This window comes from Pogoniulus pusillus, chromosome 16, assembly GCF_015220805.1.
Source record: "Pogoniulus pusillus isolate bPogPus1 chromosome 16, bPogPus1.pri, whole genome shotgun sequence".
NCBI classification, from domain to species: Eukaryota; Metazoa; Chordata; class Aves; order Piciformes; family Lybiidae; genus Pogoniulus; species Pogoniulus pusillus.
Genome location: NC_087279.1, coordinates 13,178,270 through 13,457,410, shown reverse-complemented (window position 1 = coordinate 13,457,410; position 279,141 = coordinate 13,178,270). Strand labels below are relative to the sequence as shown.

Below are 279,141 nucleotides of genomic sequence, written 5' to 3'. Positions count from 1 at the left end.
GAAAAATGCATGGCACAGACCTTCTCCTGCACAACTGCCACCTGACATTACAGGGGCATGGCGAGCTTGACAAAGCTTGGCAGGTTTTCCCCAGCAGATCTCTAAGCTGTTTGCCAGAGTGAGCAAGTTCAGGCATGTTACAGAAGACCTTCAGACTCAGAGGACAAATAAGATGTGTGGATGAGTTTAAACGACTGGGGCAACACCAGCGTTTTGAAATCCCCAGGCTTTGCCTTGATGCTATGCCTGGGCTGTGGCCCAGGCAGTCAAGCTGCCAGTCTGGCATCAGTACTGGGCCCCGTGATGGTCTTGCTGATATGCCTAATTGTTACATACCGGCTTTGAAATCGACGCAGGAGGTGTCACATCTCCTCAGAAATCCACCCTCCAATCCATTCTGGAGCAGGGCGTAGAACGCCTGCTCAGTGAGACACCACGACTCGGGGTGTTGGCAGGACAGTGTATTTATGTCACAAGATGAGATCAGCCACACGGAGCAGGCTGCTCTGCCTGTTTGTCTGAATAAGTGTGGCCTATTAAATCAGAGCTGGATTTTCAAAGGCGCTCAGCTCCCACTTAGGCTCTGCAACCAACAGGCAGATATTCAAAAGGAGTTGGACATGTTGGGTCATACTGGCTGCTGAGCTGAAGTCTTTTGAATATCCAGCCAAAACCATCACTGTGCCTGTTGCTACAGGCAGAGCCCTTCTGAAATCCAGCCCCACCGTGGGCTCCGCGTCCTGGTAAATGCAGCTCATCTCTGCTCTCCCCCATCCTGCACTGCAGTAGGTGATGAAATTGCAATAACCACCACGTCCTTATACATGTGGAGGAGCAGCTCCCTGTCGACATGCAGCTCCAGCAGTTTTGCCCTTTGATCAGCTCAGCAGCGTGGGTCAGGAGAAACGAGCATGAAGGTTTCCTTGCCTTTTGTTCTGTGGAATTAGCAGAGTTAATCAGAGTGACAGCGACTTCTGCCTCAGCACAGAAGAAAGGTCAGTGGCTCAGGCTGAATGCACAACTCTTTGCTAGGCAGCTGGAAAACAACACCATGAAAACTGGTCACATACACGCTGCTGGCATGGAGGCTCTCACATCTGGTATCAGCAAAGAAGATGCCCTGCGGAGGGGGAAGGAGGCTGGAGGAAAAGGCCTTCACTCAGCTGGTTTGCCACTGCACCTTAATTGTCCCCTTCCTTATGCTGTACAGTGCAGGTATATCACACTCTGTGACACTGTCACTGTGCACTGCTTTTTTATTGTCTGTCCAGTATCAAATACATCTCTTGGCCCATGTGCCCCTTTGCTGGGTGTGCATCATGCTGGGCTTGGGGTCTCTGTGTCTCCTCAGGTTTCCCTGTGGTCTTTTAACTGTAGTTGAAATGGTTACAAGAGTGGCAGCTCTCGGCAGAAATGTCAAATTTGGCCTTTGTGTCTGTAATGTGCCCTCTTACCTTCCTCTGATCAGTTACAAGTGCTTGCTTTTGCTGTGGATATCCACTCGTGTCTAATTAGTGGATTCTTTCTGTCAAAGATAGTAGGACCCCAGGGTCCTAATGTGACCAGGTTACATTTGTCTGCAGTATTTATTGATGCTTCCATTTATCCCTGGTCCTGTTAAAAGCATCTGGGTATCTGCAGAGGTTGCTCTCATGATCTCTCTGTGTCTCTAATTAAAATAGCCTGGATGTCCATGACATTGGTGCCAGTCAAGCCTGTCACCAGGAGGTGATGCCCATCTCGGAACTGGCTGAAGAACGTATAGGAGTCATTATTGCTGAGAAAGGCCTCCACATCAAGGCCCTCCTGCAGTGCCTCACCCACCAGCTCTGGGCTGCAGAAGGCTCCTGCTGCTTCCGTTGGCCCATCTTGCCCATCTGTTCCCCCACTAAGAAAGATGATCTCACAGTGCCCTGGGGGGCTGCTGGTCTCCATGGCCCATGCCTTGTACAGCCTCAGTGCCACACGCAGGGCCAGTTCCTGGTTCCTACCTCCCTTGCCAGTTCCTTGAAGCTGAACCGTGGTTTCTCCGCCGGCCAGGATGCAGACTGGTCTTCTGGGCCCTAATCCTCTCAGGACCTGCAGGAACTCAGCAAGGTCCAAACCAGGGATCTCTAGCTCTGCTGCCAGCTGCAGGAGGTTTCTCCTGACCCCATCACTCAGGGGCCCTTCTCCGAGGCCAGTGAAACCAAGGTGGAGCAGCTGGATCAGCTGGCAGTACAGCATGGCAACATGGCCAACCTCCCCACGGACTGCTGTGCTCAGAATCAGAGTTGTGTAGCCCAGGCCCTCAGCTTGGCATTTGGCCTCATCTAAAGCCAGAGTGTTTGATCCGATGATGATGTTGCAGACGTGGGAGTAGTCTTCTGGAGCAGTGGCCTTGGTGGGAGACCTGGACAGGACTGTTTCCACTGACTTGGGCAGGCTGTGCAGCAGGTTGTATTTGGTCAGTATCTGAAGGCAGTCTTGGATGCTGTGGGAGCTGGCAGCAGTGGGCCCACTTGCTATGATGTCCAAGGGGTCACCGATCACATCAGAAAGGATGAGGCTTACCACCTACCAAGAGAAGTGCCTGCAGATTATTATGGGAGGCAGAGACAGGTGACCATTCAAGACCCCCAGTGTAAGCTCTGCTCCAAGTTAGACCTGCACCACCAGGGGCAGATCTTAGCTCATTTTTGTTTTAAGGTCAGGACCTTGCCCTTCTTGAACTCACAAAGCTAAAATGTCCTTTGATGCTGCACCATGACAGTGGCAGATGTAGCCACTGCACTTGTCAGTCTGGTTACCTGGTGTGGGTTCAGTGATGGTGCACATTGAGAACAGTCCCCAGGGGAGCCAAGGGTCAGAACCAGCTTCAAAAGCGCTGTGGTGGAGCACCAGCGCATTGGACGTGCCTGCTGGGGGAGGCCTGAGCTGTGCTGAGAGTAGTGTGATGGGACAGACATCATCTGCATAGTCTGAATTCCTCAGACTTTCACCTCTGACTCCCTGAGAGTTTGGATCCTCCATGAAATCTGAGCCACAGATTCCCAAAACAGTGTGGAGAGGTTGTTCAGCCAGTAAGATAAAGCCCTGCAAGCACACTTAGGTGGGTTGACTAAGCCCCTGTTTTGAGGGTGGATGGGTGGTCTTTGGACAAGCAGGAGCTTCCCCTCGGGTACCTGTGCAGGATATGCGATCCGGGCCAGCCCTCCACCCTTCAGCACAGACAGAGCCTTCCGGACGGTGTTCAGCTCCTGTATGGCAGCTCCTTGGGAAGCCAGCATCTTTGTGAGTTTCTCCTTCTCTTCAAGAACGATGGGAGGGATAGGAGCAGGCAGAAGGGCGGATCCACCCCCTAAGATGCAGAAGAGATGGCAAGGACAGCAGGAAAAGTAGGACAGGAGGGGGAAAAAAAAGCTGTTTGGTGCTTGAGCCTTTCCTCTTCCCTCACCAGCGCTCAGTAGGAAGGCAGGGGTGGTTGGGGAACTATGCTAACGTCTCTGGAGAACTCAGGCTTCCTCAGCAGTGAGTTTTAATCATTGCTGCCATGCCCAGTCTGCAGTCAGCTACACTTCACTTGGGCTGTGTAAACCTCACCAGATCAGGGAATTGCGTGCCTGTAGTGTTGTGGGGATGGCAGGGAAGGGCCAGCAGGTGCTATCCCCACTCCATCAGCTTACTAGTGTACTATGAGTGCTACTACACTGATTTGCAAGGGCTACCTGGATGGGTGAGCAGACAGCACAGGCTCCACGACTTACACAGCAGTCAGTACCAAGTGGATGGACACACTACCTGCTTTCCTGGCCCTATTTATCCAGGCCAGTGTGTAAAAACATCAGCTATGGCTGCAGCAAGAGAAAACTGCTGAACTGCACTCATCTAGGCCTGGGAGGAAAGGAAGGGAAGAGAGTAATACAAAAGAAAAAGCACACCCAGGGTGCAGGGTGATAGTCTCATGGCTGGGAATCCTGTCTGACAGAGGTGGGCGTTGGAAGTGTGGAAAAGGTGGCAAGAAAAAAGGTTATAAAGGAAAAGTGGAAAGGATGGAAAATACAGAGTAGGAAGGAACAAGATCTGAGCAGAGAGTGGTCATGCAGAGAATATCTGAAAGCTACTGTCAAAAGGCAAAGCCTGCTCCAAGATTTGAGACAAATCAGCATCAATAAAACATGATGAGCAAGAAAAACAAATGCAAATGTCTGTGTTTCAGTCAATAGCCAGGGATCTAGCTGAGAGGCAGGAGCAGTCAGGGACCGGCTGCTGTGTGGGAGTCCACATGCATAGGGAGCTGCAGCCGCAAGGAGATTCTGTACAGGCTCCCTGAAGGGCTGAGGAGTCTCTTAGAGATTCCCATAGCCAAAGGATAGGAGGAAACCCAGGGGAATCCCCAGCAATTGGAGCTAGATGCCAGCCACTTGGGTGTTTGGCTAACAGCACTACTTCCTCTGCACCAGATCAGGCTGCAGCAGCAGCAGTGGAGCCAGGGAAAAAACCACTAAGTAGAGAAGACCAAGCGGCTTCTACAGCGCTGTGCCAAGCACTTGCATGCTTTTTGCCCTGCAACACCTACTTGCCAGGCTGAGCTCAGGCCACTGCATCCCTCCTGATGCACGACATCCACCTTCCTTGCACAGCCCTGCCTCTGGGGCCAGCTTGACAGCCCAGCAGCCAGGGCCTGGGGGTGTTCACACCTGACCCTGCCAGGTGTGCAGTTCACTGTGTTGGAACATAAGGGCCTCATTTCCAGCAGCAAGGAAGCAGAAAAGTCCTGGGAGTCCTTAATATCATCTTACAGAATCACACCCCTGCAGAAATTGGGAGCATGCAAGACTACCATGTGCTTGCTTCTCTAAGTCTACATCCCCAAATGTCAGGAGGGGCTAGAAAGAAGCATGTCCTCGCCAAGGGATGAGAGCAGCTGTCAGGTTGTGCTCAGAGGTACCATCTCACAGTGTGGCACCCAGCCTACATAGCTCGGCCTCTCTGCAGTGCTGGAAGGCAGACCATTCACTACAGCACCACATAGCCCTGTGTCCTCTTCCTGCTGCCTCCCTGAATAAAGGCTTGCAGGAGAAGGGAGAGGAAAAATCACAGGGGTGCTGAAAGGGCTGGCAAGGCCCAGCACTCCCCTGCTGCACAGTCACATGTGGACAGGCAGCTGGAGGGGCCCTCAGTACAGCCTGCTCACATTACCTGAGATGAGCACCAGGAGCAAGTCATCTGCAGTCAGGCCCTCAGCCAGCTGCTGGATGGCTGCTGCTCCCTTCAGAGCCTCTTGGTCTGGGAGGTTGTTCTTGGCACCTTCGATCACCTGGATTTTGCTGTGTGGCTTCAGGAGCATCTCCCTGGTGAGGTAAGAGAGACAATTGTGCCACTGACACATGCACCTCCACAGCCACCCAGGCTGTCACTCAGCAGAGAAACAAGCCTGGCATGCTAAAGGCATACAGCGAGTGACCAGGGCAGGGAGGTGTTTCTCCCAGGGCTAGAGAAGCAGTGCAGCCAGTGCAAGAGATGGGCTGTGTCACTGGTGCCACTGGGATGTGATGGAGGTTAAACAACAGAGTAGTGGGGTGGAAAAGGTGGGCACTAGAGCAAGGATAGCTAGAACTGACTGAAGGGGTTCAAAGCAACATCGCACAGAGGTTAAATGTGGCAGCCTATCCCCCTTAAGACTGTCCAGCCACAGCCCCCTTACCGCATTCCCGCTTGCCGCAGGCTCTCCTGGATGCCCATCGGCACATTGATGATCCCTCGGATCAAGTGGTCTCCCAGGATCTCTTCTGCTGCCGCGGCCATCCCCAGCACAGCTTTGCCAAAACCCACCAGGTACACGTTCCTCTTCACTGGGAAGGCTTGTCCCTTCACCAGAAGCTGGGGCTCCCCATCTCCCTGGAGCTTCACAGCCCTCTTCAGCATGGGAGCTGGCCGGACGGTGCCCACCGCACAGCGGAAGAGGGCCACTGCGTGCTCGCGGAGGGACATGCTGAGCCTGCTCGGTGGGGTGGCCTTGCACACTGCCAGTGCCAGCCAGGCCTCGGCAGCTGGGGCAGCCTGCAAAGCAAAGTTGACGTTTTTCACTACCAGCAGAAACAGGCTTGCTACAGAAGGAGCAGGGAGGACAAAACATGAACCGTGGAGCTCTAGCTCCTGCTTCTTCTAAACTAAGGTGCCATACCAACAGCATTTTCACACCCCTCCCCAAGGCAGGAGGAGTGGAAGGACAGTGTTGCGTTCAAACTGTCAACTTGTGGTCCTGCAATCCCATTGCCTCCTGCGGGGAAGATGAGCCCTGCCAGTCAGCTCCTCCATCACTGCAGCTTTGCCACCGGCAAGCCGTCATCTCTATTTGATCAGTGTTTGACACCTTTCCAAAGCGTGGAAGCTGCTCTCTGTCCTGGAGGGAGCAGAGTGTCTGAGTGGAACAGCTTTTCACTACATTAACTCCCTCATGCTAGCCAAATACTGATCTCATTCTCTGGCTGTGCATTGCTCCATGTGTCCCTGCAACATCAGGCATGAACTTAGGAGAAACAACAGGCTTGCTGGCTGCCTGATCCCTTGCTGCTAGTGGCCAGAGAGAAACAGATAATGAGGTTTCCCCACCAAACAGCAAATTAACACAAGGCTTCATTTGCCTTTATTTTTTAGTCCTCTCATTATCCATTAAAACCACATCCAGAGCCCAAATAAGAGATCAGATCCAGACAAAGTTGCCAGCTGTGTCTGTGAAAGCCCATTTGAGCTAGTCTCTGCTGAGTATTAGCATTATATGCAACAGATCTGCTTGCAGACCGAAAGATCTCAACTGCTCAAGGGCAGACACTTGTCTTGACAAAGGAAAGGCAGCCCCTGCCAGCACACATGCATCTATTCCCTCCCAGCATTTCTCCTTCCTTCTGTTAACTGGCAGCAAGTTCACTGCTGGTTTCCCAAGATCAAAGATCTTTGTGATCTGCATCTCTCCCGCTCACGGCGATTATGGTGCAGGCAATGAAGGCAGGGTGCCAGGAAGCTGAAGCAGCCTGGGCAGCACACTTGATCATAGACTCCTTCAAATTACCTGAGAGAGTCATTCCTCTCTCCAGTGAACTGATGTGCTTCAGCACAGGGCTGGCTTCTCTTAGGAGAGCTGAGGAGTCCAGAGGTCTCTTTATCCTAACACTCCCATAGCATTGCAAGGTGTTAATCATTAAGCCACACAAGCTTTACAACAGCTCCTTTGGGGCTAAATTTGCCTTATTTTTCTGTGAGGACCCAAAGGCTCTGCAAAAACCAACACAAGCACCTTCTCAGGCAATGAAACTTGGGCACATTCTGAAATGTATTGAGCAAGGGACTTGAAAACTGTATGGAGAATCATTGGCTTGCCAGGGGAAAAAATATCTGAGAATCATTTAAGCTGGAAAAGACCCTTAAGATCATCAAATCTGATCATAAACGATTCAGTTCCTAGGAGAAGCATTTTAAGAGCAAGTCCAAGGCAGATTAAACTACCTATCTACAGTTCCTTTAGGTACTGGTCGGAAGGCCCAGCTTTTCAATCTCAAGGAGAGTTAAGAGTAAAGACAGGGCACCCTGACCACTTAGCTGCTAGACTTAAACTTTACAGCAGCTCGTGCTGCCAGCAGTTTAAGCCTTAGCCCTCTTACGAGGGCCAGAGTAACAGAGCTAACACCAGTGAAGTCATCTGTACACATCTTAGGAACTGAGATTAGAATCTCTGTTCCCAGCAGATCTCTGATTCACCTGGCAGCACAGTGCAATCAAAGGAAGGTGTGACAAAAACAGAGGTGCATCACGGCCCAGGTCACCTCGCCTCAGCTGTGAGACAGAGTTTGCAGAAGTAGTTGGAGAAAAAGGCTTAAATGGAGCCCAAAGCTTTTAACAGGCTCTGTCTCTGCCTTGATAGTTTTGTGCACGGCTGACCCTGATGACCAGGGGAATTGAGAACAACCAGACCTGCAACTGTGGCTTCTGTCACATGCGTCCTCCCAGCAGCACCACTCAGCTCCAACTCCAGACACGGCACAGCAGGCGTGAGTTGTTTAAAAGCAATCCTCTCCTACTGGAGCTGAAAACAGGAATGCCAGCTTAATTCATCTGGCACTTGTGTACATACTGCTAATGCTTGCTCTGGAAAGTATTGCACTACAATAGCAGGCATGTAATCTGTTTTCTGCACTCTGGACTCCGATTATATTTTAACCATCGAGGCCAGATCCAGAGTCTGCTGAAGTCAGAAGCAATGGAAAGACACTCGCTAAGGAGCCTAGGGCATGCCGCCTGCCACCGATTGCAGCACACAGGTGTAAACATGAAGTAAATCTGGTATAACCCCCCCCTGCAGGCACAGCTTATCTAACTTTACACCAGTACAACAGAGAGCTGAATTTGGCACAGATTCATTAGCTCTGGAGGTCTCCATGTGTTATTCTGCTCTTTGTCAGCTCCAATTAGACACACAGGCTTGCTGAAGGCTCCCCTTGGAATGGGGGTGCAGCTAATGATGCCACAAGTCCATTTTTATGTCATTTATTTATGCAGTCTCAGGCACCAGTACTAAATGTCATCAGGGAGCAGCTATACATCAGTGCTACACATATATCAACATAAAGCAAAACTCCTACTTGTTTCACTGGGACTTTAAGAACAAGACCGAGAGAATTAAACACTGCCCCACACCGAGGCAGCCCTGGGATGAAGAATAATCTCAATGGCAACTCTCAGACTACCTCCACAGATGGTGGGTCTAGAAGTGGTGTAATTGACAATTAGCTGCTGCTTACTGCTTGTGAGGAAATTACATTCTCACATCTCTGTCTTTTCCCACTGCTGGATGGGAGGAATCCAGGCTGGGTGAAGGGGTTGACGATGTGACTCTTACTGCTTCACCACTACACCACTAATCTTTGTTTCTCAGGGAAATCACATAGGTGTAAACAAGCCCTCTTCTATAGGGATATAAGGTAACATGATACAGGCAGAGGTAGGGCTCAGGTTTGACACCTTCTCTTTGTCTCTACTCAGGATAATTTGGAGCTGGGGGACAGACAGTCTCTCAGAACATTTTCTAGAAGTTTGCATCAAGCTTAGGAGGAAAGTGATGCTAAGAATTGCCTGTCCAAAGAGAGCAGGAGGACTGCAAGGGTTTTAGATTAATCCTCTTTAAATGAAAACTTCCTCAGCTGTCATTGCTGAAGGATGTTCACCATTTACATACTTGTTTCCGTGCATTACCATTATAAGCACTTTCTTCATAGGGCTCCTCCTAAGCCTGCAGAATTTTCTATTGTTAAGTCTCCACAAAAAGCAAAATCCCAGCTCCTCATTTTCACCATCTCTGGGAAAGAGGGAGGGAGAAGAGCTGGACTGTGATAAAATACAGGCAAAGTGCTCGTTTGCATCACCTTTCATTAACTTTTTAATTAAAGCTATTCTACAGGCTAAGAGCCAAGTCAGAGGGAGACAGAAAACAATCCAGCACCAGAGAAGAAATGTGGTAAGCTGCCAGGTAAATTGGATTGTGGCATGAGACCAAAAGCATGGACATAGCAGGGCATAGCCTGAGCCATAAACTTGGAGCCACGCTGGGGAGGAGAACAGTGAATAAGTGAGCTAGCTATGCCCATGCAGTGAGGAAAATGAGCCAGTGCCTCACTCCATGGCAGGTACTTGAAAGCCAGAAAAATATTCCCTTCTAGAGCCAGTCTGCCATTGCCAGGCAGAGCTGAGCTACTCCAGGTGCTGCGGTTAGAGGTTTGTTCAGAGATCTGCATCATGTGCTTGTGGTTTTCTTGAAGTTGGGGTAATTGGGCTTGTTGTAGGCCAACCCAGTCACAGATCCTGAGTGTTTCAGGTGCAGTGAGATTGGAGGATACTGTACATCAGTGCTCTGAGGTGGCTAAACAACTGAGATCTTCAGGGGTCCAAGTTAGTTTATTTTAATGTCACAGGGACACCTCTGGATGTCCCCCAGTGCAACAGTGAGTGGCAACTGGCCCACCATGTACAGGGGCAACTCCAAAATCCCTGAGGGGCTTGGAAAAGATTTGAGATGGCACAGGATCAAACCCCAATTGTTCTGAGGATAGTTTTAAGCTCCAGCTCTAAAAGACAGATTATATCTTTGTTACAGCAGTAAACTAACAAACACAGCAAGTTTTAGCAGTGCCTCCTGCTACTCGTTTTTCTTGCTACATGACTTTCTTCTGGCCCCTTGGAAGGCATATTACTGCTAGGCTCACCAAGGCTTCCCACCTTCATTGCTCTGCATCACCATGGGAGCTTACCTGTGAAGTAGGAGAGAGCAGATGTTACTGCCTTTGAGTCCCCTGTTCCCACTTACTGACACATCTTTTCTATCATTTGATATATCAACTTTAATTTGCCAGGCAAGCTCCACTCAAAGTCAAACTTGCTGCTCCAGATGGTCCCAAAAGCATTCTGAGAAAGTTTTCCAGGAGATGCACTGAACCCAGGAGGAAAACAAAGCAGGGAAGGTTTATTCCAAGTGACTGTTCTGGGAGGATTAGACAGGGGATTTCTCAAGACTAAATCTCTTTAAATGAAAATTTCAGAATTTGATTAATTTTTTAATCTGCACATGGATTTGCATAAAATTACTGCACTGCCTCGCTCAGAGCTCGTGAAGGAGAAAATGTCTGCAGCTAGGATGGACCAGCTCACCACTGGGCATCTCTAAAGGGTCCAAGCACACAAGTGGGTGCTCAGGGACAGGCAGGGTAATACAGCCTTTCGTGGTGCTCCCCCATCTGTAACTGACGGGGGGCAGACTGTTCAGTTTAATGCCATACAGATGCTCTTTTACCTCTTGCAAAAGGGGCAAAAGAACACCACTTCACACACAGGATTGGAAAGTTCAAAGGGAAAAGCTATTCACAACTACACACAGCAGTGCAAAAGCATATAAAATGCACAAAAATCCATAGTATATCCCTGCCACGCTTCACACAAACCTCCCTTTGATTCAGGCCAACACACACAGGCTTTCAAATGGCTTCCCCCTCCACCATGCCTCTCTACCCCATACCAAAACCAGCACAAAATTCAGCTCGACAACTCCAGGCCCAACTGGCAGCATTGCCAAGGCTGACCAGGCCTCCACTCCTCTGCAGGAGATAAGAGCCTGGGTGTCCTTCCCAGGAGGAGAGAAGAATCTGACTTTGCAGCCAGTTTTATAGAGATGCAGGAGTTAGAAGAAATACAGAAGATTACACTTTCCAGTGCACCTCCTGGACACTCCAGCACCTGGAGGTCTGCAACTTTGAGGTTTCTTAAAAGGCAGCACCCAGCCTCAAACTACCACAGACACAGGCCAGAGAGCTGCACAGAGGGTCTTCCAGGTGGGTAAAGGGGAACACAGGATGGGGGCTGAACACTTTCTCTTCAAGAATACACTGAGCTCTGTGAGAAAGCCAGGAGTCCTCTTTTCCAATACATGGGTTCCTTGGGAAAAGAAACAGGTTGCTCTCATGAGTGATTTACTCAACAAGAAAAGTATCAGAGAACTCCAGGCCAGAAGGGACCCCAAGGATCATCTGGTCCAACTTTTTTTGGGCAAGAGCAGAGCCAAAATGAGCTGGCCCAGCACCTTTTCAAGCTGAGTCTTAAAACTGTCCGGTGCAGAGGACTCCACTGCATCCCTTGGGAGATGATTCCAGTGTCTGAGTGTGCACACAGGGAAACATTTTCTTCTGGACTGCAATGGCAGTGTCCCCAGCAGTAATTTTCCTCATCACTCCTTGTCTTCTCCATGGGACTTCATGTGAAAACGGAGTCTCTGTCATCCTGGTAGCCACCCTTTACGTGTTGGTCCATGACAGTAAAGTCTCCCCTTGGCCTTCTCCAGGCTGAACAAGCCCAGCTCTCCCAGCCTCACCTTGCATGGCAGCATTTCCAGTCCCGTGGTCGGTCTTGTGGCACTTCTTTGGACACTTTCCAGCCTATCCATGTTCTTTCTTGTATAGCAGACAGGGCTCCAGGTATAGTATGACCAGCACTCAGTAGAGTAGGACAATTACTTCTCGATCTCTGCTGGTGATGCCCTTCTTGATGCAACACAGCATCCTGGTGGCTTTCTTTGCCACTTAAAGTTTTCTGTTGTAGTGAACAGACTTTTTCCTCTGTAGTCAGAATCCAGCTATCCAACTTCCATATTTTAGAAGATAAAAAATACATTGTATAAGATCAAAGCCCTTCAAGTAGAGACAAAATACAATAAATTACAGAACAAGGGAGAGAAGGGGCAAGAAAAGGAAATGAATGGAAGCAGAGAATGAAACACCAAGCTGCACTTGTCTTTCTAAAATGCTTAATTAAAAGTTGGACTCAAGTTTATCATGTTCTCATCTTCCTTGTCAGGCTGGCTTCCCTCCCAGGGGTAGTGTGCTGTGAAAACACCAATTACAAGCTATACTGGATTGCTCTATTGGCAACATGAAATTTTCAGTAGAAAAATGCTAACTTTAAGGTAGTTGAATGAACCATCAGAATTCCCCTACATGCATTTGGACTGACGTTAGCAGGCCCCTTGGAACAAGCCCTACCCTACAGAAAAGGAAAATCTCTTCCAGTGAGAATGGCACTTCATTTGCCAGCCTGGATTTAGGCAAGAGGCTTTACCCAGGCTACAGCCAAGAGAAGATCTTGTCTAGTTGTCTTCATTAAGCACCTAAAATTCCAAAGGAGTAACCACAACAAATATTAAGTCACAAACATCTGAATCTTATGGGGGGCAGAAGAGAGCTGAAAAACAGACTTACAGACTTGAGGTACGACCTGTGCAGTAGCTTTATACCTTTACCCACCCGAGGACAAATCAATATATTTTCTAACCAACCCACAGAGTATCTGAAAAACTTCAGCTTGCAGTCATAATGGTGTGAAATTAAGACTGCTTAGTCCACGTGAAAGTTTGCACAGTTTGAAACAGAAACACATGTGATTTGAGAGAAGAACTTGTAAAAACCTCTGGCCGTCAGGCAGCTTAGTCAAGTAAAACTCTGAACTACATCATAGTCATTTAGCACCCTGACCTGGCTTAGCAGAGTCAGGATTTCACCTGGTACTCACTAAAGCTAGCTTTAAATTAGTTACAAAACAAGACAGAGTTTTAGGCACTCTGATATAACAGAGGCACTCTGATATAAAGAGTCCCCTTTCCTTGTTAGGGACTCTCAGATATGCTCTCCATGCTAATTCAATGCTTCTCAAAACATTTCACAGATTCATTCCTGTCATTTTTACAAGTTTTACAAGTGAGCAGAAAGAAGTAGCTAAACATAGAGAAGCTCAGCCAACATCCATGACTGAGGTTCGAATGATTATCAACCCTATTCCTAGCTAGCCGGGGGGCCACCAGGCCCCCCGGCCTTTAGATCCCACTCCCATTCACCCAGTGCACATCATGGGCACTCACCAGCGACAACGGGAGGAGGATCCCTCTGCCCAGTTGGGCACAGCTTGGGGCTTCTGTCTTTCCTGGTGTGGATTATAAAGGAGTGGGGAGGGCGGGCAAAGTGGTCACAGGTGAGGTGGGAGGAGACTGCAACAGAACCCAGGTGCTCTGGGTTTGGGGAAAATAAAGAGGAAATGCTGTGTGGGGTGGGAGAGGGGCAGATAAAGGGGGAAAGGGAAGGTGGTGCTGAAAGGAGGGAGATGGAGATGAGAAGGGTGGAGAGAAGAAGAGAGTCCAATGGAGAGCCAGCCACAAGGATGATTAGGGGTCTGAGCATCTTTTCTATGAAGAGGCTGAGAAACCTGGGGCTGTTTACTCTAGAGAAGAGAAGGCTAAGAGGGGATCTGATCAATGTCTACAAACATTGGAGGGGTGGGTGTCAAGTGGAGAGGGGCAATCTCTTTTCCGTGGTGCACAGTAATAAGACAGAATCATTGAGACTAGAAAAGACCTCTGAGATCATCGAGTCCAGCCTATGACCTAACACCACAACATCAGCTCAACCATGCCACCAAGTGTCACATCCAATCATTTCTTAAAGACCTCCAGGGATGGTGACTCCACCACCTCCCTGGGCAGTCCATTCCAGTGCCTAATCACCTCCCCTGGCGCAGCTTCAGGCCATGACCCCTTGTCCTGTCACAAGTTGCCTGGGAGAAGAGCCTAACTCCCACCTGACTACACCTTCCATTTAGGTAGGTTTAGAAAGTGATAATGCCCCCTCTAAGTCTCCTCTTCTTCAGGCTGAACAACCCCAGCTTCCTCAGCCTTTCCTCATAAGACTTTCCCTCCAGTCCCTTCCCCAGTCTCGTTGGTCTCCTCTGGACCCTCTCCAGCACCTCAATATCCTTCTCGAAGTGAGAGCCTCAGAGTTGCACACAGTGCTGGAGGTGAGGCCTCACCAGTGGTGAATGCAGGGGAAGAATGACATCCCTAGTCCTGCTGGCCATGCTATTCCTGATACAGGCCAAGATGCCACTGGCCTTGAGTGCCACCATGCCACTGTGCCACCTGGGCACACTGCTGGCTCACGTCCAGCTGGCTGTCACCCAGCACTCCCAGGTCCCTCTTGGCCAGGCTGCTCTCCAGCCACTCAACCCCTAGTCTGTATCACTGCATGGGGTTATTGTGGCCAAAGTGTAAAACCCTGCACTTGGTCCTGTTGAATCTCATACCACTGGCCTCAGCCCATTGACCCAGCCTGTTCAGGTCCCTCTGAAGCACTTCCTCCCCTCCAGGAGATCAACTCTTCCTCCCAACTTGGCGTCATCCACAAATTTACTGGCGGCAGACCCGATCCTCTCATCCAGGTCATCCATAGAGATGTCGAATAGAACTGTTCCAGTACTGATCCCTGGGGGACACCAATTGGATGCGGCATCATTCACAACCACTCTCTGTGCAGCTCATCCAGCCAGTTTTTAACCCAGCGAAGGGTGCACCTCTCCAAGCCTTGGGCTGCCAGCTTTTCCAGGAGCCTCTCACCAGGGTGTCTTTGCCTTTGATGGGGAATGTAGCCCAAGGCCAAGCACAGGGAAGATAAGTGTTCTGTTCAGCATTTTTTATATATAGATCAATATCATTAGCAAAAAAATTAACTGGATTTGACATATGCATCTTACTAGTTTTTCTAGGTCACACTCCCTTCACTCCCTATATACCTTTTGGAAATGATTTTCCCAGGCACTGGGGATTGGAGGGAAGAAAAATTTTTCACTACAAAATCCTTCTGTAGCTCAATGCAGAACAGTACTACCCTGAAGCCAAGACCATGCCAAGTCTACTTCGTTTCATCCTGCGATTTCTCAAACTCCCTATTCTGAGTCAACTTGCAATCAAAGTTGAGAGTCACTTAAAATACAGGGAAGGATCACAGTATTCTGGAGAAGAGGAGAAGTTGCCAGCCTCAAGGAATGGAATAATAGAAAGGGGTCGGAATTCAGCATTGCAAAACACAAGGTCATGCTCTTTGGGATTAACAGTGAAAAATTATGAGCTCCTCAGCTGGAAATGAAATAAGAGGAGAAAGAGCCAGGAATATTAATCAGTCACAGGATGACAATTACAGCTGCCCTCTAGGCTGAGACAAGAGGCTATGGGGAAAGCAGCAGATGTAATCTGCCTTGACTTTAGGAAAGTTTTGGACATCATTCTCATGAGAAGTGTGGGCTCAGCAAACACACTGTTATCGACTTGTTGGAAAACAGCTTGACTACTCCAAGGTCAGAGGGTAGAAAACAGTAGTTCAGGGTCCAGCTGACAGCTAGTAATAGAGTGTGACTCCCTGTTGAGGTTCATGCCACCCTATGGCTTCATTAGCAACCTGAAGGGTAAAGTGCCAGATCTGGGGGAAATGCCCACACATCAAACAGTGGAGCCACCTTCAAGGGGAACTGTGATGAATTCAAGACCAGGGCCAACAGAAACCTCATGATGCTCAGCAAGGACAAGTGTGAAGTTTTCCTGTTGGAGCAGGATCCCCATGTATCATGGCATGCTGGGAACCATGTGGTGCAACCAACTAATAGGAGCAGCAACTACTTGGAAGTTGGTTACAGAGACAGCAGAGGTGAACCCTTCTTGGTAATGGTAGAAAGTATAAGGAGCAATGGCCACAACATGCACGTCAGGATGTTCACATTGGGCATTACTAAAGTGTTCTTTATAGAACAGGTGGCACAGCACTGGATTAGGCCACTCAGAGGAGCTGTGGTCTTCATGCCATGTGGTTTTGAGGATCTGGCCAGGCAAAGTCACGGCCAAGCATGAGGGTGGAGCAGGCAGCTCCAAGGGACCCTTCTCCCCACACTTCTGTGACTGCAGGGACAGGGCTTGCTGCTCCAGACCATCATCCTTAGTTTCAAGAGCCCATAAAAAAATGGCATGTTGTAGGATACAAGACCTCTACACAAGCCTCAGTCATTACTGTTATCCTCAGTCATTCTCTGTTATCCACAGAGAATGATCATTCCCAGCAGAGTCCAACAGAAATACAATCTCCTGTTTACAGAAGTATCTCTCTGAATTCATGCCCACCCATATGAGCAGGCACAGGCCTGTCTGTATTGTGCAGGTCATGGTGGTATCCAATATAACAAAGCATAGGTAGAATGACTGTGTTTGATCAATATCACTCAAGCAGCAATTAAACATTTTTTTTCATTAACTAGTTTTACAGGGCCATTATCCATAATTCCTACTTAATGTGACATTTTGCTAGGAGATCCAATTATCCTGCCAGATAAATTCCAGCTTGGTACAAACTGACAAGCCAAGTTCCAATGATTAGGAAGAAAGGCAGAAGAAAGAATAAAAAGGGAGTGACAAAATATCAAATCAACAACCCACGGTGTTATACAACTCTAAAACTTAGCTAAGTATTGTAGGTGTTTTGAAGTAAATTGTCTTATGATGGTATTAGTGAGTCACCTTCAGGGCCCACATGAGATAATCCAGGCTTTGATCATGCAATTTACTGTGTGCAAGAGGCTTCCCCTTCTGCGCTTCTCGAAAATCTCTCATCACACAAAAATCAATTGTAGGTTTTGAACTGACCTGCAGTAGGGTAGCAGACCCTGAGACCCTCGGGAGTAACGAAGGTGACTTTTGCTGAGTCTCTCTAGACTTTGATGTGAAAATCTTGTCTCCGTTTCAGAGTAAAACCCGGTGAATCATTGTGATGAGCCAAAGCCATCACAGCTTGAAAGGGTGAAGCGGGTTAGATGTTTAAACCTGTAACAGTGAACTCTAGTCAGAACAGTAGGAGCAAGTAATCTGAGAAAAGACTTTCGTTTCACTAAACTGTGCATGCATACACAACAATTAAGCAGGTTTGAATGACGTGCCAGCAGACCCTTGACAATAGCTCCCGGACTTGCTGTTGTTTGACCACAGGAGGGCAATACTATTCTAAAAGCAAAATCACACTCTGTTCTGCAGGCTATGAAAGGAAAATCAATTAACATTTATGAAGGCATCTATGGTTTATTATTCTTTCTTCTGAGTTTCTGGGGGACTGAAATGACAAAAGATCCGGTGTTCTTCTGAAATTAAAATAGCAAGGTGCTGGCAAGCTTCAGGGGTGGCAGGGGGTGGGCTTGACACTCACAGCTGCTCCAAGAATAACTCTTTAAGGTTGAGAGATGTACAAAAACACGAAGAGAGAGCATGATATCAATATTCATGATAAGAAGAAATACGACTTCCAAGGTGCCTGCATTGGAGCATCAGCCTCAAAAAGCCAAGGCATCTATCTCAAAGGTCAACTGTGTGCTGCTGCTCTTTACGTGATACCTATGGAGACAGGCTGAGTTGGGGTTATTCAGCCTGGAGTGGAGAAGACTCCAAGGCGACCTTATAGTGTCCTTCCAGTATTTTCAGGGGGGCTACAAGAAAGCTAGTGTGGGACTTCTTAGGATGCCAAGTAGTGATAGGGGGAATAGAGCAAAACTAGAAGTGGGTAGATTCAGATTGGATGTTAGGAATTCTTCTTCACCGTGAGGGTGGTGAAACACTGGAACAGGTCGCCCAAGGAGGTGGTGGAGGCCCCATCCCTAAAGGTTAAGGCCAGGCTGGATGGGGCTCTGTGCAACCTCCCATGGCAGGGAGCGGGTGGGGAGTTTGAGCTGGACGATCTTTGAGGTCCCTTCTGTAATAGGTGATTGTAAATTGTTTAATAAAGAAACATTTTTAATAGAATTGTAATAGGTGATCGTAATTGTTTAATAAGGAAACATTTTAATAGAATTGTAATAGGTAATTGTAATTATCCAATAAATAAATATTTTAATAGAATGTTAAGCATGCTTAGTTGCAAACGGCAGTGTATATACAGCTGTTGCAAATCAGGAGATATGCCTAACCTAGAGGTCATGCTATAGATGGAAATGTGCAAAGAATAAGCTAGCTAATTGCTAAGTATTTCAAAGACTAAACTTTAGGTACATCCTTAATTTTGAGATAAGAAAGAACATGCCATATGTGGGACTCGGGACATTAATCAGTCATATTCCAAGGACTAAGCTTTAGGTGCATCCTTAATTTTGAGATAAGAGAAAACATGCCACATGTGGGACTCGGACATTAATCAGTCATGTTCCAAGGACTAAGCTTTGAGAAGTGGGATTCGGGACATTAACCAGCCAAAGGAAGTCCATATATGGAGACGGGTTAACCAGAGGACACCTGAGGAGGACTGCTTACTTCATCTTCAACGACCACCAGAAGGGAAGGAAGACCCTAACCCAAAAGAAGGAACATGCGCAGAAAGGATGGGTTTATGTAATTTGCAGGGCGGAACAACGCAGACAACATAGTATAAATATAGGCTGATTAAGAGACTTGTCACGGCAGTTGGCGGAGCGGTGACTCCCCTGTCGTCCAGCGCTGTAACTTTGCTCATATTCTACTTGCCTAATTGAATAAATTTGTAACCTGGACACTTTGATTTTGAGTCATTCTCAATTTATAACACTTCCAACTCAGGCAATTCTATGCGTCTGTGCGGTGTAAAACCGGAGTGGTACAGCCGCGGCGTTTCTGCAGCAACGCTGGGATGCCGCTTTTTAGAGTAAGTGCCACTGGGAAGCAAAAAACTGTGCAATAACTGGACTGAAAAGAGGGGAAAGAACGAGGCATCGATCCCCGCGTATTTCAAAGGGCAAGGACCTAACCCTGGCTCCGCCGCGAGTACCAGACACGGGCGGGGCTGAGCTCTGGCCGTGAACGAGCAGCATGCCAGGCAGCGGGAGGGATCGCTCGGTCCTGTCACGGCCTGTCCCCTGCGGCACCCCTGGAGAAGCCGCGGCACAGTAGGGTAAACGCTGTATGAGGCACTCTACGCGCTGCGCACACCGCGCCCCGGGCCGCCCCGGGGCCACCGGACCGCGCACGTCCAGCGCCGGGAGCGCGCCCTCACCGCCCGCCCCTGCGGCCCGCCCCGGCGCAGGAAGTGGCGCCCTGCCCCGCGGCGCCAAGTCGGTGCCCGCTCTGCGGGACGCTATCGCGCCCTCCAGTCGGCTTTCCCTCCAACTCCGTGGGTCATGGGGGGGTGGGTGGGTCGTGGCAGCCTGTCCCCGTCATAACCTCCCGCCCCTGCTCTGGATCGCCTTCTCCTACCTGGGGCGCGGCGCCTGAGGGCGCGGGCCGGAGGCGGGGCCCTTCCCGCCACACTCAGCATGGCGGCGGGCGCGGGCCGTGCCCTCGCGCTCCCCCATCCCAGCAGGCCGTGCGGCCCCGGGCTGCCCCGAGGGCCTGCCCGCTCCCAGCGTGCCCCGCGCCCCGCCCTCTGCCGTTCCCGGAGCAGCAAGATGGCGGACACAATGCGGGGGAGCCGCCTCTCCGCGGCCTGAGCAGGCCAGGCCGAGCCGCAGGGCGCCGCCCGCCCCGGGCCGCCGCCCCTCCCTGCTCTCTGCCGCTCCCCGCCGTCCCGCGGGGCTCTGCCCGTCCGCTCCCGCCGCCGCCCGGAGCCCCGCCCGGCTCCTCTCAGCGCCGTTGCCGCCGCCCTCGGCGCGGCCCGGCCCGGCGGCGGCATGAAGCTGACGGACAACGTGCTGCGGAGCTTCCGCGTGGCCAAGGTCTTCCGCGAGAACTCGGACAAGATCAACTGTTTCGACTTCAGCCCCAATGGCGAGACCGTCATCTCCAGCAGCGACGACGACTCCATCGTTCTCTACGACTGCCAGGAGGGGAAGTAAGTGGCGAGAACCCGGCTTGGCCTGCTCCGCCGCCGCGCCGGGGAGAGTGGTGCCTGCCGTCGGGAGGGGTTGGGGCAGTTTAGGGGTAGGGTGGGGCTGAGAGGGTGGTAGTTTGGCTGCTGCCCGTTGCGGCTTTCGGGAAGAAGGGTTGCCTGGCTTCTCACCGGTACAGCTGCGCTGAGGCGGTCTGGCTGGGATGCTTCAACTTCTGATTTATTGTTTTTTAGTGTAAGCTTGTAAGCGAAGCCACCACCGTGTGTGACGCGGGGTGGAAGGGTTATGAACGACTAAAGCGAGATGCAGAGCAGCATGGTTTTGTCAGCAGTACGGGTGGTTTTGCTTGTTCTCTCTGGTAGGCGGGAGACAGCAATGGTCATTTCCCGAGTGGGAGAAAATTCACTACTACGGGAACTAAACAGTTGTTAAGCATAAAGGGTTAAGCCTGGTCGCTTTTCCAGGCCTCAGAATTGTCACAGATACGTAAATTGACTTTTCTGGTTTCTCTATGCTTAAGTCTCGCTAATTAAAGTAGAAGCAATTGATCAGTGTACAAATTGTGCCATTTTAAACAGAATAATTTGAGTGTAGCTTCTTGGATAAGTGCTTTAATCCAGAATGGGAAAATGGTGTAATGTCTCTTTACTATAACTTCTGAAAACTTGATGGTGATTTCCTTAAAACATAAGTCTGGGAACATCAGAAATAAAGGTATTCCTCTATGCTTTAAAACCTTTTCTCTAGTTACAGGTTTTGTGTAAAGCACAGTGAAAATGCGTGTGTGATTTACATATGTCTTCAAAAGTTGTCTTAATTTGTGTTTAGTCAATCGAAGTGTTTGTTGATTTCTGCTACCTGTGGGTAATGAGTTGAAGTGTGTGTGTTTCTCACCAGAGTTGTCCAGTTTATCATCTTTTTCATTGATCACTTGATTCTTGTCTTCTTATGGTTAAAGCCTTGTAAATTTACGTAGCATGTGAGATGTGGTGCTCTTATTCAAAGGATAAAAACACGCAGATAAGACCACAAGTAACACTTGCAATTGGTATCTTGGAATGTATGCAAAAGACATTTGTGTTCCTTGAGAGCTGGAACAAATTGAAACAAATTGTTTAATTATTCCATTAAAATCTCCCTAATCTGGTACAATTATGCGCTTGACTACTTGAATTTCTTTAAAAGTTTTAAATTTCAGGTGCTTCTTGGTGTAGAGATGTAACACTGAGGTGTGTTGGATGTTTGTATGGTTTTGGGATTTTTCTGTAAAGACAAGATTAGAGAGCATCACATACATCCAGAAGGGGAACGAGAAATGAGCATGTGTATTGTAGGAGTGAGAATGAAAAGGGCAGGATAATGCAGGAATAGGAAAGAAACGTCTTGGGAGTGCCAGGAGGTAGATGTCTGTGTTGCATACGTTTTCTTGTAAAGCAAGTGTTCCTGTGTGACCACATGTGTGTGTATATAGCCTCCTGCATTTTGCAGCAGACCAAGAGATTGTCCTTGCTGTGTTTGAAAGATTGCACCCTGCATATTCTCTTCATGTTAGAGAACATTTATCATATATTATTATTTTACATTTCTATTTGGTTGTCTTGCTTTACACATTAAAGTGGTCAGTGTTCCACATCTGGCAGAGTGTCCTCTTGTTTGTAATGATCTAATTTTCATCTATGCAAGAATAGGTAACTTTATACGTATAGAGTCTGACACAGATTGTATTCTGGATCCCAATTGTATATACTAGTAGAAGGGCTGAGTGATGTTAATGCAGATGGTATTGATTGCTTTTCCCCTTTCAAACTTGTAAAGAATAGTTTGATGGGTTGGGAGCCATTTGGACCTTTCATCCCTATCTCCATCCAGTCCTGATGTGTGCTTTGCATTCAGAGGGTTTGATTTAATTAAGTTAAATGTATAAGATCGATGGTCATCTACTGCAGGGCAGTAGAGAGTAGTTCATCAAGGTAACCCCAGTTTCAGGATGCCTTTCTCTAGCAGCTGTAAAATTAATTTGAAAGTTTTTTGGGTACTGCCAATTCACTTAATAGTGTAACAGTGATTTTTAGAGGTACTTGAATGTACAAGACAGCCCTTGTCTCTCATTTGGAAAGTTTTAGCTGTGAATGGCTTTGCCGCTAGAGATTTTTGTGGAGTTGAAATAACAAGTCTGGTAATGATCGTTGTTCTGCTGTGGTGGAATTTGTCAGTTTCAGGCTGTAGTGTTGTGTGTGTGTTTGGTTTTTTTTTTTCCTCAAACCACCATTTCAAAGTCCTAGAACTGTCATCCGCTTGCCTATTTCCTTACTAATGAATCGCTAAGACGAAAACATTCTGCTTGCTAGGTTTCACTATGAGATACCCTACTTCATCAGGTAGCCTGAATGTTAAACTTCTTACCCAAGTAAAAGTGTCAAAATTTGGAATCTCACTCCACCTTGCTTATTGAGCAGAATGAGCAGCTCTGTAGGTAGAATTAAAATACAGTTGTGTTTGACTATATTTTAGGTACCCCTTCACCATGTTGGCTTTGTTTTGCCATACCAAAAAGAGTCTTACAGCTATGAGAGTCGTTACCAGCGTGACCAAGCCCCATCTTGCTTACTTTCAGTTTCTAACAGTGTCAGGACAGAGTAAGCAGTTATGTGTAGCCAAGGACAGACAGGACAAGATTATCTCCTTGAAACACAGAATTCCTTATGTATATTCTAAGCTCGGGCAACAAGCTTGAAAAACATGTCCTTGTTCGTGAGCACCCAGTAATTGTGGACCTGAGGTTCCATATCAATGTCAAAATGTGTTAAGTAAATTGTTAATTTTTTAACCCATTCTGCATCACCTAATACCTCCACAATAGGCTGGCTCAAAAGTACAGGAGGCTTAACCTGTATCTTATTTGGGCTTAAGAATGGACTCGCAGAACTTTCAGACTAGAGCTGTATGTTAAGGCACGCAGCAGTTCTGCATGCTGGGAATGGGAGGCTTGTAACTATTGTGGTACAATGGTGCTCTAGTAAAAGTCTGATTTGTATTTTAGGCTGTAAATTGTGTACTAATTGTACAAAAGAAGAGATGATGGATCTAGGCTCCTGCTTAGCTGTTTGTTAGATCTTAGGTGTTCATTAGATCTCGATGAGCCTGATGATGGTTTTCCTTGCAATAGTAGTTGCCTGGGGTTAATTTCATCTTTATAGCAGATTTGACTGTGTTCTATTAAAACATTGTTCTTTGCCAGTATTGTGTTATTGGCAAGTGGGCTAGATAGTTGGCCTTGCATGAAGTGACATGCTTCTGCTTGTATCGGCTTACATGAAAACCTCACCTTTCAGAACAGCCAAGTACTTTTTGTCTGAATGCTGACCTTTATTGTTCCTGTATATGAATTGATTCTATACAGAGTTTCTAAGCTTTAAACTTTTCAGATGGGAAAGAGCCAGACTAGGCAGGAGAATCTTGGTGTGTTTTGAGGTTGGATTTTTTCGCCAGTTTGGTCAGCAGCATAGCTGAAGTAGCTACAGAGCAGTATGGAGAGGTATCTCGGGCATGATGCTACAGAGTTTTGGTGTCTAAATTTGCACTTGATGTGGTGTTTTCAGTTTATAGCCTGTTTGCATCTGAAAATTGGTTTAAAAAAAAACCGAGGGAAGTGACGAAGAATCTCCTGTGATCTGGTCTAAATGGTGCAGGTGGTGTATGGGCTTTAATTACACTGTCTAGATTGGCTTTCAGTTAATGGGGGCATGTCCTCAGCAGGTTGGTTTGAAGTCAAAGGCTCTGTGACTTCTGCTATTTGAGAATGAATGTCTAGTTTTGTTCTGATACGAAAAGTCTCCAACTCATGCTCTAGGTGTGTCAACTGAGACTAGTGAAAACAAGGAAAAAGTTGAGGATTTTTGAAATACCTTGTCTGAGGGTGTAGTCTGATAAACTTTTTTTTTTTTTTTTTGGGGCAGCAGTGTTGGTTTAAACCACTCCTGCTGTTTGCTTTCATTCCTGTGCTGTTGTCTTTGGCTTGTGTTTTTAAAATATTCTATGGGCCTGTGAATAACCAGGGTTATGAATTTCTGGATTAAAAATAACTTCTGGAAGAGATTGTATTATTTCTGGTGTGGATCTATACCCTTGTTGGTTGACTGCCCAGCTTTGAAACCTCTGTGCTACCTCAGTTGACAAGGAATGGGGGTATGTGTGGAGGCCATGCACTGCTTAAACAGGCACAGCTGCTGCAGAATGTGCCTGTTAACCAGCTGCTTATGAGTTTACTTTGCAGTTTAAGTTTCTAGTACAGCAGTACATCGTTTTCTTACCAAACCCCTAAAAATCCATTTCTGTATATTGCCTTCACTCTCACTGGAATGCCTTTAGTTCTGTTGCAGTTTCATGCTTTAAGATTGGATGTGAGTGTAATTCTCCAGTAGTTTGACAGTCCCTCTGTTACCATTGCTTTTAAAGACTACTGGCATAGCTTCGTGATTGTGGTAATACCAAGAAGCCCTATTATGAATGAGTCTCCCTGCTCTAGGTTTTGAAGTAAGAGAACAAAAAGGCAAATTATTCTCAATCTAAAATAAGCAGCAGATTAATGAAAGATTTAGGTGGACAAGGGAATGATGAGGCAGTGCTGCTTGACATTAAGGACTCGTTTCGCTTGTTCTTCATGTTCATTTTAGAGTAGACATGGGAAAAAAGAATTTTTGGAGGAGAAAAGTGTATTTTTTAGGTGTTAGAGAGCTCCTCAGGCTTGTGGATGAGTTTGGAGAAAGCACCAAGGTGTGTGTTTGAAAATCAAACACAAAAGCTTTTCTTTATTTATATGAAACATCTGACTGCTTGAACAAATCTTATAAAATCTCAGTGAAAACTGGCCTTGTTAATGTGTGTTTCAGTTTGGGCTTCTTGTAGCAATGAGTGCCATTATTTCTGCTTCCTTCTGACAGGCCAAAGAGAACACTGTACAGTAAGAAGTATGGAGTGGACCTCATCAGATACACGCATGCTGCCAACACTGTTGTATACAGCTCCAACAAAATAGATGGTAAGTGATCCATTGGAGCTGAGTATGTGTAATGTCCTTACACCTAAAACAGTGTGCCTGGATAAATAGCTCTAAAAAAATAGGGGGGAAAACTGTACCAGCTTTTCAGTGAGAAACTGATAAAAGCTGTTAGAGATAGAGAGATTAATGTTCAACTGTAATGCACAGTGATACTCCCTTGAGAATGCTGATGTGAGCTTTTTTCATTGCTGCAATAAATAAGAGGTTAAATGTTGTCGGTGCCATAAAAGTTCTGCTGTTCTGTTCACTTTGCTGGTTGATACCAGTGCTGTCAGTAAGCCTGTGTATCTTAATTTCTTACGTGTGAAATGAGGCAGAAGGAGCATGTGGCCAAAAAGTGTGTTAGATGCTGTAACCCTGATACGTGCATAAGTCAGTTGCAAAGGGAGGGAATGTGTTTCCATTCTCGGTATGCTGCAGGAAGGGCAGAAAGTTCAGGTAACTCATGTCACCAGCCAAGCCTGGAGGAGGTCACACACCTCTTCTGAGATTAGCTTTGCTCCTGAATTTTTTTTTCAGTGTGATAGACAACACATTTTCATGTTGTTTCTCCACAGTGAGTGACTGTGATAGCTACATTCTGTAAACTGATGACATCAAAGGGCTCTAGACCTTTGTGCCAGGTTTTCTGTCAATGTATTTGAATGTAATTTAAAATTCAAGTTGAATTGGTGCAAATAGATACGTGAAGTCTTCCTAAGGTTGGAAACAGCTAGTGCTTGCTTCAGACTTGGTCTCAACTTTGTTTGTTGTGACCAGGGAGAGTTTTTTCAGTGGATCAGTCTCTTAGCACAGCACTTTCATAAATAGGTTAGAACATTGTATTTGTAAACTTGAAATAATTTCTAGAATAGTGGCTTTGTTTTGGTTTTCCTTTTGCAGAGATGGACCTTGACAGTAGAGATACTGGTGCTTTTTGGTGTGTGCTAGGTTATTTAAAGAATTTAAAACGTTATGGATGTGCATCAGGTGGCAGGTAAAGAGTCAGGATGTCAGATTCAACTAGAACAAGCCTAAAACTAAAGGAACAAGGAAGCTTCCAATAGTGTTTGGTTTAATGGTATAAAAGGGTTAGAAGTGTGATGGGAAGCTCTTGCCTTTTTAGTCTGATTCACAACCTACTTACATTATTTACTTAGTAATTTATGTCACATTTCAGACTTGGCTGTTATTTAGTTTACAACTAATTAATGCAATATTTTTTGTATCATTTTGACTTAGGAGTTTTTGTTTATAAGCACTGATAAACCTTTTTGGAACCAAAGCTTCAGAGTCTTTGTTGTGCAGGGCAGTGTTATGGTAAATACCTGATAAGAGCAAAGAAAAAGAGTGAAATTACTTGTTACTGTTACTGCTGGTTTTATCAGGCTTTTAGTTTGTGTGTTCTTTTGTAGTCTAGATACTCTCTAGTCCGTAATGCATGCAGCCTTGGGCAAGGGACATTGTAACCTGTTAAGCAGTTATTAGGAGGGAAAATGAGTCCAGGAATGTGTTATAGGAGTACTGGCACTTGGTCCCCAGAATTGTGTTGAGGAGTTTCTACCAGTCTACTTCCCACTGAATATGTCTTCAAGAGCTTTGAAGCTAACTCCTCTTGCCTGGTTCCAGGCTGAGGTAGTAGTTTGTACAGTTTGAGGGTCTATGATACCACCCGGTACAGGAGATAACTGTACAGGCCACTGCCTTGCCTGGGACAGAGCACTACCAACAAAATGGATCATAAAGGATCATCATTCCCACGTGCTTCCTCGTGAGCAAAGGAAAGTGAGGTCCTGCACGGATACTTCAGAAACCAGGTAACAACAGTTTTTGCAGAAAAACTGAGAGATGTGTCTTAAGAGCACACTTGAAGCATATCGATGCTAGCCATGATGGATTGTGATGCTGGTGTTTGGAATTTATAATTTGGATATTCATTTCATGTCACTTGGGGACTGTGTGTGTTGTGTGACCAGCACCATGTTTCCAGCTTGGTCAGTCAGCTTTAGCTTTCTTGTCAAATACTGGAATGTGATCTGGAACTCTGATCTCAGCTTGATGTGAAACCTCAAGTGAAAATGGTAGCTTGAGCATTTTTTCACAGCAACTAAATCTTGTTGAATGAGCCTTTCAGAAAGCTCTGAACACAGTTGCTCTTTTGAATGTGAAGATACTCTGTCTGCATGTTGCATCCTCTTGGCTCTTGGTCTTCTGAGGCAAAAGTAAAAATGTCCTTTTCCCTCAGTATCTTTGTCACAGCAGTGTGGAGTCTCTTGACACACTGTGGTGCAGGTACTTAATGTCAGTTTCTCCCATCCAGAAATAAATTTTAATGCCCTCTGACTAGTGAGAGAAGGAATGTTGCCATTTTCAGATATCAGAGGTTCAGTTGGTGCTTCCATGCCTTAATATCTGTTTCCTCTTAAAAGATTTTATTTTACTCTTTGGGAGGAAGTTTCAATAGAATCTTTCAGAATCCTGAGCTACTCTATACTCAGAATAAAATTGCCACTTCAGAGATGTTGTGGTGCCGCTTTGATTTATTCCATATAGTTATTAAGATTTCTTTTGGTGGGCCTAAATTTTAGATAAATCCTCTGTCCTCTTAAAGCTTAGCTGCTCAAAGTGCAGAGGAGATGTGAAGCTGTTGATTAAACAGATTTAAGAGGAAAAAAAAAAAAAAAAAGATATTTTCTACATTTTAATGCTTGTCCTGGCTTCGAAATTCATGTTTTTATCTTCTCTGGCTAAATGGCAGAATTTGCACATTTCCTATGGAAACAAAGTTGGTTTATGTCTGTTTCTTAGTTCTGTTTCGAAGACTGACTTAAAATTAAATGACCAGGCTTACTCACTTTGGCAGGATTGCTGTTGCTGGAGGGAGCAAGCTTACCGTGTGAGCACTTTTAGATAGTGTTTGGTTAGTGGTGCAATAAAGCTTCTGGTTTGTTTCTTTTCAGACACAATCCGATACCTCTCCTTGCATGACAACAAATACATTCGGTATTTCCCGGGGCATACGAAAAGGTAAGAGGTGTCTTGGAGGCAGTACAGGAGAAAGTAAAATAGTGATTGTAAGGACCTTGAGTTACATGAGATTTGCTCTGGATTTCACTTTGCAGAACTGTGAATTATGAGCTTGTACACAGCTGGTTGGGGGTAGGTGGTGTTCACTCATTATTGTGTGTTTCTGATGCGTGTGGTTGTCTGCGTTGCAGAGTGGTTGCGCTTTCAATGTCTCCAGTGGATGATACTTTTATTTCTGGGTCCCTCGATAAAACTATTCGACTTTGGGATCTCCGCTCTCCAAATTGCCAGGTAGGATATCAAATTCATGTGCACAGTGTGTTGCTTTTCCAACTAAAGGGATGAAAAATAGATATAAGCTTGTTATAAAATAACTGCTGCCAGAAACGTGTGCTGCTGATGTATTGTTGACACCTTCCTGGAATGCTGAAAGAGCCTCAGTCACAAGTCTCTGAAATATGTATGTCATATTGTGTAACACCACTCACTTTCACCTGTGTTTCTGCTGGAGTGGCTCTGGAGAGGGTAAGAAGTAACACCCACAGCTGATGAAACAAGAGAAGAGCTGGGTGTCATCAGCTTGTTCATCTGGCTGCTACCTCAGGCAGAGAATACCTGCTCTTAGCCAGCATCTCTCCTGGGTTGGGAATGTGTCTTAGAGTGGCTATAGTGTGTTTTAAATTGATGTCATTAAACTTGATGAACAAAGTGATCTAAAGTAACACGGCAACCATATAGTCTACCTGTTCCATGTATCACCAGACTTGTTTGGAAACAGATTTATCTTTCCAGCAAATACTCTATTTATTTTCACTTCTTTTGCTGGAATACTTTAATTTTTATGTTGGAACAAAGCTTATGTGGCTGAGAAAAGTACCAGAGCTAGCAGTAGGGGCAGGAATGAAACACTGTAAGTAGAACTTCCACCTTTTACTGATGAGCTGTTTTGTCCCTATATCTGGACAGTGTTGTGCTTTCACGTGTTCCCATATCACTGGCACTGTTTTGCTTAGGAGACATGGCTATTTACTTTTCCCAGATGATGTAACTGTTAATGCAAAGGAAGAATAGGTTACATTGCTCACAAAATGGTTTTATTTGTCTCAAACCCCAGCTTTTTCTGAGCAGAAGTTTAAGTTTTGCCTTACTGCAGGAGTGTGCCTTCAGTGCTTGTTTCCCTTGACATGAATCTTCGTCTCAAAGTTGATGAGACAGGGTTGTAAAATAAGTGTCAAATCTGAGCTATACACTAATGCCTGAAGTTGTAACAGTGGTAAAGCTAGGACTTGTAACTGGAAGCTGCATCCAGCAAAGTTCGGTAAACAGACTGGGGAAGCGTTTCTTGTGATTTTCAGCTTGCCCATGAGATGGCAGCCTGGATATATTATCTGGAAACCAAAGATACTCCACTTGTGAGGGCCCAGAATATTGGCTAGCTCACTGCTTAAGCCTTCAGAGATGACAGGGAAACTGTCCTAAATTGGGAAGAGGAGAGAAGTAGTAAAGTTTAGATTTCTCTGGATAAGAATGGTATTTCAGAAGTGATTTGGCTAACACACATGATCCTGACTGGCAAGTCTGTGTCTTACTGGCTTCTACCAAATTTTAAGTCTTGTCTACTATGTGAGTTAACAAAAAGTTAATATTAAAAATAAGCACTGATAGTAACCTGTCAGTCGTAATATGTAAGGTCTGTTGGTTTGCAAGTGTGAATTTTCATTAGATGGGCATGGAGAGTTCAGCTGTGGTATGCTCTATAGTAGTTTCTACTTGTTTTCAAAATACTTCCCCCCCCCCCCCCCCCCCGCTTTGCACACTTAAAATGTTGCATCAGTGTCTTCTGGTGCTGTCTGGTCTGATTATTTATACAGCCTTACAGCCTCATCATAATTCTTTCTGTGAGCACTTCTTGAGTGCATGACAATTTGAGGTCTTAATTTGTTTTAGTGTAAACTTTGTCACTGCAGCAAACTGTAAGCTTTGTATGATGGCCTGAAGTAGTCAGAGTTGCTGTTGAGAGGCTGAGTTCTGAAACTTTATCAAATGACAGTATTTGCAATTGAAGTGCAGCTACAGGCTGCTGTTCTGCTCGCAGTGGGTTCCGAGGGTGGTGGTTGAAATGTATGCATCAGTTTCACCATGTAATTGGGACCACTGCTGTTTTCTAGGGTTTAATGCATCTCCAGGGGAAGCCTGTGTGTTCTTTTGACCCAGAAGGGTTGATTTTTGCTGCAGGAGTCAATTCTGAAATGGTGAAGCTTTATGATCTCCGTTCTTTTGACAAGGTGAGCTATCCCTAGCTTCACTTCTTATGCTTTTATAGCTTGTAAATAGTCTTAATCTCAGTATTCGGAGGCTGGATTTTTTTCCTCCAGCTTGCTGGGTGTGGCATGCCACCTTGGCACATGGAGAGTTTTCAGTATGTTAATATTAAAAGTTTACTTCTGCTAACTCTGTAACCTCTTTCAAACTCCTTTTTAGGCTTTTCGGTTTTGTTGGGTTTTGATGTTTTGGATGTTTGTTTGTTTTTTTCCTTTGCTGCTTATTCTGTGAAAACACTTGCAAAGATGGAGCCAGGATTATTACAAAGAATGGAAGTTCTGAAGGAAACTGTAATTGGGTGGGCAGCTGAACTGGCAAAGCACTGAACATAGACAGTTCCATGGTTTTCAAAGTAGCAATAGTAATGTCTCAGACTCTTTCTTTAACTCTGGTTAGCAGCCTTGTTTGAAAACTTAATTCTGCCTTAAATTAATTTCTGCTGTTGACTGTGGTAGAGTCTGGGACTGAGTTTTGAAACACCCTGCTGTGACTCTGTTTTTGCTGTGGAAACTGTGGATTCCTGCTTCTCTGGAACTTATACATGCAGTGACTCCCTTTTGCTGTGGCAGTTTCCTTTTGTTTTGTTTTTTTTTTTTAAAGCTGAAGATGTTATTTTGAGAAATCTAAAACTTTTTTTCTGACCTAAGGTTAAAAGCAGACTGTTGTTAGCAGCAGCACATACAGGTCCTACACAATATTTCTGTTTTTTTTTCTCTTGGAAGGGACCATTTGCTACATTTAAGATGCAGTATGATCGAACGTGTGAGTGGACAGGCCTGAAGTTTAGTAATGATGGCAAACTCATCCTCATATCAACTAATGGAGGATTCATTCGACTGATTGATGCCTTTAAAGGAGCCATCCTGCATACATTTGGGGTGAGCACTTGGCCTGTGTTACCTACTGGAAACTTGGTGTTAGTTTTGGGAGCAGGTGCCCTTTGGCTGTGAGATTACTGTGGACACACTCTGGTACATATTCTCCTGTTTTGTGCCACAGGGTTATAACAATAGTAAGGCTGTCACGCTGGAGGCATCATTCACACCAGACTCTCAGTTCATCATGATAGGTAAGATAATTCTTCTTGGAAAGAATTTCACTGCTCTGAAATTAGGTGTGTTATGAAGGACTGAAATTGTGTCGTTTGGGAATTAGCATGTATTTAGTTCATACACAGCAGCTGTAAGCTGCCTTTTTACTGACAGTTCTCTAGTTTGTTAGTTTACTCAGCATTTTCTCAACTGAAGTGTAAACAAGCCCACAAGAAGACTGACTTTTTCCTTTATATATGAATGCTATTCAGAAAAAAAGGAGCTGGCAAGCTGTTGTAATGTGTGGAAACCTGTCATATAATTTCCATCACTGATCCTGACGCCGTGGCTAGGATGCACTCGCCTGCTTCTTCAGTGTTCTGGAAATGTTTATTGTGACCTGTCCTTCACTGCCTGATGAGCAAGACACCTGTCTCTGCTTGGGGATTGGTCTTACAGACCTCACGGGGACATTGTTCTACTGGTGATGTGCTGGGGCAGCTGCATTCTGTTCATTTAGCACTTGTAAACCCCTGCATCTCTGGAAATGGTTCTGCTTCACTCTTGATAGAAACAGTAGGCATTAGACTGATTTCTCTGACCCAGACCCCTTTCTCACCCCCTGCGGGAGGGACTCTTGAATGAAGCTGGTGGCAAAAGGCAGCTGCAACTCTTGTAAAGCTGGTGCTGTGGGTTGGGCCCCCCACAGGAAGCACTCCATTCACTCTGCCCAGCAGGACCTGTGAACACAAATTGGAGGCATCAGTATAGTGCTGCCCTCTCCTAGCACTTCTTGTCCTTATTTATGTGTCTGGTACACCAGATAATGCTTAACTTTGTGGGTATGAGTATCCGGATCCTCATTTTTCCTGGGTGAGTCTTGGCAGAAGAACTTTTTTTTTCTCCTGGCTGAGAACTTCCTGACTGAGGAGAAAGAGGGGTGGAGTTCTTTGTTTATACTGTCTCTGTAGAGTGCTTTATTGCACATACCTTCCTGTTGTGCCCTTCCAAATGTGAACTGTAGTGGAAGAAGCTTCAGATTCTGTTCAGATTTGCATGCAATTAAGCTGTTAACTTAGGCTGCTGAATTTTTCCTCCAGGAAAGGCTATACATATAAATACAGAAGCAAATTCTTTGTATTTTTATTAGGAATACTATTTAAAATGAGACCAAAACATAACTAAATCATAAAAATGTTAGGTGCCCATCCTCAGTTTGCAAAGTACCATTTCAAAATGAAAAACCTGTAGCAGTGTGGAGAGTAAACCTCTCCAGTGCATATGCTTCTCTGGGGCACAGCGCATTGAAGTCTGGTTACCTCCAGTGGTAAAGCCTTTGAGTTGATTCTGTGCCTTCCAAGTGAAATATTTGTCTCCTTTTGTGTCTGAACTGAGAACTCGTGTGAACAATGACTCTTACGGCCAGCTTTCAGCCTCTCACACATTGGTGCAAGTTGGCAAGGGTCTTTCCTCAGTTGGATGGTGTCAGCTCTCCTCTTCTACTGGGTGACCCTAGTTTTTAACCTTTTTGCCACAAAGGTGTTGCACTCTGCTGCATGGTTGAGTCTCTGTAGTGCAGAGATATGAACCTGCTGCCTGAACCCTGGTGTGTAAACTCTAGTGATGTTTTGGAAGTGCCCTAGTAGTACTCTTGAGAATGTTAAAGGTTAAGATGAGGCATACTTGTTCCTACAGTTCTGACAGAAAAAAGGTTATGTTCTTCATTTCCTCTGCTGGACTCTCCATTGTATTTTACGTATTTTGCTTTTCACTCCTGCCTGCAGGTTCAGAGGATGGGAAGATTCATGTTTGGAATGGGGAAAGTGGGATGAAGGTGGCTGTGCTGGATGGGAAACACACAGGTCCTATAACCTGTCTGCAGTTCAATCCAAAATTCATGACTTTCGCTAGCGCATGTTCCAATATGGTAAGGAAAGTGTTTTAAATTCCTCCTGCCTCACTGAGGTGCTGACACTTCTAGAAACGAATCTGAGAAGGCTCAGTGCTGCTTATAGGTATTTCCTTGGGCTTGGTGAGAGTCAAGCCACTGTCTTATGTCTGGACTGTGCCTTACCTGGCAGACAGATGTGTGGAACAGGACACCTGGCAATCTATGGTTTGACCGAAACTCACAGATGAAAGCATAGCCGTGAGCGAGTGCATGACAGAAGCATGGGTCCTTTAGGTCCCTGTACACATCTGGTATGGCCAGTTTATGTAGGACTGGCTTGTTCTGGAGAGGGTGCAGCATGAGCCACACCAGTGTAAGCAAGGACTGTAACCTTAAACTGCTGGGGGGGAGTTGCTGCCTCTTCAGTAGTCTCTGCCTGTGTGCTTAGGGTGGCAGTGACCAGCTGAGTGTGTGTTCTGCTCTGTAAAAGACATTCTTTCTTTCCTTCCTCTTCTGTAGGCCTTCTGGTTGCCAACTATCGATGACTAATTCCTACACTGCAGCTGCTGTTGGGCGATTTCCACACTAACAGCAGCACATCCCCGCAAGCATAGTACTGGAATTGCCTAGGTCTCCTAGACTGTGTTCCTGTTCCTGCACACGCCTCCATGTCTTACCTTTATCTGCCGCATTCCTTTGCGAGGACTCCTTGGCTCAGCCTCCTGGCATGTTCCAGATTGGCATGCTACCTGTTCTTTTACAGCCTGTGCCCAGCGGGCTTCAGCTGAAGTTGGAACTGACACAGTATTTCTAAGAGCAGCAAAGTCTGTTTTAATTACAAAATGTTTGTGGCGTTATTTAAAGCTGTAATTGTGTTTTCCTTCTGTAAGTGCATAAGGCTATTGATGCTCCAAGGTGGAATGTGCAGTTCCTTCCCATAAGTGCATATTTTTCACATTTGGGATCTTTCCCATTTCACTGCAGTCTACAGATGCAAAGTTACTTTTGTGCCAAATGTGAACGCTGACAGTTTTCAACTTAAAAGAGCAGGTGCTGGATTCTCTCTCAGTGGAACATGCACCTAAAGATGAGTGACTATGAATATAGATGATACATCTGTGTTTTGGCAATTTAGTGTGCAACAGACCATACAGGTTTTGTCCACTGCCGGAGCCGTTTGCTGTGCCAGCATCCCAGGGGGCACAGAGAATACTGCTGAGGTCCAGTCAGTGTCCCAAGCAATAATGGAGGCTGTCAGCAGGAAGATGAAGAAACCAAGCTGAGACTGCAAAGTACAGTCTGGTGCTGTATCTTCATGATGTGTCATCTTGGCTGATCTTATTTGTAAATATTGAGGGGGTGGGAGGGCAGTTGGAATGGGCAATATTTTTTTACTTTTAGATATTAAAGAATATGATATGGGCCAGTATCATGGGGTGTCTATGCTGCTTACCTTCACAGATGCAGTTCTCCCCTCCTGGTTTGTAAATAAGTTCTACTATGTTCTCCCCACACTGGCCTTAGATTTATATCCCTCTGTTGATAAAGCTGATATGCACTTAGTTCATCATGCATTTTGTTACAGGTCCTGTGGGTTTTCAGTGGCAGCCCCAAAAGAGCAGTGCTTCCTTTGTTAGATGGGGTCTTCAGAACTGAATTTCAAATCTTACATGGGGCTATGGTGACTTCCATTTTCTGGGGCCCTGTCCCAAGGGGCAGGAGGGATGTGCTCTCCTGGTCCAGAGAGGCTTGTGGGTCAGTAGCACAAAGGCTGGCAAGCTGGTCTTCAAGCCTGGGTCTGCTTTCTTTTTCCTGAAACGCTGCATCGATCAAATGCGTTCACCAGCAGACTGGTGTAAATGTGTGCTGTCCATTGTATTCTTGCCTTTCCAAACAGCTGGTTTTTTGTGCAGGACTACAGCTTGGAAAGTTGGTTCTTTCCCTTGCCTAGTCATCTGTGCTTTCCCTCTCTGGAGGGTGAAATGCTGGTAAGGTGGCAGGCACAGTCATGGACATGTTCTCTACCTCTCTGCCTTAGGTCACTTGTCTAGGTGCACCTCTGTTGCAGCAAAGGTCATCTCAGCTGTGGGGGCCTGTCTCATTTGGAACGTGTCTCCCTGGCTGGAGGAGGGAATGGAACACTGGACAAATGCTTTTTATCCTGCCAAGTAGGCCTGCTGTTGGAGACACAGGCAAGAGACCCATGCTATTACACCAGCATCCCTCTTCCCATGCTGTCCCACTGTTACCCTCAGACGGCCAGCGCAAAGGGAGATGGTCAGATGGCCATCCCACTCCTTAGAGCTGACTTACTTTCCACAGCTGCCCCTTCAACTCAGTGTTGTTGCATTCCAGGCTGCTTGGTGCTATTTTACCATTGTTGGTGTTTCTGTAGGCAGCTGTATTTTGCAGTGGTTTGTAACATGCAGGTGTTTGGGGGGGGGGACTGTAGTACATTGTAACAGGTGAACTTGAAAGTTCAGTAGTAAATCATGTTTCAGGGGTTTATCAAGTCTGTTGCCTCAGGAGGAATGGCCTCCAGCTGTTTTGTTACTTTTCACAGGGAAGCACTTGGAAGTCTTCTTCTGAAACTGCTTGCAGATGTGGTTTGAGTACTTGCCCGAAGAGCATTCTCTCTTCCCCTTGTGGTGGTGTCAAACTGTGTTGCAGCATGAAAGGAGGACCAAAGGGCTGGTCCAGAAGGACACACATTGGAATATAGGTGTATGTACAATATAGTACTAATGCTCAGCTCAAAATTAAAGCCAGATGCCTTCCCAGGGCTGACTGACACCCACACAAGAGTCAAATCTTTCTTGGCTGTAGCACTGAGTGCTTGCAATCTGCCTTTAGAAGAGGGAAATGTGCCAAGTGTTGTCAAGGAACTTGAGTGTCACTTGTCTCTAGGTTAGACAGAAAAGGTGACTAAAGCTTTTAGCTTCCAGCTTGTGCTTTTCAAAAAAGCATCAGGACTGCCATTCCTGTCCTTTGTGGCAGTCAGCTAATGAGAGATGGACCTCATTAGAAACAGTACTGCCAGGTCTAATGGAGAGTCCAGCCTTGCATAAAGCCAGGCAGGAAGCTTGCTCCTCATGCTGCTCTTCAGGTTGAGATAAAGACCATGGGGAAGGAGACTCAAAGCCCACCTCTAAATAAGCAGTGATGGTGGCTGAGCACATCTGCTTGGGCTATAGGAGATTCTGGGTATAATTCTCTGGGTTAGTCTTTGGGAGATGATTTTTGTATTGAAGCTCGCAGGTCCTTGGTTAATGTCCTAGCCCCTGCTTCAAGTGGCACAGGAACAATCAAACAAATTTGAGAGCAGCAGTGTCTCTTTTCCAATGCCTTTGGGCTACAATTGCACTTTAAGAGCCTTCCAGGGATTTTGGGTCGAGCAAGGATCCTAGCGAGCTTTGTGGAAGCTGGTCTCTTTGGTTGTGAGCCGCTATGAGGAAATTTGACTCCTAGGTGGGGTCTGTCAGATGGATGTAAATGCATGGAGTCAACTTTGTCTCAAAATACTGAATTTGTGGAGAATTCAATGTTTTGGCTGCTACCAATAAACATTTTGTAGAGAGATCATGGAGTGCTGTAAATTTTGCGTGTCCAGTGTGATACAACTTGCTGGTTTTTTAGAGGGGAAATGAGAAAATCATCTTTTATTTAAAGGCCCTAGTTTTGGAAAGCCAGTTTCTGTAGTGAAACCTGTCATGCTCTGAAGCCATCCCTACATAATTGCCCATTTTAAGAGGATTTTCTTGCTTAGGATAGGGAAGCAGTCCTGACACAACTGCTGCTTGAGGTACAGTGCCTGAGGTAGAGGGGTGTTTACAGAAGCCTGTGATCTGGATGACCTTTTCTCAGCAGGAAGGTGGGGAAATAGTTTTTTGGTGTAACGGGAGACTTGAGTCACTGCTGTAAAGTATATATAGCATTACAGCTGCTGTAGGGGGGTCAGCAGCCAGCATCAGTTTTATGTGGTTAAGACCCCATGCCATTTGTTTTCAGGTGAAACTCAAGGGGAAAACGGAGATGGATGTTTTCTGTTGCTTAAGCCATGAGCAGATAGCTGAGGATGCTGCCTCATTCCTAGGCTCAGGCCTTCCACTGCAGGAAAATCATCTTTTGACACCTAGCCCTTAGGGTAGTACTGCTTAGGGGAATAGTTCTACCAATAAACTGGATTATGGCAACAACAAATCCAAAGCAAAACCTCCTCTGCCATCTCCTAAAGATGTTTTTCTCCATCTCAGATCTGTGTAAAAACCTCTGTTGGGGATACAACTTGCCCAAAATATATTTAAAAGTATTTTTATTTGGACTTTAATCATTGTGGAGTGGACCTTAAAACACATGCTGAGATTTGTCTGCTTCCCTAGGGAACCTTGCAGCTTGTGTAGTGAATAGCAAAACCCAGAGTTTATTCCAGACAGAAAGATGGGAACCTTGTCCAAACCAGAATTTGCCTGGCTAATGTAAGCTGGTTGAGAAGCAGATCCTTAAAAAGAGTTTGAGGCACAACTCTGGCAATAAGTGCCTGAGATTAGCACTGCAGACAAATTTAAACGAACTGGTTTTACTGTACTTGGAGCTTTTCTGCTAAATCAGCTGAGGCACTTAAAACACTTCAGTTTCCTCATCAGTGCCACTGCTACAAAGCCAGCTTTGCTGTCAGAAATGGCCTAAATGAGCAGGAAAAGTGTTAGCAGGTGGTGTGGGCTCAGATTGGTTAGAAATCTGTCTGCTGCATCACATACTAACACACTTAAAAACACTTAAATACCAGTAAGGCACCTATCTTTACACAGGAGGCTCCCATGCACCATGTGTAGCTCCACCTGCTAACCTCTGATTTGAGGTGGTGTTGCCTACCAATGGAAAGCTTCCTCGAGCTCTGGGCTGCTGCTTGGGTGCTTGTGTTCCGTGGACTTGGCCATGCCCAGCACTGTCTCAGCAGCCTCCAGGCTTTCAGCACTTCTCGTGTTACAGCAAACAGACCTGAGGGAAACTAGCTTATGCATCCAGTTTTGCACGACTTGGTTCAAGTCTCGATAAAAGTGAGCTCTTGGGACTACTCGGATCTCAAGTGATCCACCTTCTTCAGCATTAAAAAGGGAGAGGGCTTGCTGGAAACATGGATTTGAGTCTCGCTGTACCGCAAGGTGTTACAAATAGTACCCTTCAGTTTGCACGGCCCCTTTGCAATTCCTCCTTGGTCCAACACGAAGGAAAGAGGATGAGAACAATTTGTTTGCTGCCCACTGTTCCTGTCTTAAGGAGCTAATGTCCTTGTTGATTTTCTGCATAGGTGGTGGCTGTGCATTTGGGGTTCCAGTGCAGGTGCTTTTGCTGGAAGACAGTGTGTGTGCACAGCAGAAATCCTTGGTCTCAGGCTGATGCTGCATAGCACTACAGCAGAGGGATGCAGAGATCCTGTGTGTCATGCTAACATTCACTCCTTGTCTCTCTTGTGTAGTGGGATGACAAATACAGAGATGTCATCATAGGATGCCTCGTGGCTGTCATCTAGCATCCACTGGTGGCCTCTCTTCTTTCCCCTTGCTCTGCATACCAAGCACTTGGCCAGTTCTAAGAATCTGTGAGTGGAAAAAATGCAAGGTTTGGGTTAGGATGGCATCATTCCCATAGGATTATTGTCAAAATAGAGCTTTTTTAAAGACAGCAACTTCATTATTGTTTCTTTAGGATGGAGAAAGATGAGAAGGCAGTTTCCAGTCACAGAAAAGAGTGCTTGGTCATGACTCAGTTGACTAAGAAGCAGAGTGAGCTCAGCCTGCTTTCAGTCTGACCAGGTTCTTTGAAAATGGGAGCAATGACAAAGCTGATGTTACCTGTGAGGATCTGTCCTGTTTTCTGCAAGAAAGCTCCTGACTGTAAGGGCCACATCTCTGTTGCACAGAACATCCCAAAGGCCATCAGTTGCCATGATAAGAACATCATCTTCCTTAACGTCATGCAGAGCAAAGTCAAATACATTCACCTGGAAGGCACAGGAGCAAAGCAGTGACAATTCCTGCCATGTATGAGAGAGGTCAAGGAGATGACATCCCCTGAGAGATGACAAAGTGGGATCAGGACACTTTGAATCTTTGATGCCCCCTTGCTGTTATACTTCTAGGTTCCTCTGTCTTGGGGATTCTCTGGGCAGCATGCACAGAGATAGCAATCAAAAAGGGACATGGCTAAGATGTGATAGGTCTGTTAAAGGTGGGTGCTACAGAGAAGGAGCAGCTTTATTCCATCCTGCAGTTCCCACGTGCTGCAACTGACCTTGGGGATGCAGGAGAGGAAAGGTTTGACTTCAATGTTGGTGTCGATGACTTTGAGCTGATGATCCCCCAGACCTCGAGAGACAGCCAAAGTCCCCAGCAAGCGAGCCTGGCCCCAAACAAAGCACAGCAGTGTTGAAACATGTGAAGGCTTGTCCTGACTTACCTATGTGTTGCCTTTAGAACCCTTCTCCAAGCATCACTTGTAATTTGGAGACTTCAATTGGAGACCTCAGAGGTTGAGGCATGAAAAATAACAGCCTGATAGCGGGGAGACAGCCTGCTCATGGACTGTCTGGTGGCCCCTGGGGTTACCCATACATTGGATAAATGCTCAGACTTCAAGAAGCTCCTGGTGGCACCTACTCTTGATTTGGGGTGGTGAGAAAGAAAACTGGCTTGAGTTGGTGGGGCAAGTGGGAACCAGGTGTTTTCTTCTGGCACTGATTCCTTACAAAAGGGGGGGCATGGGGCTTGTAGTGCTGGAGGGGGTGACAGAGTTTTCTGCTCAACCCCAGCAGGGAGATGCTGGATGGGTGCACTCATTGCTTCTCCATGCCACCTCTTTGCTTTTACAAACTCCTTTTCTCAGCCTCCCCTCAATGAAGGTTTGTGGGAAAGGCAGTAGTTAGAGCTGAAGGAGACAATACAAGTGGATGAAACAAATTATTATCTGAAATAGAAGATGAAAAAAGGGCAGGCTGGTCTGGTGCTGCTGTCTGCCTGAGGGACTCTGGAGGAGGGCACAGCCTTGCTGCTGTGCAGAGTTCTGGCTTACACCAAGCAGGCAGCACAGGCCTAGTGAGGAGAGCTACTCTACTGGGGCTGTGCACCTGCATTGTGCTGGAGAGCCCCAGTCTGCCATAGTGCCCTGGAGCATGACAGTGAGTGACAGGGATGCTAAGGACCCCCAGCAGACTTGCTTCTGCCTTCCCAATGTGTAAAGCATTAAGCTACCTGCTTCCCATGACCGTGGACAAGAGGGTACTTGAGGTCAGCTTTCTCCACTGTCTTGTATCCCCTAGAACAGAGAATTCACCATTCATTTGGGTTTTGTCTGACCTGATGGTGCTACTCAGCCACAGGATTATGCATGTGATTCAAGCCCTGTGGTGCCCCATGCACAAGCAGCTGACTGAGGAAGAGGCGATGTGACTTGCTGAAGCAGACATAATGAAGATGACCACTTGCTGAATATGCAGGTGGTTTTCCCCTCTCCTCTTCTTGCCCATCTTGTAAATGCACCAGGATGGGGCTCAGTGCACCAGACCCATCTCACAGGATCCTAAAGACCATCTCGGCTGTGCCCTAACTTGCCCTGCCAAGGCCGGATTCCTTCAGTCACAGGGAAGGCTGCTCACAGCATCCTTCACTTAATCTAGCACAGCTTTGCACCATCAAGCCCCCTGCTTTCAGCAATGGGGCACGCCCATCACTATAAGCAGAAAGGACTCACCAGCCCTCCATGAAGTAATCACGGTACAGGACTTTCTGGCCCACATCATCTCCCTTCAGCCTCCGTGGAAACTCGAAGCGTGTGAACTCACTGTCCAGGAGCTTGGGAAACAAAAAAGCCTGAAGGAGGAAACAAAGATGTGTGTACACAGAGGTTCTGCTTCAGCAAAGCAAGGCACCACAACTGCTTCTGCCTCAGGACTGGTACTCCCAGCAGAGCGGAGAAGAAAACTGGAAAACACATTCCAAGGAGGATGTGAGCATCTCCCCACAGCAAGGCTGTTAGTTGAATCTTGCCCCAAGTCTTGGCTGGTGGCAGATGACATCCTGGCCACAGGGTGGCTTTTGAGGAAAACTCGCAGCAAGCCCTCTCTGACCCAGTCTGATGTGCAGGAGTCACTCACCAGGTGCTGGATTCGCTGCCTCTCTGTCTCAGGTGTGAACTCACTGCTCATGGGCACAACGCTGTCCTTCAGAACAAGAATTGCTCTACGAAGGGGAAAAGGCAAAAGACTGAGCTGTGTTTGTCACTGCAGCCTTCCAGCTGGCCCCAGCTGTAAGTAACCAGCAGCAGAGAGCTGCTATTAAAAATGCCAGAGTATTTTAAACAACTCCACTGCAGCTGCTCCGTTGCAGCCGAGAATTGAGTTTGCCTGGTTTGACAATGCTCACTGCTGGAGGAAGGGTGGACCAAGACCAAGCTCCTTGAAATTACCTTCTACTTTTAAACACCCACTGGGCAGAGCTTACTGCTGCAGGACTGCCCTGTAGCTGGGCAGGGTTTGTAGTTGCTTGATATCCCAAAGCCATTCCAGAAGGCATGACAGTAGCCACCCTTCCAACAAGTTCTGTGGCAGGCAGGAAGGCAATGAAATGTCTGGGCTGCACATTTATCTTCCATAGGATTAATCAAGAAGCTGGAACCCTTGCTTATCTCCCAGAAACACCCATGCTGCCCCTTTATGATGGCTCACCTGCTGTCTCCAGCATTGGCCACATACAGCTTCCCCTGGAAATAAAGGGCAGCCAGAGCAGTGCAGCCTCCTGACTGGTTTGTAGCTTCCATCTCCTGGCCAATGACTTCATCCTGTTATTTAAACACGTTTAGAGAGTGATGAGAGACAAGCTGCTGCTTTCTGCAGCTACCTCACACCTCTGGGCAGAAATCCAGAACCAAAAATGATTGTGCATAGGCCACAGGAAACCAGCAAGGTGACAGATAATGTGGCTTTGGTACGGCCAACTAAGGACTGCTTTAGAAGCATGATGGGGAGATCTCCAGCTTGTACATGCTGTACTGGTGTGACAATAGCCACTACCTAGCCCTAAAGAATGCATCCCCTGGATGCAGTTTAGCAGAAATGCTGCAGCTTTGCTCTGGGTCAGCACTGCCACTGTGCAATAACAGATCTGAAGCAGATCCCAGGGAGCTGGCGTAGTGCGCTCTCAGTGCTGAATGTTCCTGCCTGCCCAGTGAGCTGCTGAACTGCAGACATTGCACACCACAGGTAGCGGGGAGGGACAGAGGAACTGCCTGGGGCAGCAGGTCCAGTGCCTGGCGTGAGGTACTCACACATTCCTGGAAGGCATTCTCCAGGGCTCCCACCACCAGGTCTCCTGCGTGGATGTGCTTCTCCTCCACAAACTGGGGGTCGCTGTCGCAAACGCAGCGTCCGCTGAGATTCATGGGGGGACGACCCTCCGTGATGCCCCCCACAACCTCCTCCAGCTTCTGCTTGATGCAGTAGTGTAAATAGTTGGAGGCAATGATGGCAGCTTCTGGGCCGCCGTGGCCATCGAACAGTGCCCAGTAGTACCCAGTCAGAAACTGCAGACAGCAAAGAAGAGTGGGACAGGTCACACAGATGGCAGGCTCAGCAGACAGGACATCACTGTCTTGCCTGCTTTTACCACCTCAGCTACCCTTCCCTGCCACGAGCTGATCTGTGCAGCTCAAAGCCACACGATACCTGGGGGCTGCTCTGCCAGCGCCACCATCTGAGCGGCTGCATTAGCAACCACCCTCACTAACTCTTCCTCTGTGGTTTAGGGGAAATGGAGCCATGCTGCAAGATCCAAGGCAAAGCTGCTCCCAATAGAGAGCATCGAGCATCCCATGTGCCCAGCTGGTAACAACACGCTCCAGCTCCTGAAAGTAAGGGCACCAAGTAAATGGATTGGACAACCTTAAATGCTGCAAGCCATGGGCCATGGAAGTAGAAATGGCACATATGGGGAGTTGGGTGTTTGCTGGCCAGAGGGTTTGTAGATCCCCTAAATGTGTCCAAGTAAAGGTTTTCAGTGCCTGGGCATGTAGGACTGATGGGGCAGCCTCATGTTTCCTGCACCTGGGCCACGGGTGCAGACCAGGGTTGGCAGCAGAGTATGTAGCCTTATGGCTTATACCTGTGTGGAGCACAGGATCAGCCACTCATCATCTTCCTCCAGGCCTGGCTCTCTCCTCCGGACAGAGATCTGACAGCAGGCTGCTTGGTCCTCATTGAACTCTGACTTCTCAGCATTGATAACTCTAGGGGTGCAAAGGCTCCAGGTAAGGTATGTGGACAGGCTGCACCTTGCCAGCTCCCAGCCAGCCCTGCTGGGTGCTCCGCAGTCACAGCCAAGGACTCTACATTGCCCCTTCCCTCCAGCCCCACCTTTCCTGCTCCCTTTTTGAGCTCAATGGTCTCTTCACTGGGAACATAAATAACAAGTCCTTTCTGTGCAGTGTGGAAAAGCTTATCCAGGGACACAGAAGAATGAATGGGTTTTGAGCACCCTGGCCTCAGGCAGCCCTTGTCAGCAGCCCACAGCTGTGCTGCTACTTTGGTGACACAGTGAACTGCAAACCCACCATGGCTGCTTATCCTAGCCTGGTTAATGCCTGTCCCTGGATGGGATGCTCTCCTTGCACACTGCACTATCCCATGACCTTGGGGTGTGCTGTGGTCTGGTCACGGATGTGGGGGCAGCTCCTGTCTGGAGCTCTTCTATCTGTTCCATCCCTTCTGCCCTTAACAAATGGCAAACCCAAAGATTTTTTTTAAATAGGATTCTCCCTCTCCCTTTGTTTTAAAGGTGCTCTGCAAGGAGCAAGGGGATAGTTGCCCAGTGCTGCTAGCCTGATGAAACCACCTTCTGCCCCAACTATCCCCTCTGCAAGGGACCGACGCAGAGATCCGGGGGAAGAGCCCAGTCTGATCAGGGCCCGGAGCAGGGGACAGGTGACAGCCCCGTGCGAACCACACTGCATTAGGAGGACGAGACACTTCAGCTAACCTGATTCTGCTCTCCGGGCTGTCCCTGACTTGACACAAGCAGTAGTGACTTGCTCTGTGGCTGGCAGGGTGCAGGGCCGGGGGGTCCCGGCGCCGCTGCTGCGCCTGGAGGAAGCTGCTCCTCTCTTTGCAGGTAGGTGCGGCTGTGGGGGAGGCGTTTCTACCTGCGAGCCCTCCTCCAGGACAGGGCTGAAGCTCTGTGCTTGGGCTCAAGGAGCAGGGAAGAAGTGGGGTGTGACCACCCCCGGGCACCTCCCCAGGAGTCCCCTAAACCACCCGCCCCAAGCAACACCCACACCCCTCGAGCCCCCTGGCCCCTCGCAATGCTCAGGCATCCCCCTAGACTTGGACTACCTCCCGCCCAGACCCCTATAAGATCCCTGGGAGCTCCTGCAACCGCGCAGCCCCGAGGGGTCTTCCGCAGCCCCCTTCCCGGGGAGGCCTCCGCTGCTGGCCCGCACTCACTCGGCGTAGCCCGCGCCCCAGGGCAGGGGCCGCTCGGGCCCGGCGCTCCGCACGGTCCGGCCGCCCTTCGGGCTCTCCTCCCCACCGTCACGCAGAAACTTCGGCCGACGGTAGCTAAGGGCTGCGGGCGGCGGTCCCGGGCCGGGCCCCTGTGCACCACCGGGCCGCTCAGCACGGCCGCTCCGCCGCCAACGCCGCAGCCACTCGGCGGACATGGCGAGAGCGGCCTCGGGCGCCGCTGCTGGCCGCCGCCAGGGGGCGCCGTCGAGCGACCGCGGCGCCGCGGTGGCTGCTCCTCCCCGGGGCGGTGCGGGCGGCGGCTCCGCACTCCGGAAGCGGGCGGTGCCGGCTGCCCAGCCGTTTCCTGCCCGGGACGCGGCGGAGCCGGAGCGGAACGGGACGGAGCGGAGGATAGCGGAGCCATGACTCACCAGACCGGCATCCACGGTAAGCGGTGCCCGCCGAGCCGCTGGTGTCTCCCCTCCTCTCCCCGCAGGGTGTCCCATGGCTTCTGCTGCGGGGCCGGGCCGGGCAGGGATCGGACCCCCACCACCGCCAACCCCACCCGGTCTGGGTCCTCTGTACCCGCCTCGGGAGGCACTCGCAGGGTCGCTCCCTGAGCATCCTGGCCTCGCCGCGCAGGCTGCCGGGCGGTATCGCGGTAGCAGTGATGGGGGCGATAAGATGAAGCTTCCCGAAGGAGCCGCAGGTTTCCCTGCAAGTAGATGGGGGCGGGCGGGGGGAGGGAGAAAACGACGGCGGCGACGACGACGACACTGAGCCAGGCTCAGAGCATTTGGGTGCTTGTAGGAGGTGTAGGAGGGATCTGGCTCGGGGGATGCTCCAGTGAGGGGCTTTCCGGCATCCTTTGTCTGGGCTGGTGCTAATGGACCGCCGCGATACCGCTCAGAGCGACTTCTGCTGCGGCAGCACAGTAATCCTCGCACATCTGCTTCGTTGCAGCCGCTCATCACCCTGGTCACATCTCCCCGCTTAGGGGGGATACTCGGCTGCTTCCCAAGGGGATTGCAGACACTCGGGATAAATTCCTGCTTTGACTATGGCCCTTATTTCTGTGGGCAAGCTCTCTAGTTTCCCTGATTGCTCCACACAGAACACGACCAGCACCCTAAAACGGTGGCTTTTGCATTTATAGGTGGTTTTGTTGCATGTCTGTGTTCCCTCGTGGTGTTCCCTCCTGTTCCCCACCTGCCAACTCAATTAACACTATTAATCAGGAGGTGCTGCATAATTTATGTAACCGAATCAATATGTGAGTAGGGAGCAGGGATGTGAGAGCAGCTGCCCCTGAAGCCCTGCTTCCTGCTCTAGCACTGCTGCATGCCCTGGTAGAGGAGCTGGGACATGGCTCTCACAAATCCCTTCTTCACAGCCAGCACATTTCCACAAGGGTGTTGAATTTGCAGCTGTTGTTCCTTCTTGACACAAGCATCCATGTTCCTTGGGAGCATGGCCAAGAGCATCCTTCCCCTTCAGGTGTTCCTGGAGGAGCTCTAGTTATGAAGCAGTCAGCCACGGTGCTTAGATGTTTCTCCCACTTTGCCTGGTAGCTGAGGAGGTTTGGATTCAGATTTGCTGCCTCTGGTTTAAGCTGAGGCCCTGAAGTTTAGGCTCTAGTTGAATGTTCCCTTTACTTAAAAAAAATTCAAGTCAGTGGGATGATTCCCAGCACCCACCTGAGCTCTTCCTGTGCTAACCCTGCTCTGCAGAGCTCTCCCATGGAGCTTGGTGCAGGCAGCTGCCTGTTGCACTGCCTGTGCCCCAGGAGGCAGCAGCCTGTTGCTGGCCATGGCACCCATCCTGCACCACTGATGCCATCCTCCTTGGCACCCCATGGCTGTGGGGGCATGCACTGGCATGATGAAGCCAAAAAGCTGCTCTGTGGATGGCAGGGTCACCTTCACTGACCTTGTTGCCCACCACTTGTCATACCCCACTGGGCCCAGTGCTGAGAGTCACTGCCTGCTGTCATTGCCTGTAGGAGGTAATGTGTCCTGACAGCAGAGCACTGCTAGAAAGAGGAAGAGACTCAGACTTCCCCCAAGGAGCTGCAGCCAGTGCGGGGTGGAGACAGACCCAGTCACTCTGCCCAGGCAGCAATCCCAAAGCTGAGAGTAGCAGAAAGATCTCCCTGTGGTTATGAAGATAACTTGCATTGGGTGGTCCTGCAGGATCTTAGACATCTTTGAGTGGCTAAGCTGTCTGGGTTCTCTCCTCCATCCTCTGCTGCAGTCTGTCTGCCCTCTTCAGCAAAGCAGCTGTTTCCCCTCTTAATGCAGATTGCCTCTCCAACAGCTGCAATGCTCAACTGAGGTGCTCTGGGCTTTAAGGGAACCACACTTTGGGGTGAGGGTAATGTCTGAGTCCTCCCTACCCAGGTACAGTGATCAGATTAAGTCCTTTGCTCAGCAGAGAGCAGATTTGGTATCAGATGAGGAGCAGCACTACTACTACTTCTGTCCCCTCTGCTGGACCATGAGATCCTTGTGCTGAGGAGGAGGAGTTTCCCTCATTTTCCTGGTTTCCTGGGCCTCGTTACCGTTGCAAGCATGCATCACTTCATGATTTTCCATTCCCAGGTCTCCCCCCATTTGCAGGCAGTCATCTGCTCCCAGGGCCTTTACCATCAGCCCTGCTGGCTGCCTTAGGGGTGGTTGCAAGCAAGCTGGTAAGAGATTCTGGTGACACCATGTGAGAAGAGGGTGACACGGTGACAGGGGGGCCCCTGGAGCAGCACCCCAGTTGTGATGATACTGAGTCACCTGGCCTTTGGCAAGAAGCAGGTGGTCCTCTGGGATGGGATGGGATGGAAGAGCTGCAGGTTTGGGGTGCTTAATTGGGGTGAGGCTTCCACGCAGAGGCAAGAGGCTAATTATTATTTTTTAGTAGGTATATGTGGCAGTTCCCTTGAAGTTCCTGGCAAGAAAGCAGAGCTGCCATGGAGACTGCCAGGCTGGAGAGGTGGTTGGAAGCTATCAAGGGTTGCTGTGGGCTTCTTGGGGCTGGAAAGCTGCTTTTAAACTTGTCAGTTTTTGCAGTCTTTGTTCTGCCACGAGTGGCATTAGATGGGGACAGGCATTCACTGCCCGAGTTTAGAAGCCACGTATGAATGTTCTGCCTTAAGAACATGATGCTGAGTCAGGGCTTTGATGCTAGTGGGAGCTCACTCCGTTGCCTCTGGGTGCTCTTTTGTGACCTCTGGGTAGAAAGGAAAAAAATTAAAGGAGATTTCTTTTTTAATCTACAAAGTAAAGAAATCAAATGCATGTTGTTTCTTCGACCAGAAAATGGTGTTTGGGGCCAGTAGCAAGATGTAAGGATGGGAAAGGACTTTTGTTCCTGTCTGTGGCTGAGCCTCTGCTTTGCCCCAGGACTGAATCTTTCACCAGAAGTGTCTGGTAGGTAACAGCCATTTGCTTCAGGAGAAAGCACAGTGATGATGCAGACAGGCAGGAATGACTTTAGATGGGGGAAGAGGAGCAGAAAGAGAGACCTAGGAGCTGCTGGGTGCGCAAAGGTCTGCTGCGAAAGCAGCTGGCTTCCTGATACTTGAGCAAGAAGGAAGCTGGAGGTGAAAGAAGATTTCTCAGCCCCTGCTCTTCTGCCCTGCTGGGAGGCAGTGCTGGCCCCTTAGGTGCCTGACCACCTGCATTCAGGGGCAGCTTTGTGGCTGGGATACCAGGGGTAATGCCCTAGCCAGGAATGCATCTTGGCATCAGCAGAGGAGGAGGAGAAGGGATGGCTGGTCCATGGCCTCTGGTGTCCTTGGGAGACAGAGGGCACTGGGCTGCTACAAGAGTGGTTTTGAGGTGCTGGTCTCCACTTATGAGCTCTTTTCTGGGACCAGTACCCAACTTGGAGATTGACACCCAGGTGGGGTGGTGGCCCATGTCCCAGCAGGGGGTATGTCAGCATGACCAGAGCAGCAGTGTGGGTACAAGACCAAACAGACATCCCAAGATGTCAAATCCCTTGAAGTTCAGCACCTAAAACACCAAGGTAGAGGAAATCTCTTGTAAAACTTGCATCAAAAGGCTGCCAGCATCTGTGCCTGATCTCCGTCCCCATCGGCACCCAAATCAGTGCTCCTGGCAGTGACCTTTCTGGGCAGGGAAGAGGAGCAGTGACCAACAACTTCTGCAGCAAAGCAGGACAGTGTGTGCTGGCACCAGCTCTTGGCTCTGGCATGCTGTCACTGTGGGTGCAACTGGTGCTGCCCACAGGGTGGGCACTGGCTACCCCGGAGTGAGGGAAGGGCTGGGTGACTCTGCTCCAATCTGCCGAGGTGGAGGAAAGATGAGTCCTGGACATGCACATGGAAAACCAGGTGTGGAGAGGCAAATGGCTGGCATCAGGCAGGCAGTTGAAAGCCTCTGGGCAGCATTTGCAGTGCAGACCAGGAGTTGCATGAAATCCTGCAGGATATGGCCCAGAAAATTGGGAGAAAAGCTTTGCTTTACTTATGTCCTCTCTTGCTCAGATTTTTTTTTTCCTCCTTTCTATTTTCTTCTGACATCTGTAGCTTTTTCCCAGAAAAAAGATTCCCTGCAAGGACATTTTTTTTTCCATGGTGAGAAATAAAATCCTCTTAGCTCTTAAACTGGCCAGCCTTGTCTGTCAGCAGCAAAGCTCTCTGCAGCAAGCAAGTTGAGCAGGCACTGCCTGACAGAGCTACATTGGAATAGCCTGGAAAGGAGGAATTTTAGTAGCAGCAGCAGTGGCAGCAGCAGTTGTGCACTTTCTTGGATGGATGCCCTGGCAGGAGCTACCTGTACAGGGCAGCTGTGGGTGGTGCAAATGTAACTGTGTTCTATCTATCAGCATCTTGACTACTGTCTGGCCAAGCATCCCTGGAACGTGGACAAGTTTCGCCTGGCTTTGTGGTTAGATTTTTGGCTGAGTTTCCCTGCTGCATTCTGGACACACTTCGCCCCGGATAGTGAAAGGGAAGCAGCCACCTGGAGTCACATCGACTTGAAGATTATGTCCAGGGAATGAAAGATTGATGGGCAGAGGTTCAAGTTTCCTGTCGGGAGAGCAAGGTGACTCCATGTATTGAGAGAGGCATCCGTTTCAGGGAGCATGCATTATTGATCTGGGAGCTGGGCACTGCCATCGGGGGGTGGGGGGACTGGGAAAGGTCGCAAAAGCAAAAACCTGTTGCTCCCCCAACAGGTGAGCAAGAGCATGGAGGAGGGAAAAGTCCAGGGGAAGCAATGTGATGTCTTCTCCTCCACCCTGGTGGTGCTTCCCTGAGGGTTGCGCGGGTGGCTCGGTTGCCACCCTGGCATCCCCAGGGAGAGACTGTCCCGTTGCTGTGGCTACGACTGTCATCACTGCGTGATGCCTCTGTGTCCCTCCATCTTCTTTTCGTCTGGCTCTGCTCAGATAAGCTAACTGGGGCTGTAAGCATCAGGAAAAGGGCTGCAAGAGGGAGCAGCTTTTGCGGTGCAGTAGTACCCATAAGCGCCATCTCCCTGCTCTGTCCCGCAGTGCTTTCAGGCAAGTGTCATGCTTCAAGCCTAGCACTGAGATCTCCAAGGGGGTGATCCAAATAATGGCATCCCGGGCCAGGGCAGTGCCTGCTATGGATGCAACAGCATGTCCCTTCAAAGGCTGCAAAGATCTGGCCACCCTGCTGGTCCCTGAGGCATGGAGTCTTCAGGCTTTGGTCTGCACCTGCTCAGTGCTGATAAGGCAGGCACCACTGCGCCTTCCCACCACCAGCTCCTCTTCTCCTCTGGCATCTTGCCTGCATGATCAGGGCCACCTGAAGGCCACTGCTGGCCAAAGCATCGCCTCCCTGCCATGCTGAGAGCTGCCCAGTCTGGGTGCCCTGGTGCCAATGTTTGGCTCTGCTCAGCCCTCCATCCCAAATTGGCGGCAGGTGATGCTGGACGAGGAGGTTTTGTGGTGTGAGGGGACCTGGGACATGCTGTTAGCAGACTGCTAATTGGAGGTGGCTGATGAATGGGCGACAACTTGTCTGCAGCCTACAAATGGGCGAGTGGGGAGGTGAGTGAGGGAGGTGCTGCACGACTTAGTGGCTGGAGGTGATTTTTGGGCTGTCACAAGAGAGTGGCTGAGGAGGCGTCAAGTGCTTATGCCCACCGTGTCTGCCAGGAGGGCTGGTGGCAGGGCTGCCTTGTAGGAAGACCAGAAGGCTTCTCAAGATGTCACTGAGCTCATCCTGCCTCAAAGCAGCAGCAGCCTGTGAGAGGTCTTGCAGGTTTTTTGGGGGGACAGGGATGGAGCCATGGTGTCCTTCTCAGGGCTTGGTCACCCTCAAGAAAAGATTTCCCAGATGCTGAGGTCAGCCCTGATGTTTCTGGCTGGAAAACCAGTACAAGTTGTTCACCGTTTTTCTTCTCTGGGATGCCCAGCCCCAGTTCCTCTGGTTACTTCTGCACCTTCTGGTTTAGGTGCTGTCTGTCCTGCTCCTTGCTTCTCGCACAGTGCTGAGCCTGCAGCTTTGTCAGCAGCAGATAACGTGGTCCTGCTCTTCTTTGTGCCTTCACGGATGACTTTGCCTGCAATAACATGAAGTGATTAACCTGAACTTGGCTTGCAACCCACCTCTCTTCTCTGGAGCTGCTGAGCCGAGCCCTGCCCTGCCCTGCCATAGCTGGTCCATCTCCTACTTGCAGTACTTTGCTTCCTACTGAGTTTCATCCTATTTATTTTTTCCCCAGCTCATTTCTCCAGTCTCCTGAGAGAACAGTGAATTCTTCTCCAGCACGTGCTTGCACCTCCTCTAGCTTCCCAACTTAGAGCTGCAGGAAGTATTATTGTGGTTGCCAGAAGTGTTCATGGGAACGTGGACTAAACCTGGACCTACCACAGGTCCCCAGGAGACCTTGCTTGATCTGGACTCTTGATACCTCCCAGAGAGTTACCCATGCTGTTTTGTGCTTGTGCACACCATCATGTTTCCTAAGCTGGCTTCTGACGCTTGGAGATGCTCAGAAGGCTGAGTTGAGACCTGTGAAGTCTGTGGCTCTGCTGAAGGAAGCTAGACCGATCTCATGCAACTTGATCTTGGTAGATCCCTGCTGGCTGTAGCCCAGCTTGGATTTGTTTCTGGATTATTTGTTCCAGGATTGTCCAGGAACCCATGTTGAGAGGGTGAGTTCCAGTCCTCTGCCTCATCGCTCCTGCCTTTCCCTGAGTTTTGTGCTTTCCCCACCCGTGGGCTTTTCAGTGCTTGATTTGAGTCCTGGAGACTTCTTGGCAGGGAGATGCCCAAGGGCAGAGGTACTGCTCTCCTCCATCTCCAGGATCTCCTCCCTGCCTTTCTTCCAGAGCCAGCTGTGGACATTCATATTGCTATTTCAGGCACACAAGGCATCTCATCAAGTCTGTTGTGCCAATTAAGTTGTAATTATGCTGTAATGAAGCAGCTGCTGAGCTCATGCTGAATCCTTCCCTAGCTTATTCCTCTCTTGGCTCTGCGTCACGAGAGACTGAAGTGGACATCAAAGACAACCTGGTGATTTTTTTGTTTTATTTTAGTGAAAATTATGTTGGGTTTTTGTTGTGCCTTTTTTCTGTTTGTTTTGGCAGAATTAAAACTTGGAAACCTGCTCTGAGTTCTTCGTAAGCTCTGCCTCTGTCTCCTCTGGAAAGCATCTCCCTCCCTGGCAGGCCTTGCGGTGTTTCCCAGGGCACACTCAGCTCCTCCAGCAGCATCTCTGCTTTTCCCCATCCCCTTATGCCCCTCTGTGGCCACACAGGTCCCAGAGCTGGACTGTCACTTGTCAGTCACTCCACTCCAAATCATTCCAGCTGTTCATCCAAGACTTCTGGGCACTCTAGTGTTGCCAGGTGTGCCGAAGGCTTGTGCTTTGCAGACTCCCAATTTTCCAGACCCCTGTGTGTCCTTGGGCTCTGAGGCGGATGGGGTGAGGCCAGAGGGTTTTGTAAGCTGGTTAGTGCTGCAGAGCTTCTCTTTCTCCCCTGCATCTGATGCTACAGAACATCTGAGACCGTTGTTATTCTCTCCTACTTTGGCAGTGTGATAAGAGTTGGTGAAGCTTAGTGCTCATCAGGAGCTGTTGTCTCCTGCACGAAGGCTCCTGGGCATACCAATGTCCCTTTTTCTCCTCTTCCGCCTCGTGTTTGCAGCAACCACAGATGCCACCGGAAGGAAATAGCTTCTCTCAGCCAGCAAAGGTCTAAAAATATCAGAGCATCCTTAGGTGGGCATGATGGAAGCAGGCTGAGCTCTCAGCCAGCACGTGGAGAAGATGAACATCTGCACTTGGGAGCTAAAAGCCCCAGCTGTCTTGATGCTGATGGAGGGATAAGGAAGGTTTGCTCGTGGTGGGGTGACCCCAGCAAGCCTTCTGTGTGTCCCCCTAAAGTGCTGTGACAGACTGATGTGCCTTTGCTGGGTGTCTGTCCCCACGGGCTCCTGCTGGGGTGGCACCTCTGGGTTTGCACCTCAGTGCTCCTGTTTGCAGGGTCCCGCTCTGGGAGGTCTTCTTACTTGTGCCTCTTCTCTCCATGGCAGGGAAAGCCATTCAGACGTCTGATTAGGGCAGGCTTTGACTTAGTGGGGCGGATGCATCCCAGGTGCATTGCTTGAGGGGAACAAGGAGGGGTTCTCTGAGGGGGTCCCCAGGACATTCCTGCCCACCTCTGCCTGCATCACCGTCAGCATTTTCCATGACCGCTCCTTGCATGGGGCTGGGGGAGCTGTGGGCAGTGCCCCAGTCCAGGGCCTGCCTTCACAGGACAGAGGGCACTGACGTGTGATGGAGCTGGTGGCCCCGTGTCCCTGGGACAAGTGATGGGTAACATTAAGGCTCCTCTTGCAGCTGTGCTGGGGGGCTGTGCCAAAGGGTGGTGCCCACAAGTGGGGGAACTGAAGTAGGTCCAGCACCGCACCTCTGCGGCTGGGGGAGCGGTGCCTTTCTTTGGCAGGTGTCCTCACCGCGGTGCTGTCGGGCAGCAGGGACCGAAGCAGGGCTCCTTCCTGCTGTGGGCAGCGCTGGCACCGCGGTCAGGCACCGGGCGGTGACGCGGCTGCGCGCTGGGATCAAGGGGCTGCTGCCAACAACTCCAAGCATGAATCCTCGTGTGCCCAGGACCTGAACCTCGGCCAGGCTGGTCTCTTTAGTGTCTCTGTCAAGTGCAGAGCTGCCTGTGCCTTTGGACTCAGCACCCCCTGGACTGTGCAGGAGGAGCTCAGGCATGTAACCGAAGGGGCTTATAGACTCAGCTGGGCTGGGAGATGCTCCTTGTCAGGGAGCTCAGCCTGCCTGAGCTGCTTCTCCTGGGTGTTGCCTTCTCATGTAGTGTGGTTTGGGTGGGACAGGGAGCTCTGCATTGACAAAGCTTTCAAGGTGGGCACATTGCACTTCCAGTGCTGGCTGTGGACTGCTCCCTTCAGCACCTGCTGCCAGCTGTTGCCTCCTGGTAGGATGCCAAAGACTGGTTGCTGGTGCCTGGTGCTTGAAGAAGGGGGTGTGGAAAGAAAAGTGGGTCCCCAAAATGCTTCCCAAAAGCCTTGCTCTGCCAAAGCTCTGCCAGCTCTGATTCAAAACTCTGGGGGCGTTGCCTTTCCCTTCTCCAGTGGCTCAGCTTCAAACTAGTGCCTCCAGCTTGGAGTCATGCTGGCCTGCACCTCGGGAGCAGCATCCCCACCGGGTGTCACAAGCCCAGGATGTCAGAGCCTATTGGGACATCTCCCAGCCACCCCCTGTACGCACAGCCTGCCGCTCTGTAAAGCGAATAAACTTGTCACTTGAGCTCTCCCCGCCTGCCCCAGCCAAGCCATCATCTAAATTTGGGTGATTATGTTCAGCCAGGCCAAGGATCAAGTTCTCTGGATCACATGTGCTCCCAGCTGCTGGCTCACTCTGACGCCTCGGGGAGGCCAGCACTTCGCTCCCAGCTGTGTGCCTTTGGAGTTGTTGTTTTTAACATTTGGGGGGGCACCAGAGATTGTTGTTTGGTTTGCTTTTCGTTTTCTGTCCTGCCGGGTTGCTCCCCTCCCTGGCAGAGCACTGGGCAGCCCAGCACCCGCTTTGCCTGCTCAGTCTGACCGGGATGTTTCTGGTTCTTGCAGCCACCACAGAGTTAAGGGACTTCTTTGCCAAAGCCCGCAACGGTTCCGTCCGGCTCATCAAGGTCGTCATTGAGGATGGTAAGTCCTGGGTTTAAGTGCTCTGATTTACCTCTCCTCCTTCCCGCTTTGTTGCTGTGGTCTCAGCTCAGGTTTTTTTGGACACCCCAGGGAACATGCTGCTGGGGCTCCCTGGCATCTGCCAACCCAGACCTGCCGTACAAGCCCAAAATCTGGGTGTGCTGATGAGCCCTGGTGCAGCTCCGGGGACAAGCAGAACATTGCCAGTGGGCTGAAGCGTCCAAGATTGGTGCTGGGATCTAGGGTGGGGTTTGCTGCTGTGTCAAATGATGCTGTGGGGAACCCTATGAGAAGCTGGTGTGGCTGCCATGGGATCTTGGCTGGGGGATAATAGGTAGCATCTTCCTCCTTGGACAGACAAGGAGGTGCTCAGAACAGTTGGGTGCTTTGGCATGGGGCTCAGCACAGGACCTTGATTGTACCCCACGTGGGATGCTATTCTCTGAAAGCCAGCCCAGCCTCTGCTCCTGTGCATGGGGCTGCCCCCAGCCCAGCTTGCAGGCTGGCATCAACCTGGTCACTTTTTTTCCCCATGGAAAGGGACTTTTAGGTGGCCTCAAAATCTATCAAACAAATGAGTGGAGCAAAGCACTGATTGAAGATCCGAGCAGGAGCCTCTGGTGTAGGTTTTCCATCACTTCAGCCTTCTACAATTGCATATGAATGACTTGTTTCTCGTGGCAGCGAGGATGTTAGCGCTCTGCCAAGATGCTGTCACCAACTCCCTTGGGTGGGCCACCAGGACCAGACTGCAGATGCCAAGGTGGATGTGTTCCTAAAGAGCCTGTGCTGGCCTTCAGAGGTGCTGCAAAGCCTCACTTAGAAGAGCAGCACAACGTGAAACGCATGGGACACATCAGCAGGGCCAAGTCAGGGTTCAGTGGTGTTGGCTTTGTCCTCAAGGAGGTTCCTCTGCTGGGAAGTGACATCTCTGTGGTTTTTTTGGAGCCCCTTTGACAAGGATGTTGCTTTCTTGGCTTCCCTTTCTTTTAAAAAGTGGGAGTAGGGATATGTCATGGATGCTCCTAAGCCTGGACTTAGGGACCTAGAACTTGTGCCACTGGCTTTGGATTGTGGCTGGTGATGCTGGCAAGGGAGACTTTTTTCCCATCAATGGAAGCTGCACCATCTCCACTCAGGCCAAAAACAACTTGATTTTTTTTGCACTTTTCATTCTCCAAGCAGCTAGTTTTGCTGAAGGGATATATTTATCTTTCTGATGTGTCAGCAGCAGCAGCTTCGTAGAGCAGCCTTTCTTGATAGTGCTTTGTGCTTCCCATTCTGGCTGCCCTACCCTGCTGGCTCCTTCCCCTGGCCTGGCCCATCCATGGGCAGCTCTGGAGGAACTTGGGTGCCTGCAGAAGTCTCTGAGATGTGGTGGAGCCTAAAGCAGGTCGAAGGAGGAGAGCCAGGAACATCTCTTCACCAAAGAGCTTGGTCTGCTGGGGACAGCACCAGGTGGTCTCAGCAGCCTGGCTCAGGGATGTCCTGTCTGCCCCTCTGTGCTACCTGGGACAAGTTGTTTGGTCTCACTGGCCCACTGCTCTTTTCTGTAACACAGAAGACATCAGCCTCCTGCTACCCACCAGAGAAGGACCCTCAGGCAGTAATGAGCAGCCAGGCAGGTGTCACAGCTGGTCAGATGGACTTGAACATGCTGATCCTGGACAGTATCTCTCCTGAGCTGGCTAGGAGGACGTGCCAGCTGCTCTGCTTGCAAGAGGATGTGGAGGAGAAGCCTCCAGTCCCATCTGATGGCTCACAGAGCACCTCCTGCCCTATGGGGCAATTGTCTTGGGGCTGTTCTGAACAGGCAATGGCTGGTGGAATTAAAGGCAGATGGTGCAAAGAACCTTTTGGCATTATGTCCAGGCATGGATGGAGAAGGTATGAGATGGGCAGCAGGTTGCACACTGAGGTTTAGCAGTACTTTCCTGGCACAAGATCTAGTTGTGGTCCAAATGGCTTTAGGTGGTGTCGTGGCCTTGTTTCTGGGCAAGATTGGCATTGTGGTGCATTTCTCTGTGCATAGGTGGTGATGTGCACTGAGCTTTGCAGCCTACATCTCCTGCACTGTCCTGCTGCCAGAGCTGCAGCCTCCACTGCCTTCTATGGGCATCTAGGAGCAAGGCAGCCTGCTGCAGCTCAGTGCTGAGGGCACCTCCATGGCCAGAAATGCTCCCAGCCACCGTTCCTCCAGCAGAAATGGAGCCTGAAACAGCGAGCGCTGATGGTGATGTTTTACTAAAGGATGACTGCTATGAGTTTCTCTGTCCTAATGCTTCCCAAGGTGGAGAATTTGGCCCCACATGGATTGAGCTGGGTTGAGCTGCAAAGAGCCTGACAGGAGGCAGGGGAGTTAGTGGCTCCTCCAGCCCAGCGGAAAGCTGGAGGCTGCTGGCTCATGGCAGCACGGCTGGGATCCAGCTTGGACACAGCCCAGGAACAGCCTGGAGTGATTTGACACCGATTGCCTGCTGTGTGAGCGTGGGGAATTTTGGCAGATGGAGGCACCCGTGAGCTGCCAGTGGGTTTGTCCAGGCAAAGTCCTTGTGGGCTCTTCAGGATCCCAGGTCTTCACCATCCACAAATCCATTTGCAGGGCTTTATGTGTAGCTTAGGGGTACCTTGAGGTTTTTACACTTCTCGTTCTGAAGGCAGGTAGATGTGCTGAAAGTGAAGTGTCTTCAGCACTCCTTTCTCTGCTGACCTTGTTAGAGTGCTGGCAGCACATGCCCCTTGTGCACAAACAGCTACAAGTTCATCGTGCTGTGGCAGATGCTGTATCAGGGCAGCTCTGGGCAGGGCAGGGCTGTTGCTGGGGGAATGTCCTGTTTGGGAGGAAGAAGAGGTGAGAGCAATTGACCCAAACCCTTTACTCTTCAACCGTTTTCCTTAACAGCTTTCCTGCTATGATATTCATTGCTGCTGAGCTGCATGGGAGGAAGAGGGTCAGAAGAGCAGCCAAAGCCAAGGGGCTTCCTGGCTGCCAACGGGCAGGGGCCCAGGCAGGGCATGTGCCAGCAAGTGTCCCCTTGAGTGCCATCTGTGCAAGCCTCAGCTCCTTTTGCTTTGGCGCCTCCGGATTTTCCTGCAGCTTGTTCTGAGTGCCAGCATCTCCCCCCAGACCATTCCACATCTAAAGTGGAACAAAAATACAAGTTGTTTTCCAGCAACCTACACTGATCATCTCCAGTGCTGATGCTTTTCCATCCAGCCATCCCCCCAAAGCCCAGCTTCACTGTGGGATTCCCATGCATGCAATGCCTGCAGTAGCATTTAAATTTCAGCTGACTGCTGCCCAGCTTGTAGGGCTCCAGCCCCTCTTGAGTAGCAGCTGGAAAATAAAGACCCTCCAGATACCTGAAATGCAACCATGAGCATGAAATACATTGATCAATTCCAGAGGCTGGGGCTCTCCTGGCAGACCTGTCAGGCTGGGGGTCTCTAGGACATCTCTGGTCTCTTCAGCCACAGGTCTTGAGTATCAGCTCTGAATTTAACTTCTTTGAGGTTATGGGGGATGCAACAAGAGCAGTTTGGGTTCACTGTCCCAGTTTTTGCTGTGGGACCTGTATTTTTCTCAAGACCCTAAATCTATATGATTCCTCATGTCCCTGGTGAGGTCTTCTACTGTCTCTAGAACTTGTCCAGGTGGGATGGGGGAGGTCTGCTCCACTGTGAACAAAGAGGTATGGTTGGAGACTGCATAGATGGAGGGGGCAGAATGGAGGGAGGCTATGGATGGTCAGCAGAGAGGAGGACATGGGAGGCAAGGAGGTGGTTGGACAGATGCTGGCAGAAATTCAGTCCATCCATAGTAGCCACAGTCCTGATGGCATTCACCAGTGCGGGTATACACTGCTGGAGACAGTTCAAGACCTTGATTTGCTTTTCTGCAGGGTGACATCATTGTTGATGCTTGAGCCACGCAGCAAACCCTTAGCAGTGCTGCCTCATGGTCCTGCAAAGTGAGCTAAGCCTTTCCTTCAGCCAACACCACCTTTTCTGTCTTCTTCTTCCAGAACAGCTCGTGCTGGGAGCCCACAAAGAGCTGTCCCGACGCTGGGATGCTGACTACGATGCCTTTGTGCTGCCCTTGCTGGATGAGCAGCAGCCCTGCTATGTGCTGTACCGCCTGGACAGCCAGAACGCCCAGGGCTACGAGTGGCTCTTCATCTCCTGGTCCCCAGACAGCTCCCCGGTGAGCTCCAGCCCAGGCTGCGACACCCCGGCGTGGGGTCGCAGACCTGCTCTGAGAGGTGCAGGGTGCAGGAGATGCTGGCCAAAATGACACTGTGCTGGGGCTGAGGAGGAGCATTCGCACCCTCTATCTCCATGTCTGTGTTAGGAAGTGGATTTGGGGATGGGGAGAGTTTTAAGATGCAGTAAGATATGCTGGACCCTTTCTATGTCCTATCTGCAGCACTGCATGAGGAGGTGGAGGGTCTGGGATGTAGACACAGGACCATGTGTGGACTGAGGGACTGGATGTAGGGAGAAGACCGTGGGGCTGGGAAGTGGTGGAGCCACCACCCCTGGAGGTGTTTAAAAGACATCTAAGTGAGGTGCTGAGGGATGTGGTATAACAGTTACCTACATTGAGATATTAGGTTATGCTTGGACTTGATTGTAAAGTCTTTTCCAACCATACAATTCCATTCCACCATGGCTCTGGCCCAAAGCATCCCTGGGAAGAGCTGTTGCTGGCACCAACCCTCCTGGCCATGCCTCCAGCCTGGCCCTGCTCTGCTTGAGTGCTGACGCAGAGTGGCTGCTGATGCACCTCCAAGCTCAATTCCAAACCCAGCCTTGAAGATGGCCAGGCAAGCTGTCTGCCTTAGGCTGCCATTGGCACCTGCTGGGCTGGCCTGTGGGGCTGGAGACAGCATCAGAGAGTGCATGGAAAAGGGCTGGCTGGGAGGGAGCCTGGGCTAGAGGGTGTCAGTGGTACTGCCGGGACAGCACCATCTGCCTGAGGCCATCTCTGTGAGGGGCTTTCCGCAGGGCTCAGATTTGCTGCTGTCAGTATGTGCCTGTTGCAGTATGTGTGTGCATATCAGCACGACTTGTGACAGTGGTCTTGATTGGCTAGGGCTGGGTGACAGGTTGGACTGGATTGATGTTGGAGGTCTCTTCCAACCTGGTTGATGCTATGATATACACAAGTAGAATAAAATGATCTGGGTAGAACTGTGTGGGTGTGTCTACATGTACATGTAGAGTGGACATCACAACAAACATCTTCACTGGGACAAGCCCCCCAGGGAGGTGGTTGAATCCCCATCCCCGGAGATATGGGACATGGTCTAGCAGCAGACTTGGTAGAATTTGGTAATGGTTGGACCTGATGACCTTGAAGGTCTTTTCTAATGGAAACAGTCCTGTGACTGCATGTGAATGTATACATGTGATCCATTCTGATATTTTATATGTACACACTTACTTGTGTGTATCTCAAAACCCTGTGGAGCTGCTGCTCTCCAGTCCAATCACTGTGCAGGATGCTCTCTCTAACCACACTTACCACCTCCCTCCCTGCACAGGTCCGGCTGAAGATGCTGTATGCTGCAACCAGAGCAACAGTGAAAAAGGAGTTTGGTGGGGGACACATAAAGGATGAGATGTTCGGAACAGTGAAGGTACAGTGGCACTTCCTGAGCAGCCTTTTGGGTTTAAACATGAGTGGCCTACTCTGTGCTCAGCAGGACAGGAGATGCTGGTATTTGGAATCTTGTCCCCACACTGCTTTAGTCTCCTGGGTAGCTGCTGCCACTTTGTCCTGCCTGCATTGCTGCAGTCATTCTGTGGTGGTGTGATGGTTTGGGGGTTACCCCGCCCCCCCACACTTTTGAATTTGCCCCAGCTAACTCAGAAGGCCCCTGGGAATATAGATGAAGCAATTTATTTACAGCTAGCAGAATTTACAAGCAGCTATTTACAATATATGCAGTTATTTACAATTATATACAGAAATATACAAAGGATAAACAATACAGAAGCACAACTCCCCTCCCAGAAACCTGAGTCCCCAGGAGGGGCTCTCAAACCACCCCAACACCTCCCCCCGGCCCTCTCAACCTTACCCCAGTTCTCAGGAAGAAAAGAGGTGCAGCCAAGAGGTTAGGGAGCAAGGTTAGTAGGAGCAGGGTTAATGAGATGTGATCAGGTCCAAGGCAAAAGCAAGAGTGAGAAACAAAATGGAGAAAAAGTCTTTCTTCTTCCCAGAGTTCTCAGCGAGACTGTGAGAGAAGTTGACATCAATTGTTTTCCATTTCACTGCCCGTTATCTAGTTCTTCTACCAAAACATTCCAGCTTGCTTCAAACTATCACAGGTGGAGACTAGAAGAGAAGGGAGGAAGGCTCTGAAGACATCCAGAAGTTTACTCAGCAGGATCAGAAGCACCAGGTGGTGGCAGTGTCTCTCCAGAGATGCTGCTGCTGTGTTGCACAGCAGTGCTTCACTGGAGATCTTTCCTTCCTTTTCAGCAACAGAGCCATGCAGCCAGAGCCTCCTAGGCTAGCCTACCTCTGTGGCTTCTGTGCTGATGGGACCCAGGCAGCATCCCTCGTGGCTGCCCTCCTGCTCCAGTGCCCATGTTTGCTGCTCCTGGGCCATGGTCCTGACATTCCCCCTCACACATATACTTACAAGCTCTGTTAATCACCTGGAGGAGCTGCATCGCTGCAGCCATGGGTGTCCAGGGAGGTCTGAATGGGCATGGGTGGTCCTGGGCATGGTTTAAAATGAAACATGGCATCTGAAAGCACTGCTTGGCTTGATCCTTCTGGAAAGGAAAGAGACCAAGACCCACTGGGTAGCTCAAATGCAGCCTCAAGGCTGGGGCTGCATCCAGACCTGCAGCAATAACCACTCTGATAAGCACCCCTTGATGCTTGCCCCTGTCCCTCTGCAGGAGGATGTGTCTCTGAGTGGTTACCAAAAGCATGTGTCCTCCTGCTCTGCCCCAGCCCCGCTGACTGCAGCTGAACAGGAACTCCAGCAGATCCGCATCACTGAGGTGGGTGTCCACCCTGGGGAGGAGGAGCTGGGAATGTGGGATGCAGGGATGTGTTTGATGCTGGAGGTGTGAGACCGAGCATCCAGCTGGAAGGGATTGCTCATTTCTACTGTATGGTCTTGTGTCTCTGCAGTTTAACCTGTTCCTAGCCTTGCTGCAGTGGACCAAGCTTCCTCATGGTCAAATTGGTGGCACACAGAGGAACTTACAGACTTTTCCCCCTCGCTGGGGCATGAGCTCAGAGCTCCATTCATCTTGCTGTAATTGCCATCAGAAGGTGGTTTGAGGCTGAGAGCAGGCAGCAGTCTCTAACCTCTGGGTATAGGGCAGAAGCCAGAGCTGAGGCTGAATTTGTGGGGCAGACAGGAAGGATCCAGGCTTAGCTTTGGGTGCAGCAGCCTCCTTTCCCATGCTCTTCCTCTGTGGCTATAAATACAAAAGATGCTGTCCAAATAAATGCAATTTTTAGCCTAAATTTGGGGGCTTATATGCTGGGGAAAAAAATTGTAAGTGGCTTGGGTTAAGATTGGTGGCAGACAAGGCTGCAGTGCCATTGCCTCTGTGACAGGATGTCGTGGCACTTGTGCCAATCACTGTGGTGCTACAAAACACCAAGGTAGGGGAGGGGACTGGCTCACTGGGTGGGAAGACAACCTGGGAGCAGGATTTTGTTGGCGTGGGAGGATTTCACTCGAATGTCATAGAAAACCTTCCTCTGTAGAGGAGCATCCCTCGCTCTTCTGCCTGTGCTGGGGCCCTGGAGTTCATGGGTGGGTCAGGACATGCCCGGGAAATGTGAAGCCAATCTGATGCCATTAATTAGCGGCCAAGACGAGGCAGGAGATTTCCACCTTCCAAAGCAGATCCTGGGGCAGCAGAGTTGAGGGGCATTTGGGAGATGCCACCAAGGGATGATCTCCACTGCATGGGTTTTGGTGTGATTTTCCCAGCTCCTAGTATGGAGAGGCTGAGCAGGATTTGTGCTGGAGGATCCAAGGTGATGTCCACACTCGGAGAAGAGAGAGGTGGATGGTGATGGTGGTTGTGTGGCTTGTTTGGCACCTTTGGGTGCCTGTGCCATTGCCTTGGCTGGCCAAGTACTGCAGGATTAAGTGGTTTTGAAGGCGCTTGTGGGGGTTAAGTGCTCAGGTAAGTGGTGCCATGGTGCTGGTTGTCCAGTTGGTCTGCCATGCTCTGCTCCCCACCCTGCCTTTGCAAGATGTGACTCCTGGGTGCAGGTGCTGCTGCTCTTTGGTGACTGTTACATGTGTGCTACCCTGCATCTGCTGGGGCCAGGGGCAACAGGCACTGGCGCGTAGGAGGAGAGGAAAATGGATTTACTTTTGCCTGTGGATTTAAAGGCAGGAAGCAGTCAGGTGCTGGGTGTCTCTGCAGTGGCGCAGGGGCTGTGCCTGCACAGCTTCAGGCGTGAGCAGGAGGTGGTGGGAGCTGTGACTCGGGTGCTCAGTGCCACATTCAGGATTGGGCGGGGGAAACTTGTTAAACGCAGCCTTGAGCGAGTTTCTGGAGCCATGCAAAGCAGAGGGCTTTGATCCAGCTACATGGGAGCAGCTCTGAACCTGTAGCACCCTGCTCAGTGCAGCCATGCCTGCAGCCTGACACGTCACCCACAGGCTTACAGGCTCCTTGCACGTGTGTGTGCTTTGTGCACGGGCTGTGGGCTCCTTGCACACCTGTGCACGCTGCAGTTTCCATCCTGAGTGTGGGGCTGGAAGTGACCTGGGAAACAGCTGCTGGGCAGGCCTTGTCCTCAGCACTTCTGTGTACCTGCCCGTCCCTCTGCTGGCAGTCCAGGACTCTGCACGGTTCGTCCAGCCCACGAGGCGTTTGAAGTGACATTGTTTCTGTAAAAGCCATCAGCTTGTGAGTGCTTTGTGCTGCCCCTTCCCGGGAGCTGCTGCTGGTGCTGCAGCTCTCCTCTAATGCCATCTATGCTTGACACCCTGAGATGCCAATCTGGTTTGCAGTCTTCACTCTGAAGGGCCTGGCAGGAGCTGCTTGGGATCCTCTTTGACCACCAACCGGTTTGGAGAAGGGGTGGCAGGGGAAGGGCAGCAGCAAAACAGGAGAGGAGGCAATGGTTGCATGGCAGCAGCTCCAGGGCTGGCACAGCAGCCTTTTACACCAAGACAGGAGGGACTCAGGTTTGCAGGTTCCCCAGGCAGGTGCCTAGCCTTTGGTAAGGCAGGTTTTAGGCTGCATGTGCCAAATTTCCCCTGTGGATTGAGGATCACATGAGCAGAGGCAATGCTGTGAGCCACTCTCCTACTTGATAGCTGAGTGGGAGCTCACAAAGATTTGTCACTTGCTTTACATTTCTGTGTTTTAGTAGCTGGAGAATGTCGCCAGCCTCACTGAGCTGGAAGTTGTCAGCAGACCGTGGGCTAAGAAGTGGCTTTGCATTTGGCACTGAGCTACTTGAACACCCACGAGTGGGAGGTCTTTCTGCAAGTATTGCAGGCTCAGAAATGTGGAGGGGAGCCAGTGACACACTGCTGGGGCTGTGGAGAGGAGGAAGGCAGCTTCGGAGCTGGGGGATGAGGCAGAAGAGCTAGGAAAAAACAAAGGATGGCTTGCCATTGCAGCATGTAAAGGGGCATCATTTGTAGCTGCCCAGCCCACAGCACTGGAGAGTGAAGCAGAGGCTCCCCAGAGCCTGGGAGTGTTTCACTGAACCAGTTTTTGATGGTTTTGAAAAGGGAAGAAGTAGAACTAACAGAGAGGTGCATGGAGGAGGTCATGTTGCTGGGACAACTTTCCACCCTTTGTAGTTTTTGGACTTCGGTGTGCTTCATGTTGCAGCTTCAGGTCTGTCCAGTCCCACTATGACCCTTCCAAACCTCCTTGCATTTACAGAGGGGAAGGATGAGAGAGTCTGGAGCTGTTGGCAGCGGCAATGTCCTTGTGCCACACCTTTCTGAAGGGTAGGACCAGGCCAGCTTGTGCGCATTGTCTGAATCCTTTGCTTGTTCTTGGGTCCCTACTGGTGCCATGGCATCATGGGGACGATGGAACAGCAGAGCTTGGAGGCTAGCTGGATCTCTTGTCCAGCTGGCACCAGATGACACTTGAGCAATTATTTCCTGAGAGCTGTGCATTCACACCTTGGTCATCCTCTAGGATTCTTGGCATGGATACAGGCTTGGGCAGCTTTTTCCCCTCACACCTCTCGTATGAGTTGTTTGGTGACGGATAGCCCACACTCTATTGCTGCAGCTGCTGGAACTCATCTGACCCTGGCTTGGAGCCATCGCTACCCCAAACCCTGGGTTGGGGCCACCCCAAGTGGGGAGCAGGCAGGAGATAGGGAGCAAGGTACGGGCTGTGTGCAGGGACATCAGCAGAGACACTGCCAGAGCTCAGGGCAGGGGCTCTCCCTCCTGCTCATCCCCAGCACTGATGTCTCCCTTGTCATTTTTTGCTGCTCTCCCTGCCTGCTCCGCCAGGACCTGCCTTCCCTGGCCTCCAGCAGAGAGATGGTATGCCTCCATCCTCCTGGCATGTCCGTGTGATCCCCACCCCTTCTCGTTTCACACGAGACGCCCTCTGTCCCCGCACGGGGTGCCGTTGACGGTGTGTCTCCTCTCCCCATGCTGGCAGGACTCCTGTTCCCAGGACTCGAGCACCGAGATGGTAGGCTGCCCTGGCCGCTTGATGCCCGGTTTCTCCTTCTCCTGGCGGTGTTCTTCTGCATGCTCTGCACCGGGCACCGGGTCCATTGTCTGCCTGGGGCGTGGGTACCGTGTGGCACTGATGCAGGGAAGGGGAGAGCTTTGTAATGAGATCCTCTTCAGTGCTACGCTGGGCTGGTTTTGAGATACGAACTAAACCTCCTGTGTTTCTCTCGGCATGCCTTGAGTTTTTCCTTCCTTTTCTCTACTGGGGGAGGGAAAAAGAGCAAAAAATAAAGACTTTTTTTTTTTTAAAGTCAGGCTGTCTTTATCCAAAATCCCCCAAACTGATCCTGGAAATATTCCAGATCAGGTTGGATGGGGTCCTGAGCAACCTGAACTGTTTGAAGATGTCCCTACTCACAGCAGGGAGGTTGCACTAGATGACCTTTAAAGGTCCCTTCCAACCCAAACCATTCCATGGTTCTGTGATCCTAGAGGAGAGGGACTGGCAGTGGCTGCAGAGCGCCCGGGTTAGTGCTGCTGGAGTGCTTACCTGGGCTGTGTGTCTTGAGGCGGGATGGGCTCCTCCGCCGCCGGAGTGACGCCGTCTCCCTGTATTCTGTGGCAGATGGTGGGGGGCTGTTGCTGCTGCCCATCGCTGGTAGAGGCCCCGGGCCCCGAGGAGGTAATGCCGCCTGCCGCGTCCTGCCCCTTCCCTCCCCGCTGTCGGCCCCGGCACCGCCCGGCCGGCTCGGGCACCTGCTTGTGGCAGAACGCAGGCACCTGCCCTGCCGTGTCTCTGCGAGCTCTTTCTCCTCCCTCTCTGAAGTGAGGTTTGGTCTCCGGGACTAGGGGGTTTGCTTAGGGTACATGCAGCAGCCTCTGCCTTGCGGGGGTTGCAGGATGTTCCAGGATCTTTCCAAGCTGTGGAATGCAGGTGCCCAGCTCTGCTGCTGGAGGGGATGTCTGTCTGTCTGCTGCAGAGAAACCCCCCGAGGAGAGGCTTGCCCTCCCTCAGGACACGCAGCTGAGCATGGTGATTTCAGGGCCCTGCCCATCAGTTGCAAGCTGTGGTCAAAGCCCACTGGAGACTGTTACACACCAGCACATGTCACAGCATCCCTGCCAGGGAATCGCTGGGAACTGTCAGTTTTGAACTGTGTTTTGCTGGGAGTGAAACAGAGGGGCCCAGGGATGCATGGCTGGGGCCAAGTGTCCTGGTGTGGTGGTATGGTCACAAGCATCTCTGTCACCAGCCTGGCAGATTTTCAGTGGTCTCATGCCATAGTTCCCATGAGCCAGGTGTCAGGCAGCTCCTTGGATGAGAAGATGTTTTGCTGTGGATGGTTTTCCTTTGTGTCCCTTCCCCACCCTTTTCCAGTCTCTGTCCTGATGCTCAGAGTGGTCTCCATCCCCAGGTGAAGACAGAGATCAGCGTGGAGAGCAAGCACCAGACTCTGCAGGGCCTGGCCTTCCCTCTGCAGCTGGATGCTCAGCAAGCCATCCAGGCACTCAAGCAGAAGAAAATCAACTACATCCAGTTGGTAAGTCCCTCCCATGGCTCCTCTGCCCGTCCTGCCTCTTGTTGCCATCTCTCATTCCCATCCCTTCTGTCCATCAGAAGCTGGATCTGGAGCGGGAGACCATTGACCTGGTGCACACAAGCCCCACGGAGATCGCTGACCTGCCCAAGAGGATCCCCCAGGACTCAGCTCGTTACCATTTCTTCCTGTACAAGCACTCACACGAGGGAGACTACCTGGAGTCTGTCGGTGAGTGCCCTAGCACTGGAGGCAGCTGGTTAGAGCCTTTGCTGGTCCCTGCTCTCCCTGGACCATTGGTTGTGTGAGAGGCAAGGAAAGGGGTAGAGATGATGCAGCAAGAGACTTTGAGTCAGTTCCTTTTTGCTGCCCACCCATGGTGGGTGCTGGCAAGTCCTCTGGTGCCAGAAGAAGCTGCTGTGCACGGTGCAGGGTGCTCTGGGTGCTGCCATGGAGGATTTGTGCAGCTGTAGTGTCACAGATGTACCAGAGCCAGGGGAGATGTGGGGACAAGTGGTGGGTGGGATGGCTCACCTCCTGTCCCTGAGTGAACTGGGACTCTTTGGGCTGCAAAAGCTCTGGCCGGGGTGGGATGTGGTTGCCCAGTGCTCTTTGGCTGTGAGCCCAGGCAGCACCACGAGCCCTGCTCTCTTCTTGCAGTCTTTATCTACTCCATGCCTGGGTACAAATGCAGCATCAAGGAGCGCATGCTCTACTCCAGCTGCAAGAGCCGGTTGCTGGACACTGTGGAGCAGGAATTCTGCCTGGAGATAGCCAAGAAGGTAAGTGCAAGCTCACCTGGAGGTGACACAGCAGAGACCTGTGCTGGGCATCTGTGCTGCGGCCTTGGTTCAGCCCTGCTGATGGGCTCAGGGAGCTGGGTGCCCCAGGGAGCTGCTAACCTCCGCTTGCTGCTCCTGGGCACAGATTGAGATTGATGATGGAGCCGAGCTGACAGCAGAGTTCCTCTACGAGGAGGTGCACCCCAAGCAGCATGCCTTCAAGCAGGCCTTCGCCAAGCCCAAGGGCCCCGTGGGAAAGCGGGGACAGAAGAGGCTGATCAAGGGGCCGGGCGAGAACGGCGAGGACAGTTAGATCCCAGCACCGGGCGGCGAACGGACAGCAGCCCCGCGGCGCTTCCCGGCTTCCTCTCCGCTGGTCAGGGGATCTTTCCCTCCGGCTCAGCCTTCTTCTTTTCCCTTTCTTTTTTCCTGTTTCATTCCTTTTTTAAAGATCAGGATGGCTTCTTGCACCTGGGGGCAGAGCGATGGGGAGGGTTCAGGGGGTGTTGGTGTCTCTTTTCTCTGCGTCCCGGTTGAAGCCCCAGGGCTGCCGGCAGAGGACAGGAGCAGCAGGGCCGTGCCCCCCAGCCTTGCTCCTGTCCCCCCTGGGGCAAAGCCGCTGCTGTCAATGCCCCGGGGTGACTGAAGGACACGCGTGCCTGCAAGCTGCTCTATGCAAAGGGAAGGGGAGGGTGTCAAGGATTCCTGCTGGAAAAGAGAAAATGCTTCTTTCCCTGCTCCCCTGGGCCCCAGGTTTTGCTTCTCTGTCCCACTCGTGGTGTGCAAGGACCCTCTGCCCCAGAGCTGGAGTGATCCTGCACCCCCTGAGGGTGCGGGCAGGACCCCTCACTGTGGGGTGAGCTTTACTGGCACAAGTGTGTCTGTGGGACAGGCCAGTGGGAGGTAGATCTCCCCTGAGTACTGAGCTCAGTCTCGCCCTGGGAAGAGGTCATTCTACCTTTGGGCGATGTTTGCATCCCTTTTTGACCTCAGCCCCATCCCTATTTGGGATGGGAGCTGGGGGCACCTCAAGCCCTGGTGTCTTCCCTCCACGTGCCCCAACCCCCACCATCACCCTGGGTTTGCTGCTGGCTCTGGACTAAGGGAAGCCCCACGTCTTAAAAATGACATGGGCTATCCCAAATCCTCATGTGGGGAAGTGTGACAGCCCTGCTTGCCCCCCCGGGGCCATCCCTAACCACCGAGAGCCATCATCGGCTCGTTGCTGTGAGTTAGGCCTCAAGGGCGGGGGGTTAGGGGGAGAGCACCTTGCTGCTGGGTACTAGAGAGGGCTTGAAAGCCACTCGCCTGCCCAGGAAGATGGAAACAGGGTGGAGGAAACCTGCCCTCTGCTTTCCTGCTGCCGTGCTGAACGTGCCGCTGTTGCCTTGACCTCGGCGGAGTGGGCGGTGTGGGGAGTGAAGCTGGGGGGAGCAGAGCACACTGTACTGAACGCTGTATTTTCTAAAGAATAAAGTATTTTTAAAACAGTCTGATGCTCTTTGGGAGTCCCCTGGCTTCCCCAGCTTTGGACATTGAGCAGCTGCGAGCCACGGAGCCGCAACGTGCATTGCTCGGACATTGCAAGCAGGGAGCCAGCAATCGCTGCAGCCTCCCTGCTGTGGTCACAGGGGTTCGGGACAGCCCTTCACTGCCTGGCACAGCTTCAATGCTGGGCCCCTCCAGCACTGTCTAGAGCCTCCCTACTCAGCCCTGCTGCTTTTTGTTTTGAGGGCTGGGGAATGTTTTGCAAGGCTGCTCTGCCCCTGCCTGGGAATGCTTCTCTCTTGGCCGTGATGAATCCCTGCCTGGTGAAGGGGAGGGAAAGGGGGAGGGAGGATGCTGAACTGTTAGGAAGGCTGTGGACTCTGCACACCTTCCTCATACCACTTGCCCAGGGCAAGGCCGAGATTCCCATGCTCCTGGGAGGGAAACCAAACCCCACATCTCCCTCCATGTGAGCCACCACCCTGCCAGAGCTCTTCAGCATCCCCAAAAAAGACCAACAGCCAACATCTAACTGCAGCTGGGCTGTGGGGGTCTGAGTTTTCCAGCAGTGAGTCCTGTTGGAAAAGTAGGGAAGCATATCCCAGCTGTAACACAGTCACTGAGAGCTGCCAACAGAGTCTCAGCTGCCATTTGGACAGAGCCTTTTCTCTGATCTATTGTGGTGGGTTGAGTAGGTTTCCCAGTGGACCAGCCTCTTGCACCAGGACCACCTGGGCATCAAACAAGTTCATGCAATGAGCCTGGTGGGGTGTGCACCATGAAGGGCCCAAGATGAGATGGGTGATTGGGAAGGTGGCTGGAAAATGGGGAAAAAAAATGTTTAGATTAAAAAAAAATCAAAGGAACAAAACTCCAACCCCAAATGAATTTCCCTTTGGCAGAGAGGATGCTGGTACACAGGGAGCAGCCTCTGTGCCTGAGAGCTGCCTCTGCATTTAAATGCTTAGCAGTCCTGGGCTGATGCTATCAGCACTGTTTGATGAGCTCCTTCATCTTCTTCTTCAGATCCTGCTCACCTTCTGTGTTTGGTAAATTTAAAACCTGCCCAACAGTTACAGGGAGTGAGGAGTGTCCCCCACTTCTCACCTTGCCAGCACAGCCACCCCCAGATGAAAGCCTCTGCTGTGCTAAAGGATAACTGCACAGGGGAGATGACCAGGAGCAGCCCAAAGGCTGCAAATCCCCAGACAGGCTCTCATCCCACCCTGCCTAATCCTACCCCACTCCATCCTCCAGCTCATTCTCTATCTTCTATCCCATCCTGTCCTCCTCTGTCCCAGACTATCCCCATCTTGCCCCCCTATCCCATTCATTGCTGCCTGCTCCCCATCCCATCCTATCTTACCTCAACCCAGCCTATCCCTCCTGTCCCACCCAATCCTGCTCTGCATCCTCATCTGGTGTAGGTGTCCATGGACGGGTGCAGGCAGGCAGCACAGTGCTGAGGGCAGTCTGACTCTGCATAGCCCTCAGCCTAAGCTCCACAGTGCTGGTCACCCATCCCATGCCTTCCTTGTCCCAGCTGTAGATCTGGGGGCCCAGGGGGATGCTATATGAGGTGGGAGGCTGTTAGCTCTGCTGTGGAAGTTTGAGGATGAAGGTAGCCAAGAAGCATAGCTGCAAAGTGGAGTCCCTGGTGACTAACAGTTGGCAAGAACAAAGGGGTTGACATGAGGGAATCTCTGCTGCTTTGGAGCAGGATGTGTCAGGGAAAAGGATTCTTCCTACTGGAGCTGCTGTTCCTGCGTTGCAGTCGCCCAGGGAGCAGGAGCCACCCTATCCCCAGGAGAGAAGAGCGAGCAAAAACAAGCCCCTGCTGGGCAGGCAGCTGCAGGTGAGTGTGGCTGAGCATCCCTACAGCTGGCCCAAGCACTCAGGTATTTTAGGACTCATAGATGAGGGTTCATGAGCTCCAAGGCAGATGAGCAACAGGGAAAAGGCTGGGAGCAAGATGCTTTCCCTACAGGATTCCCAGGCAAAAAAGTGCAAATTGCAAAATCCCAGAAGAGATCATCCCTCCAGCTTCTACCTTCCTGAGAGCTGAAGTGGAGGATCTGCAAAGGGGTTACACCTGTTTGTAAGCTGATTATGTGAATTGTAGGAGTGCCAGAAACCACAGGTGCCCATGGGAAAGGGATATGAGCCCTCACCCTCTCAAGAGCTCCACACCCTGCCTCAAACCCTCTCTGGTATTGGCAGCCTGCAGGGAGGAAAGTGAAGGAGGTCAGGAGTGAAAGGTTTTTTACCCAAGCAGGTGAGTTTATCTGGCATTGTGCAAGTCTGGGGGGGGTGTGGGTGGGGAGGAAGGAGCCTCAGGATAATGGTTTGAGATAGCTGGAAGGTGGCTGGGACATAGAACGTTCAAAGTAATTGGGACACCAGCCATGCTGGTGCTGGGCTAGCAGCTCTGGGCCTGGACCTTCCTTTGCATTAGGCTGTGAGGTCTTCTGCTTAGCACTACCTGCAGCCTGGCTGATGTCTGTCCAAACTCCAGCAGTTTGTGGTGAGTCTCCATAAGCATCCCCCAAGCCAACTGCAGGCAGAGGGCAGGAGACCCATTTGCAATCCCCTTTGTAAAGAGCCCCCTGCTGCTCTTCCCTGGGGAGTAGCAAGCACAGGTATTGTGCACTCTCCTCCCCCTGCGTGCCTCACCCCATGCCTGCCAAGAAGTGGATTTCCTGCCAAGGTGGACAAACCAGGCAGTGGAGGGAGGGCTCCTGTGCTGGAGCTGGTGGGACCAGCCTGCAGAAGGGTGGCTGCAGCATCCCTTTGCAAGCCCTCACCAAGGGTGGAGATTCAGAGCAATGGCTCTTGCTGGGGTGCATGTGTGCGTGCCTTTGGGAAGGGTGGCTCCTCCTCAGCCCCTAAGGCCTGGCACCTCCCTGGGAGCAGCAGCCGCAGATCAGGCTCTGCTAGGGATCAGGGGACAACCCATATTGTGGGGCTCACTTGCTGCCTTCTGCTCCCTGTGAAGAAGGGCAGGGCCTAAGAACTCTGACCTCTTGGATGTTTCCCTGCATTAACATCTTGTTTCTGCCTGGATCACCACATTTTGTCTGTCCTATTGCTGTCTGTCCCTCCAGGCAGGGGCATGAGCAGTCATTCCTGATGGTTTAATTCTTAGCTGGTGTTGTAAATTATCTAAAAGCAAGTCTCAGTTCAAGGCATAAGCCCAGACTGATGTGGGGCTAGGTGGCCCACGTGAAAGAAGGAAAAGCAGAAGACTCAGACCTGTGATGTTGTTTGATATTCAGGATGAGACTTGCTGTGTGTATCCACCTGGAGCCCACAAGAGGTGATGGCTCACCCAGAGCCAAAGCTCAGCCTGGGTTTTTCAGGAGTACAGCATGGGTTTGCTTTTGGGAGCAGGAAAGGAAAAGTCTTTCAGGGTCTGGACACACCCTGAGAGAAGTGCCTCAGGCAGGAGCCCCTTCCCTGACCTGCAGTCGTTGGGGAGCTCATGGGGCTTTTAAAGCTGTGGCATGGGGAACGGATGTGGGCCATGTGGTAGGAAACAGGATAGATTTAATGGCTGAAGGTAGCAGCAGGAAAAGCAGGAGGTAGGAATGGGTTTCAGGGCATTTATTCACCTGCAGGACTCTTGTTTCAGCAAGGGGCAACTGGGGCATGATAAGGCCAGAGAAAGCCTCTTGCATCATGGGGCAGCAACAGCCCAGTGGCTTGGACAGCATCCTCCCTCTCTGCAGCAAAGTGCTGCCAGTGGGAGAAGCTGACTCCAGCCTGATGGGCTATTTTTAGTCCAGTTCCCTAAAGAAACAAATGTCATGAGCTCACCATGCTGCTTTCCTCCTCGTGGACTGAACTCGTGGGTTATTTCCAAACATCTACATCACATGGCAAGGGGCTTGGTGGAAAACTGAGCCCCTCAAAAGTTTCCTGAACATGAGCAGCTTGCTCATTAGCAGTCTATGCCCCATGGGACTTTGCTGCAGACAGGGGTGGAGAGGGGATTGAGGGGATGGAAGGCATCACAGCCTGTCTAGCCTAGCATGTGGCGCCGGCCATGGCAGGAAGGGCATTCTCTTGATCTGTCTTTCCCCTCTTTGCACTCGGGATGCTGTCACTGTCCCTATACTGCCTGAGTTTCTCCATTGTGCAAATAGGCTGAGAGGTGGAGGAGGGTTTGAGTTTAGGGCTGTGTGGTGTTCAGCTGGAAGAATTATTTTTTCCCAGCCAAATGCTGGCAGTGGCCTTACAGCTATGTTCTCACTTGCTTACTCTGCCACTGCCACAGACCATTCGTCTCAGGCTTTAAACATCTTTTACTGATTACTTCCTCTATTATTTTTCCAGAAACCAAACTAAAGTTTACGTAACCATCCCCAGTTATGCAATCCACCATTCAAGCTTTGTTTGCTGGGAAACAATACATGTCTGGTTTTTCATTCTTTGCTCTTTGCACTGGGGGGTGTGTGTTAAAAAAGTTATCCTTCCTATGTGTCATTGGATTTGTCTTCTTTTGCAGTTAAGTGATGGATTTCTGCTGGCCTCTGACTCCACGCTGGTTCTGCATTCACACCCTTGTTTGCCAGTACCAGAACTGAAGGTAACTTGTCACATCTGATGTTGATGGGTGTGGATGTACCAATTGCCCTGTGCCAAGCTTTGTTGTGCTTCTGTAATTTTCAAAGGATGCTAGCCTTGAATCTTGGGATTTAGCTCTCTTCTGGGACCAAATACGAATAACTTCTGAAATTTCTGAGAGCTGGACCCTTTCCATCCTATTTCTTCTCTGCTTTCAGAATGTAAAGTAGTTGCTATAAAAACTAGAAGTTTGGCTTATGAACAGGTATGTAACATGAACTGGGTCAATCCTGAATCCCTTCAGTGAAGAAACTAACAGCCCAGTAACCTTGCACTGTCAGATTATAGCTGTGCCTCACACAGCAGCACAGCACAGGTTGCCATCCCATGCACATGTATCACTCACAACAGCACTTGGCAATGGCACATTAGGGACACTTCTAGGAGAGGCTGATGCAGGATCTGTGGATTTCACTTGATGATGTCTCAAAGCTAATACAGTACTAGTCTAAAGCATAGAGACCAGCTGTGTTTCAGAGGTGCATATGTATCCAGTCCTAGGCCATGAACTGCTCATGGTGAGGCAGACAGGGTACAATGATGTGTTCTTCCTGGAGCAGTGCTCAGCCTGCCTCAGTAGGATCAGGATAATGTCACAGCATGTGAAAGCAAATCTGCTTTAATCAGCTGTGCAGAAGACGATGATCTGGTGGCTGGGTTTGAGCATGCCAGCTCATGAATGGCCTTGCTTAGCAACAGTGCAACACTGCCAGCTTAATCCTATAGCTTCCTCTCTCCCACACACCTGCACAGGGCTGAGGCAAAGAGCTTTTTAAAAGTAGCTTGACTGCCTGGGATGTCAAACATTTTAGTAAGAATTCCTCTGAGAAGGGCAGTGTGCTTCAGTACATGCAAAACTGACTCCCAGTGGGTGGAGCTGATGGGTTTGTTTAACTTGAGCTTCTGTCTCTGCAACCTTCCTAAACAATTTCAGCATGCCTGTGAGCAGGACAGCACCAGGCAGTGCCAGATTGGCTTGCTGCATATAGAAAATAAGAGTACTTGGACAAAGTAGCTGTTTAGTGCCTTGTGGAAGCTTGTCTGGAGCCATTATAGGCTGTATATGAAGCACGTAGTTTAGTGCTTTGCTCTTGCTTTTATACCAGTGTTGGCCTCCAAGTAAATGCATACCCCTACAAAATTAATTCCTCCTGTTCAAAGCAGGCCCTGGCTCTTCTTAAAGACAATGGCAACTAGGCAACAGGTCCAGGTTTTCAGAGTAGTAAAAGCAGCACTGATACTCTTACAATGACTGATGTCTGAGATCTACTAGCATTTTACTAAGAAACAACTTTCAGACTGAAGCCAAGAGCTGATCATGCAGGCTTGGAGCAAGACAGCCAGCCAGAGGCAACTTGCATTTTACTCACTGTAGTGGTAAATATGCCCTCCTCCCCCAGCCACTCCACCACCCTGCCACATCACTCAGTAAACCCCACTGGCATTTCTTTCCTCTTAATAGTGAGCACCACACTAAATACCACAGCAGGAATAGCTGTGGACAAAAGGACCAAGGAAGAATGTGGCAGCAGGGGGAGATAGAATGTAGAAGAACAGATTCTAATTGCCTGCCTCCAAAAATATGGGTGCAAGCTTATTACACAGCAGTTCTTGAGCAGCATATGCTTTCAATGTGCATGTGATACTAGATACTGCACGTTTTCAACAGCTCTCAGGTAAAAAGCTCACAAGAATAAATACCAAGTTTCCACCCTTTTAGCACACCAGCTTTTGGGACCTAGTAAGGAGACAGTACTTCAGCTGAAGGGCAGTAAGGTGCAGACTGTTTATTCCAACCACTGACTCTTCAAGTTTCACTTCTAGAAGATAAACAGAGAAACAAACTCAAGTGGGCATACTGGCTCTAGAAATTTATTTTCAGAGCTTAATGCTTAAACTGTGATTAAAATACTTAAGCAGTGTAAAAATACTACTGACTGGGTACTGGAATTAGACAAGATACAGCTAACACCATTACTTTCATGCACTGACAGATACTAGTTTGCTCATGCCACTGAAGTAGGATCTTTCCCGTTCACTCATCACTTCAAAATGTAGAGGTCTTCTACAGAAGTTACATTCAGCTGACGAATGTGGTTTTAGCTCCAGACCAACATCCTTCCATGTAGCCAGCAGTTTTTCTGTTATGAACAGAAAAAGTCACTAAGATCAAAACTTAAGACAAGAGGTTGCTTGAGAGAAGCAGCAGCAGCGTCCACATCCCTCATTTGCTAGGAGAGCAGGTAGAACACGAAATCACTGTGACATGATTTTCCTTGAGCAAGGTGACTGGGCTGCAGCTAAGTTTCAGCTATCCTTATACTACCTCTGACAGGATCAAATAAGTTACTTTCCCTGGGGAGATCAGTGCCTAAGGTTAACAGCTCAGTCAAGAAGGGCAGAATTCTTTGGATCCCATGTAACAAATTAAGATTAGTTTGGGCAGTGCACGAGCAGGGTGGTGACAGAACAGCACTGCCAGTGCACGGTCAGTTCTTGGCCTTCTCAGGTCATGCTCAAAGCATGCTCAGTGCAGAACTACGTGCTATGTATGCTGAAGTGGGAAGACACTGTTCAGCTAGTGACAGTACTCCCTAGTCTCAATTTCAGTACAAAGACTGCAGAGTCAACCCAGTATTTTCATTGCACTGATGCAGGAATCCACTCACCAAGAAAATAACTCATCATCTGCGGGGTGTGGTGAGGCGTAGGGGCAATACGTAGCAGTTCTTCTCCACGGGGAACTGTGGGGTAGTTGATTGCTTGGACATAGATGCTGTGTTGGCTCATCAGTTTGTCACAGATCTCAGTATTTTTAGCAGCATCTGCAACCTAAAGTTCAAAATTAATTTACAAAAAACACAACACAACCATGCACAGTGGCAAAATCATCAGCCCCACCTGGCTAGCCACAAGAACCACAGGTCTAGAGAGTCTTCCTTGTGCTACTCCAATGGGCACATACACAGAAGAGAGCTAAGTTTGTGCTGTAGACCCCACTCTGGGCATAGGCTCTATACCAAAGTTCTTCCTAGATTGTTACCAGCTTTCTTCCTTCCTGCATACTGTTAGACTGTGGGTTTCATACCCCGTTGCTCTGCCTCACCACGTTTACAGCAAGCTGAGGTCAGCTAAAGCCAGGCTCCTAGCACATCATTGCCAATTACTAGGGCAGTTAACATTCACCAAAGTTCAAACCTAACACCTGTAAGTGTAATGTCATGGTTGTGAAAACAGGCACCATTGTCCTGTGTCAATAGCACCCCAAGTACTCACCCTTATTGGAATGATGTGACTAGGGCAGTGCACTACAGGAAGCCCTGCATCCATCAGCATCTGTCTCATGAGTTTCACATTACGTTGGTGCTGGCGCCTCAGAACTTGTCCCTCTGCACTCTTCAGGGTTCTGACAGATTCCAGGGCACCAGCCAGGAGCATAGGTGGCAGGGATGTGGTGAAAATGAAGCCAGCAGCATAGGAACGGACAGTGTCTATCAGAGAGCTTGTACTGGAGATGTATCCTCCTACACAACCAAATGCTTTGCCTGGGGAAACAAAAAGGCAACCAAGCTTATTCCTTCCACTCATGAGAATGGCACCAAAGTATTAAAACCTTTCACTTGAAGGAATGAGTTGTGACTACATACTTATGTATTCATGGCAGACAACTCTAGCACCCCTCACTAATCTTGTATTTACTCAGCACGTGACAGCTTTGTAAGCCAATCCTGGTAATGTGGATCTAGTTATTACACAGCAAGGAGAGCTCAAGACTCTCACAAATATACAGGTTCTGACTGAGGAAGATCTTATAAGCCAAATCACCAAGCACACACTTCAGTAGTGACCCTAAGTGATCAACACTAAGTCTCTCAGCAGATTTAAAATAATCTGGTTCCAGAGATGCTAGAAATAGCTTATGCTCCTAAGAGCAAACAAGAGTCCCCCTTTCCAAATGTTCAGGTACCAGAACACAGCTGCAGAGAGAAGTAAGCTGCCTAGCAAATGTTCGTCTCCAATAGGGTGAAACTCAAGGTTGTAAGTTTCAAAGTCACAAAATTCCTAGCAAGTTTTATTTACATTTTGGAAGGTGTTTAAACCACTCTCCAATTTGCAGCAGTAAACTTACTCCTAAACCCGCATTCTACTCAGACAATAGTAGTTGCCTCAGTGCTTGCCAAATCTCTTTACATAACTCCCCATCTCAGGTTTCTAGATTAGGAGCACTCTGCTGCACATAAAAGAACTAAGTACTACTAAATATAGAGTTCTACCCTACTAACACTCTCACCTGAATTTATTCTAGAGTTGTATAATATGCCACTGGAGGGCTTCTTGCTAGCTTGTTTAAAGGTAAATCCCAATGTTAACTTAACAGATTTGAGGCAGTACAAGGAGCTTAATGCAAGCTTTTCAAACTGCAGGGCACAGTCAAATCCCCTGGGCTTTCTGAAAAACCCTTGCCCCCAGCAGCCTTTTAGCAAGTTCATTTGAATAGACTGATTGAGTTAACCCACTTAATTTTATCTAGTCAGCAGCTTTGCTGCCTTAGCTTCTGTAGAAGTGCCAGACCATGCATACCAAGCGTTCCAGAGATGATGTCCATCTTGTGCATGACTCCATCCCGGTCTCCTATACCACCACCTCGAGCTCCGTACAGCCCTACAGCATGTACTTCATCCACAAAAGTGATTGCCCCATGCTCGTGGGCCACATCACACAGCTCTTCCAGAGGACAGACTGCACCTAGGAACCAAAGCAAGAGACCAGCAGTTTAGGATTCCCTGTTCTTTGATTGGGTAAAACACCAGAAGCACCCCCAAGCACCAGGCACTCCAGAAAACTGTTGTCATGTAAATCCTGTAGCTCTGTGCACTTCTAGACCTAAACTAGAGGTGATTTAAGCACTAGCCACTCTGAAAGGAGAGAGCAGAGTTTGATGTCAACTTACCATCCATTGAGTGGACAGTTTCAAATGCAACAATTTTAGGGGTAGATGGATCAGATTTCTTCAGGAGTTCTCGAAGGTGGTTGACATCATTATGCCGAAATATGTGCTTTGGCACCCTGCTGTTACGGATCCCCTGGATCATGGAGGCATGGTTTCCAGAATCAGAGTAGATCTCACAGCCTGAGGAAATAGCCCAGTTACAATACAAGCATAGAAAGTGTCAACTGATTCCAAGCACTCCTGGATGTATGGAAGTGTTCAGGTGCCAACGGTACCATGTTCTAGAAAGTAATGCTCTTGATTTAAAGTGCAAGTTAAAACCCACGGAGCAAGAATAATACTTATGTAACACAAATGTGAGCTTAAGGAAACAAAGACAGGTTTTTCCAAGTCCTTAATGTTTTTATTTAACTCTCCTAACTTAAGTTAGAGAGAAGTTCATATCCACATGTTGGGGAATGCTAAATTCCTGCTGCCTTTCAAGTGGCACTTAAATGCCAGAGCGTTAGACTATGTGCCTTCTGCCCAATTCCTTCTATAATTCCTGAATCTCCATAGGCTGCTACTACAATTTGCTCAAGTTAAGCATAACTTGGATAGAGGATAAATCCCTCCTCCACAGCCATACTTTGCTGATTGATTAGGACAAACCCTTGCCTTGGGTAGCCATTTGTAAAATGTACTGCCAACTGCCTAGGGCAAGGCTGTGTTTCAGTGTTAAATAGCAGGTTTAGTTTGAGATCTCACCTGGCAGCATCTTAGCTAGAGTGAAGAGAGTGGAGTCGTTGGCTACAAAGCATGATGAGAACAACAGTGCTGCATCTTTTCCATGGAGATCAGCTAGCTCTTTTTCCAAGTCAACATGAAATTTACTTGTCCCTGAAATATTTCTTGTGCCTCCTGCTCCAGCACCATGTTGTTTCAGTGTATCCCTAGAGAGGGCCAAAAGAGAGGCATTAGCACTGCTATGTGACATGACTGAAGCATTGCTGCTGACAACATTATAGTCCATAATCAGTATTGTGCTAAAAAGGGACTGGCTGCAAAAAGCAGCTGTTAGGTTTAAGATATTTGAGCAAACTCAGCTTACTGGACCCCAAGTTGCAAAGAAATCAGTTACCAAGTGCAGCTGCAATATACCATCCAGTTTATCTGGTAACATTTGACAGCTTCTAAGGAAAACTCAAGGAGCAGGGCCAGTGACTGACAGAGGTTGTGCAGCCCTGGAACTACGTACTTCACTATTTACCCTAGCTGAAGAGTATAAGCTTAATTATCTACCAAGAAGAATATCAGAAGCATCTTATGGGGCAAAACACAGAAATCAGTTCTTCAGAAGCCTTCTCAGAAAAGCTTCTGCAGGGCACTACAGCCTGCGATTGCCTCATACTACAGTGCTACTCACATAACTGCTCCACAGACACGAGGGTGACGGCTCATCCCCAGGTAATCATTGCTGCACCAGACAGACACCTCTTTCTTGGTGATCAGAGAATCAGTGTAGTCATCTGCCATGGGGAAGATCTGTGCCTTCCGGTTCACTGTTTTGAACACTCTGTAGGTGTGATCCTTCTTCTTTTCATCAATCTTCTTCTCAAAGAACTGATCATACTGGAAGGTGGATACAGCTGAAATGAGACAGAGACTTAAGCACAAAGGAAATAACCACAAGAGAACAGGCCCGTGGGGGGCTCAGTCAGGCAAGCTTACATTTTGGCAAGTTATCCTGAAGCAGATGAGAGACACTTTCTGGTCTCTGCTTCAGCACAATATCCTTAAACTTCTTAAGCAAGTCACTCCTCTCTTCTCCCTCCAACTCAGTGGCCCTCACCGTGGAAGTAGTTGGTATTTTGGCAAATTCTGTACCTGCAGACATTGTAATGAGTTCCAGAGAATTCAATCAGTTCAAAATGAAGTAAGCTGAGTTCAGCAAAGCAAACGTTTCAAGTAACTTTAACTCTTTGTTCTTTAGTAAGCAAGTGCTGGAATCCACAGGTTCCTGACAGGATCAACTACTTGTCTAGGGTTTTGCATTGTATAAGACAAAAGGAAAGTCTTACTAATTAATTACATGTATATTGGTTACAACATGTGTCCTTATGACACATTTGGTTCACCATGACTCAGAGAACCTTCCATGGAAGGACAGCCCTTCCATATCAGGACTGTAAGCTGGACAACACTCTTTAGTTCTATAAACAAAGAAACATTCCTACTTCTTTTCCAGCTAGTGTGCTAGTACTTGCCTAGCACCACAACCTAGTTTCCTCCACCTCTAGATATATCATTTTTATCCATAGGCACCTCAGTAAAGCTTTCTTCAGTTCTAAGCATCTACTTTGGGTGTGAGCAGAACAGCTCAAGTCACACATTTAGAGCTAGTACAGGGTATTCCCACACCAAAATGGCCCAGGGGAAACACTCCACAATACTACAGGTATGCCACCGGCACCTACATTCTGCAACAGCTTTTTGCTGAAGGCTCCCATAATCCTACTCAATCATTTAAGTGGTGACTGTTGTATTTGTCACACTACAGGGCCAAGTCAGGCAGCAGAAGTTCTGGGGAGGTACCAACCCTTCAGCCCACACAATACATACCTTTCCTGTCTGCTTGCATTTCCTGCACATCCTCCTGGAGCTCTAGGCTAGCTTTGCAGAAGACATTACTGTTCTTGTGATTCATCTGAGCTGCCAGGAATGGGCATTTGGAAGCAGAGCCATGGCTACTTCCAGCAGGTGGATGGCCAGTAGGTAGCTGGGTTCCATCTGTATTCTGTTTGGACACCTCTTTGGCATTTTTTGCCTCTAAGGTGAGGGGAGAGAAAGGAAAACACTTCAGCTTCATTGTTTTCATTATGTGGTCTTAAGCTCTTCTATCCATTACTCTCAAAATTTGTTTGGCATAAGCCATTCAGAACTCCTTAACTTGAGCAATTACATGATACATCACTCACACAAGCAGAAAATCCCAGTAACAACCAAGAGATGTTTGAGGGAAAGACCCAGCATCTTGCTTTTGCTCCCAAAGGGGAGATTTTCTCTTCTGGAGTTGGGCTACTCTCAGCCACAGTCCTTCCTCTGCTGCCAGTCTCTTTTCAGGGGTGCCCAGTAATAGGGCAAGGTAAAACAGGTACGAGCTAGAACACAGGAGGCTGCACCTCAACTCGAGGAGACGCTTCTCTGCAGCAAGGGTGAGTGCACTGGAACAGGCTGCCCAGAGAGGTCGTGACGTCTCCCTGTCTGGAGACTTTTAAATCCCCTCTGGGTGCGTTCCTGTGTGATCTACTCTTGGTGATCCTGCTCTAGAGGGGCAGTTGGACTCGATGACCTTTGGAGGTCTCTCCCAACCCCGAACGTTCTGCTCTTCCCCGACGGACCAGGGTGAGACCCCAGGGAATGTTAGCGGGTGGGGTGGAGAGCTGCTCAAGTGGAAGAGGCCCCAGCTCTGAGACTCAGGATCACCGATCCCCAAGCAGAGCTGGCTGCGGGACAACCGAACATGCGATTTCCTACTTGTGCTCACGTTTAATTACCTGAGACAATTAAACGGACTAAGCAACCCTTCTCTTGGAGCTGCCTATTCCAGAAGCTTCCTTCTGTATCTGAGATCTGTATGTAAAGGTGACTAGGTTTGTCCTTTGGACACCGTGACCCAGCCCGGCGCCCCGCCACCCATCCCAAGCGTGGTCCGTGGCTCCCCTCTGACCGTACTCACCCGGCCGGGTCGTGGGGGTCTCTTCCTCCGCCTGCTGCCCGCGGGCTGCGGACGTGGCCAGGGCGCGGGCGGCGGCTGGGGGCGATGCCTCCATCATGCGGGGGCAGTGCTGGGCGTAGAGGAGCAGGGAGGGCCCGGCCTTCTGCAGGAAAGCCTGCGAGACACGGGCCAGGAACGGGCAGCGCCGCACCACCGCCTCCATCTCCGTTCGCCGCCTGAACGACACTCGACAAGGAAGTCACCGGCAAAGGCGGAAACGAGATCCCGAGAGCGGGCACACACCCGGCCCCGGCCCGCTCCGCCGCTGCCTATATAGCCCAGCCAGACACGGCGCAGGCGCGTTGCGGCTGCTCCTCGCCACGCTGCGCAGGCGCGGAACGGGTGGCGTGGAGCTGGAGCTGCCTGGCTGCGGTTGCTTGAGGGGGTTCAAGGAGCGGAGCGGTTCTTGGGGGTTCTGTGAGCTACCAGCAGAGCCCGAGGACCGTGAAAGGGCTCACACGATGCTAGGCTGCTCTCGTGGGGCGGAGGGGCCCCGGGTGGCTCCCGGGGAGCTGTGAGAAGCCGGAGCGAGCTTGGCCGGCTCCCGGGGTGTTGTGAGGGCACGGAGGAGACTGCCGGGCCCCTCTGAGGGGACAGAGAGGAGCGTCCAGCCCGGGCTCTGTGAGCAGAAGCCCCGCAGTAGGGGCATGAGCCCCAGGGGAAGAAGCGGCAGATAGTGGCGCTGCTCAGAGTTTCCTCTCGGTTCTAGCCTACCCCACGCACGTTTTCCAGAAGTATCGGAGTCCGTACCCGCAGGACAGTGGATGCGGGGACCTTGGTGTGGCTGCTCGTTGACAAAGAGGAGCCGAGCTGTAAGTCAGCGGTGCGGGGGACCCGGCGCTCCTCACACGCACCTCCTGTGTCTCCCTCAGCACTGCTGGGGCGCAGCACGTTCTGCCCAGGGGCTCAGAAAGCACCGGGTGGGCTCACTGGTGGCGGTGGGACCCTGAACCCCTCTCGTTCGACACTGAGTCGAACAGTTTCTCTGTCGGCGATGGGTCAGGCTTCCACTGCTGCGTTTTTGACGCGTGGCGCCGTTGCCCCAGGGTTTGACGCTAAGGCTCTGGTAAGAACGACAGCAGCAAGTGAAAAGCCTGCATACCCTGGCTTGCACCGGGTAGTAAAGCTTGTTTGTTTAGAAGAATATTTGCGTAGATGGATATAATAATCATAAATACATTTACATAAGCATATACAATTATATATAGAACATAAAAGGAGCTCTCCTTATATATCTGAGCTCCAGTAGGTACCCATTACTGGAAGCATGCACTGGCTGCTGAAGGGTGGGAAGAATGGAGAAGAATGACGATACCACATTCTTCTCCTCATCTTACGAAACAGACATTTCACAGAAGGCAGGATTTGGGCAGGAAAGTGCCTCCCTCGGCCCAGTATCCCTCATCCTGACTCAGGCACTTGGAGGCAGGAGTGATTTTTGTAACAGGTGCAGAGTTTTAAGGAGAGCGCTTTTAAAGCTCCCTCCTACTTGACTTGCCTGTTGTCACTTGTAATTGCTGGAAGGTGCTCCTAGTAGAATGATTAGGGAAAGAGGAAAGCTGCTTAGGACTGTGGTTGCTGAATTGGAAGTTTGCATACAAAAGGCACTTAGAAAGTATTTGTCAGTATTTGCCTGTTGTAAGTTAATCTTTAGATAACCTTTCTGTTGGGGAGCAGGGTGAAGACCAGCAGGACCCTTCTCTCTTCACTGCTGACTCCAATGATTGCTGCAGTGTGCAGACTTTGTGATCTGAATGAGTAGATCAAGAGGAAGGCAGCCTTAAACCACAGTCAAATGGCAGACTTGCTGCCAACTCCCAGTACCGTACTAAGCTCCAAGGTAGGAAATGGGACAGACTTTTGCCCTTATCTACTCATTGAAGTGCCCTGCAACAAAGTAGCTAGGACTTGACAAAGCAGAGCATGGGATTTAGGGTTTAGTGCAGCTGTAAACACATTTCACTTCCTGCTTACTGGGAACTAAAGACAACATTGTATAGTAAGTCTTGGTGCTTAGACCTTGAACGGTTCAATTCATGATTCCAGCAATGTGGTGTAGAAGTTACCGTTAAGAAAGAGTCTTTCATTAGTGGGCATTGTTAAACTAGAGTTTTGTTTGTTAAATAAGTGATTAAGTGTATGGTATCTGACCTGAGCCTGTGTAGCAGTTATGATAACAACAGTCTTGGTCATTTAGTAATGTGAGAACAGTACTTCGAATTATTACTTCAATTTGCTCATGAAAAGTGCTCTTCACAACTGGCTTTCAGTTACAGTTACAAACCTCAGATATTTGCATTTTGCAGAACACAATAGTTAATTACCACTTGAAGTTTAATGATAGCTGATCTTTAAATTTCAGATTACTGCTAACCCCATTCCCCTTACCCTGAAGCTTTGTATCACATCAGTTTAAAAAATGGCAAACCATCACCCATTGTGCCATGTAAATACCTAACCTGTGTCCTTAGAGCAGAATGTTATGTGTCTAAACCTAAGGGCTTACTCCTGTGCTTCTTGGATTCAGTTCAGATTTAACAACAGAAATGAAGTCCCATATTCTTGGTTTACAGCATGTTACTATTTTTGATCCTTCTCCTACTTCTCCTGTATTAATTCACCATGGCCTTTAACTCAAGGTGACAGGGGGAATATGTGTTTTGTTGTAAGAGGCACCAGAGCAAAGTAGGGTGCAAATGTACCGGCAGAGTACTGCAACACTGCCTGGACACCTGCCAAAAAAATCTGATAATCTTTCTTTATCTTGATAACACCAATATCTTGCCATGTTGCAAGGTTGAGAGATGAATTACGTTAGCCTGCTTTGCTGATGAACTTCAGAAACTCATGGTTCTGTATTCAGGAGTGCATGTGGAGTCAAGCCTGAAGAGCATCTGCTTTTTGCACAAACATCTTTCAAGGCTGAAACCTTGGCTGCGATAGGGAGGTCTCCAAGTGGAGCAGAACTTTCGTCTTTCCTCTCAGGCTTCCCTGCAATCTGTGCTCTTAATCAGACCCCTCAATAACACTTCTTCAGTTTTGGTGAATTTGCCTAACCTTGTAGATGACAAGAATTGCGCAGAGCTAAATAGCAATAGAATGACATTAACTTGACTCTCATCTTGGAGAGCTGCTGAAGGCTGTGAGCTCTGGGATCAACAGAGCAAGGAAAAGTCAGGGTAAAGGCTGTCTTGTCAAGTGCTCTGCCAGTTTCCTCACTTTGGAAATTCTGCTAGACAGAGCTTATATGTTGAAGGTGAAGCAAATACTAATAGAGTAGCCATTAATTAAAATTTCTTAGGGCTTCAGTGGATTAATTAAATGGTATTTAAAGATGCTAATTGTAGCAGCATAGTACCATCTTCCTAGAGGGCTCAGGAGAAACTAGCATGAAGTGCCATGCAAATGCTCTTTGCCATACTCCAGAAGGAGAACTTCAGACTGTGAGAAAGGGCAGCTCACAAGGAACTGGGAGGCCATCCGGAAGGAGAAAGCAGCCCTCTGTAGCCTGTCTAAAGAAGCATGGCATGGAGGTGTGATGGGCAGGGGAGAAGGAATGTCTTCCTGTGAGTATGTAAAGGGCAGAATAGCATGTAATTAAGAAGGAAAATGGTTTAAGCTGAGGGGATAGATCTGGCGTGAGAAAAATATTTGCTCAGCTGGCCATGCCCAACTTTGTGTTGGAAGGTGGATAGCTCCTAGCTGGAACTGCATTTTGACATTGGCACTTGAGATGCTGTGCACCAGAGGAAGCCTGATCTGCCTGGCAAGGCCCCATGTGGTGCAGTGGCAGGGGACACCACTACCCTGAGAGCCTCTCCTGATTTCAGTTTTCCTAAAGCTGCTTCCGTTCTGATGATTTGTTTATATCTTTGCTAAATAAGTTGCAAGAGGGAAAATAAGGTTAAATTCCAGCAATTTAAGAGGTGGATGAGAAGCCACAGAATGTGCCTCTCATGCAGGAATCCCCTGCCACAGGGTGAAGTTGAGTTCTGCAGGTGTCTGAAAAGAGCCCCTGCTGATGGTATCTTTCCACGTTACCAGTTCACTGTGTAGCCTCAGGTATAAGTTACCTTCAGTGTTTCTCTCCTATCCCTCTTTTTTTCAAGCATGGTTTGCCCAACATTCCTGGAAACAGAACTTGATTCATAGATTTGTAGCTTTCATCTGGCCTCACATCTGTCAGCTCTTAGCTCCTTTCATGGAATTCTAATGAATTTTATGCTTTTAAGTGAACATTGAGATACTTCAGTAGAAAAGTTAGAGTCAGAAGTCTCTCTGCACTCAGCCTGCACATTAGCAGCATTTAATCCCTTTTGCCCACTTCTGAAGTCAGAGCTGTGCATGTTCCTAATTTTTTCCCACCCAGTCAATGTCATGAGAGGGGAAGCCAGAAAAAACAATTCTCTCTCCCCATGCGCAGGCCACTGTCTGTATCGAGATCTGAATTTTCCAAGGGAGGGGATGTGATCCTGACATCTGGATTTAATCCAGGCTCAAATTCCAGGCTTAGATCTGAGAACTTCCACCTCTAGGCCTGAGAGCAGCAGTTCTTAGAACTCAGTTTACCTTTTAAGGCAAAACTCAGAATGTGTGATAGTAGCTGCATAGTGAAACATTCTCCCCGTGCTGAATTTCTTCAGCATATTTTCCTCATGTGGATCCAGTGTCATCCTTATATGTCAGAACAGGAAATCTCATTTCTTTATAGGACCCTCTCAATCAATAGAGAGTTTGACCAAGGTGAAAGAGCTGCTGAATGCTGAGGGATGTGTGCCCTGTTGCAGAGTGATAGGCAGCACCTTTCTTTCACAGACACAGGTCAGGCAGGCTTCTTACCCTACCTCATACAAACAAGCACCAAGTTGGTTTCTTCCCCGGTGTAATGGAGCCCTAAAATCCCTGAACTGCCAGGGCATCTTCACAAGAGTATTGGGTCAGGACACTTCTACCTCTCTGCCAGGCCACAGGTGCTGCGCACTGATGCAGAGGAATTTGTTCTCTTGGCAAAATCCCATTATAGGGGTGTTAGGTTCAGTGGAGACAGCAGAAGATGTTGCTGCCTTTATACAAGGTACCTTGCCCTTCTGCTGAAGGGCACCACTCCCACACTGGGGCTGCTGTGCTCTACAACCCATCTGATGAACACAACCATCAGTGGTTTACCCTAACTCCAGATTATCTCCTTGACTTCCACTTGCTTCAGATGTGGAAAATCACACAATGAGCTTTCTTTGTCATCTTGCAGCCTCAAGTTTGTCTTGTTTTGTGCAGCACATGGCAGGAAATGATCCATGAATCCTTCCAGGTACTGTGACCTTTGCCACACTTGCAGTGATTTGCTTTCACATCTTTGTTCCTCTCTCACACAGTTTTCCTCCTGCTCTTAGAAAAGAACCAGTAGGCTCCAACCAGTGTATTTTCAGTTAGGATTGTTGCTGGGCTTCAGCCTGTCATTTTTCTTGCATATCTAAGCCCTCATTTCTCTTCATGGCAGAGACAGTTTAAGAGCTTGAACTCTCGGTGTAGTTGGCAGAGAGCAGAAATACCTTAGAAAAAGTGAATCTGAGTGCTTCCTGTATGAGAGTTTGGGGAAAGAACTTGTCTCTGAAGTCAGAGCTCTCTATCTCTCTGAAATTGGCCATTTCCAGACAGGAATTAAGTAGGTAGCCTGCTCCTTTCTACACAGACAGAGGAAAGAAGTGAGTGTTCTTCATTGGGATTTTAAACACTCCAGGACCAGAGAGACACTCAAGTCATGTTTATATAGCAAAGTATCTTTGCTACACTAGACAGCTCTGGTGACCTCATATCTACGTTGGTTGTGGGCACTGGCAGGAAGGTGCAAGTCAGAGCAGAAGCAGGAGTGTAAAAGTCCTTGAAAACAAGAACTTGACCTACAGCAGTAAAAAATGCTGTGCTGGAACTGATGGGCTGCCTCTTAGTGTCAATGCTGGGACTCCTCTGTCAAGCAGGATGTTGCTAGAAATCAGGCATACCTTCTTCTCTCCCTTTCACCCTGTAAATATGTACTGGTTTTGGCTGGGATAGAGTTAATTTTCGTCATAGCAGCTTGCACGGGGTTGCGTTTTGGATTTGTGATGAAAGCAGAGTTGATGACACAGGAATGTTTTAGTCATTGCTGAACAGTACCAAGGCCTTTTCTGTTTCTCACAGTGCCCTGGCAGCAAGAAGGCTGTGGGTGCATGACAAGTTGGGACAGGATGATCCCAGCTGACCAAAGGAGTATCCCACACCATATCACATAAAGCTCAGCAATAAATGTGGGGGGTTTGTGTGTGTAGATGTGTGGCTAGACATAGGTCAATGGGTATCCCATGGGCCTGCCAAGACTGTAGCATATTCAGGTACCCTCACAACTCAGTCACCCCAGACTCACTTTGACACAGGAAATTAAATCACTTGTGTGAACTGACATCACTTTGCTTGTCAAAATGGACATCCCCTGGCTAGACAGCTTTGTAATCAGTACTGTTGCCTGCAGGTGTACATGCTGCCAGTCTCTTCCCAGTTGTAGTAATACAAATAAGATTACTTTTTCAGCCTGGACATAGAGCTAAAGGGATCCTGTGCAGTGCCACTAGACTCTGATGTCTTTTAGGGAGGATAAAAATGATGGGATTTCAAAAGCCTGTCACCTTAACATGTCAGTTGCAGATGCAGTACACCCACAAGCAAGACTGCTTGTGGTTTGTTTCAGCAAGGGTTTATCCTTCGCTTACGCACCCAGTATTTTAATTTCTTCTGCTGAGATCGACACCTTAGTGAAGAGAAGGAGAAGCATTTCAGAATTAAATACCTGCTGATGACATCAGAAGGTGGGAGAAAATCCCCTTCCTGACTAGACCCAAGCTGGGAATTCCTGTGTGGGTGTTATCTCATGAACATGTACCCAGTGAGGCAAGAGGACTCTTCTGTTCTCTGGGTGGCTTGTCTTCTTATCCAGCTATTTCATAGCATTAGATATTGCTGGTCTTGAGACAGTTTTAAAGCAATCAAGAAGCAGAGGGAAGTGTAAGGCAGTTTTCATCTCTTTTTCCATCTTTATAGTTAAAGAATTATTTGTTCTAGTTAATATTAGTTGCTGTGGTTGTGCAGTCAATAAGTTAGCTCCTTAAAAGAAACAATCCAAAGGGTTGAGAGGGAAATGACCAAGCAGCAGAACAGAAAGATGCCTCACATTTAAGTAGAGATGATCCAGACATGGAAATTGCATGGAAATGTGTGGTAATAGGATATGAAACACCATAGGGCCAAACCCTCTCCCAGGGGAGTGGGAGGAGAGCCTGTGTAGCACCACAGCCTGTGTGGCAGAGCAGAAAACTGGAAGGATGAGCTATGGCCTTCTTGGTGTTCAGCCCCCTCCTCTGCAAACCTTTCCTTCTCCCAGTGTAAGTGTTGTTGTGTTGTGCCTATGGGGCTTGCTGTGCTATTTTGCAATAGCTCTTGTTGCTTAACCTTTGAGGTGCAAGACTTATTATATATAGATTATAGATAAAGTTAGAGGGTAGTGATAAGGTATTAAAATGATAAATGTCAGCAGTAGGGGAAGAAAGAGCCTCTGCTGAAATGTCAAGGGAGGAAATAAGTACATTTTATCACTAAATCTGAGCTTGGGAGCTGCAGACCAGGAAAACTGTGACATGTTGAGGTTATTGTGAGTATAAGAGGCTTCCATTCCTTGTTTGTCTTTGTTCTGAACTCCACAAAAAGCTGGCAAGTGCTCTGTTTGCTCTGTCTTGCAAACAGCCCAAGTCATGCAAAGCTCTGGGCTCTACTTTCAAAGCTTCTGGACCACTCTGCCTGCCAAGCAGCGCAGGCGGTACCAGGAGGAGTATGAGTGAGGACCAGCCAGGACAGCTGAGATGGGAGGTTGTCTAGGGTACAGTGACCCAGCTGGCAGCTTTTTATTCATGTAGTTTATTTGACCTGATGGTTTTGCAGCTGCTTTGGCCACCATTCCAGCTAAGACCTACTGGCTAGAGATTGCTGTCCTGATCAGACCTAATCTTGTCAGGTGTTGGTTTGGTGTGGTGGTAATGGTTAGAGAATGTGTTGCTCTTGTATCTCCAGGAGACATGAAAAAGAACCTGGATTCTCTATCTTCTTTTCAGGAGTCTCCTCACTTAATCAGGCAATTTCTCTTGGAAATGCATATTGTCCAACCTCTGGGGGAAGAAAATGAAAGTTTGTTCTAGGAAATGTCCTAGAAAGAGAAGTGCAAACATTGCATAACAAAAAAGTTGAAAGGGCTCTGGTGAGAAATTAAGACTGAAATGGTAAAAATACAAAGCCAAGGTTGTCATTCCCTCTACTTTGTGCTCAGTTTCTCCTGTTAAATTGATGGTAGGAGCAAACCAAGGGAGAGCAGAGGGTTCCTGCTGGCTTAGCATTAGTGACTGATTGACTTGTCTGGTTTTATATAGAGCTCTGCTAATGTCATGGATTAGATAACCTAGTCTCCAAAATTTCTCCAGCCACCCCACAAGCTCCCTGGAGAACTTCAGTGTTTGGTTTAAATACTTAAAGACCTCTAGTCTTGACAAATCTCTGCTTCAGTTTACCTTGGAAAAGTAATTCAGAGTTTATGTTCTCAAAAAGTTATTTCTTGCTTCCAGTCTGATATTTAATAATGTGTTAATTAAACAAAGTACAATACAATCTTAGGCCAAGAGAGCTCTCCCAAGACACCTTCCACTTAGCACTGATAAGTGATGATCCATGTCATACCATGAAAGAATGTGGTATGGAGGGTTGGGGGCTCTACCCAGACAGAAAACTGTAAGGAGAAAGTTCTTTACAATTAAAGTGATAAAATAGTGGAACAGGTTGCCCATGGATGTGGTTGAGGCCTCATACCTGGAGACATCCAAGATCAGATTTGATGTGACTCGGGACAGCTTGATCTAACTGGAGGTGTCCCTGCTCACTGCAGGATCTTTGAGGGTCCCTTCCAACCTGATACAATCTGTGAAGCTGTGAACCTGGGGCCAGCAGCCCCAGCAAACATTCAGCTTGACTCCCCTGCACAAGGCTGTTGGGATGCTGAGGTTTAAGTGGTGGCTGAGCTGTTTCCCCCAAAGCCCTGATGACAGTTTTGTATTTCTGTGGTTTGGCACTTTGAAGTCTGTAATAAGCTGTGTACAGCTGGCAGGTAGAATTTCAGGGTTTAACAAGTAGGTGTCTCACAAAGTTTTCCCTTGGCCCATTTACTACTTAAAGGTTAATTTTTCTGCCTCTGATGGAGAAGTCTGTGTCTGGGTGGGTGTGAGGCAGGGCTTTTTTCTTCCAAGCTGCATTTTGTGAGGCAATGATGTCTTGGAAGAAGCAGTTTTGGGGAGAGATATCATGCTAAGCAACACAGGCTTACCAGGCCAGGCTCTAAGAGATGAAGAATATGTTTGTTCTCTCCATCCTGCAGTAGGAATGAGACCCTGCAGTGGAAGGTAGGGTACCTGGGAGGGAAGCTGTCACCACTTCAGCCACAAAACTAGAGCAAACAGCTCTAATACATGGAGGTGTGCCTACCCTCTCAATCCTTGTGCTATCAAGTGCTGAAATCCAGATGGGTCTTCAGGACTGGAAGAGGGAGATGGGAGGCTGGTGCTGGGCACAGCAAACAGACGTGCTGCTCTTCTGTGGGTGAGTGAAGGGGAAAGCTCTGGGCTCCCTTGTGAGCCTTTGGAACCATGGGTTGCCACTTGTGCTGTCTGTACTACTCTCAGAAAGGTGGGTAACCTTTTCTGGGTTTGCTTCAGCTTGGTTCCCAAAGCTGTGTGTCACCTCCACAGCAAATGCTGTCAAGATACATGGAGGACAATGAGATTACAAGAGGAAATAAACCGGAGCTGCGCCCTACACTCGTGTTTTAATTGGAGAAAGTGGTTTCAGTCCATCGTTCCCAAAGCCCTTGCACTGTCTCTTGGGCTTGGTAGCCAGTGTCCTAGTTTTCATGGAGAGATCTTGCAGCAGTGCAGTCTCTCACCCAGATGTTCTTGGATAAGGGACAACAGTGCATGTGCGGTGATGGGGCGTGTGCCTGGGCTTTGGTTGCTCTGCTGTTCAGCATCTCCTTGGGCAGAAATAGTGTTTTGTGTTTACTGGGCAGCTCTCCTGCTTGGTGCTTGTTCTGATTTAATTGTATGGGGTCATGTCTGCTCCCTGGTGTGCTGTCAGTTGTGCGTGCAGCTGAACACAGTGCCTATGGGGGTGGTAGGGAGCACGAGTGACACCTTAATAAGGGTCCCTGGAGAGATGGCTTTAACTCTAGGCTGCCCCCACCTCCCAACAGTTGCCATTTTTGAGCTTATTAATCACACATCCCTCCTTAGAAACAACTATTTTTAATGCTCCTGCTCCGTGCTGAGTCCTCAGAAGCCCTTTCAGGCTTTGCTGGATTTGCTGATGGTGGCTGCTTTTAAATTGCTCAGGTAGCAGAAGTGGGGCATGAGGACCCAATCAGCATTTTCTCAGCTAGTCTCCCTGTCATCAGTGGATTTTGGTGGCTCAGAACGTTCGTAGGGATCGTGCGTAGATGCAGACCAGCTTGCAGTGGAGGCTAGGGCACACCACATGATCTAGGCTATTCTCCCAGGTGTCAGTCTCCATGCCTTTGCCCTCAGTCAGCCCTTGCCACCCTGCTGCCAGATGGGCTTTCTGCTATCACGTTCAGGGACAGGTCTGTCTGCCAAGTCAACCTGGTCCTGCTAGCACATGAACTCTCCTAACCTCAGCTGCAGTGTCAGGCCCTTTTCTCCACTGCCCTTGAACCCCCTTTGCATCACCAGTATCTCAGGGGTGGTTGTGAGCCCAGCACGTTAATTTAACCCTTTGAGGCAGCACATGCAGAGAAGCTGGTACCTTTTAGCTTCTCCCAAAGGAGTTAGAGGATGAAGTAGGGTAGCACACTGTGACAGAGGGGTGTGAGGGAGAACAGAACAGCTGTGGCTGAAGCACAGTGCAGGGAGCCAGGGCTCAGCTGTCCAGCAGTGTTTGGTATGGCTCTGCTGCTGGAGCCATGTATCTGCCTCTCCTGGGCTGTCCTCTGTCCCATTTCTCTCCTGTTTCATAGTTTAGTCAGTGGTCAATAAACAGGATTCAGGCTGCTGTCATGTCCTCAGAGGAGTTGGGGAGACCCTGGTACATCTGATGGTTAAAAGAATGGTAGAGAGCAGGCTGGGCAAAGCAGCTACTGCTGCCACATGGGATTTTGTCCCCAGACCTCTAGGAGCTAGGCTGGGCTCTGGCATTTCCCTTGGCCTGCTTCTGGGCTTACCGTGCTACCTTATCTGTCATCATCTCCATGGCAGATGGAGTCTCTTCAGGATTAATTAAGGATCATAACTGTGACCTAGTTACCAGACTTGCACTATTGTTAATGGAGCTCACTAAGGCTGTTTGAGAGAGCTTCTTATCCTTGTCTGCTCTGGTTATGTGCTCCATATATCCTTCTGAGACTGACTCTGAGCTCCAGGCAGGATCACCTTACATTCATTTCTCTAATAGATTCTTGCCTTACCCTTGGGTGGGTGCTTCCTGCTTGTGGTGCACCAGTTGTTCTGGGGACTAGATATGCTGGCCTACATCTTTCACAGTGCTATCTCCTGTTTGGCAATGGGGCTGAAGGTGGGAAGAGATCAAGTTGCAAAATTAGAGAAGATGGTGCTGGAGGCAACATCCTGAGACAGTCCAGTTGTGTGCTGCTGTGCTTTAAACCATGCTGATGCTGAAGGAATATCCTAGGGTATCTCTTCTCTCAGCTACTCAAATACTTCATTTCCAATTTGTACTCTATTGTAACAAGCCTTTAGGAATACTCCTTGTTAAAGAGCAGAAATTACTAGAGCCTGAGAAGTAAATTAAGTTCAGGCTTTTCTAACCCTGATTCTTGCCTGCCAAATTTTCAGTTAATGCACTGTTCCAGCCAGGAATGACTCAGTCTCGTGTCCCTGTGGTTTGCAGCCCTGCTACAAGCAGATTCTTCTTTTATCTGGGAAGAGGTTGCACCACAGGGATCATGATGGAGACTTAACCCCTTTACATCTGCCTGCTCTCTCCTTTTATCCCTTTGCTACTTGTTTGGTGTGAGCCTGCCTTGCCCTGGTGGAACCTCACACAGCCAGGCCATTGCATGGGCTCACAGCCATGTGCTCAGGGGCTGCACATGGCATACTTACTGTTCACGTGAGGAGAAGTTATGTTCCTGAAGCTCCCCTCTGTGTCTCCTGTGGAGCTGGCCCTTAACTAGCCTGATGTTCTGCTCAGGGTGTGAGCATGTCCTCATCCAGATCCCAGTAGCTCCTGCCAATTGCAGACAAGAAGAGCTTGAAAGAGGCTGTTGAGTGGGACCCCTGGGAAACAGCACTTTGCTTTGTCCTCAGAAGCAGGCACAGCAGGGTAACTGTTTGGTTTTCTCCTCTGCCTTGAAAAACATCTCTCATGTTCCAGTGACCTGCTTATTATGTAGGTCATCTTCAGCTGGAAGGAAAAAACAATTTCAAAAGTAGGAGAAATCAAACACGGCTCCCCCACTGACCAGTTCTTTCTGGAAAAGCAGGGAAAGTTGGCTTGGACAGATTCATTCTGATATGGGTCAAGAACTGGCTGGAGGGCCAGGCCCAGAGAGTGGTGGTGAATGGTGCCACATCCAGTTGGCAGCTGTCACTAGTGATGTTCTCCAGGGATCATTGCTGGGCCCAGTCCTGTTCAATAGCTTTATTGATGATCAGGAACAGGGGACTGAGTCCAGCATCAGTAAGTTTGCAGATGACATCAAGCTAGGAGCAGGTGTGGATCTGTTGGAAAGTAGGAGAGCCCTGCAGAGGGACCTGGACAGGCTGGATGGGTGGGCAGAGGCCAATGGGATGAGATTTAACAAGGCCAAGTGCAGGGTTCTACACTTTGGCCACAACAACCCCAAGCAGCACTATGGGCTGGGGACAGAGTGGCTGCAGAGCAGGCAGGAAGAAAGGGACCTGGGAGTGCTGGTAAATAGTAGCTGAAGATGAGCCAGCAGTGTGCCCAGGTGGCCAAGAGAGCCAATGGCATCCTGGCTTGTATCAGGAACAGTGTGGCCAGTAGGACAAGGGAGGTTATTCTGCCCCTGTACTCAGCACTGGTCAGGCCACATCTTGAGTACTGTGTCCAGTTCTGGGCCCCTCAATTCAAGAGAGATGTTGAGGTGCTGGAAGGTGTCCAGAGAAGGGTGACAAAGCTGGTGAGGGGCCTGGAACACAAACCCTATGAGGAGAGGCTGAGGGAGCTGGGGTTGTGCAGCCTGGAGAAGAGGAGGCTCAAGGCAGACCTCATTGATGTCTACAACTACCTGGAGGTTGTAGCCAGGTGGGGTTGGTCTCTTCTCCCAGACAACCTGCAACAGAACAAGGAGACACAGTCTCAAGTTGTGTTGGGGGAAGTATAGGCTGGATGTTAGGAGGAAGTTCTTCACAGAGAGAGTGATTGGCATTGGAATGGGCTGCCCAGGGAGGTGGTGGAGTCACCATCCCTGGAGGTGTTCAAGGAAAGATTGGATGAGGCACTTAGTGCCATGGTCTAGTTGATTGGACAGGGCTGGGTGATAGGTTGGACTGGATGATCATGGAGGTCTCTGCCAACCTGTTTGATTCTATGATTCTAAGTTGCCCTGGTAGGGGCTGGCAAGACAGTGTGGCCTGATCCTCTCCCACGCACCTCAGGCAGAGCCTCCAGAGAGGAAATTCTGCAGCTGAAGGGATCATGGAATCACAGCATTGCTTTGAAAGCATAGAGTGTGCCCTGTGATGGGGGAACAGTGCATTAAGGTAGACAACAAGGACTTAGCTTGCGTGGTCATGGGTTGCTTGCCCTTTAATGACTTTCTTTGGCTTGGTTTTGGTAATTAGGAAGTTTTTTCTGTTCTTACCTTTGGCCTTTTTGTGACCTGTGGCAGATGTGCTGGAGAAGCAGTCCTCACTGGAAGACAAAATTGTCCCACCAAAGGGGACACAGAACAGGCATGTGAGAAAGTAAGTCAAGGACCTGAGTCAAAATTCACCTCTGTGTCATGCCAGTGCCATTACCCTGGGGCTGTGCTTGTGCTTACTTGTAGCAGAGCTGACCCCTTGCAATGTCTGCTGAGGAAGGAGAAATCCCTTAGCATAAAGTCTTTGACCTAAGCAAAGGACAAACTGCTCTGTGAACAACAGGTTCTACCTGACTTACACTTGTCCCTGCTGCAGTAACTCAGCACCTCTCACCGCCCTCGCTTCTCTCAAGTCCTGTAAATATCAGCTGGGCTACAGGCACCCTATGCCCTGTCTTCTTCCTGCTTGGGGAATTCTCTGTGTGTGTGTGCTTGACAGTCAGCAGGCAAGTAGAGCTGCAGCCTTTCTTTAGCAGGACCACGAATGTGGCTCCCCTTTACCTGCTCTTTTCCTTTAGAATGCATATAAATGTGATGTTTTCAAGCAAACAGGCTGACAGGAGATGCTGAAATCACTCACAGGCTTCAGTAATAATCAAAATTATATTAGAAAATCAGATTTCAGGATATTAGTGAGGAGGTGTATGGGGACATGGGTTGGGCAGCAAGCAGAGGACTCTGCCCTGCTTTATCTTGCTGGTTCCCCTTTCCCGGGCGTCTGCCATGGCTACGATAGTGTTCACTGTAGCATGGTTGGCTGAGCAACCCCTCACTAGGTGCTTGTGCTGTTGCTATGCCTGGGTGAAGCCTCTCCAGTTGCAGAAGGTTGCTGGTACAGGCTCTTGTGCTTGAAGGTGTGACTGATCTTTTCCCAGAGTACATGTTCTCGCAGAGCTGTTTGATTTTTAGATGTGCTCCCTGATAGCCTTTGCTCATTCTGCTGTGCTGCCCACATAAAGCACATACATCTGTGACTGGAATGTCCTCCCTGCTTAGCATCTTAAGCTTGATGATTTCTGAAGATCTTTGTGTAGACAGTCCTGCTTGTCTCATCACAGCCAGCAGACTAAAGTCAATGTAGGAGGCAACAAAGCAATGACATTTTGAACAGAATGATGTTTGTTCACCTATAGCAAAAAGACATCTCTCATGCTTTGTGCACCCACATGGAGCAGAGCATTAAAAAAGCAGGCAAGCAGACATGTATTGAAGCTGGAGGCACTGCCATGTAACCTGCCAGTGTGCCACAGCCACAGGCAACTTGGAAGTCTTGCTTGTGCTAGGCACTTACCCCAATCCTACATCTGAAGGCTTTCTGAGTTAGACAGGGGACGGGTGCCCTGAGGCTGGAATTGTCATGTTGGCTTAGTGGGTCCCTGCACAATGAGGCCACTGTGTTCTGTAGACAGCAGAGTGCTGGAGCTGTCATGTACGTGTGTTGAGAGCATTGAGGATAGCCTGTTATCTGTGCTTGGAGGAAGGGTTTGATTAGGAACTGTCACACAAATGTGTGGTTATTGAACGAGTTAGTCAGTTTGTATCAGTTATCTCCATATACATGCCGAGTGCAACTGTCCTGGGCAAGCATGCAGCTGTTCTGAAGAAAGCAGATGAGCTTCCCTCATGGCAAGCTTTTCCTCATCAATCTTTTCCTGAATTGTTTCCTGCATGGAGCAATTCTCCAACACTATTAAACACAGCAGCAGGGGTGAGTCAAGCAGTTCTTGTCAAGGCTAGCCTATTTTTTATCTGTTGCTTTTATTATAAATTGGATACACTGTGTCACGCTGCTGTTCCCAGCACGAATGGTGGCAACAAAAAGCTAGCCAGGAATAGTATGCATTGTGTGGTAGCTGGGGAGAACCTCCTGTTCCCAGCATCTCTGGCCTTGTCTGGGGCTTGTTGCCATGAAATTGTGGAACTTAACTAAAGCATGATTGGGCTGTAAAAAATAATTTTAACCACTGACTGAGTTTACTTTTGTGTGTCTCATTGTCTTCAGAAGCTGATGAGGCCGTAAGTTCAGTAAAATGGAGTGACTGAAGTTCTTAAATGGGAACCAAGGCAACCTTGGCTTGTAATGGACAGCTCCCAAGGAGCAACAGGTGTTATGGGGCAGGCAGAAACTGGTTTTGAAGGGCAGGTTGAGACCTGTGCTGGCAGGCTGGGATTCTTGCACCTCTTTGAGAAGTGTCTGAGGTGAGGTGGCCCTTATACACTTGACTTCTTGAGACAGAGGCTTTGGCATCGTTGTCTAGCCTGGGGCTCTGCATGGTTTTCTGTTGTGAACACATCTCTCGTTTGCTCAACTTTGCTTAGGTCACATCAAGATAAGTCTTGGTATTGTTCACTGCAGTTTTGCACCACAGTGTAACGGTTACTGCAGCCTCAGATGTTGCCAAACGGTTGTGGGTAATGGAAGAGCTGCCCTGGAACACAGAGGGTCTTTAAACACCAGCCTGGGTTTTGGAGAATTATTAGGAATTCTAGCCAGTAGTAGTCCCACCAGTTACTTGTCTTACAAGCTTCAATTGCCCTATGAATCAAACAACTTTTAATCTTGAAGTAGATGGTGTTGAAAGGAGTAAAACACCTTGGCTGTTCATGCTGCAGTGAGATTGCTGCCACCTAGGGTTGCTATTCCCTGCATGCCCCCCCATCCTGCCAGGACTCAGGTCCTGGCTTTCACCTCTGGGGTGATGCAGTGGCCCCAGCCCAGAGCTGGACTGCTCAGAGTTTGGGGTGAGGAGCACAGCTTGGGCCTTGCCAGGTAAGAGAGGAAGGATGAGGACTCTGCACCACTGGATGCAAGTCAAGGGAGGTGAGGAGTGGAGTGAGGGCTATGGATGCTTCAGCTGATGTTCTTAGCATGGCTCTGCTCGTCTTTCTGCAGCCTGTGAGCAGATCGTGGCAGGCCCTGTCCCTGCACTGCTCCTTGCTCGCACAGTATTTTCAGATGTTGTCCTTAACTACAACCAGACAAAACCTTAAGGGTCACAGCCTCCAATAAACCACTGATGTCTCTGGTAGCTTAGCCCAATGTGGTCACTGCAGCTTGGAGTGGGACCATGCGGGGAAGTGACCTTGCAGTTGTCTTGTGCTGGGTGAGATTGTGCTGCGGGGATGAGAAAATAGACCAGTGTCCCAGCATGAATCATCCATCCATCCATTTCTGTACAGCTACTGCTGCTTCACTGGTACCAGGCAGTCCTGCAGGATGATGGTCCTTAAGGATAAAGGACTGACTCTCCTCTTGTGACAGGAAGGTTTATGCAACTGCCCACTGTTTGTGAGAGAAGAATGACTCCAGATTTAGAGGAAAGAGCTTCCCTGCTGTCTGGACATTCAGAGATGAAGATCTGGTACCTAGATAATGACTGTTGAAGCTGTTTGCTTTGAAGGTTTGGGCTACACCTCTGGGATTGAGGAGACAAGGCTGCAAACAGTAATACTTTTTCAGATTTGGTACTGTGATTCTCTTGTGCGTTAAAGGGTTTTTGCTAGGACTTGCTATTGGCTTCCTTTTGTAGCTGTTTTAAGCTGAACTCCACGGTGGTATGTGGGTGTGCTGTGGTTGTGCTGACAGCCTGCCAGTGGCTTTGAATGTGGTGGCCATGCTTCACCTCAACAAAAGGTTCAAAGTGCAGTAAAGGTCTTAAAGCTCCTAATATGTCAAACCACATGTTCCATGGGTAGAGATCTTACAATACTCTGACCAAGAAAGAGGCTGTAGCAGACTCACACTGTAGTAGCCATGAGGAAAAAAACCAAATCCAAACATTCAGAAAGTAATTATCCAAATACTGAATCCATGAGGGACTAGGTTTCCCTAAATTAGGTCTTCTGCTGCTGCTGCTGGAGTGCCTTGCATAGCAGAGGGAACAGTTGCTTACAAATTAGAAGCCAAACAAGGGGGAAAAAAATCTGGATTGTCGGCAATTGTTTGTCAGCAGTGTAAGGCAGACAAAGGTTAACCATTAATTTTTATCTAGAATCTTCTGTACCTTTTCCCTTTGCCCAGGGCTAGTTCAGTGTAGCTGTCAGGAGAGCGTGCTGGGGAGGAGAGGTGCTTTTGGGTGAGGCTACAGCATGAATGCTTGCTTTTGTCGGATCTCTGCTAGGCTAGGGATGCTATTGCCAGTCACACCAACAGCCACTGAGCTACCAGAGTGAATGTGTGCTGCTGCAAGACTTGCCTCGGGCAAGGTGCTACTCAAGGCAAGCACAGGCGGGAGGAGTTGGCTTTGGCATGCAGGGTTGCTTCCTCTCTGGAGTTACCTGCTGCAGTCGGCCCTGCTGTCGACAATGCTATCTCTGGACAAATGAGAAAGTGATGACTTTGCCCGTGTCATAACCCCTGTCCTGGGTTTCTCCAAGGCTGTCAGCTATGAGTCACTTTATTTGTAAAATGCATGCAAATGATACCAATATAGAGCAACACAGAGGTGGTGTTTGGACATCAGGCTGTGTTTGCAGAGCAGAGGCAGCACAGTTGCACAATCTGTGTAAGTGGTCATCCAGTCCTAAGAAAAACAGTCAAGTATCTTAGTTTATCCAACTGATCCGTTACTATAGCCCAGTGATCTGAATCTGTGGCTGCTTTTACTATGGAAGGGGTTTGATTTTCCTGCTGCAAAGGTGATTTAGCACACATGGGCTTTGTATCATCTTCCATTTCCTTTGCATAAAAAACATTAGGTCAGAAGCTGCAAGAGTATCCCCTCTGCACAGCTGCATTTTATTTGGGAAGGGGAGGGGTTGTACAAAAGATGTGTGTAACTTAAAACTTTTTAGTGAGTTAAGTGATTTTTTTAAATGCTAAAGCCTCATCTCTTTGATCTAAGCCCAAGAGAACCACTGTGAGTGCTCATATCTCCAGCAGAGCAGCAACCACAGCTCTGCTCAGGAGCAGCTTGATGCTGTACCACCCTGAACAAGGAAGGACGTTTGCCTATCTAAGAGCTGATGCTGTGGTTGGCTCTAGGAGCCTTTAGCTTCTAATTAAGTCATCTGGAGGTGAGATGAGTGTACATCTTTATAGCAGCAAGGAATTGTTCCTGTAACTGTGCAAGAAGCCAAGAAGCATGTATAATGCAGCTGCAGTAAAACCATGCATTTCCTCTTTGAAATTGTAAGAACAAGGTGAACTGCTGCAGAGGTGTGAGAGAAAATCTGCTCTAGCACAATCCTCAGCCAAACTAAGAGACAACAGGTAAATGCAAGTAGTTGTTGGCCTAGCACACAAGAGTTGGAAGTCCTCGTTTATAATGAATATCAATAAGCTGTGATGGAAGATTCTCATACTTTCTTCTTTGGGTCATTTTTATCCATGACAGCCATGATTGCAACATCAGCATGACTAATTCCATGCATCCAGACATCTGTTTTATCCGAGGTTAGATTTTTTGTTAGCACAGTCTGTTGTAATGCTTTACAAACAAGACACAAAGCAGCCCTGCGTGGAGGTGGCTGCCCTTTTTGGAGATGGTGGCCTGTCTTCTGCCCAGTCTCACAAGAGACAGAAGGAAGAAGTTAAGGTATGCTGCTCAAGCCTGTAAATCCCATACCACCGAGCTTTGGTTTGCACAAACAAAATTGAGCCTTAAATGCTTCTGTTTTGGCTGACTATGACAAACGTGTCAGCCCAAACAACCCCAGCAAAGGGAAGATGCTGGTGTGCACCATGTTCCTGGGAATCCCCTGAGTCAGAAGATACAGCCCAGGACATAAAAGTGCTGGTGATCTTGTTCTGCGTTGATCTGTTTAACCCGCTTAGGAACTGGCTTGGCTTAGATCCTGAACTTGGCAACGAATTACAACAATTCTGTATCATTTGGCAATGAACTTTGTTCTGAAGAAATGGTATTGTGTTCAGCATCAGCTGCACTTTCCTGCCCTCTAAACTTGAGGACAGCATATCATACTCTTGTAAAACTTGCTGGTCTTTACAGCTCAGAGTTTGAAAGGCATAAGGTTTCAGAATGGCTACATATCTTGTAAACAGCCCTTCCTTATTCTGTGCTTCTGCTTCTACTTGCATAGGTGAAAACCTGCCACAAGTTTGAAAATTGGGCATTAAGCATGCAGCTCTGGAACAGATGTAAGAATGAATATAGCTGTGGTGGAGGCTGTGGAGCCTGCTCACACCAGCTGAAGATCTGGTCCTTCTATGCAGTGATTCAAGAAATCAGCAGCCCCTGAGGATCAGTTGAGTGATAGTCTCCCTGTTCTCCTCCAGGCTGCTTGGAGCATCTAAAGCCCAGCAGGTATTCTCCTGTTCAGCTGTGATAGCAGGATGACCAGGAGGATTTGTACATGTCTGTCTTCAGGCTGCTTCAGACTTTATCCACTACCTGAAAGGGGCATGTAGTGATAGGACAAGAGTTCATGCCTTTAAACTAAAAGAGGGTAAATGTAGAGTAGATCTAAGGAAGAGTTTCTTTACTGTGAGGGTGGTGAGGAAACTTCCAGAGAAGTTGTGGATGCCTCATCCCTGGAAGTTTTCAAGGCCAGGTTGGATGGGGCTTTTGAACAACTTGGCCTAGTGAAAAATGACTGGCCCATGGAAGAGAGCTTGGAATTAGATGATCTGCAAGGTCCCTTCCAAGACAGATCAATCTGTGATTCTTTGTTCTGTCTCCTCTTCCCAGATGCTTCCTTCTGTGCTTCCATAAAGCTGGATATGATGTCACTTTTGGTTTTCTCCTTGGAAGAGTAAACAAAACAGAAGGCCAAAAAGACTGCTACTTAAAACACATTCCTCTGCTGTGATGGGGAAGAAATGTCTACTTCACATACAGGCATCCACTGTTTGTATTGCTCATCCTTCTGGCAGGGGCTATGGGATTTCTCTGCGTCACTCGGTTCAAGCCTAACCTTTCTGATCTTTCTATTTTTGAAATGTCTCATATGCTGTCCCTCCCCCAGAGCCTGCGTTTCAGCTGCTTCCTGTATCTGCAGGAGTTGATAAAAGAGATCTCATACAACAGGTCAAGGTACAGTGATAGACAAGAATGTTCATAGTCTTGATAAGGCTTGGTTTATCTGTCAGGCACAGTGCAGACCTGGCATTGAGCTGAAAGGCAGAGGAATGCATCTGCTGTCCAAGAGAAAGCAAACCTGACCGAGAAATGTAGGGCTGGATGACTTGTGGGAAATAAATTCTGAGAAGGTCTGAGGTGCTGCAGGGTCAGTGGCTTCTCCAGCACTTAAGGATGACTCAAAGCAGCGCATTTCACACTCACTGCAGCTGTAGTACCTCTCTTTTCTGAGCGTGTCCATCTTGCTGTGACAAAACAGATCCTTTCCTCCTTTTTCTGCTTTTGCAGGAGAAAACTGAACAAGTTGCTTTTGGAAGGCAGAGATGGGAGATGTGGCTATGACCACTTCATCCTGGCTCTCCACCCCAAAGCGTTTGCCCTGCAGCCAGCAGCTGCACATTGCTTGCTGTTCCTTGACTTGTTTGAACACTTGGTGAGTTTTACCCCTTGGAGCAAGCCAAAATTCCTGGGAATTTTCTGCAGATTAAAGTGAAAGCCAAGAACTGAATATGACCACTTTTCAAGGGTCAGAATGTATTAGGAACTGGCTTGATAGTTGAATCTGTCTTTTGGGTAGAGGATTAACATCCATTTGCAAAAGTCTGAAACTAGATAGTGAAAACTCTCTCCCTGCGCCTTCCATTTTCCAGCACTTAATGCAGTATGAAAACTCTGTTGCTGGATTTTAGAAGGAATGCTTAGACAGAAACCACTCTGCAGAGGAAATACTGTACAGTGTTATTTGTGCTGCACCCTCATCCTGCTGCTGGTGAATCTTTCTCTGTCCACAAGCTCTTTGTTCACTGGCACAATAGCAGCAAGCCTGCTTTCAGTAGAACTTCCAAACATAGCCAATGCTTAGAACAGACTTGCTAACAAAGTGAGCTCGGGGGTTGCTCTGAGCATGTGGCTGTCTGCTGGGTCTCTGTCATCTTAGAAACAGCCTCCTCTCCTGTAGAGCTCACAAAATGTGCAGCCAGCTTGCCTCACACTGGGCTGTGAGAAGGAAAGAAGCAGGAGCTTAGATCCTGGGTGCACAGTTTTTTTGCATTGAACCTGCTGCCATTAGAAGGGTTCATGTCACACAAAAGATTGCTGCAATGTGTTTCAATAAGGGAAATCCTTTGCCATTGCTTGGCAGGAATATTCATAGCCTTCTTGAAAGTTGAGCTTGCTCCTAGGGAGCTTCTCCAGATGCAGGACAGATCTTAGTGCATGTGAGGAGTCATTCTTTCTAAAGCATTAACCCAGACCTGGGGAAATGATAGCTACTCAGCCAGGTGCTACAAATGTCTGGGTTTGCAACATGTTTTTTCACAGAGGATGTGTAGGGTGCTCCTTACCCCACCTTTCCAAGCCACTGGACTCCAAAGTGGGTGCACAAGCCCCAGGGGGAAGCGAGAATAGCCAGGGGAGTGTGGCAAGGAAATACCACACCTTCATTTTATTTTATATATATATATATATATATATATATATAAAAGAAGTAATTAAACTTCACTGTCATGTCATTTTTACCAATACAGATACTCCCCCAGAGGGATTGCAGCCCTCAGAGGCGCCCTTGCTAGCATAGACAAGGTAAATAAGAAGCAAGGATTCCATGTGCCACCCTCTGCCTTGCCAAAGGAATGGGAAGGGTTGAATGTACAGTGGTGAAAGCATGGGGACTGGAGACCACAAGGAGAGATGAGGTAGTGACTGGTGTTGAAGAGTCCTTCCCCAGGGACTTACTTTCTTTCTGTCATCTTTGTTTCTGTGTGCCTGCATCCATAGGGAAAAGGGCCCTGCCGTGGGCTTAGCATCCAGAGGTTCCCCACTTCTATAGTCAGTGGCTCAAAATCCAAGAGGATATCAGAAGCAGTGTTCCTCAGGGGTCCATGCTGGGAGTAGTACAAGCCAACATCTTGAGAGGCTGGATGAGTTGGGAATGTTCAGCCAGGAGGTCTGGAGAGTCCTTACTGTGGCCTTTCCATATACAAAGCAGGGTTGAGTGATGGAGGCTTTTTACCAGGTCCTGTAGCGGTAAGATACGGAGGCTTTTTACCAGGTCCTGTAGCGGTAAGATACGGGGCACTGGGTTTAAAGCACAAGCAGGCAGGTTTAGACTGGATATCTTCAGATTGGGGTGGCACAGAAACATCGCCCGGAGAAGCTGTAGGTGGCTCATCCCCGGAGGTGTTCCAAGGCCAGGCTGGACGGGGCTCTGAGCTACCCCGTCCAGTGGCATGGATCACGGCAGAAGGGCGCAGCCCCGGGCGGCCCCGGCGGAGCCATTTTGTGGCGCGGCCGTGCAGCGCTGCGCGGGTTTTTGGCGCCCCGCGGTGGCGGCTATGGGAATGGCTGCGGAGGGGCAGGGGAAGGGACGCTTCCCCGGGACTTTAATGCCGGAACCGGGGACAAAAGGAGGGGCTTCAGCAGCTCTCGGGGAACACAAAGTCCGTTCCTTAGAGCAGGGCTGCTCAGCCGCCTCAGCGCTGATCTGAAGCAGCTCCTCCGCACGCTGACTGCAAGTGCAGGTGGCTTTTTTCATTCAAAAAAGTGGGGAAAGCTGAAAAATGCAGACACAAGTGGAAAAGGTTTTCCATTGCTTGGAGCCAGGGGTATTGAGATGTGCAGGAGAGGGCTGCTGGCAGTGTGCATTACGAACGCGTTGGCAGCAAGCACAGTATTTGCTGCCGTGTCCGGCGGAGCGGGGCGGGATGTGCAGCCCTGCTCTGCGGGGTGGCTGCCGTCACCTGCGCGGCGGTGCTGTGCCGGGGCAGGCTCCAGTGCTCCAGGAGATGGTGGCCTTCGCAGTGCTGGTCTCGCAGAGATGCGGAGCTGAGGTCTGGCCACGGAGACGTGTGGGTGCCAGAGGGCGAGAGGTGGCTCTAGTTAAATATTTACGCTATAGATCTATATATTCCAAGTAAAAATACTTCTATCTGGAATTCTGTGGAGACTTAACAATAATTGGGGTCCATAAATATTGCTGCAGTTCAATTACGGTACAATAGTTACAAAATATAGAACATCTCTTTACAAATACAAATCATTGTATATTACAATTCATTTACAGTAATTTCTACTATAGAGTTTTTAACAAACTATCTTACCTAACTCTACTATAACCTGGTTGCAAGTGCATTTAGTAAGAATGCAATTATTCCAGTGTATTTTGCCCTTAACGTGATAGTCATAAAACAGACTACCTGAATGATATTTCCCTATGTAAACTGCTGTTACATATGACAGATTATTCTTTATATAACTTCTTTTTGCAGTGATCTCTAACAGGTAGAGCATGACAAACTGTACTTCAGAAGAGCGTAAAGAAAGGAATTCAGGAGGCAAGTTTGAAATCATTAGAATGGATATGCAACAGGTAACTGATATGCTCTTGAGTGCTGAGGTAATGACATCATTGGTTGTCATCACTCTTCTCATGCTGCTCTTTCTGCACAATTTTGTACCAGATTTATACAGAGGTTTTCACTGACACAATCCTGCTCTACCACAAAAGACAGCAGCACAAGATTGAAAGACAGGCAGGATACTACACCTCAGATTCTCACTCTGGCCCTCAAAAAAAATGATTGTCACAACCTGCCTGGTTTCAAACTAACCTCATTCCTACAGAGGAACTGAAGACTCTGCGGGAGAGGCCTCGACCGATGTGCTGCAGCTCTGACCACATTCGGCAACATGCAGGTAATTTATGAGTTATGGCTTCCTTGAGGTGCGACATCACAGGTACAAAACTTGATTGGTTATTCACTCCAGCTAGTGCCTACCATCTTTAAACTATGAGGCACTTTTTCTGTTATTAGAATCATTTTCCTTGCTAAATACTATAAACTTGTAATGCATATCATTTCATCAGCTAAGTCTTCTTCATAATGTCCTGCTTCTGGTTCTTCATCACTGTAGCCAGGACCAAAATCTTGAAGTTCATAATCTTGTCTGCTTAAAATGGGAAACATATCCCCACTGGTCCCATTGCTGATATTTCCATTGAGAAGATTACTTGCTGCACTTTCCATCTCATCAATAGTCATGTCACAGGCATCAGCAATCTCATGTTTTGTAGCTGAAACAAATTTAGGGTCCTTTGCATACCTTCCTAGGCCTTCAGATATAAGTACTTGGCAGATGGAAGGGAGAGAATGAGATATACAGTGGAGTTACAGAACAACAAACAGGTCAAAACAACTTTTCTCTTTTGTGGTAAACACTGCAGCCCAATGCTGAATCATTACAGCAACCCCACAGTGTGTAAGGAGCAGTCAGAGTCAAATGGCTCCAAAGCACAGTGTTACCAGTTGTGTGATAATGCAACTGATGATGCAATACATCTGACTTTTCTCCTTATAGATCTGGGTGTAGTCTTTGATAAACATCAATCATCAGGCTGATACACTAGAGACATAAATAGAGAGTTAATGTATCTTAGATGGTGAAATTGCACAATTGCCTGAAATAATGGTATTTTAGAGTATGTGGAAGAAAGATGCTGAAGTCCCATTTGCAACAAAATTAAAGTGTATTGGTGAGCTCATAGCAATGGAGAAGTGGTAGAGGGCAGCAAGAAGAGTAACTGATTCAGAAATGCTGTGCACTCTTTATCTTGAGGTATTTTTTAGTGTAAGAGACAATTCTTAACGCTCTAGTGCACCTGCAAATCAACCCTCAGAGCTGTTATTCACCCCTCTGCATTTAGTGCACTGATTCAGAGTTTGTGATCTTTCGTTCACATTACTGCAACAACAGTGATGCATTTCTGTAGAAACCACAGAGGACCTGCACCTTCATCATCTCATCCCTATCAGATGTTGGAAGGACAAAGTTAAATACTTCTTGGCTGAATAAGCATACAATGAACTGGCCTGAAACCATGGTAGGAAAAATGGGAGGTCCCTATGACTAAAGGATGGGATGACCTCAAGGGCTAAAATAACCACGAATAAGACATAATAATGAAGAGCAGTATCTAAAGACGTTGAAATTGTGGCAGCCTTTGCAGGTAATGCCTCATTGTAGCTTATTTACAAGAACTGTAGTTCCCTTTTTATTTGTACCCTGTCTAACCTAGCCTATTGCTGGGGGCTCGGTTTCTAAGTTAGCACCTAGCACATTTCTCTCGGCTGGCCTCGCACGCCGAGTAACGGAGCGGTTCCTTTGGCAGTAGGCTTCATACTACGCGGGCGTTCAGGGCAGACTGGCAGGGGCAGCAGGAAGGGAGGCTCCTGGCTGCACCGGGTTCCTCCCACACGTCCCCGGGCGGCAGTAGCGGCCGCCCCTTCCGGAGCGGCGCCGCGGCCCCTTTAGGGGCGGCCCCGTTGCTACGAGAGGCGCGGGAATTAAACGGCTGTGCGGAGCAGCGAAGTGGCCGTGCCGGGCAGCTGAACGGCCATGCGCGGGAGGCGTCATGGCTGCTGGGTGTCTGGTGAGGGGGCGGCGGGGCCGGGGCCTGCTGCGGCTTGAGGGCTCAGTGCCGCTGGGGGTGAACCGAGAGGGGAAGGCCGGAAGGAAGGTGCCGAGGCAGGGTCTGTCGCGTCCTGGGGGTTAGTGTCACGGAGGGAGGGAAAGGTCGGGAGGGCTGCTGGGGTCAGGTCGGGGCAGTCCGGGCATTTGGGGGGCATGCTGAGAGGAAGGCTCCTCCGGAGCCTGGCGGGGTGTTGGAAGGCCCTGGCACTGCAGCGGAGGTGGTGTCTGGGGCCCTGCGCCTGGGGTGGCGGTAGGCTGCTGGCCCGGTGCTGGGGTGCGGCGCAGGGCTGGGGAAGCGGGAGCGGCTGGTGCTTCGGGCGAGGGGGAACGGCAGAGCTGCTGCCGGGACGGGGGTGGCTGGGGCTGAGCAGGGAAGGAGCTCTGGGGCAGGGGTGGTGGCGAGAGGCACTTCTGGGTTTAGGAAAGGCTTAGTGCTGCGGGGGTTGGGCTTTGCGGCAGCAGCTTACTTGAGCTTAAGTTGTGGGGTGACATCATACAGCAGGCGCTGAGAGGGACTGGGGGAGCTTAATGCTGCTGAAGCTTGATGGGGGTGGCCCTGCATCTTGTGGGGATACGTTTACCTGGCAGAGGAGGAGGTGCTGGTACAGATGGTGGGGACTTCAGGATCTGGAGACTCAGGTGCTCTCAGGAGGTCAGCCCTGTTCTGAGGTTGGGTGCTTGTTGGAGCTGGTTGGGGCTGCGGTCAAGCTCTGGTGTTGTAGTTGCTATGGAAGTGGAGGCTGTGTGTTTAAGGGCAGGGCTGATCAGTCTCTCCTGAAGGCTGAACAATTCTCAAGCCTTGAAACCTCTCATAATGCTTCTCACAGTGGTTTTCTTGGTTTTTTTGGTGGTGTGTGGTTTGGTTTTTTTTTGCAACCTCAGGTTTAGTTGGTCATTTTCAGCAAGGTGTTGTGTAGGGACATGCTGTGTTCCTCAGGTGCAGTTCTGATTCTGTCTGTCAGTTTCAACAGATGTGTTAGTCTTGTAAGTTTGTTCCTTCTGTGCAAACAGTGGTCTCTTGGCTACACCTGGTTTGAGATGAGCAGCTGTCAGAGCTGAGCTTGACTGCCTGCTCAGATGGTCACTGAAGTAGCTGGTCCATTCCAAAGTCAGCCTTGGGGGCTCTACAGCAGCAATAGGTTGTAAAATTGCATGAATGATTCGTTTAAGTCACCTGAGGTCCAAGGGGGTTATCAGCATGGATAATTTATTGATAGACAGTGAAATGTGTGTTTTGTGTTGTGTGGTGTTCTTATCTCTGTCTGGCTGTTGTGGGATGAATGTGTGGCTTGGTTTGCTTGTGGTAGAAATAAAACGGTGTTCTTGTGTGAAGATAAAACTTAATCTGTAGCGTGTGAATGTTGTTATCTTCTAGGAAGATCCATCCCTGGAGAGACACTTCAGAGGCCACAAAGATGCTGTCACTAGTGTGGACTTCAGTCTCAATAAGAAACAATTGGGTAAATTGTCTCTCTCTTTTGATGGCCAGATGATAAAGAGCTTCTCTGCTTTAGTTAAATGGGAGGAGCAATGGAGGTATGGAGCTCCACAAGAGCAAAGGAGTTGTTTTTTGTGACGATGATAATTTTTGAGAGTTCCAGGATGAATATTTCTATGTGCTTTGGGGAAAATCTTGTCGAACTATAGAGATGGTAGATTGCGTGTGTCCTGTCCTGCTAGAGATTTAGGGGCTTCTTCTGTTGCCTATTATTTCTCACACCTGGCTTTGTCACACAGTCAACACAAGGTAAACGTTACCTTTTTCTCTCAGTTTTCTGTTTCTCCCCTTTAGACGTTGCCTGTGGTTATGCTAGGCTTGTATTGAAGTTGCTATTCAGTAACCTATTGTTGTTGCATTAAGGAAGAACCAGGAGGGGTTTTGGCTCTTGGTGAAGTCACTGTTCAGTGGTGTGATGGACATTGCTTTGGCTTGCACAGAGTATAAAGCAGAAATGATAGTTTGAGTAAATAGAAGTGCAGTAGTCTACCAGGGAATAATTCTGTTCTGGATCTTGCAACCTGCACAACACTCTGGAAGCTGCAAGGAAATGAAAATGAATCAAATTCATCTCTCCCTGCTGTTCTGTTTATTGTTAGCTACTATCTTTTCCACCTCCTGCATCTTCAGCTCCAGAGCTGGGGTTCACTCTGTTGTCCCTGCTTCTGTTTGTGTATCCTTAAAGATGTATCCAGTCAGTGCAGGTCTGTTCATCAAGAGTGCCCTGAAGGTAATTTGACATTGCTTCTCGGTGGTCTTTCTGAAGTTGTATGGGGGACTTGCTGCCTGCTTCTAGACTGAAATAGTTGACCTTGATTTTTTTAGTAGATGAGATCAGGTAGGAAAGAAAATAATTTCAAGGAAGTACTTGTCTTTTTTAGGTACTGTTGGATCCTATGTTATATATAATTGACTCTTATGAGCCCTCAAAGTTTCTGCTTCCCTATTCTGCCCTCAGTCCCTCAATAAAACAATCAAACTCGGAAGACTCAAATCTTTTTATTGTTAGAGTGATTGCCTACTCCAGTAAGAACAATTATTATTGCCACTAAATCACATGTAAGCAGTATCATATTGAGATGTCAGCAGTATTTTCCTTTAGCATCAGTCATGGGGAAGCTGTGGTATTGCAACTTAATATCCTTGCTCAACAGTGACTTAGTGACAATTAACATTCAGATCTCTTGATTATAGGTTGTGCACTCAATCAACTCTTACATAGTTGTCCATCTTTGAATTTTAGTATTCCTAAAGAGAAAGGTGTTTCCTGCCCGAAATACAAAGCTAAACAGAGCCAACAACCGAACACACAAATACTGAAAGGTTCTTGTTTCCCCTTAGGGGCCATGCCTAATGAATGATCTTGTTAGGAATGGGCATATGTTAATCCCATATCAATAGCAAAAGGAGAGGTGACATTTTGGTGTTGAAATGACTGAAATAGAAGGACATATGTTTTACAACAATGGAGAGGCGTTGGAGGGAGACATACCGGATTGCCTTTAAGTCACCAACTCAGGGCTTCTCTGCTTAGCCGGTAGCCTGTTTCTTAATATTTAACCTGCTGCAGCTGGTAACTGCCTTTGCTTCTTGTCTTAAAAAGGAACGAGAGAGCCTGCATTCACAGACCTTCTGTGTGTTTGAAAGATCTTTTGCAACTTGCTTGGCTTTTGTCTCTGCAGCTGTTGCATTACCTGACTCTTGGAAGTAAATTGTCAGTGCATGACAGGCTTTGTTTTGAGTTAGTGATTAAATGCACAGTATGGAATACATAGGTGAAGCTTCAAGGAGAACGTACTTGAGATTGCTGGAAGCTGTGATGGTGAACAGCGTGAAATGTAGTTTCAGTGAAATTAGAGAAGTGCTAAGGCAAATTTGGTTTTATGTGGTTTTGTTTTTTCATTTTTATTTCAGCAAGTGGCTCAATGGACTCGTGCCTGATGATCTGGAATATGAAGCCTCAGATGAGAGCTTATCGCTTTCTGGGCCATGAAGATGCGGTGCTGTCTGTTCAGTTTTCACCTTCTGGTCACCTGGTAGCTTCAGGCTCTAGAGACAAAACAGTCCGTTTGTGGATTCCCAGTATGTAAGTATCTATTCCCTTCTGTCTTTTAATTATGGGTTGGTTTTTCTCCTTGCTTCATGAAAGCAGTTCTCAATCTATGGGGCTGAGATCTGTTTGAGGGAAAGAAGAACCATTTTGTGTGACAACTCTAGAGAAAAGGGAGGTAGTTTGGTCTTGAAATTGCACTGGAAACAAAACTAAAGTCCTTTGCAAAGCTTATTAAAGTCAGTGTCGACTTCCTGTCCTAATATAGCAAGTTACTAATGTAGCACACCACTGGTGAGCTGTTGGAATTTTCTTCCCCTTTCCCCCCCAGATTCTTTCCTTCTAGCAAACTGATCTTGCCTTGCTTCTCTGGCAGTGTTAAGCAAGGTGCTGAAACACAAGATGAGACTTAGTGATGGAGTACCTGTTCTGTGAGTAATGTGGAAGTTACTGGCTTGTATGCTTACTGTAATCTACAAAATGCTTTAGTATCTTTAATTTCTTGGTCTAAACCAAGTAACTCTGTGTTCCACTGATGATAAATGATTGTATGTTACTAAGACAGGACAACTTTGCATTGTGTATTTTTTTGTGAGCTTATGTATGATTAACAAAAATTCCTTCTCAGTACTGTACCCTAATTACAAAATTTTGTATAGAGGATTTAGTTGCTTTAAGGTATTAACACTTGTCAAAGAAATGCTGAGTAAAGCAGAATAGCAAAACCTTATCTTTTGTCTTGTGTGGCTTGAGTTAAATGGTAGTTTGCTCAAAGCTGTCAAGCAGTTGGACATGCTGAGTTCAGTTGTTGCTTCTTGTATGATGCTGCATGGAGTATGGGCCCTTACAGGAACAGTTGCAAGGTCCTTGACTGTGAGGCCCTGTCTGAATAGAACACTTCCTTCCTCACCTACCTTCCAGCAAAGGACCTGGTAACCAGGACAGAATGCTGTCATCATCATCTTCTGGTTTCCATAAATGTTGTTTGACGTGGTTGTGCAAATTAACAATAGTATTGTTGCCCCTTCATAGGAAGCATGGGGGTTGTTTCCTGTGGATTTGACTCTCGTATTGAACTGGAACAACTTGTTTTAGCTGTGTGTTTTGTACAGCTCATCAAACATGAGTTTGGGGTTGATAAACGTTTTCTTTCTAGTGTAAGCACATGCAGTTCCTGTAGAAGTGGTGGCTACTAACGCTGCTCAGAATCCAGAGTTTGTGTTTTCAGGTACACAATATCTTTGCTGCCCTGTTGTGCAGTTTTAAAGTGCTCTTTTCTTCTCTGTAGCAAAGGAGAATCTACTGTGTTCAAGGCTCACACAGCAACTGTAAGAAGCGTTCATTTCTCCAGTGATGGCCAGTCCTTACTTACAGCTTCTGATGACAAAACAGTCAAAGTGTGGGCAGTTCACAGGCAGAAGTTTCTCTTCTCACTTAGTCAACACACAAACTGGGTTCGCTGTGCCAGGTAAGTGCAGCTTTCTGCCAGCTAGAGGTGAGCATGTATCCCATGAAGCACAGGGCTGAGTGTCATGGTCTTCACAGAATTGCAGTGTGTCAGGGGCTGGAAGGGCCCCCAAAAGATCATCCAGTCCAACCCTGCTGCCAGAGCAGGATCACCTAGACCAGATCATACAGGAACGTGCCTAGGCAGGTTTAGAATATCTCCGGAGAGGGAGATGCCACAACCCCCCTGGGCAGCCTGTTTCGGTGTTCTGTGTAACACGTTTCTATTCAAGATGATTCAAGTGTCTGAGGTGGCTGAAATATATTGCTAACCTGCAGAGGGATCTCTTAGGATAAGGATTGTGGCCCCACCTTGTGTTGCTTCAGTGATCTTTGTCAAGCAGAGTCTTTCCTGCTTAGTGGTTTATTTTGCTTTTACCTCGTATGGAGACTCCACGTCTCAAAGTTGGTAACAGAAGCAAAATGAGAGACATGCATTATTTCATCTTAGTTGCTTTTTGACTTGTCACATCTCTAGTTGAAAGCTATCACTTGTGCTTCTTCCAATATGTTGAAAGTTCTGCCATAATAAAAACAGTATTTCCTGATAATTCTCAGATGTGTTTTCCATTTGTTCATCTCTGTTGTTCTGAGGAGTGTTTACATATATTTGCATTTAGGATAGAACCTTCTGTAGGTGACAAGTCATTACAATTTTTGAATGTGGTGGTGTCAGTGGCTGGCTCTGCTATAGATGGCCACAGCAGAGCAGAAAGACTGTTTTTCCAGTATATGTGATGGTGATTTCTAGTTAGTGACTTAGATTGTAATCCTGTGAAGTGCATACCTCTGAAGAGAGAGAGTGAACTGTCTTGGGTATGGCATTTTTGAGATTGCTTAATACAGTTTTCAAAGGCACTCAAACGATGAAGCTTCTGCAGCTGTTACTTGGGGAGTAATTGCATTGCTCTATGTGCTTATGGCAAAGGTAGGAATTGTTTTGAATCAGAGTAGAGAAACAACTTGAAATGCATTGAAACTGAAACAAGCAGGACAGGAGACCGTAAGTCAGACTCAGGTCTTTGTTGAGGGTTATTTTGTGTGCTTATGGAATTATGCATAGTTTGGGGACTTGGAGCTTGCCTTTTTTCCCCTTCAGTATATGGATTTGTAGTCTCACTGATGCTAGTGTGGCTTTTTCAAGATTCGGGTGTTTACCAGCATACCTTGGTGGCTGCCCCAGTCCAAATGACCATGCACACCTTTTGTTTGGGGGTGTTTCTTAATTGCTGTAACTCTTATCTTAGATTTTCTCCTGATGGACAACTGATAGTGTCATCCAGTGATGACAAAACCATCAAGCTGTGGGATAAGACCAGCAGAGAGTGCATACACTCCTTCTGTGAGCATGGCGGGTGAGTAGCTGGCAGTGCAACAGAACTGGCCTTGTGAGTTCTGAAATGGGGATGCCAGGCAGATGTACACCTGGGTTTGTGACAGCAGGCAGGGGTCTTTGCCTTGTCAATCATTTCTATGTCTTAAAAAGCCTTTAGCAGCCAGCCAAGGAAGAGATGCAGAAATAGCTTCTAGAGCTGTTTTGACCTCTCTATGACTTCTCCAGCTTGTAACCTTGAAGGTTATATTTTGATAATTGTTCAGCATCTCAAGCCTTAATTTCTTTATGCTTTTTTTCCCTCGGAGATGCTTAACATTTTAACTACTACTAACTTCTGTTTTATTGTACTCTGAGTTGAAGTAGATGAAAAGAGAAAAAATGTACTTAGAGATTAGTACCTGCATGTTTTGTTTCATCCTCAGTTTCTTAAATAAGGTTACAAACTCCACTTTGCATTCTGTAAACCATCTGCTGAGCCACGCTAAAAGGTAGTTTGTCCGGAAACAAAAAACCAGTTCTTGGAGAACTGAGACTGGAATCTCCCTAGTTTCTTGCTGCCTTCAATTTTTAAGCACAAAGTTTCCTTCTTCCCCAGTAATGCACAGTGATATTAAGACAAATTCAAACTGCATTTTTTTTACTCTAGCTTGTCTAAACCTATTGAACTATCTCAGCTTTCTGAGCATTTGTAACAAGAGTGCTCAAAGGATAATTAATTGTATCCATTTTCTTCTGTGGATTGGGTGAGGACTTACAAGGTGCTCTTCACTGAAGGTTCTGAAGATTCTATTGTGCTCGTGTGTTCAAAATCAAAATTGATCGTGCACAGGTTCAGAAAGGATTTGATCTCAGTCTTGTTGCCCTCCAAGTGGCAATATGTAATTTCTGGCACAAATTCAGTACTATCTTACAATTAGTTAAGTATAATAAAATAAAACCTATCTGTTCAGTCCTGTGCACACTGCTCTGGAAATCTTAATAGAAAACATATATTATGCAAACATTAAAGGGACACTTGAAATTGTTGTTGTGACAATTGCATTCATCAGATTCCAGGAGGTTCATACTTACAGCTCCTACACCTGTAATGCAAGACACTGGAGATGATATCCTTAGATACAACCCTGCTGTCTACTTGAGGCTACAAAGGTTTTAAGAGAAATTTCAGGTTATCACTTCCTGTTAATGCACCATGATGTAGCTTCCTTTCTTGAAAAGCCCTCTGTGATCTTTAGCAAGGGTTGAATGTAACCAATTGGACTTGCCTGCAATTGACAGGTCTGTCAATCACGTGGATTTTCATCCCAGCAGTACGTGTATTGCTGCAGCTGGCACAGATAAGACAGTGAAGGTGTGGGACATCAGGATGAATAGACTACTTCAACATTATCAAGGCAAGTGAAGATCTTGGAAAAGCTAGACCTTTCCACATATTGATATGAATTGCTCTGAATTGCAAGGACTGTTTCTTTATCACCTGCTGCTTTTTCAGAAAGGTACCAGGTTAGGGCTGCTAGTGGAAGCTTTTTTTTTTCACCAGATATCATGCTTTGTTTTGTGTTAGCTCTGACCAGTTCTCATATGGGTGAGAAACACTTCTATTCTAATGTTTCTGCCCTATGCGTCCCCTCAAAGAGCAAAAAAGTCCCGATGCTGACACTGTCCCACGCTGCAGGTCTGTGTAGCTGTTTTGTGCCATGCCACTTGGCTCATGGTCACCATTCTTGAGCAGAAAGAATCTTGCAGGCTCCGACCCAAGTTCTTCTGGTTTCCCTTGATACAGCAAGCCAAAGGAAGCATAATGATGTTTAAGGAGCAGAGTTCTTTGTTTTGTCTTCCTTCACAGCAACCTGTGAAAGACTAGACCTCTTCTGGTACATAAGAGCAGTGAGAGTTACTTTCTTGAGGCAAATGCAGCTTGTCTGCAGAGAAGATTAAGATGATGAAAATCTTTTGGAGTTGTATATAAAGGTACATAAAAGTTTCTCCAAAAGAAGCTGCTGTGGAGTAGAAACAGTCTGCAAACTTCAGCTTTTCTAATACTGCTGTATGTAGAGGGCTGTTGATTTGCTCTTTGTATACAGTTGGAAGCACTACTGGGATCACCTGGTCTTACTATTAAGCACTGATGATGGTGCTGCTGTCCTTGGAACAGTTTTTCTCTTGTAGAGGAAAGAAGAATATATCCAACATTAACTTCCTGCATTATTTTATTCCTGGTTTTGTGGGGTTATCCTTTCAGTGTGTTCTAGGTCGTCAAGTTTTGCATTGAGCTGATTTTTTTCAACTGTAGACTGCCTGAGCTCTTTGAACTCTCATATAATGAGATTTTTTTTAAACTGTTTTTTTGTATGGACCAACAATCCCTCCCAGTTGTCTCATTGTTCACAAAATCTAATAAAATCAAGCCTTTTGCTGACTGTTGTTCCAATTCATTAGTATTGAGCTGGTGCTGTTACAGTGATGAATGCTGCAGTGTGATTCTTTATGTAATAAGTATTGCCAATTTGTGACTCATCTTGAAACTTGGAAAAGCCTTTCTGAAGTCTTGTTGCTAAAATAGGTAGTGTGTTTAAATACTTCAGCTGTGTCAGGTTGTCCTTTAACCTACTTTATCACTCTTAAACAGTGGCAAGATGTGTTTTTCCAGCCACCTCATAACTTGGCTTCAAACTCATGTCTTTTCTGCTTTCCACTTACTGCTATTAAATTGTCTGAATCTGATGTGTGTTATGTTTGGCTGCCAAGTTTATTTTTTGTCTTTGAGTTGCACATTTCCCCTCTATCCCACCCTTGCTGAAATGACATTTTAGTCTGTCACCATTGCTATTGAAGCAGTCTTTTCCTGTTATGACGGTTATATTTAACAGCTTTCTATAACTCTAACTCTATAAATCCCATAATTGAGTGTTAAAAGAAATAGCCAGAAAAGCCAAAGGAAGCTAAAATTGTAATGCTAGATGTATGCAGTTGCATCATCCCTCTCTGGCCACCAACTTGATGTATTTGTAACATGTTCTGGAGATGTTTGTCCCTTCTGAGGTTTGGATGCACAGGTTTTGACTAAATAGGGTTTAGTTTTGTGGCTCTCCTGTGTGAAGCTGCTGTCTCAGCCCCACTAGGTGGCACCTCTGCCTTCACTACCTGATTAGGCTGCCTGATTTCAAGGCGATCCATTTTAAAGATTGAGTTGCATTGAGGAGTTATATTGATAAGTGGCCCTGCCACAGACTCTTGCGTATTCAAGTTGGCTTGTTTTCCAAAGCTGATTGCTCTTTTTCACCAGTGTTGCTTTTGTTGCCAGGACTTGTTCCAGCCGTGACATTCACAAATGAAAGCTGAAAGTAGAGAGTAGACTGCAGAAATTTTGTATGGTGTGTGGAGTTTTTAGGAAAGTAAATTATATTCTGGGCACTTCTTGTGTACAGGAGAAGGAACAGATGCTTTATTCAGTCTTCAGTGTGATGCTAACTATTTTGTACAGCACATCATCCCCCTCCCACCCCTGACAATTTTACCCTTTGCAGAGCTGGGAGGTGCACCTCTGTTGCAGATCTATGGAAACAGCTCTAGCCTATTTATTGCTGCTTTAAAAGAGCATACTTCAGATGGGACTGAATGGTGATTTTCTGGTCACTAGGGACTTCAGCTGTGTCAAGCCCATCCTAATTTATCTTCTAGTTGGTAGCTGCAAAGTTGTTGCATGCACTGATTAAATGAAAGTAGGATTGTCAGACTTGGGACAGGGTTTGGCTGCAGAAGGGCTAGGTTTGTAGCAACAGTCACTGGCAGATGACACCTTGTGCTGCACTGAACTTGTTTCCATTGTGAAAGCAAATGAGGTTGCAGGACACATTGGCAAGTTTTTGAAGAGGTGTTGTGAATGGTCTTTTGGGAGGTATGAGCTGTTGTGACACAAGAGGAATGAAGTTCTCTGAGCTTACGACAGCCAAGAGCTCCTTGGGCACAGAAGCTGTGACTGCTTTACATGGGCACAGTCTGTTTTCTTTCCGTTATGAAAAGACTTTGGTGAGGCTGGAAATATTTTATTCAGTGTCTAGAACTTGGAGGATATATCATTAACCTCATCTGTTTCTGGTGAGATTCCTTTCAGGACTTACCTTAGTTGACAAAATACCTTTGCCTTTACTCCATTACTGTCTATATTCAGATAAGGAATGTTACAAATCACTTGGAATAACACTTTCAAAGGAGAAATGTCTTTAGCACTTTTCTGAGAGGAAAAACTTATACACACTTTCTCCTTCAGTATGTATAATACAGGGCTAGAGTGGGTAGAGGAAGATCTGGCTAAGTGATAGAGGCAAGGTTCAGCAATAAGAACTGATTGGAAGATACCCATGTTGAGTTGTAGTTTTACTCTGTGTTTTTCAGTAGTCCAGGTCAAAAGGACTTCTGTTCTCAGAACTTAAGTTGAGGTAACTAGTGTTCCTGACAGTATCCAAATCAGATGTATTCTGATTTGCAACTGTGAGAAGTTATTTCAGATTTCTGCTTCAGATCCACATCTGCAAAGAGTATTTGGTTCTACTGTCTTTAAAGTTGTAGTTTGAGATTTTCTAGCGCGCAGTTTGGATTTGCAATGCAGAGTAGACTCTCAAGGGGAATATAAACTTGGTTGGGGTGGAGTGGGGGAATGTATTGTTAGTAGGTTTGAGATAACAGAACTTTTGGAGGGCACATAGTATGAGAAGGACTAATTGCAGAGTTAAAACACTCTTTGAGCATAGTCTTAATGTTCTGTGATATCAGGTAGTCTGTGCGTATGTGAAGTACTGTGTGTTCTCATTGAACATACTCAGAAGAGTGGTGAAAGTCTGTTCAGAAGTGTTCAGATGTACTCAAAGAGAGCTTTGTAAAAGTTAGGAGGGGGAAAAAAAATCCCTACATTGTATGTTTAATATTACAGTGAACTTGAGTGTAGTTTGACTTTTTTCCTAAATCATTTTCTTTTCAAAATAACTCCTAGACTTCATGCAGGAAGGCTTAGTTTGGGTTTTTTTGGAGTTCACACTCTTCATAGTTCTCTATTCATACTTGTTTTAAAATCTTGGTGGGACAGATTGGCTGTCTGAAGAAGTAATGCTTATTCTGGACAATTTTCAGGCTGTTGGTTTGCTCTCCAACTTTTTCTTCTACTTCAACTAACACTAGGTATAATGGCAAAACAAATGAACCTGTGCAGTGGCAACTTTGAATTTCTCTTTCGTTGTAATTCTTGTCCTCTCCTTAATGTATTACCATACAGATTTTATTCCAGAATGATTTGGGAGCAAGAACAGCAGCTCCATGATATTAAAATGTCCATCTCTCTGACATCTATAGCTCACTTGACCCTCTAGTTATGTTTTGGGCCTGTACTGAAAGGTTTTGTAGCTTTAAATGTCCCAGAATAATTAGTGAAGCTTCATTTTTCCTTCTAATCCAGTGCCTGTCTTTACAGTAGAGTACTACCTTTCTTCAGTGCTTTGAAGGATTTTTTGGTGGATTTTTTTTCCCCTATGATTTCCCCTTTTCCCCCTAATTTTCCTCTTACTATTTATGACAGAAAATTGGCGTGTGCTTGTGCTTTATTCTTATGTAAACTGGTCTTAGTGATTATGATATACTTTTTTTTTTTTGTCCTTAGTGCACAGTGCTGTGGTCAACAGCCTTTCCTTTCACCCCTCTGGAAAGTATCTGGTTACTGCTTCCAGTGATTCAACTCTTAAAATTCTGGACTTGCTAGAAGGAAGACTTGTGTATACTCTTCACGGTCACCAGGTGAGGCAAAGTCTGTTACACAGTAACATACAAAGCCACGGCAAACTGGGCACATTTGTGCTTAAACCTTTCACCCTTCAGGGCCAAAAACCTTTTGTAAACTTCCTTGCATGAAAGTATGGTGATAGGACTGCTAATGGCCTTGGAGATCATTGCTGTTTCAAAAGGAAGGCCTATAGAGGTGCAAGGCAGGAATGGAGAAGGTGAAAAAGCAAGACGAAGGGAGCTTCTGTATTGAAGATGCAAGTCTAAGACCCGAAGGCACAGAGCTGTGCCGTGAGTTTATTCTGAGTCTGTTGTGCACTCTGTACCACGATTAGCACTGTCTCCTAGTGGTGCAAATAGCACATGGCTCCTGACAGTGAAGATAAATGCTGTTCACCTCACAGGAATCTTAAGGACGGTAGTGGTAGAATGGAGGACACACGTTCTGGGACATGATTTGGGAAGATGTTTCCATTCTGTTGACAGGCTGAATTAAATAACTGAAGGTGATAGATGCTGCTGATTGGTTACATTTAACTGATTGGCCTCTTAGTATTTTGCTGCTGTGTTTGTTGCTTGTAAGTTTAATTACATGAATGCTTGCAGCCTTCATTTTTAAATGTTACATGAAAATAAACAGACTAATGTCATTGTCTGTGCTGAGTGGGATTCAAAAGCTTAAAAAAGCAAACCTGCTTTGAAGGTTTCCTTTCCAAAGGGACAAAAAGAGGAAAAATCGTTAACCTGCTTGTCCCTGTTAAAGTGGAGGCTAAGTCTTTAAAGGGTGAAAAATAACTGGGGAAAATCACCACCTGAAGCTGTTAGGGGTGGTGGGAATGATCTGGGTAAAAATTGTAAGACACAAACCTAATAGTTCTGGCTTCTTGTGCTTGGTTCAGTGACTGCCCTGCCTCAATAAAAAGGTCAGGTTTGTTCTGTAACTTCTGCTGTGCATTAATAAACTCTCCTTTTTCATAATAATTTTGGAAAAATGGGACAGCTTCATGCTTAACCAGATCTTTTCATGAAAGATAGCTTTAAAACTGACCAAATGGTTCAAATACTGAAAACACTAGGACAAAGATAACAAATGCTGGTTATCCTGTCATGTAAATCTTGACTGTAGAAAACATTTTAACTTTGAAAATTGGGCCAAGAGGCTACTCCTGTTAGGAGCCACAAAAGGTTTAACTGTTGTCTTAATCTTGTTTTTATATTTGTTTCTTTGTGTTCTTTTGCCAAGTGAGTTCTTGGGAAGTAGCTTTCTGGAAAAAGGGAGGTATGGAGAGACACTGAGTCTTCACCTCTTTCATCCTTCCCTCAGGAAGGCATGTGCCTGGTGGTTGTTCATCAGGAGGCTGAACCTGCTTTCCTTTTTCTTCCACTCTGAGCTGTAGGCTGCACATCACTGAGTGGAGTGGCACAAAAAAAAGGTTTAGCTTTGAATGAGCTTCCAAAGCTGATTATGCTGATTTTTTCAGAATTGAACAGTATAAAGTTCCTTTAGTCTGATGCTGGACTCATTCAGGTCTTCCACAGAACCTTGGCTTGGGAATCACCTGTTCAGAAATTGTCAATATTGGTCAGTCCAGCTGTTTCAGTTGGACAACACCTGCCACTCTCTCACAGGTACTTAACAAAGCATTGGAAGTGCTTTGACATTGGCACAGATGAAGGGTAGCTACCATTATGAGATTACAACTCCATTTGGGGAAAAAAAATAGAAGTGTAAAAGTTGCTGGTAGTGCTTTCTGGTTGTCACTGAAGGTGCTGCACTGAGTTGGCTATAGAACCAGTCCTAGCACAGCCCTGGCTGCTGTTCCCTATGTTGACATGTGCTGGAGTGTTGTGGGTTGGTTCCTTTTAATGCCTGATGTCACAGATGCCTCACTTCTCCACTAAAAGTGTATAACAACCTGTCCATCATTTGTGGTAAGCAACCAGCAGGCCCTGCTTTCATCAGAAGCTGCTGGAATGGAGTCCTGCACCAGCTGTTTCTCTCTGTCCTGCTTTGCTCATTGCTAAACCCAGGCTGCTTAATACTGAGGGCTGCTTTTCCCCTCCATTCTCATCGTTGTTTCTGCCAGTATCTCCAAGTGGCTAAAAACGAAGCGGGTGTGGATTATTTTTGGTCATTAAGTGGATTTGCCTTTTTAGATGGGTACTATAGGTTAGCCACCAAATGAACAGCCTGTTCTGAAGACATTCCTGAGTTGACACTGTCTGGGTGAACGTGCTGGTTGACGCTTTGTTCCTCTTTTGATGGCTGACTGCTGTTACGTTGTTCTGGGTAGGCTGCATGCGAGTGGACACTTGAAGCGGGGGGAAAAATTCCCTTAAGGTCCTTTAGGCATACTTTGACGCAACTGCTGCAGTGCCAGGAATTTGTTAGCAGCTGATTAACTGTAGTTTACACAGGGAAGATTGCCAAGTTTACATAGCTGTCTTTAATTGTAATGTAGCTGGCCCCCTTGTAGCAGAAGGGTTGTTAGAGACAGGAGTACAGCTTGGAGCTGACATCTTGCAGCTGCAAAATATCATTCTGTATTGTGCTGCATATTTTAGTTCTGTAGTGCATCAAGCTGCGAGGTACTCTTGCCTAATTCCATACAGATGAGACACTGAGTTGGTATGTAGGTCCATCTCTGGCACTGAATCATTGTTGAGGATCAGAATGTTTTGGGGCCCATAAGCCACCTCCGGAGAGCTGCTGGAGGAGAGCAGGTATGTATACAGAGCTTGTCTGCCCTTTGGAGCTGTTTGATTAGAGCATTTCCAGACTGACTTCCTTTGTGGAATGGAAGCTCTCAGTAAATATTTATAAAACATCTGCATGGTTATGTTTATAAATAGGAAGATAGAAAATGCAAAGTTATGATTCTCCAGGCAGCCTTGACTTCAGCCGTGAAGTACCTGCATTCTACCTACCTGGGTGGCGTAAGTGCTCTTTGCTTTGCTGGCTGGCCAAGCAGCAAGATGATCTGAGCAGGTGCACAGCAAACAAGCAGGCTCTTCTTACCGTAAGTCTGCTGCTAGCTGTACCTAGATGCAGACCACTTTGAAGGATGCGAGAGCATTTCAGAACTGAACCAGCAAAGGGAGAAAATTGCTAACAAGCAATTGACTTTAGGTTAGCATTCCTAAGTATTAAAAGATGCTCTGTTCTTCCCTTCTATCTTCCTTTAAACTGGAACTTTCAGGAGTTAAAGCTACTGAGACTTCAGTTATAACATGCCAGATTATGTTTTCTGTAGGTTAGTTGCAGCTCTTTCTCCCTGGTCAAGGAAAACGTGGATAGGACAGTCCTACTCTGTGCAGTAACACAGGATTTTTTTTTTTTCCAAAGCTCAGGAGCCTGAGAACCTTTGACTTCTTGTCAGAGGTATTCTGCATGAAAACATCCCTTGTTGCCATTGCCATCCATCCCCTGTGCCATTCTCTTGGATTCCCACTTCCTTTCCCTTTCTCTTCTGTAAGTTATCACCCACATTGTGAAGCTTCTATGAATCTGCTCTTTTCACCCAAATACTCTTTCAAGAGTCCAGTGCAGAGCCACAAAGATGATTAAAGGTGTGGAACATCCCCCTTATGAGGAAAGGGTGAGAGCACCTTGTTCCAGCTTGTGGCACCTCCCTTACTGTCCTACCTGGCTTTTCTCTGCAATGCATTTCAGGATCTGAAAAGTAAAAAAATGTACTGGTATCCAGTTGACCTCACTTATCTCTCCAGCTACCTCCTTCTATGCTGCCCCTTTCATTGTGCAGAGTGTGCATCATTAAACTGTTCTCCTCTGGTTTATGGTTTATACCTGGATCCTCTCCAGCCTGGCTCTTGGTCTTTCTGTTACGCTGAAGTCAAAATGTTGGTCTGTAGCTGAAGCTTGCAAGTCTGGCCTCTCTTGACTTAAATTGACTGTTCGTGTTGGTTCTGCTGCTGTTGAAATTGTCTTCTGTCCTCCAGCTGTTCTATGGGAAGGAAATGGTGCTTGAGAGGGCTTTACTGATCATTATTTCTAGAACGTGCACATTCATCTGCTGCCTGCATGCAGGTAGGACTGCTCCAGGCTTATTTCCACTTCTGCAAACTAAACTCTTGGCCTTTCTCTCAAGTATTTATTTCAGGGGGCTCTATTTTTAGCTCCACCTTTCAAAGCTTTGTGTTCAGAGATGCTTTTCCTGATGTCTCCTTATCTCTTACTGATGCTGTTGGCATCCTGCCCATCATTCAGTGTGATAATTTGTGTCTTGGCTTTGAATCCGATCTCAGTAGGTGCTGAATGCCAGCAAGCCTTTTGGGGTTGTGCCTTCTGAGGCCACATGTAATGTTCAGCCTGTGAATTGCTAGGGCAATAAAGGCTGAATGATCCCTAGCCTCTCCTGTAGGAGGTGGTAAAACAAGAAGGTGTGATCTCTATCTCTCAGAGTTAGTCTGCACATCAAGTAGTTTGTGTGATGTGCTGTGTCTCTCTTTTTACCTACCAAGGAATGTAGAAATGGGATGTCACCTGGTGTTTCAGCAATCATGGCTTGGATTTTAGACCTTGCCTGAATCTTGTGTCTTGGGAATACTGCTGCAAAGGACTAGATTTGAGTCTCTTATCACTTGCTCTGTTTGTCTTCCTCTTCATTGTTTTCGGTTTCTTTTCCACAGCCAATGTGCTAACATCTGTCCATTGCAAGGGTCCCTGGAGCTTATCTCCACCCCAGTACTCTTTCACTAGAGGAAATGAGTTTAATATTGATTAATGGCAATATTCTTCCCACTCAACATTTCTAGTAGATGACTTCTTGCTCTCTTTTGTGCTTTCCCCTGAAACTTTCTGCAGCTCTATCCCAGTATTGCCAAAATTATAATCATAATTTCAAACTTTATTTGACATGTACAGAAGTTTGGTGGGCCTCACAATGCTGGCTACTGGGGGCTAAATAGAAATGTCCCTTACTATTGATTTAGTGTATCCTATTGTCTGGTCCCTTCTTTCTGTAACTTGCTGCTTAATCCAAGGCAAGAAGCTGCAGGAATTTGGGCACTAGTGCTTATGGGCAGCACCTAGCACAATGAGGATGCAGGACTGAAACTTCTGAATCTCTTGGGGAAATACTAACAGAAGGTCATTTATATCCTTCTACAAGAGGAATAAAATAGCCCTTTAGATGCTTACTTGGTTACTGCATCCTACATATTCTAGTTGCATGGAAAATAAACTTAATTTTTTTCCTTACAACTTGTACAGAAGAATGTGCAACTGCTGCTTTTGGACACATAGTGCAAACAGCTTAAAGGGCAGGGATGAGGGTGGGAGGGTAGGGGATAAATCTGAGGGAAGACCCAGATTCAGCTGTGTTCCTGTTGTGTGGGGCTGCATCAGAAATCTGTTGCATCTCTGCTGTGCTCAATTGGAACAAATGGGAGTTAGACTGCGTCTGGTTGCTGGCAAGTGTAGCTTTTTGGTTTGTGTGTTTATATTAAATTGAGAGAGTATTTGGCAAACTATTGTTTATATGTAGCTGTAGCAAGCCTGTTCTATCTGGGAAGAATGTTCTTAGTGTATGTAACAAAACTGCTTTTCACTTTATGTCCACAGATCTGTGGAGGATGTTGTGTCTGTAGACTTGTTTGTTCCCTTCCTTTAAATTTATAAAGGCACATTCAGTCTTTGATATCATTTTCTATTTTGGGAGGAATATGTTCTGTTGAACTCGTGCTTTTTCCCTTTAGAATGCCATGACTCTGGAGTCAGTTCATTGCCTGTTTTGATGTAAGTTGTGTTGTACTAAATTTTGTCTAAATACACTGAAATATTTAGACTGATAAAAGTAATTCTGTGAAGCATTGCTCTTCTCCAGTATTCCTCATGTGTGCTTGTTCCTGAACATTTTGTCTTAATAGTTTTTTCCACACTCCAAACTATGACTGGCCTCTTCCTAGAGGTAATTAGTGATAGAACAAGGGGGAATGGCCTCAAGCTGTGACTGGGTATGTTTAGAGTGGATATTAGGAAACATTTTTTTCACAGAAAGAGTGGTCAGGCATTGGACTGGGCTGCCCAAGGAAGTGATTGAGTCACCAACCCTGGATGTGCTTGAAGGTCGTTTGGATGTGGTGCTTGGGGATATGGTTTAGAGTGAACCTTGTAGAGTTATCAGCTGGAGTTGGTGATCCTGAGGGTCTTCTTCAGCCTGAATGCTTCTGTGTGTGACTGGTTTATTACTCCAGAGTTCAGGGGTCCTCAGCTGTGTTATCTTTGAGCAGTATTCACCACTGTATGGCATTCTGGCTATGTGCTTATTTCTGTCCTTCCTTACTGCCTAATTGTCTGTTTTTTAAAGAGACTCTCAATTTCTGACTGTTTGGAGAGCTGAACTGCTGGGAAAGGTGGGTGGGAGTAGAAGGCAGAAGCAGGCTTTGTCTCGGCTGATTGATGGCAGAGTCTTTGGTGTGAAATATCTGTACTGCTTACTGCTGTGTGAGTTGAACAAACTTAGGCACACCTGTATCTGTGCATGCATTTTGAAACTGCTGCTACTAGATTATTCCTGGCAAGTTCTCCTGAGTGAGATTTCGTTGTTAGAAGGCCTCAAAACCTTTGGAAATCATGGCAGATGAAACGATAATATGGAAATATCTTCACATGTTTTAGGGAAGGTAAAGCTCTTCCCACTGACAGGGACCAAACCAGGACTCCAGTGTTGCCAGTATAACCTGTGCCAGCGTGTTTCAAAGCACACAGGACTGTCAGACACAAGTTACAGTGAGAGTTGGATACTTATTCCAGTATTTGTGTATTTGTCTGCCTTCAGGATTTATAATGATGAGTTCACTTTCCCAAAGAAGAGAAAGAAGGGAAACCAGAAATAAACTGGTTTGGATGTGATATTTCCATGTGATGACTGTGGGAAGATGTAAAGTCTTAATAGAGTAGTCTAGCCTTCCACCTTGATACAGGGTGAGAAACTTTGTACTTCCTTCTAAGACAGATGATCTTACTTGAAAGAGAGTAACTCCACTTCTGTCAGGAGTTGTATGTGTGTATTGTGGAGTTTTCTGGTTGTGGCTTGGGTGTTTTGTTAGCCTATCAGTAGTTCAACTTGCTTTGCCCAGCAAACCTGGCCATAGGCAGCCTCTGGAAATGTTCATTCTCGCCTCTGCCTATTTCAGATTGGACCAAAAGCTCAGGCTTAGGGCAGTCTGCAAAGGAATGTGTTTAGTAGCTGACATAAAACTTCACCATCTATATTCTCAGCTGTTTATTCTGAGCAGAACAGTTTGTGTGTTGTGCCTGTGCTCAAACATAAGTAGCAATTCCCCAGCTCTGTTTAACTGCATCTCAGTGTGCCTGCCTCATTCTTCCCATGCCTGTCCTTTTGTATATTTTCTGAGAGGCTGGAAACGGTATGAAAAGAGATGCAAGTGGTGGAATACATGTTTTCACTCAAGCACTGCTTTAATAGTTGACACCATTTAAAATGTCTCAAAGCAGAAGCAGTGATTCTGTTTTTGTTTCTGATACTTTTCTGTGTTGTCCCTGTGTTGACCTTGAGTTGGTATTTAAAGAGTATGAGTATGCCTCAGGTAGCCTTGGCTTTTTCTTCTTCCTGTGCTGAAAACTTTGTGGCATTCTTGATTGCCAAGTCTCAGATAAAATGAGTAATTGGATTCAGCTCTGAATACTGAATCTTACGCCTTCAGTTAGTCTGCTTGGACAGATTCCTTGCCTTAAAAATACTTCTCACCTTGGCTAAATTGAGGCAAGTTGAGTGCTGTTGGTTTTTGCTTGATCAAGCACATTTTGAAGTTATGTCCTGGTGAAGTAAGCAAGAGATGTAAGCCTCAGGTCTTCTGCAGACAGAAGTTTGTGTGCAATATCCTAGAAATATACAGGAGAGTATGGGAATGACTGTAGAAAGAAACAAACAGCAACAACAAACAGACCAAAAACCCCTCCAAAGATAACTTGAACGAAAGTAACAAACCCAGAAAACAACCCTCAAAAAAAAACAAAACCAACCCTGACCAACCAAACTTCCTTCCTCCCCTTTTGCTGTGAGATAGAACTGATTGTTTTTTTTATCACTCCCTGCCCATAGCCCTACCTGTTGGTTATTTTTATCATCAGTCCTGTGTTTTGTGCTGTTTCTTAGTGACAGCTACATGTTTTCAAAGAAATGCTATCAGGAAGCATGTGCAGAGAAGATCCTATTTTCTGTGGTGACTCTGATGTGTGCAGTGCTCCATGAAATTTGCTGCCTTTTGGTGTCAGTGTCTTCAAGATTCTTGGTAATATTTGAAGTTCTAGCCCCTGGAGTTCTATGATTATATGAAAATATTAGCTTAGTGCAGTCTCCTTGTCATAGTTCTAGTATTCATAGTGTGAGGAGGACCTTAGAAAATGTGGGTCCTGAGGGCTTGGCAATTGAAACCTGAAAGCTGGATCCATCACTCATTAATTTTGCTTTTAATAAAAACTTATTTTTTTTAATGAGCCATGGTTTATGATTCCTGAATCCTTAGAATTGTCAATATCGGGGACATTTTAAACCTAACGGTCTTTCTCAACATGCCTTTTGCTGCTACTGCTTGCATCTGTGTGTTTAAAACTCCTTTGCATCAGGTGGCTCATGGAGGGCTGCACTTCGCTGCTTTTAGTAAATAAACAGGAGGTTTAGAAATGTCTAATTCTAAATGGAAGAGAGAACGAGAGGGAACAAGGCAAAACCTGAAGCTGTAAACCTTGGTTTGCTCTGCTCTCTTAATGTCACAGATATTGAAAAGAGGGTGCCTTAATCTGGGGGCAGAAATGTAGGAAATGTGCAGTTTACTGACATTTACTGTGTTAATTGTGACCTGCTTACCTGGCAGAGAAGAGCTTTTTGAATTTTGCCTTTAGATTGCTGATATCAAATGAGAAATGCCTTGTAAAGCTGTAATGAATGGAGGTTTAGGATGCTTTGATGCCTTTTGCTTTTATTTTGTTAACCCAACTCCTCAATCTCTTTGCAGGGGCCAGCTACCTGTGTAGCATTTTCGAGAGCTGGAGACTTATTTGCCTCTGGAAGTTCTGATGAGCAGGTATCTGACTAATTTGATAGGTTTGTGTCTTGTTACTGTTTTCTTGACATCTTACTGCTTTCAAAGAAGGAACAAACATGAAAAATAGTGAGAGATACTAAACATAGACTTTTCTTGCTGAGGAAGTACTTGAGATGGATTATATGGGAATGGGTATGTACAACAGAGAAACGTTACCCTGAGTATGGCCCTTGTATTCTTTTCTGAGGCATCTGCTGCTGGGGAGTTTAAAAGTGTGTGAATGGCAGCATTGAGATACCTTGAATGTCACAGGCTGTGCTGATGAATTATCCCCTTGTTCTGGCACTGGCTATTTCTGAGACAAGCATTAAGATAAGGGAAGCAGGCAGGTATGCTTCCCCTAAATACTCTTCCAAGCTCCACTAGTCTTCAGGGCTCTGTATTTTGTATTCTTTGGTGCTCTCCTCCTCCTGCAGGTCTTTCCTGTATCTCATCTAAGATGCTATTAGTTAAGCTATAGCCAGTAACTGACAACAGGTGGTTTCAGTGTGATTGGAGCTGAGTATAGTCAGCAAGTGTGTTTAGTGATAGGAGCCTGGTGCAAAGCAGTGCTACTGCTGCAATTGCACAGGTTTTTTGGTCAAAATTGGACTTTTCTCTGCTGACCTTTATCTACATTGGGATTGAGAGCCTGGATGTCTTCTGGTAAAGGAGTCTTGTGGGTGAAGCAGTTGGGGTGAGAGGGAAGATCTCTTCCCTTTACTTCTAATTCTGTGCTATAATTCAGATTATTGTTTCTTTAAAAGCTGTTGGGTTTTGCTTTCTACCATCAGTGGACCGAAGCAAAAATGTCCTCAGTATGCGGAGACTATGCTGAAGTCACTTGCTGGGTTCTCTGCATAATGTATGTTTTTCAGTTCAATACTGTCAAGGAGGAAACCATTCCTATAGCTGTAGCTTCTGACTACTTTCATGAGCTGCTGTGCTTTACGTCTGTTTTGTACATTTGCCAAGGTAGCTGCTGTAGCTTCTTAATTTCCCTCGAGACCGCTTTTTGCTTAGGACTTCAAGCAGACTGATTTGAAGAGGTGCATCCAATTTTTTTTTGTGTTATAAAATTAGTCTCTAAGGTTTGCTCTGAATGCTTATCTAAAATGAGTAATAAATAAACCTTTTAGCTGATACTTCTCTTAAAAAGCCTTGATGTAGCTGAAAGTTGCAGTTGTATCACGATTCATTGCTACTTATTTCAATAGAAAACATCAGTAGTTTTATTTTTGCATTTCTAGGCATAGCCTAGAAAGGTGTTTTGTAAAGGTACATTCATGGCACGGGCTGTTAAATGACTTTGTAGCTTGAGATTGTGTTTCTGTGCAGGTGTGCTGAGAAGGGTTACTGTTGGCTTTCCTGTGCCTAGCTCCCGTGAAGACACTACCTCTCTCCTCTCACATCTGTGTATGACAATGTAGGCAGTGCTTCCTTTTGTGTTTGGAAACTTGGAGCATAAAATGCATGTATGCATGATAAAGAGCATTAGTCTTACTTTGCCAGTTGTGTATGTACGAGAAGCTGTTTCAGTGGAATAGATCTTGCTGAATACTAGCTTTTGAATCCAAGAGAATGATGAGAAGTAATAATCAAGAGCATCTCTACAAGTCAAAAAATATTCTTCTGTGTGGTAATTTAGACATGTAGCTTGTTTAAGGAAACATTTCTTAATTACTGAACTGCAAACAGGCTTCTTGGGTGACCCTGCTTGGAAGTAGGAGGTGCCATTTGCACCCTGTGCTGCAAATATGCTTGTTTTAGCTTAGCGTGAGTCGCCCTGCTGATGATATGAACAGACTTCAGCTCAAAGTGGTAATCTGACTAAGTGTCCCTCTTTCTGTCATCAGTCTTCATGGAGCTGTTTTGCATACCTCTTAATTCCCAGACTAGACTAGATGTCAGTGCCCATCTTTGTTGCAGTAGCACCTTTGTAGCTGTGAAGAGACAATCTATGCAACAGAAGAGCGTCACTTTCTTTCTCTGACACAGTACAATGACCTCATTGGTTAACTATGCAACTATAAAAGCAAAATGTTTCAATTTCGTGCAAAGCAGGGATGAAGATGCATATGCAACGAATAAGCACTAATATTTCTGATACCCAAGATGAATTCTCTGGACACTTGAAAGACTTTCAAACTTCTGAAGTAATTGCTAAACCTTTTTAGACTTTCAGAGTCACTGCTGAGGACTTTAGTTCATGCTCTTGATATGTTGAAGTGGTTTATATGTTAGAGGCCTCTCTTCTGAAATAAATACTGCATTGCAGAGAGAAGATACCTGTAAGTGGGATTTAAATTTGATATTCAACTAAAAAACTAGCTCAAGATCTCTAATAGTAGTCTGAAAATGCTAGCTCTTTTTCCTGTGAACAAATCTCATGATAAACCAGTGACTAGTTGTTTAGGATGTGACTGATAAGTACTGTAATGCTAAGCATGGTATTTTAAAATACATGTGGTTTTAATGGTGTTTTCTGCATGTTACTTTGAAGTTCTCTAGGTTGCTCTAGTTTCATAATGTTCCTGACACAAAGGATGTGGGAAGAGGTCCTTTTACTCCTTGAGAACTGTTATGCTATGTCTATTCAGTCACATCTTTACAAATAACATCCTTAATTTAATCAATGGCACAGCTGTCTTAGGTAAACTTGGTGTGCATCTGCTGACTTCTCTGATGTGCTGACAAAATTGACCTTTAAGCAAACAGAGATGGAAAATGTTTACTAAAGATAACTTTATTCTGCAGGTGATGGTGTGGAAGACTAACTTTGATGCAGTAGATGTGCTGAAAACACAGAAGATTGGTGATAGTGTGGATGAGGCCTGTCACACTCTGGTAGGTCAGCCTTCAGAAATCATGGAGAGTTCTTATTCAGTACTTTCTGCAACTTGAAAGCATGTGACTTCCTATTTACTCCTTGGGAAATGCAACATTATATTTTGGTCTGAGTAGTACAAATGATGCTTCCACTAGATCTGCCAAATTGGCTCCCAAGCCAGAGATTTGTAGATTAAGCCTTTTCCCTACTAGTAGAGTTATTCATGGCTAAAAAGCAGAGGTGATGGTGGCTTCAGTCAAGATCAGGGGTACTAGCTGGCACAAGTAAAGAAGAGCAATTTGACCAAGTCTGTTGATGCATTTCTCTTTCATGCTGTTAAGAATGTTGTATTACCTTGAAAATATGATGCAGCTCTGTCCTGCTGTGAAGGGGTGGTCTTGCAATTCCTGTTTCATTTCAGACTGACTGGGGTTGCCAAAACCAATATAGTCTAAATATTTTGAGTGCTATCAGCTGTATCAAGGCTGCCTGTTACAAGAGCAATCATGTTATGTGCCAGAGTCTAAATCTGGTCTCTACTTAAGAGCTCACTATGCTTAAGGAGAACGGAAATGCAAAATATGATTAGTGTATGTTAGCTTGGTAGGAATACAGCACTTTAGTATTAAAGCAGTTCCCTTTCTAACTTCAGCAACTGTAAGAATAAACAATGTAGTCTGAGAGCTTGTTTAAATTACTACAGGTTAAGTTTAAATTTAGAATTGGTATGAAATTGGTCTTTGCTGTTAAACAGAAACAGTTATCTCTGACAAAAGCTTGGTTTGTTATTTTAAGTAGACCTGAGCATGGAAATCCTGGCTCTGTGCTAACTTGCCCATTCATTGCAGTTTACTCTTTTCTTTCAAGTGAATTTCATGATTTTTCTCTTTTAGAAATGTATTATGCCAGGCTCTTGAAGAGTACTATCACTGCTACAACTTACTGCAAGAGCTAAGTTTTGCTGTATATTCAATTCCTTCTTGTTTTGCCTTTTCATTATGAAGTGTAGTTGATCAGCTACTTTTCCCCACCAAAATCAAACTTGAAACTGCCTCCTGTGGCTCTTGATTTCATGTCAGTGTCACTTTTTTCCTTGAACAAAAGGCAAAGCTACTTCATCTTTCTCCAGTGCTGTTAGTGTGCCAGAGAGATGCTTCTAGCAGATTTTGCAGATGTTTTGGGGGGTGTAACTACATTTAAAACAGTTATGTAGGTTATAATGTGGATTTGCTACCCCTAAAACACATGAACACTATTCTTGATGCATCATATATCTGTTTGCACTCTATACTAAAGTTGGATAGAATATTTTTGCCATGAGAGCTTGTGCTCCCCTGTGTGGTGTATAATTGTCTCTTAAATATTGTGGGAACACAAATACTAATCAAAACAGTGTCTGTATAAAACCACTCTGTTCAGTATCTGGTTCTCATGGGGAGATTAAGACTAACATTAAAGTACTATGAAAGAATAACTGCACACAGACATCAAAACTAGCTTGTCATCAAAATGAATAGAAGGAAAAAATAATCCTAAATCACCTATGGGATAAAAGAGGCATGAAATATTGTCAAGGTGAGCTTGAAAACAAACTTACTCTAAAAGAATGTTCAGTTTCCTGGGTAGTGGGAGACTAGAGCCTGTAGAAGATGCTATTTTCTCAGGTAGTTGGTTAAAGTTCATTATGAGTCAGAGTATTGAGGTTGTTTGCAACTACAGGCTTGAACTTCAAAGTTGTTCTGCCCACCTGCTCGTGTTTTCTGTAAATATGTAGGGCCTGGGAAGTGCAGTTTTCTTTTGGAAGTGAAACTGCACTGTGCAAGGACTTAATGCAGATGATAAACTCACAATGAGTGGGAATTGCAATCATGACTATGGTGTAAAAGCATAGAAAGGAAATTGTGATTAAAGCACTAAAACTGTCAGACATATTTCTAAGTATCTGTTGTTGTCAGTGTGAGACTTAGTGTTAAATCACAATTCTAGTAGCTCTGAAATAAATGCTTACTCTTAAACCTAAACTGATGGTTATTGCTCTTAAGTGTTGCCTAATTGCCTTGAAGACTGAAGTTAAGGGCAAGCAAGCCCTTGTATGAAACTGGGAGGAAATGAAGTCTTACAGTTCTGTGTCATGATCTTATAAGGATTTGTGATTACTGTGATCTAAAATCTAAGGGGTGGGAATAAATTTGTGTTTTAATCTGTAATCATTAGTGCTGAGGACCTAAAGGAAATTCAGAAGGAAAATGATTGCTTTTGTGTGTGCTTGCATAAAGAGGAGCTCTTAGGCTTGTCCTGGGGTCGGTAACAAGCTAAAGATCTATCTATATGAAGAGTTGTGTAGGATCAGATCTCGGGCCATGTTCACAGCCCTGGTATGTTAGGAAAACATTCATCATACACTTTGTTCAGAGGGCAGATAGTGTTTTGTTTCTGGGGGTTGGTGGTATGTTTTTTTTTCCCCAAATACAAGGAAAGCTTCGTACATGTGGTTACAGCTGACGTGAGTAGGCAAGAACACTTGTTTCATTATGTGACAGATTTGCTGCTATTGTTGACTAATTCCAAGAAGACTATGTATGGTCAAGTGTTACGAGAAAATGCTGGACAGCTGATGTCACGTGGAGAGTTAGCAAATGCCTGGGTGTTTAGGTAGGCTTGTACACTGAAAATCCTGAATAAAAGCATCACAGGATAAGCTCTGGTGGTAACAGGTTTTTATGCCCTATTGTGGAAACTAGGCAGACAGGCTCCACTCACTTGCTCCCTGAGATAGGACAAGGAGCAAAGGGTGTTAGTTGCAGCAAAAGAGCCTCAACACAAGGGGGAACTTCTTTACTGTAAGGGCCACAGAGCACTGGAACAGGCTCCCCAGAGAGGTCGTGGAGTCTCCTTCTCTGAAGACTTTCAAGGCCTGTCTGGATGTGTTCCTCTGTGATCTGTGTTAGATAGCATTGTCCTGCTCTGGCAGGGGAGTTGGTTTCGATTATCTCCTTGGGTCCCTTCCAACCACTAACATCCTGTGATCCTGTGAAAAATTCCTTACTCAAATAATCCTTCTCTAGGCATGTTGTAATTGTGCAAAACACTACTTTGTGAGGGAGGAGACTGATGAGGAGATTTTAGTCTAAGCCTCTGCGAAGCACCTACTAAAGAAAGATGCTTTAATGCTTGTTTGTGTTGCAGTATGTTGGAAGCAAAGCTGTCTTGATCAAGAGGAGTGGGAGCTTAGCTGCCCAAAAGGCAGTGAAATTGCACAGTTTGAGCACTCAAAGGGTATCCTGGTGAGAGTGGCAGCAGGTACAGCAGAACATAAGCTTGCACGTTGTGGGGAAGGGTTTCTCTTGCTGCTTCAGTAGTGAATTCTGCCATCATGTAACTCAAATATATGCAGCTTAGGTTTTCAGGTCCAGGCAGAACCCTGAGATGTCTGCCCATGTGAGTGGATTTGCAAACAGACTCAGCAGCAGGTAATCCCTTGGTAGAGCAATCTGGGGGACCTGAGTAGAGGTGCAGAGTTGTCCCCTGTCAGTCTCTTGCCGAGAAGTCTTTCTGTTGCTTGGAAATTCAAGTGCACAAATATTTTAACTGTCTTTAGCTCCTTTGAAATTAAATGGTTCTCAACTCTGAAGCTACTGAATTTGAAAGCTGATCTGATAGCAGACTTCACAAAGTGAAGTTTGGGAAGAGCAGGGAAGAGCAGCACTTCAGCAAAATGAGTAGCCTGTGACACTTCAGATGCGTCTTTTGGTTAAGACAGGCACTTTAGGCCTCTTAGGCAAACCTGGGTTTGACATTTTCTCCAGGCATTGGACTATGCTTGTTTTGGAAATACTGCCACTGAAGAAACTGTTCCATTTAATATAATTGGTAACCAATTCAAAAAACCCATGATCTGATGATAAAGCTGACTGAGGCCTGTGACTGAACTTCCAAAGCTGACTCCACTTCCCTCCTTTGCTGGCTCTGTTTTGTTTGGTGACCTTGAGTGCCTCCTGTCTCAGCCATGGTCTCCATGCTGACCACAGCAGTTGATTCTGTCAGCCGCTTGTTCCTTGTGTAAATAAATTCCTTTTGGGTTATGCATATGCCAGATGTGCCTTTTCTCTTTCTGACCTTTTGACTTCCAAATTGGTAACTATCTCCAATTTTGGCATCCATTAATATTTTTGTACAGATTTTCCTTTTTTGTTTTACTTGCTGTGAAATCTTCTCCCAGGAACCAGTTCTGTTCTTCCACAGAGCTGCAACTCTTCACAACTGGATGTGAATATCTGTTGTCATTTGCACCTCCTCCACCCCTCTCTATTTATTTATTTTGAAGTGTTGTGAGGGAAGAGTGGAAGAGTCCTGTATTCAGTGGCAGGGGGTTCAGCCTTCAGCCTCCAGGAAAAATGTGGTCTGCAAAATGATTCTCTTTCCTGATCTACCTGTCACCTTGTTCTTCTGAGAATGCATTCCCATCCCAGGAAGGTTTTGCCTGGTACATGATTTGTCTTCCTCTTGGACTAGGTAGGTGGATTATTTATTTAAAAGAACAATGGGGTGATGTTTCCATTGCTCTCCTCCCTGCTTGATGGGGTGGGAAGGAGTCTTGCTGTGACTGATCACAAGATGCTCAGGAGCTCCTAACTGACATCCTTCATAAGCAGTGCAGTTGCAGGTGGTTACCCATAGCTACCCAACTTTCACTGTCCTTTCTTTGAAGGAAGCTTTCTCATGTGTTGTATTGTAACCTTGGAATACTTTCCAGAGAGACTGTGGCTCAACAAGAACAGAGTAAAAGCTTTCTTTCACTTCTGGCCTTTGACTCATGTGGACAAAGCTGGATATATGCTTTGGCTTCTGCCTGAAAAGGCTGTGCTTGTAAACTTATGACATTTTATTTCATCATTCATATCCTGCTTTTTACAAGAGCAGCTGGAAGCTCTTTCTGTGTAAGAAGCTCTCCCTTGGTGTCTTCACTTATCTTGCTGAATACCAGAGGTTTAGAGTGGGATTAACTCTGACCTCCAGAGGTGGCAGATACTTAGTTGACTAAGGGGTCTATTGTGGTAAGCAAGCCTGGCTAGTCGAGAATGCTTCTATGATCTTGTATGGTTCAGCATCTTCAGACTCTCAGAAAATAGTTCTCATTGTGATAGGATGGTCAGTAGGAACTCTGGCTAACGTGGGCTGGGAAGAGCACACTGCCCATTCATTAATAAACACATCTTTTGTGTGAGAGACAAAAACTTGGACTTGCATTGTGCGTTCACAGGCCCATCTGAACTTCACCCTGATACAAATAGCTTGGTTCCAGCCTAGAAGATCAGGCAGAAAAGGATCAGTGTTGCATCATCTGTTTTGTGGGTAGCTTCCAAAGGGGTAACCTCATGGTTTTAAGTTACTGAAAAGGCTGAGTGAACTCTAGAGTCTGGCTTTAATTCACTGGAGAGTGAGGTCTAGTGGCAATACCAGATTTCTTCATCTTGGGATCTTCTGCATCTTAATTTCACTGTGAAGCTGCATCAGAGTGAAATAAATGATTTTCTGTCACTTTATAGTGTCTATCTCACAAGCAACCAGTAGTAGAGCTCCTTTTTGGAATACATGCTAGGAAGCCTCTGTTAATGGCCAACCCTCTAATACTCCTTCAGGGTTTTTGTTTGGTTGTTTCACTTGTTTTTTGTTGCTGTGTGAAGCTGAATTTTTCACAAGCTAATGTGCTTTGTCCCTGCCTTGTTGCTCTTTTCTTGGATCTCTTTGCTTTGTTTTTCTCTTGATGTGGTCAATGTAAGGAAAGAAGGGTGCGTATGATAAATGAAAACTTGTACTATCTGGTTTTGTGCCTTAACATTTTGTGTGCATTGTTTCTGATCTTGATGGAGGACCTAAGAGAGAGGAAGAGGCTGCCCTCAGCTTGGCTTTCCAAGAAGCTCTGAATTACCGCAACAGCTTTGCCTGTTAGTGGATGGGAGTAGCTGTGTTGCTACAACTGTTTTTCCTTGTGTTCTGGTTTGACAAGACTTTTTAGCAGAAATAAGAGGATCAGCTTTTCATTTCTGTCATTTTACAGTGAATAGATTTGTTCTTTATGGCACTGGAACAATAAGGCAAGTCCTGACAAGTCATTATTGGTCAGAATAAAAATTACCTTTTAAGTTCAGCATCTGAAGCTAATTAATGTAAATTCACCCACTTAGATTGCTGCTGTATGTGGCTTGGTTTAATGCTTGAGTCATAATTCAAAGAGAAGAAAGGGAGGCAAGATTTATATTTTTTTTCCAAGCTGCTATTCTGTGTCAGCTTTGAGACAAAGATAATAAAAAAGTTTAAAAGCTTCAGCTAAGATGTCAGCCTTTTCTGCTACAGTTCAAACTTTAAGCAAGAGTAATGACAAATGGGGATGTTATGAGGTGTGTGGCTGCATGTGCTTACATACCTATATATAATAAGCATTATGTATCATGTGCCTGCCTAGGTCTGTTACTGTGTCTGTGTTACACAGCATCTATATACCTGTCTCACTAGGGGCAAATGATTCTGGTGAAGAAAACAAGCTGGAGCTGGTTTTCACACTTCAGGATGTCAGTGTGCAGTGTCTTATCTTGGAGACTGTCCATTTTGGTGTAAAGAACAAAACAAAATCCAAAAACCCAACCAGTAGCTGGATAACCCAAAGTTGAGGATAAACACTTTGTTTCACTGTTTAGCTACTTTTTTTTCTTGGGAGTTTTTCCCAAGAGCAACCTTACATGGGGCCAGGGAAGAGTTGCTTCAATTCTTGAGGAATTTTCTTACCAGTGGTTCTTGTATTTAGTGTTTTGTTCCTCTAATGGCTCATTTCCACACACCTTTCCTTAGACTTCTGCTGTTGTTACTCTCTAGTAGCAGTGTTAGGATAGCAAATTGAGCATCACCTGTATGACAGAGCTTAATTTCACAGAATCACAGAACTTTAGAGGTTGGAGATTGAGTCCAACCTCCCTGCCAAGACAGCATCACCTAGGGTAGTTTGCACAGGAATGCATCCAAGCTGGTTTTGGAATGAGACTCCAGCCTCTCTGGGTAGACTGTTCCAGTGCTCCATCAGCCTTGCTGTAAAGAAGTTTCTCCTCATGTTGAGGTGAAACCTTCTATGGTCCAGTTGGTCTCTGCTGCTCCTTGTCTCATTGCTGTTGACCACTGAAAAAAGATTGGCTCCATCCACTTGACACCCACTCCTTAGATATTTGTATACATTGATAAGATCTCCTAGTCTTCTCTTCTCCAGAAGACTTTGTCTCTTACTAAATTCTGGAAGATCTCTTCACGCCTCTCAAAAAAACACCAGCACTGATGTGAAGAGAAAATTGGTTAAGGGAGATAAAATGCATAAGCAAATAAGGAAAAGAGAAAACTGAAGTGTCAAAGGCTACCATTAGCTCTTACCTGTCTTGTGTAGATGCTTGGAGTTACATTGAAATCACGGTGCTAATGTATGTTGTGGTTTGAAAGTGACACAGAGTACAGGAGTAAGTGGATCAGCAGACATCCAAAGAGCAAGGTCTCTGAAACATGGGAAGAGAACATCTTATCTCTTCTGGCAGGCAGGAGCAGAGTGAGGACCTGCTCTTGGCTGGAGATAGCCAAAGTGTCACTTGCACGGGCAGGATGCTAGTATTTCTGCAAGCAAATACAAATTTCAGTCCAACTGCAGCCTCCTGTATGAGGCTGGGCTGGTTTTATCCACGTTTAAATAAGTAGGATGCCATTAGCTATTACCTCTGTTTCTTTCTTTTCTGCACCATGGTCAGCAGAGCTGGATGGTGTGATGCTGCTTCACTGAAAACACAAACCTTCCAGCCGCCTGCCTCTGCCAGTGGTTCAGTTAGACTTTGGCACAAGACCTTGGGATTTAAAGGGCTTTGAGTTGTACTTATTAAATCTTATTTTTTATTTGGGTTATCACAGACTTAATATTTATTGCTTATGGCAATACACAGGCATTGCTGTAGAGGTGTCAAGTTTTCATGTTTTCATGGCATATTTTCAGTAGTACCAATAGGGAGAAGGCTTCTGTGTGAATTGCTTCTGGCCTCTTCCATATCTAACCCAAAATACTTTTGGATGTGAAGTAAAAATAAAAGGGAAGTTATGCTCTTTTCATCTCACTTCTTTGTTTCTCCCTCTCTTTCCCTTCTCTAATTCCAACTTGAATCCCGAAATAAGAGGTAAGCAGGGATAAATTGTTTCACTAAGCAAATTTAAGTCTTATCCTATTTCTAGTTGCTACTCTCTGCTGGTCTTGGAGTACTGCGAGTCCTGAAGGATGTGAGTGCTCCAGAAACTTCAGTATTGTCTTAGGGGAGGAATGCTTTTCTACCCTAGAGAAATGTGCTTGTGCTTGAAGAGCTGTGCTCTGTGAATGATGTTCTGTGTGTAGTAGGGAGAAATGAAGTCACTTCTCAGTTTCAGCGAGTCCTCCAGTCTGGCACCATATGCTTCATCCTGGCCTTCCTGTGGAGCTTACCTTGAGGCCAATATGCTTCCACTGGATGTCACTGTTGCTCTCTGAAAACACACTTAAAGTATCAATTAACCTGTGATGAAGATGACTCTCTAAACCAGAAGGCTTTTGGTGGTGTTCCCCTCTCTCTTGGATTATTAGAATTGAGATCCAAATAAACAGTGTACACCATCTTTGGGAATTTTCTGCTCCTCTGTTTCTAGGGGAGTTTTCAGCTAAGATACTAAATTTTGTTGCTCTTCATGAATTTGAATGCATTGGATGTCTGTACTGAATTGAATACACTGGATATGTGTGTTGCTTAAAGGGAATACTGTCTTTCCAGAGACTTAAATTCAGTTAACTACATTCTCTTTAAAAAAAAAAAACCAACCAAATAAAAAGCAGCCAACCAATCCTGAAACAGATACACTGTGAAAACTGGCTTTTAGGGACTTAAAGGTAGAACTTAGGTTAGCTTCCCTGCACACTTCCACTGGAGAGAAATGAATTGAAGAAAAAAAAATTTCCTCAGGATTAAATTCTAAGAATCCTACTTACTAGTAGGTCTAAAATCCAGGGAGATGTTTGTCTTGCCAACATGCCTTCTGCATATGACTTACTTGGAAAGCAAAATGGCATTTGTTTGAGTTGTCTGTTGTTTTACTACGGATGTGTGTGTTGTGTAGTTAATACTTGCCCTGCAGCCCCTGGTTCAGCATGATGCTAGGTGGCCAGAATGCGGCTTAGCCAGAACAGCTTTTGTAGAAGGCTCAGTGAGAGACCTCTGGAATGACAGCTGATTAATTTTCCCCTTCCCCCAAGTAGTTGCACTGTGCTGTCTTTAAGTGGCTGCTATAAATAAATCACTTCTGTTTTCCCTTTGTCGCTGAGAGCTGTATTGTATTCCAAAACTGCTCATCTATTCTTCCTTTACTGCTCAGCTGCTTCTTGCCATGCTCCCAGCACTTCAACGTGCAGATGCTGTAAGCAGAGATTTGGTGGCAAATACATGGGTTGAGTTGTGCTGGATAAACTGCACACTTCAGCTCTCACTAAGTGAAACCTCTGCAGCAGAGTCATTAGTGCCTGTCTCCAGGATTCCACTGGGTTTACCTTGCAGGCAAGTCAGGTGGGGTCATGGGTGTCTGTAGCTGTGATGCTCATGAGTACCCAGGCTGCCACAAAGCCCATGCATATTTTCTGTATTTTTGCAAAGTTGTTTCAAATCCATTAGAATTTTGATCAGCAGTGGCTGGTTCACCACAAGATACAGAGTGCTGTTAGGTTAAAGGTGGCTGTAGCTTAGTCTGTGAGGGTTTCCTGGTCATTCTTGCAGACAGTAGTGGGGGGTGATTTAATCTTCTCTTCCAAAACTAGAAACTATTTCAGTCTGGGGCAATTCAGTTCTTCCTCACTTGGGTGCACATTTCCTTTCAGACATACTGGCGCTTAGGTAGTGGTAAGTGCAAGCTGTAGCCTGGTTGTTACAGGAAAGTTTCCAAGTATTTCCCTCTTTTGTTAAGATGTAAAGGGCAAAGCTTTCCCTGAAGGACCCCACAGTGTTTACCACTGTCAGCTTTCAAAGCTGCACAGAGGGTTCCGTAGCAGCAGCCTTACCACCTTCCTAACACAGCTTCAGATGGTGTCACTGTTGTGTTTGAACTAGACCGAAGTCCAGGTGGGTGCTTAGGGCCCACAGCCTATCTCTGAGCATTGCAGTCTCTATCCTGTTTTAATGAAGAAGGGTGAGTTTGAGCTCATCAAACTGTTTGTCAGCTTTCTAAAAGGAGTGTCAAACAGAATTCTGGCTATTTGTATGTAGGGTACTCATAAAAATGCCCAATCATCTGCCTTCTGCAGTCCTGCCTTTCCTTGACTGTAAAATGGAGACCTTGGCATGAAAACCTCAAAAGGATTGAAAAAAAGACCCCAAACAACATCCTGATTTTCTCCTTCATGCCATGATATGAAGACCATGGTATCATTGTTGCTCTCTGTTCACAAGGCTTGTGTTAGCTGGTAGCAGAGGAACCTGCTTTGGGTAGTGCCAATACAAAAATACCTACTTGGGCTCCTCAGCCTCTTCAGAGTTGGTGAGTGAAATGAATCTGTCGAATCAGGTCCAGCTGGATACAAATGCTGTGCTTCAGTGTGTGAAAAGGAAAGGGCTCAGTCTTTGAGATGCAGCATGCATCTCTGCCTTGGCTGAATTGGCTGTCAGCTGATCCTTTGCTGCTGTCCTGCTGCTGCTCTGTACAGCATGGGCTGCATTTACAGTTTGAAACATTTCTGTTTGTTCTAGCTGAGAGACTGCAGGCATTCTCAGTGAGCTCCACCTTGTGCTGAATGTGCCTGTGCTGAGCAAATCCAGGCTTGAGAAGCCTACCTGGATATGTCCCAAACTTCAGACTGCACCAGGGTGGGTAGGATAAGTAAGAAGCTAGAGCAAACTGGGTTCAGTTTCTCTGCTTGTTTGTGGGCAGGATTTCAAAGTGCTGTCTGTAGGTGTGGGTATTGGATACTTGGTTTTTGCACCTGCTGTGGCAGGGTAGACTGGCTAGAATGTGCTTGGGCCTTACAACTGAATATTCAAAGACCTTGGTCAGTTGAAAGCCTGCCTTTTGGAAGTCACAGTTGACATATTTTTCATTTGGTGGCTGAATGTGTCCCTAGTTCAGATGAATGAACCACCTTAGAATTTCATTGCTGAAGGAACCTGTAGGCAGTGAGTCTTCTTGGTGATAATGTCTGGTAAGGAACTTTTCAGGCATCTGTGGTGGTTGGAGTAAGGCAGTATGTTGTATTGTCATGCTTCTGTTTTTAAATGTAGATTCTGTTTTAAATGTAGTTCTGTTCTTGGGAGTGTTGCCACTGTTCAGAGTGCCTAAGGAGCTCAGGTGATCTTCGCAAAGGTGGCCTGCCTGGCTTTTCCTGGGGCTGGTACATAGCCTGTAAGCTGATCAGCAGAGTGTAGCATCTGTGACAGAAAGCTTCTGTTGCCACTGGTTTCAGCTTGATGTGATGAAGGACCACCTGACTCTGAAGGATCATCTTTGCAGTAGTGCCCTTACAAATATGGCAGACTGCAGCTTTGTGGATGGTAGCAAAAAGAGTATCAACTTGAGTTCAGCACAGCTTTTCCTGAGAAGCTGTCTGACATCTGCTATAAAGATAGATGGAGATACTATGTTGATACAGTCACTTTTCTGCTTCTGTGAGTCAGCTTGGTCTAATGGGTTTTGAAGTGGATAGCTTATCATCATTTAGGGTTTTTAAGTGCAGGTTGTAGGCAGTGTTAGCTTGCTCAAATTTCTGCTATGCTGTGGTTGACTGGCCTAAAGTCACTTCATCAAAATAGGGTAGTTAGCCTTAAAATAACAAGAAAACATGGCTTTTCATGCTCATTATCCATTGAAAAGGCAATGTTTGGGGATCTGTTTTTTTTTCTTTTGAATTTAAACAGCAAATAGCAGCTCTGCAAGGCTGTCTTTCTGTCATCTCTGCAGGCACATACTTCAGTTGGTAGACTCAGTGCATCAGTGATCAACATGTGGCTCTTGGGCTACCTGCAGCACAGGAACATCTGGAGTGTGACTTCCATGCTGAGGCTGTGCAGCGTGACCCAGAGTGTGGGCTGTGTTGGTATAGGGCCTGAAGATAATTTCTATTACCCAAGCAAGTGGGAGGAAGCAAATCAGCAGTCTGGTGTGGCTGGTACCACCTGATACACAGCCACATCCCAAACCTGCAGTGGGGTGTAGTGATCCCTGTGAAGCAGTTGTTATATCTGTCTTTTAAACCTTGCCCTTCATTTCCTACTGCTTATGCAAAAGTGGTCTTGTGATACTTGGCTGTTTGGGGATTGCTTGGTTGTCAGGATCTTGGAGAGCGAGTGGCCCTTACTAGCAGGTTTAATGGACAGTAGCAAGCTGTTCTCCTGTCAAAGCCTACTATTGCTGTGTCCTGTCCCACCCCCTGTAATCTCCACCTTCCCTGTGTAGTCACATTTTGGGGGGGTTGCAGTGTTGTTTGTTTGGCCCAACTGTAAGTCTGGACCTCAGTTTTGGCTTAAGTCAGTGATGTCCAGCAGGTTTGTTATATACACACAAATTGATATCTATGCACACACATGTGCATGTGTGTTTACATGTGTATGTGTGCATGTCATAGAATCAACCAGGTTGGAAGAGACCTCCGAGATCATCCAGTCCAACCTGTCCCCCAGCCCTAGCCAGTCAACTAGACCATGGCACTGAGTGCCTCATCCAGTCTTTTCTTGAACCCCTCCAGGGACGGTGCCTCCACCACCTCCCTGGGCAGCCCGTTCCAATGCCAATCACTCTCTCTGGGAAGAACTTCCTCCTGACATCCAGCCTATACTTTCCCCGGCACAACTTGAGACTGCATATATATCTTCATAATGAACTAAAGAGTTTGGGGGTTAAAGTTTTATGTGAGCTGGTCTAGAATCTCCTCGCAGCTTAGTTGCACATCTCGTACACCTGAAATCAAATAGAGATGAGCAGGCAAACTGATACTGCACTGGTGAGAAATGCATTCATCATGGTGGGGATAAGAGAAAAGAGAAGCAGTTCCTCATTCCTTGCTTAGGAAAAGCACATGGGGGAGAACTTTGAGACCATTTTTCAGACTGTGAGAATTTCTTGCTGCTTTGTTGATTTTAAAACTTCAGCCCTAGATGTGGGTAATAAGGGCATGGCATGGAGCCTGCATCAGGCTGTGGAGAACTAAGTTTTGACTGCTGAGATCTTGGCTTTAGATTTGAAATCTTGTCTGTTAGTGTAAATTGAGAAACTCAAATCTGCAATTGCTCAATCAATTGGCTGCCTTGTTTTGTTAATCTCTGAACTACTTTTACTGGTAACAATGCAGATAAATAATGCAAATAATCTTTGTTCTAGAAGGAAGATACCATTTTGAAAGAAAAGCAAAGGAGAATTAGTTCTCTAGTAGAGATCTACTTGTGCTTTATAAACTTAATTTATTCTGAATAAAATATTTAAGCTTGCATAACTAAAACTGTTTAAATTGAAACATCAAAGTAAACTTGTTCTTAACCTTACTGAGGAGGGAAAACCAGTTTGAGATATAAACAAAATAAGAATTGCTAAATCAAAACTGCCTTTCTTATTGCATATTACAGTGTCTTGCTTCTGCTGAACTTAGCACCAATACAGCATTCTTGCCTTCATACAACTACCAAACATAGAGTCAAAGAACAGCTTAGGTTGGGAGTGACCTCAGAGATCATCTACCATCTACTCGAACCTTCCCACCACAGGCAGGGACACCTCTCAATGAAATTAATCCACTCAAGGCCTCATCCAACTTGGCATTGAACACTGCCACAACCTCCCTGGGCAACCTATTCCAGAGTCCCACCACCCTTGTACTGAAGAACTTCTTCCTAACATCCAGTCTAAACCTACTGTCCCTCAGCTTTAAAAATGTGGAGAGAGGCTTTTACTTTAGTAATTGGACTCCTCAATTCTTAGAATTTGGGTGTCATTCTTCCATGTGGCTCCAATGAGTCTTTATTTACCTGCACAGTCCATGCCTCTGTGCTGCCTGAGCATGCCAAAGCTCTTTGCACAGAGAGAGCCTGAACCTTGCAGGATTGCTTCACGATTGGTATCTAAGATTTGCTTTTCCTGCTGGTTTAAAACTCAAACCTAAGCAAACAAACAACAAAACCAACCTCACCCAAACAAAGGAAAACCAAACAAAAACCCAAACCAGGACAAACAATAAAAATCCCTCCACCTGAGGAAGGCAGACAAGTCTGCAGCAGATTCTTGTCCAGCTGAAGCAAGAACAAACAATTCTTCTCCTTTGCCTCTTTTTAATAGCATGGACTGTCCCAGAATAAACTGTACTTTAGTGTTCACCTGCCATGAAACAGAAATCCTTGCCCTGTTGTTTGCATCACAGTAGCAGATGATGTCTTTTTCTTTCTCTAGCAATCAGAAACAGATTGTGGTGTTAATGAAACAACAACTCAGGATTCCAGTGGGAATGATGAGCAGCAAGAGAAGGAGAGCTCTCTGGCAAATACTTTGGAGCTTCTTAAGGAACAGCTGCTTATTCTGACCCAGGTATGCTTTGCTCTCTAATTTTACAGTGAAAAAGGTACCTCTGACTGGAAGAACTGGGAATGTTTTACAATGCTTTCATAGAATAAATGCAACTATTTCAAAATTTCTACTTTTTAGTAGCTTTTTTGATAAATCTGTCTTCAAAATCTTCCTTTTTCTGCTTGTCAGCTTACTTTTATCAGTTCCTTCACTGACTTTCATCTCAGGCCACACTCTTACCCCAGTTCCTTTATGTTGCAGTGTAGCAGAGCACTACTTGAGCCAGCTCTAGTACCTTGTGCTATTAGCCAAGGTTTATCTCAGGTGATGCTCAGAGGGGCTGGCAGTAGGACTCTGTTTTGGTGAATTATCTGTCTTTCTTCCCTCCCCCACTATGCTGCAATCTATAGGTAAACTCTGTTCAAATCCTGCTCCTTTCCCCCACCCAACATTCACCTACACAGTCCAATTTCTGCAGTGTTCTCCACCCGTCAACAAGTCTGGGCTCTTTTGTGCTTCATCTCTGAAACATGCTTCTCACCCACAGGTAGTGAACAGCTAATGCCTTGCTTAAGCATTAACATACAGTCCTTCCCAGTCACTAAGTAGTATTTGAACAGTGTCAGCCATTAATGGTGATCTTCACACTGTGTGTTTACTTCAGAATATTGGGGGTGCAGCTATTTTTGTTTAACTCAATAGCTGCTTATTGCTCCTCTGAAGAAATTCCATTTCTGATTGCTGTCTGGGGCTGAATTACAGCACTTCTGAGGTATGTGAGAAGCAGGGAGAAAGCATGGGACAGTAAACATTGGTGATCTCCTATAGATGAGGCCATGGCTGTAAGATGGGAAAATCTGTGGGAGATTTTTTTTCTGTGAGTTTTGAGTGTTTCTGAGAAGAACACAAGCAGGTCTTGAACACTTGGTATTGAACAGATTGATTACTAATCTATGTTACCTCTCTGCTCTTGAGAAGAAGGGTACCCTTGTCAAAAAGGGTAAGATAATGGGTTGGAGAGCCTGTCAAGTGATTGAAGTAAGACTGATACAGGGATGAAAAAGCGCTCCAGGACTACAGACAGTTAAAATAGTGTAGGGTGAAACTCAAAAGGTATTTAAGTTCATTTGACAGATGGGCAGGGAACACTTTCCTGCGATCTCTAAAACATGGAGCACTGGAGCAGAGGGGAAAAAGCTTTGTATGACACGAGACCCTCATGATTGTGAGTAAAATGCAGCCCAGTGGATGCACAAAATATTACTGTATTTGTCTCCCTGGTAAGTCTGGAATGCAGATGTTGCCTTTCCTTCCACTAGAGAGGTGATTCTGCCATTTTGCTTTGGTGAGACTTCACCTGGAGTACTGTGTACAGGTCCAGAGCCCTCAATACAGCAAGAACATAGATCTGATGGAGTAGGTCCAGAGGAGGGCTACGAAAAATGATCAGGGGCTTGGAACACCTCTGCTGTGAGGACAGGCTGATGGAGCTTGGGTCGTTCAGCCTGGAAAAGAGAAGCCCCCAGGGACACCTAATAGCAGCCTTCCAGTACCTGAAGAGAGCCTACAAGAAGGCTGGAGAGAGACTGTTTCCAAAGGCCTGTAGTGATAGGTCGAGGGGCAAGGGCTTCAAACTAGAGCAGAGTAGATTTAGATGAGGTGTTGTTAACAATTTTTTTGCCATGAGGGTAGTGCAACACTGGAACAGTTGCCTGGGTAGGTAGTTGAGGCTCTGTCTCTGGAGATATTCAAGGTGAGGCTTGACAGGGCTCTGGGTAACCTGATCTAATGGAGGATGTCCTTGCTGACTGCAGTGGGGGTTGGACTAGATGCCCTTTGGGAGGGCCCTTCCAACCCAAACTCTTCTATGATTCAATGGTTACATAAGTCAGATCCACACTTCTGGTGATGGATATGTGATGGCTCCTTTTCAGCTTCATAGGTGCAGTAAACTGTGTGTATGGAAACCAAACTGGATAGAAGTAATGAAACATCTTTTGGGAAGATATTGTGTAACCATAGAAGAGAGAAATTGAGCTCAGTGGGGGAGGAATAAATTAGTGGATTATAGGATAAAATTGAAAAAAGGCCTTAATTAGAGTAAAAAACCTAAACCGCTGGCCTGAGTAATTCTGCATTCAGCTACCTTTTACCTTTGTGTAACTTCTTTTGCCATGCTTTAAACTCTTAATTTCCCATTGGTTCTAATCTTTGTATGTTTCAAAGCATTTGTACAGGTAGATGTTCCAAACACTGTCAGAGTGCTTTCATAATTCTTGCAGGTTTTTATATGTAACACACCAAACACATGCAGGGAAATGAACCTGGAAGAAGTTCTCTCATTAAGGAAGAGGATCCTCAATGGGGAGGGATTCAGGCAGGAAGCAAGGCAGAGCCATGGGAGGTAACTTTGGAGAGCATCTGCTTGCATAGCTAAACTTTTTGGGTTTTTTTCCAGTGCTGATGTCCTGTAACAGGAGAGAATGCAGCTTTGGCAGAGCCACTGTTACCCCTCTTTCATGCAAATAGTGATGATTAGGAGCTACAGTGTGCTGATTTGCTAGCAGAGGTCATAGATTGGCTTAGCCTGGAAGGGAACTCAGAAGTCATCTACTTTAACCTCTCTGCCATGGGCAGGGATGCCTTTCAACTAGACTTGGATGCTCAAGCCCTCATCCAACCCGGCCTTGAGCACCTTCAGGGTAGGGGCATCCGCAACCTCCCTGGGCAACCCATTTCAGAGTTTCACCACCCTTTTACTGGGAGCTTCTTCCTAAGATCCAGTCTAAACCTACTTGCTCTCAGCTTAAAACCATTCATTCTTGTCCCATTGCTAGAAACCCTTATGAAAAGTTCCTCTTCAGCCTTCCTGTGGGATCCTTTGAGGTACTGGAAGCCAGCTCTAAGTTCACCCCACAGTCTTGTCTTCTCCAGGCTGAACAAGATCCAAAAGAAATGGAAACAGTGGGTGGTGGTGTTGGGTTGGTTGTCTTTCTGGGGCCTTTCTGCCAAAGCTCCACTGAGTGCAGCTCCTTGCATGTAGCAGATTCAAACCAATGTGTGTTTTGGACCTGCTGATGTCTTTTTGTGAAAAGAGCACACCACTGCTGCTTCAAAACCAGAGGATAAAAGCTTTTAGAAATAATCCATAGCAGGTGTCAGCACTTGAAGGGCTGAAGCTGCTCCTGGTTCTCTGCTATAAATCATTTGTTCATCATTCCTGAGTGTTGCTTGGTTAAATAGAACGCCAGAGGCATAAGTAGAGCCATACAGTTGAAGGGAAAGGACTGTCCCAGTGATACGGAGACACAGAAAACACACTTGGATGTCTTCCTGTGTGATCTGCTCTAGGGGATCCTGCTGTGACAGAGGGGTTGAACTAGATATTTTGAGATCCCTTACAGCCTCTAATGTTCTCTGATTTTCAGAACCCCTCTGATACAGTCCACAGGACTTTCAGGAATATGATTTGTTAGCTTTGTGGAAGCTTGGGTATATTTCTGATGTAGTACTCAGAGTTCTGTCACTCCTTGTTATTGTTTTAGTTTCCAACATTGTGTAAACATGATGTAATGTACCAGTGGGGAAAGCATAAAGTTGTGATAAACTGTTTTGGAAAATTATGCAGATACAAACCTCATTTATTCTCCTAATGCTTTTTTTCAGGATTTATCATGTAGTAGGGTGAAAGTGAGCAAGTACTAAAAATTTCTGCTGAAAAAGGTAATAGAAAGACATCAGCTGAAAGCTGTCATCCCCTGCCAGTGCCCAGCTTTGTTCTCAGCTGTGTGCTGGAAGCCACATTGTCTGCCACTCACTGATTATCAGTATCTACCCTCTGCTGACAATGATGAAGTGGAGTGTCATGTACTTGGAGGCAGCAGGATTGTTTATAATCCCTGAAGAGGTCTCTTCCTGACAGGCACCAATAGTGAGTAGCAGCACAGAGGCTGTGCCCTGCACAGCAGGATCCACTTGAGCAGACCTGCTCCTTCAGTTAAGCACTTCAGCTCTTCTTACAGAAAAATGGATCAGAATAAACTCGTGGCTGTTGTATGCTGGAGCTAGCAGTAACTGCTGCAGCAAATAGATATGGGGCTCTGAGATTCACAAAGCTTCATTTTTATTTGTTGACTTTGTGTTTTCATTCTTTAGGGGTTTGGCAGCTTCCTTTAATCTGGTCTTTGATTCAGTGAAATCTTCTCTTCTTCGCTGCCAGGACATCTTTCCTTTTACTTGTAAGGAAATGGTCTGCTGTGACCTGACAGGATCTTTGTGTTTTTTTCCAAACATGGTTTGTGTCTGGCCAGACTTCACATGCAAATAGAGTCTAAGTTAATCTTTGGTTGCAGAAGAGCAGCACATGCTAATAATTCTGCTGCCTTGAAGGATGGAGTGAAGTTGAATCTCTGACATAAGCTGGTTGTTTCCCATAGTTATGAATTCCATAAAGATACTCCGATGCACCTTTTCAGGAAGGCAGGCAATTCAAATCTGGCAAAGGAATGAGGAAGAGGAGAGTAATGAATGTAGACTGCTCTGCTCCTCCCTTTCCTGCAGCATACTATCTCGTCAGTGCCTCAGTGTTTAAAAGTCCTGTTCTTTATTGGTGTTTCAGAGATGTGAAAAGGAGGAATCAAAGGCTGGATCTTAGTGCCTGTAAGAGGAGATGGGCTGATTATTTCAGCTTAAAGGGAAAACAGGGTGATTTTATCTCTTGGAGAGTTTCCTGGAACAGGAAGGTGTGTTTTGACTGAAACACAGATGAGACAGCTGCTAATAGTTTCCTTGTTCAAATGCAGTTTCTACACTCGAAGCTCAACTGCATTTCTGAATGAAGTAACCCTCTTGGCTGCAGTGGAAAACTTGGCATTTGCAGTGATCAGAGAGCTTGTATACTCCTGCCCTCAATGTTCACTCTTCACCCACTAGTGGGCCGTGGGGACCAAGGCAAAAGCTGCTGCTTTTACGTGGGGAGGAAGATGTCTGCTCCAAAGGAAGAGTTCAGAATCAGGTTAGCATAAAAATTTATAAATAGCTGCCATCATCCACCTACAGAAAACAGCTTTATATACTTCCCCAAGCTAATCTGACATTGAAACTGGGAGAAAACAACACTTTGGAATGGAGAAGACTAATAAAACTGTAAAATAATCCAAGTCTGAACTGAAGGGCAGTCTAGCTCCTGTGAGATTAAAGAAGTATTTCACTCCAGAAAAGCTCATAGAGGGAGGGAGGGGGAGAATTTTTTACAATTAAATTCTTTATTGTTAAAAAAGTGACTTGCACCAAAGTTGCTTTTTAATTGAAATTGAAAATGGTTGTGTGTGGTGCTTAGAATGAAAACAAGTTACATCAGATTTGTTATTCCTGAGTTGTTTGAGATGTGGGCTCTAAAGCCTGTGTTGTTCAGGAACAAATGTGACCCCGCGCTAATGAGAGGTATTGAATGTAGATGAAACAACTGCTGTAGTAAAAGAAATGCCTTTATGACCTCAAGTAGTTACAAATCGAGAAGAAAGTTGGTGGCTTTTTGTAGTTTTAGGTGGTGGTGGTGTTTGGTGGTCTCTCTTTTTGTAAAGGGGGGGCTCCTAAGTGCTGCAACCTCTGGTTTGTGCAGATGTCTTAGTTTCCATGTTGCTTTCAAGGCCTGAACACCAACTGCCTGCAGGTGGACCCAACACCCAGGATGAAGTCCACAGGCAGTTTTTACTTTAAAATAAATGGTTTGAAATCCACAACACAAAATACTAATAAGAACAGTTCCCATCTGAAAAATCTGTGACATGCCAGATGAGCTTGGCTTTTAAATCTTGATTGAAGGGGTTTGACTCGATTCAGAAGAGATGTTGAGATACTGGAACGTGTTCAGAGAAGGGTGACGAAGCTGGTGAAAGGCCTGGAGCACAGCCCTGTGAGGAGAGGCTGAGGGAGCTGGGGGTGTTTAGCCTGGAGAAGAGGAGGCTCAGAGGTGATCTCATTGCTGTCTACAACTACCTGAAGGGAGGTGGTAGGCAGGTGGGGTTGGTCTCTTCTCCCAGCAACAGAACAAGGAGACACAGTCTCAAGCTGTGCTGGGGGAGGTATAGCCTGGATGTTAGGAGAAAGCTCTTCACAGAGAGAGTGATTTGCCATCATCACTGGAGGTGTTGAAGAAAAGACTGGATGAGGCACTTAGTGCCATGGTCTAGTTGATTGGACAGGGCTGGGTGGTAGGTTGGACTGGATGATCTTGGAGATCTCTTCCAACCTGCTTGTTTCTATGATTCTACGACTCATAAGAAGCAGCCTCTCTACCATCTTTTGGAGATGCAGTAGCTTTGATCCCTCACTCAAAACCAGTGAAGTTCCCTGGTTGTTGCCAGTCATCTGTATAATGTCAGACCTATTTTTTCTGAAACTCTCTTCCAAAATACACTTGTTACAAAATCTCGAAGCCTCAAATTGGAAATAGATTTTTTTTCTTCTAGGAGTGCCTAAATGAAACCACTTCTAGGGATCTTGCTGTGCTAGTGTGATACAGTCTAAAGACTGACTTCTCAGAAGTGCTGATCATTTCCCTGGAAGTTCACAGGACCTTCATTTCCCATTATCCTTCAATGGGAGGAATACTGAACGCCTCCCACCATTTGTTTTCACCAGCAGGCCGTTAAAGTTAATATAAATTACTACTCAGCTATTGGGTTAGTTTAGCTGAGTGATTTGCATCCTTTCAGAGAAATATCAGTTGGCAGGGGAAGGATTTGGGAAGTCTTTGTGGTTGGGGGAGACCTGTAGTCAATTTGTACTGTAATTTCTGTATTGTGTGGTTACTCTCATGGTACATACTTGGGCATTTTGTTGTAAGTCATCATAACTTGCTGTGCTTTCATGCTGGGTGGTGAATCTTGAAGTCTTCTGACTTTTTTTGCTGTGCTGGTCTAGTCCCAAGAGATCTAGGTGCTCTGTACCAGGGAAGTTGCCTGTACCTGTGGTGGAGTTTGCAGCCATTCTCTTTCAGAAACTTTCAAGATCCGTTCCAAGTGCCATGGCTAGTTTTGGCTGATCAGCTATCAAGAGTGAAGCAACAGCAAAGTGTAATGTGTTTTTAGGAAGAGGGCTGTGGGTGGAAAGACTCCACTACAGGTGGCTTGTGTGCCTTTGTGAGCCCATGCAGAAGAAACTGGCAAGCCTCTGGCTCATCTTCTTTGTTGCTAGGATTCTTTGATACAGAGGACAACATCCTTTTCTTTCCTCCAGCGTCCCTTTGCTCACTGTTGCTGGTCCTGACCATGCAGTTTGGGTGGGTGAAGTGGTTGATATGAGAATTTCTGGGTGCTCTGGTATGGTTTTCCTATCGTGAAAGGCACAACAAGCGCTGCAAGGAATAGCTTATCATTGCTGTGCTGTATCTATTGCATGAGCAGACTGAAGTAGCTCCTATAATTTAATGAAAGGATTGATTAACTGTGATTGAAGCACTGCAGAAAGTGGAGTTTACTGGGAGGTGGAAGAAAAGTTGGCAGCTGATAGTTACAGAATCAGTGGTCTGGATTGGAAGTGACCTTAAAAAAGACTACTTGGTTCCAATGCCCCTGCCATGAGCAGGAAGGGTTCCTGCTACATTGTGTTGCTCAGGGCATCATCCAGCCTGGTCTTGAACGCTTCCAGGCAATGAGGCATTCACAGATTCTCTGGGCAGCCCATTCTAATTCCTCACCACACTCACAGTAATAGTAATGAGGGGCTAGCTGAGCAATAACGGGTTTGAATTTTGTAACTGCCTACTTCCTTCTTGCTGTGCTTTGGGCTGCTGAGTATTAATAGTTCACTGCTCGTCAAGTATTGTGAGTAGCACATATCAGTTGGCTGAAGAGAGCTGGTGGGACTTTTTGCTGTTGTGCCCTGCACTAGAGAAGAGACATCGAGGTTATTCAGATCTAGAGCTCTTTGTAGGGATCCTGCTGATGTGATGCTAGATGAATGTGCAGAAGTGTACTAAGGGCACTTGCGATACTTCCTAACCCACATCTATTCAGCAGCACTGACTGATGCATTCCTGTCTAGCCACACTGCAGCTCAGTGTTTTGTAGTAATGAATATAAAGATTTGTGGAACTATAATACAAAGGTTTGTTACAAATAAACCCAGGAAAAATTATGAAGTTGAAGTAATGAAAGACTGAGGGGAAGACTGAAGCACTGTACGAGCTGCTAACTTCATTCTGAAATAGCACACTCTGTAAAGCAGCCTGGTGTGAAATATTCTCTACAGATAGGCTTTGTGAGAACTTCGAGTCTGCATTCAAAGCAGCTGAGATGGTGAGTAGCTACAGAACTTATGTAAAATGTCTCTAGGGTAGCAGATCTTGTTTTAGTTTGAGCAGATGAGGAGCTATCACTTCTTTAGAAATCATTTAAAACAAAACTAAGCAGAACTACAACAAACCAACCCACCTTAGTTGTGCATTTGATTTCAAATTAAGGCCTTAGCCACCAGGATAAGGCTTGGCCTGACATGCAAAAAGGCATGTGTTCATTTGCTACAGAAAGTGTTACTAACTCTGGCTTCATACCTTTCTGCTCTCCAGAATCCAAGGCTTACTTCCCAGCCTTGAAAATGTTTCTGAGTGTGCTGAGTATCTGTAGCTGTTTCAGATCCCATCTCAAAGCTGCTTAAGGTCTGGCTTGTGAAGGCAGGCTAGCTTGCTTTGAGTGTGGTTAGTAGTAGCACAGGGCTCTGCTTTGAGTTTCCTAGGTGCAGTGGTTGAGAGTGACAGCCGCCTGAAAGCAAGTCAGGACACACTTAGTACAATAGGAGGAATGGCTGCTGCTTGCCAGACAGGCTCATGCTTGAACTTGAGTGACTTTTGCTGCTCAGGCTCTTCCATGAGCTTTTTAATCTGCAGCTGCTGTTTGGCATTTTAAATTATTGTTGGTGGAAGGAGCTGTATGGTTTTTATTTTAACCTGTAATGCAAACTCCTCCTGCAGCAGTTTGTTTCACTCACTCATTGCATTCATTTAGGGAAAAGGCTGCCAGGCTTAATTTACCTGGATGCTTGGTGATTCCTCTGTCTGTGCAGGACTTCACACATGCCCTGGGCTGTAGATCATGGATATTGGTGGTGTCATTGTAGTGATGCACATGCAAGAGGTGGGACCTCTCCTTGTCGATGTTACTCACTTTCATTGGTGCATATAAAGGTGAGAAACTGTACTGCTTTCTTCCAAGGCTCTTCTAGTACAGGGAAGTAACAGGTCTCCTCAGTGCTGTGGAGAAAGGGATTTTGTTATGAAATAGGAACAGGAGTGCCAATGTAATGCTTTGCCTGCACATAGCCAAGAGCACACCTACTCTGCAGTCAGTGTGTGGGGCTGTCTCTCGTAAGCTCAGCCAAACTGTTGTTGTCTGAGTAACTGTTGTAGATTGCCACAACAATTGGTTTTGGGGTCCCACAGTTACTGGCTGCTGGAGTAGTGTTATGTCCCCCATACTGTTATGTGTGCTAACTCCATCAGAGCTGGTGTGAGTGATGTGTGCTGCTTGCAGGGCAGGAGTTGTGCTGTTTTGCTTGCAGAGTAGACATCCCTTAGCGGAGAGAGTCTGACTTTATTCCACTCTTCTGTGCTCATTTCCACTTTGCCCCAGCTCTGGGTTAGGCACAGCTTTAGTTAGTGAGCAGCCATCTGTCTTGCTGCATCTCTGCCCTGACAATGACTTGCACCGCTACTGAAGAGGGTTGCTGATGGCCTCTGCTTGCTTACTCTGAAGTCTGCTTTTCAAGTTTCCTTGGCAGTGGTAGAACTGGTTTCCGTTGTCATTCCCTTAGCACCTGGTTCCCATTATCTGTAGCCCTCAAATGAGACAGGACTGATTGCCTCTTCAGGGCCACTGCAAAAGCCTCAACCCTGAGGCTAGTGGTTCTTAAACCGTCTCTGCTCTCTAATCAGAGGGAAGCATTTAATGGGGCTAAGGAAAAGATACTGATGAAAGCATCTTGGAACAGCATCACAAATCACTACAATTTGGCTTGAGGGAGTTAAAACAACATGGAGGAGTGGCACAAGGGGGTTGTCAATGTGTGAGCAGGACTGCTGTGTGCTTCAGTTTGAGGTGTCCTGGGGAAGGTAGAGTTGAATATTTCTTAGAACTTAAATAGGAGACATCATTTTTTTGAGAAACAGCAACCACCAGATGTGAAAGCAAACTCCACAAACAAAACCCAAACCAACACAGTTTCTCATCAACATTTCCAAAGAGAACCCCAGGTGCTTTCTGGGCTGAGTCAGTGGAGGTGAATGAATTCATGTTGCAGATAGCTGTAACTTAAGTTTTCTTCTGTGTTAAAAATGCCACATTCTGTTCTCGTGTCCATAATAGTGCTCAATATATTAGTGCAGTGCTAGAAGTGCGCTTTAAAAATATTAATGGGTTGATCTTTCATCTACTTTAAGTCTAAGCTGCCAGTTTGAGCCAGGGCTTCAATAAATTCTGCAGCATTTGCTCCCAGGTGCATAATGGAGACACACACTCTGCTCCTGACGCAACAGCAAGCCCAGGTCTTGCCACAGAGCGATGACACAAGTGTGAACCTGCTGCAGTGAATCCTCACTGAATTTGGCTGATGGTGTGTTCCTCCTTGGCTTCATGGCTTGCTCCCTTCTGCAAAGGAATAGCACAGCTGTGCAGGAGTTGCATGGGTGCTGTTTAACCTGCCGACTGACGAGGCCCTACTGTATAAATAGCAGCATGGAAATGTTGTACAACTGTCAGCTGCTAATAAAGGAGCTTTTCTTTTATGTGTCAGTTATGATATAGCACTAATAGCAGCTGGCCAGTAGTTGTGCTTTCCCTTACCTTCCTATGATGTCAGATGCCCTGTGTGTTTTGGGCATCATATATTCAAGTCTAATAGACTGTAGTCATCAGTTCCTACTTTGGACTTCCTGGATTTCATTTCTGACTACTACTTTTCCACTTCTAGTTTCCAAAAAACACTCACTCTGAGCTCTCTGCTTATACTTACATTCAATTTCCATTCCAATAAATATTTTCCTTACAGCTTTATTTCTCAAATTCAACACTTTCTGAAACCTGCTTTGCTTGAGCTTAGTCTCAGAGTGCCGAGTGTAACAGCACTGAACTTGTATCGGTAGGACCACAGTGGCAGTAAATTATGGGATACAGGAAATTGAAGGAATCTGGGACTTTGCTTCTGCAGAGCAGTGTGACCAGGACATTAATGCAGTCGATTGTCTTTCTAAAGGAAAATTGATGCAGCGTTTCCCCCCTGCACCCTTTTTTACTGAGTCTTGAGTTACTAGTTCTCCCTTTTGAGATGGAAAAGCCAGGATCCCTACTGCTTTTCATTCTCTCTCTGGTTGCCTGCAGGATAAGATCTTTTGCTGTAAACCCCTGGCAGACATTCAGCCTGCTGTGTCCTGCCCTGAGTAGCATTACCCCTGACCTTGGTAAGACAGCCAATAGGCAAGAGTGGGGCTGGATATGAAAAAGATAAAATCTTTCCTCCTTTGAGTTGGGTATCAAGGCTTCCCCTGGCTCTGAGGCATCTGGGATGTTACCTGCTGGCTCCACAACTTCTCTTCTGGTTCTCTGTGTGCTACAGTTCCTGTGCCTTAGAGGAGTTAAAAGCTCAAATGAAGCTGGCACTGTAACCCACAGGAATATTGAAGCAAGGCAGGACTTTTTTTTTCAGTGAAGCTTTCTACAGTTGCAGCAATGCTGTATTAGGCAGCAGGAGTTGCCTCTTCTGCCTTGTCACAGGTCAGGGGCATGTGGGGTAGAAACAAACTTTGAACTGTTCCCGGAGGAGGAGTATGCATTCTGGTGAATGCTGTGGTGCACAGCCCTTTCTGACTTTGTTCATATGTGATCTTGCAAGATGGCTTTGCCATAGTGCTTGGTGTTGTTTTTACTACGTCTGTTTTCTCTTCCCCTCCCCTCGTTTATCTCATTCCCTAAATCATTTTACGGGAGACTTTTCCTAGTCTCAAGTGGCCACAGCCAAGCTATTTCCTCTCTTTGTGCTTTAGCTTCCCCAGCTGTAAAATGGGGGATAATGAGACCTGCTTGCTTTTGTCAGGCACTTAGAGATGTGCTTACGAAATGTGCTATTAAAAGGCTTTCTATGTATAACTTCTATACAAACAGCGGTTGTCCAAGTTTATTTGAATTACTTTAATAAAGTCCAGGGTTCTGAACATCCTTTGTTTAACAGAGGATGTTATTTATGCAGTAGAAACGCTCCAAATGTGAAGCTATTGATTGTTGCTGATAAGTTTATGGATATTAAAGCATTAAATCATCACTGCCTATTATCGGCTGTTCCGGTGTCTGTGGAAGCTGAGAGCAGTTGTGCATAGTTAGGTCCCTTGGTTACCTTGGAGTGATCAATAGAAGGTTTTCAGCAGGGGCTTTTATTGCCACGTGATTGAAATGTTCTTCCTGTACATGGTGACTTCAGCTGGAGGAGAAAGATACAACCATCCTTTCTGGGGTAACTGGATTACACAGAAATATTTCAGCTTCCAGCTGAGGTAGACATTGCCACTTGGAGTTTCAGCTCCCCTCCGTTGCCTCTTGCACTGCCTTACACTGAAAGGGTTTTTCTTCCCTGTCCTTGTGCTTGTCCAGCAAGTTTTGTGTGTTTCATTTGTAGCAGATCAACAGCACTTAGGAAAGGGGGGAAAGAGTTGAAAGCAGAGGCAAAGCTAGACCTGGACAAACTGTTCAGAACCTCTGTAGGGGTTAGTAAGAGTGTCTGGTGGCTCATAAACATAGAAGAACATGTGCATAAGAGGAAATGCAGAGCCCAATCTGAAAGCACTGAAGGCCAAAAGGGATGCACAGTGTTGTTGGTAGGAGAGCTTTGTGTCCTGCTTCTCTGAAGTCATGTTGGGCTCTGCCCTGCTGAAATGCTGATACTAGAATTACAGCCCTGAAATACCTCAAAATACTCTTATGAATTCAGTATTTTATTACCCACTGAGAGTACAGTTACATAGCCTGTCTTTGTGGGCACCTCAACAGCAGCTTTCATTTTGTTTTGCAGACAGTTTCCATCCTGGAGCAGAGGCTGACACTCACAGAAGACAAGCTGAAGGAATGTCTTGAGAATCAGCAGAGCAGAAAATCATTCAGAACAAAATGAGTTGACTTCCTGAGAGATGGGAGCTGAGGGCATGGGGAGGTTTGGAGTTGTTTTGTGTTCCTAACAGACTGTGTTTGACTTGCTTTAACAATTTTGAGTGCAATCTATTTTTTCAGTTGAGTGTTTTGGTATCTCTAAAAGAGCTTTGCTGTTTTACTAAAATAAAAGGAATATTTTATTCATAAGTATGGATGGAGATGGGGTCTCCTGTGTTTTCTGGTGATGCAGCAGCCAGTGTGTGGTCTCAGTTACATCTCTCCTGCCTTCGGTGCTGCTGGGTTAGATATTGAAAACGTTGTAAAACTTGGAGCTGCCAGATGTTTGGCACAGGCTGCATTAGACCTGTTGCTGAGATTTCTACTGGCTGTAGGTGACAAGCTAAGAGCTCCCATGGTATTTCAGGGAATTCATCTCTCTTCTCAGACCATCATGAACAAGTGAGGTTCCGACACAACCAGCACCTGGAAAAGTGTCTGTCTCACCAGAGTCCCAGGTGGTGCCTGGCAAATCTGACATGGAGCAGTTCAGACCCTGCATGGTGTTTGTGCAGAGGGGATTTATGTTCAGTGGTGGGGTTTAACCTGCTCCCTTGTGCAGTGTATGAAGAACAGTTGCTTGAGTCTGGAGGAGGGGCCCTGGCAGGTCCAATGGGGATGGATTCCAAGCAGGCTTTGCTTTGTCTACTCCTTAAATTAAAGGCAGAGGAAAGGCAATAAAGTAACCGAACACTTGCTCTGTTGTAGAACTTCCGTTTTCTAGTGCCAAGTTCTCTTTAATTTTCGGTCATTTTGCAGATGTTTTCACAGTGCAATAGCTCACAGCTCTCACCCAGCTCCCCTCATCACTCTCCCTGACTTTTGCAGGGCTTAGCAGGTGTTCAGTGTGTAGCTGCACAGGAATTTGGACTGCTGGGAGATCCTGTTCTCCAGCACATCTTCTGCAAGCACTCACTGGCGGTCTCCTTTCTTGCAATAAACTGTTACCCACGTTCCTGGAGAAATGAGCTGCTGGAACTTGAGCACTTCAAGGTTCATGAAACTCCTCACCGCTGTTTGTCCCTACCCTTGTTGTCCCCCTGTTGCCACTGCTTGCCAGCTTTGCACTGCTTCCAGGGCCCCTGTCTCCAGATGTGCTGTGGGCATGCTGGAAGTTTGCCTGAGGACTGAATGGCATCTGTATTTCACACGGAGCTTAGCAGTTCTCGGGGCCAGCCCCTGTGGTTTGGATTTTGAGTTGGGTTGTCTGAGTGTTTGTGGAGTTTTTTTGTCATTGTTTTAACACCTGTTTCTGTTGCAGGCTGTCTCTGCTAGTGCAGCATGTGGATATTATTACTACTTGTCCCATCTGGGTGAAGCTGTTCACTTTTCCCTGCCATCACCAGGAAGCTTCTGGACTTCTTTCTTCCTGGTACTTTCTACATCTCCAATAATGCCTTGGTGGCATTATCACAGCCTGTCACTTTCATTTGCAGGAGGCTGAGAGTTTTCTCATTTCCATGTGTATTGGGCTGACTATAACACTGAGTTTCTCCCTGCTCTGCCACAGCCTGTTTGTTTTCTGTTTCCAAGCTCCCAGCCTGGTAAATCATCATTTTCTCTTAGATTGCACTAATGGAATCAATTCAGTGATGTTCTTCAGGGCTCTTTCTGCAAGCTTTCAGTGGCTTTCCACTGAGGGACTGACATCATTTTCATTGAAATGAGCCTATGCTGTGAGGCAGGTGGGTGGGAGGAGGGAACTCAAAGGTAGTGTGGCCAATTTGCTGCTAGGCGAAGACTGCTCCTGCCTTGAGTACTGCTGAAACAATGGCAAAAATCGGCTGCAAGAGCTTAATTTATTGTCTTTATACTCAGTGTTGTGAATTGACCTTTGAGCTGGGGTGGGAAGAAGGAAAAAAAAGCTATTCCAACACTCATTAATTTTTTAAGCTTCAGTTTAAAAATAGCTTTTGCTTCCTTTTAATGTGTGGTTTCTAATGTCCTAGAGACCACAGAAGCAATTTGTATATAGTGTTTTGGGGAGAGTGGCAATACAAAAGACTTGGGCACATTCATTATAGGCACATTTTGCTCTCAGATGTTCTGAGTGGATCCATTTGTAGGCTTTGATTGCATTTCTGAAGCAGATGCGATGCTCAGGTGCTGAAGGGCAAGCTGGTGGGATGTAGGGAAAGTTGCTTTTCTGGACTCAACTTCTTAAAAGCACTCACTTGATCAATGCAACATTATGCTGTAGAGGTAACCTGGGGTGGATGGATGTGGGGAGTCAGGAGAGGGAGTTTTAACAGCCTCTGGATGATGTAGGTGGTAAGAGAACTTTTCCTGATGGTACTCTTCATCAGCAATCAGTTCCTTGTCCCATATCTTAGCAGCTTGCTGTCTCTCTGCATTTCCTCTCTTTACAGCCTCTTCCTGAAGTATGGTATCAGGGGTTTAAAATGCACCAGCACTTCTAAAAGGTGGCTGTTGCTTGAGAAGCAGGCAAGGTGTGGAAAAAAACAAGATTTACATTAAAATCCTTGTGCTCAAACGTTAAGTGATAACCTCAAAAAGAAATCAGGACTTCAAAGCCTATTATTTGTCTTGTCCCTAGGCTCCATGCCTGACTGTTACCACTAAACACCCTGGGTTTTGAGAACTGAGGGGCAGTAGCTTCTGGAGTTAAATCCCCTTTTAACTTATTTTTTTGACTTAGTTGCATCTGCAGTAACCGTTTGTGAAGCCGCTCACTTGGGGGAGCAGTGGAACAGCCAAGTAAGGAGAACGTTTTCTCTGCTTGGGTTCTGTGCTGCGTGGGGATATATCCTACCTTGGGAACAGTTTGTGGTGAGCTCTGCACGAGTTGGCTACAAAGAGTTAAGGATTTTGTTTTGGGTCTCCGAGGCATGCTGGAAGCCAAGTTCTTAAAAAAGTAGTTTAATTTGTTGCCGTTGCATTTGCCAGATGCATGACCTCACTAAACTTTCAGCAACAGTTCTTTGTGCTGAGATTGGCCCCTGGGGAGCTCGGTGCTGCTGCAAACGGCTTTTTGGCTGCTCTGAGTATGGAGCATGTTAAACACAACCATGATCTGTGAAAAAGTAAGAATCTTCGAGCACTGCCCACTTTCCTTCCTGTCTGGGAGCTGGAATTGGACAGATACCACAGCAGAGCTCGTAACTGAATCTGCAAAAACACCAGAGTGCTGTGGTATTGACTCCTCCGGCTGCCAGGTGGCAGAGGTGGCCAGGAGCAATCAGTGGATGGGAGTCTGCCAGCTACCTAGAAAATAAAACGCAGCCATCCTCTAAGTATTTGGGCTAAAACTAGCCAGCCTTGTGGCTCGGATCGCTACTTATGTAACCTCTTTGAAGGGCTGCTTTTGAGCAAGTGTTTGCTGAAACAGGAGTGAGTAGGAGGGGAGGGAAGTGCACCGTTTTGCAAAGGTTTGTCAGCGGTGATGTGAGAGCAGGGCTGCCTTGCTTCTCTTGCTCTTAGAAGTGGTTGGTCTCCAAGTGCTTCTTCAGTGACATGACCTGATGGGCTCTAGTTTTGGGAAGGAAATGTGATGGGAAAGAAGATTCTCTGTTGATTATTTGTGTGTATTTAACCTGGATGTAGCGTGGTGTAGGAAGCTTCTTGTGTGTTTGTCTCCAGGAAAGCTGTGATCTCTTCCTAGCATCTCCTCAGTCCCCTGTTCTCCTTCTTGGGGCAGATGGGTATGGATCACTTTCTCTATTAAGGTACAGCTTCTGTGGACAACGAGCTTGTTAGATTTGAATGCAGAGAAGAGAGCAGTGAGCTTGCTTCCAGGTGCAGGTCTCCAGCATCCTTTCCTGTTTCCTTGTAGCACAGCAGCCAGTGCTGCTGGGGAGTGTGTGCTGAGCACCTTTCTGCTACTCAGCATGAGCATTGGCTGTCACCTAGGGCAGGAGGCTGAAGTTAATTGACAAGCTTATGTTAGTGTGTTGGGAGAGGGTGCTGTGGGGCAGTTTGTGGTGGTGGGGGAGCATCCTGAACTACTTACTGAGGGTTCTCTGACAGAGACTAACTTAGTGCCTGCTTAGCTGTAGCTGAGATGGGCCAGGTGACTGTTGCCTGAGGCCATGAATTTGCCATCTACCAAAAAATCTTTCCCTAGTAACCATACTTAAACTTTTCTATGCTTGCTTCAGTCCCCCATCCCTTCCTCCCTGATAACGCAGTACATCTGGAAATGCACCACTCTGTTGTCACAAAACAGTTAGGCTGTATCAGTGCTGTGACCCAGTGCCAAAAACCTGTCACCTCTGTTCTCCTCTCTTTCTGCTCCCTGCAGGCATCTTCCATGCAGCCAGTAACTCACTGCTGCCTCCCACACACACCAGCCAAACTGAGGATGTGGCGATGATGCTCTGCATGGCACAAGGATTTTTCTGCAAGTATCCTTTGAGGAGTGCTACAGAAGCTATTCCTATTCACTCCATGAGCTTGTGCCTTCATGGAGTGTGTATTCTTTAAACTTTGACTGTGCTGGGCACTCCAAGGTCCTCCCAGGAGGAGAACCTCTTTGCAGCAGGATGTGGGCTGGGGGAAGTTGTTGCCTTTCCTCTTTTGTGAGTCCACTCTGCTACGTATAGATGCCATAACAGCAAGAAAGGCTCTGCTTGCTGCTATGCCTGATCCACGTGGTGTGGCAGGCACCTTGTACTAACCACTGTTAACCAAGTTGTGTTCCATCCTGTGAGAGCCTTGGGGCATTTTTTTTAACTCTTAATTTCCAGTTGCTCAGCTTCTCCAAAAGGCTGTGGCTGCTTTCAAGATGTTCCATTTGTCCTGGGCCAGTAGACTTTGCTTCCTATGTCAGTGTCTTCTGATGCGGGCCTGTCCACTTGGCATCTCCCCTGTCGTGGCACAGCTGGACAGTGGCTGACTAAAAGGAAACTGTGGTGGTTTGGCTGTTATCTGCCCCCCCACACTTTAAGAAGGTACCCAAACTAGACTCAGCCAGTTCTGGGAATATAAATGAAGCTATTTATTTACAGCTAGCACAATATACAAGCAGATATGTACAGTATATACAGAAATATACAAGTTAAAAGGAATACAGAAACACAACTCCCCTCCCAGAAACCTGAGTCCCCAGGAGGGGCTCTCAACCACCCCTGCACCTTCCCCCTGCCCCTCTCAACCTTACCCCAGTCCTAAGAAAGAATAGAGGTTCAGCCAAGAGGTTAAGAAGCAAGGTTAGTGGCAGTGAGGTTAGGGAGCTGCAGCTCCGTCCAAGCCCAGCCAGAAAGTGAAGACAAAACGGCGAAAGTGTTATCTAGTGTTTACCCTTCTTGTTCCCATGCATCTCAGTGAGACTCTGAGAGAAGTTGACATCACAATTGTTTTCCTTTTCACAGCTAATTACCTACTTTTTCTCACCAAAACATTCTACCCTACTTCAAACTAGCACAGAAACTCTGGGATGGGAGGCTGTGCTGGAACAAAAGCTCTTGAGGTGATGCCCCAGTAGCTGAGGCTAAAATCCTGCAGTTGAGAAGAGTGATCTGGGAGAGGTACAGCTGCTTTACCATGAAGCTGTTCTCTTCTTCAAGGGCTTGATCTTCAGTATGATAATGTGACAAAGTATTAGGGGTGCTTCCACAGCTCTAGGACTGAGAAAGGCAGACTTCAAGGTGCATTTTTGTGGAACAAGGCCTCTAGAGGTGACCTGTTTGGACATGGCCTTACCTGCGTGCTGTTGGTTAACAAATAGCTTTAGTGCTGCTTGATGGTTTTGCTTACAGATCGATGTGAGCCTGCTGGGCTGGAGTTTTTTTGGGAGTTCCTGTTTTTTCCCTAAGGGATGGATTTGGTCTGTGTAGTTGTGTGATGTGTTTTTCCTTTATTATTTATGAAATCAATAGATCTTAAAAAGGAAGGGGGAGAAGAGTGGTGTCAAAAATAGGCAACAGAACCTGGCTCAGCTGTGTGACTTGCTCTAGGTGATCCTGCTCTGTCAGAGGAGGTGGACTAGATGATGTTCAGAGGTCCCTTCCAACCCCTACCCATTCAGTGACTGTGTGACCAGGGGGAGCATGGGGTAAAATTGCCCCTTGCTGCTATTGGGTAAAAACTCAGGTAACCTGAGCCCCAGGCATCAAACCACTCTCTGCATGCGCAGGGTGGGGTGAGGAGCACAGATCAGGGCAGGGTGCAAGTTGCCATATCTGCTTGTGCAGCCAGGAGCAAACACCTGGGTGGAGCCCTGGCCCTTGCTGCTCCCCTCTGGGATTTCTCTGTGACAGCGTCTCTGGATGGAGCATAAGATCTGTGCCAGCAGCTCTGCTGGCACCTGCAGCCCCTAGCAATTCTTGCTTGGAGCTACCTCCATCACCTGCCTGGTGCTGCAAAAGGCAGCAGCTGACAGGCAATTTTGATGCTGTCTAACTCCGTGACAAGTTTGCTATTTCCAAGCTGTGGGTGAGGGCATAGCCATATTTTGCAGCATGCCTGGGCTGATTTTGCCACCTCTGACAATTTGGTGCCTCAGGTCTCTGCCTGCTTTCCCCTGCTGAGAGCTGCTCACAAAATCATGCTTTAGCACAGCAAGGCTGCTGACAGAGACCTAGAGCTTGGGATTAGTGCTGAGTTGTTTCCTGCTCCAGGAATCAGTCACTTGCTTTGCTTCAAGGAGTGTCTGAACAAGTCCAGCTCTCTGCTGCCTGTCCCCTTTCTCACCTCCAGCTAAAGGCCTGTTGTTTCCCTGTAGCTGGAGGCTTGCCCTGCACCTAGAAGCAGTGAGGGGGTCACATTTTTTGCTGTAATTACCCTGCTCTCCTGCCTGCTGCCTGTGCCACCACTTGGTGGGGGAGAAGCAAAGATGAAAGAGAGCAGAGATGATTACATTTAATATCAATGGAAATTGGCCCTGTGATTGAGAGTCATTTTCCTTCCTTCTCTCCCGCATATTGAAGTTGGGAGGCAGCTTTGAAACCTCATATGGCCATCTCACCAGGGCCATGCCAGGCTCTGTCATGCCACCAGAGAGAAAAGCCAGCAGTGTCCTGTATGTGCATCAGTGTCTCTGAGGTTTTCAGCCTGGCCCCTGCAGTCAGGAAAGCAGCTGCTGCTATTCTTCTCTTCCTATGAAAATAAAGCCCCCTTGCCTCCTTTTGTAAGTGCCTGCTACCCTGGCCCTGTGTGGATTGACTTGTCAACCTTTGTAGAGACAAACACCTTGCTTACAGTGGTGGAAAAGGAACAGCAGGAAGATAAAGGAAGGTTGACCTTTCCTTAAGCCACACTGGCAATGCCCAGATTCGCCTGGAGAGCTGCAGGATCAGCTGCCCCTCATCCTGCAGTAACCTGCAGTAAGATGTTTAAAAAGGAGGCTGGATAGGGCACTTAGTGCTATGGTTTAGTTAATTAGAAGGGCTAGGTGATAGGTTGGACTCAATGATCTCAGAGGTTTTTTTACAACCTGGTTAATTTTGTGATTCTGTGCACCTGTTCTGGCCCCCTTTTGGAGTCCCTGGCTTTGGGAGAGCTGTTGCACTCAGTGTCGGTGCTACTGCTCAGGTTGCACTGAGAGAAGGGTGCTGGAGGCAGAGAAGTGCCAAAATGCCAACTGGTAGATCCCAAGCAGACATTGGAAAAATAATTCAGCCCTTTGCCTTCCCTTCCCAGTTGCACAGAGCGAGCAGTGAAGTACCAGCTGGCTGCCCAGGAGCTTTCCCTCGCTAGAGGTAAGATTAGGTGCCTACCTGTGTGGGGATTGTGCAGAGCTGGGGTTGGTGCCAGGAGGCTCGGGAGGCCCCTTCTGAGGTTATCAGCTCTGATGAGGTGTCCAGATGTGAAATGTGTGCACAAGAGGACAGCAGTGAGACTGCCTTTGCCTCAACACAGCATCTTCAACCATCTACAGGGCTGTTGTGCTGGAGAGACTTCAATACCTCCCTCCCTCTGAGCCATGACACTGATTTTCCTTCTTCCTGAGCCTTTTCTTTCCTTGAATTTGCATCCTGGCTAGACATAAAGCTGCTTTGTAGGGTAACTTGTGCAGCTAGTGGCATTAGAGCAGGCCCTGTCCCATTTGAGTCACAGATGGGCTGGCGATGGAGCTGTGCAAGGTGTGGGAGATGGATGGTGTTTCCAGGAGGCTTTCTGTGAGGTCCTCTTTAATTTTGTGGTCTTTGCTCTCATGCTGTGCAGGCATGATGTTTGTCAGCTGGTACAGCCCTCTGGCAGGCCACTGTGTCTGAGTGGTGCCGTACACTTGGAAACCTCTCATCACCTTGGAGCGTGGCAGCCAGGTAAAGCCAGAAAAATGACGTCAGGAAGACTAAGGAAAACAATAGTTGTGAAACCTTATGTGTGGCCACAGCCCAGCAAACAGCTGGCAGCACAGCAGGATCAGAGGGGCCACCTCTGCTTTTTGTTTGCTCCTGCAGCCTTGTTAAGAAGCCTGGCCTGGCTGAGCTGTGTTACAAAAGCTGTGTGCAGTGTTTCTCATCACACCCTGGCAGCTGGGGACTTCTGCAGGCCCCACAGCAGAGGTCCTTGTCTGGAGGCTGAATCCTGGTTGATGGGTTCAGGCTGGCTGGTGTGCAGAGGAAGAGGAGCTGTTCTAAAAGCAATGGGAGCTGTGGCTTGCCAGGTCCTCCCACTAACACCAGGGACATCCTCGTCTCATCTGCAGCCATGAAGGGTAAATCTCTTTTCCTTTGCCTTCCTCTGCTAACATATCAGGACTGGTAATGCCTTCTACATGGACTTTGCTAGAGTTCTAGGAAGGGACTGTTCATGGGCTGGGAGTGGAGTGGTTTTGCAAAGCTTCTTTGCAAAAGGCTTTCAAGGGTCAGCCCTGTGAGCTGGACCTGACAAGCAGGGTTAGAATGAAAAAACATGCATCACTTTTGTGTGCTGGTATGTGGGTCTTGCTAGTGAGTCAGCCTTCCCCCAGGAGCCTTGGGAATGGTCCTTTTCTCCAGCAGAGAATCCTTCACAGAGCCCACCACATCCTTGCTGGTAAGTTTCTCAGCACTCCTGTCTGATGAAAACCACCACATCGATGGTGTCATGTAATTGCAGGGCTGTGCAAGCATCCTTGAGATCTTTGCTGGAGACTTGTGAGATAGGAGAGGTCATACTCAAACCACCCCTTGTAGACAGGGATCCTTACTCACTGAAAGGTGGAGTGACTTGCCTAAGGCTAACTTGTCTGTGTTTGATCAGGCTGCAGTCTCCAACTTAGACGTGGAGATGCAACCATCCACACCTGGCTGCAAGGGTCCTGCTGGCAGTGGCAGCACAGCATGGCTGCAGAAATGTCATTCAGAATGGGAGCTGCTGAAGGTGAGCCAGTCTCTTTGGAGGCTGCAGAACAGCATCCTAAATTCAGGTGCTCACAACTGCCTGGATCCCTCACTTAGCTTAGCTGTGCTCATGACCTTGTCGAAATGCATTCGGTTGTGTCACAGCCTGGGTGCCGAGCTGTGGGTGCGCCTTTACTGCTCATCTCTTGGGTGCTTTCTCAAGTGGCTTTCTTGGCTCCCACACCAAACCTCCTCCCTTGTTGACTGTCCACAAACTGGATTTTACACTTTGATTTTGTGAGTTGCTCTCCTTCTCTTTGTCTCTTAAAGGTTTTGATGCTGCCTCATGGGTTCACTGGAGACCTCTGAGAAAGGAGGGATCCATCTCCTTTTTCTGCAGACAGCTTCCCTTGATACAAAGCCTCTCTCTTCATCATGTTGTGGTGAGTGACCACGCATAGGTCTCTGATCCTAATCTTTTGTTTCAACCTGAGGATGCTTAGAATTTGCTGTTCATAATTCCTGACAACCACTCCTGTCCTCAAGTATCTGATGTGGAGTAGGTTTGTGCTACCACTTTGAGACCTGTTTCCTCAGTATTAGGCTTTAGGCACAAATCTCAAACTTAAATTCCCCTTTCTAGCCTCTTACCACTCTCCCATCACTGTGCTCAGGCAAAGCTAGCAGGACTCTGCCATGCTGAGCAGGAGCCTGGCAGCAGGGCAGGCAGTAAGGTCCTCTGTGCCCAGTGTGGTGTGGCTGGGTGACTTGGCTCGTCTGCTGGAGGAGCAGCAGTGTTTCCCATTGCCCAACAAGAACTGCCATGTGGTTGGTTCCTGATAAAGGTGCATTGGGAAGTCTCCTCTCAAACCTGATCCCCAGAGCTTGTGCTGATGAGATAAGCACGTGCAGGATGGGATCTGCCCTACTTGGTTGTGCTATGCCTGTGCTGCACAAAGGGCATTGCTCAGGTGCTGCTGTCACTTCCTTCTCTCTTCCATTTGGGACGGCAGCTGCACTTTCATCATGGCTTGGGACTTGAGGAGAGGCTGATGCAACAGGCAGAAGAGCCAGGAGGTGAGGCTCCTGCTGCTTAAGCTGGCTGCTGCAGAGCAGTAGGATTTCAGAGGTACTTCTAGTGGGGAGTTCATGAAAATTGGACATGCTCAATGCTTTCCTGAGCTTGTGAATCTGACCTGCCAGGGACAAGCTGTCAGCTCGCTTCACCCTGAGCCCTGTTGCTGTGTGGGGCTGTGCAGCTGGAGATTGGCGTTTCCACTCTCTAGCCGGGGAGACTGACTCGTCCCCAAAATCAAAGGCAGATGACATTGCTCAAACAGCACGAACTTGTATCTGCCCTTCTCGGGCAGTGCTCCTTTGGTTTCTGCCTGGAGCATGGTGCCTGGGAGTCTGCGGGGCATCCAGTGCAGAGCAGCAACTGAGGTCTTTGTGGTCAGGCCAACATGCAGATTGTGGGGGCAGATTAGGCTGCACGAGAGGCATGTCTTAAACGCCATCTCTTATCTGAATGTTCTCAGTTCTGTCTTCTGAAAGAAAAGCCTCCAGATTTGAGTAGAAATGGCTTTACCAGGTGGCTACTGTGTTGTGGATAGGTGAGCAATACCTGACTGTGAACAGAAGCTTGCAATAATCTCTTTTTTTTGGTATGTGTTCTTGTAGAAGCCTCTGGGCTGGCTGATTTCAACCATTTGGTTACCCTGGACACCACACTTGGGTTTCTCTACTGCCCTGGTTTTATAGCAAGGAGCCACGATGGCAGTGGGAATATGGTGAACAAAAGGAAAGGAGTGTGACCCTCCAGATTCACCCTGTTTTTTTCTGGAAGACATCCTCTGCAGCATTAGGGAGCACTCAGCTGGTCTAACTTGTTGGTGAAGGAGCCTGGTTTCACTGCAGCAAGCACCTCTGCTGCTGCTGCTGCCTTGGTCCAGGGCAGATATCTGCTTTGCTCAAACTCATCCAACTTTTCTGTACAATCTCATTTTGGGCAGGATGTTTCAGAGCTCTGCTATTGAATGTCATGACCCAGATATATGTAATCAGTTTCTATTATTGACCTGGGACACAGTAGTCAACAGAAGTGCTGATCAGCTCCCAAGCTGAAGCAGCTGGTGTCACTGGAAGCAGCACTGGGTGTGTCATGGTCACGTAGGCTCCATCAAGATCTGAGGTGCATTGAAAAGCCTCTGCCTGATAGGTGCTTGAGAAACGAGTAGAGCTGACAGCTCTTGGAGATGTGTCATTGCCACTGCAGGTGGCAATGCTCATGGAGATGAGGATAGAGCACAGAATCATAGAATCAGTCAGGGTTGGAAGGGACCACAAGGATCACCTAGTTCCAACCTCCCTGCCATGGGCAGGGACACCCTACCCTCGATCAGGCTGGCCAGAGTCTCATCCAGCCTGGCCTTAAACACCTCCCTGGGCAACCCATTCCAGGCTCTCACCACTCTCATGCTGAAGAACTTCCTCCTCATGTCCAGTCTGAATCTCCCCATCTGCAGCTTTGCTCCATTCCCCCTAGTCCTGTCACTGCCTGACATCCTAAAAAGTCCCTCCCCAGCTCTTTTGTAGGCCACCTTCAGATACTGGAAGGCCACAATAAGGTCTTGACTCTTGACTGGCCATGGTGTTATGCTATGAGAGCTCTCATTTCTAAGATGTCAGGAAGGAAAAGGATCTTTCAGCCACACACTCTGGCTTGGCAGAGGCATTGCTGTGACGTTACCTACTTGGGTAAGGACATCTGCGTGCTTCCCCTGAGGCCTGGATGATGGCACAACTTGTTGATGTTAGTGGTGTCCCCTTCCAAGTGGCATGGCCCTTTGCCACAACGTTGGAAGGCTTCTGTGACCCACAGGTTGGCAAGGAAATCAGAGGGAATTCAGGCAGGGGCATTCCTGGCCCTGGAAAACTCTTGCAAAATCCTGCCCTAGGCAGAAGAGTGAGGGAAAAGTGAGCAGGCAGATTAGAGCAGAGGCATCCCAGGCACAGCAGCTGTGCAGAGCAACAGACCACTTGAATTTGACTCCCTTCCCATCAAACACAGACCTTCTGCCTGCACTCTTGAGGGCATGGAGCTGGAGTCCAGTTGCAGAGTTGTGGTCTGGAGGACCAGGCACAGGGGAGCAGTGCAGTGAGGATGTTGTCTCACCTTTGGGTGATGTGACAGTGCATCCTTATGTAGGTGTGAAATGTCAGCAGCAAAGGTTTGTGGTGCCTGATGTGAGGTGCAAGGATTTGCTTGCTGTTTTGGACCATCTGTGTCTTGTTATGGAAGCATTTCTTGCCTTTCCTTGTGTCTTCTTCATTCTGGTGGTTCTCTTTCCACTCATTGTCCCTGCTGTGGGTGCTGCCTTCTCCCTCTCCCCGGTTTTCCATCCCGAGCCATTCTTCTTACCGACACTCTGGTATCTTGGGTTTGAGTTTGACTTTTCACCGTGGGTTTGACCTCTGTAGCAGTAGCCCTCTTGAGAACTTTGTTTTCCTCATTCAAGTGGTTCTTGCTGTCTCTTCTGCCTCTTTGCATGGAAGAGACACACTCAGGCTATGCCTTTCTGACTTCTGTTTGCTCAAGCCACAGAGACTGAAGAGCTTGTCCTGATGTGATCCCACATGTGGAACATACTCCCGTGCCAGGGATGAAAGCATTTGCTGCCAAAGTAACCAGGGAGATGGAAAATGCCTGCCCACCTGTAGCGAGCCCTTATGGGGCTCCCAGAGGACTCTGCCCAGGAAGAAATTCCCCTGGGCGTTTGTTTCTCTGCCTATCCACGGCTGGGCAGCGCTGTAGGAGTGTGTCCTTGTGCATCCATGGGCAGTACTCCCCTGACCTCAGAGCATCAGGAGCGGTCTGTCTTTGCGGAGGCAGCCTCAGGGACCACCTGGGCACGAGGTGTCCCATGCACGTCTCCTTTGGCTACAGCTGGTTCTTGCTTTGTGCTTCCTTCCCCTTGGGCAGATGATAAATGAGGGAGAGCATTTCCCAGGAAATCTCTCCTGGATACACCTCTGGAGCAGCATCCATTCTGCAGGGTTGATGGGCTAATCTCTGGCTAATTGAAGCAAACGTACACAAATAATGCTTTTATCTGCCCAGATCTGGACCATGCTCGAAGCCTCCTCTTGACATGACTCACTTCTGGGCAAGTCCAGCTGCAGATCCTGTCCTTTCCTCAGAGCCCTGTGGTCAGCTGGCTTTGTCAGACATGCCATAGGTAGCTGATGGAGGAGTGAGGTCCTCCAAGCAGGAGCCTTGCATCAGCTGAGTGCCTGCTCCTGCACCCCTGCCATGCTCTAGCTCTCCCAGAAGGACACTCCTGGTTTACAGTGGGACTCATTCCCACAACCAATCTGGGACACCATTCTCTCTGTCTCTGTTGGTTCAGTTCTGGTGAAGGTGTAAACTGTTGAGTTGCTCAGAAGTAGTTGATAAACATGTCCATCATGCCTTTTGTCATTGTCCTCTCCTCTGCAGCCCTTCTGGGAGGGTAAATTTTATGAGCTGAAATGTTGCTGTTTTCACAAAACAATGGATTTTTTAGAAGTTACTTCTTCCCCCTCTTTATGTTCTCCTCTCTAATGCTTGAGTAAAACCTCATCATACAGAAAAAACCCTCACTATTTTAGGAAAAAACCCAACCCATAAAATTGGAGAGGAAAGTGAAATCCACTTCTATGAATAATAAATAGTCTGGAGCTCAGAAAAGCCTCAGCTCTTCTTCCCAAGGCAGCAGCCAGTGCACTACTGGCTGTATTTGCTGCTAGAAGTGTTGGCCAGGTTCTTTCGACTCCTCTGAAGGTAAATGAGCAGTTGCCAGGTTTGCTTGGTCTTGCATGTCTGGGATGATGAAAGGGCCAAAGAAACTGGAAGATCTGTAATTGTGAGTGGGGTGCTCAGCCCTGTGGTCTGGGAGCCGAGGTGCAGCACGGAGGCATTTGCTTGATGTGGGATCTCCCTTTGCCACGGTTCCTGCCTGCTGAGCGCCAGCATGGCAGATAACGCACCCTGGCTCCAGGATGGGAGGATGCTAAAAGCCCAGATGAGGAGACAAGCCTGGGTGATGTGGTGTCAGGTACACCTTCAGGCATCTGCATTACTGCTCACCCCATGCACCCCACAGGGATACAGTGGTTGAATGCCAGTGGGCAGCTTGGTGCTGCAGTGCCTTTCCTTCCTCCTTTGTTCCTTGGAGGAGACTTTTGCTTCCTCAGGTCCCACACTTGACAGCTGAAGCTTTGTCCTCTCTCGTTTCAGTGAATCAGTCTTTTCTTATGCCTTCTTTTGCAGTCTCCTTCAGATGCAATAGAGCCTCTTGACACCTTAGGAACTCTTAAATCCATAGGGCTTGTCTGCTTCTGCATCTCTTTGTGCAGAAAAGCTCTTGCTGCTGTTCAGCTCCAGGTCAGCCCTCCTCCATCCTGCCCCCTGAGGTAGATTGGTTTGGGGCTGTGCATGGGCTCTTTTGGCACAACTTGTGGCTTGGATTTGGGTTTCTCCCCAGTCCTGCCCAGCATGGGCTTTGGGGACAGGCCTGAAGGAGGAGATAAATACATCTTTTGTGGGCCCAAATGGAAGTATCTCCAGTTTCCAACAGCAACTGTGGGGGGATGCCATGGGGTTAAAAGTAGAGTTATGGTCATGCATAGACCCATCTTTCCCTGGCAGGCAGCCCTTGGCAAGCCATGGTTTGAGCTCTGTTTCCACAGCATAGATGGTTTCCAACCCACCGTAGCAAAGAGAGGATGGCTTCCTCTCCAGGGCTTTGTAGCCTTCTTTGTTATCTCAATTTAAGCTCATCCTCCAGGTTCTGTGGGAATGCCCCTGTTGCCAGGGCTGCTGTTACTTTTCTGAGGGGTTGCTCTACACCCTGTGGATTGGGATCCAGGCAGTGCACACTCAGACAGGATGAGGAAGGCAGTGAGACCTTTCAGTTTCCTCCTGCTCTTTCACCTTGCCAGTTCAAGACCAGATCAAAGGAGGTCAGAGCAAGGTGGGGGTTGGTCTCTTCTCACATGCAACGAGTTACAGGATAAGGAAATAGCCTCCTCGAGTTCTTCACAGAAATGGGCAGCCCAGGGAGGTGGTGGTGGAGCCACCATCCCAGCAGGTATTTAAAGGACATGTGGATGTGATGCTTAGGGACAATGTTTAGTGGCAGTGGCTTAGCAGTAGGATTGTTATGAATGGTTGAACTCAGTGATCTCGGAGGTCTCCCTCAACCTCAGCAGTTGCATGGTTCTGCGTGCTGGGCTGTGAGATGTCCTGCTCTTCAGCGACAGGGACTGCTCTCTCTTTGCTTGTGGTGGCTGGTCTCACATGCTCCCAGGGCTCACGTGGCTAGCCAAACTGTAGCAGAAACATGGAGTCCTTGAAAATAGTGTCCTGAAGAGCAAGAAGCAGTTTAGCTTTCCCAAGGGTTATTAATCACTTTTTTAGTGGAGCCAACTAAGCAGGTGCATTGATAGTGGTGTTGCAGGAGCTGCTTTACTACCAGGATAAACGTCAAGTAGTCTCCAGTGGTCTCCTGGAGCATGTGCCATTGGTGCTGCCCCAAGGGCTCCAGGAGCACTGAAACTCTCTTGGCCCTGCTCTGAGGGGTAGTTTTTTTGGTGATTTGTCAAGGAGGATTCTCCAGCAGTGCCTGCCTTAGGGAGCCTGGCTGTGGTCCCTGCATGTGCCCAGCCAGGCCCCAGCTGCCTCTGGTAGCATCATGCCCATTTCCATGGCAACAGCATGTGCATGGCCAGAATAAAGTGAGGTTCCAGCTGCTTCCTGGTGTGTGAGGCAGGAAAGGAGTTTTCTGAGGTAAGAGCTCAAATGACTTGCAGAGGAGGGGTTTGGCTGGGGAAAGGTGGAATTCCAGCAGCTGGGGAGGCTGCTGGGGCAGTGGTAGAAATTCTAACAAAGGGTGAGATTTCTGGGGTGTTTTTTTGGTTCTGCCATGTAATTTCATGCATTGTAGTAGAAGCTAAGTGATTGTCCAGAAGGGTCTACAGAGCGAGTCTCTGAAGTCTCTGCCTGTCCCACAGGGTGATAACACAGGCTGAGTGTTTTCTTCAGAGAGGCTTTAAAGGCTGTTGTGGGATCCAGTCTCAGCTTGGAAGCTCCTGCTGGGATGGCTGCTTGTCGTGGGCTAAATGCCAACAGCCAGGCTATGGTGGGGAGCCTGATCTCCTAATAGCAAAGCCAAGTAGGATTGTGTTTTGGTTTGGCCAGTGATAAAGATGAGACCTTGCTTGCTCTCTGGCCATAGCCAGCCTAGAGGAAGAGCTGCTGTTAGCTCCCAGCAGGATCACCAGCACCCTTCTAGCTGACCCAGGAGGTAAAATTGGGAGGTTCATTTTTACAGCAAACTCTGGTCCATTGTGCCCTCCTTCCACCACCCTTTTATCACCTCTCTGCTAGGCTAACCAGGGTACCATCCTCTCTCATGGTAGGTGACTTAAGGATCCTTTGGCCAAGGGTCCCTGATCCCTCTGCAGCAAGACTGTCAAGCTCCCATGAGATTAGGCATGAATGGCAAAGGCCATGGCATGTGTTACACTGGTGGGTCAGGAGCTGCAGCCAATGCCAGGGGCTACATGGCTTGGCAGATGATGCCTTTGCAGCATCCTGGATTGTGTTAGTCCAAAGCTGTCTGGTGTCTCTGGAAGCCTCTTCCAAATGAGGCCATCATGGGACTGTTGCTGGTTGATTGCTCCTTATGCACTGTCAGCACAGCAGCTGGGGTTGCAGGCATCCAAAACAGCAACTCCTTTGACTCCACCAGGGCAGCTCCAGCACTCTGATTAGAAGCGGGAACCCTCATAATGTGGTCAGACTTGGCTTTCCCTGTCCAGTTCACCCACAAATAGTAAAGTCAGGTTCTTGGAGGGGTTCAGGAGGGCAAATATCCAAACCATACACAAGACCAACAGGATTTAGGTGCTTGTAGATCACTGGGCATCTGAGCGGTGTTGATGTGGGAGCAAGGATGCTGGGGTGGGGAGGACACTGAGGGAACTTCCTGCTTTTCAAGAACGCCAGATGCATCTTGGGGAGGTTTCTTTGGTCTCTCCCCACTCAGTTGTGTGGGGTGACATCAAAGCAGGCTGCCAGAGGAAACAAATGGAGACCAAGGTAAGACCTGGTTATGAGAGAACCTCGGGAACGCTGCCTGCCTGGCTGCGATCAGGCTGGCAAAGCCAGCTGCTCCCTGTGCAGCACACGGCTGTGCCAACCCTTCCCTGGGCTGTGCCACTGCTGCACGTGGACGGGACTGTTGGCAACTGCCTGGGGCAGCTGCTGGCAGCAGCCCTTGGGACAAGTGGTGGTGAGGCATGGAAGCCCAAGGAAGCTCCCCCAGTGTTTTGGGGAAGGACTTGGGTGTGGCTTTTAAAGGTCAGGCCCCAGGTACTGCCAAATGTCACAGAGGTTCAGGACCACAAACTTTCTGTGGTTTCATGTTTCCCAACTCTGTCCCCACCACCACCTCTCCTGTGCCCACCATGATGTGGCTGTGAGCTGTGTGTGTTTTGGAGGTGTCGCTGGGTAGCACCCACTGACTCACCTGCTGGGTGTGAAAACCAGGGGCTGGCTTTATCACCAGCCCTAGTAGAGGGATCTCGGCAGTTTGGAAGCTGCTGAGCTTGGCTTCTTTTCAGCAGTCTTTTGCTTGAGCACCAAATTCCTCCTTGAGAAGTGTAATATTCATGAAGGAGACACGTTAATTAGCAAGCTGTCTGCTCCCTGCTTTGGCATGTGAGTAGGTGGTGTTACCTCTGGAGTTAGGTTGAAATCCATTTGGTATTTAGGTGAATTTGATTTGCAAGAGCTTGGAAGCTGCTTAAAGAGCACCTCTAAAGCACATTGGACTACATGCAGCCTTCATGGTACATGTCTTCTCTCTGTAGGTCTGGAGCATGCAAGGAGACCTCATTCCCAAGCTTGTATCTCCAAGCCATCTGCAGATGGACAGTTGACTGCCAGCAGTTGGAACAGATCTGGTCTTTCAGAAGCACATCCTGCCCTGCTGGCAGAGCATCCACAAGCAGAGCCACCATTGTCTCAGACTCAATCTCCTGGAGGTTGCTCAGGGGATGCTCACTCTCAAATTGCATTTTATCTTTCATTGGAAGTCAAAAGAGCAGATCCCAATTATGCAGCTTTGCTGCTGTCCCCAGCCTAGAGGAATGTTACTGCTTCCCTTGGAGAGTTACGAGTCCAAGAGTCACGTTTCAGCCTGTTACTGAAACCTGGCAGCATGAACGTGAACAGAGAAAGGTACAAACACCATCAAACCCACTCAATTTCAAATCAATTCTTGGCAATTTCTGCCAGCAACATGGTCCCAGTGCAGCCTTCGAGTGTCAGTAAGTTTTGGCAGCTTCTTTAGAGCACAAGGAAGAAGGAGCTCTGGAATCCAGCTTTTCAAGAAGTCTCACCCTTCTGCTGAATTCTAGGAGCAAGAAGATGAGAGTGAAGATGCTTTAAAAGTATTATGCATCTTGCTTGTGTTGCAGGGAAGGAATTTGTGTTTATCAGCTTTCATAAGCGTTTTCCAATGCTTTCAGGATTATCTTCTTCTCTCTTTTTATTTCTTTCCATTTTATCCAATGGAAAAGAGGAGGAGCAATAATGAAAAGACTGAATGTCTCATTTTCTAGTTAGTCTCTGAAGAAGTTTGAAGAAGTGGCTTATGGTAATTTCTGGGGCAAAAAAAGAAATTCCACTTTCTGCAGGCAGGTTTATTTATTATTTTTCTCTCTCCTCTCACTTGAAATAATTCATCCTGCCTTAAATTAAAGTCTTTGATTTGGAAACTGGGGCAGAAGGTGAGTCTTTGTGGGTGTGTTGGCAGGGGCATCCTGAGCAGATAAAAGCTTTAGGAAGGGCAGCAGGCAGCCCCAACACTGCAGGCTGAGCTATACTGGGACACTCTTTGGGTGCTGCTGGGGTGGATGAGGAGGTGAAGACGCCAGCCCAGGGAAATCTTTAAATACTTACTTCCAACACAGGAGCTCAGCCCCCACTCCTGTTAATCTGGGAGCTACTCCCAGTGGCTCTTTCTGGGGCTTGGGGATGTCTTCCTCCTAAGGGTTAAGAGCATCCCCCTGCATAGCTCCTTGCCCTCTCTGCCTGGCTGTCTTTCTGGGCATCAAAGAGACTGGAGGAGAAAGCCCAGCTGTGGTGAGGGTCTGTGCTCTCCTTTCCCGCGGGAGCCCCCTGGCAAGCATTCATCACTAATGCCGTATTTCTCTCGTTTAAATGAAGGTTTCTGCCTCCACGTGAATCCCTGCTCTGGACCGTGTGGGTTTCTACTGCAGGACCTTGACCTCAGGCCAGATGAAGGTTTGTTGAGCCCTTGAACTCCTGATTAGCCACAGTGTGAGCGCTTCCAAGCCAGGTCTGAAGAGAGGGACTGAGCTGCACTGAGTCATTTCCTTCATGCCTATTCAGCGCCTTTTCCCACCCATCTAACCAAACATTAGCCCTCTAGGCCTGCTTCTCCATGGCAGTCTTCTTGAAGCAAAGGTGTTGGGAGTACCCAGCTGGGCTCCCTGGGATGCAGGCCAACCCTCTGTGAGCAGTGAGACATCGTTTGCTGATGCCTCAGAAGAAATCCTGCAGCAGGGGACTGCAGTTTTGCTTGCCTTCCCCAGCTGATGTCAGGGAGGAGAAGGCATGTCAGGAGAGAATGACTTCACAGAGCTGCTCTGGGAACGGGTCACCCCCTCCTTGCAGCAAGGGCTGCTGGAAAGGAGCCCAGGCAAAACACTGCCAATGATGTCTTCATCCCTGTACCCCATTACAGGCAGCATTTGCAAACACCGAGGAGATGCTGTTGAGCGAGGAGTCAGCCAGCTGGGCTGGTAATGCAGCTTTTGGTGGCTCTGCTCAGAGCCCCAGACCCTCACAGTGTGTTTTGGCTTGTGGGTCACAGTGCTGGGTTTGGATTGCTCTGTGGAAGAATCGAAAGCAAGCTCTGGCTATTTGGCTGCTGTTGTAAACGAGCTCTGTCTGAACAATGAGCCTGCTACTGCTGGACCTCACAGCCCTGCAAGATGTGGATTTCCCCATGTACAGATGTAGTGATATTCTCCAGCTGCACCTGAAGCACAAGTTGGGATCTAATGCAGCTCAGCTCCCTTGGGCTGAATCGATTGCTGGCAAACCCAGGGCTCAGCGTGCTGTGAGGTCCCTGCAACCCACCACTGCAACAGAGCATTGCAGACACTCCAGTCCTGGGGCAAGGGCTGCATGTGGCCAGAATCCGTCTGTGCTCTGTTGTGCATGGAGGGCCCTGTCTCATCCCCACTCCCATGCAGAGCTGCTCTTGCAGGATGAAAAACCAGGTTCATCGAAGGCACCTCCACTGGAGTGCCAAAATGCTTTACACATATCTGGTTCACATTGGGAAGGGGCAGAAATGCAGAACAGATGGTTCTTGTGAGCTCTCACAGCAGACACCGAAGGACAGAGGCAATGAATTGATTTCACTGGCCCCATTGGGAGGGTGCTGGCCATGGCCCTGGGAGGTGGTTGGTGGGGCTGTAGAAGGTGGCTGCCTACCTTGCTTTGATCCAGAGCTGTGTCAGCAGCCATGCTGGCTGTCTGGAAACCAGGGCTTGTGCTGGCATGCACCAGTGACCTGGCTAGCTTCTCCAGCCAGCCAAAACCTGGGAGCTCCAGCAGAGCCTGAGATGGGAGATGGTTTCTCTTTGAAGTCAAGGTCAATAATCTGTGAAAACAAATGCAGTCTAAAAAACAAAAGGCAAAAGCAGGCCTTCTTCCTCCTTTCAGTCTCCCCCATGGGGAAGATGTGGCAAAGTTTTGCTCGTGTTCAGCTTAGTGCACTAAGAACAGAGATTTCTAACAGCCTGTCTTGTAAGTAAGGAGCCCGTTCTCATCTTGTGGTTAATTGTATTAAATAATTAAGGGATTTAGCTCATTTACTCTGTGCTTTTCACACCCTAGGTGACCACATGATGTCAAGTACAAGATGAAGCAATTAGGGGAGGTGGACTCTGTGCCTAGCTCCACCGCTGCCTTGGACCTCTGGCCCCTCTGCCTATGATGGTGAGCTCGGAGGTGCTGGGGCTTATGTTGGCTATGCACTGAGCATTTTGAGCAGGAGAGAACTTAGTGGTAGCACCTGGAGTGCTCTGAGAGCCCTGGGAGGCTCTGGTGCACAGCCGAGAGCTGTTGCATCTTGCTGTGTAATGTGACACTGCCACACCTGTGCAAATTCTCCCCCTAGCCTGAGGCTTGGGTGGAAATGTGTTGGATCATTAAATCAAGCTACTTAAGAGCTACTTGAGGATGGAAGATGTGAAATCAGGCGTATGAAATGGCAACGTCTAGACGATCCCCTGAGCAGCTGCCTGCTTCAAACAGAGCTGCTGTTTGCAGCGACTATGCTTCTTGGTTTGTGCCCTGAGGGGGACAGGCAGAGCTTGCTGGTAAAGAAAGCCCAGCCAAGCTTCTCTTCTGTCTCTGCCGAGCAGCTGGAGCTCGCTTGAAAAGGCCAGGATGTCAACTCGCGTTGAGGAACCAGCCAGTGAGCTCAGGTTGGTGGTTCCTACTGGGACAGGACTTAAGTGAGATATAGGAAGAGGTGTGTGAACCTGGGACACAAAGCCTGGGTTCTGGTGCTGAGACAGGACTGGTCCTGCTTTGTAGAAATGTTCACACCACGTCTAGAAAGGCTCTGACTGACTCTGTATTTGTGCTTTCTCCTGGCCTCTTCCTTCCCTGGACTGAGATCCCAAAGAATTGGGAAGGAAGCTGGATGAGAGCAAAAACCTTTTAGTTCGACAGGAGTCACAGAGTGGGTTGACTCATGCCCTGGCCTCATGCGTGTGGGAGCTTCCTTAGCATGTTACTGCATGCAGCCCAGAAGGCTGCTCTGAGCAGCTTGCTGCCTGTGTTCATCCACAGGGGGTCTCTGTGTTGCTCCTTTGCCTTCCCTTCCCAGGGCATGGAGTAACTCCTGAGAGCCAGGGCTGCCTGCTGGGGTCCAATAATGCAACAGTGTTTCTTTTGGTGATCAACATCTCAGTTAGCAAGGTAGCAGAGCAAGTTTCATGCTACGTGCTCATCCTACAGCATCTCAGTGGAGAATGATCAATCTTATCTTAGATGGTTGCCCAGTACTGTCAGTTGGGATGTTTGGGAACCAAAAACCCATCTCTAGAGCTTGATTTTTGGATTCTCCTTTCTCAGGATCGGGGCTAAGCATGTGTGACCTGTCTCTCCTTTGCAGGAAAGGGTCGGGACAGCCCAACACGATGGTTGCACATCCCCCTCCCCATTCCCAAAGTGGCCTCAGGCAGCTCCCATTAGATCACTTTAAATCCCGCCCTGCTTGGCCTCTGTGTCCAATTTAAGCAGCATGACCGAATGCTTGCCGACGGGGAAGCCTTGTTGGATTGTGGAGGTACTAAGACGATTGGAACACAAGAGCTGATAGTTTCAAGTAACTGAAACTTAACCTCTCTGGATAAAGGGTTATTGTCCTGCCACAGAAATCCTCTGTCTGGGAGAGCACAGCTGCGGGGGAAATAAATGCTCCTCTTCTTTTTGCTTTCTTTCTCTCTTTGCTGTTTGTTTGTTTAAAGCCCAGGCATATTGGGTTGGTTTGCTCTTGTTGGCCACGATGGAGCAGTGGTGGGATGTGGTAGCTGAGCTCTGCCTGGGGAGTTGGGGTTCCCCAGGATACTGTAAGGCAAATTCAATTTAATGCAGGGAATTAAATCCCAAGCAAAGCCACTGTCTGTTGTAGACTTAGCTGAGATTCAGGCCAAATCCTGGCACCATTGAAGTTAAATGGGACTTTAGCTACTGGCTTCAGAGGGGTCAGGGGAGGGACCTGCTTCCAGGTGTTAAGCATATTTGTCCTACCAGCAGGAACAAGCTGCGCTGCCCAGGGGCAAGTGCAGGGCTGGGATCCTTCTCCCTGGTCAGTGCAGTGTTTGCAGAGCATCTAGGATGGCAGCAGGTGCCCCCATAGTGCTTTCCCTCCTCTGTGCAGGTTCTGGCTCTGGACCAAGCCCACCTTGCTCCAATTGATCCCTCTGTGAAACCTCACTGAGCAGCAGATGCTAATTCTTCTTTTGCCTTCTTGAGGCTGTCTCCTTATACAGAAACAGCTCATGGCTGAATACCAGATCCTGCCAGCATCTGCTCTGGACATGGAGGCAAAGTGGGCTGCAATGGCTGGAAAACTGCTCTGCCAACAGCACTGCACCAGGGCTGCCCCTTGCCTGCTGCTGCTATGCCACGGGGCCAGGTAAAGGCTGACCTTCCTAGGTGTGTTATAGAGGTGGGGTGAAAAAGAGATCTGGATATATATGTGTGTGAGAATGGCTGTTCTGGGCAAGAGCTGCTGAGGGCTGGGTGCTGGCAGCTGCAGGAGTAGCCACTTCCATCAGTGCTGCACGGCCGGCTTAGAGCTGGGAAGGTCTGGCTCCTGTCACCTGCCTGAGGCAGCTGTGCTGCTTTTCAAGCAGCTCAGCCTGTGTCTCTGGAGGTGAGGGGTTTTTCCTCTGTTTGCTTAGTTTCATGTTTTAAAAACATCCTATTTTCTTGAATTCCTCGCCCACGCAGATCAAAGGGGTGGAGAGGACAGTCCAGCTGGGTTTGGGCCCACTCAGAAATCCCCGGGGGGATTTTTTTTCTGGCAGGGCTGGGATCCTCTCTTCCCGCTCAGAACTACCACAAAAAACCATTTCTCCTGATTAAATTGCACTTATGTGTCTAAACACACAGCAGCCCAAGCCTGTGTTTGTGTGTGTGCTCAAATGTCTTCCAAAAGCCACTCCTACCACCCCTGCAAAATAGTTGGAGGGTGAAACAAGAATGATAAATATCTGGCCAAGGGGAATGCTTTGGAGTGACTGAATGGGAGCTGTGAATGGGAACAGCTCTGCTTGAGTAGCACTGCAGCAGTGATGACTGCGCTTGGTGTGAGACTGGAATAGCTCAGGCAATACTCTTGTAGTCCAGGGCAGAGGGAAAGAAACTGAGTGCCTGGCTCAGAAAGTTTCTCACACAAGAAAGAAGCTTCAGTAGGTTCTTCCTTCAACCTGGCATGGATTAAGGTCTGGATCTGTGCTTGATCATAGACTTGCTTTGGTTAGAAAAGACTACTACACCACCTACACCACCACAACCATTAAACCATGTCCTGAGAGGGTGATTCATGCCAAAATCTGTGCTTAACTCAACATCATCTTGCAAAGGGGAAGCAGCTGTCCTGTTCTCCAGTGCTTCCAGATTAGTTATAGGATATTTGCTGAAGATGTTGTAGGAAATTCTCCTGCTTGGGACTGAAATAATGTCACTTTATTGTTAATACCCAGGGAAAGCCTCAGACACAGTATGCACACTAAATACTGGTTCACCTGCTAGCAAAATGCTGCTGGTGCTTCTACCCAAATGTGGTTGTTGTTGGTCAGGAGCTAGCAAAGTTTTAGTCTTTTTTAAATCACTTTTATTTCATGTCATCTCTGCAAACAACTCACAACTTCTCCAAGGGAATATCTTTGCCATTACTATTAAGGAGATGGTTTTCAAAAGGATTAGAAAAATGAAGGCTGAAATGAAATCCAGGAATAATCAATTCATCCAGTTGTGAAACTGATTCTAAACCCCAGCCTTTCTGGAGGAATCTCTTGTTTGAAACGTTGGCATGGGATGGGTATTGTCTGGTCTGACTCCCAGTCCTGTCATGCTTCATTTGTGACTTGGATGAGAAACAGCTGCAGTGAAGGCTGAACTTCTCTCAGCAGAGTCCTGCAGGTGAAAGGATCACCCTTCAGCCCAAAATTGTCCTTTCAGTTCCATATTCCTTCTGCCTTTGCTGCTTTGCTGATGCTGAGGCTGCCTCTTGCCTCAAGTGATTTTCCATGTGGACTTTGGCTTTCTCAGTTGACATGTCCCCCACTCTGCCAAAAGCCTCCTGGAGAGCCTCTTGTTTTAGGCAATGAGATTGCTGAGCTGCCATACTTCCCAGTACACACTATCAGTGGTAGAAGCAGGAGGGGATGCCAGGTCCTGAGCACAGGGCTCACTTTCTCCTCCTCTCTGGGCGATGCCAGGGCAGAGGCTGCCACTCCTCCCACAAGCACATGACACTCAACCCGTGAGCTGCTTCACATCCCCAAGTGATTTTCTCTGGTTTATGGGCATCTTCCTTGGTCTTTGTTGGAATGCTTTGGGTTTTGCTTCACAACATTGCAGTGTGGGAAATGGCTTGGAGAGAAGACCCAGGCTGTGGTTTTTTTTCTTTTTTTTCTTGCATGTCCTCAGCACAGAGGCAACTGTTAGAGGAAAAGCCCAGCTATTTTCCAGGTGACGTGTTTCTCATCTGCCCTGCTGTGGGTACTGGGAACCAGAAGGGCACTTACCCAACAGCTGCTGTAAACTTTGATCTGCTGACAATACTCCACATCTGCCACTTGCTCTCCTTTCCCAAGGCAGCAGAAGCTGAGCTTCCAAGCTCAAGAGAAGTTTCATGGTCCTGCTTTTCAGGCCCATGTCTACCGTGACCCACACTAAAAGTAGTTCAGACTAGCTCTGTGCCTTTGGAGGTGCTGATGGCAATGGACCATGTGGCCCTGTATCTTGCCCACATCTGCCCACATTCCTTGGAGACTGTTGGTGTTCTGGGAACTTGTCACTGCTTCACCTGAACCTTTAGCCCTTCTGTGCTTGCTTTGTTCTCTCTGTTGCCCTAATTCAGGATAGATCCCAGACAACAGACCCATGTAGGACTGGGAACAGTAGTTGATGTGGTTCAGGGTGGCTAAGGAAGACCTCAATGACTGACTCAAATCACTAGGACCTTGGTAGCTTATACTCTAAGATGGATGTGTTAGGTGGGGGTTGGTCTCTTGTCCCAAGCAACCAGCAACAGAACAAGGGGAGACAGTCTCAAGTTGTACCAGGGGAGATATAGGCTGGATGTTAGGAGGAAGTTGTTGCCAGAGAGAGTGATTGGCATTGGAATGGGCTGCCCAGGGAGGTGGTGGAGTCGCTGTCCCTGGAGGTGTTAAAAAAATGACTAGATGAGGCTCTTAGTGCCATGGTCTGGTTGGTTGGATAGGGCTGGGTGCTGGGTTGGACTGGGTGATCTTGGAGGTATCTTCCAACCTGGTTACTTCTATTCTCTGAGAGTCCTTGTTTTCTTCACTCAGGGTCCTTAAGCATGTACCAGACGCAGATCTCAAGAATCTCCACATCATGTCACTTCTGCAAAGCTTGGCTGGACCATCTCAAGCCAGAGGTACCTGATAAAGCTCCTATTATCTTCTGTAGGGGTACAGAGCAGGAACCTCATTTCTGCTTGCATCCTCTAAGATGGTTTCAGCATGGTACCAGCTGCAAAAGCTCAAGTAGCCCCACAGGAAACTCCCCAGCTGCTCCCAAGCCACCTGCACCTCTCAAAGAGGTAAACCCTTACTGGTGCTGGGATTTGAGCAATGTGATCTAGTTGGGGATGTCCCTGCTGACTGTCAAGGGTGGGGATTGGACTAGATGACCCTTGGAGGTCACTTCCAGGCTGGACCATTCTATGATTTCTCCACGTGTGCCCTGATGCTAGGAGGGCTTTTTGTTTGTTTGTTTTCCTCATTGCACAGAAATAGCCTGATGTGGGAATCTGCTCTTTGCACTGACGGGGTTAAAGTCTGCTCCCTCCTTCTAGGCTGACCATGGAAAATACTGCTCATGCCAGGGACTAAATGCAGGACAGAAACTAGGGCTCCTAGGATACCATAATACAAATAATACAACTTGTTCCACGAGCAGCAGGAACTGACAGATCCTGGTTTACAGTGGCTTTGTGTCGAGGGGGAAAGGCTGCCCCTGGGCTCCTGCTGGCCAGTGGAAGCTGTGCTTGTCAGCTGCCCACCAGCCACCAAGCTTCCCAAAATGCATGCTTCTGTAATAACCAGAAGCCCCCTGCACAATGTGGTTGACAGTGCCCAGAGAGGAGAGGTGTACGAACGGTGTGGTTGTATGCATCCTGTTTGCCTGGAGAATGAGCCTGCAGAATAAGGATGCAGGCAGAGCATCCTCTGGAAAACAGTAATGCTTTCACCAGTTTGTGCCCCAGACTCTGCATCTGCTTTGTGATGATGCTCATTTTGCCAGAGGTGAAGTTGCCTCAAAAGACAGAAGTGGCACATGACCAAGTGTCGGGATGGGTCCACAGGTGAGTGGAGATGTCTGTTCACCAGTCTGGCTTTTGGCCTTCAGACAGGAGAAACCTGCATTCATCTTCCCCTCACAGCCCAGGCTTTGCAGTTTTGGCATTGACTGCCCTAGCAGCTCACACCTGGGGATGTCTTGGCACTGATAGGTGCTAAAACCAGATCCCTACCACTGTCCTCTGCACCTGGCATGGAATTAACCCCCTGAGCTGTATGTGACCGAAGGAAGATGCAGCCATCACACAACCAGCTTCTGGCAGCCAGATAAAGAAAACAGCAGCTTAGGTTTGTTGTTTTTTTCTTCTGGGATTACACCATGCTTGTTTTCTAGGAGAAAATGAATGTCTGATGAAGATGCTCAGCAGATGTATGCTGCAGTCCCACGGGAGCTACACCTTCATCTGTTTGTCACAAGCTCCTTCTTGGCATCAATTCTAACCCATGGCATCTTTCAAGGGACAGAGAAGCAGTGGGCATGAGGTAAGGGGTTTTAATTAAACCAAACAAAGATATGCTTGCTGATTTGTTCCTCGTTAGAATGTGGTAGAGGCTGCTTTGTGACAATACTGGCTGGGAAAACGAGGAGAAGAGAGCTGCTGTATCTTCTTCTTGAGGGTAGTAGTGGGGAACCACTGCTGTCTCCTCATTCTGAGCACCTGCCAGTGGAGAGAAGCCTTAGCAGAAATTGATATCCTCTGAGTGAAATGGGGGAGTCCTGTTCTTGTCCCTGCTTGCCTGGGTAGGAAGCAGCACGATCCATACACCCCTCCTCCATCGCCTGAGCCAGCTGGTGAGTCATACCTCTGGTGTGCTCCTTGACAAGTTGTCCCTTGTTTGGCATGATGAGATGTGCTGTCCCCAGTTAGGTGTGGCAGCCAAGAGGTTGCTTTGTGTCACTGGGAGGCCAGACCTGAGCTGCGTGGTTTGCAGGAGGGTGGCGCAGGCAGAGGTGACTTGTTGCTGTGATGTTACTGGGGTGCTCTGTAAGACTGCTGGGAAGGGAGGAGGGGGTCTTAAGGTAAAGAGAGCAAAGCTGGCAGATGACTGTGCCATCTATGTGTAACCTTGTCTAAGCCTATTTATACAAATCATGTGAAACCCAAATTAGAATTTCATCCATCTGCTGTGCCGTGCTGTAAGTTGCTCTTCCATTGGCACAGCAAGCCAAGAAAATGCTCTTAACTCTGTAAGGTCTGCTTCAAGAGTGAGGAAGGTTTGTACACAGGCCTCAGAGTTGATAGCAAGACTGAGATGCTGCACATTGCAGTGTCCTGCAAGGCTGCAGAACGTGTTGTCTCCAGATCTTCCAGCAGACAGCAGTATCTTGGCATCAAGGGCAAGGCAGGAAGAGATGTGGGTGTTCACTGAGAAGTCTACAAGACTCCCCACTGTGTGGGGGATGTCAGGGGCTCATTTCTGCCTTGTGAATGACAACTGTGGCTGAAAGCATTGGGCAAGACCACCTCTGCCTGGCTCCTCACCCCAAAGCCTGTGCCCTTGGACTGGGGTGAGCTTGCAGTGGTTTAGCAGAGTCCCTGTGCTCTCTGCTCGTACCAAAGCTGGACTTCACAGTCTTTTCCTGCAGGGGACAGCTACCCATTTGCTTTGCAGATGCTCCATGTGCTGCTTGGGGTGGCTCCTTGGTGTAGTTTCACCAGGGGCAAATGTGGGCACAGGCCTTCACCTGCCTTCATTCCACTTGCTGCTCATCTGGGAGCTCTGCAGGAGCATCCCACGCGTGGATGACTCGGCCAGCTGGACACTGCCCTGGCAGCCAGCATGGGGCTGGCCCCACTGCCACAGCAGAGATTTCTAGGGAGCACATCTGCCTGCACACACAGGAGGTCCCTGATGAAGATGAAGATGGTGACTCACCAAAGGCTCTCTTGGCCTCTCCACCCAGCACTGTTGCGATGTGACTTTTTTGGCATTTGGTACTTTTCCTGTAATTAAAAATTAAACCCTTTTGTTGTTGTTGTTTTTTGGTTTGGTTTTCTTTTTTTTCCCTCTCACTGAGGATTTCAGTGAACAGTTTGGGGCAAAACAAGTGAAGATGACACTGTGGAGGAACAGTTGGTCAAGTTTGTGAGATACGGAGCCAGATCTAAATACAGCACAGCCTCGCTGGTACAGAGCAGAAGGAAGGCAGCATATGTGTCTGAGCAGTTGGATTGCTGCATGCTCTGTTAGATTTCCTTAACATCAAGTACATCTCTTCCCTTTTCCTTTCCTTTTCAGCAAAAGAAGGAGCAGATGCTCACCAAAAACATCTCTGAATGGAAATAGGGAAGGTTTGCAAGGAGCTGATGGGTCTTCCATGTCCCCACTGGCTCAGCAGGCAGGTAGAAGCAGATGTGTCTGGACGAGATGCTCCTCTGCAAGGATGTAAAGAGAAGGCAGCTGCCATGTCCAGCCACTCTCCTTGCTGCTGATGCCCCTGCTGATGCCCACACCAAAATCTGGCCTGGCAAAAGGCCTTTTTACCAGGTGACCTCCGTGCTGCTGCCAAGTGTTTGGTATTGATGGGAAAGCTGTTTTGGGCCGTGCACCCTGTAAAGACCTGCAGGAGGAAAGAGGGCACTGGTGCTTGTCTGGAAATGCTGCACACCATCAGCCTTCCAGCTGGGCGTCTGCACATCATGCACAAGATGTCATTCCCAGGTGTTCTTGACTGTGCACTCAATCTGAGCATCTCCTCCAAAGTCTCAGGCTGCTTTGTTGGCACAGAAGAGGTCTTCCTGTGATAGTTTCTCTTGGGAAGTGTATCCTCACACCTCACTGGTCACATCAAGTTTTTGAGCTCCTTTGTGTGATAAAAGCCCCTGCAGAATCAGAATATCCTTGGGATGTGTTCACCACTGGAGGAAACTGAATGTGAATTTCACTCTTCTCTGGCTAGTGGTGGAGAGAGCCAGAGGCCAGCTCACACTGGGGAAACAATGTACTGCTGGATGCCTACTGCTGCATGCCTGCTGCTGGCTCCTCACGTGGCTCCTGACTGTCCTGGAGGACAATCAGCAACCCCTGTGATGAGGAGCTGAAGCTTTATTTTGTATGGGATGCTCTTGCTGGGTTCTCACACACCTGGAGAAAGGCAGACAGTTGCAGAGGGGAAGCCAAAGGCAAGACCATTGCAAGCAGCTTCAGTTGGTATTTGATTCTTAAACCACTTACAGGGTTGGTTGTGGAGCCTTTTCTGTCCCTGCAGAAGATGTAGAGATTTGACTGTGAGGGCATGTGTCAGTCTTGCATCACTGCATTTGGCCATTTAAACCCTCATAGCTTTGCAGCAAGAAGGGCTGGCATGGCTGAGCTGGGAAGAGTTTGTCACAGATACAGTGGGCAAGTGACTTGTCTGACCATCGCCAGCAAGAGCAGAGCCATTCAGATGAAGAAGGGGAAGGAACAAGCATGGTGTCCTGAACCTGAAGAAGACAGGAGTTGAAGGTGAAGCACCTTGGAGTGGGCACCTGCTCTGTGATTATTGCTGCTGCTGAACCTCTACCCCTGCAAATTGCTCACCACATCTCAGAAGTATCACAGTATCACAGTAATGCAAGGAATGACCAGCACTGTTATGGGCAATATCTGACTTGGAATTTCTTTAGCTATTCAGCTTTGATCACCCCAGAATCCTCTGCAGAAGCTAGGGATGATCTCCTTAGCCTGCTGTGCAAGCACCACAGCACCCTTCCAGCCCCCCTGGGCTGGAACACACAGCCAGACCAGGGTGTTATGGAGAATGTGGCCTTCAACAAAACATTGGTATTCACAGCAAATAACATATGGGTTTCCTCTTGGCATGGTTGCCTCAGTCAGTTATTTAATCTGTGTTTTAGCTCAGAGACACCAAAGTCCTCAGCACAGGAGAAAGAGCTGTGGGGAAAGAATGAAACAAAGGTTCTGGAGCACAGGTTGCACTGCCTGGTGTGCTGCAGCAATGCCAGCTGCCTTGGAGTAGCACCCCAGTTTGCTTTCAGCTATTTCTTCTGCCCTTTGAAGACTTGTGTGGAAATGACTGAGAAACAAAGTGCCCGGCCTACTGCTGCAGGAGTGAAAGGCTGTTGGCAGAGTGTTGCTTGAATGAAGAGGCTGGGGACTGTGCTTGACTTTCTACCTTTACTTCCAGGGAAAGCAGGTGGAAAAGGTCCTGGTTTGGTTGTCTGCTGCTGAGCTAGTTCTTAACACCAAGCATGTGAGTGAAAAAAAATGATTAAACAGATGCTTAAGAGCTTTAGTCACATCAAATGGAAGTGGTCAAAGCGTAAGGAGATGCTTCAAATGCTCTTTTTTGAGTGCTGAGTCTCATTTCAAGGGGCAGAAACAGAGAGACACAGAAGCAGAATATTTTGCCACTCAAAACTGCCATTTGTTTTGTGGTTTTGCTTAATCCAGTTTTATGAGCAGGCTTTTAATTCAGTTTCACTCAGTTTCTTTTCTCCCCTGGCTCTCCCTGTGCGATGCAAGCCCATTTGTGTCTAGGTTACTGGCAACCAGCATACCCAGCTCTAGCCAAGCATGTATTAAAATAAAGCTGCAATCTGCTGAGAAACAGGTTTTAAGATGGAAACAAATAATTAGAAACACACAAATTAGTGTGTGTCTGACAACAGGTTGGCCTCTGCACAGATTGAAACATAGCTGTAAAGGAGGATGCAAGGGATTCAAACTGGAGGTGGTGGCTGAGTGTTGACTTTAATGGGTCAGCTGGAAAAGATGTGGGGAAGGAGCAAACCCAGGTGGCTTTGGCTTGGGCTGAACACCCAGAACTGAGATGAAACAGCAGCTTTTGGGGGCTTTGTGTAACTCATGGCTTTTCAAGGAGCAAGGCGTTGGATGAAGCATGAGCTTCTGGCAGGTGTTCCAAGTGCTGCTGCTGAAGCACCCTGCCCCTGGGGCTGATCCTTCCTCTCTGCTTGCAGTGACGCCTATTTACTGGGCAGCTGTGGTGCACCAGCAAGCTGCTTTGGTGGGGAAGGCATGGAGGCACTCTCTGTGGCTTTGTACCTTTGCTGCTGGGTTGTTTATGTCTACAGGCTCTAGCAGACTGGCAATGACCTGGGGCCAGGCTGCCTCTCTGGAGCAAGCTGTGACCATGTCCCTTGGCTGGGCAATGGGCAGCAGGTCCCGTGGAGAACTTTCCAGCAGGTATGGAGAGCAAACTGATTAACCACTCTTTCTCTCCTTCACAGGGGTACCTCACAGCTGCGACTGCAGTGCGCCTGTTCCTGTGTGCAGCCACGGCACTCCAGCATCATGGGCTGCTCTGCACCCCTTGTTATGGAAATTGCCTTAGAGACAGTTGCTCCAGCAAACGTTTTTAAAAGTGAGCAAGCCGTGCAGCAGGAAAAGCTCTCCAAGGGCCAGAATAGCACCTTCCAGGCTCCCAGTGCTGCCCCTTCCTCCAGCAGCACAGTGGAGCCTTGCTGGCACTCTGCTGCAGGTGGAGTTGAGGGTGTTTCTTTGCCTGGTAAGGCAGAAAGAAAGAGCCTCTGCGGGAGCAGCCCCTTCTGCGTCAGTCTCCAAGGAAACCCCACACGACACACACCCAGAGTTTGGGCAGGGGCTCACGTGTTCCAGACTTGTGCCTGAATCACACATCCGTGCTTCCATCTGCCAGTGGCATTTTGCTAGTACAGACAGCCCTGCTTAGGCAAAGCGTGAGGCTGTCCTACCTCTAGCTGCTGCTTTACCTCAGAGATGCTGGCGGTTGGATGGGCATGAAGAAGAGATGTCCTCCTCTGAGCTTGAGTGAAACTGGCCCTATCTCTGTTTCGAATGCACATTCCTCACTGTTGAGTTGGAAAGGAGAAGCCTTTTAATGCTCCCACACCTCCCAGGTTTTCAAGAGCAAGCTTGGTGGTTACAGGCAAGCTTAGGTAGCAGGTGCTTCCAGGTCTGCTGCCACCGGCCTGGTTTCAGTGCCCAGGCTGCTGGGGAAGATGGGCTGCCCCTACCTGCTACCTGGTGGCAGGAGTAGTGGAGAAGGGCAAGCAGATTTCTAGCGGGAGGTTTCCACAACACCCCAGGTAAGGGCTGCCCAGCCACGCAGGTAGCTTCCCTGCTCGCCTTGCATTTGCAATGCGATTCCCAGCCCTGTCATCTCAGTTTTGACCAAAAAGTTGGCTAATCATACACAGGCAAGGTTTGCTTCTTTCAGGCTTTGCAGTGCTTATCGTTGCAGCCTGCTGTGGAGCAGGGCCAGACCTCCCTCCTGTGTCCAGGAGCTTCATGCAGCATCAGCTGCCGAAAGGGAAAAGTGTGGATCCAGTGACCTTTGTTTGTGTAACTGCTGCCCAGAGTCCCTGCTTGACATTTGAGAAGCAAACGTAAGTGCTGGGCAGGGGAGGGGTGCACATGATGGTGGCGGGGAGGGGGTGCTAGGCAAAGCCAACAAACCTCATCTTTGCTGGAGGAGTGCCATGCTAAGCTGCGGCCTGTCCTTTCTGGAAGTCAAGGTTGATACCACTGTATCCTGCCAGGGATCAAAGACAAAAAACCCACCTCTAGCTCCTCACTGATCAGGCAGAGAGTTGGGCCATAATCTGCCTATTCCCCAAACCATTTGCTGCCCACAGCAGCAGAGCTGGAGCACGGCAGAGCGTTCAGCTCTGAGGGGTGGTGTGCCAGTTGCTGCCAGTGCTATGGAGTAGGGTGAGAGACATCTCACAGGCTGGAGCCTGGAAGGGTCCTTGCCATCAAAATGGGAGTCACAAGGTGCTGCTAAACAGCTTGGCCGATCCTGGCCTCCATGGTCCTCATGCTTTGGCCTTGGCTTTTTGTTTTGTTTTGTTTGATAGGGGAAAAAATGGGGGAGGGGGGTGTAATATAAAGAAAGCTTTTAATGTTTTCCTGAGCCATTTAAACTTATTTTACCTCCATAACTGCTTTATGTGCTACAGTTGTAATGGCTGGAAGCTCCCTTTTCTTTTGTTTTGTTTGTTTTTAATGTGAAAACTGAGATTTCTGGGGCAGCTTGGCCACAGGAATGGACTGTCCTGGGCCATGCCTGGCCGTGGAAGTCACTTCCTCACTGAACACCTGGCCGCTTTAGTGACAGATAGGAGGGAAGTGCACCTCAACACGTATCCCGAGCTTGAAAAAGAAAACGTAGAAGGGAGCAAAATCCACAAGTAGGCCATGAAAACAGGGTTTGTGAGCATCTGAGATCCGCTCCTAATTACTAGCAGTTCCCATCCCAGAAATCAAACCATTCAGCAAGAGTTAATCGTCTTTGCTCGTCCATACAATGCACTTCAAGAGAGAATGAGTCAGCCTCATTGAAATGTCTGATGTTATGAAATCCAGTGTGACTGATGTAACAGACCCGGCTGCGCTCTCCAGATTGGCCGGGAGCGCCGACAGCGGAGCGCAGCCTGGGTGCAAGTCCACTTCACTGAGTTCTGCTTATTTGTACCCAGCGTGGATTTCACCTTTAGTTACCAAAACAGACTCGCAGCAAAGGGCCCAAGAAGGGTAGGGGTGGTAGGGCAGGAGATGAAACCGCAGTGGCCCTCGCCCTCTGGTGTGGAGCTGCCCACCCCCACGTTTGGGACCCCGCAAAGCGATTCTGTAAGGAGGCCTTGATCGTGTGAGTACTTTGGCACACCTTTAACTCACAGCTCTGCTGGGGTGCCTGGGACCAGCGCTTTGGTGGCATCGCTCCACCCCCTTAACCGCTGGCGGGCCCAGGGATTTAGCCTTCATTTCTTGGTTCTGAGAGGAACGTAGGTTGGATTCAGCATTAAGATTCTGCCTTGATATCAGCTGTTGCCTCTTAAACAAAATGTTGTTACCTGCAAGCCTTTCCTTGTAGCGCTGGGAGCAGTTTGCTTGGCGTACTTTGTTTAAATGTCACCCTACGAGTTACGGGAAAGTCATTGCAATATTTAAAGGCACAGGCTGCAAGTCTAATGTTATTTTGAAATACTGAGCCAGCATTGCAGCTGATGCAACAGATAACAGCTCAGCCTGGCACCCCCGGTTCCTCTCCCAGTTCATTAAGTTAATAATTTGCATTTCCAAGACTTTTCACCCAACTGATCTGGGCTCTGAGGCTTCTTTTTCAGCCAGATTTCTTCTCTCTTTGAGATCTTGCAGCCCCTCTAGGATGGGTGTGAGGCCCTCCATAGGCTTCTCTCCCATCCATCCACTTTGGCTGCCCTTCTGGGGCATCTGCCCAACAATGTAAACCCTGGGAGAAATAACATCAGAAATGCCAGGTCCCAGCAGAAAAGACAGCAGTGTTCTCTATTTGATGTTTTCCAGCTAGAGAAGATCTCCCTCCCAACACAACCTTTTCATCTCTCATTATCATTATGTATAGCTTAAAAAAAAAGCACCTTTTCTAGCACACTGGTCATGCTGCTGAGGAGCTGCTCCTCCGCTGCCTCCTTCCCTCGCTCGGATGGAAAGCTACAGGTAATGCTGGGCAGTAAACGAAAGGCTTCCCAAGGGGGAATAAGGTAAATCAGCAAATGAAAGGCTGAATCTCAAAAGCAAAATGGCTGAAGATGTCTCCAGGAAAACACGGTGATGAAATCCTCGGAAATTACCTTACAAGCTGTTGGAAATTACCTTCTGACTCAACTGGCTTAGTGTGTCTGGTGTCACTTTGCTAATAGCTTTTACCTGACCTGAATACTCTTGGTTTTCAAGGAAACAACATTCCCTGTGGGAAATGCCACCACCCAGGACCAAGCCTGCCCTGGCTTTCCTAAGAAAGCTTGTGTTAGGTGGATGCTGTGCTTTTTCCAGCTCCTGGGAGCAGCCTACCCTGATGAGCTGTGCCCCTACCGCCACGTCCTCATGGCCAGCTGGTTTGTGTGGCTGGGGCTGACTTGCTGCGTGCTGAGCTGCATGGGTCACCCAGAGCCTCTTCGCCTTTGATCTGACACCTCTGCATGCCGTCTCAGATGGGTCTCCTAAGACAAGGTCCAAGCTGCCTTTCAATCATGCTGCTTGCATCTCCCTGGAGCGTGCATCTTGCCTGCCCCTCTCCCTCCAGAGATGAGTCTGGCTTCTTACGCAAAGCCGATGACTCATTCCCCAGGATGTGTTTGCCTAAAAGTTGCCTGGTCACCTCTTTTCTCTGATGGCTGCTGCCTCACTTTGCAAACAGAGAGTGAAGAAGCAGTGACACAGGCACAGGGCATGTGCGTGCTGAAATGGCACAAGCTGCTTGCAGGATCCCCCTTTCCTTGTGCCCACCCCGTTGTGCTCAGTGGTCAGACGTGAAGAAGTGTATATCTCAAAGCCTGCTCTTTTCTCCTTGCTCTACTACTGGGACTGTTACGTGAAGGGAGCTCTCCCTGCTCCTCTGCTTTCACATGTGCTGGAGCCATCCCACCTCCAACGGCTGCCTGTGAAAGCCAGGCTCTTAATAGAGCTGACAGTTTCTTTCGGGTTCCCTTTGGCCTCTCCAAGCCGTGCTTGAGCAAGCTCCAGACCCTTGAGAACCTTTCAGAGATGATGCTGTCAGCAGGGCATGGTGATTCACACCATGGCTGGAGTGGGGCAAGGGCCTTTGATGTCCAGTTGTGCACTGTTTCCTTTCACAGATACCATCCAATTTGCTAAGATGATAATTTGGGCTGAGGGTCCAGCAGAGCTTCCCAGGCTTCCTGTTGTGAGATAGATTAATTGCTTGCTGCTGCATTGAGTGGCCTACAGGACATCTGAGTAAATTTTGGTGTCTTCCTTCTCAACCTACAGCACAGCAAGGAATTGAAGGAACCGTGGGACCAGATGCTGCAAAGCCAGGCACAGGAGCAGCAGGAGCTGCAGCCAGGACACCCTTGCTGTGGTTCAACAGGCACTGCAAGATAGACACACGATGGGCAGAGAGGAGCTTTGTGAAATCCAACAAAGGGAACTATGAACTCCTGCCTCTGGAAAGGAATAACCCCATGCACCAGTACACATTGGAGGCCAACCAGCTGGAAAGCAACTTTGCAGGTAAAGACCTGGGGGTCCTGGTGGACAACAAGTTGACCATGAGCCAGCAATGCACTCTCACAGCCGGCAACATCATGGCCTGCATTAGCAAGAGTGTTGCCAGCAGGACAAGGGAGAAAAAGCACTGCTGCTATTAGTGGATGGTTCAGGTATTTCTTGCCAACTCTTAGGTCCATCAAAGTGCTACATGAAGGAGCTTTAACTCTGTTTCAGGGGCTGTGAAGCAAGACACAGACTAAGGGAAGAGAGCTGCCCAGCATCACACAATGAGAGTAGTGTTGAGTTGGGAAGGGACCAGTCTCTTCCCTGAGACTTGGTTCAGTTCACTCTGTGCTGGGCCATGTTCTTGCAGGTCATACATGGCTATCCAAAAACTGTGAGTGTGCCCCAGTGTCAGATATGCTGGAGTAGTGGCCAGCAGGGGTTGCTGAGCAAGGTCACAGAAATCTGGAGTTCTGTTAAGTACAGGTTTTAAAAAGCAAATGAGAAAGAGGTTGTCCTGAGAGACACTTTGTGTTCAAAATAAAACTTTGTTTCCTGGAAACTCGACTTTTTGGGGGAAAACAGCAGGCTTCAGATGAGCATCACTGACACTGGGAGGAAAAACAGAAGTAGTTTTCCAGTGCTCTGAAAGGGGAACCAGCCCCTTGCTCCCAAAATGCTTCACGGAAATGGCTCCTTGGGTTTCGTTCAGTTTATTTTAATCACAATGAGGAGTTGCAAAAGCAGAGGATTTGGTGCAAGAAAAACAACAACAAACAAAACCAACCAGGAACTGGAACATCTTTATGCCTGGCCAGCAAAACTTCTCAATGAAAAAACAGAGTTGCTACAGCACAGGTGGGGAGACACTGAAGCAAGGCTAGAGCCTGGGTTACCCATCCAGCTACCAGATACACCCAAACCAGAACAGCTATGTGAATGAGAAGCAGCACTGGGGGCATGAGGACATGCACTAGCTGGCAGACCTGCCCCACTCAATTGGGCTGAAAGGATATGAACAATAATTGACTTCAAAGCCACCCATGGGGAGAAGTGGCAGCAGAGTGCAACCTCCTTCCCCAGTATCTCCCCCTCTGCTAAGGGCTTAATTGGTGCAGTTTGGGATTTTGCTGATAGGCAGGGATTCAGTGCTTTGCCATGTTGCTGAGTCTGCCTGTGATCTTCTCCCTGTGTGAATCCCAGATAGGGCTGCAAAGACCACTGAGAGTGCCTCGGATCTGCCACAGCAGAGCTGGCCCGGGCTGCTTCACCCCCTCAGCAGTGGGAGAAGTCCTGGCAGGGTCTGCATTTCAGAGGAGCACCCAGAAACGTGGCAGAACTACACTGAGGAGCAGTGACTGCTTCCATCCAGCTGGAGAGAGAAGCCTGTCTTCGTATTTGGTGGTCTTGCTTGAAATCAGACCCAGCAACGTGATGAGGAGGAAGAGTTGGAAGGTTGGTGAGCCAAAGCCTGGCAAAGTCATCTTGTCTTCTCTCAGCTCCTCTCACCTTCTTCCACCAGAGGATGAAGCTGAGAGCTGGAGGGGCCATGCAGTACCTTCCCTGGAAGGCTCTGCACCCTTCCCAGGTTTTCCCCATTCACTTGTTTACCCTTCTCCAAGCCAGTATCCCAGCAGCAGGTTGGGAGGAGCAGGCGAGGGACACAAAACTCACACCCTGGCTCTTATGGGTGGAATCTGTGCCCACTCTACACTTTTACAGCCCTCCCTGGTGGGTGGCAAAGCAGCTTTCACAATTGTTCCCTGAGACAGGCCTGCACCAGGAAGCTTCACCACTTAGCCTCCTTGAAAAGGAAGTATTCCTCTGCAGGAAATTGGTTCTTGAAAGCAGGCTGGCTGCCTGGGAGGGACTGCTGGGGAACTGACGTGTATGTGGGGCTGAGGATGCTGAGGCTGGAGCCAGCGAGGTGGTGACGGTGATGTGAGCAGATCAGAGAGGAGGTGCTCAGATAGCACCAACAGGTCCTGCACTGGCTGCCTTGGGCCATTCCTCTCCTCTGATCTTTTTCTAAGGCTGAAGAGTGCTTTTCTTTTGGCATAGAGAAGGAGGAACCATTATAAATGGGGTATGTAGATTCGTGTTCAGCACACACTGTCTGCTTTGTGTCCATGCACAGAAGTCTTGAGAGTAGATGTTGTTGGCTTTTGAAGTGCCATAAATATCCTGTTCTCCTCCATCATTGCACTGACAGACCCAGCTCAGGCCTGCCAAAGGGAGCAGTGGAGCTGCCCACCTCCTCTAATGCTCTGCAGAGGAGAATCTGTTCTAGCTGGGGATGTCCCTGCTGACTGCAGGGAGCAGTGGAGGGTTGGATTAGATGACCTTTGGAAGTGCCTTCCATCCCAGATTGTTCTATGATTCTATTTTGTGAGGGCAGTGGCACATGGCTCCCATACCTGCTCACTTGAAGACCGCTGCTCAAAGGATAAATTCTCTTATATATTCTCCAGTCCTTCCTTCAGAAGGAGCCTGGAACCCAGGAAGTGGAATCTGGGAAGAAAGAAAGTAGTCATTGCTCAGCAATGTTCTCTCAGTTTAAATTGAGCTGTCCTCACTGGGAGATGGAGCCCATGGGGGCTGTTGGCTTGTGCTTAAACATGAGCCCCTCTTTCTTTCCTGGGTTTCATAGAAACTGTGAGGACCTCCTGAGTTTTCATGTAACCAACTGTCCTGGCCAAAGCAGTGTGAGAAAAGCTGAGCCAATACTGCCCATTGCTTTTGTCTCTGAGGACTGGAATGTTTTGCACTCAGGTGGAAGCAGAGCCCTTTCCATGAAAATGGAACGCTGAAGGTGGAGCCAGACCTTTTTTGAGATGCTGAGTGAAAAGATGAGAGGCAATGGGAAAAAATAGAACCATAGGATGTGACGTGCTCCACAAAGGTTGCTTCTTGAGGTGGTTCTTCCACAGTCTACATATACCTGCCTTTGCTGGGGCAGCAGCAGGGAAGATGCTTGCCAGGGCTCAGCATCCTTGCAGGATGGAGCCCACCAGAGATTCTGTCCTGAAGCGGGGCTGTATTAGGGAGGGCGAATCTGTTCCCACCACTGAGCTAAGTGCCTGCAGGGTCAGAGCTCATGTCCACGGGGCTGGCTTGCAGCAGAAAGGAGAACTGTGCGCTTAGATCCTCTGGCTGAGCTTTTGTGTGCGAGGTGCTTCACCAGGCCAAAGTCATCTGACATTCTTCTCGGGGGTGGGTGAAGCTGAAGCTAATGAATCCAGATTAAGCAGTGCGGAGGCTGGGGAGCTAGGTTTCTGCTGAATATATATGAAGACAAATGTAAATTCTAAACTTTCTAGGGAGTATTTTTACCCTGGCTCAGTGTTAACATTGATAAAAATAGTCACAAATTAGTGCAGGAGTAGAAAGCAAAATTGGGTCTCTCTCTCTTTTTTTTTCCCCTTTCTGTTAAAACCCTGCATCCATTTCTCTACCAAGAGTTAACCTCTTACACACATTAATGAAACATGGGGTAAACCATCAACAAGTGCCCTTCCCTGACAAAATAACTCCTACCTCAAATAGGTAATTAGGAAAGAAAGTCAAAGTCAAAGAAAATCTTTTTCATTATTTTCTTTTTTGACAGACAAGAGTGATTCAATCCAGGAGATTCACACTGCAAGAGGATGTTAACGTCACGGCACCCCACCTGCCTGGTTCCCTAGCACCCACTTGCTTGCAAAGGTGATGAGGGAGACACCAGCTTCATTTTACAGGTGGGAATTTGTGCAGTAATATAAAATCATGGTTTTGCTCAATGTCACAAAGCAAATCAGAAGCTACCCTGGGAGCCCAGGTGATCTGAACAAGTTCCCAGATGAAATACTGGTTGAACTGCCAGATCATCATTAAACTGCCAGAAAGGAGCATCTTCTCTTGGTATTGATAGATATTTGACTGCATGCACCTGAAACAGATGAAGACACCTGCTAGAAGGAGTTTGATAGCTTTACAGACTGGTATCTGTGCCATGAATCATACCTGATACTTGTTATTAGATGTTACAAACAGCTGACTGAGCAATCAGAGATGAGTCTTATGGAAGTCTACCTGCTACAGCCCAGAGTTATTGGGGAAAGGGCTGCTTGGACAGCTGAGAGTGGAAGGAAAATCCTTTTGAAGTTCAATGTTAAAAACAACAACAACCAAAACGAAACACTGGGGGGGGGGAAAAAAAGAGAAAACACCCAAAGGCAGCAGTTAATTTTAAAGAAGAAAATGTGGTTTAATTTCTTGCTAGCTTCTGATTGCCAATGCTTTTTCTTTAGTCTTCAAATCCTTGGAGACCCTAACCCTCACCTGAGCTATACCGTGAGTTTCCTCTCCCTTCTGCCCTTTACTCAGACTTTGGCTGCTCCTTCGGCTCAAAGTAGTCTGTCACATCATTGGAAGCAATGCCATCACAGAGGCTAAGTCAGGACCTGGAGTGAGTTTCAGGTAGACATCTGCTGACATTTGTGTTGTGTTCTGCCATGACTCACAGACTTTGTTTCTGAAAGACAAGATGAAGTCCCAGGTGGAAAAGAGATATGGAAACACAGCCTGTGGGTTCTGCAGCCAGAGAACCTGGTAAAAGAGAGGTGATGGCAGTGGAAATGAGGAACTCAAGATAACAGCCTCATCAGCATGATGAAACAGATAAGGACAAAAGCAGTCTGAAGACAAGCCAGCAAGATGTGGCTGTGGGCATGGGGAAGTTGCTTTTCACTATGTTGGGCACCAAGTAGAAAAGCTGTTGGAGGAGAGAGTCTTTTTGCAGTAGAATAAAACCAGAAAGATGCACTGAACTCAGCTGAGACCAGTTGTGGTGGCATGGCCCAGAGATGTGGCAAACCACGTGTAGAGCAGTTATCACTTTGTGCTGTCCTTGTCAGCATTTGTGCTGTGCTTGTCACAAGTCTAAAGGACTATTTAGATTTGAGCTGAAGGCTGCTCCTTTCTGGACATGTGCTGATCTTCTACCTGTCAGTAAAGCCACATACATGATGAGGCAAACACCAAGATCCTTGGCCCCCCAACAGCCCCACTGCGCTAGAGGAGGTTTTTGGTGCACAGCATCCTGGCCCCAGCCTGCATGCCTTATTTCAGGGCATGAGGTGAGACTGAAGTGCCTTTCTCTGGGAGTGGATTTGAGTAGGATACCAATAGCTCTTTGCAGAGCAGAGATTTCTTCTTTCATGGAAGGAACCCTTCTGCAGAGAAGGCAGTTCAAGGGAGACTTTACTGCTGGGCCTATAAACAAAGATGAGGACAATCATTTTATCAGGGTCTAATGTGACAGGACAAGGGGTAAAGATTTTGGACTGAAGAAGGGGACATATAAGGATGATATTTTTTACAATGAGGATGGTAATACACTGGCACAGATTGCCCAGAGAAGTGGTGGATGCTCCATCCCTAGAAATTTACAAAGCCAGCTTGGATGGGGCTTTGAGCAAACTGATCTAGTTGAGGGTGTCCCTGCACACTGCAGAGGCATTGGACTAGATGAGCTGTAAAGGCCACTTCCAATTCAAACCTTTCTGTGCTTCTGTGGATAGCATCGCAGGGTACTGCGGGGAGGATGCAGAGTCTGGCAGAGGGAGCCCGGCGCTGGGAGGCTGAGCTCGGGCTGGTTTTGACTGAGGTGCACTTTGGAGCGGCTGACTCCAGAGGGCAGCACGGCGACAGGTTGGCACCCGCTGCTGCCAGCCCTGCCTGTGTCTGCCTGCTGCGTGCCGGGAGGAATTCACCTGGCCCCGTACGCCTGAGGACCCGGAGATGGGAGAAGTGAGAGGAGCCTCTTCCAATGTCCCTCAGTTCCTGGCTAGGCAGACAGAGGACGCCGTACGAGTGTTAGGTGAAATTACTTCAGCCTTCGTCGGGGCAAAATCTGGTCTTGCCTTGGCATCTGATGAGCCCGGAGCCCGTCCTGAAACTTCTGTGGTTGCTAATGAGACCACAAAATGGAGATGCAGCATTTCTCGGTTGGTTTCGGAGCACCGCACGCCGGCGGTTACACCTGCCTCCCTCGCACCGCCGCAGAGCAGCCGGGGAGTCCCCACAAGACGTTCGGTACACCAAGGGCTTTAGACCAGATGTAAGCTCTTTGCACAGCCTGCTGCTGTTCCCCTTTGCGAACTGAAGGTGCTTTGATAAACATACTGAAAGGTCAGCTATTTTCACTCTGACTGTGGCTTGCATAAGAACCTCAACATCCTCTGCTGCAAGAGCCGTGTTAGTAACTTCCTACTGCAACACTGAATCACAATAGCTTCCCACAGCAACCAGCGGTTAAAAATAAACCGGGCAAGGGGAAGTGGACAGCTTCTGCTGTTCCGCTTTCTCGGGCACACTTGAGTCACACACAAAAAAGTGATGTAGAACAAGCCTTTTATTTTGCTGATGCCGATGAAATCCATGAACAGTTCTGAGCGCGGTCCCGCTGAAATCCTGGAGGGTTTTGCAACGGGATGTTCTTTGTGCCCGAAGTTAAGCCTGTGCTCGAGTGCTGCTTTGAGTCTTATGAATTAATCTAAAAGGAGACAGGGATCCCAACGCAGCTGAGTGCTGCTTTTGTACTAAAGATGAAGGAAAATGGCCTCCTTGGGATACTTTCTGTGTCAAGGGTATATAAAAGACCACTGGAGAGACGAGAGCTCTGTTACAGCTGCAGTAGCAGCCCTTGGCTTTGAGAAAGATAGATCCTGACTGGGTGAAAAATGTCTTCAAATACAATCTGATTTACATTTTTTGCCTTGAGTTATTTGAAAAGCAGAGTTTTGAACAATAGTATATATTATATATTACAACCAGGACTCTGTGTACGAGTGTGCAGGGTGTTTTAAGGAACAATATTTTTCCTGTTACACAAGCTACAGCCCAGGTCTTGAAATTCAGCCAGCTGGGAAAAAAAACCTGTTGAGACCTAGTCAGGCCACTGAGCCTGGGAATGTCCTAGTGAGACGGATGCTGGCTCTTCCCTTTATAACACTATTTGCTGGTAAAGTTTATAGTAAAGCTAAAGAGCGCAGAAGATCAGGGGAAAAAAAAGGAATGGTGTATTTGTCCCAGACAAGGGAGGAAGAGCCATTCCTCTTCCCAGTCATGCCCATGGGAATTTTGAAAGCAAGGGCTCATAGAATAACTACGGTCAAAAGAGACCGCAGGAGGGCTCCAGTCAAAATTCCTGCTGAAAGATGGGTCAGCCCTGAGGTCATTCCAGGTTAGTCTAGGCTGTGCTAAATTGACTCTGGAAAACCAACACGGAAGGAGATTGCACAACCTCTCTGAGCAACTCATCAATGTTTGACTGCCTGCATGGTGAAAATAGACTGCAGTAGAAGTAGCTTATATGAAACGATGTTTTTAATGTCATCCTGCTCATTAAAAAGAGAAAGATCAAATCTATTTTGTAACAGGAACATTTTGTGTGAGGCACAGAAAACTTCTGGTACCAGAAGACTGATTCACATGCTGAGGCACATAAAAGATGGAAGGAAAGCAGAAGGATGCCTCCAGTTACATTCCTGTCTTGCAGTTTATATACTGCAGCACAAAAGGTTCGTATTTATAGCAGTGGTACCAATAGGGAAGATACTCTAAAAATAACTGAGGATACAAATGCAAAATAATCTATTTTGAAGTTCGTTCTGGGGAGGAAAGGGAATCCAGAAGCCTAACGAGTCTCAGTGAATTTTATTTTGGAACCTCGGTTCCAAAAAGCCTCGATTTTACTTTGCGTTCCTGTTGAGGACCAAGGTGTGGCCGGGCATGACCCCCCGCAAGCCACCGGCCCGAGGGCCGGGCCGCTTCGCTCTCGTCACTTTTTCTCAACCCTTTGTCTGAACTGGCGGAGCGGGCAAGGGGCGAGCAGCCCGGAGCGCCCCGGCGGGACGCGGCCGGCAGCGGCTCCGCACTCCGCCGGCTCCGCGGGCTCCGGCCCCCGCGCGCCGCCCCGCGCCCGGCCCCGCCCATGCCCATATTTGGGCCCAGCCGCTCGAGCCCTCCGCCCCTGGTGGCGCGGGGGGTGTGGCGCGAGCCGGTGACGCAGCCGGCGGCGGGGCCCGTGCACGGGGCCGCGCCGAGCCGACCGGCTGCGGGCGGAGCGTGCTGCCGCCCGGCCTGCCCCGCCGCCCGCCCCGCCTCCCGAGGCGGGACACGCCGAGCCGCCGGCGAAGCCCCGCTTTAATTGAGGCCGCCGGGATGGGGCGCAACGCGTAGGGCAGAACGGGGGCCGCAGCGCTCCGGGCCGCAGGCAAGCGCGCATTCACGGCCGTGTGGAGAGGAGCGGCGGCGCCGCGTCCGGCACACCGCAAAACCCACCCCGGCCCGGAAAGAACGGGGAGGTAGCAGCAGGAGCGGAGCCGGGGCTGCGTCCGGCCGCCGCGTGGGTGGCCGGTGCGCCGGGCGCTGGCGGCCGCCGCTGCCGAGCCCCATGAAAACGCAGGTCTGGGGGAGCTCCCCGCGGGCGCCCATGGCTGCGGCGATGCCGTGCAAGAGCGCGGAGTGGCTGCAGGAGGAGCTGGAGTCGGGCGGCGGCCGCTCGCTGTTACTGCTCGATTGCCGCCCCCACGAGCTCTTCGAGAGCTCGCACATCGAGACGGCCATCAACCTGGCCATTCCCGGGCTCATGCTCCGCCGCCTCAAGAAGGGCAACCTGCCCATCCGCTCCATCATCCCCAACCACGAGGACAAGGAGCGCTTCGTCAAGCGCTGCAAGGCCGACACCGTGCTGCTCTACGACGAGGCCACCGCCGACTGGCAGGACGGCGGTGCCGCCACCTCTGTCCTGGGGCTCCTGCTCCAGAAGCTGCGCGATGATGGCTGCAAAGCCTATTACCTGAAAGGTGAGGTGCCCCCCCCCACCCCTTGCCCTTCCTTCAGTCCCGTTCGGTTCCTGCCGCCCTTGTCCATCAGTAGTACACCCCCCCCACACCTCTCCGCAGCCCCCGTCTGGCCCCTGCGTCGCTGAGCATTTATTCCTTGGCCGGCCGGTGGTAGCTGGGTTGTTTTCCTCCCTCCTGCCACCTCCCTCTACCTGATTTTTGGGTTTATATATATTTGTATGAATATATACAATTATTTTCCGCCTCCTTGTGCGTCCCGCTCTAATCCCCCGCACAAAATGGTCGCAGGCTGGAAGCGGCCGGGAGTGCCCCGTTTTTTCCTGCGTCGCCTCCCCGGCATTGGCGGGAGGGAGCCCCTCAGCCTCGCCGCCGCCGGGGCGGCCCCTCCGACGCTGCCCCGTCCCAAACTGACCCCGGCCGGACACTACCGCCGTCCTCCGCAGAGAGCATTTCGGGGGCTCCCCGACCCAACACCAGGCTTCTCTCCAGCCCCTCAGGAGGGATGCCCAGATTTTAGGCTACCAGAAGAGCCCCCTTCCCCTTTTTTCCTTCTCTCTCCCGTCTTCGAAAAGCGAGCTCGCATTTTTCGCCCCCTTTCCCTGAAGGTGCTGGTGGGGCTGGGAGGGAGCAGCCTGGCTGCTCCCCCGGGGCAAGGCGTAAAGGAGCGGGGACCCGAGTTCCCGCGCATCCCCATTCCTGAGGGCTTGTAATCGCCTGAGGTTCTTGTTGGTTTGGGGTTTGGGTTTTGTTTTGGTTTTGCCCTTTTTTGGGGGTGGTGGTGTGGGTGTGGGTGTTAAGCCATCTTGAAAGATCCCAGCAGGCCCCCGCAGCGGGTTGAGCGGAGCCCGCAGCTGGCTGCTGGGACCCTTCCCATCCTGCCAGTCCGGTCGCTGGGTGGCGGGTTTGAGGCAGAAATCAGAGGAGAGCGGAGGAGTGTATGTGTTGGGAGAGTGATGAAAAAAGTTGCCAATTGAAGCTCTTTAGAAAATACTGCTGCTTCTTAATAGAGCCTTTTTGGGTAGCCGGGGGATCCCCTGGTACGGGATCGGGGTGATAGATATTTGGGGACCAGCCTTCAAGGCCTCCTTCAAAGGTGATGTGGTGGGTGGCAAACACAGGGTTTGATGCCACTTTCTCCCCCCTTTGCCCCTCTGTACCCTGCCCGTGCCGGTGAGTGAGCACTCGATCCCATTCCACCCTGCTTTAAGGTTTGCTGAGGGGCTCCATTGCACCTTCACGTTGTAGTCCCGCTTCTGTCCCCGTTGTCCTCATCCCTAGCAAGAAGGAGCATCTTTAGAGTTACTCCTTAGCTTTCCCCCATGGGCAGGGGAGGAGCTGAGCCCCTTTCTCTGCCTTTTTCCGGGAGCCTCGGTGGGAAATGTTTCCAATTAAAATTCCAAAATGGCTCCTCGGCGCTGTCTGGCGGCGGGGGGGTGGGGGTGGTGTTCGAGGGGGAGGAGGAGGACGAGGAAGAGCCTTTTTCATGAATGGATGTGGTAGGAGATGTCTGTCCTGCTCAGTGACCCTGCTGCAACCGCCGAACCCGCTAAACAAAGTTTCCAGGAGGCCTTTCTAATTAAACCATTTGTCAGTGTCAGATACCGGTGGCTGAGCTCTGGTTTAATAGTGCCTGGACAGGAGGTAGACCGGTGGGCTTTTTGCTTTCCTTCCTAAGCTGTTGAGCTGAGGAGCTGGAGAAAAGGACTTAGGAGGGTCCTAATCCCTCCTCAAGCTTGTGGCAGTTTGGGTGAGAAACAGACACATAGTGCTGCTTAGTTGCCAAACGTCTTTATAGAGATAAGTCAGGTGTGAGGTTCTCTCTTTGGCAAAACTTTGCAGCCCTTTTTCCTATTTGAAGGTGGACTGCTTTGATGGGTTTGTGAGGTGGGTATGTGTTGTTTGTCTTGCTCTATCTTTTCAGATGCTGCAGATGCTTTTGTGCTTTTCTGTCTAGGTGGCATAATAGGTCTTGCCTAAACAGCCCCAGCCCCATGCTTCTGAGGAGCTAACCAGGCAAGACTGTCTCTTGCCATTGATGTTTTCTTCTGATGTTTGTTTCTTTTGGAATTGAGATTTGGCTCCTATTTATCACAGACAATATGGAACTCTTTGGTTTCTTGGGCCCATTTGCTCAGTAGCAGTCTGTCCAGAGAAGACGAGGGAGCAGAGAGATCCCTTTCTTGGGAAGGCATATGAAGTCCTTCCTGGCAAAAATGTGCTAAATACCATGCCTATGTGTCCAGGTAGAAGGATTTCTCATTCTGAAGAATAAACCGTCTTTTTCTCTTCCTCTCTCCTTTCCTCTCTCCCTTCTCCTTCCTAGGTGGCTTTAACAAGTTTCAGACTGAATATTCAGAGCACTGCGAGACAAACCTTGACAGCTCCTCGCCCAGCAACTCTCCCCCAGCATCAGTCCTTGGCCTGGGAGGGCTGCGGATAAGCTCTGACTGCTCAGATGGTGAATCCGACAGGGAACCCAGCAGTGCCACTGAGTCGGACGGAAGCCCCATCCCTAACAATCAGCCTGCCTTTCCGGTCCAGATCCTCCCTTACCTGTACCTGGGCTGTGCCAAAGATTCGACCAACTTGGATGTCCTGGGCAAATATGGCATTAAGTACATCCTGAATGTGACTCCCAACCTGCCAAACATGTTTGAGCACGATGGAGAATTCAAGTACAAGCAGATCCCCATCTCGGATCACTGGAGCCAGAACCTCTCGCAGTTCTTTCCCGAGGCCATTGCTTTCATTGGTAGGTAGTTGGCAGTACATCTCTTTTTGTGCTCACCACTTGGGAATGTGGCAAGCAGCTTCCCAGCTCTTCTCTGGCCTCACCTTTCCGGGGCACAGTGCTGGTATTAGCTTAGCAGCTGAGTGTCATGCTGCCAAGGTGACACTTTGCTGTGTGTTGAGTTGGCTGGGTTCAGGGAGGCCTCCTGAAATTCAGCCTTCTTGCAGCACCTTAGCTGAGTTACCTGTGAGTAGCAGGACTGGCCCCACTGGCCCCTGCCTTGCTGTCTCTTCCCTTTGTATGGGTATTTGTGCTTGAGAGAAATGGCTGAACAGAGGTGGAGGGGAGCTGCTTTCCCTGCTTTGCTCAGAGGAATGAGTGTTGATGGGAGTTGCATTAACGTGACTGGCACCAGCAATTCCTTAGCCCCAAGTGTGGTTAAGATGGGGCATGGAGTGGCTGTTTTCCCTTCCTGAGAGGATTTGCTAGTGTAGCTGCAATCTCACTGCAAGTTGCCCTAACATAGCTAGCTCCTTGTACGGATGCTTCTCCTAAGGTAAGTGTCAACACAGTGAGTTAGTGATTACAATTGTAATGGAAAAACTTCCCTGCAGGCAGCTCCTGAGACAGCTTTGGCTAGTCCTAGGGATGTGTGCAGTGGGGGCATCTCTTCTCCCACGCTGGTGCTGACTGTGAAAATGGCTTCTTATTCTGTGAGAAGTCTGTTGAGCTGAACAGGGTTGTACACTTCCACTGTGACCTGTGCTGTCTGCTGGTTGTTGATTGTTAGCCAAATCAACTCTGATTTATGAAGGGTGAATAGCACAGGTAGACATTACCACCATTAGCTTTTAAAAGCCCTGTGGCTTCATAACTAGTCAAAGAATTTGAGGCAGGTAAAGGTGAGGAGGACCTTTACCTTCACAGTGAAATATGTGCAACCCACTTCAATGCTGCTTTGGTACAGCAGCATAGTCTCAGACCCCACTGCATGTGCTCACTTGCTGTGTTCCCTAGGGCCTGAAGTGGGGCGGAGCAGGTCCTCAGCTACTCTTCAGCCGTTGGAAATCCTGATTCCCACACACTCTCCACAGCCTCCAGCTTCTGTCCTCTAGTAACGTGATTGTGGTCAGAAGGGGCTGATTCAGTGTGGCAGCAGGAACTTCTCTGATGTCCCATCTGTACTTCCTGCGTGGAGCGTGTGGTATTAAATGTCAGGGGTGAGGTATAGGGTCCCTGCTGGCATGTGGCATTTGGGATCCGTCTGCTCCAGACGATGTCTCTGAATGCTACGCTTGTGTTAATGACAGGAAATGGGGATTACCTCACGCTGAAGCCGAGCACCGAGAAATGCAGTGCAGGTCAGATGAAAGGAGAAATGTCTCTCAAGGATATTGCAGATGAGAAACTGAGGAGGGCTGGGTATGCTGAGGAGCAGTTGCTCACTGTACTTGAAATTCTTGCCTGATTTTGCAGGCTGGGGAGGAAGCCTGTCATGACTTGGTTCTGGATTTTGTTTTCCCTACATGTTCTTTGCCTTTCCCTGTGCTTGTGGTGCCAGAGTGTCTCTTACCTCTGGCTTGGCCGGAGGATCCTCTTTCTCCTACAACCCTCTTCCTCCCTGCCAAGCTCTCAGTCAAATGACTGACTTCAAATAGGGCCATGCAGCAGTAAGCAGCGCTGGGTGCCTGCGTGCCTTCAGCACTCTCAGCAGCGTGTCCCTCTTTCAGCACTGAGATGTCAATTCATAAAGGGATCACGCTGTTCCGGCTGTGCCAGAGACAATGAGTGTGTGTGTGCTTTTCAGTCGGTGGCAAGGGAGGGGAAATTTCCTTGCTGTTCTCTCGCCATTTTTGGTCCAGCCTGCATTCCTGCTCCCTGCTACCATTCATCCTGAGAGTCTCCTCTGACACAAGCGCTTGTTTGTAGTGAAGTGCGTTTCTGTCGATCCTAAAGAACGATTTCACAATAAGGGAAGCTCCTGCACTTCAGACTCTGCTTAGATTGGCTCTGACCACATTCACATATCTCTCCAGTGGACAGAGGACTGGACCAGCAGAAGAGAATAGCTAGTGTGGTGCTGGGCTGCAGCCTTACACTGAGCGTGAAGCTTTCCTTAGTTGGCACTGAGACGGGTGTGCTGTGCCTGACCTCCAGCAACACGTGCTCTCTGTGGGTGAATCCATTTCTCTCTTTGAATGCAGGGTACTAGTGCTATCTAGGTGAGGCACGTATTGCCAGACTTGATTAATTCTTCTCAAGCACATGAGATGCTTGACCTTGCTGTGGAGAATGGGGATGTACAGCTTTACCATGCGGAAACCCTTTCAGGAGAGATGTGGGTGTCAGAGGGACATAAGGTGGTGTCACTAGGAGCAGGGGGATCCAGTCTTGGCATTCATCCTGGTCTTGGGAGCTTGCAGCTGCCATCTGGCCTTGCTCCAAAGCCATGCATTTTTGGTGCAGAATAATAGACTCCCCCTTCCCCTTGTCTTGTTTCAGATGAGGCTCGTTCCAAGAAGTGTGGGATCCTTGTTCACTGCCTCGCTGGCATCAGCCGGTCTGTTACAGTCACTGTCGCCTACTTGATGCAAAAACTCAACTTGTCCCTGAACGATGCCTATGACTTTGTGAAAAGGAAAAAATCCAACATTTCCCCAAACTTTAACTTCATGGGCCAGCTCTTGGACTTTGAGAGGACTCTGGGACTCAACAGCCCATGTGACAACCGCTCGCCCAGCGAACAGCTCTACTTCACCACCCCCACCAACCACAACCTGTTTCAGCTGAACACTCTGGAGTCCACATGAAGGGGATGCCACCTGGTTGGGAACTCAAGCATTGAATCGCTTCTCTTGAGCATTTCAACTCTTACAAAAGCATCTGTCTTGCCAGGCAGCTCTGAAAGGACTAGCTTCTCTGGGCAGAGGTGCCTGGTCGCTGCTTTAAGAAGGCTAATGCCGTTCATTAGTATCCCGATCAAAGTGGTTTGAAGAGGTAGTCGTTTTGCAGAGGGTTATTTACTACGGGCGATGTTACAGCGTTCTGAACGCAGCTGTTACCGGCAATAACCGCTTTCCTGGGTGCATTGGGACTGTCAGAGCACGCACACACGAGAAGAGCTACCGGGGGTTAGCTTACTGTGGAGAGTGAGGAGATTTATGCACTTGGAAGCCTTGAACAAAAGGCGTTGGGCCAAGACTGTTTTAAAACCCAAGTTTACTTCTTTGATTTGAAAGAGGAAAAAAAAAAAAAAACCCAAGAAAGAAAAGATAGATCTTACTCAAGCTTTGGGTTCAAACTCTTTTTAAATATGTAAGTTCCTGACTGTTTGTACAGACGAGGTTGCAAAACCAGTATTTTATTCTGTTTCTTGGTTGATCCTTTTTTTTTTTTTTTAATCAAATGTTTATATTGACCAAATGCATTTTGCACACTTTGTGAAGCCTTGGTATGTCCTGGCATATTACTGGGTACTCCAGAGAGAGATACATGCTGCTGCTGTTGTTGTTAGCATCTGGTAGGAAGCTTTGTTATGTGTGAAGGCCAGTCGGGCTTAAATGCAACCCCTTCACCACTCCTGCACTCACAATCAGAAACTCTGCACTGATTCAGCCAAGGTGACTAAGCCGCAAGCTTCTTTCTTTTTTTGATGCTACCCCTGCCAAAAACACTCTTTGCTATTGCCAGAGGTATAACTCTTGTAGCCTCCAGAGCTGGTAGAAGCATGTCTGAGCCCAGCTTCGTTCTCCGCTGCCTGTTGACTGACTCAATGTCATCCAGCTGGCCCAAACCCGTTCCAGCTCCCCAAGCAGAGAGGGTAGTTGTGGCGTTGGCGTTTCTTGTGCACACTCAATTCTTTACCGCGTGTGCAGGGCGGAGGGGGGCACGCGGCGAGCACCTGGAGCAGAGCAAGGATTGCGTAGCAGGACGGGACTGGATCGTCACACACGGAGCGTGTGAGGAGGGGAGTGATGTGGAAATGAGGAGAGCATTGTAACAGAAGATTTTTTTTATATATATATATATATGAATATATATATTAACTGGTGAATCCTGAGATGATTAGAGCTTTCAACAGAGGTTCTGATTTTTTTCCTTCCTCTTTTGAAAAACTTTATGCCGTGCCTTCTATTCTGAGAAGACTTGTTTATATTTCTGGCTAGTGTTTGGCAAACACCTTATACCAAGCTGGGAGGGGAGGAAGTGGTAATAATTTCTGGGAGGAGGGCAGAACGGACTTGGAAGAGATTTCTTTATTGGCTGCAATGTAGTCCCTCCTTTCTTCCCCCCTCCCTCTCCACTTTAACTCTCATGTAACTGAAAAAAAACACAAAACAAACAAACAAACAAAAAAAGCCACGGATTTTTTTCTAAATATCCAGTTTTTTGTACTTTTTTCAAGAAAAGAAAAAAAAATGATAATAAAAAAACCCAACCTCTCCATCTGGGGGAAACGTTTGACGCTGTCACATCCTGAAATTGTTCTTTCTGTTAAAGATGTTACCAGAATGTCGGAATGAGCTTCTCTCTTCTTGTTTTCTGGTTGTTTTCTATCTGTTCGTTTGTTGGGCTTTGTTTGTGACAAGGTTGGGATCTTGTGGGTCACTGGAAGGGAGAACAGGCCTGAGTAAGGTTGCGAGTGAGAAACCCGAGAGTATCTTAATTGCATCTTACCTCATGGAGGAATTTATTTTTTCAGGGATTTTTGGTTTTTTTTTTTTTGGTTGGTTTTTGTTTTTTTGGACAGTGCATCTGTATTGCATTACAGCTAAGCTGGTTTGTAAAGGCTTCCTGTGCTGTTAGTGGTCTTTTCTTCTTTAAAGGAAAAAAAAAAAAACAAAAACAAAAAAAAGGAAAAAAAAAAAAGATGCATCTTTTGATTAGTACAAATGAGAGCTTGTTAGTGAGGAATGGTTCTGCTTTCTGAGTTATGAAGGAAAATTAGTGACCCTATATATACTGATCCAATATTGGACTTTGTTTATATTGCAAATAAATATTATTTTTTCTTTAAGAGCGCTGTTTGTGTCGGGTGCTTGTCTGGCCTCTGCCCGTCCAAGGGCACGCTGCTCTCAGCCCTTGTTTTTGTGGTCCATTAGTAGTCCTCTGTGCCCACGAAGAGTGTTTGCTGGGCAGTGTTGGAGCGTGGTATTTGGTTTCATGCACAGCTTAATTTTTAAGACCTGTGGTAAAATGGAGAGGGGGAGGTGGGAGGGTGAGGAGAGGGATATGGGGTATTGGATAAACTGGAGAACAAAGAGCAGCTTGAGAATGGGACTGGCTTTGACCCCGGTCCTTCTCTGCTGCCAGAAATAAATAAGCTAAAGACACTTTTGTTTGCTGCTTAAGGCAAGGCCTTGCCCACGACTGTTGTGGTAGCACACTCTTGTTTTGGTAGGAAAGCAAGAGGTTGTGGCCCTGTGGGCAGCCACTTGGTGTCTTCAGGGTCTCAGAGAGAACAGGGACCCCCTCCTGCCTCTTCAGATCCGGGGCCAAGCCCTGAGTGCAGCCTGCCACGGGGGTTGTGCAGGCCTGCTCTGCTCTCCAGCTGTGGGTGCAGGAGGTTTATGGGGAGCCCAGAGGGGCTGATGAGGATGCTGTAGGGTGAAATGTGGCTCCAAGCAGCCGAGTGCTGCCTAGGTGAGGGAACTGTGGTTCCCCACGCCTTTGCTTGTGGCTGGGTAGAACTGAGCAGGAGTGCATTTTCTGCCCTCTCAGCATCTCTTGTTTTAACCTAAATGACAGGAGATGAAGTGACTCTCCTCCAGTCAGTGCTCAGTTCCTCAGAGTGACTCTGGTGTCTTGTTTTGCTAACGCTGGGGCCTGAGCACCAAAGATGGTTTGTTTTATTCCAGGGGGAGCTCAGGCTGGTGGCTGTGGAGCGTGCTGCAGAGCAGCAGGGACAGTCAGAGGCTGAAGCAGCAGTTGGGGGAGCATGTGTGTGTGTCTGTGAGAATTTGTTTACTCTGAGACTGCACGGTGGGAATCTCTTATTGATTTAGAGGCCTGTTTGTGGCTCAACAAATTAAAATTTGCTTGGTATGCAGGGAAAAAGAAGACCTTTAAGTTTTCTTCTGTAATTGCATGGTAGAGTAGCTCTTGAGGAGGATGTGAAAGCATGCTGGAGGCTGGCTGTGCACTGGAGGAGCGCAGAACAGCTTGTCAGGTGTATGGCTATATTTGCTTTCAGCTAATTTCCTCTTACAATTTTCTGCTAAGGTGTGGAGCAGGATATTAGCAGTTAGCATTAGCTCTGTAAGCAGATTTGCATGGTAGCTCGACTGTGCCTGGCTGGAGCAGCGCAGCAGCTGCCAGGCTGCTCTTCAGCAGGTAGCTCCCTCAGAGTACCTGATCCTGGGAGATCTGTTTTGAGTGTCCCACCACTACCGCACTCCAAAGCTCTGTTCCCGAAGGAAGGAGGTGGCTTGTCTAAAACCACCCTGCAAGTGCTGTTTCCTGCAGGACCTAAAGGAGCCTTTTCCAGGCTTCCTGACCTCAGCACCAAGGAGCAGCCAGCCTGGCTGGTCCTGAGCCATCAGTGTTTTACAAATGTCTTGCACTGAGCTTCTTGGCTCAGAAGGGTTTCCTTGGAGACCTAATGTCTTGTAATTTAGTGAGGAGACAAGAGCTGACACCAGGAGAGGGGCGATGCTGGAGAAGTAGAGCAGAGAGCGTGGGGCCTGTCTGCGCTCGGTGGCAGAGGCGGGCACGAGCAGTGGCTGAGCGTAGGAGCACAGGCTGAGTGAGAACGCTGCTTATGTTCAGATCGGTGGAATTTGGCAGGGAGATGCTGCTTCCCACATAGCAGGGAGAAGCTCCTCGGTTAACCCCATTGATTCCAGGCAAGTGGCTTGTAAGATGCTCTGTGGTGCTCTGCTCTGCAAACCCAAGCAATTTCCTTGGGCACAGAGATTTGCTGCCCTGGGGTTTTCACTTGTGGTGCCACAAGCCCTCAGGCAATGTCAGTGGGAAATTTCAAAGGTTTTGGTGGTGTGGTTTTTATGGATGGCTTTGTCTTACTGCTCTGATTTGAACAGTTAAAGGGACCACAGGTTCCACGTGCTTTCAAAAAGCTGCTGCTTCTGTTCAAGTCATGCCAAGAGCACAAAGCTCTGAACACAACTAGAGCTAAACTTCTGTGTTTCCCCCACCCAGGATGTCCAGGTAGCTGATTTTGGATGCTTCTAGCTGTGCTGCACAGCACATCCCTTTGTGCTCCTTGTCAGAGCCTGGTTCCTCGCCCCAGCCAGAAAGGGAAGGACAGGGAGACCAGATATGTCCTGAGCATGAGTGACTGCCTAGCACCTTGTGAAAGAGGAGAGCAAAGAGTAGGTTCCCCAGGCAGTGAGGACAGGGAGTATGTGCTCCAAACAACTACAGGAGTGAGAGGTGTGAAGTGGGTGGTAGAGGCAGCATCAGCAACCTCAAGCAGGACATGAGCTTGGGGAAGGGGCCTTGGGATTACTTGTAGCTTGCTAACATTTGATTGTGTCTAGCCTTATCCTTCTCCTGGGCCTTTATTTCTTGGCATCAAACACTCTATGATGCAAGTTAATCTCTGCAGCTCTGAACTTGCCTGCTCTTGCGTCACCCAAAGATGCACACGGGAAAGCAGACTCTTCCTGCCACCATCTCAATTTGGATGCTCACATTTCCAAGGTAACCAGGTTATTCCTGGGCTGCTATTTTCTTTCTTTATCATTTCTGTGAGCAAATCAGGCTATTTGCAGTGCTGCAAAGGCATGTAAATAGTTCAGCTAATCAGCACATCCCTGTATTACAGCTGACTGACACAGGCTGTGATAGTTGTGCTGGAAGCTGGTTGGAAAGCCTGTGGAAGTGGGCATTCTGAGAGTCGTGCCTTTTGCTCCTGTGCTTCCTCCTATCTTTCTGTAAGGTCAGAGTGCTGAGCTGGCTCACCGTAACTGGGGATGAGAGGGTAGGCGAGGAAACATTCAGCAGGTAGAGACAGCAGCTTGTGGCTGTCAGGGTGCTACAGAAAGGCAGCTGAGTCCCGTGAAGGGAGGATGGCCAGCCAAGAGAAGCCTCCTGTGTGGCTGGCAGCAGCTCTAGCCCTCTGTCCTTGGCAGCTGTGGTGTGGACACAAGTGGCCAGAGATGGTGAGCTGCTTGCAATGGAATTGCAAGTTTCTGGTGCCTCCGGGCTACTCCCTGAGACACCTCCACGCTGCCCGGCACAGCTCTGTTGTGATCATGTTTTTAGGCTGAGAGCTGGGCTGGAGCGGAAGCTGTGGTTAAACTTTGATGGCTCAGTCAAGGGTTGGGGACTAATTATGGGTTGGGAATTAATCATGCGGCAGGTGGAGGCACCCTGGCTGGCTGTGCAGCCCCAGACTGCTGGTGCCCAACCACTGTGGGCTGTGTAGGCCCCTCAGTGTTGGGACAACATGGGCCCTCCTGCCCTGCCTGGTGCAAGGCAAGACCTCCAGCACTCCCCAGCCTTTCTTTCCCCTTTATGGTTGTGTTCATGGCTGAACTTGCACTAGTTTTACAGTATCCTCATTTGTTTTCTCTGGTTTCTCCACTGCTTTCTGTTTCTTTCAGTCATTATGATTTGAGGTGCTCTCGCTTGCTGCTACTCTTGCCAAGCTGTGGTCCTTTGGCAGGAGGGCAGATCCTGTAGAAAAGAGAGGCTTATTCTCAGAGGCACTGGGGCGTGTTGGAAATGAAGACTGGCTCTATTGTGGGGAGATTTGTGTGTTCCATGCTGCTCAGTGGTACAAGTGATCCAGGAGCATGTAGGGCCTTAAGAAGTATCAGATGAGGGAACCAAGTGTGAGGTGGAAGGAGGGGAATCAGGCAGATTTATTTGTTTACCAACTTTCTTTCCCTAGAGAAACATCTGGCTTATGTAAAGCCATTTGCTGTCTTTCTCACTGCTCTAGTTTGAAAGTCTCTGCGTTCGAGCACTTTGCTCATCTCCTCACTCTTCTCATCTCCCATTGCTGCCTCAAGGGCAGATTCTTCATGATTTGGGGTTTTGCTTTTATGAAGTTTACTTTCTGTTCCTGGTCTGTGTTGTCTTTTTTCCTTTCCTTTCCTTGTGAGGACTGCTGTAGTTTGGTTGTGGTTTTGCCTTGTTTTCTTCCAAGAGGTGAATTGTGATAAACCAAGCAGCAAGTGGGTGGGAGCGGTGTTGGTGAGACCTGGTCACTGATGCAGCGTTAATAGAAGCCCTGTGCCAGTGAGAAGCTGTGTTCCGAGATCTGAGTTGGGATGTAACACCCTAGGAGCTTGGCATTTTTCTGTATGGGAGGTGTTGAACTGGAATATATGTGAAGGTGTGCAGTTAGAGGAGTTGGGACACTGGGTTTGGGGAGGGCACTCTTTTTCCTTTTTCCAGGGTGCCTCTGCACTGGACCCTTTATTTTACCCTGCAACCCTTGCACTGAAGTGCTCAGTATCTGGTGGAAGATTTACAGCTCTGCACTAGTGATACAGTTTGCTTGTGTCCTACTCTGAGTTTGCCTCTTCCTCTGGTTCCCAGCTTCTTGGAGCAGGCCGTGGTCCAGGCTGGATGAGACCCCTGAGAGACAAGCAGGATCTTTTCAGAGCTGTGCAAGGCAGGATCCTGGACGTGAGTTTGAGGGGTCCAGGGTGCTGAGCCCTGCAGAAAGCTGTTGTCTCCTCCAAAAGGAAGAGGATCAGCTCTGCTGTCAGTGTACTCGCTGCCATTCATTACCTTTCCTCTGCCCCATTCAGGCTGTTGCCTCTGAATGATCCTGTGCTAGAGGTTGAAGCAGGCTTCTGCATGTCTTGGCCACGCATCCAGCTGGCAGAAAGCTGAGAGAGAGATATGTTTGGGAAAGTCTTGTGGTTTATTTTTTTGTTGTTGCTGTTTGTTTCTTTTTCTTTTAGCAAGAAGTTTCACTATTCATTCATTCCCCAAATAGCTTCCCCTCTCATTGGACATCTTCCTGCTAGGACAGTCCAAGCCTGTTCTGACAGGCGGCTTATCTGCCTTGCAGCTCTGACTGCTTCCTCTGTCTCCCCTTTGTGTGGGAGGTGTTTTGTCTTTCCAAACTTCTGCTGACTTCAGTGGGTGCTAGCTTGTGCCCAAACATGCACCAACAGTGCAGTTCAGTGCTGAAATTCACCGCTGATTTTCGTTTGTCCCTGCAGTATGTTTTGCTTTGCAAAGGGAAACACTTCAGTGGTCTGGAGAGGGGCGGGAGGGTTGTTATTGAAAGATAGCGAAGCAGAGGTTCTTTGCTGACCCTGTCTGCTTCCGTTAGGTGAGTCATACAGAAGATGAGGAGGGCACTGGTGATGGGGGGGGTGTCTCACTTGGCACTGAACTGCAGAAAAAGTGCATGGGAGAAAGCCTGGGGAAGCCAGCTTGTTGCTTTCCTGCATTGCCAACTGCTCGGGTGGTTTTGGAAAAGCTCTGTAGTTTGACATCTGGTGACAGTGGAGAGAAGCCCTTTGGTGTGTATGAGCATGTCAAGATTTTTAATAAAATGGAAATCCACTTATGTTTGAAGCTGCTGTTACCAGTGTGATTCCTGAGAAAGAATCATTGTTTCCCCTGCCCCTGATGTATGGTTTCCGATGTGATGGGGCTGCCCCTTCCTACCTGTGCCTTGAACCAGCAGTAGCCAGGAAAGCCCCATCTTGTCGCCTGTCCATGCTCCCCTTGGAGTGTCTGTTTCACTCTAGTGCCTGCAGGCTCCTCCCTCAAGACTAGGCTAGCCAGGCCACTCTTGGATAGGAAAAGAGAAGAGGCATCTTTGCAGGAGAGGTTCATCCATCTTATGAGGAGCACTCCTGCGTTGCATGATCTCTGTGCTGGTTCCCCTGGAACATGATGGGTGCTTGCAGCCAGTGCTGGTTGGCCACCAAGAGGTGAAGCTCTTGACCTTGGAGATGGCACTAGTGGTGAGTTGTATGTGAGAACACTTTCCCTGCCCCAGTGTTAAAATCGAACTCCAATCCTTGGCAGGCTGGAATAACCCCCAGGTGTCACTGTCCCGAAGTATCTGAATGAAACTGGGCAATGATTCGTTTTCCTCAGTCTCCAAGACTTCTATGAGCCTGCTCCCTGGGGAGATTCAATCGGCTTTGTCGGCAGAGTTCTTTGTTATTCTTCCTGAGCTGTGGGACACTTTGGATTTCCTTGCAATGCCACCAGGTACCCACCTGTGCAGCGGAGGCCCGGGGCTGTTTGTAGGTCAGGGACACAGATACTCGGCAGGACTCAGAGGTGCTGTTGTTTAATTGCATTCCAACAGCAGCGAAAGCAGTAGCAAGAGTAATAAACAAATTATAATCTACATTATGGAGCTGACAAATGCCACCCACTCATTACCTGTCTTTAACCACTCTCATTACTCTCCAGTCTTTGTGGGAACTAATCTTGCTGCTCGGTGTCCAACTTGTTCGCTTCATACCATTATCTGAAGCAATCAGCCGCTCCTTGTGGAGGAAGAGGAAGGTGCTTTTCCTGATGCTTCTTCTCTGGCCACTGAAATGTGGCTAGCTCTGGGGTGGAGGAGGCTGAAGGAGCACTTTGCAAAAGCGTGTGTGTGCTGGGGAGGTGAAGATCAACATTCACAGGGATGACCTGGGGGAGTTGGCTGGGAATGGATGGCAGGATGGAACGCTGTCACTAAGGGGAAAAGGCTGTACTCTGTTCAGCTCTCTAGGACTGAGGAGTAGTATCCATCAAAGGCATTATAAAGAGCTGCTGCTTTTTTTTCGGTCTTCCCATATGTTTTTCAGGGTTTGAGAGCAAGCTAGGTTGCTTAGTAATTACAGTTCTTTTTGTGGCTGCTCCAAGCCCAGGGTGTTGCAGGAGGAAGTCCTGGTAGTTTTCCTGTGGGGACCTGGTCAACCTCTCCCCAAGAAAAAGAAATGGAGCTCCAGGAATTTCTTGCAGTGGTCTGGCATAGCTTGAGTTGAGCAGAGACAAGGATGCTCAGGCAGGGGAAATCAGTCTCCTCGGTGCCTGGCTGCTGCTATTACATTGTGTCAGCCCCTACTAAACATTAATGGCTGTGCTGTGCCTGGGGTGCAGATGTTCTTGCCTCACTGACACAACTGGGAGCCTTTCTGGGGGAGATTATTGAGGCCTGGAAGATGAGGAGTTGGGCTGAGAGAACAGATGGAAAAAGAGGTCTTTTTCAAAGCACTCCATGGGTGACTGGACCCTGGCCAGTCAGAGGTCCTGTTGTGCACTCAGGATTCCAGAATATCTCACGGGGATCTCTAATGGGTAAATAACAAGGTGAAAAATGGTAAATGGAGACTGAGGTGAAGGGCCAGCTTTCTCAGTGGTGAACTGACCTCAGTCAAATGTGACAAAGGGCCTGATAAAGGCCAGAGCTGTTGGATGTGTCTGTTAGTGACAAAGAGGAGTAAGTGGGAGATGATGAAGTTTGCTGCTGACTATTCAGAATAGCCAAACCCCAAAACTGCACTGGATAGCTGTAGGAAGTCCTTGGAATGTAGGATGGTGGGATTGCAGACTATGAGGCTGAGGAAAGCAAAGCAATCCAGAGGGCAGAGAAAGCCCTCTTGATCTAAAATGCGGTGCACTGGGCTCAAAGTGGGACAGCATCACCTGGGAGACTGATCACAGAAGTGCAATGTTCTGGGCTACAGGAGCGAAGCTTGATTCTGAGTACAGTCAGAAAACCTTCCAAACAATCAACTTCTAGGAAAAGAGCTGAGAAGACACTGTGTAAATGTATGGCACGAATGGGGGAGACTGGAGTAACAAATGAGAGGAAAGCCAATTGCCTCTCAGCATCAATACACAGCCTGTCACTGAGAAAGTCCCACAGCTGCAAACAGCTGGAGCCTGGGAAAGTGTCAAGAGCAGAGCTACAGCTTAGCTGCTCTTATACTACTTCCTAGGTGCTGCTATCAAGTACCCCTGAAGACAGGACATGTGGCAGCATGAAGCTTGCTTCAATCACAGTTAATGGCTCTGATTCTTCTGCTTTTCCAAGAAGAGTAAGCCATGTGTGGAACACTGTGACCCTGTGTGTGAGGAGCTTTTATGGAGATTGGAGATACTGCATTCTCTTTTTCTCTGTTCAGTGACCAGAGCTGCTGAAGTGCATGGCTGGAGGAGAGCACTCATGAGGATAGCTCCTGCTATCAAGGAGACATTGCCATGTAGTGCCAGGCAGCCAAAGCAGGTAGAGGGGCTTTGTACTAACAGAAGCATCTTGTTCTTCCCCAGGGCCAGGCTCTCTGAAAAAGACAGCTTCCTTAGCTGAAGGAAAGCTGTTGCCTGCATCAACAAACCCACCTCTTGTCTGCTCAGTGGAATGTTTGGGCAATAAAGCAGCTCCAAAACGATTCACTTTCTTTGACTGTCCTCTCCTATCACTTAACTACTGTGCTTCTGATTAGGAGGAACTGGATGACATGGAAGTAACTGGAAGGGTTGGGACAACTCATCCTGCCCTCAAAGCCCCTGTGCTACTTTAACCCACACCAGTGGGGTGAGACACTGTGTGGGAGCGTGAGACAAGTTCCCAATGTTCCTGTTGATCAAATGGGCCACTGAGTCTCCTGATCTGCTGTGGTGATAAGTCATAACAAGGACTCTCTCTTAATCCTCATTATCCTCTGTTGGTGCTTCCTGCCCACATACACTAGATATTTCCTATCAACAGGGAGTAACCTCAGTGGAAGATAGGATCAGATTCCCAGGAACTGGGCTGTAGTAAGAGTGAAGGGAGAATGAGGAAACTGTCCTAATTTGAGGCTAATCTTTTAAATACAGGGCTGGAGACAGACAATAGGAAGAGAAATGCCATGAGAGCTTTAACATTTGGTTAGAGAAGGATCATCTTTTGCCAGGAGTAGCCTTAATTGTAACTTATGATGTGGTAAAGTTGCTGTTTGATCTCAGCTTTAGCAGAAGACAAGAGACAGATTCTGTTCAGTGTCACCAGAGGAGGAGTAGCCTGAGAAAAGAGCAGGGAAATGTCTTTTAAAACAACTTTTTGTTGTTGCCTGTGTACTGATTCAAGTTACAGTGCATGGATAGAGTGCTTTGTTGCTCAGTTTTGGTTTGGATAGAACACTGAAATAAGGAGGGGAAAAGGGCTGCAGGGTTTTGCCTGAAGCAGATGTGCTAATACATCCATCGGGTACTTAATGTTTTGTGGCATTTCCAGAAATGCAGAGAACTGCAAAGATTTTTCTCTAGCAGGTTGGTGGGGTGGAGTGTTTCTGTTCCCTACCTAAACCCAGAGCTTGATCTCGTACCAGTCAGAGACTTGGCCTGTCCCTCGCACTCTCCTTTCATGTGGGCTGGGTGGAGCATGCTGAAGCTGTTTGTGACGGGGAGTTCTCCGTAGACAGTTGCTTTTATGGACGTTTGAAGACAACCCATTAAAAAACAGAGCTGCCTCTTACTTCTGCCCCTCCTACCCACCCCGCTGCAGTCAGCACAGAGCCTGCGCCGGCAGCGCGGGTGTGCTGGCGAGGAATGGATTTCCAGGGGTGCGTGGGGGTCCTTAGCCGCCTGTTGATGTGCAGTGTGGCTCACATCAGCACAGGGGTGACTGCAGCGCCGGAGGTGTGGACTCAGTTGCTCATCCCCGCCCTGGGGGCAGTGTCCAGGGGTGCATGGGGGTCCTTAGCCGCCTGTTGATGTGCAGTGTGGCTCACATCAGCACAGGGGTGACTGCAGCGCCGGAGGTGTGGACTCAGTTGCTCATCCCCGCCCCGGGGGCAGTGTCCAGGGGTGCATGGGGGTCCTTAGCCGCCTGTTGATGTGCAGTGTGGCTCACATCAGCACAGGGGTGACTGCAGCGCCGGAGGTGTGGACTCAGTTGCTCATCCCCGCCCCGGGGGCAGTGTCGCAAGTTCCTGGAAAATGCCGTCACGTCCTTGCGGGTTGGGACTCGTTTGGCTTTTTACTGCCCGTGTTGCTCAGAGGTGCTCGATGGTGATGGTGCTCTTGTTTACTGCCGAGCTCTGAGCTCTTCCATGCTTCTTCCTTCAGAAGGCTTTACAGGCCTTGTCCAGGATGGAGTTTGTGAAGCTACAGTGATGTACAGAATCCCTGCTGCTTCCCAGCCCAGATAGCCCAGGCTTGGCCTAAGATAAGTGGCACAGTAGTTCCCTGTCGCAGCCCTCCTGTTTGAGTTAGAACAAAGCCTTTCAGCCATCCTTATCTTAGTTCCTTGCTTTGTATCGGTTTTGGCCCTCCCAGGAGGGTTGTTTTTTGCCTAAGAAGTCAGCAGAAGAGCCATACCACCTGGACTTCCATTCCTTCTCCAGGCGTTTTTGTTTTGTTTTCTCTTCACCACAGCAGGTTATGTGATCTAAGACTTCTACTTTATAGTAACCAGCTTGGCTCTGACGGCTGGTTTGGGGTGGTTTAAGTTGATGTTGTGTTCTGCTGGGTTTGCTGGTCGCTGGGGGTTTTAACCTTTAAAATGACTGGTGCGTTTGGGCTGTGTCTGGGACAAGCTCTGGGAGGGAGCACGGCTGACTCAGAGCACAGGTACAGTGGTGGGGGCACACCAGATCTTCCTCTGTGCTGAGTTTACTTTGATAAAGGGTTGCTAAGTGGTGCCTATGGGTGGTTGATGTAGCTGGATAGTGAACAGAGTGCTTGTAATTGCTTCTGCTGCCTTCAGGGATGTGCTTCCAGCAAGCCACTACACCTGGTAATGTGCTTGTAACATCCATTAACCTTGTAATTTCATAAGTGGAGCCTTAATCCTGCCTGGTTGCCAGTCAGGTCTGGAAACATCAACTCTAGTGCTCCATGGTTGCTGCTAGAGTTCTACACCTGGTTGCTGAACTCATTGGATTTCACTGCCTTTGCTGGCTTCTCCTCCTTGCCACATGCCCCATGCCTTTGCACAGATCGAAGCCCACCCTTGGCCATTAGTTGTCTCCCTGAAGCCTTCTGTGGTGTGGGTGTTGGAATGTTGATCCTTTGCTAGTGAGGTGCTGCTGTGTGATCTTTCCCCCTTTACAGATGACAGATACCCTGCACTGAAGAGCTGTGAGGCTGAAGGGATCAGGACTCCCACAAAGCCCTAACTGGCCTGGCGAGGCACTGGAGCTTGGGAAGGTGGAAGGACAGGATCAAGAGTTTAGGCTTGCTTCAGAAAGAAAACATATTCAAGGCCTCTTGTTTCGTGTGTGCTGTTGGGACTCGGTCTGCTGCCGCAGGGGGAGTCTGCTGAGCAGAAGAAGGAAAGAGATGTCCTGTACAGCTGCCAACAGAAAGTTGAGCTTTGAACATACACAAGCCAGTGTTCACCAGAACCTTGGAGTGTGAGCATCAGAACATGGCCCAACTTTCTCCCAAGGCATGCTTTAAGCATAAGCATAAGGTGTCTTGCCAGAGTACCCAACTGTTGTGATCCTGATCTGTAGCAATCCCCAACTGGGAAGCCCTCAAGAAGAAAAGACTTGGCCAGAATAGGGTGAAGGAGGATCCTGAGATAGGGTTTCAGGACAGGCTGACTCCCAAGTCCAGCTGTGGGGCAGCTCTGGTAAATGTTCTTGGCAGGACTGGGAGTGACTGGTGTTCAGTAAGCAGGGCAGGGTGAATGCTCTGTGCCAGACTCTGGCTTGGCTCCTTTCTCCTTAGGGCATTTGTCACTCATTAAACTTGCTACCAAGGCAGCTTTGGTGGAAGTACCCAGTTTCCTGAAAGTAGAGGCCTCTCCTGGGTGAGCACCTAGTCTTGGGGTTTGGGTGACCTTTCATGTTTGGAAGAGCCGGGTGGAGAAAGCAGCGAGTTCTGTTGTGTCCCAGTGACCGCAGACAGGAGTATGAAGGAACAAACACTGCTAAAGAGCAAAGAGCCAATTTTATTGCCTGCAGTTTGGCACTCCTGGTGAGCAGAGCAAAGCTTTGAACGGGAGAACACAGCCTACTACTGCCTCTAGTCTGTATGTCTCCCTGGCTCTAAATAGGATTTCAGATGCATAGCTTCGAAAGAAGCAGGGAGAGCCAGCTGCAGGTGGATGCTTTCTTCAGCATCCCAGTCAGCAGGGACGTGATCCCAGGCAGCACCCCTGTGGCATGGCTGTTGTGTGAAATAACAAGCTGGCAAGTGCTGACTCCTTATATTCTGGTGAGGGTTTTTATCATGCTTCCTGCAGACACAGACCGAGAGGAACGGGTGGTTCTGCTCTTAGCATGCCTTTCTGATAAAGAGCAATGGCTTTTAGCAGGGCTTGTAGCTCTTGAGCTGCTGCTGGGTCTCAGTAGATCTCCTTTTGCTGCTTCGTGTGATGGCTCCTGCTGTGCCTCCTGCAAGACAGGTGCCTTCTGTGAAAGGGATTTTTAAGAAGTCACTTAGCCTGTTTACTTTTCAGTTTTATAACCCTTATTCTGTTATTCTTCCTCTGCCCCGGGAATCATCTGGTCAGACAGTTCACAAGCACTTTATTTGGTCTGGAAATCTGGGGGGGGAGGGGGGGGGGGGGCAGTGTGTGTCTCTGTCTCTGCTGAACTGTGGTCTTGCCAGGTGAGACAAGTCTCTTCACCTCTGTGATTTGTATGAGGTCAAGTGAAGAACAAACTGTCACTATGAGCTGTTCCAACCAACTCCCTTCTCTGTCAACTGCCAGCCATGATTTTATGTTTAATTATTTGCATTACATCATTAATCCTGTGCTAGATGTTGTACGAAGCTAATGATGTAAAATCTACACAGGGTTTAGACACTGTCCAGGCTTCCCTGTAGGGTGTGTGCTCTCAAGTGTTTGAAGTGCTCAGGGAGAGGAAGCTGGCAAAATGCCCCCTGTCTCCTCCCCTCCTCCCCCTGGAGTTTTAAGATATTTAACATGTTCATCTATTTTGCTTATTAAAACAGAATAGTTTTATTCAGCAGTAAATCCCTGTGCTACTTAAGAATGTTCTTCATGCTCTCTGTGCCATCCATCTGAGCAGGACATTTCTAAGGGAGATCCTGTTAGAGGTCCACTGTGTTTTTCCCACTGGAGCAAGCTCAGGTCAGGCACCAGGCCAGGCAATTCAGGGCTGCATTAGATGAGCTATTTGGAAACCTCAGACAAAGCAAAATGCATCAGTTTTGGCTCTCCAGAGCATAAAATTCAAAAGCTCTCTCCTGAAGATGCCTGGCTTACAAGCAGATCTCCTCCCTTCCAGAGTCTATGGTGAGGACTGGCTACTTGTTATTGCCACATCCTCTCAGCCCGTGTGTATTTCTGCTTGCTCTTTCATTGTGTTCTCCTTTCTGAGCTTCCCTTTAGACTGCTGATAAACTGCATTGCTTAGTATGAGCTCGGCTCTTGGGTTTTGAAGTCAGGCAGGGTTTCTTATGGAGTGCCCAGAAGCACAGGAGCCATCGAAGTGTGCTCTGGTGCTCTTAACCTCAATCAGTACAGCCTGCTGGTTCCATCCTGGCAGGAGCGTGCTTGCTGCAGTGCCAGCTGGTATGGGAACGAAACTGGGAAAGGATGTTCTCTGTACTGATAGTAAACCTCTGAGCAAAGGGGGCTAAGAAGGGGAATGGGGTAGTGCTGATGGCAAAGGAGAGATAGCCTGACCTGCAGTGCCCCAGCCCTACATTCAGCACCTTTGGTTTGAGAAGGTGGCGAGGGAAATAATTTGTTCTCTCCTCTGCTGGTGTTTCTGCCCTCCTGCTCTGGGACAGGGCTGCGTGTGTGGTGTCCGTGGAAGAGCAGGGTGGGACAGCAGGTGCTCAGGGTGCCTTGCTCTTTCTCAATCCTGTGGCCAGACTTGTTGAGCCTAGTACTCGGGTGCCTGAATCAACCCTTCCTTATCCTGGTGGAAGTGAGATCAGAGACAGGAGCTGGGATGCGTTCTGCTGTTCCCACAACTGATATGCCAAAACCCCCAGGAGCTAACCATGCTCCACTGCTCTGGTAGGAGATATTTGCCCTTTGCTGCTCTCTGGAGTGATTGAGTTTTATCTGCAAAATGCTGTGCCTCCGGAAGAGGAAATATGGGCTTTGCTTCTGAGAGGTGCTGCAGGGTGGCCAAACATCCTCAGCAGATAGAAATCATGTAATTCAGGTGGACCACTAAACTTTTAGGCAGCAATTAAGACTTACACAGTAACTCTGAGTCAACTAATACATCTGGGTGTTGCCTTGGCACACTTCCGATGGCAAATCCTTCCTGTGCAGGCTTGGTGCTCCTGCATTCTTCGCTGGCCTTCCCAGTGCTCCACTTGGAAACCTGATCAAAAGCCTGTGCTGATGTCAAAAGCAGATGTCCCATTGAATCCTCTGGCCTTCCTTTAGTCTTCTGAACCTACAGTTGATCTCCAGCAATTTCTTTGATGGCTTCTTCTCTGGTGGATGAAGTAATTATGAGTTCTATGCAGCAGGCTAATAGCTCTGAAGACTTTAGTCAGGCTGATTAACAACAACTGTGTTTTAATAAAAAATGCTCTGGTAAATCCTCCTGAATTGCAGCCCTAATTACTCTGCAGCCTGATGTGCAGCAACTGCAAAGCTAAACAGGATCACCTGAATCCAGTTAATGAATCCTCTGCCATGGCTTGCTGTGACTCACAAGATGTGTAGTGTTTTCTTCTAGTCTCCTCTGCCCTGCTCCATTGCCTGCTGAATATTTATGCTCTGTATTGCCAAAGGTAAGGGGGGGGGGGTGTGCCTAAACTTTGAACGAATTAACTTAAATATATGTGCATTCTTCCTCTCATTATTCCAAGGGACTTGTAAGGATCAAGAGCCTGAGCTTTTTGCTTTGGTTTCCAGGTGAGTCTTCATTCAAAAAGTCACTGGTAGCTGCTGGAGAACCTAGTGTCTGTTTTCAGGCTTTGGTAGGTTCTGGTGAGAGATGTGTTCAACCCAGTTCTCTGCATGCATGTTAGAGAACAGAATTAGGAGAAGCACAATTTCTTCTTGATAACATTTAAAGGTAGTGTTTCCTGCATCAGGAAAGGAAAAAAAAACAAACATTAGTCTGAAAATAATTTGCCTCGTTGGAACACTTTTCCTTTCGGTTTCAGTATGTAAACTTGGTTATGCTTCCTGGCTGCCTGCCCTTCCATCTTCCCACCCCTCTCACACTTTCAAAAGGAAAAAAAAAAGCATATTAACCCCAAACCCAAATTCTTCCATCTTTTACAAGGTTCTAAGCTGGTTTTGGAAAGCTCAGGAGTGGGACTCTGGGCAAACAATAGAGACCTAATGGTGCATTTGGTTTTAAGGTGCCTTTTGCAAGTGAAGGGTCTAAGTAGTTTAGGGCTTGTTGGCGGACTGTGGTGTTAAAAGTTCAGCCTCAGTCAGGGATTAACAAGGATTGTTTGAAAGTGACCTTTCAAAACTTCCCTCCCTGGTGACTTCTTGTTCTAAATGTGCTGCCTTCCTTGTGTAGATTTGTAAGACTGACTCCTCGTGTAGACACACTGTAAAATAGCCTCTAACCATGTACCGTGTAACTACCGTAATAGCAAGGAAGCCTGTCTGACGAATTTAGTGGCAAGATGCAAAGTAAACATCTGGAGGATGTAATAAAGAGATTCAGGTGGGTACAACACAGCAACATTCCAAAGAAAAGACTGGACACCAGCTGCATTTCTGGTCTTTTAGTTCCTTTCCTGAACATAATGTGAGGAACTGTCTGTATTAGCTGCTCACGAAGCTGGAGGTTGTGTGAAAAGCACAGATGTGAGGTCTGGGACTGCTTGTCCCCCAGTAGTGGAGGTATTCCTGTAGAGAGGAGGATGCATGGAGCAAATATTTCCCTTTCTTACTGCTCACACTACAGTTGATTTCATATATGGGTCAAACTGAAAAACTCCAGCTCACTGTGAGGGGCTTTAGTAGAGGATATTGGACTGGGGGTTTGCAGCAGCTTCATTAAATCTGTCCAGGAACTTGAAGACCCTGGGTAAGTAGGTAGGATGCTAAATGATTCAAGTGTTTGACAGGATTTTTACAGAATGTTAGGGCTTGGAAGGGACCCAAGGAGATCACTGAGTCCAACCCCCTCACTAGAGGAGGACCACACAATCTAGCTCAGGTCACAGAGGGACACATCTAGATAGGCCTTGAAAGTCTCCAGAGAAGGAGACTCCACAACCTCCCTGGGGAGCCTGTGCCAGTGCTCTGTGACCCTTACAGTAAAGAAGTTCCCCCTTGTGTTGAGATGGAACCTCCTGTGCTGCATCTTACACCCATTGCTCCTTGTCCTGTCACAGGGAACAAGTGAGAAGAGCCTGTGTTGTCCCCCTGACCAGTGCTCAGCTGTTTATAAATATTTATTAAATGCCCTCTCAGTCTTCTCCAGACTAAGCAGCCCCAGGTCCCTCAACCTCTCCTCCTCAGGCAGTCCTCCAGTCCCCTAATTGTCCTTGTAGCTCTCTGCTGGACTTTCTCCAGCAGATCCTTGTCCCTCTTAAACTGGAGAGCCCAAAACTGAACACAGTTTTTAAGACGAGGTCTCACCAGGGAAGAGTAGAGGGAGAGGAGAACCTTCCTTGATCTGCTGGACACACTCTTTTCAATACACCCCAGGATCCCATTGTCCCTCTTGGCCACAGGGGCACATTGCTGTCCCATGGATAACTTGTTAGCCACCAGCACTGACAGGTCTCTCTCCACAGGGCTTCTCTCCAGCAGATCACCTCCCAGCCTGTACTGGTGCAGTTTATTGTTCCTGCCCAGGTGCAGGACTCTGCACTTGTCCTTGTTGAGCCTCATTTGGTTCCTCTGTGCCCAGCTCTCAGTCTGTCCAGGCCTTGCTGGATGGCTCCACAGCCTTCAGCTCTATCAGCCAAACCTCTCAAGTGTTGCACTAGAGAGATGAATGAAGTTACAAAGGAACTCTACAAATGTTTATTGTGTGTTGGCAGTAGAATTCAGGCCAGTCCATTAGAGCTGGGTTCAGGGAATAGCTTTATATATGTATAAAATAGATTTTAATGCAGAGTTTGAAGGAAAGAATAAAAAGAAAAGATTTGTTGATGTTTGAAAAGAGAAAGAAATCCACGTCCAGAAAATCTGCTTGTAAACAAGATAGGGAGGGCAAAGGCAGCAGAAGTGGTGCTGGAGGTCTTCTGCTGCTTTCCTAGCCATTAGGGGTGCAGTACCATTCAGTGGCTGCTCCTGCCTAGCTGGGATGTGCAAAAACCTTTTTGTGACCAATGGGCTGAACATGGGAGAAAGGAGTGCAGTTTACCTCGGATTTTTAACTATTCTAGTGTTAGACTTACGTGTGCCTGGCTCTCCCCTGAAAGTTCAGGGCCTCTGCTTCACAGGCTCCTCTCATTTCTGGTGCTTACAGGCATTTGTTTTCTGCTGGACTTGGTAACTGGGAATGGATTAGGATTGAAGGAGCTGCAGTATGAGTCAGTATGAGTGGTTGGTGGTTTGGACTGATTATGGTGGGTTTTTTGTTGTTGTTGGTTTTCTTTGTGATGGAAGAAATGGGTAAAGTGTTATGGGGCTGGAGATAGCTTGACTTGGCTGTCTTGGCAGTGACATTAGCTGGGTGGCCTGGGGAGAAGGGGAATGGTTGTGTTCCTTCAGTGCATCCCTAAGGGTCAGATGGGTTTTCTCGTGGTGTGTGGAAGGAAGTCCCTTCTGGCCTCCTCCTCCTCAGACAGAGCAAAGGTTGACTGTCTGGCTTACATTGCTGATGAACATTTGTATGTTTGGTATTTTGGAAGCTGAGTGCAGGAAGACCAAAACTTATGCTTGTCAGCTTTCGGGGGGAGTGGGAAGTGGCTGCTTCCCACATGTCATCTATGGGATTGCTTCATGTGCTGCTCTGTGCTTGGGCAGCGTCTTGCCCTTCCAGGCTCTTGGGAGCTCTCCATACAGGAGCTGGCCATGGAGCAGCATGGCTGTCTGCTGGGCAGCAGCAGGATCTAGAGACTAGGAGCTATGGAGTTTGTTCCTGGCTCCACCTAATGTTGGCCACCTGGCTTCAGTGTCTTTGTGTGATGACCAGGCACGACAGCATGGTAGACGAGCATCTGCTCAGTGCCACCTGTCAGCAGCAAACTCTGTCCTCACTCCACATTACAATGGCAGATCAGATCCTGCCTGGCACCCACCTTGCCAGTTGCTAGCTCTGAACCAGTTCCACTTGGCTTGGGCTCACAGTAAGGCTGGAGGGGAAGCTGTCACAGTGAAACTCCAGTCTTCTTCTCTCTGAGTCCACTGTGGGAGTTTTTGGCATGCCCCTGAGTGGGACAAAGATTTGAAATCCTTACCCTAACCTGTGGGGAAAGTATTCAGGAGACTTTAATTTTTGGAAAATTCACTGGGTTCTCTGGATGAAAGAGCTATTATTTACCTATCAACAACATAATCCCCCTCCCTCCTACAGATTGCAGGCAAGCTCCTGGGGCAAATGGCACTGTAATTAAGAACAAATATTTACTATGAAGGACTAGCTGAGGCCTGGCTGGGCAAGCAGCCACGAGCCTTGTCTGAACTTGCCTTCTGTTTGTTCCCCTTTGAAAGCAAGGAGTCAAAGTCTTTTGTCAGAGGAGTGTTTGTGAGGCACAAGATGGTGGGTTGGGCTTCTGAAGCAGCCAGGAGCCATCAGGCTGTTTGTCCCAAGCCTAGGAAATCCCCTACAAGCAGAGTTACTTGATCTGGAGGCACTTTGCTTTTCTTCTATGGATTCTTAGGCATATCTGCAAGTGAGGGTGGGTGCAGAGACAGACTCACACCATGCGACTGCAGCTGGTGCCATGCTCCAAGCAAGTGTGGAAATACTTGTCTGCTCTAAAATCATTAATTAATTTAGGCTTTGTTTGCATCTACTTTCTCTTTTGATTTCTACTGCAATTCAGGAGTTTACTTCCCAGCACTCAAGCACTGCAAGGGAGATTGAGTCTGCTGGAGAAGCATGTCCTTACAAAACCACTGCCACTGTTTCACAGCTCAAACTTGCAGCCTACTCACCTGCCCCCTGCCACTGATCAACAGCAAGCAGGGGTGACAAGGATCTTGCTCATCTTCTGGCAAGGCTTGGCAAGCTGAAATTTAATAAATAAGTCAATTGTGAGTAATAGGAACAATTGCAAGGATGTGGTGTGTGGTTCAACCAGCTATCACTGCTGTGGTAATGCAACAAGGCATGTGATTAGAGTGGGAAATTGCTGTAGCAATACCAAGATTTACAGCATGAGTCCCACAGAAGGACTAGACGTGGGAGATGTACACAGAAACCCAGAGCTTGCAAAAGGACCGACCAAAGTGTCTGAACAAGGACAGCTTTCGCCTCAAGGGTGCTGAGGAAGCCATGGAAGTAATCTGCCTGCAGTGTAGAGATTTCTGTGCTATAAAACTCACAACTTGTCAGAGTTTTTGAGGAATATGTCACCAGCTAGTTTGATTTAAGAGATTGTTGTTGTTTTGGTTTGAGGTGCTTTTTAGCTGGTTGTTTTCATTTGTCATTCCTTGCAGTAGGATGGGCTGTGTATTCTCAGCAATGAAACAACTGAAAGCAGGGGTTTGGATGCCCATGAGGTGCTGAGCCTACCTTCCTGGAGCTCTGATTTGTATACTTTATATGTTAAATACCTGCTTTGGGTTTTTAAAACAGACTCCTTTGCTCTCAGACAGAAAAGTCTATTTGATGTTTTGCTCTGAATAACTTGTCTCCTTTTGCTTAAGTGCAACACCAGGGAGAAGGCAGAGGTTATCTAGCACACAGGGTCTGGGAGGGCTGGGATGAGGAAAGGCTCTCAGCTGTGATCTAGGAAGTCACAGGAAAGCAAAGAAATGAAGTAGAGTGGCCCCACAGGCTTGACATTAGTGCTCCTTAAGAAGACAAGAAAAGCTCAGCAGTGCCTCACACTGTGGCTTTGTAAGTGTCCAAGTCCTGCTCCAGCCCATTAGAGAGGCGCAGGGAGGAAGCCACTGCACAGCCTCTCCAGCTTCACCGCGAGCAGTACCTTAGTGCTGCCGAAGCCCATCTGAAGTGGAACAAAACTTGCTCGCTGGGGTTTTTTTGCGTTAAACCCACGCCAAGCTGTTTGATGAGTGTGTGCATGTTTTGGCTGCAGTGTCCAAAATAAACGCCAGAGAAGCTGCCAGGTCTCTGTTTTGGCTTCAACAACGTTGTCGTCCATTCCAGTGTGTCTCGTGTATACGGGCTGTAGGAGGGGAGCCCTGCTTTTCTCAGCTTTGCCAGCTACTCAGGCACTGAGCCTCCCTGTGCCAAGCCTGGGATTTTTCACTTGATTTTTTTCAAAGGGAGGGTGCGAGTGAAGCTGCCTGGAAGATGTGCTGTGCTTTCTGAAAGGGAAGCAGCCATTAAAATTCTGGTCAGAGAAAATACAGCTTGGTGCTTTGGGGGCATGAGTCCTGCCTTGTTTTGTTGATTCCTCCTGCTGCTCCGCTTTTGTGGTCACATTTGCTCCTTGGCAGGTTGAGGAATATATGCATGGGGAGTAGTGTGGCCTGGAAAGGTGACTTGGGCTCAAGTGCATCCCTGCAAGAATTCTGTGGATGAGCCTTGTTTGTCTTGGCTGGGGTATGATCTTGAAGCCAGATAGGCTACTAGACAGAGGTTGGGCAGAGACCAACATCTTAGTGCACCCAGCAGCAATCGGGACTGGGAAGACTATCTTTGAAAACTGTCTAATTTTTTCTGTGATGGACAAGTCTGTCTCTGGGAGTATATAAACTGGAGAACTTTCTGATTTTGCAAGCTTGCTATGTTTAAGAGGTGGGTGCTGAAATGCCTCCTACCTCTCCCTGTTAGTTTAGGGACAAGTTTGACACTTACCCTTTGAAAATAACCTGAGGAAAGAACTCAAGATATTCTTCTCTGTCTGATGTTACAAAGAGACTTTACAAAGACTTTATCTCAAGGGACTGCCAATTGTGTTGTGGGTCGCTTTTGGGGGGTTTAAAATGCCATTTACTGAACAAATAGACTAGATGCTGCCTAGTATTGCAGATACACACACAGTGTTTTGAGATGGAGCATGTGAAGGGAACCTGAGGAGACTCTGAGGCTCACTGGAGAGGTCAGTGGAAGAAGCAGGTTGCTATGGTCTACACGGTGGTAATCAGGAAGAGTTTTCTGTCTGAGCTAAGCCTGGAAGCAGAGGTTGGTTGACTGAACATTGGAAATCCTCTCTTCATGCCAGGTGTAACAAGGATCATCTGGTCAAAATGTCTGTCTGCCTGAGACACAGATCTGTCTTAGACATGCATTAGCATGAAGAGAGTTTGCTGTCTGCCAGAGGAGCCAGGTCCCCAGTTGAGCAAAGCCTAACGGAAATTGGATCCAGTCCAGAATGTCTGGATGGCATATGATATTTACTGAAATATGGCATTGCTTGTGTAAGCAACACACCCTTCTCCCTCACTCTGGAAACCATCTGGGCTTCATGTGCAAGTGGTTAAAAAATGGAGCAAGAGAGCATCTGATGCTCTGTGGCTCTTCTGATGTGCTTCCCATGGGTGTCCTTGCACAGGCAGACATGGGAGTCTCAGCCATGCCTCGATGTCCTCTCAACAACCTCCTAAGGATTGTCTTCCCTTCTTCAGAAGAGGGCTGTGAGAGCAGTTTGTATAGGGTTTTATTGACAGAGTAAGAGGCAAACTCTTGCTTAGGCAAGGGTGATTGCACCCAGTCATTATGCTGGCCAAACCTTCCTCCACTTCTTAGCTGGGTCCACAGCCAGTAGCTTTATTGACTTTGCTGATTTATATACCAGCTGGAGTCAAAGCTCTAGGAATGAGAAAGGGATCTTTGACATGCCTGTGCACTTGTACAGCAAGTGTTTTTCCAAAGGCACCCATAGGAAAGGCTTGCAGACCTGGCTTTGTGTCCTTCACATAGCCAGATTGAGAAAGAACCAGTCCAATTGCTGCGTTATAAGGGCAGGAGGGGCCAAGAGTACAGAAAGTTGTCCCCTGCCTGGTTGAACTAATGCAAAGGGCTTTTTATTAGTTTAGTTAAAGGTAGCAGCTCTGGGTGGGGTGAGGGTTTCCTCTGCTGTTTTCAAGGCTTTCCGTGTAGCTTCCTCTCTCTCTGTGTGCATACTCTGTGGGTTTTGTTTCTTAAAGGGAGTGTCATGTGACAGCCCCAGCATCTCTGATCTTTCTGGCAGACTGATTCCTCTTCCTTCCTGAGCTTGATAAGCAGTCCAAGAGCCTGTGCCTGTGTGTGAGTGTGTGTCTGCCTTTCAGAGACCTGCAGCTTGCTTCTCCAGTTCTTGGTGTGGTTTTGCTATCCTTCCGTCGCAAGTTTCTGGTCCTTCTCTGCTTCGCCTTCTCATTTCCTCTCTTGCTGTGGTTTAGCTGCTGCTGCTGCTACTTGATGCAAAGATTTACACAATCCTGTGATAAAACCAATTTCTGAGAACTTTGACCTGTGGTCTCTAGCCTTGCACTCTGATGACACAGGGTTTCAGAGGTGGTTAGGCTCAGGCACCGTTAATGGTACTGCAGTGTGTTCTGAAATCAGCCTGCTCTTTCAGTACTGCCAGTTTGTGCAGCGTGGATGCTGTGGCTTGCAAGATACCCAGATACCCAATGCAGGCAGCTGCTGTTAAAAGAGGAAAGCCTTTACTGTGTGTCAGCACAAAGCACTGTAAAAGAGCAGGGCTCCGGTTCAGAGCAGGGCTCTGACTTGGTAGCACAATGTGAATCATTCACAGACTACAGCTGTCATTGGCCTAGTGTGGCTAAAATACAGAGAAGCACTAAACCAGCTTCTCCTGCTTCCAGCCCCAGCAGCTTGTGCTTTTGTGGCCAAACGATCTGGCTCCATCTAAGTTACTGCTGTTGGAACGTGGAAACACCCTGTGAGGAGACACCCATCAAAGTCCTGGGGGGGTCTGGAGAATGATCTTTGCACCTCTGCTCTAATAGGGTCTTATGAGCTGGCACTTATTGAAGCCTCTTGGAGCTGTGTAATCCCTTGGGCTGAGAGGAGTGTATTTTCTTCAGTTCCTGAAACAGTGCGCACATTTGGGTCTCATTCTCCTCTCTAGATCATTGTCAGATCTGAGTTCCCAGACCTAGGCTGGACTAGCCTTGTACTGTGTCTTCAGCTCCTTCAGCTGAGTCTGCCCCTTACCCTAAGTGCAGCTGACACTTAAAAAGTGACTTGTGTTTGTCCCCATCCTCCAGGGTAGGAGGAAGCCTTGGGCTCTGTGGTAAAGGGTTGGACTTGATGATCTGTGAGGTCTCTTCCAACCTTGGTGATACTGTGATACTGTGAAGGCTCCCATTTTGTGTTCTTTTCCTCTGTCTCCCAGAGCCTGAGAAAAACTCAGCCTTTCAGCATTCAGCAGCATTTAAACAGGTAACTTGAGTACCAAGGACCTTCTCTTCCCCTCCCTCCCTTTCTGCCACTTTGGCAGAGTACCCTGCCTGACTGCCTGCATTTCGATTTCTCTGTGGTATTTAATCTCCTCCCTGGAGAAAGATGGGCAGGAGAGATGCTGTTGCTGCCGTGAGGTAGGAATGAAGAGCTGTAGAGTGTTATTTCATTCAGTCTGAAAAAGCCCTCTAATAACAGAGAGGCCGTGTTGTGCTGCAGTGAAAGGCAGCTTTGAGAGATCATGTAATCTGCCCTCGCCTGGCCTTCTGCTGTCTCTTGCTGCAGGACAGGAATCAAAATACCATCTCAGATAGGGCAGCACAATTGATTGGAGCTGCTTCAGCCAATTCCATCTCTGTGTTCTGGAGGAAGACCTTTCTCTTATCCTTCCCTGTCCGGGTCAGATGACATCCAGGAAACTGTGTTCTGATAAGAGCTTCTTCTGCGGGGAGGTGACTCTGTGAAGGAGGCAGTCAGCTTTATAGCAAGGGGGAGGTGGAGGGGGCTAAAGGATATTGGAACAGGAAAATGATGGGAAGGAGTGGATGAAATGATGGGCCCCATCTCTCTCAGCTACAAGAGTTGTCAAGGTCAAAGGGCTGGAATACAGATGAGCAGCTGTGAGGCAGAGACTGGAAAGAGCTTTTTTGTTCCTGCTGAATAATGCTTGGTCCATTAGCTGCCTGTATCTGGCTGTAGGCTGTCCTACAGGGATGGGAGCTGTGCCCTGTTGTCCTTCCTTTTACTCTAGCCCTAGGACCTGCCACTGGGTTGATTCCTATTATTGCTGAGCTACCTCCGGGGCCCCTCTCTTAAAGGACAGAAGCCACTGGCACATGATATGCTCTGAACTTTAAAGCAGTGGGTTTTGGCCTCTACTCTTAACTTCAGAGGGGTGTTTCTCTTTCTGGCTTGCTACCACAAGAGAGCGGGGTGAGGGTACCAAGACTTGCTTGGGCCAGCCTTGTGTCAAAGACTGGGGGTCAGAGCCCTGATACGAGTTGAGTTCTGCCAAACGAGATTTTGTGCGTTCCTTTGTGTTGCCTGTGTCCCTTGTCAGAAGGGCTAGGATGAGAATTCTCAATCAATGTGTTCATTTCTCCTGGGCCATGTCTCTGCATTATATACAGATCATTTGTTTGCAGTTGCATTCATATGGGTGGTGCTTCTACCTAGCTGAGCTCTTGGAAGCCCATCAGGAATATACAGACATTTTATGCAGCTATCTAAAATACTACTCTTTACCAGGACACAGCTACCTGGGGCTGACCATTGAATGGGACCAAGTCCTACATTTATTTGGACCACAGTTGTCCTAGTACAGCCTGCATATCAAATGCTTTTTGTGAGCAGGGTCCTGTGATCTTTTCTGCTCTAAGTGCTTGCTCCTGTTTGTTGGGAGTGCCCAGCCTCTTCAGGGAATGGTGGAGGTAGTGCCCTTGCCTTGGCTGGAGCCAGGCTCCTTCCTGAAAGTCAGTGCAATCTTCACTGCCCCAGGGCTTTGAAGGAAGCCAAATGCAGCTTTATTTACATGGCACGGGTGGGGATATAATAAAAGGAAATGGAGAAACCCACACTAACAGCAATGGCTTTTGTTTGTCACCAACTATTGTTGGTCTCACTAAAAAGCAAATGCTGAATGCCCAGCTGCATTCCCATCACAGCTCTGGCTATATGCTCTTGTCTGGAGAGTGGAGTAGCATCAGGGCCATCTTCTCACTGCTGGTCCTGCTGCATAGGGTTGTGGGAATGTGATTCTCTTCCCCAGGAATGAACACTGGATAAGGCACGTGCTTAGCAGCGGTAGGTCGGGCTCCAAGCATTCTCAGAGTAAGACCTCCTTCTCTTCCCAGATGCTGAAATGTCTCTGAAGAGTTCTCACTCTGGATAGACTTTTTCATTTAACTGCTTGGCCTCTGCCCAAGGGAGTCTGTGTGGCTTTATGGGAAAGGGTTTTCAGTTGTGCACAGTTGAATATGTGTACCCAATGGATCATTCAGCTCGGGATGAAATCTCACTGTTGACCACAAACACTTGTGTGTGTGCATTGATTGTGCTTCCCTGTGCAGCTAGAACCCTTACCCAGGTAAAGCTGCTGGTCATTCCTTCTCCATGCTCTGCAAGGTTCTGGTAAGCCCATTGCCAGCTCCTCCCCTGCTGCATACTTGTCTTTATTGTGCCTTGCACTCAGCTGGAATAATAAAAATAAGTGATTTCCTTGGAGTCTGGTGGCTGATGGTGGCAGGTTAGCAGGGCTGACTTGGAGCTTCCTCTTGGTCCAGAAAGGATGATGATTTTTCTGTGGCCCTCTTATGTTCTGCATATGCAGGGAAATAGACTAGGTCTGATTTACAGGAGAACAAATGTTTTACTCCTTTTTTCTTCTAAATGGGTGAGAGGAAGATCAAGACTTTAGGTAGGTTGTAGCCAAAAACCTCCCATGTGACCTTCAGGAAAGTCACTCTTACCTGGCTGTGCCTCGGGTCTTCCCTCATCTCTCCTTGGCTAGATCAGTTCTCACCACAGCAGCATCCTCTCTTGCTCCGTGTCAATGCTGTGGCCCTCAGCCTGTGCAGAGCCCTGTTGTTGAGGTGATGATAACTCTGGACCTTTGCAGAATCTAAAGCTTCCAGCGGTCCTGAGCTTTATCTCACTTGCTCCAGAGAGGCACATCTGAGAGGGAAGGGGAAGATGTAAGGGAAAGTTTTGGCACTAAGATAGAGCAGGATTATTTTAGTTTAATTCAGTGCTTTGCTGGCCAAGCAAAGCCCCAGGTGCTGCTGTTGCTTCTCTGTCAGCTTCTTCCACTGGAAACTCCAGCCCCTTTCTCTCCTTTACCTTGCACAAATAACTGCTGTCTCAAGCCCTGCAGTAGTGCCAGATGGAAAGTGTTCCTTTTCTTTCAGACTCACCATGCACACAGGGCTCCTTTACAGCTTGCTGGCATGCACTGGCGGTTTGGAGAGCTGACAGGGCACCGGCTCCTCGGCATGAGCCAAGGGATGCCAGGCTCCAGGACACAGAAAAGGGTGAAGGAGAGTGGATTTGTGTGGCAGATGAATGCAGCTAACGTGCCTGTGCTGGCAAAGAAAAGGTGTTTGCCCAGTCCCAAGCTGGAGGGAAACAATATGCTTAGCCTCGTAAGGATGCTGCCTTTGTCCAGGCCTCTCCAAACATTCATCAGACATCCCTCAGAATGAAACCCTCAGAAATAAATATACTAGGGAGGAAAATTTAACCTGCCACAAGTTTGAGGCCACAAAGAAAATTAGTGGCAGGGTTTGTGATATCACCAGATGTGATTTCTCCATCCATGCTTGGGCACCACCACTAGGAATCAGTTTTCCAAGGATAGATGTACTTCAAAGGTAAAAAATATATTGTTCTTACATTCCATTCAGTGTTGGCCTCTTTCCTTGCTGTAACTGCTGACAGGGGGAGAGCTTTCAGAAGGGCTCCGGAGCTGAGAGTGGTGGGAATGCCTACAGGAGAAGAGGCATGTTGATATGCAATGTGAGTAATACTGATGGCAGCAAGGTGCTCAGGAGAGCACTTGTGTCCTCGGGCCTCTTGCTGGGACTTTATTGGCCTTTGGTAGAACTTTGGCAGAGCTGGAGAGATAAGTGCAAGTAGCCTTAATCTATAACCCCCGTGGATGCGGCAGAAAATGGACTTGTTCACTGCTGAGCTATTTTGAAGTGGCTCAGCTCTTTGGTAAGTGGAAACTTGAGGGCTTTTCCTCCTGCTCTGCAGGATCTACTGCCTTGATGATGTAAATGAGTTAAGTGTCATTGCAGGTTCTGCTGTGGTCAGCTTAGCTTCCTGCAGGCTGTCAGCCTGCTCAGTCTTCACATGGGGTGGAGAAGTTCCTTGGGACACGGTGGGGGGGAATCTGCAATAAGGGCTGAGCTCAGTGGTCCCCTAACTACCACATGCATGTGCTGCTGTGGTGATGGAGGCTGGATGGGTGCTAAGATCTGGTTCTCCTTCATGAGTCCTGCCCTCAGGTGTTGGGGTGTGGACTCAGGGCAGGCCTCTGTGGGTTGGTGAGTTTAGCTCAGGTTGAAACATGGAAGGCAACAAGCTCATCCATTCTGCCTCTTTGCAGCACTCTGCTCCCACAGGCAGTGCCAGCTGTCCAAGCTCTGGAGTCCTGGTGCTGCTCCAAGGCCGCCAACCTTGCAGAGGAGAAGATGGTTTTGTTTAGTTTGCTTTTATGAAGAAAAAACTTTGTCAAAATAGGGATTTGGGAAGGGCAGGAGGGAGCAGGAAGTCTTCCTGTTGGCATTTGTTAGAAAGGAAATGAATGTCCTCTGCTGAGGGGCCCTGCTGCATGTGCGGTGCTCAAGGACAGTGTGCAGTGAAAGCCTTCTGACTTCTTGAGTGTGGGGTTCGAATGTGATCTGAAGCAAGCAAGAAAGGGCTAAATATAGAAGCCACTGGCTCCTATCCTGCAATGGCAGCTCTGCCCTTGCTGCAGTCCTGGAGGCAGCGAGCTCTGCCTATTGTTCCGGCCACATTCTTCTGTCCCACGATGGGGCCTCTGTGATGGAATAAAATGAAGAGAAACAGATGGGAAAACAATAACCCAAGAAACAGGCCCTGAGGTTTGCTGGAAGCTTCCAAAACCTCATAAATCCCCAAATGCATTTGTGCTGGATTAGGGAACTGAAGCAAAGCAAGGGCCAAGTACTTGGCTTCCTGTATCCCATGTGCTCTTGTTGCACAGAGACGGCTCCCTGCGGGGCTCTACTTTGCAACAGATGATTGTAACAGCGACTCTGATTCCTGCATCTTTCCCTTCTGGCAGCTTCCCAGCTGTCCTTTCTTCGCACTCCCTGACCTCTTGTCTTGCAGGCCCTTGGTGAAGTGACAGCACAACAAGCCAGCCCACCTTTCCATCGGCCCATGTGCAGCTGAGCTCACTGCGAGCAGAACGTGGTGAGACCCTCGCAAAGCAGCGCTGCGCTCTCTCAGTTGCTGGTGAGTGCTCAGCAGCAAGGCATAACTTATTGGAAGGAGAGAGACTGATTCGAGCAATGAGTGTGGGGAATATGACCTGCCTGAAATACCATGTTTGGTGACCATGAAGCTGTCAAAGTAATTGGAAGCCCTGACCTAGCCACAGTGCAATTCTTGTTTGTGTTTGAAGTCTGTGCATGATGGTTTTTAAGTCAGCAGGTTGTTGTTGTCCCTTCCTTGAGTGTGTGTGTGTAGAAACTTCAGCAAGCAGCAGGGAGGATGGAGGATTCTGGTGGTGAATGAAGGGAGTTTGGTGCTTTCTGCAGAACTCTACCTTACCTTGCAAAAAGCACACAATTTCTTTACTCACCTGCCTATCTGAATTGGCTTTGTTGCACTCAGCCAAAACCGACAACTGTTTCTTTCTCTACTAGCTCATTTACTGCAGTCTGAGATGAAGGAGTTCCCTAGGAGGTCAGACCAATGTTGGAGCTGGACCAGGGCAAGAGTGAGGCTGTGCTGTGGGGAGCAGGGAACAGAATCATAGAATCAACCAGGTTGGAAGAGACCTCCAAGATCATCCAGTCCAACCTATCACCCAGACCTATCCAGTCAACTAGACCATGGCACCAAGTGCCCCATCCAGTCTCCTCTTCAAGACCTCCAGGGACGGTGCCTCCACCACCTCCCTGGGCAGCCCATTCCAATGGGAAATCACTCAGGTGAAATAGTCTTAGTTTGAACCAACCATCTTGTGAAAGATCATCTTTAGGATCTGAGGCAGGAAGAATTGAACATGCTGAAGCTGTGCTACTGCATCATGGGAGCTAAGTCATCTAAAGCCAGCTAGGGGTCCATACACTAGCGATCTTCATCCTTGTTAAAATTCCCCCTTTCCCCCCTGTTCCTTTCCCCAAGAGTATATTCTTTCAGATACCCTCCTCTATGTTTGTTCTTTCCAGCCACTATTCCATGTGAAACAGCGGCTGCTGCCCTGCATGGACAGATACCTCCCTGTGCAAGGAGAATAATGGTGAAACTGTTGATGTGCTGAAGTGGCTTGGTCCAAAGCTACTGGAACCAGCATCCAGGCTCACATTCTGTTTAATGGCCTCTGATCCAGGCTTGATGTTACTCAGGTAGTTGCATTTGCAGGATACAGGTTTTCTCTGTGCCTGGTCACTGTACTAGAGGGTATTTTGTGCAGACAGGTGTGTACTCTGGGACTGTAATTACATAGTCTGTTGACTTTGTTTCTTACACATTTGAGAGGGAGATTGGTTTTCATTGAAATTATAGAGTGTTTATGCCCTTTTGCTCTTTGTGTGCATGAAACTACCTAGAAACCACCGAGCTGCTGGCAGAAGGTGAACTTGAGATCAACACAAAACACTGCATAATGCTCAGGAAGATATATTGCTTCCTTTGACACAGCCTTGTTGCCAAACTCGTTTGGTATCCTGCATCCCCTGCTGTGCTGCAGCTGATGTGCTCGTGTCACTGCTCCTACAACTGGATGTAAGAAGCACACCTAACAAAGTGTATTTTGAAGGCATGGCCAGTCTAGTGTAACTGGTCTCTGCTCCACTTCTTGCGTTTCCTTGTGCCACCTGGGAGGACTGTCCTTGGGAAGCACACTGAGGACAGGGAACTGCTCCTGTTAGCCCTGTGGTGTGGTGCTGCAGGAAATGAATCTTCCTGTTTTGCTACCCACCTTGGCTCTATTAAGGGCAAGCCTAGCTTCCTGCTGAGAGCAGGGAGCAATGGAGGTAGAGTTCATGAGGAACATGAAATATGTCCTCCTTGCTTTGGGCTTGGGGCCACTGAGAGCCTTTTCATATCATCTGAATGGGACGTGGGAGGATGCAGAGGAGGACGGACAAGGGTTGGACTTGATGATCTGTGAGGTCTCTTCCAACCTTGGTGATACTGTGATACTGTGAAGACTCCAGGCTGATTTTCTCTTTTAGTTTCTGAGCCCCGTTCCTGTTGTCTGCAGGGGGGGGGAGTGGTTTGCACCACCAGCCAATGACCTTTTCTCAAATGCAAAGTAAATATTTTCTCGGCAGACTAACGATTGTGAAAGAAACAGTAGAAGGCAGGGAGACTGGCAGGTATTTTTAGAGAACTTAAGTGTAGTACCATGGAGCTGGGATGAATAACACCAATGAAGCCAGCAGGGAGAGACCTCTCTGCCTTTTTGAGCGGCAACTGTGCAATCTATGCAGAAGTGGGGAGAGTGGAATCTGGCTCACAAAGTGAGGAACGAGGAAAGAAAATTCACTGCCTTCAGTAGGAGTGAGATAGTCTGGCTCAGAGGTGAAGGAAGGAGAGAAATCTCCCGTTTGTCTTGTTTCACTTATGAGGTACCAGCAAACACGTTTTTTATGTGTATAGGCAGGAGTCACTTTGGCTACATGCAGCTACCGTTGAGAAGCGAAAAGCACAACCTCAAACGAACGCATCGTAAGGCATAAACAGTTGAATCCTCAATTACTCAGCTGAACACATGGAAGAGAAATGTTTGGGCTTGAATGAAGGATCAAATTCCATTTGGGTGGGATGGCACTCAGTAATGCCACGCTGCAGTGTTTTGTTTTGGAAACAAACCAGAGTGCTTTAATCCTTTCTTAACATTGGAGCTATTCTGTACTTTGCGCAGCTTGGGGGAGCTGACTGCGTTTCTTGGTGCCTGTTCCTTGTGCTGCACACAGCTTAGTGTGGGTTTTTTGTGCTCATGCTATGAGAGCTGGTGGGAAGGTCTGCATTTTGGAGGCAAGTGAAGTTGATTGGTTTCACAAGCCGAACTGAATGTGAGCAGAACTTTCTTCATGTTCAGAGCCTTACATACCCCTCAGGAAAACAGCAGCTGGAAGAAGCTGCTTGGTCCTGCCACTGCTACCGGACACAGGCTCTTGGCTAGGATATGCTGGGAGTGATTGTGTGAAAGCAGAAGCCTACCTAAACATGCTTGTGCTGTATTTTATAGATATATTTTTTTTCTTTGTGTGTGTGTGTATATATATATGTGTGTGTGTGTGTGGTCTGGATTGCATAAAGGAGGAAACGTTCTTTCTGTTGTGATTTTTAGTGTAGCTCAGCCTCCATATGCCTCTCTGAGTTTGAAATCACAATGGTCTTCTTCCATGCAGTTTTGAAGTACATTCTGTAAGTGTGCTTTTCCCCCTAGTATGTGTGGTTTGGTTTGCTTTAGAGCTCCATGACATCTTGGATCTAGATTATCTTGAAGCAAGAAGGATTCTTGCTCCAGTCCCTCAAGGCTTCATTGTGCTTGTCCTTGTACAATCACAGTATTTAGCTAGAGGCGTTCACTTTTGGAAAGAGCAGTCAAAGGAGTGACTTGCCCCAAGGGCATGGAGGTGCATGGAAGGAGACTGAGAGTGAACCATAGCTCTCACCTTGCTGGAACCAAAGGCACTGCCATCAGTCAGCTTCCTGCCTGCTTCCTCGTGGAGCCTAAGCCTAAACTTGTGCTTGTGTTATTGGTGCCACTGTGGGAATGACCAAGTTTGTTCTTTCTTTTAGCAGTCATTTAGGTTCTGCAATGGAGACCAGCTTGAAACGGAGTCCTGACATTCTCTACTTATAATTCTAAGCACCTGAAGTGCATGCAGCTGTAATGCTGTAGCAGGTACAGTATAATTCCAGCTTTCAGAGATGGGGACTTCACCTTCCCCTTAGCAAACCACACTGTAAATCAGCTGAGTGCTGCAAGCAGATTCTCTACTGGAGAATACTGTTCAGACTGGCTTTTTCCTTTCGGCAAGCGAGTCTTAATGTTACCTTCAGAATAGTAGCTACTGTCCAGTCCTTACTGCCCCTTCCCATGTAGCAAACCAATCTCTTGTATGTGTGGCTGGAGAAGTGCTGTGAATGACCTCATAAGACAGAGGAATGGCAAACCCAGCTCCTGATGTGTGTTAGCAATATGAATAGCTTACCCCTGCCTCCTGCTCCTTGTCTCTCCTGTCAGAAGAAATGGAAACTTAAAAGAATTATTTAACATGTAATAGATACTAAAAGAAACACTTCTTCCTGTAAAGTGTGTGCATGGTTAATGACATTGGAAGGAAGAACATTTTGTCTTTAGCTGCTGAATGATAGGAACTCATAACACAGTAAATGACACCAAGAGAAAAGTTAATGTTACTCAGCTTTAACATGGATATTTTACTGTTATTATCACTACTGAAAGTGACATCCATCACAGTGACATGCACCCAAAAAGGGAAAAAAACACCTGGTGTAGTTGTGTCTAATAACCCCAATTACAGAGCTCTTCTAATGCCTTTTTTATAGCAGTTTTGCAGCTCTCTATTATCTCCTATTAACGTGATTTCTCTCCTATCTATAAATTTCTCAAGATTGCCTCTTCTCCTGCATTTTCCTTAATCGCCGTTTATTCTTCACACTCTTTCCATAAAACAAGGCTATAGGTGACTTAAGAGATTGATGCTGACCTAGATACAAACCCACCCCCAGCTTTTTTCTTCCTTTTTCTTTCCCAGCAGCAGTGATGTGCTCCTTACAGTGTTGAGGAGGCTTTGTTAAAAGGTTCAGCTTCTCCTAGCAGCTGGTGCTAGAAATAGTCCATTAGCCAAAACTTTGCTGGATCAGCAAAGGATCTCTTGGGAAACAGGTACTCAAGACCATCTTGGGGATGGACTTCAGACATAAATAAAGAGGAAACTCCATCCTGCTGCCCTGTCAGCTGCAGAGCTAGCTTGGACCTGCAAGGCAGCAGACCAGCAGTGTTTTCTGGCTGTGACTCTCTGCAAAAGGAGGTTTCTGTGTCCTCACTGGCTGCATTAGCTGTGTACCTGAGCATGATTCTGCTCATGTATTTCTGGGGGTTTATTTTAATGTTCCCACGCAGAACCTTTTTGATGGGCAGCTGAATGAATACTCATCAAGCCTTTCAGGGCTGCAGCACTTGTAAGAGCTCCTGTGGGCTCAAGTACTGAAAAGCAGCCTTCTCTTGGATGGGACAGGTGTGGAGCAGTCCCTGGCTCGCTGAAACCAAGAGATTTTGAATACTGTGCACCAGGCTCCTTTGCTGTGGCTCTTTCTAAACAGTTTTGATCTGCATTGTACAGAATCACAGAGTAATAGGGGTTGGAAGTGACCTCTGGAGATCATCTAATCCAGTCCCCTTGATAAGTTGGTTCATCCAGATGGGTTTTGAATCTCTGTAGAGAATGAGACTCCACAGCCTCTCTGGGCAGCCTTTCCCAGTGCTCTGGCACCTTCAAAGTAAACATTATTTTCCTTGGAGTCTACTGAGGCTTTCCATCATGATCAACTCACCTCTGCCTGCCCATATTTCAAGAAGTGTACCAGACTGCACTTGTCTACTCTGCATCACTCCCTGGGCCAAGGGTCTTGCCAAGCAGGACACATCTGTGACATTTGTAGAACCCTGGAGCAGCTGCACAGGTCAAGAGTCTTGAGAAGTGGCCAGGTGTAGTGCCCAGGAAGAAAAGAAAATTCCTTTCTTTCCTAGGACTCAGTAAACTTTATTTGCTCTCCTGTTGCTGGCCAGCACCAGCGAGGGAGCAATGGGCTTCTGCATCTCCAGCCTGTCCACCCTTTGCCAGCCTTTGCTTTTGCTCTGCTAGGAAACACTTCTACATAGCAAAAGATATCTCATTATCTCCTGTCCAAAAGGGAAATGCAGCTTATAGAGTCGTTATCTCTGCCATCCTCACAGCCTTATTTCTCACCGTGTTAGCATACTCATAACCACACCACAAAGCCTTTTATTTTTTCCTTCCCCCAGTTCTTGCAGTTGTACTGCACTGAGCAACAGAAGGGTACACAAAATAAAGCTCTGCCTGTTTCTGCCTGCCTTGAGCTGAGTTTAACTCTTCCCTTTGTGAAAACCAAAAGGAAAGGTGCAGCTCCCCCAGACAGGAGGAGGCATGGGAGGACACATGTGGCAAGTTCTTCATCTCTCTTCTCTAAGTCAGACTGCAACATGAGCCCTGCACAATGACCCATTCTGGGGGGAGATCTTTGCAAACTGCATATGATGAGGTTGTCCTGGCAGCTGCTGTGGTCTGCCTCCATCGTGATGCTGGGAGAAGCATGTGGCCCCTGAACTGTAACTCTGTCCTGCCAGATTTCCATAGACTCGAGAATGTTAGGGGTTGGAGAGGAACTCTGAAGATTGAGTCCAACCCCCCTGTCAAAGCAGGATCACCTAAGGCAGGTCACAAAAGAAAGCATCCAGATGAGTCTTGAAAGTCTCTAAAGAAGGAGACTTTGCAACCTGTCTGGTCAGCCTGCTCAAGGGCTCTGTCACCCTCACAGGAAAGAAGTTTTTCCCCATGTTGAGGTGGAACTTCCTGCATTCTAGTTTGTATCCACTGCCCATTTTGGTGGGGTATGATTTGTGGTTTCTTCAGGGAATGTATGTAGTTTGCAGGTGTTGGTTTCTCAGTGCCCTCACTTTGCTTTTGTCATCCTTAGTAATGAAGAAATTAATAAATAACAACTGTGAGTCTGCTTAGGCAATGGGCTGTGCCTTGGTTAGTGAGGGAGAAGCTTACCCTGAATGCCAGGTTATTAATGAACATTACAAATGAATGGTTTTGATTGTCTTATCACTGCCCTGAAATGTTGTTTATACAAAGCCTTCATACATGTGGATATATCCAGCAAAATAAGGGATGCAGTTGCATTTTTCAAGGACCTGGTTTGAACCTCCTCCAAAATAGTTGCTGATTCAATTTAGCTGGAGAATTCCCAGGAAAGACTTGTTTCCCTCGCTTCTTTTTCCCACCTCTGCAGACAGCAGTGGTGGGAGACCAAGGAACAACTGGAGTGATTAGTGGTAAGTATCCCTCAGCCTTGTCAGCCTGATCCTAGGTCAACACCTTGTCTTGGAGCTTGTGCCTTTGGTTGTGCAGGGGCAGAGGTAAGGACTTGTGATGATTGTCCCAGGACTGTGAAGGCTGCAAATGCTTCTGTCAAACTGTCTCTGCATAGTGGGAAACTCATCCTGCCAGGAAATGAGCAGAGGAAGAGAAATCATCTCTCACAGACAAGATCAGCTGGAGTAGGTGGGCTGATCACCCAAGTGCTGTCAGCCTTGCTCTTTCTGACCAGAGCCGCATAAGCTGGCTGACACTTTGACTTCAGCCAGAGGGGTGTGCTGGAAAGGACCTGCGCTGGTCTTCTTTCCAGAGAGCCCCAGTCTGGTTCAGACCACCATGGCTGTGTGACTTCTTGCTGCCAGCTGCACGTTTGAATGAGGAACTCTCCATGTAGCAGGACACTGAGCAAAGGAAGGAGATGTGCATGAGCTGGGTGCCTGCCTTGATATCCCAAGCACTTACTTGGGCTGTAGGACAGCAGCAAAGACTATGCTGATGCTATACTTGCTTGTCTAATAGGGCCTCTTCACAATCCACCATGTGGGCTTCTGAACCCAGGCAGGAAAAGTAGTTACTGTGCAGCCAGATGGTGGGATATTTAGTTTTTTGTTTGGTTTTTGGTTTGGTTTTTTTTGGTGGTATTTTATTTTATTTTAACAGGGAGATTAATTAGCTAGCATTGACTGACCCAGCCCCAGGGTCTGAGGAACAAGTACTTTTGGCAACAAATGAACTGTCAGTTGTCCCCCTGTGATCCCACTGAAGGAGTTCAGTGGAGTTTTCCTTAGGCGCTCGGTACATAGCCGTGGTGTGCTGCCATATGTTACCTGCCTCAGTTCTTGAGGTGTCTGTTGAAGCTTGTGGCATGTGCATGTAGGTGTTTTAAGGGAGGATTGACCAGAGTGCAGGAATATTTTCAGACTCCTCTGCATCTCTGAGGAACAGCTTTGCTGCCAACTTCACCGTATCCCCTCTTTCTCCACAGATGAAAGAGCCTGCTGAGAGTTGCCCAGCTGTGTGGGATGGTGGCAGGGATGTGACTACAGAAAACTGCATGTGCTCGCCTCCTGGGAAGCCCCCACAGCTTGCAAAAGCACTCTCAATAGTTACCAGTAAGTAAAGCTTTTGACTGAATTTCTTGAGTCAGACACTAGACCTCATGCCTTGTTGGGCTTTAATGAGTGACAAATGGCACCTGGAAAGGCTGCAAACTTGGCTGTACTAAGCAGATGGCACCGAAGGCAAAAATGGATTAAAGAGTGTTCTTTCAGGCCATGTCTTGACGTGAGGATGTTGAAGGTTGTGTAGTGGAAATGTAGGTGTGTTAAAGGAGGATTGTCCACTGCCAACTTCATGATGCTCCCTCTTCCTGACACATAGGAAAGACTTTTGACAGAAGCACTGAATTAGGTGCTGGAGATTTTATGGCAATTGCTGTACTGGAAAGACTGAAGGAAAGACTTTAAAAAGTCTTTGTTCAAAACCAGAAGGTTCAGTGACACCTCAGCTTCCCATGTGTTTGTTCTGAAATCTCTGTACAATGCTGGAGCACACTGGCCTGTCTGTTCAGTTCTTTACTCACCGGCAGCAAGGTTTAGCTCCTTCCTTTGTGCAAGTCTCCTCTTGTTTCCTGTACCCATTTGTGACCTTCTTGGGAGGGCTGGAAGCCCCAGGGTTTTCCCTTGAGGGAAGATTGCTCATCCTTGAATAAGATGTTTACTCTTGCTTGTAATTGCATGGGGTTTGAGCAGCGCCAAGCCCTGACTGTGCTTCCTTCCCATCTCATTGCTTTCATGTAAAGACATGGGTGTGTGAATTGCTTGGGGAGGTTCAAGTTGTGGCATGATAAGCTCCATCTCCAGGCACTTTCCCAATCTAGTTTGTCAGGAGCAGGTTCTGCTTCTTGCTGCCCGTTCATAGCAATCCCCAGTGTACATCAGGGTCTGCTGGCCTCCCTGCACTGCCCTGCCCACCTCTGGCTCACAGGACAGTCAGGAGCTGGTTTTAAAATGGGAGGGCAGGCATCCTTTAGCTTTGAAAAACAGGGAGATTTGGAGCAGTGGCAGGGACCATGGGTCCTTTCCAGTACTGATTTTGCTTGTTGAAAAATGAAAATATTTACCAGGCTGCTTCCAGAAACCAGCAATGCCTAAGCTTGGCTTTCATTAAAAAGACACTCCTTGGTTTGGCCCTGGGGATTTAGTGATATTTTCCAGCATTTTCTGTGTACAATAATTGTACTTCTAATAAAAATTTGTTCTGACTTTCTGACTGCAGGAAAGTTTAGGAAACTATTATTTGTGATGGATTGAAAATATTCAACGAATCTGACTGCTTTCCTTGGTTATCTGGCTTATGCCTGTGTTTCTTCTCTCAGTTGCAAACCAGCATTGTAAATGCTGCTATTAGACTCTGGGGTGTTGGCTCTATCACTCATTGCTCACCCCTGTTGCTGGGACCCTAACTTAGAAACTTACAGATAAATGTGAGAGGAAGTGAGGGAAGGTGGGATCTGAGCCCTCTGCTCCTTCTCTCTCTGGTGTCTCTTCCCAAGATTCCATAGATGGAACTGTTTGTTTCTGGTGGCATAGTTTTACCTTCATCAGAGCTCAGTGTTGGTTAGAAGATAGGGAGTACACTTCTCCCTAACTGTTGGGAATTTGTTTGTTTGCTTGTTTTCATGTGGTGGGATTTTCCCTGTCTATTTGTTATTGGGTGTTTTGAAATATCTGTTCTTGCAACACTTCAGAACTGGAAGTGTCCTGATAACAATGTCAGAAGTCTTCTGCAAAGTGAGCCCAGATACATCCTTATCATCATCCTGTACCACCACAACGCTAGAAGCTTCAAGAATGAGGGGTAGGAAGAGAGAGGAGAAAGTTTCCAGGAATCACAGTATCACAGTATCACAGTATCACCAAGGTTGGAAGAGACCTCATCATCAATCCTCTTTAAACAGGAAAATCTGGTCATGCTTTGGAGACAAGGAATTGACCTTTGAGGGCACCAAAGAAGATCTGGAGATCAGGAGGTGACCTACAGAGAGATCGGATGTCTGCACATGAACAGAAGGTCAGGGGGGTACCTAGAAGTCAGGCATCCTAAGGGTCCTGTGGCTCCTGAGTGCAGACCCCAGGAACCCACCCACACATCTCATCAATGTAAATCATGTGTGTTCATACTGAAGAGAAGTACCTCTCAGATAGAAGAGAGGAACTGATTAGCTTCCAGGCTTGATTTGCTGCTGAGATGGGGAAGGTTCCCAGAAGGTGAACTGTAGCTGTGAGGTCACAGATCAGCCTTCACGCCATGGTGCCTATAGGCTATTATTTACTTCATTGAAATCTGAGCTCTGGATAGTAAGTGCACTGTAGCCATCCTGTTACAGTCAGCTGAGTCCTACAGCGTGGCCCTGTCTTTTGCTAGAGAAGCTCTCAGGTACATTCTGAGGTGCCTGAGAGATGGTCAGGTTAGCTTAACAAAACCTCTGTGTGGATTTTGCTTTCATCTTTTCCTAGAAGAGCTGTTGCCTTTCTGCTCTCCTAGGACACACAGTGACATTTCATTCCTCTTCCTCTGGAGACTTTCAACACCTGCCTGGCTGCATTCCTGCGCAGACTACCCCTAGGTGATCCTGCTTTTGGCAGGGGGTTGGACTGCATCTCTGGAGGTTACTTCCAATCTCCAACATTCTGTGACTGGGACCCTAACTGACCAGAGAATACGGATTCCTCACTGCTTTATAGTGAGACTGGAGGGTTTGTAAAGAACATCCCCTAATTCATCTCCAGTTATGGAATATAAGGCAGAAGTGACCAAGTAAAATCTATAATGTGTCATGGAGGAGTGAACTGTGAACTGCTGTTAGTCCTAGCAGAGGACGGAAGACCACAGAGAAAAGAGACTCAATATATTTATCTGCTTCCTCTTTGTTCCTGAAATGGATATTTTAAAAGTCCATCTTCCTTTTCAGTTCCTGGCCTGGATTCTCCTAATTAGATGTGTAAATAATTCACAAAGTGTCCTGACTCTTCTCCTGCATGTTAAAGTGCCACAGCCAGCGTAATTGCTTGCAAATACTGTGTGCAACAGGAAGGGAAAATTTGGATTTGCTCTGCATTTATTGTGTTTCACTCAGCCTCTGGAAGCAGCTTGAGTCAGCTTTGCTCCATCTCCCTTGCACCCTTCACCCAAAGCTGCATTGCTAAGGTTCCTAGTAGAACTGGTTGGGAACCTTTTGAGGCCATTATTTGTTAGTAAGTGCTGCATTATGTAGATGGTGACTTCTGACAGAGAAATGGAAATTTTGGTTATATTCTTTGTGGCTACCTCTTGTATACAGAGACACTTGTTCTCTTTAATACAGTGCAGGATCAGACACTCCAGCTAACATGTGAAACCTCCTGCCTCCAGGTCCAGCCCCACTGATCCTCTTTTCCTCTCAGCTTTGGACTGTTGTGGACTGCTGGCTCTTCTTGGCTAGACATGTGGGGCTGGGGTTGCTCAAAGCTGCAGGGGCCCTTTTCTTTTTCCTTTATTTTTTTTTTGTTCCAAAGAATTTGAATTGATGCCACATCAAATAGTAAATAATCATCCCCTGAAATACGTTGCAAAAGGGCAAATACTTTTCTCTGGATAACTTTCAATTCATGAGAGAGAGGGAATCTTTCCAAGAGATTAAGGAAGAAAAATGGTTTCTGCCTTTTTTAGCAATCAGTAACCAGTGGACAGATGTAAGCACCTAAGGAATCTAGGTTTGGGACTGGTAGAGCATGGTGCTTCTTGAAAGTCTGCTCACAAAAAGGGGCAACTGGAAGCAGCAGATTGCCTTGATTTGTGTCTCTGCGTTTGGGCAGGGTTTATCATTGACAGGAGTGAGCCCATTTGATCTCTAGAATGGAATCTCGCCTGTTTTATCTCTGTAGGAGGTAAGAGCTGTATGTACCAGTTTTACTTTGCTTGTTTGTGTTTGTTGTCAAGAAATAAGTCTTTCACTTCCAAACCAGAAAAGCTCTGTTGTGTTTGTGTGTGAACACCTACAAACTGGCAAGGCCAACTCTTCTGCTTTTCCTGTCCCCAGTGCATTTTGTAGGGAGTTGCCTTTGCTTGCCCAAATCCCCGGTGTCACTGAAGGGCTGTGTTTGCAAAGTTCTTTGTGTCTGAGCAGCTGAGCTCTGATTTGGATTTATGCACAGATTGTTTGAAGTTCAGGCATAAAAACTTAGGAGGGTCTAATTTATTTTGGTTTTCCTTCTTAAGGATGTCAGAACTAGATGGACTGACTTAGAATCTACAGTTGCTGGCATCTCAAAACACAAAAGCTTTCTGGCTTCTTGTCCTGCTCCAGTTTCTGGAGCTTAAAATCCTATACACAGATGTTGAAGAAAAGACTGAATGAGGCACTTAGTGCCATGGTCTAGTTGACTGGATAGGGCTAGGTGATAGGTTGGACTGGATGAGCTTGGACGTCTCTTCCAACCTGGTTGATTCTATGACAAGAACTGAGCTGACAGGGCCCAGCAGAGGTGTCATGCCTTTTGGTTTCTCTCCTAAAGATCTTGTAGCAAGCCTTGTGCTGTTTCACATTGCTTTTCTGCATCCTGTAACTTGTCCTTTCCTTGACAGTAGTTCCTTTCAAGCCAAAAGGTACTCCTTGGTTGTTCTTGATGAGTTTCATGCCTTGACACTGGGATGACTTCTGGGAAGAACCTGGAAAGATTGTCTGAATATGTAATTTGCTGTTATGCATCTCTGGCCTTGTAGAAATGAGTCTTTCATGGGTTGATTTTTCTACTACAGAAAGACAGTAATGATAAGAGAGTTGCTACAGTCATCATTATATGGTGTACCTCGTTTATGCCTACTTGACAAGCATGATTTGCTAGAGCTTTATAGAATCAAGGTACTTGTGTATCTTCTCTCCTGAAGCCAGCTGGCAGTTTTAATCCACCATTAAATCAAACCTTTGTGGAGAGCTTTTTAAAAATGAAAGGCAGATGCTGGTGGTCTCCATGTGGAAGGCAAATCCTCGAGTCTGGTTTCCCGTGCCCTGGCAGAAATGTGGGGCTTTCAGGTGCGCGGTTAGGTGCACATGCTGCTGAGCCCTGCAGCGGTGACAGGCACTTCCAGACGGCCCTGATCAGAAAGGAGAGGTCCCTCAGTGGTCGAAGGCACAGCCTGCAAGCCCTGAAGTGGGTGAGTGGGACAGGTAGCTATAAATGGAATGAGCTAGTCCTGCAGGCAGAAGAGCTATCTCCAGCTTTATAAATAACAGCAGCCCGTGTAGGTTTCCTAGGAGGGCTGGCAGCCTTACAAATGAATGTGCTGCTAGTTGCCTGAGACCAGGCATCAGAAAGCTCTCCATGGGTGCTGCTGGCCCACTGTCTCTTTTCCCCTGCCCCCATCATTCCCTCTCTCTTGGTCATTGTTTTTGGGGATTTTTTTCTGGTTTTGGTTAGTGACACAGACCCTGCCTGACCTGCAGTCTCTCACTGTTGCTTGCTGAAGATTCATCAGGCCCAAGCTGATAGAACCGTGTAAGGCAGTCAGCAAAGCTAATCACACCGAAGCTGGTGAGGGGCCTGGAGCACAGCCCTGAGGAGCGGCTGAGGGAGCTGGGGGTGTGCAGCCTGCAGCAGAGGAGGCTCAGGGCAGAGCTCATTGCTGCCTGCAACTGCCTGAAGGGAGGCTGTAGCCACCTGGGGTTGGTCTCTTCTCCCAGGCACCCAGCAACAGAGCAAGGGGACACAGTCTCAAGTTGTGCCAGGGGAGGTCTAGGCTGGATGTCAGGAGGTAGTTCTTGCCAGAGAGAGTGATTGGCGCTGGAATGGGCTGCCCAGGGCTGGTGGAGTTGCCGTCCCTAGAGGTGCTCAAGAAAAGACTGGCACTTAGTGCCGTGGTGTAGCTGATTGAACAGGGCTGGGTGATGGACTGGATGATCTTGGAGGTGTCTTCCAACCTGGCTGATTCTATGATTCAAAGGGACAGAGCAGAGAGAAGGGAAAAACAAACCAACCAGCAGAAACAACGAAAAGGCCCCAGAGTGGGTTCTAATGCTCCAACTTCCCCTGGGAGCTTGAAAATGCATAGGTAATGTTCTGAGCCCGGTTCTTCATGCTCCTGCAGCCTTCATCGGGCCATGGGCGAGCAGCCCAGGCTGCCGGGGTCCCAGCGTAATTTCCGATGTCGCAATGCGGCCGAGCACGCTCCGGCAGGCCTGTGCCTGCCGCCCGCAGCTCCCTGCCGGCGCCGCGCTCCGTGACAGCGCCGGGGGCAGGCGGCTGCGGTTGCAACCTGCTGATCGCTTCCACTCGCGTTCGTTGTGTCACACCGGCAAGGACCGAGGTGAGGGGGCTGAGGAGCAGCCGACATGAATCCTGTGCTGCTCTGCTGTGTAATTAGCAAGGAGCCCTGTGGTTCTGGGTGCACCGGTGAGATTTCTAGGTGCAAACCATAACGCCAATGCCACCCACTGCAGCACTGGGTTAGCATCGTCCCTGCTGAGCCTGAAGGAGGCCAAGCACAGGCTGGTTGCTTGAGGTCTGTGGCAAATGGCGTTTGGCCAGGGAGGGAAAGGTTGAAAGCAAGGTCACTGCTGTGGTGGTGGTGGGTTCTCCCCTTCTACTCTGCTCTGGTGAGACCCCACCTGGAGTACTGCATCCAGTTCTGGAGGCTCTATTCCAAGAGGGATGTGGAAAGGCTGGAGCATGTCCAGAGCAGGGCCACGAGGACGATCAGAGGGCTGGAGCAGCTCTCCTGTGAGGGCAGGCTGAAAGAGTTGGGGCTGTGCAGTCTGGAGAAGAGGAGGCTCCCAGGTGACCTCATTGTGGCCTATCTGAAGGAGGCCTACAAAAAAGCCAGGGAGGGACTTTTTAGGCTCTGAGGTAGTGACAGGACTAGGGGGGAATGGAGCTAAGCTGGAGGTGGAAAGATTCAGACTGGACGTGAGGAGGAAGTTGTTGAGCATGAGAGTGGTGAGAGGCTGGACTGGGTTGCCCAGGGAGGTGCTTGAGGCCCTGTCCCTGGAGGTGTTTAAGGCCAGGCTGGATGAGGCTGTGGCCAGCCTGATCTAGGGTAGGGTGTCCCTGCCCATGGCAGGGGGGTTGGAACTAGATGATATTTGTGGTCCCTTCCAACCTTGACTGATTCTATGACAGATGTAGGTGGAGGGAGAGCAGCACCTGGGAGGTGAGTGCCTTGGGAGTGCTCTGCGGCAACCAGCACTTGGACTACTGAGTCCTGCTCGTATCCACTCTGTGACCAGAGTTGCACAAGTGGTTGCAATGGGGTGTGCCCCTTCCCTGCCTGTTTGCTGTGATGCCCAAGGGCTTACCAGGGTGTACCTTTCACCTCTGAAGCCAGAGAGTATCCTTTAGTTCCAGCTGGTTGCCACAGTTTAGTTGGTAGTGGGGTTGCTGTGCAGGCCTCATTGGCTTCAAGCCCTGTGTAGCCACAGGGCCCCTCGACCACTGGTGCTGTTGGAGGCTAGGGAGAGAGAGGATCACTGTTAAGAGTCACCTTTCCTGCCAGCTCCTCTGTAGCTGTTCTTTCAATCCTTGGTGCTTTTGGCTTCAGCAATTATGCTGAGCTCTTGGTGAGCATGAGGAAATGTGTTAAAGCCTGGAACCTTCACACCACCAATGGCCTCATTCCAGAATGGAGAAACTAATTAGTGAGAATGTTTCAAGGTATTTCATCAAACTGTTCCATGATTCTTTCCAGCCTCTCAGTTCACATTACAATAGAGAGGCATTCCCTGCAGTCTGTCTGATTTTAGGTTAATTTTACTTTAGTGCAGTCCTGGTGTAATTAGCAATGCTGTAGCACATCTCCAGATGATTTTAATTCAGAATTTGATTTCTGTGATACTGTCTGGAGAAAACCACATGCCAGGCCCTCAGCTGCTGTGAATCAGTAGCAATCCATTGATTGCAGCAGGACAGCACTGATTTATTCCAGCCAAGGATCTGACCCACCCTTGCTTAAAAGGAAAACTGATTTCCTCACTCTGCTTACTGAAGCATTGCATATCAAGATGGGATGTGTCTAAACCACCTTCTGTTGCTTTTCACCACTTGTGTCATTTTGTCTGTGTTTCCCACTACTCCTCATTCTTTTGTTGGGTCAGTCAATTTTTTCTGTTGGAGGTAATTTCACTTTAAGTTCACAAGCCTTGGCACAGCTGAGTTTTGGGAGGATGGTTTTAATGTTGCACTGAATATGAAAAATGAGATTATCTTCCGAAAAATAAGACTTCTGGCTGTAATATTTTAGTTCTTTGCATAACCTTTATACTACAGGGGAGAGGAGCATTTCCTATTGCTGTTTGTTCTTTATATGCTGCTTGAAGAAACCAAGAGGTGATGTGTGACTGCACTCTTCAAGTCAGAGAGCACCTGGGTACCTCTTGACATGAATTAGAGGTTTTCAAACTGACTTTTGTGCAGCTTTTCTGCAGGAAATACTTTTCATGGGCTAAACAGGAGTCATCCAATTTTTGTGGCAGAGCACCTGCTTTCCACAGCACAGTCATATTTCTCTGTGAGTGCTGTCAAAGTGCTTTGTTTGAATGCCAGAGATGGCAGGCATATTAACCACTGCATCTCTTCCTTATGAGGGGAGACACAGTGGCATATGAGAGAGGGAGCCCAGCTCTGATTTCTGGTCTAAATGGTGCCAGGAGATCTTACTCCTATCTTGGGGCAGGATGATCCTGTCTGTGCATCAATGTGGTCCACATGTTTGACAGAAATACTGTTAAAGTTAGTGGCTTCTGCCTAGGTGGCATTGCAGCCTCAGCCAGCTTCTCCCCTTCCTGACAGGTCAGAAGAAACCCGCTGCTGTATAATGTTATGGGTTGGGTGTAACTGCTACCCTTCATTTACTGCACTTGTAAGAAATTATTAATGCTCCTTTGTGGAATCGTGGAGCTGAAACAATGGTGGCCTCCACCCCAAGCACACGTCACTACCCAAAACAAAGGCACAGCCTGAACCTGCATAGGTGTGGACAGGTTCCTTTGGCTATCAGCTGGGGAGAGCCTGGCAGGAAAGGCAGGTGGGAACAGCCTTGGGCACAGAAGCAGGCAGTGCTCTGTGGGCTGACTAATATTGAAAAGGGAGCAGAAACAGGAGCAAATAAACTGGGTCCTAGTATGGTGAGGAGAGATTCTGTACCTGCTTCTTACGTGAGCAGGATTTCTGCAAAGAAATAACTGGCACTGCTGAGAGGCAGAATCCACATGGAGTCGACCCAAGGCTCTGGTTATCCACTTGTCTGAAAGAAAGTCACTAAAGAAAATGAAATGAGTTGGAAAACAGAAGGCATTGGCAGGAGAGCAGCCTGTTACCGGAATAGATTTGTCGTATAGCAGTAAATGGAGGAGCCTGATTTGCCTGGCCCTGTGCAAATCCCACTAAGCATTTACAAATCAAGAAGTGATGACTGATGCAGAGCAGAGGGGCAGCAGGGGGAGAGTGAAGTGCTTTAAATCTCTCATTTTCATTTGACTCAGTTCCAGGATGATACAGTCCACTCTAGATTAAAAATAACTACAGAAGGAGTGGAACACTTCTTTAAAAACAAAAAATAACAAACAGAACCCCAAACCCACAAGCTTCAGGATGTCTTTTGGGAGCATAACCAGTTTGATTCAGCCTTCTTATTTATTTTTTATGCTAGTCTGTCATTGGAATTGTACCATCGTGGCTGAAGTAGTACTGTCGTTACTTGCAGCTGTGACCTTGGGCTGCCTTCCTCCTTTTAACATGAAACACTGAGGAAGAGTCAGCAGTATCATTGTTTTTCCCCAGAAATGCTCTTTCATCCAGAGGTCAGGGACAGTAGGGCCTAATAGATCAGTGCAGGCTTGGTAGCCAAGAAGTGTGACTTCTGATACTCAGTGTAAGCTTTTGGAAGGTCTGTTGAGAGCAGAGATCTTCTTTCAGCTGCCTTTGCAGGTGTGTCAGTAGAAACACCTACTCACTGGCCTTCTGAGTCTGGTTTGTGAAAAAAACAGGTCCTGTAGCATTGCTGCCCATGTGCAGATGTCAGCCAGGTTTGGCAAAGTGGAGGGTACTCAAAGATACTTCCAGGTTCTTTAAATTTGTGGAAATAAGAAGCAGCTAGGAAATGAAATGTAACTGCTTCTTCACACCAAGTTGCAGCCAAAGTGAAGATCTTGTTAGAAAAGTCCTCCCCGAGAGGCTCAAAGAAGAGACGAAGTTCTGAGTGACTGGGGTGAGGTCATTATTGTCAGGGTACAGAGCTGCTCAATCCGGGGGTGCCTCGATACAGAAGTCCTTGGGATACTCAGTTATTGCATGAGACACCTGGATCGGTTTTTTTGACTCCCTTATTTCCTGTCTGTTTGGAAGGGGACTGTGACAAACTGCCTTGTTCTGCACTAGTAAATGTAATCTCCAACGGAGTCATCAGCTGTGAGCGGTGTGAACTGGCGTAACCATGTAATGAACAAACATTTGGCTGTTGCTGGAAGATCTGCCAGCTTCAGCAGGGGAAAGTTGGATTTGACACCTCCTCAGTAAGGTTAGAAGGCAGCTAATAACTCCTTTGCCCAGTGGCATAGAGCTGATAAAATGAGAACTGGCCCAACCCTTTGAAAGCCGTGGCCTGGCCTACCTGAGCTACCCAGGCTCCGGGCTGAGACAGGAAGGACAGAAGTGCGGTTTGATGGACAAAGTGAAAAATAAGGCAGACAGGGCAGGAATCTCTCCTTTAAGGGGTGGCAGATAAGGAAGAAGAGATTTTGCCACAGATTTTGCCTTTGCTCTGTTGGCAGTACATTGTCTCCAAGTAATCTCATCAACTGAAGCGTAAAGTGGCCACTTCAGGAAAGTTGGGGATTTGTAACCCTCAGATGTTGTATTGCCAGAACTGTGTAGGGATTTGCATAGCTGCATACATATTTTCTGTGAGTGTCACTGCTGTCTGTCAAACCCAGTGAATTACCCAGCTCTCTGATGATCAGGCGGGACCAGCACTGCGGCAGCCAAGGGGTGAGAGGTGCCTCGCAGAAGTGAGCGGCTGGAAGCAGACAGGACTCGCTCTGCCAATTCTCTCCAAGCACTGTGAATGATGCTGTAGGGCATTAGAAATGCTGCTGTCATCTGAAGGATGTTTCATGCAGCTGCAGACCAGAAAAAAAAATATTTCTAGGAACTTGAGTCTGAATAACATAAATCCACATAGTCCTTTGTTTTCTCTGTTATCTCCATGTGCTGCCTCACAGTCCTATCTCTTCCCCCACCCTTCAGGGTTGCTGCAGTTGTTGCTAGTGCGTGAGCAAGGGAGTCTTAAACTTGTTAGACTTCCTTGTAGGGAGCATACACTGACCTTTACCTGCTGCTGCTTTGCCTTGCAGGAAGTACGACTTGAACAGATCCCGCTGCTTACCTCATGGAGTGGGAAGAAAAATGTCTCCTTCCAGCAGTGAGGTAGGAGTGACCACTTTACATAGAGATAAACTCCTCAGTGGAGGGCAGAGCTCTTGCTGCTGCTGTTTGTCATGGTGTGCAAAGCACTTCCACTAGAGATGAGATCCCCTTGTGCTAGGCACGCACATGTAGAAAGGGGTTGTCCGAAACATCATAAACTCTGTTACAACAGGTAAGGAGAAAGCTGGGAAAAGCTTTTGCAAATCGTTGGTGAACTAGTGGCACACAGGCCCAGCAAAGTCAGTTCACTGTGTGCTAAATGAGTTTCTCAAGAAGAAGCTGTTCCTTCAACTCAGAATACCTGTTCTTGACACATCATTGCAGTAGTCTCACATGTGCTCGAGTGGATGCAGCCACAGAAGATGACTGAGGTCATCACTGCCACAGAGGTTTTTTTGTTCTGTTTAGTTTTCTGTGAGTTCAGTGATATGAACTGGCTCATGGAAGCATCTCCAGTGCCAGCAACACCAGTGTACAGGGGAATGATGGGATCAAGACTGGCCTTTCTGGCAGCTTTTGGTTAAGCCAGCCACTCTGGTTTGCTTACTCCTGGTGCCTCTTTCTTTTCCATCAGAGGTGGGTCCCTGGGATACCTGAACTTCTGCAATCTGCAACAGTCCTCCCTAGTGAGTGAAGAAGCAGAAGCCATGCTTTCCAGCATAACCTGTCTCTGCCACTGCTGAAATTGTCTGTGTGAAAGCACACAAGCAGGTGAGTAACTCACAGATGGAGGGGACTTCCAGAGTGGAAGAGAGAAGAACAAGGAGTGCCAATATGTTGATAAGAACTGTTCACAGAAGCTGGCCCTGCAGTGAGAATTGATGGCAACTTAATATACAGTCCTTCATGGAATTATTTTCCATCATGGACAAGAAATGGATTTTTAAATCCAGTTTGGCTCTCTTCCTCTTGGGGTTCAATTTACTGCACCTCCTCATCTCAAGTAGCTGATGCAACTCCTAAACTGGTTGCCAGACTCTGCAGTTCTCACTAAAGTTAGGGTTTCACCTCCTGTTCTTCAGGCTATAACTGCTGAGGTAGATTGAAATGGCAGTGTCTCCTTGCACATATGTTTTTTTTGTTTCTGACATTTCCTTACATCTCTCTGCTTTCAGGCAGGCTGTTGTGGCTGATACGGTGTGAAACTTTGGAGGAAGGCTTTTTAAAGTAGTAAAGGATTAAGAAGTGAGGAGTAGATTGCCTTGGGAGCTTGTGTCTGTTCCTGGAAGCCTTAAAGAAGAGGCTGGCTGTATGCTTCAGCCATGCCACACAGCAGTGGGGCCTGTTTTAAGATGGGCTGTGAACTCCTTGTCTTTGCACCATTTCTTCACCTCTGCTTTGCAGGCAGTGCTTGCTAATATAATCAGCAATGACAAATGCTCATGGAATACTGCAAGTGTGTGAATAACCACCTAAGAAGTATTTGGAAATAACTGTTCTTGGTGTTCTGGCTTTGAGCTTGCAAGCAAGCAAGAAGATGACACATGTTCTCTTAGCTCTGAGTACCCTTTGCTGAATGGGTGTGGGCAGCAAACCTGTGCAGAAGCAGTTAGTAATCCTAATGGGCTCTGATGTGTTCACACAGGCTTTGTGTTATATGTGAATGCAATGACTTTCTAATATTTATCTGGTGTTAGAAACCATCTTCCTTTTTTCTCTTCTTGTTTTCTTTCGTGAAGCAAACATTTCTCATTGGTTTGGGATGCTTTAGTGACTAGAGAGGAATGTAGGTTTCTCAGAAACATGAGCTGTTTTAATCTTGACTAGTGTGTCTCTGCTACATCTGGACAAAGGAGACTTAGGTGGAGAGAATCAGTCATGAGGCTAAGGAGAGCCACAGGCATGAAACAAAGCCTCTGAAATGGGACGGGATGGCAGAAACTCTGCAGTTTCTCAAGACATCTGTGCATTGCGTGGAATGAGTTGATTCTGCCACTTGTTCTGCGGCAGGTAATAGCTTGGTTTTTTGTGTGCTTTGCATGTTCTTTGTGTCCCAGAATGTTTTTCTATCCCCAGCCCTTAGCTTGCTCTTTGAGTCTTTTGTTTTGTTCTTTCTAGTTCCTTTCTACTTGTTGTGCCTGAAGCGCAGGCTGTAAGTGTCTGCTTCCCCTTTGACATCAGCACAACTGATACTAGCCAGGCTTTGAAACAGAAGCAGCTGCAACACGCGGCCGCTCCAGCAGGTCTCACATTCTTCTTCCTTTCTGTCTCCATGCACACATCTAGAGGAGCCTGCCTGCAAAGCCATGGCTGCAGCTTCAGCCAGCCACAAGTCACCTGCGATTTGCCTCCTGTGACACTGAATCACAGAAGAGAGGAAGGTCTCGATTCATTGTCTCATGGGAAACGCAATGGCTCCAGGCTTCCCTTAGCATTTCCTTGCTTAGACAGCAGTTCAGCAAAGCATTTGATTAGAGTTTGTTGAGCTGTCTACAGCTCACTGCCCCCTGCCCCTAACACAACAAAAAATGTACTTGTGGCACCGATAGTTGTCTGCTGAAGAACTGTCAACTGTATGAAGTGGAGCTAGTTGCTCTGATATTCCTTATGCATGGTGAATAGGGAATTGTTAAAAATTATTACTCTGATGGAAGAATTTTTGTGGGTTTTTTCCCTTTTCAGATTTTGCAAATGCTAGGAGTTCAGCTGTGGGGAAGTGTGCAAGTATGCTGGAGATGAGGTTGGTTTGCTCCCACCGCCAGAAGAAATGCAGTGGTTTAGGGAGAGAGGCAAACTTTGCATTGCTGTCTTCAGTAACAGAAACTTCGGGGAAAAGTGTCCACTTTCTAACTTTTCTACCATTTTGGAGGAAAATTCCCACTTAGGCACCTTTTGGAGGTACAGGCCAGCTTTTCCTCGCCTTTGGTCCAAAAGTGTTTCTGATCTGCAAAACTGTCCTGGAAACATCACTAGACTAGCCTTTCCTGTGAGATGTATGCTTCCTGCTGGGCTGGCAGTGCAGCTGGATTTGGGGGGGGCTCTCCCCTGTGGTGAGGAGACATGATGTAGCCGCACAGTAACTGAAGTTTTGGGCTCATCTTGAGCAGAGAAGGAATCTGTGACAAGAGAACTCTGCTTCAATGCTTGAGGTTTTCACATTTGGGGGGCTTACTAGTAGGTAATGTTTTAAATCCTTCATGAGTGGAAGGTGGCCTTTAAATTTGTCAATCTAACAAAAGAAAGCTAGTGTTTGTAGTACTGTACTGGAACTGTGCCCAGGTGGCCAGGGGAGCCAATGGCATCCTGGCCTGCATCGGGAATGGTGTGGCCAGCAGGAGCAGGGAGGTCATTCTGCCCCTGTACTCTGCACTGGTCAGACCACACCTTGAGTACTGTGTTCAGTTCTGGGCCCCCCAGTTTAGGAGGGACATTGAGATGCTTGAGCATGTCCAGAGAAGGGTGACGAGGCTGGTGAGAGGCCTTGAGCACAGCCCTATGGGGAGAGGCTGGGGGAGCTGGGATTGTTTAGCCTGGAGAAGAGGAGGCTCAGGGGTGACCTTATTGCTGTCTACAACTACCTGAGGGGAGGTTGTGGCCAGGAGGAGGTTGCTCTCTTCTCTCAGGTGGCCAGCACCAGAACAAGAGGACACAGACTCAGGCTGCGCCAGGGGAGATTTAGGCTGGAGGTGAGGAGAAAGTTCTTCACTGAGAGAGTCATTGAACACTGGAATGGGCTGCCTGGGGAGGTGGTGGAGTCGCCGTCCCTGGGGCTATTCAAGGCAAGATTGGACGTGGCACTTGGTGCCATGGTCTAGCCTTGGGCACTGTGGTAAAGGGTTGGACTTGATGATCTGTGAGGTCTCTTCCAACCCTGATAATACTGTGATACTCTAGGGGACTATTTGGGGAAGGCTAAGAAAGTAACATCCATCTGACCATGGCTGGGCAATAGTGCTTCACTCTTTTATTCCATCTTTAATCTGCTGTTGGCTTACCTGTAGCAGGTACAGCTGGAGGTACACTGATAGTGTCAGACAGACTTTGGGTGCTCTAATGGTGTTAAAGGCCATTGGGTGTCTCTCTCAGGGAAAAGACAATTAATGCAGGTATTGTTTAATTTCCTCCTTTCCCAACCAAACAGCTGAAGCCTTGTAGCTCTAGTGGAACAGAATTGGGTTGGGACTTAGACAGCTCCTTCATTTTGTGTCAGTGAACCAACCACTGTTTTAGTGCTCTGTGTCAGTCAAGGTGGTGCTGTATCTCTAAAGTCTCTTTCTAAATCCCTGGTGCCTCTTGTCTTTTTTTCCCCCTAAGATCTGCTGTGCTGCAGACCTTGTTTTTATGGAATCTGCCTGTCTGGAAGGTGCAGCTCCCTGTTCAGATCACATTTACAGAGAGCTCATGCTAGACTTAAGGTGATATTATGTTTGTTTCTCTGTGATGCTTGTATTTGTCTTGTACTTTGAGAATTTGGATTGTGTGTTTTGGCCAGGCTCTGTCATATATGTTTAGTCCCAGCTTCTTTGCTGTCCTGCAGAGACTTGGTAGGGAACAGCAAGTAAATGGAGCATCTCGTAGACCTGTCTGCCAGCCAAAACCTCCACCCAGGTACAAAAGCAGCTGTTTCAGCCTAAAGAACTTGTAAGCAGAATTATTTTCTTAGTGCCTCATCATTAGCACTAAGCTTCCTGTGGGAGCTTGGACTATCACGTGTTTTCTGTCCTAGTAGGCTAGGAAACATGGGATGATAGTTTGGATAAGTTGATGATCTGGTGGCTGAGGGCTCTGCATGCAGGTGAGGTGGAAGAAAAAGTTTGCAGTATGAGAAGGGGAACACTTGGGCCAAATCACTGCTGGAGCTTTGGAGTCAAGTTTCAGCCTTTTTCCTGTGCCTGCTAATTCCAGGCTCAGACTATAGCAGCTTTGCTCGCTTTTACAGCTGGATCTGGAAGATATGTGTATGCTTGCCTCAAGCACAGTGGAAAGCAGGAATTTTCCTAGGCTCTGACGTAGTCTACCTGGAGGACTGACTTTTCCTTCACTCCAGAGCCTGCAAGTGGGGGATTCCCAGCTGTCCAAGCATTGGCCCTGTCCAGAACCTCTTCTACACCGTAGTGGTTCTGGGAGTTACTCCCCTCCCACACACACAATGAATTCACCCAGACTAGACTCAGCCAACTGGACATTAAGGAATGAAGCTTTATATTCACAGCTCAGCACAATATACAAGCAGCTATCTACAATGTATTACAGATATTTACAGCTATATACAGTAATAGCCAAGTTAAAAGTAATACAGAAACACAAAACCCCTCCCAAAAAGACAGAGTGCTCAGGAGGGGCTCCCAACCACCCTTCCACCTTCCTTCCACTGCTCTCCCTTATCCCAGAGTCTGCCTCACATGCAAGGTGAGTTGGAAGAATTGGCAAGGGGGGTTAAAAGGAAAATGATCAGTTGGGTTATGCATATCCAGGCAGAAGCCAGGGAGAGACACTGACTCCATTATCTATGTTTGTGTCCTTGCTTTTGTACATGTCAGCAAAGCTATGAGGGGAATAGACATCACATTGTTTTATTTTCACAGCCAATAACCTAATTTCTCATATTAAAATATTCCAATTAGCTTCAAACTGGCACATACACAAAGAAGTTAAACACTGGTGTTAAAAAGAGAGAATGTAATTTTGGAGAGGCTAATTGGCACAGGAGAGAGACTTGCTGCCTTCATATGACATGCAAGTTCCACTGTCAGGAAAAAATCCCCTAGATCTTGACAGCAGACATAAGGAAAACAGATTTGCTGGATCTAACTGCATTGTTGAGTGTAGTGGGATGGTTCTTTCTTGCACTTTGCTTTCCTGCTGGCCTAGAGTGGGGAAATTCCTAATCTCAATGCTCAGCCACACTCTCTTTACCAAACCTCATCTTGCCACCATGGCATGTATTGAGGCTGCAAGCAGAGAGCAAACTTGGCAGCTATTTTGCTAAGACTGTAGCACTTCTTTGCCAGTGTCCAAGGGTCTGCTCTGGAGCTGCTGCTTCAGGCTGCTGATACGGAGCTGCAGGTGCCTTTTGGGCAGGCCTTGGCCAGGGCTGTCTGCCCTCTTCTGCTCCAGGTGCTCGTGCCTTCATGAAAGGAATGAGCGAACCACACAGAAAGCAGCTCTGTGACACAGTTTGTAGCCCTTCACGTTAAGATAATGCCAGTTGGTGCTGCTTGGGTGTGCTGGCTGCTTCCTCCATTGTGTTGTTGCTGTGTGGGGTGACAGGCTGTTTGTGATGATGCTGTTGAAAATTTGGTTTCTCACTGTGCTTGTGAGCAGCATTGGCTGTCCTGGAGACAAGGTATGTTGCTGCACTTCACAGAGAGATCTGGGTTCTCCTTTTCTGCCTCTTTATGTCCTTGCAAGTCCCATGGGACTCTCACTTACACTCAAAATTCTCAATTTACAGTTTAGTCTCAGCTGGCTCTGTTGTGCCTTGCGTCAGGCTTTGGAAAACCTCTGCCATAGGACAAGAGACCCCTCAGCTGGAGAAGTTGATTGCTGTTCAGGCTTGTCCAGGATCCTCAGGTAAGTGATAAATCTGCCTTTATTTCTCAAACACAGCACTAAGAAGCAAGTTCAGGCTCAGTGATGACTGAAGAACTGTGTAGTGTGGAGCTGCTAGGAGATACACATCCTTACCTCTACCCACAAATGTTTCTCCTTGGGAAATGGTTACAAAATTGTTTCTGTGCAACACTGATGGCACTTGTCTTTTGTTGTCCTCCCTTACATTCAAATTTTGGCTGCTGACAGCAGTAATTCAAGAGCAGTGTTAAAAGTAGTCAGCTGCTGCCTGCCTGCCTGGCTGCTTCAGGACACCACTTCATAAAGCTCCAGAAACAGGTTGCTAGGGGGATAATGCCTGTCCTAAGCGGAATCTTTATTGCTATAAGCAAGCCTTATAAAGCAAATGTTACTTCTAGACCTGTTTGTCTAAATCCTGTGGCACTCTTAGGTGTGCAGTGGGGTACATAGTACTTTTCTTCCTGGCCAAAACTGAGTCTCATTTGCTGTGTCAGCCTAAGTGTAGGGGTGACCTTTACTGGGTAAACTGATGCCTTCGAATGGATGAAAACCAGATGAATGCATAATGTGAGCCAGCAGCTAGAAATTCAGGTTAGGTAAATGTAAGCTAGAAATGAGGTACATGGTTTTAAAAATTATTATTTAGCTGTTGGTACCACTTGCCAAGGGATACAGTGGTTCTTCTGTCACTTGAAGACAGAAGAAACTGTATCTTGCTATCTCAGCCAGAAGAAATTTGGGACTTCAGATGAATTTCAAGAACATTTTGATGCAGGAGACCAATATGAACATTCCTGCTGCCCTCTTAAAATCTATAAATGTAAGAATAGTATTTTTAAAGGCATTCTGTACTCTTTAGAATAAACACTGCTATTCTGCAACAATCCATTTCCCTCTCTCCTTGATGCTGTTTTCCTAGTGCATCAGACTGAGCTGGTGGATGGCAATCAAAACCATTTGTAAGCTGTGTTTGTTCAATGCCTTGGTATGTCTGTATAACCTGAAGTGGTAGTTTATACCCAGATGCGAGAAAGAGGTTGATTTACAAAGGGGCTTCACGCTGAGATCACAGCTTGGTGAATGTTTCTTTTGGTAGTAGTATGGTCAGAAGCTTCTCCTTCCACTGCTGTTCCTTCTCTGAATTCTTTTAAGCTTTTTTCGTTAAAGCTCCCTACACCAGCATATGTCAGAATGTGATTTCCTTCCACTTGCAAAGGCTTTTATCTTGAGAGCTTTCTCACTGACTTTCAGCCTTGGCTGTTGTTTTAGGGTTATGTGTATTTGTTGTGTCCAGACCAGTCTGGAAATGTAATAGCTGGGAGATAAGGTTGTTGTTGCTGGAAGAAGCATACACTGTGAGCTGCTTTACCAGGTGGGAGAGAATGGTCATAGGCAGAGATTACCTAGGACCTCAGCCAAAGCCTTGGGCAGTGGTAACCTCTTTCCTCTCACTGCCAAGGCCAGGGTTAACTGTGTGAGGGGTGCTGGTGTTTTCGAAGGAGGTAGAAGAGTCATCTAGTGACTGGAAGGTCTAGACTCTTTCTTGTTTTGACCTGAGATTTGGGAAATTAACAATTTTGAATCGTTGTGATCCTTGATCCTGTAGGCTGTGAAAGGAAGTTTGAGACTCCTGAAATACCTTGTGTCACAAACACAGGTCTTACAGTGAAGGGCTGTATTAAAGTGGTTTACTGATAGAGTTTTTGTTTGAGTACTTACTAATTGTTAGAAACCTTCAACTTTACTCTAAAAGCTCATTTGTAGTTTTTTAGGATTTGATTTTGTGTGTCTTTAATCCTACTGCCTCTTTTAATCTTAGTAAATAAAACAGTCTTCAACTATTTCCTTTGATTTGCTGAGCTTCAGGGTGATGTCAACCTTGTAATCCAATATCAAAGCATCACAGCACCGTGAATGTGTTGATCCTCTCAACAACTGGTGAACTCCAGGCTAATCAAGGGGTGATAAAATATATTTCCATGCATCTATTAGGAAGAAGTTATCTTCCCTTACCAGGAAACCTCTCTGGCCTGCCTTGAAGGGGTGGGGTCCCTGAAGTCTGTGAATTGTTGGGGAGGTTATGGTGATGTTTGGCTGCATTCTGTAAGCACAACACCTTCTCCACCCAGTCTCTGCCCTGCCATCTCCTTACCACTCTGCCAAGTCTCTTCTGCGTTAAGGAAAGTCACAATTACAGTGTCAAACTTTCAAATTCCTAACTACTAGTTATGCATGCTTTTGAGTTGGCCAAGCTGAAAAGTGCTAAGTGCTCTGACATTGATACAACAGACTGTGAGATCAGCTAGACCTATGACACCCTCACAGAGAAATGGGGAAATGTTGGAGGTCAAAGGTTTGAGTAATAGGATGAGGAAGTTACAGTCCCATGTCTGAATCATGATCATTCATTTTGCTCTTCTGAGAAGGGGATCTTTGTGCTTTTAGAATAGCATTAGTTTTGCTTTCTAAGTGTTTCCTTCAGTTTCAAAGTAAGGAAAACTGATTGTAAAAGAGGAATGTTTCTCTGTGGTTTCTTTCTCTCCTTTCTGTAAAAAAAGGCTAGGGGACTGGTGATGAAAAAGAAGCTCTGAGCTGGAAGGTATGGGCATGTCTCATAGCTCTGTTTGCTCTGGAGCACAGGCAGCCCGAAGGATCAATGCTGGATGTTGGTTTTCACAGAATGGGAAGACAAAAGCCTCTCCAGATTATAGTAGCAGCAGGTCTGACAACTCTTCAGGGAGATTTTTGAGGGACAGCTTAATGTCAAGTCTACATAGACCTCATACCAAAGAAATGTGTATTCCCAAATCTCTTTTTTCTGAAATCAGAACTGCAGGACTTTTCCCTTTATTCTTAACTTTAAAAAGACTAACTTCACCAATTCCATACCTAGCAGAACCTCCCTGCCCCTTTGCAAATGCTAGAATGTGCTTGCACAGCCAGCTCTGTGTGCACAGGGAATCAGGGAGCAGGTGACTTCAGCTTAACCTTCCCTCGGAGCTTGACGAACAAGCCGAGGCAATACAAAAGGGACCGTCTAAGAGAGTTGTGCAGCTGCACAGCCCTTATACTGGCCCCATGGTCTGTTTATCTTTTGCCTTCAAGGAAGTGTCAGAGTTAGGGAAGCTTCCCCAAGTGGGATGGCTTAAAGGACTGTATCCTCTGCTGGGAAGTGAACATGCTTCTTCTCTATAAGCCATTTGATATATTTTGCCTCTCTCTCTCTCTTCCCCGCCTCCCCTGGCAGCAGAATCTGTGGCCATTGCATGCTTTTCATTAAATCTTTCTGATTGTAAGCTTGTATGTTCTGACACAGGGTCAAAGAGTACTATGGCAGGGATAAGACTCAGCAGCAGCATGGAAAGCTGTTTCTGGTTTTGATTACTGGACATAGGCAGTTATTGTGGAGTAGGTTCTTGGCTGGAGTCTGAAGCCTGACTTAAATATCAGCCAAAAAGGAGCGTTCTGTGGTGCTCCTGAAACACTGAACTTCTCCTGAAACATGAGGAGGGCTGGGGAGGACTTGTGTCTTGGCCAATTTCCACCCTCTCTCGTACTACTGTCACTCTTATCCCACGTTCTGCTTTTGCAGTATCCATCAGAGGAGGTTATTTAACTTCCCTTGCTGAAAGGAACAACTGCAACTGATGTGTTATTGGGTTTAGGTTGTTTGTCTCTAATAAAAGCCCCATTCTTAGAGATAAACTCAAGTAACCAATTGCTTACTCAGCTTTGCAGCTCTGTTATCTGAAGATATAATCACTTCCTGCATCTTTGTTTGTCTCTGCCTCTGTGCTGCTCTACCCATGGTCTGGGAGGTACCCTGCTCTGGCAGCTACTTTTGTCTGCCACAAGACACATCAGCATGTGGGGAGGAAAGCAGTTCCTGGTCACTGCTGTGTCCTCTTTCAATACCTTAAACACAGACTGCATGGAATATCATCCCTCATTTCTGAGGGAGGAAGACAAGGAATCTTTGTCTATTATGAAGAATGTGGAGTTTGCACCTAAGTGGGGTAATGGCAAAGTCTGCCCATAACCTCTGGGCAAATGCAGAGAGGCAGAAGTGTGAATCAGTTACTTGATATGAGTGTTCTTACTTAGATGGTATGGGATCTGCAGCCATCTCTCCTGGTGGCTGGCTGCAACACTGGCCAAGGATGCAGAGGTGAAGTGTCAGGGCCCTGAGTGTACCTAATAGGACTTTATTGCATTGATGAGCCTGGGGCTTCCACCCACTCCTGTGCTCATGGGCTCTGGGGTTCCATTTAAGCTCGATCTGTGACTTCCAATTTCTCCCTGAGCTATGAGGTAGGTGTACCTGTTTATCACTCCATACAGCCATGCCTGTGCCTGGCCATGGACCTCAGACTGGGACCTGACCTCCCAATTTGACACTGGACCTGAATGGTGATCACTGAACTGTCTGACTCCTCTGGTTACTGTCATTAAAGCTTACTCTGCAGCTTGACCACATCATCTGGATTCTGTTGACCCTAGCTGTCATCCCCAGGCTTGGCTTCTGGTCTTGCTCATGGCCTATGGGATGAAGCCCTGGCTGGTGATTCCTGCCCTGTTGGCTGAGTTATCCCCCTTGATTCCTTATCCTGGGGGGGCGAGGGGGGAAATACTGGCCCTAGCTGATCTCTAGCCCTTGATAGGTGTCTGCAGGGATGATCTCTTGGAAGGACTCATCTTGATGTGAAACACTTCCTCAACTAGTAGCACAGCAAAACAAGAGCATGTGGCTTTGGGGATATCCTGTCTGCCCACTGGGGAAGCTGCACTGTGCATCAAAGCTGTGCCTTCCTTCAAATCTCCAGTGTGGTAAATAGGTTCTCACCAGTTCATTAGTTGCAAAATTAATTAGCATTCCAGCTGTGGGATGTGATGTAGTTCTTAACCCAGCAGGCAGGCCAGGCAAGGGCTTTTCTCCAGCCTCAGGAAAGGATGTTTAGGGATTTGGAAGTTTGTTTCTTGTTTGCTTTTTAAGCTGCTAATACTTCAAGTGTTTTCTGCTGAGATCAGCAGTCTGCCTGTACTGTGAGGCCTGCAACCCCCCAGGACAGGAAGAGAATTCACTCTTTTGCAGACAGACTCCTTGCTAAACAAGTTCCATGGAAAATATGAGGAACCTTCTCTCTGTGACAGCAAAGATCATGATAGATGCATTTACAGAGAAGAAACCATAACAATCAACATCAAACAAGAGAAAATGTCTCCTTTGGAATAATGGAAAAGAATGCTGGGGTTAGAGATAATTTATGAGAAGGGGGAAGAAAATGCTGAGAAAGCAGGGGTGGTAAAGAAGAGACAGGGAGTGGGGAGCAGCCCCTGGGTAGGGGATGAGCCATCTTAAGAGGCTACCTAAGAAGGGAAGCCTCCTGACTGATAAGACTATGGTGTAAACTGAATTGCTGCAGCATTGTCCCAGGGGAGACACTTGGCATAATTTGCCTAGGGCAGCTATCTCAAGGGAGGGAGGAGAGGTTTCCTTGTGAGAGGCCCTGCCAGGTCACCCTGCTTGCTTGGTGGTGTTGATGGCAGTTGCCTGTATCCTCCTGGATGGCAGGTAACTACACAGAGGTGAGTGTGTGGCAGCTTTTGCCAGCTGTTGCTGTTTTGCGGAGATGGAGACATTAGTGAAGAGGGGACTAGCACTCTGAAAGAGGCCTGCACAAGGCTTGAAGCCCAAAAAGCCTGCTCTCAACTGTGAGGTGTACTCTTAATTCACCTCTGGCTTACATGAAATCCCTCCTGCTCCCCTCTCTTTCCTTACTAAGCTTGTCTCAAGCTGACAGCAGATAGAACTTGCTCCTCCCCTTTTCTGTGGGGCTCCTAACCTCACCTATGACTGCAGGTAGTGGAGATTGAAGGGTCTAGCCAGCCTTCAGAGATTGACAGCAAAATCCTCTTATGTCCCAGAGGGCAGAGTATAAGGAGTATTCTGGAGATGGCTGAGAGATGCTTGTGACCTTTTGGAGATTCCCATTTGCCACTGCAGGGTAAGGTAAGCTGTGCTGTCACTGGGAGCCTCTGCTTTCTTGTTTCTTCCCAAATGATGGAATTTGGGTGACCCAGCAGCTCCTGTTTTGTTTGTGTGCTGTAACTTCAGAGCAGCTTTATTCACAAGGCACACGTACTTGTCAAAGTAATAATTCACACCATGCTCTTCTGAAGCTTTTCTGACTATTGTGGAGACAAATCAATGCTGAGGAATCTTATTGTGAAGAAAATAGACACTTGTGGTTTTCCCACACAAAGTCACAGAAGAATGCTGTCGTGCTGCTTGATTTGGGACTGGCTTAAACTGGAAGTCTGGAGCTGGGGATTGTGAGCAACTTGAATCAAAGCTGAAGAAATTTTTCCTTCATATTCACATGATTCACTTAGCCAGATAATGGGTGTTGCATAACTCAATTATTGTAAAACCAGAATATGTTCCTGCTCCTAAACTTAGTTTTGTTTTTTTCTTGCACTTTATCAAGAAGTTTCTGCCTTTGGAGATTTAAAATCTTGTCTGTCTTAGTACTGTCACTGTTCTGCCCAAGTGAAATGTAAAGCAACACAACCCTGACCTGATTATAAATAAGGTCCTAAAATTATCCTTAGCTTACCTAAATTTGATCTTCTAGTATGGGGGCTGCACTGGGGCTAACCTGGTGTTGGGAAGGTATTTCCAGTCATTTGCACACTGCAGAGGTCTTCTGTTGAGGCTTTTGCCTACAGCCTTATCATCCCCTACTCTCCTGGTTTCTTTGTAGCTAGCACTTTACAAGGGGCGAGGGTTGGAAAACTACTTGCAGAAATAACTTCTTCCCCTTTCTCAAAACCTCCTTACAGGGCAACAGTTTTCTCAGCTCTCAATTCTTGCATTTTGAAAGCTCCATCTCCCTTACAGCTTATCCAGCTGACCCCTGTGTCTGCAGAGTTTTTCACAAACTGCAGTCCTGTGCATCCTCTGCGCCATCAGCTACCTAAACAACTTAGAGGTTAGGATTCAGCCACTAGTGATGTGTTTGGGCAAGCACTTGCATTGCACTCCCTGCTACCATGTGTCCTGCCTCTCCACCAGCAACATTGAGCACTTCTCTCCTCAAGACATAAGCTGAAACTGCAGAGCTTCCTGGAGCACTTCTAACAAAAGTACAGTCAGAGAAGCTCTCATAGAATCAACCAGGTTGGAAGAGACCTCCAAGATCACCTAGTCCAACCTATCACCCAGCCCTATCCAGTCAACTAGACCATGGCACTAAGTGCCTCATCTAGGCTTTTCTTGAACATCTTCATTTACTCTGGAGAAGGAACAACAGGAAGCTAGGAACAACAGACTTCTTACTTGAACAAATGGAGCAAGTCCCAAGGCAAGCACCAAAGGGAGAAAATTGCACATAGGGAAGGGCTGAGAACTTAATGGGAAAGCACAGCTCTAAACTCAGATCACTTGGTTTACCCACAGTCACCTTGAACTCAGGAGCTTGCAGAGTGATGCTGCTTCCAGACAGCACCCAGCACAACACCATGCACTCCAAGACAGTTCCATGTGAAAACACCTTTCCTGGAGAAATGCCTTCACAGCTTGTCCCTAGCCGTTCAACACAGCAGACCCACAGATTCACAGTGTTCAAATCTGTCAGTCTCTCAGGCTATAAGAGAAGTCAGGCATGTTCTCCCTTCTCTTTCCTTCTCACACTTACAAAGTGACCAAGTTTGGCAAAGCAAAAAAGAAATCCCACCACTGGCATAGATGAGTCAACCCACCATGACCTGGTGACCCTGCCTTACACCGAGCGGCTGAAGCCACAAACCCATCTAGCTGGTATGCCAGGCTTTGCTTCAGGCACAGCTTTATAGCTACTTCTATGTTGTTCTGTAACAAAGCAGAAACAAAGAGAGTGGAAAGTCTGAATACAGCAGTGCTGACAGAATCACCGCATTTCAAAAGCCTTTATAAATAGTTATTTACAAAGCTAAAGGCTCCAAGTGCCCTATTCGTGTGCGTTTTAGATAACCCCGCTTAGATGTTCTTGAGCCTAGGGCTGCCACACTGGAGAGCAGGGGAAGCCTGACCCTTCCTATCATTAGTAGCAGCATGAACCCTTCTCCTAGCATTTGCAGCTGAGACCAAACTCTAGATGTTTGTAGGCAGTCCCAGGCAGTGCAAGAGGTGAAGGTTTCCCAAGCTTTTGCAAAGCAGCTCAGCTCTCTCAGCCATGGCTAGGCTCATGCTTACCTTCTTTTCCTGGCTGCTGGGCACAATCATTGCCTGGGCTCACGTTTCCAAAGCCATCCACTGTTGCTCCTTGTGTCCAGTCACTGTTCTGAAAGGAGAGCAGTGTTCTGTGCCATGGCATTGAAAACTAGAGTGCAGGAGCAGCCTGTCAGGAACCCCAGTTTGACCCCACTCAGAGGTGGAGGAAAATGCTTTAAAAGAGTAACAACGCCTGACAGGCAGGAAAGCCCAGGCGCGGCTAGCCTACAAGCTTAGGGAAACCTTTTTCTCAGGCTTTAGTTGCCGTCTTCCTTGAACCCAGCACTTGAAGGGCTCCTGCAGTGATTCTGGTCTTCATTTCAGTACAATCCTTTTGTCGGGCAAGGCATCAAAAAGTCCTGGGGATTCCCTGGTAATAGTTTGCTTCTTTATCAGAATTCTCCATCTTCTCATCACCCACACTGGTGCCAAGTTAATTGAACAATTAAAGCAATTCACACAGCTTGTTCCTATCTCTTGCTTTCCATTTCATCCTTCAAGGGCTGTTTGAGTAAAGTCTCATTCAATCACCTCGTGCCAAACTCCAGGCCAAGAAGAAATTTTCCCTAGAAGATGCTGTCCAGGACAGCTGTCCTTCACCCTTTCCTCTGCAGCATGCAATTGCGGGGCCTTCCAGGACAGTAGGTAGGATTTCTCCTTCAGCACTCTCAGCCATTGGTGCTCTGCATTTCTCCTGCTTTCTTTTGTCTGGCACGTTGTTCTTCCACACTTTTTGATCTAAAGATTTTAAGGTAACCAAAGTGCCCTGCGGGAGGGCAGCTCAAAATGAAGTTTTCTCCCTGTTCCATGCTCAGCTGTGCCTTCCAGTACAGCACTGGTTTCACTAAGTGCGCAAGTCTATTGAAGTGTCCTTTATGCTGCAAGCCTGGGCTTAGCAGAGTTGGCATTTAGAAGTTCTGATGGTTTTCTCCACTTGAATCTCAGTGGGAGAGAAAAAAAAAATCTTTCATCTATCTGCTGATGATCTGGGGACAGAAAAACAGCTCTGGAGACAAGCAGGCTCCAGATGGTGAATGTTTTCCAGAGCCACTGTCTCTAGCTCACAGGAATTGTAGTTTAATCTAAGTTCCCCTTGAAACTCTGTTAACATAATTCAACAGTACAATTAGCTCTGAGTGCACCATCATCAGTGATGAACTGAACCATGCTTTGGGGGATATTTATATATTTCAAGGTCTTTTACAGTTTTAGGGCTAGGCAGTCTCATGACACAGAGAAAAATCTAGCAACTAGCTTCTCTCTTTTTTCACCTAGGGGCAGGATGGCATAGCATGCAGCAACACCTTGTGTATTTAACACTTCTCAGCATCCAGAAGTCCATCTCTGGTGAAAATGCAGTTGTAATTTTGAGTTAAAACAGTCAGTATTACAAGAAAAAAAGTACTTTCTAGGTTCATTAAGAAACAGCAAAAAACCACTCCATATGTGCACTTGTGTCTCTAATTAATTATGACAGAGGTTCTTGGGCTTCAGAGGTAAAAATATATTTGGTTCTAAGAGCAATTATCTTTTAGACAAAGGCATTATGCTGTGGGCCAGGATCAGGTAATGGCAGTTTCAATGGACACATAGTCCTAGGCCAGATTGTTTTGAGACTGGGTAGAGAAACAGGGCACTTGGGTACCTC

General features: G+C 47.7%; 7 protein-coding genes and 6 long non-coding RNA genes across 23 annotated transcripts in view; 9 read left to right on the top strand and 4 right to left on the bottom strand.

The window, feature by feature from the left end:
* The window catches only part of LOC135182468 (uncharacterized), a 5,228-nt gene extending 1,050 nt beyond the window's left edge, over positions 1-4,178 (top strand). Inside the window, exon 2 of the long non-coding RNA XR_010305224.1 lies at positions 1-4,178. This exon is cut by the window's left edge and continues 546 nt beyond it. This is a non-coding gene — a long non-coding RNA (uncharacterized LOC135182468).
* Positions 1-8,813, bottom strand: part of GLYCTK (glycerate kinase) — a 9,139-nt gene extending 326 nt beyond the window's left edge. Inside the window, exons 1-5 of the mRNA XM_064156596.1 lie at positions 7,951-8,813; positions 5,687-6,042; positions 5,182-5,333; positions 3,165-3,340; positions 1-2,556 (exon numbers count right to left, since the gene is read on the bottom strand). The exon at positions 1-2,556 is cut by the window's left edge and continues 326 nt beyond it. Of these exons, the coding sequence (XP_064012666.1) occupies positions 1,651-2,556; positions 3,165-3,340; positions 5,182-5,333; positions 5,687-5,973 (1,521 nt within the window). The 5' untranslated portion in view covers positions 5,974-6,042; positions 7,951-8,813 and the 3' untranslated portion in view covers positions 1-1,650. The remainder of the gene's footprint in view (positions 2,557-3,164; positions 3,341-5,181; positions 5,334-5,686; positions 6,043-7,950) is intronic.
* Positions 8,814-9,023: 210 nt separating this feature from the next.
* On the bottom strand, positions 9,024-13,486 carry LOC135182467 (uncharacterized). Its single transcript, XR_010305223.1, has 3 exons — positions 13,430-13,486; positions 11,891-12,159; positions 9,024-10,280 (listed from the first exon to the last, which is right to left on the bottom strand). It is a non-coding gene; the product is annotated as an uncharacterized LOC135182467 (long non-coding RNA).
* Positions 13,487-19,748: 6,262 nt separating this feature from the next.
* Positions 19,749-37,045, top strand: WDR82 (WD repeat domain 82). The gene is made up of 9 exons (XM_064156595.1): positions 19,749-20,159; positions 25,098-25,195; positions 28,156-28,222; positions 28,414-28,513; positions 30,391-30,507; positions 31,267-31,422; positions 31,544-31,613; positions 33,360-33,502; positions 33,986-37,045. Exons 1-9 carry the CDS (start codon positions 19,999-20,001, stop codon positions 34,013-34,015), a joined length of 942 nt encoding a protein of 313 aa, XP_064012665.1. The 5' UTR covers positions 19,749-19,998; the 3' UTR covers positions 34,016-37,045.
* Positions 37,046-37,761: 716 nt separating this feature from the next.
* On the bottom strand, positions 37,762-45,395 carry PPM1M (protein phosphatase, Mg2+/Mn2+ dependent 1M). The gene is made up of 10 exons (XM_064156588.1): positions 44,955-45,395; positions 43,618-43,741; positions 42,785-43,039; positions 42,186-42,298; positions 41,616-41,700; positions 41,213-41,331; positions 40,714-40,777; positions 39,758-39,865; positions 39,319-39,467; positions 37,762-39,063 (listed from the first exon to the last, which is right to left on the bottom strand). The coding sequence occupies exons 1-10, from the start codon at positions 45,167-45,169 to the stop codon at positions 38,919-38,921; spliced, it is 1,377 nt and encodes a 458-aa protein (XP_064012658.1). The 5' UTR covers positions 45,170-45,395; the 3' UTR covers positions 37,762-38,918.
* TWF2 (twinfilin actin binding protein 2) lies at positions 45,280-69,599 on the top strand. Of its 5 annotated transcripts, XM_064156589.1 has the most exons (12): positions 45,280-45,401; positions 55,048-55,125; positions 59,151-59,329; positions 60,672-60,767; positions 62,044-62,148; positions 65,616-65,648; positions 65,770-65,802; positions 66,412-66,468; positions 67,202-67,327; positions 67,405-67,555; positions 67,985-68,106; positions 68,252-69,599. In XM_064156589.1, the coding sequence occupies exons 1-12, from the start codon at positions 45,377-45,379 to the stop codon at positions 68,417-68,419; spliced, it is 1,173 nt and encodes a 390-aa protein (XP_064012659.1). In that variant the 5' UTR covers positions 45,280-45,376; the 3' UTR covers positions 68,420-69,599. The 5 variants fall into 5 exon arrangements, with proteins under 5 accessions (XP_064012659.1, XP_064012660.1, XP_064012662.1 ...); XM_064156590.1 differs by lacking the exon at positions 65,616-65,648; XM_064156592.1 differs by lacking the exon at positions 66,412-66,468.
* Positions 69,600-71,746: 2,147 nt separating this feature from the next.
* On the top strand, positions 71,747-74,331 carry LOC135182462 (uncharacterized). Its single transcript, XR_010305222.1, has 2 exons — positions 71,747-71,869; positions 74,102-74,331. It is a non-coding gene; the product is annotated as an uncharacterized LOC135182462 (long non-coding RNA).
* A 1,661-nt stretch (positions 74,332-75,992) lies between these two features.
* ALAS1 (5'-aminolevulinate synthase 1) lies at positions 75,993-83,198 on the bottom strand. Its single transcript, XM_064156582.1, has 10 exons — positions 82,890-83,198; positions 81,773-81,979; positions 80,882-81,037; positions 80,577-80,799; positions 79,919-80,103; positions 79,172-79,351; positions 78,802-78,966; positions 77,497-77,765; positions 76,890-77,052; positions 75,993-76,361 (listed from the first exon to the last, which is right to left on the bottom strand). Exons 1-10 carry the CDS (start codon positions 83,089-83,091, stop codon positions 76,201-76,203), a joined length of 1,911 nt encoding a protein of 636 aa, XP_064012652.1. The 5' UTR covers positions 83,092-83,198; the 3' UTR covers positions 75,993-76,200.
* Positions 83,199-83,306: 108 nt separating this feature from the next.
* Positions 83,307-161,324, top strand: POC1A (POC1 centriolar protein A). 4 transcript variants are annotated; one of them, XM_064156585.1, is made up of 14 exons: positions 83,307-83,740; positions 84,606-84,768; positions 107,156-107,256; positions 107,348-107,582; positions 110,734-110,818; positions 112,771-112,942; positions 114,195-114,374; positions 115,660-115,767; positions 117,027-117,142; positions 121,399-121,532; positions 130,518-130,586; positions 133,344-133,433; positions 147,871-148,005; positions 161,038-161,324. In XM_064156585.1, exons 4-14 carry the CDS (start codon positions 107,577-107,579, stop codon positions 161,134-161,136), a joined length of 1,194 nt encoding a protein of 397 aa, XP_064012655.1. In that variant the 5' UTR covers positions 83,307-83,740; positions 84,606-84,768; positions 107,156-107,256; positions 107,348-107,576; the 3' UTR covers positions 161,137-161,324. The 4 variants fall into 4 exon arrangements, with proteins under 4 accessions (XP_064012655.1, XP_064012657.1, XP_064012654.1 ...); XM_064156584.1 differs by lacking the exons at positions 83,307-83,740; positions 84,606-84,768; positions 107,156-107,256; positions 107,348-107,582 and adding an exon at positions 109,189-109,317; XM_064156586.1 differs by lacking the exons at positions 83,307-83,740; positions 84,606-84,768; positions 107,156-107,256; positions 107,348-107,582 and adding an exon at positions 109,416-109,435.
* A 9,413-nt stretch (positions 161,325-170,737) lies between these two features.
* LOC135182459 (uncharacterized) lies at positions 170,738-187,711 on the top strand. Its single transcript, XR_010305221.1, has 6 exons — positions 170,738-170,841; positions 179,315-179,684; positions 180,675-180,752; positions 182,379-182,480; positions 184,530-184,692; positions 187,601-187,711. It is a non-coding gene; the product is annotated as an uncharacterized LOC135182459 (long non-coding RNA).
* Positions 187,712-194,754: 7,043 nt separating this feature from the next.
* On the top strand, positions 194,755-205,966 carry LOC135182458 (uncharacterized). 2 transcript variants are annotated; one of them, XR_010305220.1, is made up of 5 exons: positions 194,755-194,946; positions 197,375-197,551; positions 198,332-198,574; positions 199,760-200,011; positions 202,164-205,966. It is a non-coding gene; the product is annotated as an uncharacterized LOC135182458 (long non-coding RNA). The 2 variants fall into 2 exon arrangements; XR_010305219.1 differs by lacking the exon at positions 197,375-197,551.
* A 732-nt stretch (positions 205,967-206,698) lies between these two features.
* Positions 206,699-215,153, top strand: DUSP7 (dual specificity phosphatase 7). Its single transcript, XM_064156581.1, has 3 exons — positions 206,699-207,405; positions 209,729-210,157; positions 212,639-215,153. The coding sequence occupies exons 1-3, from the start codon at positions 206,994-206,996 to the stop codon at positions 212,944-212,946; spliced, it is 1,149 nt and encodes a 382-aa protein (XP_064012651.1). The 5' UTR covers positions 206,699-206,993; the 3' UTR covers positions 212,947-215,153.
* A 14,448-nt stretch (positions 215,154-229,601) lies between these two features.
* On the top strand, positions 229,602-275,756 carry LOC135182455 (uncharacterized). Of its 3 annotated transcripts, XR_010305214.1 has the most exons (9): positions 229,602-229,738; positions 243,271-243,396; positions 246,922-247,027; positions 251,260-251,386; positions 262,657-262,729; positions 263,304-263,440; positions 266,984-267,084; positions 269,124-269,242; positions 275,168-275,756. It is a non-coding gene; the product is annotated as an uncharacterized LOC135182455 (long non-coding RNA). The 3 variants fall into 3 exon arrangements; XR_010305215.1 differs by lacking the exon at positions 243,271-243,396; XR_010305216.1 differs by lacking the exon at positions 266,984-267,084.
* Positions 275,757-279,141: the final 3,385 nt, after the last annotated feature.

What these genes read in the sequence shown, in the direction of transcription:
- WDR82 (XM_064156595.1), top strand. Translation starts at nt 19,999, where the DNA reads ATGAAGCTGACGGACAACGTGCTGCGGAGCTTCCGCGTGGCCAAGGTC. An exon ending in TACGACTGCCAGGAGGGGAA is followed by an intron (nt 20,160 to 25,097) that starts GTAAGTGGCGAG and finishes TCCTTCTGACAG; the next exon opens with GCCAAAGAGAACACTGTACA. An exon ending in TCCGCTCTCCAAATTGCCAG is followed by an intron (nt 28,514 to 30,390) that starts GTAGGATATCAA and finishes GCTGTTTTCTAG; the next exon opens with GGTTTAATGCATCTCCAGGG.
- PPM1M (XM_064156588.1), bottom strand. Translation starts at nt 45,169, where the DNA reads ATGTCCGCCGAGTGGCTGCGGCGTTGGCGGCGGAGCGGCCGTGCTGAG. An exon ending in TGGGGCGCGGGCTACGCCGA is followed by an intron (nt 43,742 to 44,954) that starts GTGAGTGCGGGC and finishes TTGCACCCCTAG; the next exon opens with AGTTATCAATGCTGAGAAGT. An exon ending in TGATCCTGTGCTCCACACAG is followed by an intron (nt 43,040 to 43,617) that starts GTATAAGCCATA and finishes TGCTGTCTGCAG; the next exon opens with TTTCTGACTGGGTACTACTG.
- TWF2 (XM_064156589.1), top strand. Translation starts at nt 45,377, where the DNA reads ATGACTCACCAGACCGGCATCCACG. An exon ending in TGGCCTCCAGCAGAGAGATG is followed by an intron (nt 65,649 to 65,769) that starts GTATGCCTCCAT and finishes CCATGCTGGCAG; the next exon opens with GACTCCTGTTCCCAGGACTC. An exon ending in AGACTACCTGGAGTCTGTCG is followed by an intron (nt 67,556 to 67,984) that starts GTGAGTGCCCTA and finishes CTCTTCTTGCAG; the next exon opens with TCTTTATCTACTCCATGCCT.
- ALAS1 (XM_064156582.1), bottom strand. Translation starts at nt 83,091, where the DNA reads ATGGAGGCGGTGGTGCGGCGCTGCCCGTTCCTGGCCCGTGTCTCGCAG. An exon ending in GACCCCCACGACCCGGCCGG is followed by an intron (nt 81,980 to 82,889) that starts GTGAGTACGGTC and finishes CCCTCACCTTAG; the next exon opens with AGGCAAAAAATGCCAAAGAG. An exon ending in AACTGTCCACTCAATGGATG is followed by an intron (nt 78,967 to 79,171) that starts GTAAGTTGACAT and finishes TTTGGTTCCTAG; the next exon opens with GTGCAGTCTGTCCTCTGGAA.
- POC1A (XM_064156584.1), top strand. An exon ending in TCTCAATAAGAAACAATTGG is followed by an intron (nt 110,819 to 112,770) that starts GTAAATTGTCTC and finishes TTTTTATTTCAG; the next exon opens with CAAGTGGCTCAATGGACTCG. An exon ending in CGTTTGTGGATTCCCAGTAT is followed by an intron (nt 112,943 to 114,194) that starts GTAAGTATCTAT and finishes TCTTCTCTGTAG; the next exon opens with CAAAGGAGAATCTACTGTGT.
- DUSP7 (XM_064156581.1), top strand. Translation starts at nt 206,994, where the DNA reads ATGAAAACGCAGGTCTGGGGGAGCTCCCCGCGGGCGCCCATGGCTGCG. An exon ending in CAAAGCCTATTACCTGAAAG is followed by an intron (nt 207,406 to 209,728) that starts GTGAGGTGCCCC and finishes TCTCCTTCCTAG; the next exon opens with GTGGCTTTAACAAGTTTCAG. An exon ending in CGAGGCCATTGCTTTCATTG is followed by an intron (nt 210,158 to 212,638) that starts GTAGGTAGTTGG and finishes GTCTTGTTTCAG; the next exon opens with ATGAGGCTCGTTCCAAGAAG.